The 288,358-nt window shown below is 34.3% G+C and overlaps 1 protein-coding gene across 2 annotated transcripts; it reads left to right on the plus strand.

The window, feature by feature from the left end:
- Nucleotides 1-31,294: 31,294 nt before the first annotated feature.
- On the plus strand, nucleotides 31,295-234,210 carry LOC149564744 (MADS-box protein AGL42-like). Of its 2 annotated transcripts, XM_089816944.1 has the most exons (7): nucleotides 31,301-31,614; nucleotides 141,517-141,578; nucleotides 141,699-141,775; nucleotides 141,959-142,000; nucleotides 233,549-233,590; nucleotides 233,674-233,780; nucleotides 233,872-234,210. In XM_089816944.1, exons 1-7 carry the CDS (start codon nucleotides 31,433-31,435, stop codon nucleotides 233,879-233,881), a joined length of 522 nt encoding a protein of 173 aa, XP_089673070.1. In that variant the 5' UTR covers nucleotides 31,301-31,432; the 3' UTR covers nucleotides 233,882-234,210. The 2 variants fall into 2 exon arrangements, with proteins under 2 accessions (XP_089673071.1, XP_089673070.1); XM_089816945.1 differs by lacking the exons at nucleotides 141,517-141,578; nucleotides 141,699-141,775; nucleotides 141,959-142,000 and adding an exon at nucleotides 97,638-97,716 and having other exon boundaries at nucleotides 31,295-31,614; nucleotides 233,872-233,996.
- Nucleotides 234,211-288,358: the final 54,148 nt, after the last annotated feature.

Here is a 288,358-nt window from a genome sequence, read left to right on the forward strand (position 1 = left end):
AGGCCTTATAATCAGGCATGTTGGATGTAAATCTTTTGATTATATTATAACAGTTAGCATTAGTTGGGTCTAAATGATGAAGGTATGCTCTGCTACCACTGATAAAGGTATGCTCTTATACCACTGATGTAGGGCCAACACACCCGTACCAACTCACAACAAAAATCACAACAAGATGGAGACAAAGAGATGATAAAAATGCTTCATAAAGCATCCATTAATAGTTGAAATTCATTAAAATATTCTCCAAATGAAAAAACTCCAAATTCTTACAATATAAGAGAGATTCCTCACTAAGGGCTTCCAACTAGAAGAGCTTACAGCAAAAGAGCTTATTCACTACACCTTGAGAGCTTGCTTACAAGAGATTAAATTCGAAGAGCTTCTACTTGAAGAGCTTACACTTGAAGAGCTTCTACTTCCCCAACTTCTACTTCTCAAGCTTTCTTAGAAGAGAGTACATTCGAAGAGCTTCTACAAGAAATTACATCCGAAGAGCTTGATTATAAATGAACATAAGCCTTCCTTAAATAGACACTTACCACCCAATGCATGATTTATCCACAACATTCTAGAATATCCACAACCTTCTACAATATCCACAACCTTCTAGAATTTCCACCTAAATACAACTAACCACCACCATGTGGCCCAATTAGAAAATTACATTTCTTTTGTAGATCATAACAATTATTAAATGCGTGATTCAAGGAACTTTCCACAAACTTCTAAAGATGCCACCTACACACCTCAATAAATGGAATGAGAACTGTTTTCCTATTTTTTAATTTACGCCACCTATGCACCTTGAAAATAGAAATTCCTCTTTTCTCATTTTTTCCTTTTTTATTATTTTCTTTCTATTTTCGTCACATTCTCTCTCCTCCAATTTTTTTTTTTTTATTTTATTTTAATTTTCCCATGCAAGATGCTCCTGCATCAGACTCCCTTGGTAGATAGAAAAATGTGTCCCACACTTTGACACCAAAAGAAAGATATGCAACCATCTTCATCTCCAATAAAGGCTTCCACATTTTTTTTCATTTTTTTAATTTTTTTTTCCTAATGCATGATGCTCCTGCATCCGACTCCCATGGTAGGAAAAATTTTGTGAATATGAATTCACAAAATGAAGTAGCCACTGTTGATATTCTTTTTTTCTCTTCCTCCAACACATAGCTGGAACAAGTATCTGGTGCCGATATATTTCCTTCTTTCTTCTTTTCCAACACCTAGCTGAAACAAGTGTTTGTTGCTGAAATCTCTCTTCTACAATGAACTCTATCCAAGTATAACTCTCATCCTCATCCAATCTTGTTGAATTAATCACACTTGTAATAAACCTAGCAACACCATACCAATCTTCCTTTGCATACCACACATGACTAACAAGATCCTCATGCAAAGCATTATCAATATCTTTCAAACTCACCTCAAATTCAACATCATATAACTCATAGAAATTTACCTCTATGACATAGTCATCTTTGCTTTCCTTTATCATGTTGTCAACAATGCATGTAACTACTCCACTTGCTTGATCTCCAACGAAGGCACTATAATTTTCCTCCATTGTTGCAATCTTCAAATCATCTTGATCTATTTCAAGTTCATAAATCTTGTCATCTTCATGCTCTTCCTCTTCTCGTTCATCTTCTTCAAATTTTGGTTCACAAATAAATTCCTCTTCTAAATATTTGTGTCATTATTATTCTTCCATTGTCTAGTTATTTTCTGGGGGCTAGGACATTTCATCTGGGGATTCGCATGCCTTGCACTATGTCAAGTGGTATCAGAGTGGAGTTCTATCTTGTGGTATGTTATTCCTTTTCAAGTCTTCTATTTTTTTTTTGTAACGTGGTAGATCATGGTTCTGACTTATAATTGGAGAGGACTTATAGATGGATCTTGATATGGATAGATGGTTGTGAAGATGGCCTAATTATCTTATTGAGTGAAGATTAGATATAGTTGGAGATTGTTGCAGAGGGTATACAAGGATATTGGAAGATGGCTCTAAGAGGATTGGACTCTAAGGTGATTGTAAATATCCATAATGTGGTGGAGAAAAATATTTCAAAGATGTTTACTCAGTTGAAAGCTAGTTTAACTGATTGAGTTACTATTTGATTCAAAGCTAGTTTGACTGGTTGAGTTAAGAAAGGCATGGTTGACTTTCATAGAGATTTATGGACATGGAGTCTACAGATCCAAAAGCGAGTTGTGTAGCCAGTTAGTGTATCACCTATTAGTTAGTAGTGCAAATTGAATGATAATTTATTAAAAGCATTCTTAATACTAAAAATGGTAAACACTTGTGATAGGAAGAAGGTTATCACCAAGAAAGGAGGCAAACCAAGAATGGTAGGCTCCTTATGGCATAACCCTTGATGAAGTGGATTTTTCCTTGATAGGAGGGGATTTCTGCCCATGTTGTACTCAAGCTTCCAAAGGATGGGGGATTTCACCAAATGTGTGTATGGATGAGGGTTTCAAACAATAGAGGTATGGAGAGATTTCAACATTATGATGGTATTTTGGTAGTTTTTAGGATCTCAAAATTGCATTATAACATTGTATAAAAGGTGGACGATTTTTGTGAAGGGAGAGGGTTTCATTTATAGGCCAAGGGGTAGAGAGATGGATGGTCAAGATGCAAGGATGAAAAAATGGTGAGGGAGGGCTAGGATGCAAGGAGAAGAGAGCACATGGATTGTGCTTGTTTAGCACCAATAGGGAGGTGACACTTGTCACAAGGAGGATGAGTGTGAGAGGATAGGATATGGGTTGGCCAAAGGAGTAATGAGGGAGGTTGAGTATGTAAGAGGCATGTAAGAGTCATTAAGGGAGGTGCAAGAGGTGTAAGAGATATTTTTACTTTAGCTTGGGTTAGCAAGTCTTAACCCTTGCTTAAAGTTGTGCACATGCTTAGGAGGGGGATTAGGATTAGCTTAGAAAGGAGGTTAGGAGGGCAAGTGGTTTAGCTTTGATGAGATGGGTTAGTTAAGTGGCTAAGTGAGGTTAGTATGGGTGAATAGGTTGGATTAGGGGTTAGGATAGGGTTTAGGAAGGCTTTAGGATTTTAGATATTTTATTAAATGATTCATTTCATAAAATGGGGATATGGAATTAAATTGAATAGATTTGAGGATTTATTCAATTTAATAGAGGAATAGGGATTTAATTAATAAATTGATTTTGAGTGACCAGAGCATCAATCGGATGTGGTGCGATGAGTGAGAGTACAGTGGATGCTTGATCGCTTGGTAGAGTCAAAAACCTCCTTGTTATTTTTCTTTTGGCATTAGTTATAGCATTTCGACAAAAGTGAAAACACAATGCCACAAACACGGGTTTGGTGGGAACGCGCGTAGGATGGACGAGATTTTGATCTCGCAAAAGTAGCTAGGGTGAGGGGTAAAACTAGTTCTGGAAATAGTTATGGTGGGATCATGAATTTGGGGCATGAATTTGATGCGAAGATGAGGGTAGACAGGCAAGATTGCACTCCCACCAAGGAAAATGAAAATAACCCTGCAGGGACACAAGCTCGCGACAGGGATGAGGTCAATGCAGGAACGAGATAGGGTTGACTAGGGAAAGAAAGGGTAAAACATGATCTCGTGGGAACAAGGGTCTGTGGGATCACTAGAGTAAGTTCGTGCGACAACGCGCATGCGAGAACGTTGTTTCAAACATGTCAAGGTACGACAAGGGTCAATGGGGCAATCCTGGAGGAAACATATCTGCATGATCATTAGGTTTGGTGTTCACAGGAATGTATTCATGGGAATGCAAGTCAACTAGCTAAGGAAGGGAAAGTCAAAGGTGCAATCCTATGAGAACATATGTCCATGGGATCGTGAGGGGTAAGGTTTGCGAGAATGCGAGTTTTGGGAAAAAATACAGAAAAAGATAGGGAGTGGGTAAGAGAAGGGATGCAAAGCTATGGTAAGTAAAATATGACAAAGAAAACTAATATGTGATTGGGTTTTTGATGTACAGTCATCACTAGACACCTTGGTGTCATGCAAGCAATGAGCAACGGTGCTACATGCAAGGGATTAGCTGATGGTCATGGATTGGGTGAGGGTTTAGGGCATTGGGCTCAAATACGTAGCAAGGCTACCTCACACAAACTTATATGGCAATGGTGACAGCGTTGTGTGAGTGGTGGCACAGTGAGACCATGACCTTCCACCTATCGATAAGAGAGATGATGGTGACCTTGGAGGATGTACACTGGATATTTAGATTACTAGTATGAGGGATGCTAGTGATGGCAAGTAGAGAGATGACAGCGGAGGCTACTGTGTAGAGATTGGTTGGGCCTAGGGTGGCATATCGAATCCAAAGGGGAAAGTTTGCACCAGATGAGCATCTAGATTGAGTGGCACCTAAGTGACACATTTATTTCTACGTGAGTGGGCTTGTTTCTAGCTATTTGCCCTACACATAAGAGGGACGAGAGTGTCACTAGCACTGATCTTGGTGATCATGCACATAGTAGATGTTGGAGTTCCTGTGGCTTGGGGATCTTTGATGTTGGCTGAGCTATACAGAGATTTGCACCAAATAATGTACTAGGGTGCCAACCGATAAGGGAGGAGCATAGGGTTCCCCACCTTATTGTAGGTATGGGCCTGGGAGCACATTGTGGTATTTAGGTTGATTGGTCAACAAGACAGCCAGGCAGAGGAGCTAGTGGCCTATAGCTAGGTAGAGCCACTTACATACCACAACACAAAGGAGGTGTACTATTGGACAGTCCAGATTCATGAGATGATGATAGTGGTATGGAGATCATACATGGATTTAGGGCCATGGGTGGAGGAGGGGCAACAATTGCCATATACCATATCACCTTGCTTTGTTTTTGGATGATGGGAGTATATTACCGAGTAGTACCAGTGAGATAGGGTCTTGCAGTAGTTTGGATGCTGTTACATGGCTCCAGGGAGCCGAACTAGTATCAGTGAGTGACACATGAGCTAGTATCTATGTATGGGCTAGCACTACAGAGGGAGGGTTTACAACGGGTGTGGCTAGAGTTACAAACACAACAATGGGGCTAGTTCGGCGGGGTGATAAATGCGGGCTCCACTCAGGAGTACTGGGATGGGTTTCAATAGTTGAGACCAGTAGGCTGAGCATAGGTGACGAGGGCAGTGGTGGTGGTAGGGGAGTTAGCCAGAGCGATGAGGCAGGGAAGGTATGTAGCTAGAAGGCTACAACAATAGGTAGAGGTTATTGCACAGGAGGAGGGCCAAGTTTGGCAGAGGTAGAGGGTAGGGAGGTAAGAGAGAGGAGCTTAACTAGAGAGAGAAAGAGAGGAGAGAGAAAAGGAGAGGAGGGTAGAGCTGGTGAGAGGTGGAGAGGAGAGAGTAGAGGAGAGGAGGCCACACAAGGAGGGGGAGTAGGGGCCACAGAGGCTAGTAGGAAGTGATGGAGGAGGTCCAGCTACAAGGGGAGGGCTGGTGGATGGGTAGCCTGTTATGCCTCACTATAACAAGAACATAATATGACGAGCCAACTACTTTGTGATACACAACAGGAGTGGGATCAAATCAAGATAGAGCAAGATTAGCTATGGTAGGAGCGAGATGTAGCATAGGGCCAGGTGGATAAAGCAGGGATTGAGGTGTGGAGGTTGTAGATGGAGTTGGGGCAGGTGGAGGGGAGGCTAGATGTGGTGAGCTTAGAGATCCAAGTAGTACAAGTGAGGTTAAATGCCTTGCAGTAGGATCGAGACCAACTGGTGGTGGAGGTGGTGACCTTGAGAGCATAGGTGACAATGGGTAGAGGGATGGATGAGCTGAGGAGACTATGGGTCAAGGTGGAGGATCTAAGGGAGAGGGCAGGATTCTATCAAGGTAGGTACCATGCAGTGGTCCTAGTAGATCAAATAAAGCATTACAGGAGACTGACACAATTAGGTACAAATGGGACCCATACAGGGATGCAGGAAGGGGGGAGAGTGGATGGAGCATAGGGGGCTCATAAAGGATAGGTGGGTCTCAGCATATAGTGCACAGTCACAAGATAGGACAGAGCTAGAGGTGAGACACAGGGATGATGGGGAGGATAGATGAGGCAGAGTGCTCGGGGATAGTGGGAGGGCGTATGAGGCTGCCACCTCCACCACCAACAATGCCAGGGGTAGAGAGGGTTACCTATGAGGCTCATGATGAGGAGTTGGCAGAGGAGGATCAGTGATGTGTGGGTTTCAGATATTTTATGATTTTTGATCTACCAGGTGATGGATTTTTTGTGGGTGCAGACTTGATATATTCATATGATTGATTTGTATGATATGGACATTGTATATTTGGACTGTGATGGACTGTATTCTTTATTCTTTCATTGATTCATTGTAGAGGAGATATATATAGAGTTCATAATTCTTTGGGATGGGATATGTGTTTATGGACTTATGAGGTATGAGTAGGGTAATGATGTATGTTTAGATGTAGCTGAGAGATTGATATGTTTGATATGGAGGATGTGATTTTTGATGATATTGCTGAAGGTTTGTGATGCAGGATATGATATATGATGAGAGATATGATTTTGCTGACAATTTATGATGCAGGATATGTGATGAGAGATATGATTTTGCTAATAGTTTATGATGCAGGATGCGATATTCTATGATAGTGTAAATGTGATGTGATATGTTTATGATGTGATTTTTGCTATGATAGTGTGGATATGAGGTGATGTGATTTTCTCTATTATATTGCAAATGTGATGTGATAAATTTTGATGTGATCATTGATGATGTAATTTGCCTTATGATATTTCAGATGTGATGTGATATGTTTTAATGTGATCCATGATGATGTGATTTCCTTTTATAGGTTTTGATATGCTATTATATGATGATGAGAACATTTATATAGTACTCAAATGAACAAAAATTAAAATATAAGTGACAAATGTAAAATAAATCACCAACTAAAGGGAGATTTATGATATTTAAGATAAACACGAGATTTATGATATGTGAACATAGATTAAAACAAAATGAAAGATGAATTATAATGTTTTTTGAAATGATTCACAAAAGAATGATGAATTACAAGTCTAAAATGAATCACAAACTAAGTATGAACTACCACACTATCACGAACCACAAACTAATGATGAACTATCACACTAAAATTAATCACAAACTAATGATGAACTATCATACCAAGAAAAAGAAAATCATAAATTTATGATATGGTAAAATGGACACAAACTAAAAGATACATCTGAGAATTATGATAAGCATGTTAGAATAACATATGTGAAGTGAAAGGTTGAATGCTAGGATATAAGAAAGATCCAAGGTATGATAAAAGGACATAAGCTATGATAATACAACATGCTAGATGCTAGGAGATATAGGACAAATTATGATAGCGGAATAGGATAACCAATACTTGAATTAGGATAGTGATCTATGATATAAAAAGTGATCATAAAATATAGGAGATACTGACTCTAAGGAGAATGATGTTGGAACATGAGTGACTAACAAACTCACAGTCAAGAGGATAGTAGAGTGTGGAGCTTAGGATAGTAACTTATGATAGGGATTACATCATGATGGTGGTGAAATTGTAGCCTAAAGGATGAGAAGCTATGAGAGTAGAATAATGAAAACAAACGTCAATGTTTGATGATTTGAATCAAAAGATTCTGATAGTGGAAAAAGTTGAAGTTTAGGAGAGATAGGTGATGTAAAGGATATCATAGGTTATGATAGTAAATGGAAGAAAAGTAACAAGAAAATAAATGTGAGGTACATGGGAAGCTTGAGCACAAGGTACTTTGTTAGGAAGTACCACCATGTAATGTGAGCACTTTATTTGATATAGGAATATTAGGGATCTTCCAAGGTTACTAAGAACATCAAGGCCTTTTCCCCAATATTACATAGGACTGACTCAAACAAGCACGCAAGGATTGCCCCAACATCACACATGAGTCTCAGAGAGATCAATGTGGGAACGATGTTAGGTAATCCACAAGCAAACGATATTACCTAGGTACATCATGTTATCATAAATGAAAACATGGTTAAAATATGCAAGGGTGATATCCAACTGACTCACAAGCAAAAAAAGACTATGATTGAAACCATGCCTTTAGGTTGCCCCAATAAAAACACACAATGATATGAAATAATCATGGAGACCTTGAGGAGGGAACAACTAAAATCATGTGGAAGCAATTAAGAAAAATATACAAAACCCAAAGATTTGCAAGGAAAGAACAAAAGTGCAAAAAAGTAACCTTTTGCTAAAGAGATCAAACTGGTGGGTTGAAAAACAAGGAAGAGATACTTGGAAAGGACTTTAAGATGAGGACATGTAGGATACCAACAAAGGGGGAAAATGACATCTTTCTATAGATGATGGGCTAGAGACACAAGGTGTCATAATAACACTTGAATAAGATATAATAGTATGACTATACAATGACTTGGAATTTAGGAACATATGATAAAACACTGTAGTAGGTATGTATATGATGGGGGAAAGCTCAGGATGAGGAGATAGTATTGTTATCATACAAGTATTGTTACAAGGGTGTGATATGTATAGTGCAACTATTGTTATAAGGATTGTGATATATTGAATTTATAAGATATGATACATAGGTTACAAATGTTGGTAAAAGGATATGATACACAGAATACTACTCGCCAAGTAGGATGGATATGGTAAAGTACAAGGATGAAAAGAACTAATAAGACACATGTGCTAGGGGAAAATGGTAGGGTATATCTAATATGATACATGAAGTTTATATGAATGAAAGTTATTAATACAAGAGTGAGGTGGGATGCTACAAAGGTCAAAATGCTAGAAGGTGATGTTACGAGGCGCGATGGGAGTGCAAATAGTAAAGCTACGAGGAACACCTTGCAAAAATGGGGAGATGGGTGATGTGATATGGAGTGGTGATGTGGGAGATAGGTGTCATTGATAGATAATAAAAAGGCTAAGTACATCTGGCGCCTATTTGCTAGTTTTTCACCAGGGACCTATCCAAGGCGCTTGAATTGCCAAGTTTTTACAATTGGACACTTGTTTTTCTTGACCTTTCTTTTTGTTTCTCAGGTGTAGAATTTCTTAAGGTGAATGATGTTGGTAGGATCATTCAAGACTTCACCTTCAACTGTAGATAGCTGATCGACTCTTGAGCAAAAAGATGTCGTGACCACATAAGGACCAAGCCATGTGGTCTCGAACTTGCCTTTCTTTTTGCGGTTAGTTTGAACCTTCATGTTCTCTTTGAGGACCATGTTGCCTTCTTAAAAACTACGTGGATAGACTTTCCTATTGAAATTGTGCTTGAGAAAATTTTGGTAGATCATGAGGTGGTCATAGGCCTGTTGCCTTTTCTCATCAAGTAGATCAAGCTGAGTAAGTCGAGCCACTCTATACTCTTCATTAGATATCTGGCCCTGTAGATAAATGTGAAGGGATGGGAGTTCAACCTCAATAGGTAATACTACTTTAGCACCATAGACCAAGGATTATGGGGTTGTGCCAGTGGATGTATGGAATGAGGTGTAGTATGCCCATAGGGTAGGATTGATTTATAAATGCCAATCATGATTGGAATCATTAACAACTTTCATTAGGATTTTAAGTAGGGTTTTATTAGTTACCTCCACCTGACCATTACCTAGTGGGAAATATAGGCTAGAAAAGAGGTGATGGATGTGAAGGGGAGTGCACAATTCCTCCATATTTTGATCTTCAAAATTACCTCCATGGTTAGTTAAAATGGTAGCTAGGATACCAAAGTGACATATGATATGATATAAGATAAACTTGAACACCTAAACTCCTGTAGCAATGACAAGCGGAACTACTTCGGCCCACTTAGTGAATAATCAGTGGCGGTGATTATCCACTTGTGTCCTTCTGAAGAAAGTGGTGCAATAAGACCAACAAGATCAAACCCCTAGAAGGCAAAAGGCCATGGTGGCATTATAGGTTGTAGATCCTAAGTTAGGGCCCAAATTATATTAGCATGTTGTTGACAAGGTAAACATTGTTTCACAAACTCACATGCATCATGCTCTAGAGTAGGCCAATAATACCCAACCTGAAGGATTTGCTTAGCTAGCACTATCTCATTTGTGTGAGCACCACAAAGTCTAGCATGCACCTCTTTGAGAGCTATTGCAGCCTCATTTTGGTCTAAACATCGAGAGAGAGTATCATGATAACCATGACGATATAGGGTTTTGGCAATGATAGTATAATAGGAAGCTCTGTAAATGAGGTTTTGGCATTGGGTTCATGTGAGATGGGGAGATATGATACCATTTACTAGGTAAGAGTGAATTTCGTGGTACCATGGGGATTGTGGACCAACTGAGATGCATACCCATGTTGACTCATCATTCTCATATGTGGGTTCATGCAGTTTCTTGACAAATAATTCATACTATGTAGCTTCTCACGATATTTCCAAAAAGGAACCAATAGTAGCCATGGCATCTGCTACTTTATTTTGTAGTTTAGGTATCTGTATGAACTGGAGCTGAGTAAAATTTTCCATTAATTGATCCACCAATTCCTTGTAAGGTAGTATCTTTTCATCCTTGGTTTGATATTCATTCAAGGTTTGTTTGATGATAAGCTGAGAATCACTGTAGACTTGTAGCTCGTTAATATTCCATTCAATGGTGATCTTGAGCCCTCCAACAAGGGCTTCATGCTCTAAGATTTTATTGGTACACCAAAACTGTAGCTTGAAAGATTTAGGAATGTAATCTCCTTGAGGTGTGACCAAGAGTATGCCTGCACCAGAGCCATGAGATGTGTAAGAGCCATCAAATTATAGCTTTCAAGATGGTTGTTCTTCTATCAAATAGAGGTATTCATCTAGGAATTCCATGATGAGAGGGTGGTCTGCAACCAAGGGTGCATCAACCAAGTGATCTGTTATAGCTTGGCCTTTGATGGCCTTTTTATCAATATATTGGATGTTAAATTCACTGTGAAGCATGACCCATTTAGCCAAGCATCCTATGAGTACTATGAGAGATAAAACATATATTTTAATGGATCAATCTTTGAGATTAGCTACACAGTGTGACTCAACATGTAGTGGCAAAACTTATGAGTGGCAAATACCAAAGCTAAGCAAGATTTCTCCATTGGTGTGTAGTTGAGCTCATATCCCACTAAGGTACGACTAATGTAGTAAATAGCTCTTTCCTTTACTGTATCATCAAGTTGCACTAGAAGAGCACATAATGCTATGGGAGTAGCTATAATGTATAATATGAGTGGATGCCCTACAATTGGAGGAACCAAAATAGGAAGATTAGCTAATTATTGCTTGATGAGCTCAAAATTGTGCTAGTAAGTAGGGTCCTATCTGAAGTTTTGATCCTTCTTGAGTAGATGTTGAAATGGTGTGCATTTATCTGCGAGCTATGAGATAAACCATCTGATTGATTGAAGTTTTTCCTGAAGAGAACGAAGGTGCTTGAGTGTTTTAGGAGGAGCCATATCCATGATGGCTTTGACCTTTTTAGGATCAATCTCAATACCTCGTCATGTTACAATGAACCCCAAGAGCTTTCCTAAGATGATGTCGAAGACACACTTCTTAGGATTAAGCATGAGATGATATTTAGCCAATCGATCAAACACTTCCTCGAGATAAGTGATCAAGATCATTAAGGGACTTGACTAAAATATCATCTACCTAATCCTCAAGAGTCTTATGGATTAGGTCATGGAAGATGACAGTCATGGCGTGCTGATATGTTGCCTCAGTTTTCATTAGCCCAAATAGCATCATGTTATAGCAGAATATTCCCCAAGGTGTAGTAAAGGCCATTTTATGTTGGTCTTCCTCTGCTATATGAATTTGGTTGTATTCAGAGAAACCATCCATTAGTGATAAGAGCTCATGACCTGTGGTGAGATCAACAATCATGTCAATATTTGGTAATGTGAAGTCATCCTTCAAACAAGCTTTGTTGAGATCTCTGAATTCTGTGCAGATTCTAATGTCACCAGAAGGCTTGGTAATAGGTACCATGTTAAAAATCTAGTTAGAATAATCTGTTGGGCGAATATTTTTGCCTCCAACAACTTTTCTAGCTCTGCTTTAACCAATAAAGCAACTTTGGGGTGCATCTTATGAAACTTTTACTTAACAGGTTTGGCCTTCGGATCCACGGCCAAATGGTGCACAACTAACTTGGGGTCCAACCCTAGCATGTCTTGATGGGACCTTGCAAAGTGCCCAACATTTTTGTGGAGGACTTCAATGAAGAGATCTACCTGCTCGGGTGGTAGAGATACTGCAATGTATGTTTTGTGTGGTATCTCCATCAAACTGATATTGACTGGTTGAGTTTCTTCTGTCAAGACTGAAGATTTAGGCAGCCTATGCTCCTATGGTGGGAGGATAAAATCTCCAACTTCAGGTGCCTCTGAGAGATTTTCACCGTTAGATACATCCTTTATTTTTATTTCATTTTGTGAGTCATCCAATGGTGTTGTAGAGGAGTTTTCACAAGAGGATGTTTTGCTTTTTCTTTTTTGCTTTTTTGTTTCTTTTGTCATTTCAATTTTGCGACTGGAGATTTCGTCCTCCCAAAGTATCCTACTGGATCCAGTTTATAGACATATGCCGAAGGTGGAGGTAGTCATTTATTTGGTATTTCTACCCCCATGAATTTAAGGAGAGCATAATCGGTAGAGAATTTGTCAATATGAACGACACTTGGTTCGTCCAAATCAATGAGTTTGGGGTGAGTGAGGGGTAGGTCTATGAGATTCAAGGATAGTTAGCAAAGCATAGAAGCTCCTAGGATAATTTTGTCAAGGAAAATATCATCATAGCCTTTCTTTTGTACTTCCTTAGGAATGTCATCGACCTCAACAAGGCTGTTTTGGATGTTTGTGAAGGCATGGCCTTCCTTCATAGTGGCCCCAATCATAGGGAGTCCATAGCCTAAGCCTTTCTTTTCCTCTTCTTTGTATGCTTCCATAGGTTGCCTAATGCCTGACTCTAGGTGGCCTAGACCACCTCCTTGATAATCCCATTGTTCAGTAGCAAGGCGATGAGACCATGGGTAATTTTGTTTGAAGTGATCAAGAAGTTCTTTACTTTTTGGAGGTGGTTCTTTGTACAACCATGTACTAATATCAGGAGCATTTTCCTCTCCATTGAGGATACCTTTGGTAAGAAATGTGGTAGGTCCAAGCTATTTGATTTGAGGGGTAGCATTTGGTCTTGGTATCTGATAGGTTGGGTGCCCTCAAGTATGTGGATCAATCAGTAGAGCACCGATAGAAAAAGCATCTATGAGACTATATTCACCACAACCTTGGTAGTTGATCTTAAACATGGAAAGGGTGGAGGCTAAAATGGTATCTGGATTGTGGTAAGTGTTAGAGGAACTAGTTGTGGTGTGGCCAATTCCAATTCCAGGACAATGATTAGTGTACAAAGCTTCGACTGCATTGCAATAAGCAAAGGGTTCAAGATCTACGTGGATGGTTACCTTAGTGCCATTATGTGGAAATTTGATGCACTAATGATATGTGGATGGAATGACCTTCATGGCATGAATCCATGGGCAGCCAAGGAGGATGTTGTATGGAAGGTTAAGATCAACTACATGACAAACCATTTCTTGAGTGGTTGGGCTAACTCTAAGAGGGAGAAAAATGGTTCCTTCAGTGGTGCACTCCAAGTTTTCATATGCCTTAATAGTGATTACTTCATTGATGATATCTACCTCAATGTATCCTGCCTATTTGATGAACTTTAAAGTGCATAGATTCAAAGCTAATCCTTTATCTATCATGACCTATTTGATTGCAAAGTCAAAAACCATGACAACTATGTGAAGTGGAAGGATATGGTCTGATTCAACTACTAGGATATTGGTGGTTTTGAAGGATAAAGCACATGATGTGGAAAGTTGGCCAACTAGGTTGCGAAACTCGGTTGGATTTATGTCATAGGGGACGCGTGACTCATGCAGAGTACTATCGAGGATCTCTTGATAAAGTGGGCTTGTTCGTAAGAGATCTAGAATGGAAATCTAAGCTGGTGTATCTCCAACATGTTCCAAGATGTTATGTTGTGGTGCTAATGAGGATGATCCTGATGGAGATGCTCTAGATGGAGGTGGTCTTGATGGTGCAGAAAGTGGTGGGTCGGCTATATTGAGTCGATTTTGGTGAGTAGTAACTACACATTGGGTATCTGGGCCTTTGATGTTTATAACATTGATAGAAGGCTCCACTTGTGATATGCACCCAATAAGGCTCCCATAATCCAATTATGTTGAACTATAGTTTTGAGACTTGTCTTGGTTATCTCCTTGTTTGCCTTGAGTATTGTTCAGCTTGTTGATAGGAGGGTTTGCAGGTGCTTTTCCTAGGTTTTTATTATGAGGAGGGAAAGCATTTTGATACATCATTAGTCGTGCATTAGGTGAAGCCTATGCCCCCACTGTGATTTCCTTCTAGTCAATGAGATCATGGACATAATCTTTGAGTTGCATGCATTTAAGGGTAGTGTGTCCTTTGACACGATAGAATTTACAGAACTAATTATCCTTGTACTAGGATGCTCTAGACTGATTGGGCTCCAAAGGTTGTGTTTGTGGATACCAAAAAAGGTTATCCTTGGCCAATTTGTCAAATATTATATCAAGGGGTTCCCCCAATGGGGTATATGCACATGGTTGTCTCTGAACACGGGATTTAACACTTGCGAAAAGTGTGATGGCATTGGTTTGATTATGATGAGTAGGTACTTGATGATTGGTGTGCATAGGTGGTTGTTGATATATAGGGGGTTATTGCTGATAAGGTTTTTATTGACAAAATGTGGTGGGAATATTTGTTGCTGCCCCAACAATATGAACTTGTCAGGTGTGAGTGGCACCATCTGTCACTGTATTTTTGTTTTTATTCCAATATCGGGTTTCGTCATTATTGGGACCTTGGTCTTGGGTGTTTTCCTTGTAAATTCGGATAACACCATCCTTAATGAGGCTTTATTCAAGTCTCATCCCCTTTTCCTTAATGTCCTTGTATGTTTACAGACAGTTCATAACCATGTGATGGGCAAGGCTAGGATGGGCATTATTTATGAACATTTTGACAAGGTGACATTCAAGGACGGTACATGAGATTCTAGTTGTGAGGATTTGCCAACATTGTAGGTATTCTACAAGGCTTTCTCCTCCTTTGTGCTTAGTATGAACTAGGTCCACTACAAATAATTTAGTTTTAACAAGATGGGTATATTGAGCCACAAAGGCTTTAGAAAGGTTAGCAAAAGTTTTAGTAGTGCCTTGAGGGATACGACAGAACCATTCTAGGGCTGGTCCTCATAAACTTTTTGGAAAGAGCTGCATGAGGAACACATCATTATAGGCCACCTCTTGACAATGCATAGAGAATTCCTCAACATCTTTGAGGGCTTTAAGAGCATTTTTCATCTCTTCCCATTTAGACTTTATAGGTGGGGGAGCGGATGCCCTAGTCTAGGTGCCACCAATGTAGGGTACATGATAGGTGCTGAAGATTGATATGGAAAACCCTGAGTGCAATATGGTATCTATGGAAAAATAGGTTGCACGGCTGGTGGGATGGATGTTATGGGTTCTTAGAATGTGATTTTTGCATATTACTGCATCTGCTAAGAAGTTTGTTTGTGGGGAGGATATGTATTAGGTTGTTGCCCTATAAGATAGTTTTGCATGGATACCTAAGCATATTGTTTGCGTGAAGACTGTGGATTAAAGGGTGGTAATGTTGGAGATGCTTGAGCCATGCTTTAGGAATATATACTGTGCCCAATATATGTGGGTTGTGTGCCTGCTTGAGAAAATGACTGATTATGAATAGGTGCAAGGTAATTAATCTATGGTAGAGCATTCACAATAGGGAATTGCAGTGGTGGGGTGTTTTGGTTATTGCCTAAAGGTGGCATAGAAAAGTAGTTGGTAAGCGGTGGTAGTGAATAGCTGTGTGAAGTGATGGGCGAAAGTGCCCGAGATGAAAACATGGCTGCAATTCTAGGGGGAAGGCTAGTGGTAGGGCCTTGTGTCATAGCAACATTCCAAGTTCCCAAAGGAAATGAGGCCGAAGAGCATTGGCTAGCTACAAAGGGGTTGATAGTAATGTTGGGTGGGATGGAGGATGAGGTATTTGACCCTAGGGGTAGCATTTGCATAATAGATGGACTAGATGTGATGTGACGTGGAAGTGAAAAGGTAGTGATGTTAGATGCAAATGGAGGATTTGGTGGAGTAGGAAAATGAGTGATGGAAGTAGATGCAGATAGTACAGTTGGGGTTGGTTGGGATGATGTACTAGGGTTTGAGTGAGAATGGGATGGGTGTTTTGTGGAATGGGAATAGGCACTTGTGTTGAGGGTATATTGGGGTCTACTGGTTCCATCTGAGGTGGTTTACACCCAAACAAAGGGTGCATAGGATCTGATATGTTGATAGGCGGTGGACACCCAAACTCAAAAGCACCAACCTTGTCCCTTAAGAAATTTTCCATGACAATTTCTTTGTTTTAGTCTATGATAGCATTCACAATAGTGGCATGATCGGGTTGGTTCATGAAAGCCTCAATATCTAGGGAGGAACCTAGCTCTTTTGGGATTGGTGGTGGTGGATTTGATGGCATCATGGAAACTATGGGGTACGGTTGAGCTCGAGATGTGTTACTACTATAATTGAGATACATGTCCTTCTTTTTCCATGTGTTCCTGCCAAAACATGTGGTGGGTAGCATGAATGGATGATTTTCCTATGGATGAAAATGAAAAGAGGGATGATGCTAGGTATATATGATACTTTCAGAGTCTAGATGATATGGTGCTAAGTGAAGGAGGTTGTGTTTCTCTAAAATAGGAGTGTGGAAATGTGATGGTGATATGAAATGTGTGGCCTTAACTTTTGGTTCAAGGTGATGTGAGACACAAATGACACTATTTCTAGAAAATGTTGAGTTTCAAGGATAACTATGATGGTGGGATAGATGATGCTAAATGTTTTTTGAGGAAATGGTGGGAGATGCTAGGTTTGAATAATGCATGTGGAGGATTCTTCTTTTGAAAACCTAAGATGGGAGGAGGTGATCCTATTTTTAAAGGTTTGTGTGTGGTAGTGAGGTTTCTAAATGAGGGACTAAACCTATAAGTGCACAAGTGTGTGAAAAGAAGGAGGACCTAATTAGAATGAGTAACACTAGAATTGTTGATAAGGCTTCAATTAACACCGCATCAGGGAGTTAGGTTCTGGATTTTGTAGTCCCACTCTATTTGTAATGCTACCTCTACACCGTCTTTCTCAATTTGATCTAGTTTGGCAATCCTCAGGTTCGGGGTGTATTTTTTTTGTTCTACTTCTATTTCTTTGTAAACTAGTATTTGTGGAAGTTTAGCCTTTTTGAACCTAGTCTTGGGATGGCCTGACATGAGATATTTCTAAAGGATTTTGATCACAACTATGGGGTTTTAGAGGTAGTGACTATGCTAAATATACCTTTTAGACCTTGCATTGGAAACACAAATCAATTGAGAAATATCTAAGGTTTCTCAACAATAGAAAAGTTTAAGTGAAGTGGGCAAAGCTTTGACTTTAGGTTTTGTTGCAAATGAACTTGCTAAGAAACTTTTGGTCAAGGGAAAAATGCGATATTTTTGGTCAAGTAGGATAGATAACAAGGAAAGTTTGGAAAGAGAAACTTTTTTGGATAAATGGCAAAAGGGTTGTTTGCAACTAGATTTTGTTGGGTATTTTTGTGGGTTTTTAGATAACAAGTATAGATAAGGATAAACCAAGAAGGCAAAATGTTGTTGCAAATGGAATTGCTAACAACTATTTTTCATATGCAAAGATAGGGTTTTTGAAAGGCAATATGTGTTATTTTCAGTCAAGTAGGATGGGTAAGGATATTTTGAAAAAGGAAAAACTTTGGACCAAGGAAAAAGGATTGGTAACTAGGATTTGCTTTAGTGATTTTGTTGTTTTTGAGGGAATAACTATAACTTTTTTGCAAAGAGAAAATTTGGATCAACAAGAAAAATATTGTTGCGAATGGACTTGCTAACAACTATTTTTTGAGATAGCAAAGGTGGAATTTCTTTGATATGAGGGTTCTTGTGAACAAACAGTTTCTCAAAGGACAAAACAACTTTGAGAAAGACAAATAGATGATCTCTTTAGCAAAAGGATTTTTGATAGTAACCACAAAATTGTGTATGTTTTACAAATTTTTTCCACGGGTCTTGAGCACAAATAAGATAGTTCAAACACACACTTTATCCCTAAGGTCAAATTTTTCATTGCAATATGCTATTCAATGGCCCACAACTTGGTGTCTCTTGATTCTAGTACAATATGTCCCTCTCATCAAAGAGGTGAGTCGATACTAGAGTCGATCGACAAATGATACACATCAAAGAATCTTCAAGGCATGGCAAATAGAAGTTCTCCTTCTAGAAGAACAAAGACCCTTGGAGATGAAACCTAAGTGGCCTTATGCCTCTACCAGGGGAGCACAATGGTGAGTAATCTTAAGGGATAGTTTATAACTAAAAATGAAGAAAGGAAAAAGAAGAGAAAAAATAATTTTAAAAAATGGAGGAGAGAGAAAGTACCAAAAATTAGAAGGAAAAATATTTAAAAGAAAAAAAGAAAAAAGAAATGTGACTTGTAGCTGGAGGGTTTATTTAATGTAACTTGCTAGGTCAACTTGTGGCTTGGTTTGGTGTAAGTAGAAGTTCTTGTCTTGTCACTATTCATCATCTAGCATGAACTAAGTAAGCTAGAGAGGAGTAGCTGAGGAGAGAGAAGTTTAGTAGAGCTAGTAGCTATGGCTTTAGAAACAAGAAATTTGCTTAGTGGCTTGTGCGGACAAGTTTAGGTTCTTCTTGGGGTTTCTACTAGATTGTGTATTTGGGCTCACTAGGATTTGGATCTTTTGTGATCTTGTAGAATTACTATTGTAATTGATTATGTATTTGCCATAACCTCGAAGGCCTTATAATTAGGCATATCGCATGTAAATCTTATGATTATATTATAAGAGTTAGCATTAGTTGGGTCTAAATATTTGTGTAATTATTATTATTCCATTGTCTGGTTATTTTCTAGGGGCTAGGACATTTCATTTGGGGATTCACATGCCTTGCACTATATCAAGTGGTATCAGAGTGGAGTTCTATCTTGTGGTGGGTTGTTTCTTCTCAAGTCCTATGTATTTTTTTTGTAAGGTGGTAGATCATTTTTATGACTTATAATTAGAGAGGACTCATAGATGAATCCTGATATGGATAGATGGTTGTGAAGATGGCTTATTGATCTTATTGAGTGAAGACTAGATCTAGTTGGAGATTTTTGCAGAGGGTATACAAGGATATTGGAAGATGGCTCTAAGAGGATTGGACCCTAAGGTCATTGTAAATCTCCATAATGTGGTGGAGAAAAATATTTAAAAGATGTTTGCTCAGTTGGAAGCTAGTTTAACCGATTGAGTTACTATTTGATTCAAAGCTAGTTTGACTGGTTGAGTTAACGAAGGCATGGTTGACTTTCATAGAGATTTATGGACATGGAGTCTACAGATCTAAAAGCGAGTTGTGTAGTTGGTTAGTGTATCACCTATTAGTTAGTAGTGCAAATTGAATACTAATCTATTAAAAACATTCTTAATACTAAAAATGGTAAACACTTGTGATAGGAGGAAGGTTATCACCAAGAAAGGAGGCAAACCAAGAATGGTAGGCTCCTTATGGCATAACCCTTGATGAAGTGGACTTGTCCTTGATTGGAGGGGATTTCTGCTCATGTTGTACTCAAGCTTCCAAAGGATGGGGGATTTCACCAAATGTGTGTATGGATGAGGGTTTCAAACAATCGAGGTATGGAGAGATTTCAACATTATGATGGTATTTTGGTAGTTTTTAGGATCTCAAAATTGCATTATAACATTGTATAAAAGGTGGATGATTTTTGTGAAGGGAGAGGGTTTCATTTATAGGGCAAGGGGTAGAGAGATGGATGGTCAAGATGCAAGGATGACAAAATGGTGAGGGAGGGCTAGGATGCAAGGAGAAGAGAGCACATGGATTGTGCTTGTTTAGCACCAATAGGGAGGTGACACTTGTCACAAGGAGGATGAGTGTGAGAGGATAGGATATGGGTTGGCCAAAGGAGTAATGAGGGAGGTTGAGTATGTAAGAGGCATGTAAGAGTCATTAAGGGAGGTGCAAGAGGTGTAAGAGATATTTTGAATTTAGCTTGGGTTAGCAAGTCTTAACCCTTGCTTAAAGTTGTGCACATGCTTAGGAGGGGGATTAGGATTAGCTTAGAAAGGAGGTTAGGAGGGCAAGTGGTTTAGCTTTGATGGGATGGGTTAGTTAGTTGACTAAGTGAGGTTAGTATGGGTGAATAGGTTGGATTAGCGGTTAGGATAGGGTTTAGGAAGGTTTTTAGGATTTTAGATATTTTATTAAATGATTTATTGAATAAAATAGGTATATGGAATTGAATTGAATAGATTTGAGGATTTATTCAATTTAATAGAGGAATACAAATTTAATTTGTAAATTGATTTTGGGTGATCATTTGATTTTATCAATTGGAGTATAGTTAATTAAATTAATTAATTAACTAGGGGATAAATATTCAATCAATAATGTCCTAAGAGATGACTAAATATGATTACCTATTGATGTAATCAGATTTAGGTGTCTACAGTTAGAAGACTAGTTTGAGAGAGAAGAAGGCATGTAAAGGTTGAGGTAGAAGCTAGTTTTGTTGATCGATTTGTGGAGTCTAATGGGAAACATATAGAGAAACTTGTGGTTGTTGCTAAAGAGATTCCTAGCCTTGTTGAATCTGAGATGGAGACTTATTTTCATGATCAATTGAAAAGATTTTCCATGGAAATCATAGAGCATCTTATCGTGGATGATGAGATTGTTGATTATGAGGATTTACATATAGTTGTTGATATGGATCTACATTTATATGGTGTTGCTAAGATGATTAAGGATGTATTAGTTATTGCTGATATGGATTTTCATAGTGTTGTTGATGTGGATATGATGTTGGAGTCATATGTTGTTGGACATTCTTTTGTTGAGGATATGAATGTTTCTATTGAGGTCAACTCGGATTTACATGTTTCTAGTGTAAATTCACTAGTTTCCACTGTGTTTATTCTTGATTTGCTTGTGGTTGATTTGGGTGAGGATTTACATGTTGCTCTTATTATGGATTTGAGTTTACACTTTTTTGACATGGATTTCATGTTTGAGGATGTTATTATGGTTGGTTGGTTGTGATCAATTGCAGAGATTGTTGGTGAAGCATTATGTTTAATTTGTTTTCTAGAGCGAGCATGTCGATTGGGTTATTGAGGTTTGTTCAATTCTGATGTTTGAGAGGAGATTTGTTCTTCTATCTAGGATGGACTGGAAACCTTTGGTGAAGATGAATTTGGTTGGAGAAATTTCTTTTGGCATCAAAGTATGGGACATACTTTTCTATCTACTTGGGGAGTCCAATGCATGAGTATCTTTCATCACAAAATGAAATGGGGCATAAGTTATAACTAAAAGAGAAGAATAAAAAAGAGGAGAAAACAAATTATTATCATATTTGCTAATGCATCTGGCCATAACCTAGAAGGCCCTTGGACATTTTAATTCATCACTGTTTAGTCTAATTTGATTAATAATTATCATAAAATGAGTTTAAAATTATCTATTGAAGTTGATTACTCTATTTGGATATTATCAAAGTGTCTTCTTAATTTGTGTATCTTAGGTAGTTTAACTTTAAATGAGGTTTGATATATGTTTCTACATTCTTCTGAGCTTTTTGGGGTGAATGTGTTGGGCATGTTGGATGTAAATATTATTATTCTATTATGAAAATTGGCATTACATGGATCTAAATGTTTGAGTTATTATTATTCTTCTACTATGAGGTTATTGCCAGGGGCTAGGACATCTCCTCTGGGGATTCTCCTACCTTGCACTGCATCAAGTGGTATGAAAGAAAAGGATGGATTTGGTTGATCTTGTAGATTTGTTGCTTTGGAAGATGCCTTTGAAAATATTTGACAACTAGGGAGATTGGTGATCTCTATGATGCCGTAGAGACTAGGATTTCAGAGAATGTTAGATTAGATTTTAGATATGAGATTGATTTGAAGAAGAATGAGACCATGAGAGCTATTGTTGGTGTACCTAAGAATGCGGGTACTAAAGATGGTTATGAGGAAGGTGTTGAAGACTTTGAGGCTATTTAATCTAGTGGTGAAGATAGAGCTAACCACATGAAGATACCTATGGAAGACATAACTAGGCAATTGGATAGATGTAGAGCCTAGTTGAAGCTAAAGCACAAGATGGATATATAATTTCTCAAGTACCTTTAATCCTAAAGACCTGATTGATTGGGTTGGTGAGTTGGAAGAGTACTTTGAGTTAGTGGATATTGGTTATTCACTTGGAGTGAGATTGGTGCAAACTAAGTTGAAAGGACATGCTAGTTTATGGTGGAAAGAATTGCAAATAGATAGAAAAGAAGAATGTAAAATGAAGATCACTAGATGGAGATTGATGGTGACAAAATTGAAGGATAATTTATTTCCAACTTATTATGAAGTTTAGTTATTTAAGAGGTGGTAAAATCTGAAATAGAAGGACTTGTCTATGAAGGATTATACATATTAGTTTTACGAGTTGACTATTTGGTCTAGACATAGAGAAATTTCCAAGGAGAAGGTGGAAAGGTATATTAATGGTCTAAGATTCAATATTTAGGATAAGATTGGTATGATCTTTAGTTGAGGATGATTATTAGTATTTTCTAAGTGAAGAAGAGAAGTTGAAGAGAAGACATCAAGATAATTCCAGAGAGAAGGAAAAGAAGGAGCACTCTATAAAGGATAAGTCAGCAGGTAAGGATGAACCAAAGATTATTGAATAAAGGAAGAGAACATATAGAGGTGAATTTAAGGGTACTTGCTACAGATATGGTGAAGAAGCTCATAGATATTTTAAATGTCCCAAAACTGATAGGAAGGCTTGTGATTGAAGAACTGCTATTATGAATGAGAACGTGGATTTAGTCAATGAACATGAGGTGGAGTGGAATGATTTTTTGATTCAAAGAGTGTTTCTTGGTAAGAAGACGTTGGAACCTTGTCAAAGGAGGAAATTTTTAATGACTCAATGTAAGTCTTGAGGTAAATGCTAGAATGAAATTGTGCATGGTGGTAGTACTGATAACCTATTTTCTTAGGAGATGATTTAAAAAACTTTGTTTGAAGAGGGTAAGAAATCCTTGTCCTTATAGGCTCATTTGGTTAAAACATAAATATACTTTGCAAGTAAGGGAGAAATGTCTTATTGATTTTTAGATTGGACAATATCTTATTCAGGTGTTGTGTGATATTGTCGACATGAGTAGTTGTCACATATTACTTGGTATACCTTGGTAATATCATTGTAGAGATGTACATGATTGATTCAAGAATGTGTTTATTATTCAGAAAGATAGTAGGAAGCATTCCCTGATTCCTTCGTAGGATGTAGAACTTGGTAGGAGGAACTTGAGTTTTGGTAGCTGTATTGAATTCAAGGATTCTCAAGTGGCTAGAGATTAGAACGGGAAAATACCTATGGTACACAAAGGAAAGATGTAAAGAGGCAAAGTAAATAGTTGTGTGTTGAAGGAAAGGAGTTGTGGAAGTGGAACAAAAAAAAAAGAGTGTATAGGTTGAGAACTTGGAGAACATGTATGTGAATGACCAATTTGACATTTATGTCTTGAACCCTGAAAGATGTTCTTCTAGCTATTAAGAACATCTTTTTTCTCGCACCTAGGATGTCTGATGTAGGAGCATCTTGGGGTAGTCAATTATCTTATATGCAAGAGAATCGAGTTCATATTTGTGGCTCTATTGTTCATGTGGTTAATGTTATGTTGGATACTATTGGGTAACCTTTTCCTAAGTGGGCATAAAGTTTGGAGTTATCATCTTAAAGTTAGAGCCATTTTATTGGCTACTGATTGTGTGTTCTTGATTTTCTTGTAGGCCTTGGAGTTTTTATTTGTGAGCTTCGATCAAAGGGAGTTTTCACATGCACTCTTAGATTTGGATCGTTGGATGGAATGAGGATGTATGCCTAATTACACATATTCTAAAGATGTCATATGAGTTTGTTATGCATTGTAAACTTGGGGCTTGTCCTAAGTATTTAATTATTCCATGTATTTAATGTTTTTTACTAGGTTGACTCATGTCTTGAGGGTTTATTTAATGTAACTTGAGGCTAGGATGAGTTGTGGATTAGTTTAGTATAAGTAGAGGGTCTTATGGAGTCTAGATTTATTATTCATCCATCATGGACTAGCTGAGAGGAGAAAATTTGAGAAGATTTAGCAGCTAATTGTGGGCTTGGGAAACAAGGAGGTTTCTTGGTGGCTTGCGAGTACAAGTTTAGATTGTTGTTGTGGTTTTGTTCCGAATTGTGGTCCTGGATAGGTAGAGGTTAGATCTTGTGAGGTCTTGCTGACCTATTATTGTATTTGGTAATGTAATTGGACGTAGCCTAAGAGACATTGTGGCCAAGAATGTTGGTTGTAAGTCTTATGATTCTATTATGAGAATTGGCATTATTGTGGATCTAAATCTCTAAAATAATTATCTAATAGATTTTCCAAAAATAATTATCTTTCATAATGCCAAGGCCTAAATCGGGAAAATTCATTGGCTATGATTATAAATGCTTTTACATCCAAATAATATTTTATAATGCCAAGACCCAAGTTGGGTAGATGCAATGACTGTGATTACAAATACTTATATATCCACTCAGTGATTCATCCAGGAAGACCAACATGGTCAAGATGAATGGTGTGCAATTCCATTCATTAAACTATGGTTTATTATTGCATGATAAAGAAAATATCAACTAGTAACATAAAAAAGTAGTAAAAGACATTTAAAATATGTGTCAACTCATGGTGTCCAATGTATAGGACTTGTTTGTCAAGTCAAGAGGTGGGTTAACGCTCTAACCAGGATGATTTGTGGCTTTGAAGTGGTGTTCCAAGTTACCTAATACTATAATAGGGATGATCTTTCTTAGTAGAGATTGTGTGGGGATACCTAAAGGTCTGTGGTTGGGAGGTTAAGCCCTTAGAAATACTTCTCCTTTCCACTAGATGCAAAGACTAGAACAAAACAAATATATGATCTGCATTCAATAATCTTCTATTAATGAAGGAATGAGAAAAAAACTTGTTATAGATGGGAGGTAAAGACCTACACTCTTAAGCCTTCCCAAATAATAGATGTTATTCTTTATATGTTATTCAAGTTCAGTCAATTATGGAATTACCATGTGATGTTTGCACATATTTTCTCTAGTACTAATCAGTTAAATTTAGTAGAAAAAGACATCTCTTTATATTAAGTAACAATTATTTATGATGGAAATCATATATATTTCTTTTATTGGTAAATGATCACTTAATTGCTAGCTAAGATTTTCTAGTCATTCGGTTATAACCATTAATTTATTTCATATAAACGTGTAATATTGCTATTATAACTACCTTCTCATGCTTATGAATATAAAATAACTCAACTGTCTTCACTAATAGGATAGTTTTTAGCTAAGGCAAGACAAGAGGGTATGTTACATGTAGCGAGGATAGTTAATGAACCTTCACCTTTAGGTATCATTAATGTTTAGGATCAACTTATTTAATTTGTTCACAAATTTAAATCTTTGAATGTATAAAGAAGACAAGGATTGCAAATTGGGCAACATTAAACTTGTTGATTTCCTCAATGTAATGAAGTATTTGTAAGTTGCTATTATAACTTATATATATAGTAATGTAGACTGCTTAAGATTTTGGTAGAGAATTTTGGTGCTTTCCCTGCCTTTTTCAAGCTTAGCGTTATAAAGTAAGGTCCACCAAGATAACTGAGAGAATGAGGGTGAATAAGTTATCTAACTAGTAAAACACTTATCAACCTTATTAATCCATAAGCATGTGAATAATATAATCAAGAACCATAAGAAGATATACATACACAATAACACCAGATATGTTAACGAGGAAAACCCTTTCCAGAAAATGATGCACTAATATAAAAGTTACTTGTGAGAGGATGAACTCTGTTAGGAGCCAGTGAAATACATTTAGTACAGATCAATCCTTGTTAGGAGACTTTGAATCCTTGTTAGGAGATTCCAACCTTGTTAGGAGTTGTGCCAACCCTGTTAAGAGTTCTAGAAGGCAGATGAACCCACTGTCCAAATAGCTTCAAGGGAAAGACCACAAAACTCACTATCCAAATAGTTTCTGTATTATTCCTTGTAGAATAATAGAAATGAAATAATCTCAACTCCTTCTCTATCCTCTTGGCCAAACCAAACTTCTTTAGATCTCGATACCAGATCACAAACTTTGCATCCAATAATCCCTTGGATCACTTACTCGCATTTACCAAATACTTCACATGTCACACACTTGAATACTTCCTTTACAATAAGGAAAATAACCTTCATTTATAAAATATCCTCAAAATAATTCTTTGAGTTGGCGTTAAGGCTTTTCCAATTAATTATGATAGAACCACATTAAGATATTAGAAAAGTATTACATCTTTTAGTAAGTAGAAATCATTGTCGGCTCGCAGTCTTTCAATTTTTTCACACGTGTGAGATCAAACTTTGTGCACCGATTGATGTATCATTATGCTATATATTATTACTATCTAATTGCATGTCTCCCAATTCTATCTCAGTTAGGAGATACAAATAAATCATCAGAAACCACTTATTAAATAATCTGTCTACTTCCTATCTTCTATAAATCAGGCATATCTTCTCCATGTCTTTGACTCTCTGTATGCATACTTAACCATGTCATCATGATATAGTGTAGAAGACCTCCTTAGCTATGCTTGACCTAATCATCAATACACCGTCTGTATGACCTTGTTCTTTGTTTGCTACTTTGTTAGTCTTCACAAAAACAATGCTATGTTGATCAATTACAAAAATAGTCATGAATGCAACATGCCAATACTCTCTAATGCTTAGGATACTCCCTAAAGGAATATCATCAACATTCATGCTAACAAGTAGATATGCTTATCTTAAGTGGAGATTTAATTTTGAAATTTTTTTGGAGGCTTGACATTTGGGATGGGCACTTAAATATGCATCACTAAGTGCTGCCACCAATGCCAAAGAGTGAGATTATCGATAAGAGTTAACTTGTGACACATGATATGTTGTCATTGAGGGCATCTACATTCACTACTCTTTACCATATTTCATTTTTTTAATACTGAAGGATTGGATGTATAGAATTGACTAGGTATAGGAAGAAGATAACAACATAGTAAAAAAGAATAACCTAGATTAGGTAGATGATAAAGAGTTAGAAGCTACGATGGAAGATAATGATAATAGATATCCTAATATGTCTAATCCAATATTTGTAGATTATTGAGTTGTAGCATGCATGTGATGTTTACTAATGAATATTTATTTGAAAATATTTTTGTTAGAACATAGTAGTTTGGTATGATCATTCCATGTAGTCTGATAATTACTTTAGAGTATCAATTTGATGACTTCACATAATAGAGCCAACTATGGATGATATTAATCTTGCATAGCAATTTTTAGTTTGCTGATTTAATCAAGATATAGAAAATTCCTAGACATTTCATTATTTGTCCTATTTTGGGACAACAATGTCATGATTTTGAGCTTATGATCTCATAAATAAGATCAATTTTTTAATGTGGAGGAGATTCTCACACATGATTTGAATGGAAGGATATAATACTAAGTAAAGCGACACAAATTTGACTAAGAGCTTTATTGAAATTGATCTGGCATATTTTATGCCACTAGTCAATTCAGTATTAGACTAGAAGTCCATTTTTCTTTGTAAAGTGACTATATGCCTTGATGTGTTTTGGTTTATGTAATTGAGCAGTTTGCTCTGAGATGTATGCCTGAGTATAGGTGCATTCACATTTTGTACTTATAGCTTTAACAAGGCACTTATTACTAAAGGAAGATATTTGTGGGTATCATCCACAACAAATTTTTTTCCTTAACAAAGTTTTCTTGAATAAAAAATCATGGAGTTATGACAATGTTCACGTAATTTATCTTGCTTAGTTTTCTTTCAGTTATTTGTGGGCTCAAACTATTATTCTAGTTTAACAAAGTTAAGAATATTGTAGTGTCAAATCACCCCTCCTCTTAATGCTCTCTAATCCTAACAATATGCTTTTTTCTTTTCAAAATAGAAATTTGATTGTTTAACAATCTATGTAAACATAGGTGTTGTATTTATATGGTCTCTTGAATTTTTGGGTGAATGTAAAGCTCATGAGCATGAAAGACATCATACTTGTGCATATATAGAGAACATATAATCAAACATCGCTCGTAGAAATTTACCTCAATTTTTTAATGTAGTAGTCATCTGAGTACATAATATAATACTCACGCCTTTCGATTTTGCAAATCTTATATAAAATATATAATGTGCCTCAAAAAGATTTTATTTTTATTTGAAAATGATCCTTAAGCACAGTGGATGCGATGGGATTCAATGTGGTGAAAACAATGATAGTGATCAATTGCTTGCCATCACTTTAGTTTTGTAAGAATTGTGAATTTATATAGACTTTGATGTTTTGCAGATTATGACTTTGGTCAAGTAGATCTTTGTACCGAATAAAAAACATAAATTCTGATGGAACATACATCAACTAAATAAAAGTTTTATAATATTTTACAAATGTTGTTTGAGAGTTATTACTAGTGTATAAATAGTTAACTAAGTAGAATTTTATCTCAAAATTGGCTTGATAAATGATCCTAAAATTACAAATTTCAGAAATATTTAATTTCCATAATGCTACTATTATAGTTCTAATGAATATGATATTATCTTATTTAATCTTAAGATATTTAAATAAAATTTCCAATGAATATGATATTGTCTTCATCAATCTAAACATAATTTAAAAATAAATAAATAAATATGTGACTATAATATTTAGACATAACATGTTTTATTAGTTCTTGTCCATGGGAGGAATACTTATACATTCATGTCAGTGCTAATATAACATTAACACTGACCAATCAAATCAAAGAATTTAAAAGATTAAATGAAATTTCAAATGTTTATATCTTTTGCTAATTTTTCATTATTTTATAAATCACATTTTTCATTCATTCTATTGGTCCATATTATTTTTTTTAGGGTGTGGGGGGAGAAAATTAATTTTCTTCAACAAAAAATACAAATATTTTATAATAACTTCATCATGCATTAATGAATGAATTAATTACAACTTTATCTTTTCTATATTTGTAACAAGTTGATAAAATTATTATTTTTTTAATCATTTTATCTTCCACTTCATACAACATGTCTAATTAATATTAATTCTCAATAGCAATATAATTTCAATATGTTATATCTTTGTATTTGAATTTTTAATTTTTTTTAAACTTTAATTTTTTAATAAAAGTAATTAAATTATTACTATTATTTTACTTTTATAAAAATAAATTAAACAATATTATTTTTTAGTTATATTTTATAATAGCATTTGTAATATGTATAGTTGATAAGTGTTACAATTTATAAATTATATCATTTATTGTTATTAATATTTTTATTTAAACAATTTATCGTTTAGTTTTTATATATATAAACTTAACAGTTATATTTTACATCAAAAAAATAGTAAAGAAAATAACCATAAAAAAAAAAAATTCAATTCTAAAAGTTATATAAATTATTATTAAGTTTTTACAAACTATGTATTAAAATTAAATAGTTCTATTCTATTTCTTATTTATTACATCATATTTATTCATCAACATCAAATTTATATGTATTGCATCTATTTATTATTTACAAATGCAAATATTAAATTATATATATATTATTTCATAAATAAAAATTACTTAATTTTATGAAAGATTTGGAAATACAAAACATTAAATAGTAAACCTTTTCTAATTGTGTAAAATTAAACAATTAGTTTTACTTATAAAATATTTTTATATTTCAATACATTTCATTTTTCTCATACAAATCTAAGTTTTAATATAAAAATTAAATTCTTAATTTCATCAATTAAAATATAATATATTTTAATTTTTTTTTGATAACTATGATTTTATTTTGACTATTTGTTTTATTAAGAAAAATAATTATATTTAATTCTCTCTCTCTCTCTCTCACTCGCACACACACACACACACATTATGTTGGTATCACTCTATCTTACTATTTTATCTCTCTTCCTCTTCCTCCTCTATATTAATTTATCATTTCTTCCTCTATATATATGTTTATATTGTTATTGTTCTATACTGCTATTTATCTCTATCTAATGATTAAAAATAGTGTGACTTCCATTTGATAATCAAGATGGGAATAATACATAGTTGGAGGAGTTTTCCCAACTACTTATGGTTCTCTAATAGCATGTATAACATGCTTAAACATATGATGTGATACTTCAAATGCTTCATCACTTGTTCAAGTTCGATAATTCAAATATTGGTATGGATATCTTTCCTCATTGCACATATTTTAAGTTGTCAATGTAGATGGTGCAAATTTGTCTAACGCATATGTATTGATCGTAGTATGATATTAAGTACTTAGTGCCATATTGGGGACTTTGGCCTCTTATTCTTGAGCTTAAATGTCCAAAGATATAATAATATAACACGGGAACTTAACAACAAAATATGAGCCATCCTATCAGATCACAAGTGCATTTCTAAGACGAAAATTTGACAACAAAATATGAGTCATCCTATCAGATCACAAGTGCATTTCTAGACAAAAAGTAATACATTGACAATGTTAATTCATAACTATTTAATCTTATTTTCACTTATCTACACCTCTACAACTATTATGCGTTAGGCAAGGACTATGACGCACTAGGTCTTTTCTTGTTTTATTCAACTCATTCGTTAATCTCATTTTTGTAATGATGATGACGACGACATTTGAGTTTAAAGCTGTTCCTAGGTCTCGCTGATAATAGCCGATAACAATAGCTTCCTAAACTAGTACGATTGTTATTATGCGCATCTAACTCTGTGGGCACTCCACTATTGTAAGCCAAGTTTTAACTAATTTTACGTTGGGAGCTGCACCTCAACTGTGAGTTGTTTATTTAAGGGGGAACCGTACGGTCTAAACCTTAAATAATCCAAATGAACATACAAATATTCCCCTTCATTTGGTGCTTTTCGAGTGGCGGAGTAGTGTTCGTGTGGAGAAGCTCTCCTGCTTTCTGAGAAGAGAATGGCGAGGGGAAAGGTACATCTGAGAAAGATAGAAAACCCTGTAAATCGCAAGGTTACATTCTCAAAACGCAAGGGGGGAATGCTGAAGAAGGCGCAGGAGCTTTCTGTTCTCTGCGATGCCGAAGTAGGGCTCATCATTTTCTCGCAGACGGGGAAGCTGTACGAATTCGCAAATCCCAGGTAAGAAAATAAAACCCCCTTTCCCCTATGGATTATACTCTCAAAGCAAAGGCAAATTTGTCCTACTTTACATCCAAAGTAGAGGAATTTTGAAAGCAAAGGCAAATTAGTTCTATTTTACATCCAAAGCAGAGGAATTTTGAAGCAATTAGTTCTAACTTACACCCAAAGTAGAGGAATTTTGAAAGCGAAGGCAAATTAATTCTATTTTACATCTAAAGTAGAGGAATTTTGAGATTTGAAAACTCGTACAAACAAATAGATGAAGCATATGTCGAATCAAATCACTTCTGCAACATTAAACGAACAGATAGTTCCTTCCTTTATAATGAAGAATCAATTTTCGATTTGTTAATTGTAGATCTCTAAGTTTAAAATTGGAACAGACAATTGCTGCTTTTATAACAAGGAATTAATTTTCGTTTGTTTTAGTTGAAGATCTCTAAGTTTAGAATTGCAACGGACAATTCCCCGCCATTATAATGAGAAATCAATTTTCGTTTGTTTTAGTTGTAGATCTCTAAGTTTAAAATTGGAACAGACAATTCCTGCTTTTATAATGAAGAATCAATTTTCGGTTTTTAAATTAAAGATCTCGAAATTTAAATTTGGAACAGATACTTTCTGCTTTTAAAATGAAGAATAGATTTTCGACATTTGATTGAAGATCTCTAAGTTTAAAATTGTTTAAATTTCAATTACATTTTAGTAACAGAACTATCTTATAAATGACGTATTGCTCTCCATTGAAGGATTCATAATTTTTTTCCTATGTTGAGTCTCTTCTCTGGATCAATCTTGATTCCTGCTATGATTCTTAATCGAAGAGGACTTTTAATAATATAATCCTCCCTTAAAAACAATATCAGCGTCCATCATAAAACCTATTCACATGAAGTAAACGCTGCCTTGTCATTATTTCCCATACGCAGAGAGGGTTCTGGATAATACTCCCAAAGCTCGCAAATTATTTCTATTTTACTTCCATAGGAGACAATTTTTGAGATTTGAGAACTCGTACAAACAATAGATGCAGCAAATGGCGAATAAAATCAACTACACAGATCCAGCAAAAAAACATTGTTATTGAGGCTTAATGTGCGCTTAGAATGAGCAGATTTTAAAAGGAGGCGGGAAAAGCGTTTTTCCTTTTTCGGATATAGAAGAGTATAACTTCAAAAACTCGCGAGGTATAGGGAATAGTCTTGTCACTATAAATGGTCGGTTGATTGTTGGATGTTTACTAAGGGTGGCCCTTAAAAAGAAGGCTTTATAGAATGGAAGGATTAAATATAATTGTCCGGTTACAATTTTTAGTAAAGAATAATGACCAAAGGGGTCTGTCTATAAAATGCTCACTTTTTTTTTTTCTTTTTCCTGGTTCTATATTAGTGAGAGATATGATTGCGCTTATTTGTTTTGATAAAAGGATTTAATGAAAATTTATCATGTTTAGTTTGAATGCTTGCAATTATTTCGACTTAAGTAATATTAATTTTTCTTATTTAAACCAATCACATTTAAATATCTTTATTTTATATTTCAATTTTTATTTTTTTAATGTATATAAAAAAATTTAATTTAGAAAATTTAGAAAATTATTTTATTTCAATATAATTGGCTGATACATTTGGAGTAGAAGCAGATTTATAGAAAGCATACCCATAGCAATATATGAAAATATTCAACGAATCAATTTTTTTCTGCTAAGACATGACTATATATTTATATTATAAATTATAAATTTCTATTAGCTATAGAGAGATCAAAAGAAATATACAATTCATCGAGAGTCAAAAAGGAGGCAAAGCCTCACACCAAAACCAAAGAGGCAATAATACAAGTATGATAGATCATATACAACAAGAGCCCAAAATAGAGAACAACGAAATTAGTGCAGAATATCAGAGTAGTTATCCAACCACTCGGTCCAACCGAGTGGACCTTCCATCCAAATGATATTCTTCTGCTCCTGGATTTGGGACAGCATAAAGATCTCCTCTAGTCTGGCGTTATGATTATTTTTAATAGCTTGGTTCAGCTTCTGGCACGTATGCTCAAACACCCGCAAATTATCAAGAGTCCTTCTCCATTGATACCCGTATTTAAGCTCGTAAAAAAAGAACGTAGCTTGGCCTTCCTTGAGGAACCTTCGTAGTTTGTCTTTTTCAATAATCATGCTGTATTAAACCTGTAAGAATATTTTAAAATGTGTGAGTTTATGATAAAACTTAGTAAGAACCATTGGCTTACCTTGGTAATTTTCCTCATTCCTGCATTTTCATATTTGCCAAAGAATGTTAGAAGACAACATATCCCAAAAGAAATTAGCATCTTTACTAAGCCCTTTAATGTGACCCGTAACAATTTCAATAATATTCACATTAAAGGGATAGTATATACCAAAAAAATTCCAAATTTCTTTAGCAAAGAGGCAATCAAATAAGATATGTCTACCAATATCAGGTAGCCTACAAATATTACATAAATCAAAGTGCTGATTATCTCTTTTAATAGGAAGTCTATCAATTAACATAAGCCATTTAAAACGTTGGATCTTAGGCTCAACTGGACTTTTCCAAATATAATCCAGCATTTTATTATCAAAAGAACAGTACTAGATTTTATTCAAATGAACAATAATATCCTCATTATGATCAATGACCTTGTATATGTTCTTAGTTTTAAGCTTGTCTAAGACAGTTCCATCGGGCCATTTACATTTAAGGTGCCTATAGGAGTCCACATGACAAATGCAAGGAAAGTCTTTAGAAGCTTGCACAATTAAATTATAAGTCTCCTTATGAGACTGAGGTAAATTAAATTTACTCTTAAGATCATCCCATGGAATAAGAATATCATGCTAAAAGATATCAGCAAATTGAGTAATACCAGATTTAGAGCAAGATTTGGCAGAACATCCCTGCTAGAGGGCTAAAGGTTTATTGTTTATACTCAAATTCCACCAAATGGATCTCTCACCATGAAGTTGATTATCATTATAAAATTCCTTATTGGTGATAAACCTTCATACATGGTCCCAGGCACGCCAAATAGACTTAAAGATGGCAAAACCTTGAACAATAACCTGATATTTATCAACAATAAGGTCACAAAAAGGGAGGTTCTTCCAAGATCTAGCCTCCTTGGGAAAACCTCTCTCAATGTTGTGTATCACAAGCACTTTCCAAGGGCTATCACCTTCCAATGGCTGAAAGATCCACTTGGTAGAAAGACCTATACCTTGAAGCTTGAGGTCTTTTAACCCCAGCCCACCCAGGGACTTATCAGTATGACACCAGTCCCATTTAACAACATGATACTTTCTTTTGCCCTTGCCATCAGACCAGAGAAAATGCTCGATAGCCTTTTGAATTTCAAGAATTTGGTAATTGTTGAACATCCAAGTAGAAGAGTAATAAATACTATAAGAAGATAAAAGCTTTTGACAAATTTGAATTCTACCAGCAAGAGATAAGGATCTATTATACCATTTATTACGTTTATTCTCAATCTTGGCCTTCACCCAAGCCCACATGTCCTTAAGAGAAGGATCAACAGAATAGGGAATACCAAGATACTTGACAATAATTTTGGGGCCTCCCCATTGATAATTGTGCTAAAGGAACCAGTCAGGAGGCTGATCATCCCAACCCAAGAAAATATATCTAGCTTGGGAGACCCTAGCACCCGAGATAGTACAAAACATATCCAACTTAACTTGTAGGTTCTTAAGGTTGTTATCAGTGAGTTCAAAAAAGATAGCACTGTCATCAGCAAAGTGGCTATTTATAAGCTCATCATTATTAGGAAGATACAAACCTCTAGCTTTTGGAGATAGGGTATTATCTCTAAGAATATAGTATAAAGCTTCAACAACAATAACAAAGAGAGCAGGAGCCACATGGCAACCTTGCTTGATAGATCGACTAAGGGGGAAAGGGTCAGAAATAGAACCATTAATCTCAATTTGGGCACAAGCATCTTTGAGTAGAGTTTGAACAACATTACAGAAATAAGGAGGAAAACTAAAAGATTGCAACATCGTGATGATAAACTTCCACTCAACCCTATCATAAGCTTTCTCGAAGTCAAGGAGGAGCAAAGCAGAGTTTTGATGAGAACATTTAGCCCAATCCATGGCTTCCCAAGTAGTAATAAGATTCTCTAGAGTGTATCTACCTTTAATGAAACCCATTTGAGTAATACTAACAAACTTAGCGAGAATGTGAACCAATCTAAGGGCTAAAACTTTCGTTAGAATTTTGTAAGAGACATTAAGGAGCATAATAGGCCTCCAATTCTTGATAAGAGATTTGTCCCCTTCCTTAGGAAAGAGTTTAATAATACCCTTGTTGATATTAGGATTGAGAGAGCCAGTGCTTATGGCCTCATTATAAAGATCAAACATATCCTTGCTGATCCAACTAAGATTAGCCTTATAAAATTCAATAGAAAGCCCATTAGGCTCGGGGGCCTTGTCATCCTTGAGAGCTTTAATAGCCCCTTTGATCTCATCAATAGATATAGGAGTTGAGAGAAACATGACATCTTCAGCATCCAATTTAATAGGAAAAAGAGGCCTGCACTTAAGTCTAATATCATTAGCCTCCATGGAATCTTTAGAAGAGAAAAGCTTACCATAGTAATCAGCAAAGGCAAAAGAAATACACTCAGGATTATAGACTTCCTGATTATTAATAACAAGCTTGTCAGTAGACTCTTTAGTTTGTTCCTGCTTAAGAAGATTAAAGAAAAATTTAGACCCATGGAGCCAGTTAATCCTAGATCGAATTTTAGCTCCTTGGATTTTGGTTTGTTGGTGTTTGCTGAGGGCATCTTTGGTGGCAATCACCTGGTTCAAGAGATCCATATTAGACGGGTCAGCCTAAACATTATACTCAGAGTTTTGAAGTTTAGAACAAAGAATTTTTTCAGTGAATCTGTAGTCTTTGGCACACTTTTGGCCTATGGTTTGAAGAAAAGCTTTTCGAGCTGGGAGATTAGTCTTCCACTTGTCAATCATGGAAGACTCCTTCATATTATAGAAGTTGATGTTTCTAATGATTTGCAAGGCACAAAGAACATCTTCATCCTGCAGAAGTTTAGTATTCAGAAAGAATTTGGTACAGGTAGGTTTCTGTGGAATAGGCTCGGAGTAGATACTAATACGGGTGAAAATAGGATGATGATCAAATAGGGTGGTAGCAGAAACTAAGACAATATTACCTTTACTATTAGGAAGAAAAGAAAAGAAGTCCTTATTACCATAAAAACGATCTAATCTGGAATAGATCCTAGATTGACCTTGCTGAAAATTGCACTATGTGTGCCAAATTCTAGGATGAGAGTCTTTATTGTTAGCCAGAGGATCAAACAAATTTTTTGAGTTAATAAATATAGACCAATGCAGATTTTCATAATCCTTCCATCTAAAAGGGTTGCCACCAATTTTATCCTTTTGGGACTCAACCATGTTGAAGTCTCCTCCAAAAAACTAAGGAATATCAAGGAGAGCGGATAACCAATTCCAAAGGGAAATTCTATCTTTAGTGTTATTAGGAGCGTAAATAGAGAAAAAACCAATAGGTTTATTATTAATATTCATAGTAAACCAGGCAGCCCTTTGACAGGGAGAAATGCCATTATCAGATATGAGTGTCCCCCACTTGGGATTGACAAGGACAGCAATTCCACCTTTACCCCTGATGTAATTTGAGTAAAACTTAATAGCATCTTTCCAAATAAAATTAAGGTTGGTATCAAGCATGAAACCAGTAGCTTTAATTTCTTGCATCATAAACAAATCAACATAATTAAAAGAGTTTAAAACACACTTAACAGCATATTTTCTATTCGGAGACTCAAGCCCCCTAACATTCCAAGATAAGCAATTCATTGGGACACATTGAAAGGGGTTTTGCACGCATCTTCAACAGACATTATGGAACTGTTGGGATTATCCCTAGATTTTTTTATTAGCAAAATTATTTTTGGATCCTGGTGGCCTCCCACATCTTTTGGTGGAGATGGTGTCTAACCTAGGAGTGTCATCAAAGACAGACAGTTCCATGCCCATTTTAACATCATTTTGAGGTGCCCCAGTAGCAGGGATAACTTCGAAAATATAATCATCATCAATTTCCTTAAACACTTTTGGTGGTAACTTTGGTGAATTCAAAGCGGGTTTGATAGTTTCAATAAAAAGAGTAGGATATTCAATCATGTCAACACTCAGAGGAGGATTTATGGAGAGAGGAGACGTGGGAATAACATTAAGATTTTTGGGTTTAGGGTTACCCAAGGTAATCCCTTTCCTCTTTTTCCAGTTTCTAACCAATGTAAATCCTTCATCTAAGTCAGGCCCCGACATAGCCTCTAGAGGGGGAGATAAATTTAAATTGAAAGCGGACACAATCTGGGTATTACTAGAAGAAATTGGAGCTTTCTTAGCATGTTGACTATTAGATTTGGAAGCAACAAGGGGGTTAACCGGCAATGGGGGATTGGGAGGAGAGTTAATGTTACTGGTAGGTTTAGTAGAATGCTTATTAATGATTGGGCAATATTTTCTACAATGACCTTCCTTCCTACATAGAAAGCAAGCATTCAAGCCCCCTAAAATTTTCATTAAGTACATTAATATTAATCTTAGTAGGAATTTCTTTGCCAGGGAGAAGCAATATAAGAACCCTAGCATCCATGTGAGGAACTAATCTAACAGTTTCATCCATCCTGACAATTTTGCCTAAATTATCCAACAATTGTGGCAAAAAATGCGAAAGAAAGGGAGGAATGTTTTTCACAAGAATCCATTTGGGAGTCGAGACGGCCAAAACTTCCTCATGGATAGCTTCAGGGGTCCAAGCCAATGCACGAAAGGACGTCGACCCAACAGTCCAGTATTGTTTTTTCAAAACCTCTTGTTGGGCTTCATGGTTAGCGAAAAAAATAACAAATAATCCCTTTTGAATCTGTCTGCAAAATGAAATATGAAACCCTAATTTAACATTCCAAAAATTATGGAACCAGTCATCCAAAAATTTGCGTGGAGGACAGTTTTCGACTTCAACCGCAACCAAAAAAAAATAGCTGTGTCCTTAAGCCTACTTTTTTCTTTAATTATTTCAACAATCATCTCTCAATTAGGAATCAAAGAAAAATGAGCCGAGGAAACCAGAGGGTTCTTACCATCCTGGGCAACCTCATTGTTGTCAGGGCCATCAATAACAAACCTAGCTTGATCATTGATACCACCTGCAGAATTAGAAACCACCTTCGAGAATGTTCTTGCTTTGAATGAATTGTTAGTGGTCGAGTGGGGATCTCCATTAATGCTGGCAGATGCATTAGCCGTGGATGGAGGTATGAGATGCTGCGAGGAGTTAATTGAAGTGCCTGCAAAGGTGTTAAAGGGGATATTAAGGGAAGAAATACTACTTGAGAAGGTCGTATGCACGGGGACATCTAGGTGTCCACTGCTATCGACCCCATGCTTTTCCGTCGCCACCTTTCCGGCACAGAATATTCGATAGAATTGAATTTTCTCTGCTAAAATTCGCTCTTCTCACCAATATGTCATAAATTATAAATTATTTTTTATGATAATCAAATATATTTTAATAGCTTTGGAATTAAATAAAATACAATACAAATAGCTAAGATATCATTATATTATACTATAAATTATAAATCAATATTTATGATGAATATTTTTTATATCAGAAATTATTTTATTTTTAAAATATGAAGTATGAAATTATTTTTAAAAATAGAATGATAATTTTAGAAAATTGGAAATTAAATATTAGTTTTTTTATATCTATGATTTTATAAAAAATATTAATATATATTTTTTTCTATTAGCTATAGAGAGATCAAAAAAGGAATACACAGATCACAGAGGATCAAAAGAGGCAAAGCCTCAAACTGAGTCCAAAGTAGCAATGATACAACTAGGATAAATCATATACAACAAGAACTGAACAACAAAGATCTAGTGCAGAATATCACAGTAAGCATCCACCCATGCGGTTCAATCAAGTGGGCCTTCCATCCAAACAATACTCTTCCGCTCTTGGATCCGGGACAACATAAAGATCTCTTCCTTTCTGGTGTTATGGTTCCTCCTAATCACTTGGTTCAGCTTCCAACACGTGTGCTCAAAAATTCGCAAATTATCAAGAGTCCTACGCCACAGATAGCCATACTTTAGCTCGTAAAGGAAGATAGTAGCTTGCCCATCTTTAAGAAACCTTCTTAATTTATCCTTTTCAATTATCATGGTAGTTTGAACTTGGAAGAAGATTTTAAAATATGTGAGTTTTTGAAAAAACTCAGTAAGAACCCTTGGCTTACCTTGGTACTTCTCCTCATTCCTGCATTTCTAGATCTGCTAAAGAATGTTAGAAGACAACATGTTCCAGAAAATATTAGCATCCATACTAAGACCATTAACGTGACCAATAACAATTTCAATGATATTTACATTATTAGGATAATAAATACCAAAAAGTTTCCATATTTTTTTAGCAAAAAGGAAATCAAACAAAATATGTCTACCCATATCAGGAAACCTGCAAATATTACATGAATCAGAATGTTGAATATCTCTTTTAATCTGAAGTCTATCAATTAACATCAGCCATTTAAAACATTGAATTTTTGGCTCAACAAGACTTTTCCAAATAGTATTCAACAACTTATTCCAAGCTTTATTATCAAAGGAGCAGTACCAAATTTTCTTAATATGAACAATAATATCTTCATTGTGAGCAATGATTTTGTATATATTCTTAGCTTTCAGCTTGTCTAGGACAGTTCCATCTGGCCATTTACATTTAATGTGTCTATAAGAGTCCACATGACAGACATAAGGAAGGTCTTTAGTAGCTTGCAAAATTAAATTGTAAGTCTTCTTCTGAGACTGATGTAAATTAAACTTACTCTTGCGATCTTCCCAAGGAATAAGAATATCATGTTCAAAGATATCAGCAAATTGAGTAATACAAAATTTAGCCCAGGACTTGGTAGAGCAACCCTGGTAGAGGGCTAGGAGTTTGTTATTCAAGCTCAAATTCCACCAAATGCATCTCTCACCATGAAGTTGAATATCATTATAAAAATCCTTATTGGTGATAAATTTCTAGACATGCCAAATGGATCTGAAGATAGGAGAACCTTGGACCATAATTGGGAAATTACCAACAATAAGGTCACAAAATGGGACATTCTTCCAAGATCTAGCCTACTTGGGAAAACATCTCTCAATGTTGTGTCTAACCTCTGAGGAAAGGGTGTTATCTCTAAAAATATAGTATAAAGCTTCAGCAGCAATGAAAAATAGAGCAGGAGCCAATGGGCAGCCTTGCCTGATTGATTGACCGAGAGGGAAAGGGTTAGAAAGAGATCCATTGATCTCAACTTGAGCACAAGCATCTTGGAGCAGAGTTTGAATAGCAATACATAAAAAAGGAGGAAAACCAAAAGATTGCAACATTATAATGATAAATTTTGACTCAATTTTATCATAGGCTTTCTCGGAGTCCAAGAGGAGCAAAGCGGAGTTTTGATGAGAACACTTAGCCAAATCCATGGCTTCCCAAGCAGTAATAAGATTCTCTAGAATGTATCTACCTTTAATAAAACCCGCTTGAGTATTGCTAACAAACTTAGGGAGAATGTGAATCAATCTAAGGGCTAAAACTTTTGCTAATATTTTATAAGAAACATTAAGGAGAGTAATAGGTCTCCAGTTCTTGATAAAGTGTTTTATCCCCTTCCTTAGGAAGGAGTTTTATAATACCCCTGTTGATCTCAGGACTAAGGGAGCTAGCGCACAAGGCCTCATTATACAGGTCACACATATCTTTACTGATCCAATTAATATTAGCCTTATAAAATTTGATAGGAAGCCCATCAAGCTCGGGGGCCTTGTCATCCTTAAGGGCTCTAATAGCCCCTTTGATCTCATCAATAGATATAGGTTTAGAGAGAGAAGTGACATCATCAAAATCCAGCTTAATAGGAACAAGAGATCTGCATTTGAATCTAATTTCATCAGCCTCCATAGAGTCTTCAGATGAGAAAAGTTTACTATAGCGCTTAGCAAAGGCCAAAGTAATGCATTCAGGATCAAAAGTTTCCTGATTGTTAATAACAAGTTTATCAATAGACTCTTTAATCTACCTTTGCTTAAGAAGGTTAAAGAAAAATTTAGACCACCGATCCCCATGGTAGAGCCAATTAACCCTACATCAAATTTTTGCTCCTTAATTTTGGTTTGTTGGTGTTTGCTCAGGGCATCTTTGACAACAATCACCTGGTTCAAGAGATTCGATTTGGAGGGGTCAACCTGAACATTATTTTCAGCGTTTTGAAGTTTAGAGTAGAGATGTTTTTCAATGACTCTATAATCTTTGGCACATTTTTGACCTACAGTTTGAAGAAAACTTTTCCAAGCCAGAAGATTGCCCTTCCACTTGTCAACCATGGAAGACTCCTTAAGATTAACAAAATTGATGTTTCTGATGATTTGAATGGCCTAAAGAACGTCTTCATCCTGAAGAAGTTTAGAGTTCAACAAAAAATTGGTACAGGCAGATTTCTATTGCATAAGCACATAATTAATACTAATACGAGAGAAAATCAGATGGTGATTAGATAGGGTGGTAGCGGTGACCAAGAAAACGTTACCTTTTCTATTAGGAAGAAAAGAAAAGAAATCCTTATTGCCATAAAAATGATCAAGTCTCAAATATATCCTAGATTGACCTTGCTGGAAATTGCACCAGGTGTGCCATATTCCAGAGTGAGCGTCCTTATTATTAGCAAGAGGATCAAACAAGTTTTTAGAGTTAATAAACTTAGACCAATGTAAATTTTTAGTCTTTCCATCTGAATGGATTGTCACCAACTTTATCAATTTGGGACTCAACCATGTTGAAATCTCCTCCGAAAAACCCCGGTATATCAGGAAGAGTGGATAACCAGTTCGAAAGGGAGATTCTATCTTTAGCATCATTAGGAGCATAAATAGAGCAAAAACCAATAGGATTATTGTTAATGTTCATGATAAACCAAACAACCCTTTGACAGGAAGAGACACCATTATCAGAGATGAGTGACCCCCAAATGGGATTGACAAGGAAAACAATTCCACCTTTACCCCTGTTGTGATTATTGTAAAACTTAATAGCATCTTTCTGGATAAAGTTAAGGTTAGTTTCAAGAGTGAAACCATCAGCTTCAATTTCTTGCATCATAAACAAATCAATAGAGTTAAACGAATTTAATAAATGGTTAACAACATATTTTCTATCCGAAGACTCAAGCCCCCTAACTGTCCACTATAAATAATTCATTGAGACACATTGAGAGGGGTATGACACACATCTTCAATAGACAAGACAAGACTACTGGGATCATCGCTAGATTTCTTTTTCATAGTTTTATTCTTGGACTTAGGTGGCCTTCCACGCCTTTTTGAGGTATTGGCATCCAAGTCAAATGATTCCATATCCATATTAGTTTCATTTTGAAGCGACTCTAAAGCAGGAATGATTTCCGAAATATAATCATCACCAATTTCCTTAAAAAAATTTGGCGGCAACTTCAGAGGATTCAAAGTAGGTTTAACAATTTCCATAACAGGATTAGGGACCTCAATAATATCAATACACGGGGAGGAAGCTAAGATTTGAGGAGTGACGGGTTTATCACTAAGTTTCTTGGGTTTAGGGTTGCTCAAGGTATTCCGTTTCCTCTTCTTTCTATTGCTAACCATAGTAAAACCATCATCAAGTTTAGGCCTTGACATTGTCTCTGGAGGAGGAAACAGAGGCGAGTTAGAAGCAGGAGCATCCTGGGCACTACCAGGTGTGTTAGGAACTTTCTTAGTGGGAAGACCAGTCGAAGGAGGAACAACAAGGGGGTTAGGAGGAGGATTTGGGCTACTAGAAGACTTATTGATAATGGGACAATCTCTTCTGTGATGACCCTCTTTCCTACATAGGAAGCATGCATTCAAGCTTCCTAAAACTTCTATAGGGCACACAAAACTTTCATTTCACACATTAATAGTAATCTTAGAGGGGATTTCTTTACTAGGAAGAAGCGAGATGAGAACCCTAGCATCCATGTGAGGAACAAGTCTAACAGTATCATCCATCCAGACAGTTTTGCCTAGGGTTTCCAGTAACTGCGGTAAAAAATGCCAAAGAAATGAAGGGATCTTTTTCACAAGTATCCATCTTGGGGCCAAAAGAGCTAAAACTTCTTCATGGATGGCTTCAGGGGTCCAAGCCAAAGTGCAGAAGGAGGTCGATTCTATCGCCCAATATTGTTTTTTTAGAACTTCTTTTTGGGCTTCTTGATTAGCAAAAAATATAACAAATACACCTCTTTGAATTTGTTTGTAAAATGAAATATGAGACCCTAATTTAATATTCTAGAAGTTATGAAACCAGTCATCCAAAAACTTGCGAGGAAGGCACTTATCAATTTCAACCACAACAAAAAAAAATTGTAGTGTCTTTAAGTCTATTTTTTTAAAAACAATTTCGGCAAACCGAGGAAGCCAGAGGGCTCTTACCATCATGGGCGACCTCATTATGAATAGAACCAACAACTACAAACCTAGCATTGGCATCGATGATTCCAGCCGAATGTGTAACCGCCTCAGAGAAAGACTTGGCTTTGAATGCGGAGTTGGAAGCTGAAGGAGGATTGCCATTATTGTTGGCAGAGCAAGGAGGTACGGGAGGCATCAAAGAGCCCAAAGGAGGATTTGAAAAAATATGTACATTAATGGAAGATAGGAGAGGGAAACCACTTGTATTTGTTGTACACGCGGGGACATCTAGCTGTCCACCACTATCGACTACCTTTCCCTCTGATGATGCCACCCTCACCAGCTGGGAAAGCCTATTAAAAACAAGAATCCAGAGCCGAAAAATGGAGCAACGAAACAACCACAAGCGAACTTAGCAGAGCCTCAAAATTTGTCTTCAAGATTACATCGCCGCATCAAAATTCATGTCATCAACTGTTCAAATCAATTAACACATCCATTATAAGACTTGACTGCGCAGGCGTGTAGGCATCTGGATCGTTTCTCCTTTTGCCCTAGATCACATCAAACCCTCAGAGCAGAGAAATTCGCTCCAAAATATTAATATTTAAATTTAAATTTACATTAAATATTATGATTACGGTAAAATAAATTGATTATATTCTATTAGTTAAACTATTAAACTATGTAGCACTTGTTTGATATGGGACCATGAGTCTTAGGTTGAATTTTGTCAACTGTCAAACTTGTTAAAAACATAATCGTCACCTCATCCCTTATAATGCTAGAGTCTTATAGTGAGCAAGGCTTGAGCCGAATAGACTAATTACAAACTATTGAATAATATTGTATTTAATTAATGTATCTAATATTTAATATTTTTCAATTAGATGATCAGTAGGTTTAAGAAATTACTTCCGAGAATTCCAATGAAGAATTAAATATCAAAATTGTGTATTGATGGTGTTCAAATAAATGTCATAATTTAGGAAATTTGTCTAGTTAAAAATTATCAGTGGTTTTACTACATGTTTAATATGTTTTTTAGCATATGATTCCATGCCTTGCATTAGTCATAAAATACTTTAAAAATAACAATAAATTTCACAAGAGTCATTAGCAGGATTGTAAGTTATTGAAAAGTATGTTGCCCATGTTGTTGATATTTGTTTGATATATAAGAATTTATGCTGTTATAGAATACCTTAAGAAGATTGACAAATTATAAGGCAAATAGTCTACTACCTTGTCTTGAAACTGATTTTAATATTTATTTTTTATAGTCATGGAAGAATTTCAATGACAATAGTCATTTTGAGGAAAATGATCTATACAAATTTGATGAAGATTTACGATTCTTTTTAATTTTTCAAAACAAACTCTTTATAGAATGAACCTTCTTTCAATGAATAAGATTTTTTATATGAGTTTGATGTGAAGAAACCCACATAAAATACCTCAAAACACTAAGACAGAGAAATTTATTATGCAAATGGGAACTAATTTGTCTTACAATGACTAGTGAAATAGGAAAAAAAACAATTTTAGAACTTTTATTCATTTTGTTTAAATTATTTTAGGGTTAAATTCTATGTTGCCCTAGAGTAAATATACATGTTACAATATTGATCTAGATAAGAAGGTATGTATATTGATAACATAGATTAATGAATTAAGGTAGAGGAATTGGTAGGAATACTTCTTAGCATGAATCCTGATGATATTCCTATGGGGCAATATCCTATCATTGCTGGAGCATTGGAGAGATTGATAACATAACTGTGTGTTGCATTCATGACTAAATTTGTCATTGATGTCAATATATTGAGAAGTTTGGCAAAGTAGTAGGTAATGATTGAGAGCATATGGATCAAGGATTGAAGATGAGGTCAAGTGTAGTTGGGGACATGCTCTATAGAGTGTCTTGATGATGTGGCTAAGAGCGTAGAAAAAAAATTTGAAGAGTGGTGACAGTTATTTGAGATATACAAAAGATAGAGTTCTTGAAAAGTGGTTTCGAGTGATTGGGTTATATCTCCTAAGAGAGATAGAATCTAGACAAAGATATAAGACATCTTGATGACAATGTCAATGAGTGTGTGAAGTCAAAATTTCCATGTGTGAAATATTAGTAATGATTGTGAATCGATAACGTTATGAAATAATAAAAAATTTAATGTACATTATGTTATCTTAATGAGGTCCTATTGTAATTGTAATTGGAAAAGCCTCAAGGCTGACTCAATTAATTATTTTGAGGAATTGGTATAAAGGAAAGTTAATTTCCTTGTGATGAAGTGCAAATTTGTCAATGAGATGCTTTTGAAATAGAAAGAAGATTACAAGTGAAGAAGATTAGTACATGCGAGTAAGCAATCAAAGGGTTTTGTGATGTGAGTTTGTAGATTTGGTATTGAGATTTGAGAAGTGCTTGGTGCTTGGAAGAAATAATATAGAGGCCAGTTAGACAGTGAGTTTAGTCGTCTTGCCCTTGAAGGTGTTTGGACAATGGGTCCTTCTACCTTTTACAACTCATAACAAGGTTGGCGCAACTTCTAATAGGATTGGAATCTCCTTAGAGGAATTCAAAGTCTCTACATAAGGACTGATATGTACTTAATGTATTTCAATGGCTTCTGATAGAGTCCATCCTTTTACAAGGAACTTATATATTAGTACATCATTGTGGGCACCATCCCCACTGAGGTTTTCCCTCTGATTAAAGGCTCCCCTAGTTAACATATTTTGTGTTATTGTGTATGTGTAACTTCTTAAAGTTGTTGTTTATATTGATTATAGATTTGATGTTCAATAAGGTTAATAAAAGTTGTATTGATCTAATAACTGATTGAACGACCCTCCCCCCCCCAGTTATCTTGGCGGTCTTTACTTTCTAACAATACTTAAAAAATAATTATTGATTAGTAAGAATACTAAATTATTAATATTGATAAAATTATAGGAAAATCTATCAATAAGGATTAGCTGGGCTGGATGAAGGATTGGGTCATGAGCTCAACTTTGTACAAGGGAGAATGGCCTTTTATTATGTTATCATTTTAATACACTCAAACAACATGGACTTAATTTGTTATAACAATATGGACTCAATGTTAAATGAAAATATAAATGCAAATTTTATGATACATTTTGTCTAAGTTGAAAGCTTAAGTGAATCTTGAAGTAGACGTACATTTGAAAGTAGATGAACTCAATTTTTTTATTAAATCAAAATATATAATTTAGAAATGCAAGTGTTATGGGGTAAAAAATAAAGGTAATAGGATAATATACATATTAGCCACAACCATGTAATGTGATTAATATTAGTTGTTCTCATGTAGAACCAACAACTATGGATAATCCCAATATAATAGTATTACTAACAAGATAGTCCTCCAATAGTTTGCATATGAATAGATGCAACAAATGAAATGAGAGAAAAAATAATATATTCATTTGAAGTAAATATAATCAAAGCATGTAAGCATAGTGACAGATGTGCTTTCTCTAGCTCCATTAGAAATATTTCTGAAAACATTAAAAGTTTACGAGAGCACTTCTTTTCCATACAGAAGTAAAAATGGTAGCCATGAATTTTTAGAGTCTAGAAAATCACTTTTGTACTTAATATTTGTTTATTCCTCCTTATTAGAACACTCTTTTAAGATCTAGTCCATCACAGTTAGAGACAATCAAACTATAATTTGATAGTTATTGAAGTACACCCCTTCTCTATTATAAAAATATTAAAGAAATTTGTTTTTAAGAATTATCAACATATTTTAAAAATTCCTATGATAATTATATGGGTCAAATAGTCCTTATAGACTTCTCTGGCAAGAAGGACTCATTAAATAAGAGGAGTTACATATAAGAGAGAGAGAGAGGAGAGAAATGCTATGCCCAAATTGTTAGGATCAAACAATACTTACAAGTGGGGTCAATCAGTGATAAAATACTTTTAAACCAATTTAACAATTTACTACTTGTTTTGGTGAAAAGTTTGATGGGTTAATGTTTACGATGTAAACTATGTGAGCCAAATTAACAATTTACTAGACCAAATGCAATAATAAATTTTAATGCATAAAGGACATACAATAGAGGAACTCATAACACTATGATTTGTTCCTGAGGAAACCTCTTGCAAGGGAAAACACTGGTGGATATTAAACCAACAAGATTATGTACTAATATGAAAAATTATATGCTAGAAGGTTTTACCTTGTTAGGAGTCATTACATAACATTGTATGTTAGAGATAGGGAATAGTAAAAGGTGAGGGTGTGGGTGAATAATTTTTCCAATGCTTTTTTTCCAATTATAGATATTAGAAAAAAAAATGATAAATATGCATTAGCTAGTAAATTGAAAAAGCAATAATGAACATCCACAAAGAAACTCATATCAGTGTATTTTGTTAATTAGAGAAATCGCATTAAGGGAAAACCCTAGTGTGAATGGTACGCAAAAAATGATGCACTAATCAAAAGTACCTTGTAAAATGTTCTTACCTTGTTAGGAGTCTACTACATACATATAGTGTATCTATCTGTGTTAGAGGACTTGACCTTGTAAGAGGTCTCAACTTTGTTAGGAGGTGTATTACAAAATTTGCTCACAGATCTACAACAATATACAACTTTACAAGTAGTATAGAGAGAAACCCAAAGTCTAACTTATTGATATCTCAAATACTTGAATAGTCCTTTGTCGTTCTTTGCATATGCTGATGCCCATATACCTCTTCTTTGCTCTGACCATGCATAACCTCACAAACAAAGCTCACATATTGTAAACACACACACACACATAGATATATATATATATATATATATTTTAAATTTTTTTTGCGAATCAAAACATTCTTCCTTGATACACCTTTTTCCTTTACTTTCTATTTAGTTGGCGTCAATAACTAGCACGTTATAAAAAATATGTTATCACAATATTCCAAATAAGGGTTAACATCGAGGATGTTGTACCTATATTGCAAGGTCCTTGAATTGACAAGCCAATTCAATACCTTAGCCAAAATATCCAATCTGTCTCATGCACTCTGCCTCGACAATAACAAGTTGTCATATGATTATCTATCCAAAATATGTGCCAACTCATATAGTAACATTAATGAGCTTATTCATACCATATATACTCTCTATTATTTTATATCCCAAAGTTAAAGACTTCCATCTACTTCCAAAGAAGCTCGATGATGAAAATATTATAACTATTCCCTATTTTCCTTTGTCATACTTAGTTTCTTTACATTAAGATATCCAAATTATATCTTGACCATGAGTAGTCTTAACTGTGCATAGAGTTTGCAGTAGTGACAACATTGCATTACTTACCTTACACAATTGGCAAATATTTTGTACATATTTTTTTTAGGAGAATTGAGCTCGGTGAAAGTTTGCAACATTGAAAGAAAGTATAAGAAGAAAAGAGAGATTATTTCTCAAGAATGACAATTATAACCACCATTTTGGCTCACTATCCAAATACAAAAGAATTACTACATTAAAATGATCTTTTATATAGCATTTCAAATCTCAATTAGTTCTACTGAAGCCCATATCCAGTCTGATCTGTAATTTTACATCAAGGCTTGAACATCATATAAATACATTATCAAAATACATCTACACATGCTTGCATGCTAAAAAGTCTTTCCTTTATACCCTTAATAAAATGGGTCAATTTATTTTTAAAAAATTTGACAATACTGTCTTAAGAGTAAAGTCCTTGGATATTGTCTCACTATTGCTTAGGAATCGAATTGGCTAAGACAAAATACTTGATTCCCAAATTTGTCCATAAATATTGTCAAATTTGTCAAAAAATATTGTCATAATAAAGTATTCTACTTTGCATCACCAAAACACATGCTATCTTTCATATAAATGTAAGTGACCATAGAAATAACTTAGACATACTTTATATAGCATATTCTCAAAATTGTGTCTTCATCTGATAAATCTTCTACCACTACTAGCCAAAATTGTCCAACAGTAAACTATATTTCCTTGTCGAACTTAGGCATTTTCACATTCTTAATGTACCAAAAAATTGATTGTCAACATAACATATTATACGTCAGTAATGATGACTTATGACTACTTGGTTGTCAACACATAGAAGCTTTGTAGGTTAAACTTATAATGGATTATGTAGGGATATTTATATGTATGTATGCATCTATGTATGTATAGATATGTATATGATATATATGTATATGTATGTATATACAATATAAATATCTATATAATTTGTTTGTGTATATATATATTAGTACAAGGAGAATTATATTGGTAGTGTGTCAACATCTCTCGCAAGATAATATGGCATGGTTTAAGTGCCTCCTCTAAATTCTAAAAGTCACATGGTTATACCAATGATTAATAGGTTGATCTTTTAGTGAAATGAAAAAAACAATTTGTAACAAGTATCAAAGCTCGGTCATATGGTACAAATCTCACAAGGAAGAATGAGTAATGCTAGGAGGGAGATTGCTTGCAGTTGCCAAATATCTATCATGGGATGATGCAACATGGTTTAATTTCTTCCTACAAATTATAAATGCTGTGTGCTTATATTAAGCATTAATATGTAATTTTTATTCCAATGACAAACAAAACTTATAATAAATTTAATGATCTAGGAAGTTGTGTTATGCAAGTTAACATACCTTGAAGTGTGATCGAAGAAAAGTGTAGTAACCAAGGAAATCCATCAAGAGAAGATTAGAAAACAAAAGACATAGTTTTATAAATAACCTAAAAAAATTAATACATATAAATGCATACATATACATACATACATACATAAATATACACACATACATATTAATACAAAGGAGAATCAAATAGTCTAGCAAGTTGCATTATGATAGTCAAATAATCTCAAAGTATAGCCCATGAAAATAAATGCATCTATGGAAATCTAACGAAAATATTATGAAAAGAATATTGATGGAAGGATTATCTCTAATGTGTTGGAAATCTAATGGAAAAGTGAGATGCTGAGAGTGGGGCTAAATCAAAATATCCAAAACTTTTACCACTTCAAGCATAAACCATATTAAATATAATTTGTGAAATCCTCATTAACCTTAATCATGGAAAATCATGTAATAACATGTAATCACATATCTAGAATCTACTAGCATGAATAAATCACATAATAAGTAATCAACACTTCACATAAGATTTATATTTTGTAATGCAGAAGCCCTCCAAGATGAAGGTAAAACTACAATGGGGGTGACACACAAAATCTTCACCATTGTAGTAACAAAGTTCTTGTTAAGGATGTTACAAATGTAAATGGTGGAACACTTGAATCAATTAATCAGAGATCAAACTGATCTATATATACAAAGAGGATAGTCGAATATAATGGAAAAATTCTATTCTAGATTACACCTAAATTTTAGAAACATTCTAATATTTACAGAGATATAATAAGATACAATAGTGAGCATTAAAAAGAAACATGAAGGTTATTTTAATACCCCCCCCCCCCCCCCCCCCCCCCCCACCCCCCCCCCTTAATGCTCAATCTATTTACTACACCAATAGATCTCTTGAATTTAACAAACTTGTCAGGACCAAGGGGTTTTGTGAAAATATTTGTTGATTGCTCTGAGGTAGGGACATAGCGTAACTGAATAGATCCATCTTCTACTAATTGTCGGATGTAATGGCAATGAAGCTCTATATGCTTGGTTCGTTCATGAAACACTGGGTTCTTGGTAAGTTTGAGTACGCCCTGATTGTTTGAAAAACAAAGAAGTCAGACTTGCTTATGGAATATGCATATCTGTAAGCATCTCCCAGAGCCAAATTGCTTAACAAGCTGCCTTGACAGCTTCTCTATATTTTGCTTCTGTAGAGGAGAGTGCATGTGCCTGTTGCTTCTTACTCGTCCAAGTAACTGCTGCAGACCCGATACTAAACACATAGCCAGAAGTAGATTTCCTGTCATCAATTGAGCTAGCCCAAACAGAATTTGATGAATCCACTGAGCTGAGGAGTAGTACTCCTGTGTAAAGAAGACCATAATCTAAAGTACCATGTACATAGCGTAACACACGTTTCACTGCATTCCAATGATCAGTCTACGGGTTTGTCATGAACCATGAGATGTAGCTGACTGCAAAACTGAGATCAGGTCTAGTAGTACTAAGGTAGATGAGACTACCTACTAGCTGCCTGAAGAGTGTTTCATCTACAGGAGGAGAAACAGATTGTGCGGACAATTTCAGACCAGTATCCATAGGAGTGGAGGCAGATTTGCAATCCTGCATTCGAAACCTATCACTAGCTGCCTGAAGAGTGTTTCATCTACAGGAGGAGAAACAGATTGTGCAGACAATTTCAGACCAGTATCTATAGGAGTGGAGGCAGATTTGCAATCCTGCATTCGAAACCTATCAAGCAAACTTTTGGCATACTTGGACTGAGACAAAAAAATACTATTTTCAGTCTGCCAAACCTCAATACCTAAACAATAATGAAGCAATCCGAGATCTGTCATATCAAAAGTTCTGCATAGATCCTATTTGATTTCTAAAATCAAATGTTCTAAATTTTCAGTAATGATCAAATCATTCATATAGAGAACAAGAAAAAGAATATCATTACCAGAGTGTTTAATAAACAAATTACTGTCTGATGGACTACGCTGAAATCCTTGAGCAACCAAGTAATGATCAATCTTTATGTACCAAGCCCTAGGTGCCTGTTTAAAACCATAGAGGGCCTTTTGGAGTGTACATACATTGTGTTCTGAACCAACAACCTTAAAACCTAGGGGCTGCGCCATGTAGACTTCTTCCTATAATTCACCATTGAGAAAGGCACTCGTCACATCCATTTGATGAACTTTTCAACCATATTGAGCTGCAATTGCAAGAAGAATGTGAATAGTGCTCATCTTGGCTGTCGGAGCAAATGTCTCCTCATAATCAATGCCTTCGCACTGGGTGAATCCTCAAGCAACAAGTCTGGCTTTGTATTTTTCCAAGGTACCATCTGCATGGTACTTGACCTTATAGACCCATTTACAACTAATGGGTTTCTTCCCAGAAGGGAGATTTGAAAGAACCCAAGTGTGTTTCTTTTGAAGACTCTGAAGCTCAGCATCCATTGCTTGTTCCCATTTTGGAATTCCTTTGGCCTCTGCATATATCTGGGGCTGAGGGATACTATGGATGTTGGCCATAAGAGCTATATTAATGGTGTTGTGCTGAACGCTCTTAGTTCTGGAGGTTCTACCCTCAATGAGTTCATCAAGATGAAGATCACTAATTGTTTGAGCCCACCATTTTGGCCAAAGAGTCGAGGAGCCAATATCAGGTGCTGTCGGAATAGCTAGATGAGGAGCAGGAGCAAGAGTTGTATTATCTAGAAGTGATTGAGGTGGTGTATTAGTAGCATTAGGTGAGTCATATAAAACAGAAGAACCCAAGCAAGAGATTGTTGAAGACTGAATCTCGGAATGTGGTGGGGAGTCAGAGAGCAGAAATGGTCCGAGTTCCTCATCAAACACAACATCACGATTGAAGATGAAACAATCTGTATTTACATCAATTAGTCTGTAGGCCTTATATGTGTGACTGTATCCTCTAAACATAAGTTTCTGGCTTTTTGAATCCAACTTAGTGCGTTTGGCATCAGGAATCCATACATATGTGAGAGAACCAAAAACTTTCAAATGGTTGATCCCAGGTTTGCGACCAGACTAGGCTTCCTTAGGAGTCTTATGATTAATTATAAGGGTGGGTGACCAGTTAAGAAGGTAGATAGCTGTGAATACTACTTTTGCCCAATATTTTCTTGGAACATTTCTATGTTCAAGCATAGCCCTAGCCATTTCTGTGATAGTACAGTTTCGACGCTCTACAACACCATTTTGTTGAGGGGTGTGAGGTGTGGTGAACTGACGTCTAATGCCATGAGTAGTACAGAAGGTAGAGAAGGCAGAAGAACGAAATTCCCGCCCATTATCGGTCCTAAGAGTACGGCTGGAGGAACCAAACTCTTTTTCTACTAGAGCTTTAAACTGTTGAAATACAAGAAAGGCATCTGATTTTTGCTTAAGAAAATATACTCACATTTTGCTACTCAAATCATGCACAAAGAGTTTAAAATACCTGTTCCCAGTAATAGGAGTATTCATAGGACCACATACATTAGCATGGACCAGTTGGAGTACTCTGGATGCCCGCCATGATTCACCATTCTTAAATGGTCTCCTATGTTGCTTCCCTGCTTGGAAAGCTTTGCAAACGCGATGGTTCTGGGTCTGAATATTAGGTAGGCGATGGACTAAATTATCCCGAGCATGTTGTGCAAGATATTGAATGTTTAGATGACCGTATCGCCGATGCCAGAGACTGCTGAGAGCGGATGATTCGGCGATGAAGGCATGCTCAAGGGAATCACTTGAATCTACAAGTCTATAAATACCATGATCCTCAAGATCCAAAGCAAGGGTAGTGCGAGAAGCATGATCAATAATCGAATAGTTATTTTCGTTGAAAATGACATCCAACTGAGGAGAGTGCTTCATAATCTAACTAACAGATAGAAGATTATGTTTCATGCTAGGAACATAACATACATTGAGAAACATGAGTTTTCTTCCTCCAGACTAAATCCGAACATTGCCCTTGCCGACAATATTGTATTCTTCGCCGCCTCCAAAGATTACTAAGTTAGAATAGGGAGTGAATTTAAGAAACCAATCACGCCTATGAGTGAAATGTCAGGAGGCACCAAAATCGATGTACCAGGTAGAAGATTTTACATGATTTGTAGGTATGTTGGCCATAAAGGCATGGTAGATAGATTTTTTCTGCTCTAAGTGTTGGGTAGCATTAGCTTGCTGTTTAATTGAGTCTGACTTTTGATGCTGCTGATACAAATGCTTATAATATGTGAATATTTTGAATGGCACAAACTTCGAGGTGAGAAAATGAAGGACCCAAAAAATTTGGAGAAGTACCTAGAAAAGAGCTCGAAAAACCCAGAAATAAAATGTTGTCGGAATTTGGATCCACTGGCTCAAAAATTGAGGCATAAAAAATGAGGCAGCCACAAAAATTTGATGAAGACCCATTTGAGATTTCAAAAAACCCACCAAGAATATGTGATTAGAAAATTTTTTCGAAGTAAAAAAACTAGGGTTTCAAGTAGAATAACAGTCGGCGGCCAAAGAGGTCAAAAAGGCAGAAAAATGATGTTTGCAGGTAAAAAAAACAGCAAAACCTAGCAGCAGAAACGTGAGTAGAATATCCAACAGGGATAGATAGACCCATTTTTGAAAAAAACAACCAAAAAATCCCACTTTTTGAGATCTGGGTGTGAACAGATTTGAAAAAAATGACCTTCAGATTTGTGATTTACAGACTAAGCCACGGCTTTCCAAGAAAAAAAATTGGCAGAAAACAAATCCACGATTTTCCAAGAACGGCAGTAGCTGAAGACACAATTTTTTAGTTGATTTGCACAGAGGGTTTAAACCCTAGCTCTGATACCATGTTACAAATGTAAATGGCGGAATACTTGAATGAATTAATCAGAGATCAAACTGATCTATATATACAAAGAGGAGAGTCGAATAGAATAGAAACATTCTATTCTAGACTACACCTAAATATTAGAAACATTCTAATATTTATGGAGATATAATAAGATACAATAATGAGCATTAAAAAGAAACATGAAGGTTATTTTAATAAATGATACAATTTAGATCACTTTCAATGATATACCCTATGAGGGGTCTGCTTTTCGAAAAGCATATAAGACTATTAAGTCTACCTTTATAAAGGATTTAATTTCACAATTAAATAAGTACTCTGTTAAGAGATTCACAATAGCTGTGTTAGGACCACTCTGTTAAGAGATTCACTAGATACACTTATTAGAATGTAACAATACCTTGATCCTTTGGTCTACACTAATTTCTTATAACTGATCTCCCCTTTCCAATAGCTGATTGCCTCACTATGACTGATCTACAATAACTACTCACTACGCTATTTGGTCGCCCTAGTCTTTTAAGTCACAAATTCTCCTTTATCTTCGTACACAAGCATTCTTCTAACTTATAACAACTCTCTCTCTGTAAATCATTCTTAAATAGCCATCTTAAGAAGTTTCTAGAATGTAATCAACGATCCACATTCTTCATTTTTGCCGCTTAATCTTTTAAATATTTTGATTGGATCTTCATATTGCATGGGGATTAATGATACAAAACTATAGGCATAATTACCTCCTTGTTCTTCACCTCAATTATAGAAATACATTTCATACTTGGAAAAATGGTTTACATAGGATTTTGTGCCATTCCGAACTCATATACTCAAATTGTATACCTTGACAGATATAGCCTCTAACGCTCAGTGGTGCTTGGTTCTTCTTATTGATCCTTGGCATAGAGTTGACTCGGCTTGAGCTATTTTTACTCTACATTTCTTGGCTCATATTTTACTTGGCTTATATGACGTGTTACCTTTTGGATAGCTTGGCAACCACGAAATGTTCGACAACTGTACATTGCTCAACACATGTTAAAGTTATACACTTCTTCTCTTTATAGCTCAGCCTTCATTGTGGCTCCACGTAGTGTTGACCAATAAACTTTGCCTCTTGAATGACTAAGTGTTTTGCATTAATATACAATTCTAAGATTTCCTTTAGGGTCAACAATCTCCCACTTTGGTATTAGTGGAAAAAACACTCATCATGATAATAATGTGACATAAAATAATGTTAGAAAAATTGGTCCCTCTTACGGTGTACTCCATACAAGAATCTATAAGAATATAGAGGTGATAGGAAGAATCTAAAAATAGGTGGGGGACAGGAAAAAATTGAGAATAGAGAAAAGTGACAGGAATCAATAGAGAAAAAAAATGCAATAGGAAGAACATATAATAAAGAAGTAAAAATCTTGCAATAAAAGAAATTTACATATAGAGCTCAACAATAAATAGATTAGATCAAAAAACTATTGAAATAAAACCTTCCAATAAGAATGATAGCATTATGCATCTAGCAAACATTATAAATATGAGTATAAAAACATGAACTACATAGAAATTTTCTACATGAATTGTATATAAACTTGCTACAAAAGCTGTATAGAGATGTGCTATAGGAAGTGACTAGAAACTTGCTACAAGAACTGTATAGAAATATGCTATAGGAACTGTATAGAAACATGGTACAAGAACTATTAGAAAGAAGCTACAGGAAATTTTAATAGAAAAAATAACTAGTTCATATGAGAATTTTTAAATGGTATAAACCTAAAAATATTAGAGTATTGAGTCCTACAAAAAAGAAAGATTATAATATCTCTTGTTTTGGTGGTAAGCCTTCCAAAACAAGAGAGAAAAAAATGCAAGAAATAATAGTCCTCTGGCGGCAAGCCTTCCAAAGGGGTTAGAAAAAAAAAGGAGACTTGCAAGGAAAAAAGTCAAAATTTCTTTCCTCTCTCTCAACAAAGGTCTCCGAATAGTAACCTTAACAAAAACTCAAAACAAGGATTAGAGTGCTCTAATACCGTGTAATAAATGACCAGGTAGAGCAAGAAAACTAAATTAATTCAAGTGAGACAAGTGAGAAATAATTACCATGAAATAACCAAGATCCAAGAGCATACATCAATGAAGAGTAACAAAGGAGACAAATATTTTGAAAGGGGAAAGAAAAGAAAAACCCTTGTGAGTATTATTAATGGAAGCCAAAATTTCTAGGAAAGGAGAGAGAAAGAACATGGAGTGATATATCTCATTACAATAGCATCAAGATGATGTCTTGAAGAAAAAAGTAAAGAATTAGAGAGAGATACATCTTTATTATAGAGATAAAAGATGAGAATGGAGTTGCATTTGTAACTCCCATTTCTATGAACTCCACCATTCATAATAAGTGTACACAAAGTGTCAAGATCCTCTTAAGGAGGATAAACAAATTTCCTTATAAAAGGAATTCCAAAAATGAGTTGTCTTCACATATAGACAAGATGACAAGTAAGTGACATGTCCTCATATGTGTAAAAAGAGACAAAATACAAGACAAATACCTCTATTTATCCCATTTAATAAATAAATACAACCAAGGAAAGATTAGTAATTCTAACATTCTCTACTACATTACAGACACCCAAAAAGTTAGGTATGGCTACCTGAGACTACAATGATGATGTATGCAATTCTACAGGACAATAGGGATTGTACCGACACTGTTATGGTCAATTTACTGGTTACAATGGTATACATGCAAAATATAACATGATAAAGAAATGGGTATTTTTGGCAAAGCAATTGTTTTTTTAACAAAATAATTACTTAACTAATTAGGGACCACAACCTAGACGGTAACCCTAAGAGGGAAAAATAATTTTGTATTTTGTGAAGTGTATAAAGAAATGAAGCCGACTGGGTAGATAATTTATAATTAGCAGGGTATAAAAGAAAGATTGTGTATGTGAAATTAAGTGTGTTATTGAGTAATGTTATGCGATATTAATATAATACTATGTGATGTGAATTCTGATGTACGATAAGATGAATGTAAATTATGTGAGAGCACCAAAATTAGTATCAGATAATGAACATATTAGGATTGAGTGTAAATAGGTTTTTGTATCAATATCTTTGTATTGAAGGAGCTATTTTATATATTGCATGTTTGGCCAGTTGGCTCATCTTGCATACATTTTGTATTTGTATATAACAAATCCTAACAGGTTTGAGGATTCTAACAAGGTGTAGTCCTCTAACAATGACTAAGACACTATACATATGTAATAGCTTTCTTATAAGGTCAATATCTTTCAAAGGATACTTTTGATTAGTGGATCATTTTGTGGGTACCATCCCCACTAGGATTTTCCCTTGGCCATGGTTTCGCTATTTAACAATATATTATGTTATGAGTTCTCTTATTGCATGGTTATGTTTACTGTTCAGCATAGTTAGTTTACTATCTCATGCATGCTATAAATTTGTTAAAGATATCCAGTTTTATGTTGAAGTTTGTGAAATATTGATTAAGTTAATGTGATCATCAAGGGAGAATTGAGGTTGTCTCTTGAAGAGTATATATTAAGTATTATTATTGAAGAGGAGACTAAGCTAATTAGTCAAGGTATAATGAAATTGGTAGAATAGTCAGTGACAAATGATAGATGATTTGATTGGTTTATCATATCTATGATGAATGAAGTGAAGTGATCTTAGGATAATAATCATAACATGGTGAGGACAATATAGTTGTTGATGTTTTTTAGAATTTATCATTAGACTAAACTGAAGACATATACATACATATATAAATATACACACACACACACACACATAAATATATGTGTGTATATATATGTATGTATGGATGTATGTAAACATACATACATAGACACAAACATATAGTTAAATAATAAAATATTCTTATATTAATAATATAATAATCAATAGACATGTCCCATGAATGGATATATCACTTCTTGGTTTAGTCTCAATATAAATCTAAGACATAAGAGAATAAGTGCTTACGAAGGTATGTTCCTTGCTTGAGCGTTAAAGTCAGCAAAAAATGTCTAATCGAGATTTGGCTAACATAGGAAATGTCGCAAAATGCTTGTAAATGTACCCCAATGCAAATTAAACTTCTCCTTTCTTCCAAATCAATGTGGCTAATGTCTATGCTCAATCTTTCTGTATGGTAATTTCAATGCCAAACAAGGGAAACTAAGATCAACTATTGGACACTAGATAATACTAGTCATGTTGGAATTTAAACTTTTATGGTTGTCCATGGAACCCTGCATCCAGCTACCATCTCTGACAATCTGCATGTGAAACAATTAGAAACATAAATGCGGGTAGGTGAGTTTAAATTTGAAAAATGAGAGGGAGATTCTAGTTGATAGCAAGAGAGAAAAATGATGGAGTGTTCTTTCATTCTATTAGTCAGATTGATACATTCTGAGATAGGGAGAAGATCAATCGAACAAAAGAGGCAGAGAGATCTTTCAGATCAAACAACATGTGTGGATGACTTTCTGTGTTATTTGTGAAAGTAAGGTTTTGTCCTATTGATCAGTGATTGCTCTAGGTTTATTGTATGCAACCATTCATTTTTTTAAGTTTGATTTAAGTTTTTGGATATTTTTTTCATCTAGGGTTTGTAGTTCTACTCGTCAGATTTGTATCAATTTGTTTCAGTTAATAAAGAGTAAGAAAGCATGTTGGTGTAAATAAGTATTTACTATTTACACTTTACCTAAGTTTACTTAGGTGAATGCATTATTTTATTAAACACTTAAGAGTTTGTGCACCTTTCTTGAGTTGTCATGTTGACAACACAGAAGTACGAAATTCTATTGTACACATGGTGTCTACAATACTGGAGTTTGCATCATTCACTAAGTTGTCATGTAGACAACACAATTATTTGCACTCCCTTTTTAGCACATGTTATCTACACCATTGATTTGCATGCTACAATATTTTAGGCTTATCCTCACATCATCACATTTACTCTCGTGCTTAATGGAGTATAACCCATATTTGGTGGACATGTGCATGGTTGTATGACTTATCATGTTGCTGACTTCTATGCATTATAGAAGCTCTCCAGAGGCCTTTATATACAGGCACTCCAAGTCTGCTTTCATATGGCATATTGAATGAATATATTGTCATTCTAATCATACTCTCTCTTTGGTCTATTGTTGTGCTTGTGTTTGAGTTCCTTTGTTTTGGGTCAATTCGGCCTTAAGGAAAATTCTTACATGGTATCAGAGCTCGGGGAGATTCTCTACACATAGCCATTTGAGACCGTTCGTGCTTCAGCACCTCGACCCAAATCTGGAGTATCTCTATTAATTGGGAGCGTCTTGAGCTAGATCTGACCTTGCCATCTCATTTGAAATGTCAATTCGGTGAAGATCGACTATAAATGTGCCTATGCTGGTCTAAAGTTGATAGGCAAATTTTTTTTGCAAACTGGCACCCGAAGACATCGATTTGCAATCTGGGTATGGTCATTTTCAGATCTGATAATCTCTACATTTTTTTTCGAAATTTTGTTTTTGCCCTTCAGGCAGCTAGCAATTTTTTTTTTTGCAGATGCGGGGCTATTAGATCTCGGCCCTTCGCAGAGTATATTTTGTTTGTTTGCAGGGAATATTCCTCAGAGAATAGTTACTTCATTTAAGCGGGCAATATTATTTATATTTTGGCCATACTCTACTATTTTCGGCCTCAAAATTTGGTCGACCAACCGTCGGATGGGCAAACCTAATGGAAAGTCAACTGGCGGCGACTGCCTTCCCACAACTCTCAACGAGTTTCATTTCTTTGGGCTCTGCGGCCATTTCATTTTAAATATTACACATGCCATTCACCGCAACAATGTGGTATTAATCCGCACAAAGTTGACAACATGAAATTCTTCCAGCCCCGCACTACATTTTCTGGCCACGGACAATAATCATTCTGGCGTCACTGCCTTTTTAAAATCCAGCGCTATTCAAAACTTGCGGTTTCAATAATGGGGCGCCATGCCCACGCCTTCTCCAAATTGCGACATGCAATTGCCTCAGAGCCAGCCATGCGACTTGTTTTTATTTGGCCACTCCACGTGGGCAATGCAGTCAATGATAATGACATTAGCCACCTGCGCAGTCGACTCAGCAGTATAGTTGGCAATGCTATGTCAACACGACATGCATGCTGACACTTAAGTAGCTGACTTAGCAATTAGCACCATGTTAGCAGGGCCATACAAGACACGACATCCTTCGTACCATGATGACATCATGACATAATGCTGACATTATCCCTATGCTGAGAATTGCTGACATCATCAAATCCATGAGCCTAAATTTGATGGCCATCCGACTATCAATCCAGGGTAAATTAGAACTGTTGTGACGGTTGTATGACCATCAAATTTAACATTGTCTTTTGTTGATGCAACCCCTCTACAGATTTATTTTTGATTTTGAAGTATGACTTTGGGAGGCCATATCTCAGTCATCCAGACTCCAAATTAGGTACAATTTGTTTTGAAATCTGGTATAATTTGCTAAACTTTTTAGCGGTGCAGCTCTTTTCCGGTTTTTGATGCATGGATTTGTCAAAATTTACATTTTTTGGCAACTATACCTGCATAATCCTACATTTCGCAACTTCAAATGCTTCGTATGGGAAAATTTGGAGTCGAAATTAAGTTCCATTTTTTTTAGAGTGCGTTATTTTTTGTCTACTTTCCAGATCTGTAGTTAGATTGTAGGGTTATGTGGACAAAAGTGTCACTTTCAGAAATAGGGCCTTTCTTTGCTTTGTATTGCTTTAGAATTGTAGCACATTGTAAAGTTCCAGACTTGTAATCTATCACGATGTTGTAACAAGAAAAATTTGAAGTCCACAAAGGCCAAAATTGCCAAGTGGTCATTGTAGCTGGACTACTTCTAAAGTGCCAAAAGCATCTTTTTTGGGGGGGGAGTGGGGTTTCTTGATTTAGTGAAAGGGGGGGTGTTCTTGGTGTTGGGTTCTTTCTTATCTACAATTTTGTTTCATTTTCTGCATTATGGGAAATTTTAAGTTTCCAAAATTAACTCCTCATAACTATGCTACATGGTGCATCAAAATGTTGTATTATTTAATGCACAATGTTGTTTCTCAATATGTAGATGGTACTCTTCCTAAACCAGTAGGTTATAATGTATCAACAAGTGATATTTCAACTTGAGTAGCAATGGATAGTAAAGCCCTAGGTGATATATGTTTGTGGGTTGATGGCAAGATCATGTATCAAATTAAAAAGTCTTCTACATCCAAGGAAGCTTGGGATACCCTCAAAAACCTATATGGTAAAGTGTCTTGAACAGGATGTTTTCAAAATTGAAGATGAGCTTGTCTCCTTAGATCCTAAGGCATTTGATTCTATACAGGATTTCATCATTAAGGTGAATGAAATAAGGACAAAGCTTATTGATTGTTGGAGTTCTATCAAAGATGACAAAATGATCTATCTCATGCATAACAAGTTGCCATCGAAGTATTCCACATTTGTTTCTTCTTTTAACACCTCAAAGACTACATTAGGGTCTACCTATAAGAAACTCTTCTTTGAGGAATATGCTGATCTATTGGATACAGAAGAAAAGAAGTTGAAATCAATGGGGATTCTCAATTCACCTAAGTCTAAAGCATTGGTGGCCAACAATGAGGGTTCTCAAAATTCAACTTCTCAATCTTCAAATAAAGGAAAAGGTAAGAATAGGAAGTGGAAGAAGAACAAATAAGAGGATGCAGAAAAGACAACACCGTAATCCAATCAATAAGGCAAGTCTTCCTCAAATTCCAACAAGAAGGGGGACAACAATAAGGAGAAGAAAAAGTGTGTGTATTGCAAGAAAATGGATCATGAAGAACATGAGTGTTATCATAAAAAGATTGATGAGTTGACCAACATCATAAAGAAACATAATGTTCCATTGCCTAATGCTTCTAAGGATAAAGGGTGTTCTTCAGATTCAAAGAGCAAAGGGCAAGCACTCATGGAAAATTCAAACTCTTCAGAGGAATGGATACTTGATTCAAGTGCCTGCTACCATATGGGTTCTTCAAAGAAGGATTTTTCTTCAATGAAGCAGTCAAAGGTACCGCACATCTTTGTGGGAGATGATACCAAAATGGAAGGTGAAGGGAATGGAAATACGGAGATGGAAAATGGAGAGTTTCATGATGTTCTCTATGTTCCAACCCTAAGTTCTAATCTCCTCTCAATCTACCAAATCACTCACCTCGTACATAGACATAGAGTTGAGTTCTTTCCAAACTCAGTAGAGGTGCATAGTCTAAAAGATAACTCATTGGTTGAAGTGGAGAAAGTGAATCATGACAAAAGGTTGTATTCCTTCTCCCATTTTGTGCCCAAGTCTCCTTCACAAGCCTTGTTAACACAATTGAATTCTTAAATGCAATTATGGCATGAGCGGTATGATCATCTTGCCTTCCACTACCTTCAGCAACTTTGCACAACAAGAATGGTCAAAGGTCTACCTCAAATCAACTTTTCCCATGGTGAATGTTCAACAGGTTCAATAGATATGCATCTAGAGGGGAAGTTACATAAAGGGAAGTCTTCAAGAGCACCAGTTGTTCTACATGTGGTTTACATGGTATTAGCAGGTCCTTTTACAGTGACATTAGTCAGCTAGGGTTGCTACATACTTGCCTTCATTGATGACTTTTCAAGATACACTTGGGTGTACTTTCTTCATCATAAGAATGAAGTGTTGGACAAGTTTCTAGCCTTCAAGACTCATGTTGAACAAAAATCGAGGAAAGCCATCAAAGTTCTTCGAATGGACAATGAGAGCAGATATGTGAACATAAGACTTGCCGACTTTTGTAGACTTGATGGAATTGATCTTTAAAATCCACCAGCATTCAGTCAGCATGAGATAGATGTTGCAGCACTGAGGATTAGAACTCTTAAGTCCATGGCAAGTTGCATGATAGAAGCCAAGTCTCTAGATCCATCACTTGAAGTTGAAGCAATTAGTAGTGCCACTCACATTCTTAACAGGTCTCCTCATCCAACCTTAGATGGTAGGACTCCTCTTGAGGCATGGTGCGGTAGAAAACCTATTGTGACACACTTTAGAGTCTTTTGTTATCCTGAATGGGCAAAGATATCTTCTAGGGGATGTAAGGTAAAATCACCTTAGCCTTGTACTTTCATTGGTTATAAAGACGATGTGAAGGCATACAAACTCATGGATCAAGAGACACATCAGATTTCTTTGGAGAAGGATGTACACTTTGAGGAAAGTTCACCAAGCTTGTCCTCCAATCCTCTCTGCACATCATACTATGTGGAAACTGATAGTGACACCAACGATAGTGCTTCAACAGATTCAGAATCGTGGGGTTCTGTCAATAGTTGCAATGAGAGGTCACCATATCAGTCTAGTCCACATGCATATATTACCACAGTGATAGGTCAAGCATAGTAGGGTACATCCAGTCTTCTAGGTCCAGGTTTAGTGACAATTTTGGAGAACAATATTGATGATTTTCCTGTTCTTCTTCATCCAGTAATACCTTCTTTAGTTGTCATTCTGACCCTCTTGTTCATTCTCTACATGATTGATTGTTATAGGTTGAAGTGATTGTGGATACTTATGATCAGCAGTTGCAGAGGGGTTCTTCATCAGCTAAGGAGACAGATAGTTCTTTGAGCTAGGTTCTTTAGCTAGTTGAGTAGGTTTCAGACACATCACTTACCTATGGGATTCTTTCCACACACAGTGGAAGCGTCTCATTTGTACCCTTGGCCTTGTTTTTTCCCAAGGGGAGGAACACCATTTTGTAGTCTTGGATCAACTTCTTCATCAGAGCAATCATTGGTAGGCATTCTTCTTTTGGGGGGGGGAGGCTATCTTGTCTGTCTTCCTCTCCTCATTTTTCTATTATATATATACTGGATGTATGTCGTCCATCCATCCATACATCGTATGTGTTTTTTATCTCTCTTTTTGGAGGAGTGTTTTTCCCACGAGGTTTTCCCTCTTTCTCCTCTTTATGAGAGATTGCATTTTATTATGTATATGGGTACCTAATATGGCCTTGTAGCTGGCACCCATGATGCATTGCATCCTAGAGTTCGTAAGCTTAAGGGCATTCCCCTAAGTTGCACTTAAGGGGGGGTGTTGGTGTAAATAAGTATTTACTATTTACACTTAAGTTTAATTAGGTTAATGCATTATTTTATTATATTACATTGTATTATTATTTTATTTTGTGAGACACTTAGGAGTTTGCTCACCTTTTTGATTTTTTATGTTGACAATACAGAAGTACGCAACTCTATTTCATTACATGGTGTCTACAACACTGGAGTTTGCATCATCCACTAAGTTGTCATGTAAACAACATAGTTATTTGCATTCCCTTTTTAGCACATGTTGTCTACACCACTGATTTTCATGCTACACCATTGTATGCTTATCTTCACATCATTGCACTTACCCCCATGCTTAATGGAGGATAACTCATATCTAGTGGACATATGCATGGTTGCATGACTTATCATGTTGTTGACTTCTATGCATTCTAGAAGCTCTTCAGAAGCCTTTATATATAGGCGCTCCTAGCATAATTTCATATGGCATATTGAGTAAATATATCATCATTCTGATCATACTCTCTTTGGTCTATTGTTGTGCTTGTGTTTGAGTTGCTTGGTCTTTGGTGAATTTGGCCCTAAAGCAAATTCTTACAAAGTATACTTGTAGATCTCCAATCTATTGTGTTCTAGATCTTGTCTCCTTTTATACTTTCCATTCTGTGTGTTATTAAGTTTTTAGAAAAAACAAGGAGGAAGCCATTAACATTGTTTACGCATTTTCTAGAATGCTATTTTTCTTCCCTACATTATTCAACATTTGTTTGAGCAGAGTAACTCAAATTCCACTATTGCTGAGCTTCCCTCGTTGGTGATCGAGAAACTCGGCCCCTATAGGTGTCAGAAAATTCAACACTCACTGGAACTTGGCATTACCTATCTCGACATTGCCTGTTACTCAGCTGATTAAGCTACAGAGCAAATCGACTCTCATAAATGGAGTTGGACTGTTGAAGAAACTTGGAAGTTTTGATATGATATCAGAGCCATAAGTCCCCACATCCTTCTGAGTTTGGGCATAGTTTTCATGGTGTTTGACATTGTTGTGTAGGAGTCATGGATGGAGATGTAGGAAAGACTTGGCAATGTCTGTCGTCCTTTAATGGACAAAATTATGACACTTGGGAAAAGAAGAGAGAACCATTATGGTTGCAAATGACTTGTGGGAGTTTGTGGTAACAAGTTTTAATGATGTAATTAACCCAGCACAATATACTGTGCTCACCAACTGTCAAAAGAATTAGCTAAAGGAGTGAAGAAGAATGGATGCAAAATCTTTAAGCTTGATTGAGACAACCATGACAGAATCAATTTTTCCTAAGATAGTAGCAACTGTTATTCAAAGGAAGTATGGGATATCCTTGAGACAAATTTCGAAGGGACCGCTAAAGTCTATGTAGTAAAGCTACAGATGATTTGAGGCAGTTTGAGAACCTTCAAATGAAGGATAACGAGTCTATTTCATATTTTAGGTCAAGGACCTCTTATTTGATAAACCAATTGAAGTCAAATGGAGAAGATTATGAGGAGTAGAGAGCAGTGAAAAAAATAGTTTGGAGTCTGCCTCCAAAGTATGATAATCTTGTGATGACCATTGAAGATGAAAATGACCTCACTACTAGGACAATGGATGAGTTGATGAGTACTCTTCAAACCCATAAGCATTGGATCAACAGATTGGCCACATCTTCCCAAGAGCAAGCTTTGAAAGCTCAGTCGAATTCAAGAGGTAGGGGAGAGGAATAAATGGCTTTGTTAGAGGCTCTAGAGGTAGAGTTCGTGGTAACTCGAGACCAAGAAATATTGGAGGAGGAAGCTCAGAACAAGAAGGAAATCAAGAGGGAGCAAATAGCTCTCAAAATAATTCTAGAGGAGGTAAGAAGAACTATAACTCTAACAAGAGTAATGTAGAATGTTATTATTGCCATAAATTTTGGAATTATGCAAGTGAATGCTCCAAAAAGCAAGGTGATCATTCAAGGTAGAATGCAAATTTGGTTGATGTGAATGTGGGTGAAGTAAACAATCCCATGGCCTTCATCATGTGCAACATTGGTGAAGAAGGTAGCCCTCAGGTATGGTTTTTGGATAGCGGTTGCAACAACCACATAAGTGTTAGTGAAAGTTCATCTTCATTTACTAATAAGAATATCAAGTCTGAAATTAGAATGGAAAACAATGGAACCATTCCTACTGTGGGCAAAGGTTCTATTATGGTCCACACCAAGCAAGGCGAGAAGAGAGAAATATAAAATGTATATTTTTCCCCGAGTATGAAACAAAATTTAATGAGTGTTGGAAAACTAATTCAAAATGGTTATAAGGTGCTGATGGAAAATGACAAGTGTGTCATTAATGAAAAGTATGGAAGTAAGAGTATTCTAGCCATAGTCCAAATGAGAAGGAACCAAATATTCCCTTTGAGAACAGGGACTTGTTTCTCTTATCAAATTGTTGCTGCACCTCCAAAACATGCATGTACAACACTACATCAACAATCATCTTTAAAGAGTGTGATTGAAGAGCCCTCCAAGTTGTGGCATCTAACGTATGGACATCTTGCCTTCGCTTGTGTAATTTTTTTGTGCAAGAAAATAATGGTAGATGGTTTCGCAAACATTGTAGATTCATGTGACAAGTGTGAGGTTTGTATTTTTGGTAAGCAACATAGGCTTCCCTTTAATTATGGTAATTCTAGAAGGGCAAGGGCACCATTAGAGTTGGTGCATTTTGATTTAGTTGGCCCTATGTAAACCACTTCTATTGAGGGGAGTACTTATTATATGACATTCATAGATGATTTCATTCGTAGGACATGGGTATATTTCATGAAAAAAAAATCTGAAGCATTTGGTAAATTTGTTGAATTTAAAGCCTGGGCTCAAAAAGAATGTGGACATTATATAAAATTCCTAAGTTTAGAAAGAGGGAGGAGTATACCTCTAAGTCTTTTGTAAATTTTAACAAGAAAAATAGAATCAAGAAGGAGCTTACAACAAGTTATACTCCGCAACAAAATGGAGTGGCTGAAAGGAATTTTATAACCATTATTATGATGGAAAGGAGCATGATGATTCATGAAAGAAGAGGGACTCCAAACTGAATATTGGGGAGAAGTTGTAGCAACAATAGTATACTTGATAAACAAGTGTCCAACAAAGAAAATCTGTGAAAAGATTCCACTTGAGGCATGGGCAAGACATAGATGGATTGTTGAGCACTTGAGAGTGTTTGGGTGTATAGCATATGCACATGTGCAAAAAGAGCAAAGGAAAAATTTGGATTATAGAGGTGTGAAGTGTATCTTTAAAGGTTACAATTCAAAATCAAAGACCTATAGATTGTATTTTCTAATCACCAAGAAGACCATCTTTTCGAGAGATGTGAAGTTTCTTGAAAATTAGTCATGAGATGGCTTAGTGGATGAATCTTCAAGCACTTCAAGTAAAGTTCTGACTATTATTGAAGAAGATGAAGTTGGTGATCAACAATATGAAGGAGCAACAAATATCGATAGCTGCAAACAGAGACAAAATTGTAAGCAACCTCAAACATGCAGAGAATCAACTCCTAGTAGTTCTAGACAACCTAGAATTGGTATGCAAAATAGTAGCAACAATAGTACTAAAATTTTTGATCTTACTCTCGCCTCCTTATTGCCAAGAAAGACCACGAGTCTAAGGGAGATATACCATGAAGAAAGGTATGATGAACATTATGATGAGTGTTAATTTTGCATTTTTTTCTCATAGTGATCCAATCTATTTTGAAGAAGCCATGAAAGAAAAGAAATGGTGTAATGCCATGGATTAGGAAATAGATGCTATAGAAAGCAATGAAAGATGGGAGTTAATTGTTTTGCCTCTCAAGAAATAACTAAATGGAGTTAAATGGGTCTATAAGACCAAGTGCAATGCTGAAGGAAAAATAGATAGGCATAAGGCATGATTAGTGGTAAAAGGGGTACTTGAAAGTTTTTAGAGGTATTTGGTAGTCAACACGTTCATTAATGTTCCATGCTATCAAATCAGGTTTTTGTATGCTCATCTTTAATCAAGCTCATTGTTAGTTTAATGCTCGTGGGACTTCCAAATTAGTGCTCGTGCTAGATGCCCTAATTTCAGATTGCAAATTTGGACCTTTCATGAGGGTAAAATGTATGAAAGTAGAAAGAAGTATTAGAACTTTGAAAATAAACAAGAGAATGGAGGGGTACACTTTACTCATTTCCATACACTATAAAGGGGTCCGACAACACTAATTTCAATAAGTCATATAGAAATGAAACCATAGCATTGCAAGTGGATTGGTAGTGATACATGAGGGGTCCATGTAATTGATAAGTATGTAAGTTTCCAATCACTCATCAAAGTCTGATTGTCTTATGGAGATAAAAGATATTGTTATTTGTAAAGAATTCCAAAATCTATCTCAAAACTTGGTGTTTTTGGACAAGACTACTAACTCTGTAAAGATATAACCTATGATGATATTGATCAAGATATTGGCTGATCATATTGTGTGAATCGTGTCTAAAGGTATTATTATAAGAGTAATATACAACGAGTTGATCAGATCATGTTTGGAGGAATTGACTTTAGAGTGTCCTCCTATAGTTCATAATTATTGTTTGAGTGAATCTTCTACTCGATGGAAAACCCCTACACATGTAAACTTTAGACTTCACATTTATACATTTGATTCTGATTATATTTATTTTAAAATGGAAGTGGATGTGTTGTCTGATAGTTGTATGCTTGGATGCTATCAAATTCAAGAGGAGTTCATAGTTGAATGGTTCAATCAATACAAAGAGTCTACCATTTGTAAATAAAGTGTACAAGAAATATGATGAGTCACATCTTTGATTTTGACATTTTCTCCATGTGTCATTATAATAAGAACTTGAAGAGCTCTTTGTTTATGCGATGGTAATGATTATCCTCGCTTTCCATTTACTTTTTTATTGATTCATTTTATGGAGGTTATTAATCATAATGGGACAAAATAATAAAATTTAATAACAAAAGAAGAACACCAAAAGAAAGAAATCAATGTTGATTGATAGGTTGATGGTCCATCATATCTACAATAGTTTCATATTGGTATTAGTTGGGTTTGAATTAAAACAATAATTTTATGATATAGATATTGATGAAGGATGCTCCCCTTAATAATCAAACAAATAATAGAAAGAAAGACCAACAAAAATTTTGAGAACAAGATATGGACTTGTTATTATTGCCAGAAATGCGGAATTGCAGAATCACAATATGCAAACTTACTTGGGCACCTTCCTTACAATAGTCTTCAAGATAGAGTTGAGGCTATCACCCATACTTTCCCTAGACAACCTACACGGCTTCCTTATATAGCTACTTTAGCCATTCGTGAAGGTTCTAGGAACTACGGGTTAACCCTTAAGGTCCCACATTATCATTTTATATCATTTTATTACATAGTATTGACTCAAGATGAATTACAAATTAAATTTTTGCATGGGTCTACTTTTGGACAACATAACTAGAAATCTATTGACCCAATGCGCTATTATAATCACATTCCAAAATTCTAGGTTAGCGATTAATAGTGGATGATGGCACAAGTGTCCATCAAGCGAGGTTTCACCTTGTTTCAAAGTCATTTAGACTTTCATCACTAGACCTTAAGTTTGAATAGCCAAAATTCATAGCAAAAATTGATGATAACTACATCAATACATATGATATGATGATGAAACTCATCTTGTGGGCTGATATGTCAAAGATGAATCTCCACATATAATATTAGAACAATCTGAGAACATAATACAAAATTACACCAAGGATTCTCCTGCATCGGACACACAGAGTAATTTGAGAAGTGACCCTGCCATGTCTGTTGTAGTTAGAGGAAAATCAAGATGGCCAACCTCCTCTTGTACTAGGCATAATGAGTGTTGACTAATGAAAGTATAAAAAATATAATAGAATACAGAGATGGGGAGGTGAATTAGGATCTTAAACACCTTTTCTATTAAGCAATTCATTCACACATTCATTAGTTGTCTTATGCCTGTAAAACTTGTAAAAGTAAACTTGTTGTAACATGTAGATCTAATCTATTACATAAATGAAAATAAACACATAGCACAATTTTTGTTACATAGAAACCCTCCAAGGTGAAGGTAAAACTAGGGTGGGGATGACGCCCAAAAATCTTCACTACTGCAGTAATAAAATTAAGCTGTTAGGGTTACAATATTTGATTATAATATATGACCTACCCTATGAGGGGTCTGCTTTGTTAAAAGCATTTGAGACTTCTAGGTCTCACCTTGCGAGAGGATTTAACACTTATAATAAAGTAAGGACTCTATTAGAAGATTTAGAAAGATCTGTAAAGACCACTCTATTAAGAGATTTACCTTGATTCAAGTTCATTAAAATTGATTCTGTACCTAACTCTCGGTTTGTTCAATAAATTGATTTCGAGTCTTCTCTTTTCAAAATGATCTTCTCTTCTGATCTGATATTTTTTTTTCCCTTCATTGGGCTGATTAGGTCACTTGTTCTGCTAAGAGATAACCAAACACTTCTGCTTAACTTCTGATCTATTCTTGATTCATTCACATATCTCACTTCACACTCCCTCTATATGATCTATGTTAAAATCTTCTTTAATTAAAGAACGGATATACTTATATATTTTTCCGCTACATCTGAATTGTTGATCAAAAAACATAGGGATTTTTGATCCATCTCATAAATGAGTAAAACTCAATGTGAAAACCTCTACGAATATTAAATTTTCCTTCCTCATGGGCTTGAAAACAATTTAGCTCTAAGTTTGTATCGTTTCTAACTTTAATATAAACTTTGCATTACTTGGAACTTATTGTTTCTAATACTCGACATTGTTGTTGATGGTCAGTTTATATTATGCTTGGCACTTACTATATAACTGAATGCTTATATGCTTGAACTTATTCACTTGGTGTTTAGATCAACTTGTACCAAAAATTTTCAGTGACCACATACTTTCTCGGCTCTTATAGAGCTTGGTATATACAAGTTTATGTACATGACTTGGCCTATATAATGTAGCTTAGTCTTAGTGATGACTGTGTGACTCTACCTAGTAAATGACTAAGTATTTGACACTAATAGACAATAAGAGTTCGAGATAGCAACAATCTCTTATCACTTCAAATCTAATATAACTTGATATGAGTACTCCCCCTAAGTCTTATCACTTCGAATATATGATGCATGTTGAATGAATAATGAATAAATGATGTATAAATGAATATTTATTCATATACTCTAAATAGTCTGATATCACAGTGTCATATCCTATTTGACTTCTAAACTCTGCACTTTATTGCCCATTCCTTTCTCAATTCCTCCTTAAGTGTTGCATGACAACAATCATTCCCCCTCTTTTTTGAACACTTATGTCATGATTGTTGGGGTTGAATGGGTAGGAGCAAATCATATTAATCTATGAATGTTTAATGAAATTGGGTGATAATGGAAAATGCATGATTCCAGGTGATTGTGGCTACTTCCAAAATATTATTCTGGAATTGTAACCGTGCAGCTAAATGAATTATGTTGTCAACCACTGAAAGATTGAGGTCTTCTTTAATAAGATCCTATGTTGATTGAATTTTCCTCCATGTGACCTCCAAATGAGCTATTAGCATCACTTGAATAGAGTTAAACTTAGATGTGATGTTGCTATCAGCTGCCTAAAGCTCAACCAATGTGCCTTGAACAATCAATAACATATTGTAGTGATCAATACTAGATTATGTTGATTGTGAAATAATATTGCTAGTTCTTTACATCTCATCTTGATTTTTTTGTATTTGTGTTTGGATATCATTTGTAAATCTTGGCACATATGATAAAATGATATAGAGATGTTGTACTTTTTAATCTCGGATTGGTTTTGGCAAATGAGTGTTTACACACTTAAGTTATTTACTTAGTTTATGCCAAAAAAGTATATGCCAAGCACAACAGATATATTATAAAGCATGTCGAGTCCACAGTGAGTGCCGAGTCACACAAGTGCCGTGGAAACAGTTTATGCCAAGTGATTGTAGAGTTGAGTAAATAGTGCATGGTAAGTCATAGCATAAAGATTAGTGTATGTTGAGAATCAAAGACTTCAGATGCCGAGTGACATAGTTTTGACATAATTATTTGTGAAGGCACAAACAACTATGTAAACCATTTTTGAGCCGACTTAAAGATGAATTATGATATTTTGGAGATAGGATGAATCTTATGTTGGATTCACAATGCTATTACATGTAACCAATTAGAAAAAGGGAAGGTTTGAGTAGAAAAATGGATGAATCGTAGCCTTTGATTCATACCTAACCCTAAGTCACCAAAGTCTTGTTAAGGAGAACAAACCCTAAACTCTCTAGCATGTGTAAGGTGTATGAAGGAACGAAGATAGTTGTTTGCATATGCAAACATAGCATTCATGGTGGCTAAGGAGTTATGATTTGAGATCACATTGCAAAATTAGTTATAGTAGAATAGAGGAAAGAGAAGTACAACAAACAAACATTTGATTAAGAAGGATCAGGAGGACAATAGCTTAGAGGTGCTCTGTTATCAAGCAATCAAGTGCTAACCATAGGATAATTGCTGAATCATTCTAGCAGGTGAATCAGTCAAATTTCTTAATAGAGTAGTCCTAATAGGCTATATTGAAATCCTCTAATAAGGTGCTTGCTTAATTGTGTGTTGAAGTCCTTTAGCAAGGAAAACTTCTAAAAGGGTTGTGAAATTCTTTAATAGGGTGAGACCTAACAGTCTTTGTAAGCCTTTAACAGGGTAGATCTTTCATTAAGTAGATCATTTCGCATGGTCAAAACATTGTAACCTTCATTGGATACTTCTTATTACTATAGCAGTGAAGATTTGTGGGTTTCATCCCCACCCCAATTTTACCTTCTCATTGGATGGTTTTTGGGTAATCATATTTGGTGTTGTATGTGTGAATGTTTACTTGCTTACATACTTGACATTATATTTTAGTTTACTTAATAAATGTATGAGATGGATGTGTGGTGAAAGTTTTTATGGGTCCAAGTTTACACTACTGATTGACACCACCCCCCCCCCACCACTGTGAAGTTTATCTTTCGTATTTTAATTCCAACAATTGGTATTAGAGCCTTGTTCTTTGAAAGAGAAGCTTTGCAACTTAGAGGAAAGATGTTGGAAATATAAGTCTAGAAGTTGAGAAAGATTATTGAGAATCAGGGAATTGAAATACAACTCATTCTACATCAACTAGATGAAGCAAGAGAAGAATTAAACAAATCTTTGAAGAGAAGGAAAGCAATTGCTATTGCGAAGAATGACACACAATACAAAGAGATGGATACTACTAAGCTATTTGCTAATGCAAACACCAATGAATTTGATGCAACAATTACAGATCTAATGGAAAAGAACAAAGCCCAAGCAAAAGAAATTAGAAATCTCAATTTATAACAAGAATCACAAGACATACTGCTATGTGAAGTAGCTGAATAGAAGAACAAAGTTATGGAAGACAAAGCCATGATTTAAGAAGATAAAAGAATTTTGGCCAATAGATTGGAAGAGAAGTTAATAGAGTTAACCAAGATTTTCAACATGCAATTGGATACTTTGAGTGAAATGATGAATGCCAATTATGAATTGAATGACAACGACATTGAGATAACACCATTGAAGTTGCAAAATGAACAATTGCAAAATGACCTAAAGAGGGAATAGGAATTTGCAAAAAGTTTTAACAAACCAAATGAAGCCGTCAAATACTTTGAGCAATTATTGAGGTCCCCTAGATCTAATAATGATTCATCTGGACTATGATACACAAGTCTTGAAGAAGGAGAATCATGCAAAAGTGCTGAAGAAAGAAACAACAAATGAAAGAACTCTAAACCTATTTGTCATAATTGTGGTAAGAAAGGACATATTGCCAATGTGTATAGGAGCAAGACTGTAAATTATACTTTCAAGCAGAAGTATTGGAAATATTCAAGACTATGCTAGGTTACTGAAAGGGGAGGGGTTAATTAGTAAGCTTAAAATCTTTACCAACTTCAGATCTTAATTGCAATAATTCAACTGCCATTTAATTCATTAAATGAGATCTAACTGCATGCATGAGAAACTGAAAACATAAAACATTTAGAACACTTGGACACAATAATTTGGTGACTCCAAAACCTTCCAAATAGAAAGTAAAAGTGGGGTGGGGATGATACCCACAAAACTTCAATAATACAGCATAAAGTTTTCCTTTTAAGACTTACAATGATCACTTCTGATGATCTGCCCTATTAGGAGCAATTAGGATTGCTAGGTCCACCTTGTTAGAAGTTTTGCAAACAGACAATGAAGTATGCACTCAATAAATAGATCTGACAAAAGATTGTTAGGTCTACCTTGTTAAAGGATTTGGACTGGTTCACCTGTTAAGATTAAACAATAGATCTTTGACTTACAACTGGATTGCTGATAGAGATTCTTTGAAGTACTGACAACCTTTTTGTGATATATATGACTCTGCTGGTCCTTTGCTGATATGGCCTTACAATACACTTTGTCTGCTGTTGATTCACATTTTCATGCCTCTATTTAACCTTATTTTCACACATTCATACTACTTTGGATATGATACAATAAATTACATATATATCAATCCAATTTACATAAATACAAAGTCGACCAATATACAGGTTAACACTAATATTACAAAGTCGGCCCATATGTAGATACATGGGTTTTGAAGATTGACTTGGTGAAGTTCTGATACTCAACATCCACTGTCACTACTCGGCATTGTCATACATTCGTTAGAAGTAGAAGCTCAGTGCATATTAATCATCTCATTCTAGTCTTGAACTCGATCTGCACTAGTGGCTTGGTAAATATTGTGTAAGTTGGTAGAAATTGAATTACACATTTACCATGATTGCACCCGATAAACGCTAATCTCCATCCAACTTGGTCAACACTAACTCTGCTTCACATGAACTTCTAGCTCAGTACAAACTGCAAATCTTGGTAACCATTGAACTACTTGGGTTGAACTGCTAGACTTGACACTACCTGATTCTGTTCGGTTAAATTGTTGTACTTCACATGAACTGAATTCCCTTGATCACCACTAAAAATGCTCAGTAGGAACTATAGAGATCGTTGGCTACTGAATTGCATGGCAAACACTATAGACTGTTCAATGAGCTCGGTAGCCATATAGAATCTAAATAATTGTTGTCACTAATAACAAACTTGACTGAATGTTAACAAGAAGAGCATGGTTAACTGCCATAAGTGCAATAAACAAGGTTATCAAGCATGTGAATGCAGAACCAAGATCATGCACACTATGAAATTTGAAGGATATTGCTACAACTGTCAGAAGTATGGACATAGATCTTTTGAATGTATTTCCAAACCTATGTGGTCATCAAACAGGAAAATAAAGGTAATGAATAATGACAACTATTATAACTTGGATTACAATAGAAGATATAGCTGTCATTATTTTCAAGAATATGGACATGTTCCTGAAAATAGTATTAGGACACACTTCAGAGGTGACTACAAAAGGTGGTTGAGGGAAACCACATTTTTAAGCTATTTTCAGATTGGTCATATCATTCGCTACTGTCCAACAAGGTCAAAGGCACCAAGTTGTGAATTTGATAAAGGCAAAGGCAAGACAGACGTTGAAAATCCCAGAGATGGGATGAACGAGACATGGAAGAAAAATGGTAGTTGTAGCACATCAATGGAGAAGGGATCACTTCGCCCAATGGGTGAGGTGATCACACCTCATCACACTAAGCAATCAAGAGGTATGTGGGAGTGATATTCAAAAGTGATATCATACATCAGTTCCAAAAGGACTTAGTACTGAAAATGACTATATGAGCACAAACAAAGATGCAATATTTTATTTGGAATCCAAGGAAATCTCTAAGTTTGTCATGTTATTGCTGAGCATGAAATATTTCCTATGTGTGTCGAGTAAAATGTTAGAAGATACCAAGCTAACAAATTGGCTAGTTGATGCTAGCCTCGTAATGGATGTCGAGCAAATGGAAGGTTAATGGATACCGAGTGAGCTTGAATTTGGTTGATGCCGAGCTTACAGCTGTGTAAGAACTCAACATTAATTATAGAGTTCAAAAGGGTATTTTATCAATTTTGGAGTCATTTCACATTATTTCAAAATGAATAAAGAGCAAGGAGAGTAAAAGGTGATATTGAAATCCATTCAAAGTGATTGTGGAAGGTTTGAGCAATGATTCACCACCTATTTGTCAGAGCTTATAAGGTATTTATCAAGTGCCAAGCTATATAGTTTATATTTTTTTAAATCCTAGTTTCACACTATGGCATCTAGTTCAAAGAATGTAGAAGATAAGAAGGTTTTAAATTTTCAACTGGTTAGTAATGAAGTTAAGCAATACATGTACAAAGCTATTCCTGGTATTGCTTACAAGCAAGACCCCTTCAGTGCGTTATCTGTGATACCACCAAATGTTTTAATGGTGCAAGATGTTAGGAAATGCTATAACTATAAAGTAGCATTGCTTGTATGGAGATTAGATAAGCTTATGATAGACTCTATGATAATGGTGTACTGAAGGAAGAATTCAAAATCATAGAGAAGAAATGGTGAACACGAGCCCTATATTTCCCAAATGTATTTAAAATAGAATGTATAAGGATAGTTCTTAGCAGGATTCTTGATAATTCATTGTGGCTGGATAATGAACCTATCAAAATAACCAAGAGGCTAATCCATAGGGTTATTTCCTATCCAACTCTAGATCGACCTAAGACACTAAGGAGTGATTCAAAAGGGGTGATTGAGAAGAAGATTGGAGTTGTATGGAACAAGAGAGGCATGAATATTGACACAATTACTGATCCTTTGATAGAGTCTATAGTAAGGGTTATTTTACACAAATTTTATCAATTCAGCAGATTGAATACTATGCCCTATATAGCATTAGATGTGGGGTATAAAATTGTCAAGAAAGATTACACATATAATCTAGTAGAACTACAACTACAACAACTAGTTGAGAACCTCGAAGCAATAAGGAAGACAGAGTTCACAATGTAAATTTGGTTCTATTTTGATATGAATTTTCTTTTATGCGCAAAACACTTTTCCTACATTTGGTACAGTTGCATGGAAAACCAACAGATTAGTGGCAGTAAAGATAGGTGAGTATATTAAACAATTGGGTGAGAATTTTGAATTTTTTATGACAAGCTATTTTGAAGACTTCAAGTAGTCATTGAAGAAAAGATTGAAAATACTAGTATCTTTAGTAGAAAAGCATTATGATGATGTCTATTTTCTATTAGATGCTGACTATACTTTTCTAGAAGTTTCCACACTAAGGGTGAGATGGCTAAGGCCACTTGGATATGAAATAAATGTGGATGAGGCATCTGCAGCTATAATAGCTTTACTTGTAGAAGAGGTAGACAAAAGTATAGAAGCATTTAGAAACTATGAAATGGAAAATTTCAATATCACCATGGAATTGAAGATTGCTTCTATAATAAAGAAGAAGGATAAATTGGTGAAGAAATTGAAAGCCAAATTTGGAGAGGGTGCTGAGTAGGAAGAAGAAGAAGAAGAGGATGAAGAGGAAGACAGTTCTCAAATAAAAGCACCACTTGCACTTATTCAAGGAATGGGAGAAGAGTAGTAGGAAGAAGAGACTAAAGTTGCTTAAGGTCCCGAGGGAGAAGAAGTCGAGGAAGCACCTACTCCCACAAAACAAAAGAAGAGGAAGGGTAAGGCCCAACTAGTCACAAAAGCTAAGAAGGTAGCCAATCGGAGTCAACCCAGATGAACCGCACATACTACAAGGGCTAGTACACGTGTGACTGCACAAAAGGCTAAAGAGAAGACAAAACCTAAAGATCAAGGAGGACAAGTACAGAAAATTCCAAGAAGGAAATATGTTGCGCAAGCTGAATTAGATGACGAGAAAAAAAAATTAGATGACAACAACCAATTCAGAGTGGTGAGTCATAATCCTCTATCAGATCTTGAGAACCTTAGTGAGAATATCAAGATTAGTTAAGACTTAACAAGATTTTATCATATAGACTTTGATAATCTTGGTAAAGTGGAGAAGAATCAAGTGGAGGAGGTTATATATGCCATGATGGCAACATTCAAAACTACCCCACTAGAGATTGCCAACTCAATGACCAAAAGCTTATATGATAGAGTTAAGCAAAAATGGCACTATGATCTGAATTTGGAGAGATAGATTAGAGACATCATTTGCACAAGTAATGCCTAAACTCAGTAAGGCACACATTGCTAAGGGTATGAAGAAATATACAGTTAGGTTTAAACCTAAATATAGAGGATTAACATTTTGTAAAACAATATTGAATATGTTAAGAAGTCCATGCAGATGTGGAAGCTTACATATGGATTGACTATAGTCAAGGAAGGTGAGCAAGAACCCATAGAGTTCAAGGATGATGAAGAAGATGATAACAATGATGACACTATTGAGGGAGGAACTGAAATGCACATAGATGACAAGGCAACAGCTGAAGCAGAGCAACAAGAAGAATAGACTGTGCAAGATGCACAATTGCCTAATATTAGCCCCCAACATCTAATAGGTAAGAATACTAAAACAATAATAGTGAAGGATGTTCTCGATGTCATAGCTCAAAAAATCAATCTCCTTACTGAGGAAGATATCATGAGGATACTTGATCAGTTCGTAGTACAGGCAAAACTTTGTGATAATCCTATATTGGTCAGTATGGATGAATTGCAGAAGACAATGACTACTACTGAAAGGGAAAATGTGAATACACAAGAACCACCTACTATCACCCCTCAAGTTACTCATGTACAACCTTTGGAAAATATACCATAAACTACTTTTTAAAAGATTGATGCAATTGAATAGGATACAGTGGAAGCGCAAGGCAGTACAGTAGAACAGAGTGAAGTAAGTCAAATAATCTTATCCACATGACCAACACAAACACAATGTGCATCACAAGTCATTTTGGAATACGAGGACAAGCCTGAAGAGACCGAGTTGACTCCAAAGGTGAAAGAGGAAGTAGCTATTCAAGCCTTGCTAAGGTTACCAATATCTGAGACACCTTTAAGTCATACTCTTTAGAAGCCGAGCATAGATGCAATGCCATTGTAGATCTCAATGCCAAGTCTTAGCTCATCAAAGACTAAAAATTAATCCAATATGGATATGTGAGCCCTGATGAAGAGATTTTTCTACCAAAGTATGATTATGATGCAATGACTATAGAACAGATGGGCATACTTAAGGAAGCCCTAACAAGGAAGAAGCATCAGGAAATTCCTAGAAGGGAGCAAAGGTAGAAGTAGATATTGTAGGATATCAAAGATATCTTATTAGATACATTCAGTCTGCCAACTCTAGATGAAACCAAGGCACTAATTGAGCAACTGACAAACATAGTGGAGAAAGTTAGTGATGTAGACCTAGTTACAAATCCTAAATTGTTAGAATGGTTAGAAAAGAAATTTCGGAGCTAAGTAAATAAAAAAGATATTAGCTGACATAGCATTAACACAAGTTGCATTGGCAACAAAAGTAGAAAGTGTGAAGAAGGTACTTGAGAATATCTTCTCATTGTAAACAAAATTGTGCAATCTAATACTCTTCACACAAGAAACTAGAAGTCACATTTTGAGCTTGGAAAGTTAGATTAGTTCATCAGGTGCAAAACTTGCAATGACAGCAGCTCAGAGCGAAGCATTTTAGAACATTGCTACAAACCCAGAGTTAGTTAGTTGCATTGTCAAAAGATGAAGCCAATATAAGGGCTAAACTGATTAACATCAGGACAACTTTAACCCCTCATATGGAAATTTTGCACAAGGAACTAGGTTATGCTGAAACTCTCATGAAGAAAGACCCAAATATTTCAACATTAGATGGCCTAGTCCACCTTGTTGCTGAGGTAGCCGTCCAAATCAAGTCTTTGGATGTAGCTCGTGAAAACTGGGATATCCATAAATCTTTTCTAGAAAAACACACTATAAGTGTATAGCACATTGACATAAGTGTCAAAAATGGGGAGAGTAAGATAAAGGAGGAAGATAAAGGGGGAGAGCAAAAAAGAGAGAATTTTGGGGGAGATATAAGAAGAATGAGAAATGAGAGGGTAAGTAAAGGGGGAGGAATAAGGATAAGAGAAACAAGAGGGAGAGTAAGAAAAGGGAAACATAAAAGATATATCAAGCTAAGTCAGAGTAAGCACAAAAAAAGATGAAGTCAAGGAGTATCAATTGAGACTTATTTACTCAATAGGAGTATAAAATTTTGGATACAGAATAGACCTATCAACTCAAGGCGAGTTAAAATTTTGAGGTATACGAGTTGTTGCAAAATTTTGAAATTTTGAAGTTTTGTACATAAACCGAGTTAGAGATATGTTATGGTTGTAAGATCAAAGATATTAATTTTTTGACACTCATGTCAAAGGGGGATATTGTTGATCTCATATTGGTTTTGACAAATGAGTGTCTATACACTTAAGTTATTTATTTAGTTCATGTTGAACAAGTAGTATATGCCAAGCACAACAGATATATTATAGAACATGCTGAGTCTACAGTGAGTGCCAAGCCACTCATGTGCCGTGCAGACAGTATATGCTGAATGATTCAGGAGTTGAGAAAACAATGCATGCCAAGTGATATATATGTCGAGTCACAGTATAGAGATCAGTGTATGCCGAGCATCAGAGGCTTTAGATGCCGAGTGACACAGTTTTGACATAATTTTTTGTAAAGGCACAAACAACTATGTAAATCATTTTTGAGCCAACTTAAAGATGAATTATGATATTTTAGAGATAAGGACGAATCTTATGTTGGATTCCCAATGCAATTACATGCAGCCAACTAGTAAAAGGGAAGGTTTAAGTGACAAAATGGATGAATCACAGCCATTGATTAATACCTAACCCCAAGTCACCAAAGTCTTCTTAAGGAGAACAAACCCTAAACTCTCTAGCATGTTTAAGGTGTATGAAGGAGCGAAGAGAGTAGTTTCATACAAAAATAGAGCATTCATGGTGGATAGGGTGGTGTTATAATTTGAGGTTAAACTGTAGAATCAGTTAGAGCAGAATAGAGGAAAGAGAAGAGTATACAATAAAGAGACATTTGATCAAGAAGGATCGAGAAGATAATAATTTAGAGGTGATCTATTATCAAGTAATCAAGTGCTAACCCCAAGACCATTGCTAAATCATTATAGCAGGTGAATCAATCAAATCTCTTAATTGAGTAGTCCTAACAGGTTGTATTGAAATCCTCTGACAAGGTGCTTACTTAATTGTGAGTTGAAGTCCTTTAGCAAGGCATACTTCTAACAGGGTGTTGAAATCCTGTAATAGGGTGAGACATAATAGTCTTTGTAAGTCTTTAATAGGGTAGACTTTTCATAGGTTAGATCATGTTTCATGTTCAAAACATTGTAACCTTCATTGGATACTCTTTATTACTATAGTAGAGGAGATTTGCGGGTGTCATCCCCACCTCAGTTTTACCTTTTCATTGGAGGGTCTTTGGGTAATCATATCTGGTGTTATATGTGTGTGAATGTTTACTTGCTTACATGCTTTAGATGTACATGTTTTACATGATATTTTAGTTTACGCAATAAATGTATGAGATGAATGTGTGGTAAAAGTTTTTATGGGTCCAAGTTTACACTACTGATTAACCACCCCACACCCCTTCCTGTTAGAAGTTTTCCTTCTGTATTGTAATTCCAATAGTACCCTCTATATAAGTTTTTATATATTTAGTACACACTCTTGTGACTGAACTTTTTGTTCGGTAATTGTTATGGAAACTTTATCCACAACCTTATTCTCAAATTTTCTTGTTGACCAATCATTGTGTTTCTCATTGGATTCTATATATTAACGTTGTTTACTTTTTCAATATTATTTACGAGCTTGGTAATAACTGGGTCTTCTTTATCAAAATTTTGAATATCAAAGGTGTCATTAAAAATGTTCTTAACTTCATATAATACCTTTTTTTTTGCGTGTTCTCTTCTTAGCTCTTCTTGCTTTTTCCTGTTCACTAACGTTTCTTGTAACGAAATTGTATGCTTTAGTGTAAGATTTCCCAATTCTAATTGTGGCATTTCAATTAATTCATCTAGACTTACCTCAATATATCGTGAGGTGCCTTTTATTGCTTTACTTCTAATATGTAGAGTGTTGTTGTTTGACACTACTTTGGGAGTTGGTGAGGGGGTTTCACTACTTAGTTGTGTTGGTGCATATATGCTTAAGACAAAAAAGCTTGCACTCAATTTAGTTGTGCTCTCCTCTTTATTTACCTCAATGTGAGGTGCTGACACAATTTGACTATCCACCCTTGTGTTGTTTATCTATATCTCTGGCTCTTTAGTTGTGAGGCTTAATTGCTTGACCTCTAGAGTGTAAGTGGTGTAGACTTGTATTGGTGACATGCTGCCTTGTAGATTTAGTACACCTGGACTTTCTCTACTACTATGATCATCTTCAATGGTCACTGTCTCAGTAACTTTTTGTATATCTGCTCCCTTGTTTGACAACCCAAAAATGCTTTTGTAAAGAAATTCATCTTGTTGTACTACAACTTCCATTTTATTTTGTAATATAAAAAACATTGAATACTTAGGAATGAATTTTCCCCTATATCTCTCAAAATATGTTTTCCAGTGATCTTGAGAGAGATCTGAGATAACTTTGACTACAGTGTTAGTTCTTATCTTTTTCTTTTCTTCTTCTTCCAGAAACCATCTTTGTTCAAGTCTATCATACAAATCTATGGGTTGTTTCTTCTCAATTTCACTTGGAGCTAACTTATTATTTGCAATTATATCTACCATAACCTCCTTAGCTTTGGTTCTATCATTATTATTTAATGTATCATATTTTACAAATCTATAACTAGATAATACTAAAGATCTTCTAAGATGTGCACACACCTCATCAATAGACTTTGCCCTTTGGGTGGTCCTGTGATCAATCTCCTTCTCTTTGGTTTAGATGGACTTGGCTCAATAGTGTGTACTACTCTTTGTTTTGCAACTTGCTTGGCACTAGAAACTGCCTTGGTCCTTGATGTAGTTTGTGGTGAAAGAGGGAGGGGTGTCACCACTGGCTTCTTTTCAGTTCTTTTAGCCCTTTTTATAGGTGGAGTGGAAACAATTGGGGATTTACCATTTTCATTTTCTTTTTCCTCTTCCTCATCATCACTACCCTTCTCTTCATCCTCTCCAAGACCTTGTGTAATCTGTAATGGTTCCTTGCCCTTGCCTAGGCTGTCGAGTTTTGGTTTTGGGTCTTCAATCATTGTTTTCCTTTTCTTCTCCTTAGAAGCTATGTTAATATTCATATCTGATTCTAACCTTAGCTTCCTCATATTTTCCAAAAGATTCAGCCTCATATAGTCATGTCCTAGTTGATGGCAATGATAACACTTCATGGTGGTAAAATAAGAACCTCTTCCTTGATTGTTGCTTCTTCCTCTCCAACTTGTGTTAGAGCCTCTGCCTCTGGTAAAACCTCTTCAACCTAAATTTGTTGTTGTTCAGTAGTCTTATTGTCTTCCTTTGACTTTTAGTTTTATTGTCTTCCACCATAGCTTTTACCTCTTCCATCTCTACCCTTACCTCTACCTCTAAAGTTTGGGTCTGCTTTTTTTGTCTTCTTCTCTTCCAGTTTCAAAGCAAGTTGGAAGCATTTATGGACTGTTGTAGGAGTCTAGAAATTAATGTCTTCTTGAATACTCAACTTTAAACTCCCTAGATACCTAGCTACCTTGATGACCTCATCTACTTGCACTCTTCATCTTAAACCCAACTTTCAGAACTCTTGAGTGTAAGTTACTATATGCATGTCTTTTTGCTTCAAGCTTTGTCTCTTCTTTTGAAGTTGAACCTCAGAGTCTTCTAGTAAGCGCTGATCTTTCATTTTTGTTACTATAGCATTCCAATTTCCAATGGGTGTCTTTCTCACTTGCTCCCTTTGTTGTTGGACGTACTTCCACCATGTTAGGCGTTATTAGCTCAACCTAGACTTGACTACTTTAACCTTTTGTGCTTCACTGACTCCTTCACATTCAAAGTGATTCTCCATTCCTTACACCCATTCCATCACCGACTCAAGGTCCATCTTCCAACTGGATAAAGGAACTCCTTCTAGGGCCTTTCCACGTAGGGCTTTGATGGATTTTAGGAATTACTCTTCATTTATAGGAGGGTTAGGTTTAGAGATAATGTCTTCTTCATCTTAGCCTTGATGTTGCTTTCACCTTCTTTCTCCTCCTTCTTAGTTGCCTCAATAACTTCTTCCAACTTGGTCCTCATTGCATCTGAAGCGTCCTCAAGGATCTTGTTCTTCTCCTTTTTGTCACCCATCTCTTTTGTCAATTCTGCATAGGTCAACATATTGGAATCTCCAATTGATTCTGTAGGTTGAAAGATCTACCCACAAACCCCAATCTTCTTTCTTTGATACTACTCTGATGTAACACAAGGTTGAATTACTTCCAAATCCATCAGTATCCTAGGATCTACTCAAGCTTATCACTAACCTATTAGGGTTCCCTTGCTGCCCTAATCCCTAGGGGACCTCCATATTATCCTCTACCTACTCTCCACCTAGTTACACCAATAGTTATTGCTCTCCTTACACAAATACCATTTCACAACATTCTTGCTGACCTCAATCGTATGGTTTTTTGACCAAATTCTTGTTTCATGTAGAGTGAGGACTGTCACAAGTTGTGTGGGACCACCCTTGGACTTGTGGACAATAATCTTACAAGAAAATGCCAAGATCTTTGCTGCTATGTCAAAACTGCCACAAGCAAGGTTACTTGAATTAGCTCTCCACCTTGGGTTTTTGGGCTTTAGTTTTGAATTTCTCCAAAGGACATGAAAAAAAAACCTAATATTCGAATAACCTTTCAGAAAATCTTGAAGATTTTTTTGGTCTCAGACGTCTGAGGTGTCCATGCACAAGTAACTTTTAAGCTTATTTTCAATGGTTCCATATCAATGCTGACTAGTTTGGTTAGGGTATGTTGTTTCCCCCTTCAAAACTGATCATGTAATCTTTTTCACCTAAAGGAGTTGACCTTACTCCACTCTCCTCATTTTGCATCACTTGGTTTGAAGTATCAAACACTTTCAAACCCTAAAACTTGTCCTTCTAATTTGTGATTTGCCTAATCAAGTACAACAAGCTTGCCTAGGATCTAACCTTTAATTTTCTTGGCATGCTTTCTAGGGCCCCAAATCTACTATACAATATGTAAATAAGTTCTGCTACCATGTCCTCTGAAATGATGAAGAACTCACAGTAGGAATTCATGGGAAGGTCATTAATGCTCAAAAGCCAAAATTGAAACAACAGACTGTCTAATTGGAAAATAATTTCAAAACCTAATTAGATGGATGCTTAAAATGTAACAAGTTGATGATAAAATTACCTGGAAACATAAGAAACACAAATCCAACACCAATTGAATTCCTCAATCCATCTATTGGTACAAATAATTGAAATTGCACAAACTATCTTAGTTTCAAGTGGAAAAACATGCATTCACTTTCGCAATCTTGCTTCTTACATTTCCTGATGCTTGGGATGTGTTTGAATGGTGTTTTTATATGATCCCAAAGAGGTTGGTCATGGTTTCCATAACCAATAAGTTCTACTTTGCAATTTCCAGTTTTCCTACTAAAAAATTGTGAAGGAACTTTTCAAGAAGTTGCACAATCTTGACAGCTTTTGACTTCTTTGAGCAGCTTCTCTCTCTCTCTCTCTCTCTCTCTCTCTCTCTCTCTCTCTGTCTCTCTCTCTCTCTCTCTCTCTCTCAAACCTCCTGACCTGTCTAGATAGAACAAAAAATGATGTCTAAACATGTTTGTGCCCCTAGAACATCAATATGCATTATTTAGGCCAATTTTGCAAGTTTGATTACTTTTGCCACTTGTTGCTCAACTTGACATCTTTTGACACCTATTCACTTCCTACTTCCAAATGACATGCTAGGAGTCCTTAGCCATACAAGAGAGTAAAATAACACCATAGACGACAAGGTGAATTAAATGCACACTTTAAAACTTCTCAAGGTCCTAGACCTATGCCCCTTAACACAAATTAAGACTCATCAATACACCAAAAACATCTACTTAACAAATACTAACTCACTCACATCCTTGACTTGGTTAGAGTTAGTACAAGCAAAAAATGAAACCAACTACCAAACAAAAAATGAAAAATTGGACTAGGTGCTCCTGCATCAAAGGAACTTTAAGCCAAATTCCATCTTGCTTAAAAAATATAATTGATTTACTTATAAGCTATTTGCCATAACCTATCTTGTTAGCATGTTGACTAATTGTATGCCTATGGGCGAATATTATAGCAATGTTGGAGACATGATCCAAAGGTTGTTTGTTGTATTCATGACTATCTTTGTCATTGATGTTGACCTACTAATTATTCTATCATATTGGCAAAACAATAGACATAGGTTGAGGCTGCACAAAGAACAATTGAAGAAGAGAACAAAAAAAAATTGAGAGAACAAAATATGGGCTACTGAATATTGCCGCAAATGAGGAATTACAAAATTATAATATGGAAACACACATGGGTGTCTTCCTTATAATAGTCTCCAAGAAAGAGCTGCGACTATAACCTATAATTTTCCTAGATAACCTACAAGCCCTTCTTATATAGGCACTTTTAATCATCTGAGAAGGTTCTAGACACTAAACTCTAAACCTTGAGGCCGACCAACCTCATATTATATTATTCAATTACACTTTATTACATATGATTGACTCAAGATAATTTACAAATGACATTTTTGGATGGGTCCACTGCTAATGACCATAACAACAAACGATTGACCTGATGGGCTATTATAATCCCATTTTTGGAATCCTCTGTTAGCAAACTACAATGATCATTTGTTCAAGCATCTATTGGTCATGGTTTTGTATTGCTTCAAAGTCATTTAGGCCTTAATCACTGGACATAAAGTTTTGATAGCCTAAATTCATCCAAAAAATCTATAATAATTGCACCAATACATATGATATAACAATAAAACTCATCCACAAGGCTGATATATGAAAGAAGAATGTCCATATATGAGATTAGAACCATCTGAGCACAAAATATCAACTTACTAAATACTAAGTTTCCTCAGACAAAAACTTTGTACAAGAATAGCCTTTATGTAAAACAAAAAAATTGGGAAACCAGAAATAGAAATATTTTTGGGTTATGCAAGATTGTTTATGCACACAAGATACCTTTGCAATAGGTACACAAGGTTATTTGAAAAGTGACCTTGTCACATCTTAGGTAATCAGAGGAAAACTAAGATACTCAACCTCCTCCTGTGGTGGCCATGATGAATCCTACATTTTCCTCCCTTGCCATTTGATTAGATATTCCTCATATGTTCTGTTCCTTGTGCTTCTTCTGTCATAACTGTCCAATATCTCCTCAATCTCTTATGTAGCTGAAGTAGATACCAGAACACTCCATTGTGCTTCTACAACTTCAACTTCATCACCTCCCTTATAATATTCTTTCAAATCTGAAATGTAAAACACAAGTGAATTATCTAGGTCAACATGCAACTCTACTTGATAGGCATTTCAGGAATCATGCATCTTCACTATTGTGCATGGTCCAAACTTCTTCACATTCTTCTTATTATATGTTCCTAGTAGAAATCTCTTGTTTCTTAGCTACACCGTGACTTCATCACCAATATACAATTCCTTATACCTCTTGTTTCACATTTGGCTTAGCTTTATACTATGTAATTATATGTGTAATGTGCTTTATCACCTTCTCATTGATGTTCTTCAAATGTTCAATACAAAATTTTACTTCAGCACTACTTATTTGTCCTTTATCCAACGACCTTAATTGAATAGCATTTCTAGGACTACTCCCATATAGAATTTGGAATGGTGATGTTCCAATATGCTCTTGTTGATAGAATTATTATATGTAAATTCTACCTGTGGTAAAATCAAATCTCAACCTTTTGATTTATTTTGAAACAAGCCTCTCAAAAAATTCCCTAAACTCCAGTTCACAACTTTTGTTTGTCTAATAGTTTGTACATGATGGGATGAACAAAACTTCAAATGTTTCTTTAATTTCTTCCATAATATATGCCAGAAATACCCAATAAACTTAGGTTCTCGACTAGTAACTATATTATTTGCTAGACCATGTAGAACTCTCATCAATTCTTTGAAAAATAACTATGTCATATGAACAAGATCACTAGACTTGTTGTAGGAAATGAGAGGTACCTTTTTTGAAAATCCGTCAACCAACACAAATATTGAATCATGCTCATGATGTTTCCTTGGTAAACCAAGAGTGAATGCCTTTCTAATATCTTCCCATGGCTTCTCAGGTACATGTAATGGTTGATATAACCCTATATTTTTCTTCACTCCTTTCACTAGCTAACATACTGTAGAACACTGCACAAACTTCTTCACTTCTTGGTATAACTGTGCCGAATAATAAGTCTCTACAACCAAAGAAATGGTCTTGTCTCTACCAAAGTATTCTACCAATCCTTCACTATGCTTCTGCTTGACGAGATTCTCCCTCATAGAACTTCTGTGAATGGACGATTAATTTATTTTGAATAACATATCATACCATCTTATTAGATTATGAATTCCAACTACTTTGTCCTGTCAAGTGTAGCAAGTTTTCTAGAAGGTTTCCAAGCCTCACAAAAATCAAAATCCTCTGGATACAAATTCTTGAGTTCCTTTAACCCAACCACCTCAATTTGCATTTCTGGTTGCAAAACTCTTCGTCTACTAGGAGCATCTGTAACTCTGTTAGACTTTCCACTCTTGTGTTTCAGAATAAATGTATAACTTCGCAAAAACTCAACCCATTTGAAATTTCTTTGATTCAATTTTCCTTAAATATTTAAATATTCCAAATCTTGAAGATGAGTATACAAAAAATTTATTTAGGAAGAAGACAATGTCTCCATTTCCTCAATACCTGAAATTAACATATAATTCTTGATTATAAACACACTGCTTTCTTTTGACATCATTCAATTTCTTAGTGAAAGTAAAAACATGTCTACCTTCTTGGCTCAAAACAACTTCTATTGTTGTAGTACCACTAGCATCATATTCTACTTCAAACACCTTATTAAATTCTCGATGCGTTAAAAGATAATGCTTTGTAACGTTTTGTTTCAAAATATTAAAACTCTTATATGCTACTACAACACAGTAAAATTCTTTCCTATCCCCTCATTTTTTAGTCAAAGGTCCGTGAATACTGCGAAAGCCTTTGTTAAGCTTTCTATACAAACTAGCCAATCCATGAAATGATCTTACTTTTGTTGCACTCCTTAGAGTAGGCCATTTGAAGAAAGCCTTTAATTTTTCAGGGTCCATTTTCAAACCTTTTGCTAATACTAAAAATCCTAACTATGCCAACTCCTTCACAAAGTACACATAACCTACCTGACAAGATATGATATATGTCCATAGGTACAATATCACAATGTACCTCATGCTGGTAGCTTTCAATCTTGAACTTTACTTGGTACCGCTCATTGACCATTACCTTTGGTCATCCTGTACACAAGAAATACGATATGAACATGTGTGTTTCTTCGATTGTAGCTTTCACTTCATGACCATCTTGTTTGACATCATTTTATTTGTACTAGCTCCATCGATGATAATGTCACAACACTTATCTTCACATTTGCACCTTGTGCAAAATAAACTCCTTTATCACCACTTAGTATACTATTATGTTGACTTGGACTTCTCTTTATACATCATTACAATGTGATGATTTAGTATTTTTATGAACACAATACTTTTCTCTTGCCTTCGGTTCTCTTATCCTTCATTTGTTGGCACTGGGAACACTGAAATACTACATGCCCTTCTTCTGTGTAGTGAAATTTTTTTCTATAGAAACCTGTCTTCCAGATCCTTTCCCTCTTCCTCTTCCTCTCTTATCTGTATTGTTCTAATCATGGAAAAATTGTATTATTTCCCCTTTGGTTTAGAATGCTACTGCTAGCCTCCATAAGACAATCTGCCAGATCTTCCGTTATGACCTCTTATGATGTTTTGTTCATCCACCTTCTTGTTCAAATTTTCCTCAAATGTTGGGGAAAATTGGGGAAAATTAGTATCTCTTCAATATTGTTTATTCAAAGCAGTCTTAATTCCCCTTGAATGCTTGGCCTCAACCCATTAAGGTAACGGTTTACCTTCTACTTGTTAGGTTTTTTATCAACTATTCAAATGAGAACTCGGTAGAAATCTTCAGCTTTCTCTTGAGAAGATCTTCCCACTTGCTTCAACACTTGCATTATCTTTAATAGATCAAGCTCATAATCCATAAGACTAAGTTGGTGCTTTAATTTGGCTATCCTCCAGCCCCATCTCACAATTGTTGAAATACTTTAGAATAATTCAGAGAGGGGGGGGAAGGGGGGTAAATCTTTTATCCAAGCTCCTAATGTCCCTATAAAACTTTTTAACACTTAATAAAAGTCATACGTATATATCCTTATCATGTATCTTTCATGCATCCATTAGATCATCCAATGCTTTAACTTGCAGGTTACTATCCTAGGTTAGAATTACTTTGTAGAAATGTAATCAGGAAACATAACAAAACCATTGACAATATTGACACAAGGATCTACGTAGAAGCCCAATTTGGGAAAAACCACTAGTAACATGCTACTAATTCTCACTCTATTGTAGTGATGCCTTAAGAAAGGCCAACTTTTTTAAAGGTTAGAATACACAACTGTGAAATGTGACCTGGTTAAAGGGTTTCAATCACCCTGTTAGGAGTGAGCCTTTTTAGAGGACTAGAAAATTCCATTAGAATGTCACCCAGTTAAAAGATTTACAAATGACTGTTAGGTTCAAAGGATTTATCCTAGACCGATACAATGATTAGAAAGGAATAGTAGGCATTGATTTGATAATAAATCACAATTCACTTCAAGATAATAGATCTTAGTTTCAATCCTCTATTCTACTTGGCTTCATTCACTTCAACTCTAATAGCTTTTTCACTCTTCAAACATTCATCTTCTTAAGCCTTCTTGCTTTTCATGTCAATTGTAGACTCTTCTATTAGGCAACCATATGAGGAAACAACCTAGACTCCTTGTCTTCCTTGGGTTCTCGCACATGCCAACTGTTGCTTGAAGCCTTGTATCTCTTTATAAAGAGAATTTAGGCCTCTCAACCATAATCTTCCATTTTAGGATTAGATCAAATTCATTAAATCTTCTAGATTTTCCATTTAATTTCCTCTAGAAACTTCTTCCACAGTCCTCCTTGAATTCTCCTCAAAATTTTTTATCTTGAATTTTGTGCCTTCAACTCATCAAGGTTATCTTCCACATGCTTCATACAATCCAAGAAATCAACTTTGTCAGCTCAAATTCAATAGATCCACAATTTTTATCATAATGCTATCACTTAGCCCAATAACTAGCCTTTGATGCTTGGTAGAGACTGTGTTGCTCGGCATCTACTAATAGTCTCTTACTTTAACTCGACACATATTAGAATTTTCTCCACACATACTAAGTTCACTTAGCATGCACTGTAACTTCACTTTACTCGGCAACAACTAATTTTCTGCTCAACTTGCACTAACATTGCTCGGCACCAACTATTTACTCAATCAAGATTAGCAGACAATTTTTATTCTATGTTGTTCTAGACTTAGCTAGTGTATCTATCAACTTTAGCTTTAAATAAGTAAACAATACAATATATGATCCATGTCTTACTTGATCTTAATACTCATTTTATATGCCAAATAACTCAACCTTTCTCTAGGTGCTATATATAATGATTATTCCATGATTCCATACTACAAACAATCTTATTTTCAACAGTGATATTATCCTTTCATCTTCTATTTCATTCTAATTAGACTGCCTGCCACTAGATTTTCGTATGACCCTTTAGTTTGGCCTTTGCAAATTTGACTCTATCTGGATCCTCAATATGTTTATACTCGACGTATTCCTCAAATTCATTGATCCAATCAATCAACTCCTTAGGGTTAAGATATCCCAAAAATGTGAGAACTTCAAAATTATGTCTTTTTCCAATCTTAGAAATGACCCTAAATAAACTCTCTTGTTTTTGGTTCAGAACTGCCTCTTCTTCAACATTTTCTTCTTCTTCTTCTTTATCCTTGCATTCATCTATTATGGAGAGATTTGTTCCTCTATGCGTTTGTTCTTCTAATGCTCACATCTATCTTTGGAGGGCTCTAAAACTCTCAGGTCTAACACGTATGACTCCTCAACCATGCTCTCTTTCTGAAGGTCATTTTACACTTCCCTTAAAACCCTAGTTCCAACTACCTCACAATCAAAGATCTGTCCATATTCTTAGCCCAACCATGATCTTAGTGCAAAATTCCTTCCAATTGGCGATCTATTTACACACTTATGAACTCCTTCTCTGATGCCACTTGATGAAAGGCAACCCCCTTAATAAAATGACAAACAACAATAATAGAGAACAACACATATTGAGAGAACACAATATGGGCTTCTTATTTTTGACGCAAATGCAAAATTACAAAATTACAATACACAAACCCTCACGGGTGCCTTCCTTGCAACAATCTACAAGAAAGAGTTGTGACTATCACCTAAAACTATCTTAGAAAACTTACAGGCCTTACCTACATAGGCACTTTTAACAACCCTCATAGGCTCTAGGCATTGAGCTCTAACCCTTGAGCTCAATGAACCTCGTATTATATTATTGTATTGCACTTTATTATATATGATCGAGTAGAGATAACTACAAATTGCATTTTTGGATGGGTCCACTTCTAGAGACCATAAGGAGCTAACAATTGACCCTATGGGCTATTATAAGCTTCCATTCTAGAATCCTATGCTAATCTACAAAAAGTAGTTGCACAATAATCTATTAGCCAAGGTTTCACCTCTTTTTGGAAAAAGACATGTTGAAGATGACATGGTTAAGTAAGCACAGTAACATTTTACATGTGTGAAGAGTTATGAATACTGTAAGCGAATATTTTGGTTGTTATTTTGAAAAAGTTCTAATATTCTAATGCAACACACATTGAAATATTTGAAGATGGTCCTATATTATTATTTTAAATTTGGAAAGCCTTAGGGATGACTCAATAATATGTTTTAGGATTTCTTATAAAGGAAATATTATTTCCTTGGAGTAAAGTGTAGCATTGTGTATACTATGAGTATGTGAATTTATATGTGAAATCCAATGAACCTAATATTAAATATCTTTTTATTAGAGAAGCATTTTGTGCAGTTGCAAAGAGATTGTATCTTGCAAAGAAGTTATTGTAGAACAATTGTGTATTGGTATTATTTTGAGAAAAATAGTACTAAGGCCAGTAAGACAAAAATTTTGGTCGTCTTGCCCTTGAAGTTGTTGGGATAGTGGGTCCTTTTGTCTTCGCATCAACTTCTAATAGGGTTGGCACAACTACTAGTAGGATTAGCACAACTGCTAATAGAGTAGCAATCTCCTAATAGGGATTCAAAGTCTCCTCATACAGTCCATCCTCTAACAAGGAATTTATATATGAGTACATCATTTTGTTGGTATCATACCAACCGATGTTTTCCCTTGAATGAAGGCTTTCCTAGTTATGAAATATGGTGTTATTGTGTATGATTATCTTTATGCATTTATTGCTTCTATTGTTTACATGTTTTGGAATTAATAAGGATATTGAGAGTTAATTTAATATGATAATTGATTAATCCCCTCCCCCCTCTTAGTTATCTTGGTGAACTTTATTTTCTTACAAGACATAACATCTAGACACGTCCACAACATGATTCTAAGCTCGTAGTATTTAACTCTTTACTTACTGACCTTGTTTAAAAATATTCTACTATAATTCTAACTTTGTTAACCAAAAATATATATTTTGACATCAATGAAAAAGATATTTAGGAATACAACACATAATTGACAACCAATTCAATGCTAACTACTCAATCATCTCTCTAAACATGCTAACAATCACTCCCTTTGACATAACTTCAATATCCATACTAATAAACTCATCATCATGCAACCAAATATTTAACATAACAAGTCCAAATATATCATATCATTATTTCATAAGTTATACCAACAAGTACATCATCTAGTTACTTTGATCCCCATAGTAGTTTTCCCCCTAACAAGGTTTTGAGGAGAAATAATCTAGTGTTATGTGTTATGTGTTATGGTGCTACTCTCTTTGTATTTTCTTTAAGCTTACAAATTAGATATGTGATGAATGGTTTAATCTTTTAAATTATTCACAACCGATTCACTACTCTCTCAGTTATATATTGTGCATTGTTATTCATAGTATTTACCACTTCATAAAAAAATACATAACCGTCGAGATGAAGTCGGAGATAAGAAGACTGAACCTAAATCAAAATCTTGTCAAATATTTTAGAATAATGGTCAGAATAAGAATACCATTGTTTCAGCATAAAATGAAACTATTCTCCCAACTAAAATGGCCTTCAGACAAAATTTTATTTCTATCCTTAGCATTCTAAAATTTTGCAATAATTGTTTTTCCACAAAGTTAATATGAACATTACTAAAGAGGAGAGATTTCGAAAGTATTAAAATCTAAGCATTTAGCTCATGGGGGCTAGGTAAAAAACCCTTGAATTGAGAGATCAACCAATGAGTAGCAAAAGGGATCAATTACAATCAAAATTTCCTTCCTCCATAATTAACTTCACATAGATGACGTAAGAACTATAAATGAATTTTTTTTTACCATAGTGACATTTCGATTTATGCAATAGACCCAACTCCATGATCAACCCAAAGCCATAAGAAACATTAGTGATGTATGTAGAACCTAGTTTATGAAATTTCCAAATGGAGGGTATTATAGAAGACAAATTTGATAATGAGGGACTTAGAGAGTAGACAAAGGCTAAGCATGTAGACAAGAAAAATTGGCCTAACACATTTAGTATATAGTATAGGACAACTGCATGGAGATAAGATACTCCCTATCCACATTAGGAACCCCTTATCTTGGTGCCAACAATATACACTCAAACCTTCCATAGGTAATATTCATTGAGGGATCATACCAAAATTTGCAATAGGCTCATTTGAATTTGTCAAGATAGAATAGATATTCTCAAGAAAAACTCTACCAAGTAAATATAAAACTTTTGAGATATTGTTAATAGAATTAATTTTTTATACTATATTACATTGGCTTAGTCTACATCATCAACTTTGAGTATTAGTGCTAAATCATGATACTATGTTCTTAACAAGGTATTGAGTTATGATTTTCTACATAGTACATTTTAATTTTTAATTTTACAATGAACAAAATACAACTATGATACGTTTTTCTATTTGTATTAGAATTATATAAATACCCTTTCCGTTTTATTTAGTACATTCAGATTATATTAGAGTCTTGAAAGTTTTAAACCTAGAAAAATATTTATCAATTTGTAACTTTTATAAAGAAGTGCATGACCAAAACGAGTCCTTGATAAAGCATGAACAGAGTGATCGAGAATTATCAGAAATATTTTACTTCTGCTGGAAGCACTATAGAGCTATCAGACAATGTAGAGGTATGTTTCATAATCGATTTAGTTAAATCATGCATTTCAATAATATTAAACATGATCGATTTAGTTAGATCATGCATTTCAATAATATTAAACAAAACAAGAACTAGATGGTTAAATAATTAGTTTCGTATATTTTTCATATTTATTTTAATAAAACTTAGTTTTTAAGATGATAGGCTTCTTAAAATGGAAGAAAAAATAATTGCCAACATTTATCTCTTTTAAATAAATTTTATGGTCACTCTTATGTCTTAAAAACAAAGTTGGCACTTAGCTTTGTATTCCATTGGTTATCCTTTTTTCTATTTATTAAACCTCTATATTATATATTATTATAAAAATGTGAATTGTTAATAGATAATAATGTGGGAAATTAATTGATAGAAAAGGGAAACTTTGATAATTTGAAGAAAAGCTGCTTGAGTGGAAGAAGAATCACTAGATATATTTTAAAAACTAGATAAAAGAACAACATTTCACATTGAAAATTTAACAAATTGAATAATCTTAGTTAAACAAAAATATAACTTGATTTGAATTTGAATCTTTTTATCATTCTATTTTATTAACTTGATAAATAACTAAAAGATTGATCAACATAAATTTGAAAAATATCAGCTAAGATATGAATGTACTTTTTAGTGAAATTTAAGAAATATAATAACACTTATTTGAATAAAAATAATTTGAATAATTTTGAATTCAAAGTTGAATCATCCTAATAAGTTAGTACCAATAATTGGATGCTCTAGGACTTATTAGAACTTATTTTGGTGATTTCAAGGGTTGAATGGTTCTCATTCACAATCTCAACAATTTATAATTTCTTCGTTCATATTTTCTCACATTTCCATAGGCCTTGATAAATTTTGGGGTAATTTCTTTGTGGATAGGTGTTGGTGTAAATAATTATTTATATGTGTCCCTTACAAAAGTTTTCTTAGGATAATTCATTTTCATATTACATATAATGTAGGGACATAGGAGTTTTGATTTAATTTTAACTCAGGTTGTAGGAGAACTCTACTTGACACCTACAATTTGTTGGATTTGAGCAAATATGCAAATCAAATCCACAAGCTCTTGAATCGTCTGCATGTAGAAAACTTGTCACAGAGAAGAAAAAGACAAGAAGAGGCAATGGTTTGGTCTGAAAATAAGAAAATTGTATTCTTCGATAAAATGTAAATTGTTGTACAATATGATATGCAAATACATTAGGAAAGCCTGATTATAAAGGCTTCTAGGAAGCTTCTAGAATGAGCTAGAAAGCGCTCGGAGATAAGCATGAGAACTCAGCATACGTCCACAAAAGGTGGATTATCCTCTACGTTGGTGAGAAGATAAGTATGACTAGGTATGAACAAACTATTGTGTTGTCAACAACTCTTAGATGACAACTAATAAATAAATGCATTTATCCTAAGTAAACTTAAGTAAAGTGTAAATATTAATAATTTACACTAACATCCCCCTTAAGTGCAACTTAGGGGAATGCACTAAGTTGACAAAAGCTATGATTAAATGCATAATGAGTTCGAGCAACCATGTCATGTGAGGTACCTATGGACAAATGCAAAAAAATGCAATCTTTGAAAACGGATAAAGAGGGAAAACCGCATGGGAAAAACCCTCCCCCAAGAAGAGGTAAGTGTAGACATGCTAAAAAAAACATGAAGGAAGGAAGGCCTCAACAAGACCACCCAAGGAAATTTTCCACCAAAAATGGCTCAAGAGACTCACGAAATCATAAGTACAACCAGCCCCAATGAGAGATAGAAAAGACACCAAAGCCACCCCAGAATAATGGAGCCCCTTCAGAAAGAATTAAACCAATGAAACTCCAATGCATAGGAAACAAGGGAACAAAACAAGGGAATCCCTGAATGAGATTGAAAGCTGAAAGGTTTAACCGATGCCAATAGGAGAAAATATGAGGATCTTTAAAATGAATCTCGAAGGCAGGTGTGATGGCATTTTCATGAATGCCCACTATAGAATCCACAATAGGTGCACTTGGAGGCTCGATGAAAGGAACTGGAGAAGAATCTTGCTGAAGAGAAAATACCTCAACTAGATGTGGTGTGGAAGTCAAAATAAGGATCTTAGGAACAATGCAAAGGTTTAAGTATCCTGACTGCACCACATGATGCTCATGTGAAAGAGAATAGTCGTTCTTCGATAATGGAGATGGTGGACCAAAGTGCGAGAAGGTGTAGAGATGGGTGGAAGGATCAACTGCTCATATAGCACTAAAACCTCCTGTGGTACAATCTTGAATGAAGATTGAATCCGTAGTGAACTCAACTATCTTCCCTGATCCATTGCGTGTAATCTGAGAAATCGAGAGAAGGTTTGCAGAAAGAGATGGAACATACAATACAACATTGAATATACTATCCTAAATGTGAATTGAACCCTTCTTGCAGTCTGGTAGGGTAGTGTTATTCCCCATGAGAATATGATGAATATGAGAAGGCTCAAGAGTAGAGAAGACACCTTGAGAAGACATCATATGGTGAGAAGCAATTGAATCCAATATCCAAGGGATATGTGAAGGGTATGAAATGGATGCTTGTAATGCATGATCCTTTCCAAGATCTAATGTAGAGGTTGAAGATATGGAAGAAGACTGAAAGGAAGACCCTTGTGAGGTAGAAGAGGATGAAGATGAAATAGTACTTTTCTGAAGAAGAGATTGCGAATCTGCAATCTATTTCTCATAGCCAAATCTCTTCTGAAAACAATGTGCCTCATCATGAGATCCTTTTTGACAATAGGAATAGGTAGGAGTCTCAGTCTTCTTTTTCTCCTTCTTCTTAGAAGAAGAGTATGGACCAGAAGAGTGCTGAGAGGACGAATCAGATATGTACTTCGACTTTTGCTCCTGTGTATCCTTGACAAGCAATGCCTGTGATTGTGAACTTGTGAGTGAATCTATCGAAGTGATCTTGGACTGTTCCTGCATCAACCGATCACAAAATGTCCAAAAAGATGGCATCTGCTTTCTGTTACCCAAGGCATCTATAGTGGATTAGAAAGTGGAAGAAAACATTTGATATTGTCCTCGCAACTTTGAGAGCATCAAAAAGATACGCTCATTATCTATTTTGTTTTTCCCACATTCCTGCAAAACTATACGCAGAGATTTGAACTTCATCATGAAGTTTTTAGTGGTAGGAAGGCTATCAGGTGTGAAAGAGGTCAACTCTACATCAAGTTGAAATGCTCAAAATTCATTCATTGTGCCAAACAAGTTATGAAACTTGGTCCAAATAGCCCAAGGAGTGGTCAAACCATCCAAGTGAAATAGTAGACTATCAGATATGTTCAGTGCAATCTATCCCATTGCTTCATCTATTTTTTTTTTGTGCTGAAGAACTTTAAAAGGGCAGTGCAAAATAGGTTGGTTCTCATGCAGACATGAGCATAAGACTCTTGAGATGAGAAACCTAGTCAGTTGTGCTTTCCAGGTGTTATAATTGTGTAGTGTGAGCTGGGTCACAGAATGATCCGACATTGATAGAAGAAGACGGAAGAAAAAGGGTCTTATTTTGAAGTAAATTACAATGCTACCCCCTACAATATATAAATATATCCCTTAAATACCAAAGAAACAGCTATAGAAAGCGCAAAAATTGAGAAAAGAACCTGGATTCCAAATGTAGAGAGGGAGGAAACTGAAGCCTCTACTTCAACACCAAAAATTAGTGGTCAATATTACTCGAAATTGATTCTAGATCTGGAAAATAGACAATAAATCATGCACTTTTAAAAAAAATAGTATTGAAATATGTGTCAATATGGGCTTGAATGAAGCCTTTCAAGGTGCAAAAAATGGGATTTTCAAGTTGCAGAAAAATCTAGGAACAGAGATGTCAAACTTCCTACACCAATGTGTAGATCATGAAATTCTACCTCAAAACAAAAATAATTGGTCGAAAAAATGAGTCAGTATGAGGGAGATATCGTTGTTTAAAAATAACCTGTATGGTTATTTTTTATGAATCGCCACCGTCGCACCTCAAAAAAAAAAAAAAAAAAAGCAAAAAAATAGTCAGATCTATTAAGTCAAACCCTCTTTCTCCTTTTTCTCTAAATATTGAACAAGCTTCAATAGATCTGACTTTGATACCATGTTGGATTTGAGCAAATATGCAAATCAAATCCACAAGCCCTTGAATCACCTACACGTAAAAAACCTATCACTGAAAAGAAAAAGACAAGAAGAGGTAAGGGTTTAGATTGAAAATAAGAAAATTGTATTTTTAGATAAAATGAAAATTATTGTACAATGTAATATGCAAATACACTAGGAGATCCTGTTTATAAAGGCCTCTAGGAAGCTTCTAAATTGAGCTAGAAAGCACTAGGAGATAAGCATGACAACTCAACATATGTCCACAAAAGGTGGATTATCCTCCATGTAAGTGAGAAGATAAGTATGACTAGGTAGGAACAAACTCCCATGTTGTCAACAACTCCTAGAGGACAACTAATAAACAAATGCATTTATCTTAAGTAAACTTAAGTAAAATGTAAATTGTAATAATTTGCACTAACACAATTAACTTTCATCTCATACCTCCTTGTGTGTGATATCCACCTTTAGTGCTCTTATCACATTATCATTTTTTCATTGTTGTAGATGCTACATATGTACTTTGATGCATAATGGATGATGATCCACTAGCAGAAAACATATAATTGCACGTTTTCTAGTTGATAGGTTATCTCTTGCATCACAACTAGCTATAATTTATTGCCTATAAATTTTTGTATATCTTCATTGTAAATGAGGAAGAATTTTAATTCACTGCATTATTGATCATATTTTTTTTGCTATCAGTCTTCTACTATAAATTAAACTTCTATATTTTGATATTTTTATTCTTTGCCTAAAATTTGTACATATTTTCAGAGTGATATCACTACTATTAGAGTCATGTGTGCATAATTCTTTTGCCCGTTAAGATCCATTTGTTTCAATTTTGGAGGGTCACAATTCATATCCAAAGATGCAAAAGTTTATGCAAGAATAGAGATAAAGATCTCACATCTCCATTGCATTTGGATGATTGTTTTGGTAAAATTTGATGATAAATTTATCTATATTGGGCAAAAGTGAAATTACAGACAAAAAATTACTAATTTGACCGTGAGGTCAATATGTAGTGTTAGGACAATTTTTTAGTTTTCTTAATTTTTATTTTATATTTATTACAAATTATTGGGTTATTTTTTAAATCAACTATGAGACCTTTCCCCTATGTATTTTGTGACTGAATTGTAATTAGTGTAGAGCCTACTCAACCCTTAAATTACATCATCAAATACCCTTAGATCACACTACCCAAAAATTTAATTTATAAAATTGGTATTTACTTTTAGGCTATATCTTTTCAAAAGTAACTAAATTACTTTATTGAGGAAGTGGGACTAAAAAACCCCTGCCCTTCCTGCTCTCTTGCTTTGTCGGCACTTGAACATGTTGATAATAAATTCCCACCTCCTAGTACCATCACTTCCTGCCCATGATATTTCCATGCCAAGCTATTTATTGATCTTGCCTTATCTGATTGCATATTGAATAACCAAATGTGGGGCAACATGGCATACTAAAAATTTGATCTAAATGATTCAATAACAGCAATCATTTCTTATGCCAATAATTTAATACAAACAAAAGGCATCAACACAATTGAAATGGAGAATGTAATGAGAAGACCCCAAGTTAATAAAGGATCTCATCAATGCCATATTTCCTTTGCACAAAATCCTCAATTACATTGGTTGAAATGAATTGAACAAGCATTACAATTCAGCATTTAGTTTATGCATTTGGTGCTATAGTATTGTCTAAGTGTTAGATAGTTGGCAGCAACATAGAGAGCAGATGTGATGTTTACAGATGGATCATTAAGAGTTAGCTTATGTATAGTTGAGGAAACCTCTATGACAGTGTCATGATGATGCACAATACTGCGCAGGTGTGTACAGACAATACAATGGAATATATGATTGAAATGCTAGTATGATATTTATTAGAGCAGAACCAAGCTTAGCAAATAATAGATTGTATGACTTGAGAATTATTTTGCTGACAAAACAATTGCTAAGTCATGATGAGTTGACTATGTGAATATTATTCTATAAGTTATTTTATATTATGCCAAGAGTGTAAAAGCATGAAGGCCGACTAAGTAGTGAATTATGAATATAAGAGGTATAAGTAGAGATCTTATCTTAGAAAGATAAGTGTACGATATATGATGAACTATGTGACATATATATAATCTATCCGAGATTTGTGATTGATGAAATGATATGCGAACTACATCTGATGTATGATGAGATAGTGCATACCACATCAGATAGAAAGCATTGTATGTATATCTATTCTCATGAAGCACTAAATTATATAATTGCATGTTAGGTTAGTGTACTTCATAGACTTGTAACAGGGTCAATATGCTTAACAAGATCCTATTATTTAGTGAATCATCTAGTGGTTATCATCCCCACTAGGGTTTTCTCTTGGCCAGGGTTTGTTTGATAAAAAATAATGGTGTTATGAATTCTCTATGTGCACGGTTATATTTACTGTTCAACATTGTTGGTTTAATTTCATTTGCAAATTATAAAGTAATTTACAATATTCAGTTCGGGACAAAAGTTTGTAGAATACTCCCCATTCCTCTCAGTATTATTTATTTCTAATATTCGGTATTAGGGCCTAGTTACTCAGAAGAAATTTAACAGCTTGAGTAAGATACCTATAGATATGGAATAGTTGAAGAAAAACCTTGAAGAAGGTCTTGAGTATATTGACCTTCTTATTGAAGAAAGAGATAAGTTTAAAGATAGAAATGAAGATGCATAAGCTTTCATAGGTAAACTGAAAGACAAGATTGATGATCTAAAATCTGGCAAGGAATCAATTGCCCATATTAGTGACAATAATGAAGTAGGAAATCTCTTGAAAGAAAATGAGATTTTGAAACATAAACTGAAAATTTTTGAACTTAAGAGTTTAAGAAAAATGGTGGCAAAAATTAACTTGAACTAAAAAATGAGTTTGTAGAACTTATATCCTAGTTAAGTTGAGTTACATCTGAACTAGATACTATCAAGATTAAGTAAGAAAAATTACAAATGTATAATATCATTGTGAAAGGATAATTGGAACAAGCTAAACAACATTTGGAGAAACTTTATTCCAGTAGTGAGAAGATAGATCAACAAACATTTCACCAGAGACCACCTTATGATAAGACGAGACTTGGATATTTGATTGGAGAAAAATTCGACAACAAAGTTGAAATTATAGGAGAACCAAATTGAGTTATTGAATCCCCTAAGGAATATAATATGTGTAAGGTTGAACCAAGCACATCTCCTCAAGTATCAAAGTAGGTAGAATTAATTAAATTATCAACGGAACATGAAGCTAAGAAAACATAGCAAGTTGATAAACGTAAGCAAGATGAACCACCCAAGGAATTAAGACGCGAGTTCAGAGTTAGATTCTTCATATGTAATGAAGTTGGACACATGAAAAGAGATTGCGCAGGTAAGTCTTTTAAACCCATTAACAATTTCCATTGTTATCATTATCATGGTTATGAACATAAAGTGGTAGAATATAAGAAACCTATGTTTGATGGTAATAATTCAAATAGTAGAATGTTGAGGAATACTAACCCTACAGGTAATGTAGGAGGAAGATCTTAGAACAGAACCAATGACAGAGAGAAATATAATGGAGAGAAGAACCAATTTGTTTGTTACAAGTGTAACAATCCTAGACACATTGCAAAGAATTGCAGAGCACTTGAGAATCACAATGGAACTAATTAGCAAAAAAATGCACTTGTATTTTAGTTATGTAATAACTTTGGACACACAACAAGATATTGTAGAATGGATAGAAGGAATTTTAATAGGAATCCTAATAATATAAGGAACAACAACAAAAATGATAGAAGGAGTGATAATGGTAGTGGCGATAGTCAAAAGGAAGTTATGAAGGAACATGTCGTGAATTCAAAGAAGCATTTGTGATAGCTAAGGATCCAGAAAGCTCTTATATAGTTTTGGAGGATGAGTATTTCAATGCACCTGATACGACATTGATATCACAGATTGTTTGTGACTTATCCTACCTAAATCAAGCTATTTTAGAATAGTGACAAACTACACACTACCCTTACAAAGTCACAACCAAAATCACAATAGTACGAAGAGAATGAGATGACAAAATGCTTCGTAAAGCATGCCTTTATTATGCTTGGAAATCCTTAGAAAATTAGGAAGATGATATCATAGACATGACTTCTTTCAAAAGAAGTTTAGAAATTCTTCAACATAAGAGAACTCCCAAATAAGAGGTTCCACAAGAAGAGTCTTCACACCAAGAGCTTCACTAAAAGATTCCACTAAAAGAAGTTTCACCTCCAAGGTTGCTTGCAAGAGATTACACCATGACAGCTTCACGACAAGAGCTTACATTTGAAGAGCTTCTACCTGAAGAGCTTGTATCCGAAGAGCTTGATGAAATATGATCATAAGCCTTGTTTGAATAGGCATTTACCATAAAAGATGTTAATAACACAACCAATGTACGATAAAAAGAAAATGCAACTAGCTTAAAAAAAAAATTAATTCGCACCCAAATACAACCAACCACCACCATGTGGCCCAATTAGAATATTACATTTCCTTTGTGGATCACAAGAAATATTGAATGCATGATTGAAGAAACATTCCACAAACTTCTTAGATGCCACTTACACACCTTGATAAATGGAATGACAACTATTTTTTTATTTTTCTATTTACACCACCTATGCACCTTGAAAATAGAAATTCCTCTTTTCTCCTTTTTTCTATTTTTGATTTTTTTTTTCCTCTAATTTTCATCACTTTCTCTCTCCTCCAAGTTTATTTTATTTGATTTTATTTTTTATACATAATTTTGATCACCCCCTTTTTTGTGATGCAAGACGGTCTTGCATCAGACATGCGTGGTAGGAAAAAATTTGTGGATATTATTTCACAAAATAAAGCAAATCTCCTCTTCCAACTCCTCCTTGGAACAAGTATCCGCTGTCGATATATTTCCACATAGATGGAATAAGCGTCTTCTATTGAAAATACTCCTCCACAATGAGCTTTGTCCAAATATAACTTTCATCTTCCTCCAATCTTGTGGAATTAAATACATCTGTAATAAACTCAACATATACCACACATTACTAACAAGATTCTCATATAAACAATCAACATTGTTTTTCAAATTCATCTGAAATTCAGCATCCCATAATTCATAGAAATTCTGCTCTTTCACGTCTTCATTTTTTATTTCTTCTTGCATGTCTTCAATAAGGCAAGTAACTGCTTCACTTGTTTGACTTTCAACCAAGGAATTGCTTTTATCCTCTACTGTTGTAGTTCTCAAATCATCTTCATCTACTTTTGACTGACAAATCTTTTCATCTTCATGCTCTTCATCATCTTCAACTTTAGGTTCACAAATACATGTATCTTTATCCTCTTGCTCTTCTTTTCTAGCACGTGTGATACTTCACTTGATCTTCTTTCTTTTCCACATCCAAAGAATTGTCAACACCTCTTTTCTAGTAATGCACTCCTCTCTTCCGCAACTCAGCTTCTAATTCATTTACTTGCTTCTGCAAATCAAAGAATGCAACTTGCAATGCCTCTTAATTTCTTTCTCTAATTTTCTCAAGTCTAGGAATCCTCAAAGTCGAACCAGTCACCAAAGTAATCTTCTTCTTTCTCTTCTCCAAGCTTTGATACCATTTGATTAATGGAACACAACCCCTACCAAGTCACAACCAAAATTACAATAATATGGAGACAGAGAGATGACAAAATGCTTTGCAAAGTGTGCTTTTATTATACTTGAAAATCGTTACAAATTCAACAAGATGATATCATAGACATGACTTCTTCCAAAAGAAGTTTACAAATGCTTTGACATAAGAGAACTCCCAAATAAGAGCTTCCACAAGAAAAATCTTCACACCAAGAGCTTCACCAAGAGTTTCCACCAAGAGAACTTTCATCTCCAAGCTTGCTTACAAGAAGTCACACCATGAGAGCTTCACTACAAGAGCTTACACTTGAAGGGCTTCTACTTGAAGAGCTTGTATCCAAAGAGCTTGATTACAAATGATCATAAGCCTTTCTTAAATACGCACTTACCATCAAAGATGTTACAAACACAAGTAATGTGGGATAAAAAGTAAATGCAACTACCTTAAAACAAATATTTAATTCCCACCCAAATACAACTAAGCACCACCATGTGGCTCAATTAGAAAATTACATTTCCTTTGTGCATCACAATAAATATTAAAAGCATGATAAGGAACTTTCCATAAACTTCTGAGATACCACCTACATACCTCAATAAATGGAATGACAAGTATTTTCATATTTTTCTATTTATGCCACCTTATGCACCTTGAAAATAAAAATTCCTTTTTTCTCCTTTTTTTTCTATTTTTGATTTTTTAATTATTTTTCTTCTAATTTTTATCACATTTTTGTTCCTCCAATTTTTTATAAATAATTTTGATCACACCCACTTTTTCATGATGCAAGATGCCCCTGCATCAAAGATGCCCACTGACACATTTATTTTCCTATGCTACAAGGAAGTTTCATGGAGTAACAAATTAGGTTAGCAATGAGTGCGAAATGAAGATGGTAACTCAGTGCTATAGATTGAAGTTAGAAAATATTAGAGATTATGAGATTGATAGAATGATGAAAAGTTTCTAGTCAAAGATGAGAAAGAGGTATAGAATACCTCCTTCAATGGTAGAAAAATGCCAAGGTGAGATATGCTTAATGGTGGATACAGATAGTAGCTGTATAGAAGCTGTGGTGCCAAGGGTTAAGTTCATTGAACCCATGGGATATGAGATGAGTACTGAGCTCATAGAAGGATATGCACACATCATACTCCAATATTAGGACAATTTATAGAAGGATATGCGCAAATCATACTCAATATAAGGACACTGAATACCCTAGATTGTTAACCTACTTGGAGAAAATGAGAATAGTTAATTGTGAACTACACAATAAGTAAGAAGGAAGTAGAAAAGGTGATAGATTTCACCCTCAGGGAATTTGGCATGACCAGAGGGGAATTTAATGACGTAAAATTAATTACGATGGAAATGGAAGCAAATGAACATTCTAAAGTGTTAGTAACAACTTCTATTGTATTAGGACCTTCAGATAGTGTGATAGTAGCGCAACCATGTGCGCAGGCCACTTTTGTACCATATGTAGCAGTTGTGCAAGTGCAACCTTTGAGAACACTAAGTGATCAACCAAGGAGGCAGTAAGAGGTGGAAGCCCCAACAACATAGAACAAATTAGAGAGATTGGTGAAGGTTAAGCAAGAACCTGCAGCATCATCAAAGAAAAGGGTCAAGTGGACTAGGCAAGAGAAGGAAATCAATACAAATCAGTGAATCCAAAAGTTTTGAGGATGGAGTTGGAGAGAGACCATTAGTGTAAGATGTGTAGGAAGGCAAAAATATAGCTAGAAAGAAGACATGGAAACAAAAGGTAGAAAACTCAAACATGCAAATAATTAATGGTGATACTTTTGTATAGCTAAATAAGTTTGATAATATGTATAGTAATATCGATAGAAGGCAGTTAGAAAATGCTATTGTAAGAAACATGATTTTGAGGAATAAGAAGTTTGAGAACATTTGGAATAAGATACCTGAAGACCTATATAATAGGCTAATAGATAGGAAGAAGAGAGTATTGGAAGCAGATATGAATTTGAGGAGCACTAAGATAAACAAACTCTATGAAGTTAACTCTAGGGAGGACTCAAATTGAATTTTCAAGGGTATTGAGCCCTTTCTAAGGAACAAAAGAAGAGAAATTATTTTGACTAGAGGAAATTATGATGATGTTAGAAATGTGACAGAAGAGACAATTGTCAAATTCATGACTATGGTGCCTAATGTAAGTGAGCAGTTGAAGCCTGATAGCCTAGTGTATATGGAAGCACACACACCATCCAGTGATAAGGGGGAAGAAGAGCAGCAACAACAGGCACCCTCACCATTGCATATTGTTATGGGTACTGCATCCATGCAAGTGGATAGTAAACCCAAAACTGTAGATACAAAGGAGAATCTTTTTGTAGGATTTGGAACAAATATTGTTGGCTATATTAGCAAGATAACACAGAGAAGAAAAAGGAAAAAAAGTGGTTAGTAGAGGTGAAGAGGCTAGAAGTAGAGGTTAAGAAAAAGAATGAGGAGAAGAAAAATAAAGAAGAAGGAGGCAAGAAGAATAAAGAAGAAGGGGAAATGAATAAAGTTGAAGAAGATGCAAGGAAAGAAGAAGAAAGATTGTAAGAAGAGAAGTAAGCTTAAGAAGCGAAAAAGTAGGAAGAACTGAAATTAGTTACACCTATTCCTATAATAACTCCAATAGTAGTAGCAACAACAATAACAACAGCAATATCAGTGCCATCAGATGATGATGATGATGATCATAGAGGTTTTATGAGATCGTTGAGCAAGTTGTTTGAAAATAACAAATCTATAAAGTCTTTTGGGAGGACACTGACTAAAGTCTTGGACAGAATGCAGAAGATAGTTACTACAACTGTGGCCAATCAAGACTTGTAGGAAAGGACAAGAAGTTGGTGGAGATCTTTGATGAAGATTTCACGACTCTAGTATAAGTAGCTTCAGTGAAAAGCACACGAAAATCATGATGCATCACTATTTGATATAGTATGCACTAATGTGAGAAATGACTTGAAAGCACTTGGTGAAAGCATCAAGGAATTGAAAAAACACATTGATGAAGGAAAGAGATTGTATGGATAGTGCACATTGTAATACAAATGCCTAACTAACTTTGAGAGTCAAATCGTGGGGAAGATGAGTGAACTTGAACCATTCATTGTAAGATTACTACTCATAGAGACTAGCATTGAAGAATGCCTAACAGAAGTGGAGAAGATCCATAGTGTGATGAAAGGCTTGGAATCTGACAAGGAGAAGGTAGCAATGAGATTCTCTAGTCTTAGAGTAATTTTGTGAACCAAGTTGAGTACATTTCAGAGGCAGTTGGAGGAATGTCTTGCAACAAAGACTTCTTATGACAAGTTTGCATATACTGACTTGAGTGCAGTTGTAGTGGTATCCTATGCACTATACACACTAATTTGTATTTCTTACTTAGTAAAGGAAAATTAGAAAATGGAAGTAGATAGGCTAAAACATGTTTATGCAGATTTTTTTTCTAGGTTAACAAGTGGATCATCAACATGCTACTTAGTTTTAGATCCTATTTTTGACACCTTTTTCATTAATGTCAAAGCGGGAGTGACACGTAGAAGGAAAATTGTATTGTATATTTAAGGGGGAGTATATTTATGTACTTATGTATAAATGCAAAAGGAGTGACAAGGAATGTAAAGTTATGTTTTGAAGGAAATTTTGTTTAGTTTGTTTTTTGTTATGTATGACACCATTTTGGGACTTATCCAATTTTCTCAAATGTTGCCATCAATGCCAAAGGGGTAGATAGTTGGCAATATGGTCATATAGATATTTTGATTGTCGTTATTTATGATAATATGTATTCAAAATTTCATTTTTGCAGTTACAGATATAAAATTGTCTAAGTGCTAGATACTTTGTAGCAACACATAGAGCAGATGTGTTGTGTATGGCTTATCTACAGTCAAGGAAAGCTTTATTATAGTGTCATGATAATGTATACTAGTGCACAGGTGTGTATGAATAGTATAAGTGAGATATGATTTAAATACTGGTAAGTGTATTTAATAGAGAAGAACAAAGTATTGCAGAGAATTGGATTGGACAACTTGATGAATTATTTTGGTAACAAAATAATTACGAAGTTATGATAAGCGAACGATGTGAATATTATTCCATAAGTTGTTTTATATTATGCCAAGCATGTGAAAGCATGAATGTTGACTAAGTAGTGAATTATGAATATTAGTGGTTTAAGTAAAGATCTTATCTTGGAAAGATAAGTGTGCAATATATGATAAACTATGCGATAAGAATATGGTCTATGTGTGATTTGTGATTGATGAGAAGATATGTGAACTAAATCAGATGTATGGCTAGAGAGAGTGCAGAACATAACATACATAAAGTATTGTATGTATATCTATTGCTGTAAATAACTGAATTTTATAATTGCATGTTAGGGTAGTGGGCTCCTCTTGCATATATTGCATTTGACCCACCAACTCTTAATAGGGTTGAAGCAACTACTAATAGGGTTGAGGCTTGTAGCAAGGCCTTGTCCTCTAAAAAGTACTCAAGACACTATATGTAATTCAAAGACTCCTAATAGGGTCAATATCCTTAACAAGATCCTATTGTACAATGAATCATCTAGTGGGTATCATCCCCACCGAGGCTTTTCCTTGGCTAGGGTTTCCCTAGTTAACAAACAATGGTGTTATGAGTTCTCAATGTGCATGGTTATATTTACTGTTCAACATTGTTGGTTTACTTTCATACACAAGTTATAGAGTAATTAACAATATTCAATTGTGGGCAAAATTTTGTATAATACTGACTCACCCAACTCTTAGCGTTATCTATTTCTAATAGTTTGAAGCTGAGTTTTCCTAGCTTATGATATACAAGAAAGGTCAAGTTGTGAGGTAACATATATCAAGAATAATATGAAATAGATGGATATGTGAGCAAAGGCAAGGAAGAGAAGGAAAGTATCGAAGAATAGCTGCAAAGAAACATCTAATCAGGAAGGATCTAGAGGTCAGACCAGAATAGAGATCAGAATCAACAAATAAAGTTGTTTCATAAATCATGTTAAATTTTTGTTGCTTTCTTGTATTGTATGAGTAGTAGAGGTTTGTATTGAAATCTAAAGGAGAAGGATTTGTGTTTGTGGTAATTGATTCACCCCTCCCCTCGTAGTTACGCTTCTTACATTTCCAACAAGAGTGTGAATCATTATGATCAATACATAAGGATTTTTTCATATTTTATCAATTGGAGTAATGTATAGGCAGAACATGACATAGTTAAGGTAAGTGGTAATTTAAGTTATGGAATTTTTTTGATTACCAAAAAAATTATTTAATCAATTAGGGATCACATCCTAGATGTTAATCCTAAGTGAGAAAATTATAATTTTGTAGTTTGGGATACTTGTGAAGGCATGAATGTTGACATGACATAATAACATTATATAAAGGATATATTTAGACATGCACAATTTAGTGATGTATTTAGACATTTTTACATGAATATTTTTTTATGCAAACTTAATGTTAGACCAGAGAAGCATAAATTTATGCGAATTTATGTAGAAAGAGCTACGAAGGAAAAGTTAGATATAGAAGATATGACCATGTTCAAAAGGGTTTTTAATCTATACTTTGTGTATAATATATCATTGTAATTTCATGTTTGGGAAGTGGGACCATATTGCATCCTTTTGTATATTATTATGACAACTCCTAACAGGTTTGCAAGTTCTAACAATGTTTAGTGCTCTAACAAGGACATAAAATCTATATGAATGTAATAGACTCAGAATAGGGTCAATAGCTTTCATAAGATAGTTTTGGTTGGTGGACCATTTATTGCTACCATCCCTATTGGGGTTCAACCTTGGTTAGCTTTTTCGTAGTTAAGAAATAATAGTGTTTTGATTTGCATTTTTTATTTATATTTCTACTTTTAAGTTTATCGCATGTTCATATTTTATGGTTATAAAACATATCTACAGTTGGGCAAAAGTTATTTGAATAGTGATTCACCCCCTCTAAGTATTTCCTATTTCTAATAGGACAATCATAAAAGGAAGAGGGAATGCAAAGGTAAGACACCTTATAATCAATCTAACTATAGGAGACACCAATGATATAGCCATCCCCGATACAATCCATGGGACATAGGAGTGTCAAGAAGCCTAAGAGGAGAAGAAATAAGAGAAAAAGTGATTTAGAGGAATAAGCAATCAAGAAGAGATGCAAATTCATAGATTAATCCAAATAACAATCGATTCTACCATATCTGAGGATGAGGGGCCACTATATTATACTAATATAACCAATGTTAGCAAAATGAGAGAAATCAAAGAAATAGTTGATGAGATGAGTAAGTGGACCAATGGGATGAGTAAGTTGATGAGATGAGTAAGCCAACATCAGGGCTAAATTGATCAACATCAAGTTTATATTGACTCCTCACGTGGAGATTTTACATAAGGAGCTAGGCTATGCAGATACACTTATGAAGAAAGACCAGAATCTTTCTACATTAGATGGCTTAGTCCACCTTGTTGTCGAGTTGGCTATTCAAATTAAGTCTTTGGAGGTAGCTTGTGATAATTGGGATGTCGCTCTTAAAATTATACTTGAGTCCATAAATCCTTTTTGGACAAATACAATATAGGTGTATAACCCATTGACAACAGTGTCAAAAAGGTGGAATAAGAGCAATGGGGAAGCAAGCAAGCAGAACAAATAGATATCTATACCCAAGGGGGAGTAAGACACAAAGAAGGAGCAAGAGAACAACAAAATGCAAAAATCAGTTCAGACAGGAAAGATAGAGAAAGAGTATCAGTTGATGCAAATCTACTCAGCAGGATAAAGATGTTGATATAGTGTATAGTACAAAATAGATCAAATAACTCGGGGAGAGTTATAAAATTTTGAGGTACAAGTGATGTTGCAAAATTTTGATATTTTAAAATTTTGTATAAAAGCCAAATCAACATCTATGTTATGCTCATAAGAATAAGATTATTAATGTATGACCAATTATGACCAAGTGTTTTTGACACTCATGTCAAAGGGGGAGATTGTTAATCTTAGATTGGTTTTGACAAGTGAGTGTTTGTACACTTAAGTCTTTTACTTACTTCAGATAGAATTAGTAAGATATGTTGAGCACAACATATAAGTTAGAGCATACAGAGTAAACAATGAGTGCTAAGTCACTCCAGTGTTGAGCAGATAATATGTGCCGAGTGATTCAGTTGATGAGCAAGTAGTACATGTCGAGTCATTCGATTGCCAGGGACTTTAGCTGCCGAGTAACAAATTTTTGATGTAGTTGTTAGTATTGGCACAAACTACTATGTAAACCATTTTTGAGCCAAGTTAAGGATTAATTTACAATATTTTGTTGATAAGGGCTAATCTTAAGTGGGAATCCCTATGTATTACATGCATTCAATCAGTTAAAGGGAAGGATAAAGCGACAATATGGGTGAGTCAGAACTGTTGATTCATACGTGACCCTAAGTCACGTAGGTCTTCTTAGGGAGGAAAAATCCAATTTTTTTTTATGAATGATCAGAGATAGAGAAGGAGAGCTTGCATGCACAACCATGATATTCATGTTGACCAACATATTATGATTTGAATTGCATTGCAGAATCAGTGAAATGAGAATAGAGGAAGAAAACCATGAACAACAGATAGACATTAGATCAATAAGGATCAAGTATACATCAGTATAAAGGTGATCTAATATCAAGCAACAAAGTGCTAATCATTGGATTATTGCTGAGACATTCTAATAGGTGAATCACTTAAATCTCGTAATAGAGTAGTCCTAATAGGCTGTATTGAAATCCTCTATCAAGGTGCTTACTTAATTGTTAGTTGAAGTCCTATAATTAGACACACTTCTAACTGGGTGTTGAAATCCTTTAACAAGGTGAGACATAACAGTCTTTGTAAGCTTTTAACAAGGTAGACCTTTCATAGGGTAGATCATGTTTCATGATGAAATATTATAACCTTGATTGGATACACTTTATTATTGTAGTAGTGAAGATTTGTGGGTGTCATTTCAAATCCAGTTTTAACTTCTCCGTGGAGGATTTTTGGGTAATCATATCTTGTGCCATATATATGTTAATGCTTACTTGTTTACATACTTTAGATGTATATGCTTTACAAGGTATTTTAGTTTAATTATTGAATTGTGAGATGGATATCAATTCAAATATTTTATTGGACATCTCCACAACAAGGCATGAAACTTTCTAATTATTATTGAACAATAAGTTTCAATAAGACATTTTAAAGAGGACAAGAAAAAAATCCAAAAGGAAAGGGGAACTAACACCACTCAGAGATATGATGTCATATCGATTGAAGGAAATATGCCTAGTAATTCAAAATTGGAAGTGTCACACATCTTAATAGGTGATCTTGAGTTGAAATAAAACTTCTCAAGCATATGGTCAACTCTCTGGATCATAAAGAAAGCATCTCAAAGAAAATTAGCAAATATTGCACCTGATACATCAACGACAAGGAGAAGAAGAATAGTGATCCACCTGACTGGGTGAACTTGAATGCCTCTTAATTTAATAAATTATCATCATCAGTACACATCTGAGGGAGGCTAATGATCAGATTGCCAAGGTACCAGTATGGAAAAATACATGATTCTTGGTAGTGGTCTCATCTCACATACTCTTGTATTGTGTTAATATAACTCCTAATAGATTTGAGGCTTCTAACAAGGCCTAGTCCTCTAACATGACATATATATCGTACAGATGTAATATAGTCCTAATAGGGTCAATATCTTTTGGAAGATACTTTTAATTAGTGGATCATTTTGTGGCTACCATGTCCACCATGGTTTAGCATTGGCCAGGGTTTCCTTAGTTAACAATTAATAGTGTTATGAGTTGCACTGCATTTTTTGTATATTTACTTTTTAGTTTAATCACATATGCATGTTTTAACGTTATAAAAGATAACATTAGTTGGGAAAAATTTTGTGGAATAGTGATTCACTGCCTCTCTACGTATTTCCCACTTCTAACAAGAAAACTATAAAAGACAGAGGGAATACAAAGGGAAGAAACCTTGCAATCAATTCAACCATAGGAGACACCAACAATAGAGCCATCCTTGATACAATCCATGGGAAAAAGTAGTGTGAAGAATCCTAATAAGAAAACAAACAAGAAGAAATTAGATTCAAAGGAATCAAGAAGAGAGAAGAGGAGAAATGGGATAGAGGAATCTCAAGAAGAGGCAGAGTTTACCACATCTGTGAATGAGAGAACACTATATGATACAGATGTATCCAAAGCTCCCAAAATGTGATAAATTTGAGAAAGATTCAATAAGATGAGTAAGTAGACCAATGGGGTAAAATTAAAGGAGGTGAACAAATACACTTGACTCTCCTCGAGATACAATTGGATTAAGCATAATGGGATTTTTTTTGAGTGAGCCACCATATTAGTAGGTGCTCATCATATTTTAAATGAACTTTTTGAAGGAGTATCCTATGGTGAGGATGATGACTTGATTATCCACATAAAATATGTCATAAGATATCTCCACCAGAAGGAAGGTAAGATTGCAATGATTGTGGAACAAATGACTCTAATAAGACATTTTGAACTGGAAAAGAAATTTATTGCCAAAAAGAGAGGTAAAATAATAACAGTTAGTGATGAGATGTTAGAAGATTTCAATGAAATAAACCCAGTAATTTTGATACTAGGCATGGAAGAATCCTTTACAGGTGATGTTGAGGAAAATCCCAAATAAGCTGAACAATAACATGATGAAATTGCCCTGGCATACGATCCACTCTTTAGATTGACAACATAACATCTCACAAAAAAATAGGATATCATGCATTTGATGAATTGGTATCATCAATACATATCTAAAGGAAGTCGATGACTAGATTGCGAAGGTACCAATAGATACACGTGAAGCCGCTTCTTAGGTACTCTATCTCAATACCGCTCTCTATAAATTAGGCATATCTTCCATATTTTTTTGACTTACTTAATGGGTGTTGAACCTTAACATCAGGACAAAGTATAGAACATGTCCTTAGCTATACTTCAGCAGATAATCAAAGCATTGTTTTTACTACTAGGATCTCTATCTGCTACTTCACCAGTGTTAACAAACTTACTACTATCTTGACATCAGTGAAAAACATAATCATGAACATAACATATCAATACTACCATATGGTCACCAATACTTAGTATAACCCCCCAAAAGAAATACCATCAACATTCATGCTAACAATCTCCCCCTTTGGAATTATTGGCAACATAGATGAAAAACATCTAGGTTCCAAGAATAGCAAAAAATACTTCATCGCTATTGTTGGTGTTCTCATCTTTTCAAATCCTATTCATCAATCAAATCTAAAATCCTCTAGAACACTGCATCATTTTGCAACTTCTTAGGATAAAAAATAGTTGGTCATACTAAACAACTTCATAGGTTTGGCCCCATTCAGTCGTACTCTTATCTTACCCTTTGGCTTTAAATAAGTCTTCATGTTGCATATATCCTCCATAGAGATATTCCTTCTTTTATACATGAAAATTTCTTAATCTCCCTTGTAACTATCTCTCCCCAATACATGCTTAGGAGATACTTTTCATGCACTCTTCTCCCTCATTGATATCAATGAGAAAAGCTTCATTATGTCAATGTACTGCTTCAAGACTTCAACTAGCTCAAGTGTCCAAATACACTATTCAATACCAACTACCAAGTACCTAGAGTCCTCAATGACTCTGCTCATCACAAATACTGCCCAATATAGGAAGCGTCATCATTCCATCCAATCAAATAATAGTGCTATGTCCCACTAGACTGATGCAATCTATGCATTATTTACTTTGAAGTAGGTAGGGGCATGACCCCAAGCATACCTCTCAAATAATCAAATGTATCTTTAGGTATGGGTTTCGAAAAGATATATGCAATCTGATCTTTAGTAAGTTAACATACTGCAATATGATTTATTTCTTTATTACTTTCTCTCTGAAACCATGATACTCAATATACATATGCTTAATCATAAAATCTATTACATGATTCTTAGACATTGTTACTATACTTATTTTATCACAATATATAATAATAGGTTCTGGAAATTCTATCCCAATATCTTAAGTATTTGCATCATCCATATAACTTGATTAAAATTATTTTCTATTGAGACATAGTTTGCCTGAATTTTACTTTGCAAGACATAATCTTGTTTCTTACTTAGCCAATGAACTAATCTACCTCCAAGAAAGAATTCTCCACCACTGGTGCATTTTTTGTCATCCATACTATCTTCCCAATTAGTTAGGACTAAACCACAGACAAAAATAACAATTATATGCAAATATAACCAATAATGAAAAATAATGGATCACATAGAAAGAACACAAGACACCAAGGTTTAATGTGGTTCACCCAATCCTTGGGCTATGTCCACCAAGCAACAAGTCTGATATTACTATGATCTAGTGATTACTACCTGATTACAATCTGTAATCCCTTATAGCTTAATATCTTTGCAAGAACCAATTTTCACATCACCACAATAAAACAATCTCTAACCCTAAGCCCTTTTATACAAGTATTTTTATGTCGCTTTAGGGTTACTACATGCTGGCCATATGTATAGTACTTTCTTGATCAATCACCACAAGCTAACAATCTCCCACTTGAGGACTAATCAGACTCCACACTAGACAACAATCTCCCACTTGGAGACTGATCCTATAGTAATATTGCTACCACATGGGGCTCCCACTAGATCAAACCACCCTGTACTCTGCAGTTCTCTTATTCATGTTCAGTTTAGAAGACCAACTAAATCTGAAGAGAAATGCAACTTCTCCCATGTCACTACCTTATAAACATATCTACTGGATCGTCATCTGTATCGATCTAATCCAGCTTTAACTATCCATCATCCAGAACTGACTGAGAAATGGTACCACAACTGAATGTATTTTGTCCTTAAATGTAGAGCAGAATTCTTCGCAAGATGAATGACACTTTGACTATCTATAAATAAATAATTATCCCTCTAAGGGTGTCCCAATTCTTCCACGAAGAACTAAAGCTATATCATCTCCTTGGTGGCGTCTGTAGCCGCAACATACTCTACTTCTGTAGTGGATAAAGAATTAACCTTTTGTAACCTAGAAACCCAGCCGAGGGCTGTCCCACCAACAGTAAATACATGAACTGTAGTACTCCGCCTGGTATCAATATTCTCTGCCAAATCTGAGTGATCATAGCCCTATAAATCAGTAGTAGAGCCCCCAAAGTGTAAACACTTACTCGATGTTCCTCTCAAATATCTGAGAATCCACTTGACTGCATTCCAATGCTCATTTATTGGATGACTTATATACATGCTAATGACTCCCATTGCTGAATATACATGCTAATGACTCCCGTTGCTAAATATACATGCTAACGACTCTCAAATATACATGCTCAATATTTGGGTTTGTACATACCATAATATACATCAAGCTTCCTATAGCTGAAACATAGGGTAACTTAGACATCTTATCCTCCTCTTCTTGTGTCTTGGGAGACATCTCCTTAGTCAACTTCAAATGACTAGGTCAAGGTGTGTACATAGCTTTAGCATTCTCCATAGAGAAATGTTGCAACAACTTCTCAACATAATCAACTTGAGATAGTGTCAATTTCTTGTTCTTCCTATTTCTGTGAATCTTCATACCAATGATTTATTTCACTGCCCTTAAATCCTTCATAGAAAATGCATTTGTGAATTGGCATTTCAACTCCTTAATTTGATCCATGCTAGACCCAGCTACAAGCACATGTTAGACCTAGATATAAGCATATCGTCAACATATAAACATAAAATAATATAGCTGTCATCATTCAACCTCTTAAAATAAACGCAATGATCTGAATGACACCTACTATATCCATGCTTATGCATAAAACTGTCAAATTTCAGATGCCATTGCTGAGTTGCTTGCTTCAAGCCATATAAACTTTTCTTTAATTTGAACACTAATTTGTTGTTACCTTTGACCTCAAATCCCTGTGCCTGAGCCATATATATCTCTTCATCCAAATCACCATGAAGGAAGGTTGTTTTAACATCAAGCTACTCTAAATGCAAATCTTTAGTAGCCACAATACTTAAAACAACAGGGATAGAAGTCATCTTAACAATAGCAGAAAATATCTCATCAAAATTAATACCCTTTATTTGTGCAAATTCTTTGACAACTAACCTGGCTTTAAATCTTTTCTTACCTCCATTCTCTTCTTTTAACCTGTAAACCCACTTATTCTATAAAACACTTTTACTTGCAGGCAACTTGCATAAATCTTATGTCTTATTTTTCAGCAAGGAGTCGATTTCATCTTTCATTGCAGACTTCCACTGAATCTTACTATCCACTTGCACAACTTCATCATGACATTAATGTTCACCATCATCTGTTAGTAAAATAGAGTACAAAGAGGGAGAAAATCTTTCTAGATGTCTAATTTGGCTTGTTGACCATCGAAAATTTACTAGTGTGTGTGGTATTTGTTGTGGTGGTTGTTGCACATCATGAGGAATGGTTGGAATATCATCTTTTGGAGTATCATCCAATGCTACATAATCATCTTCTTTCTTCTGATGTTGCTGCAACAGATCTTTGTACAACACTTTCTCATTAAATATGACATCCCTACTTCTTATAATTTTATGATTTTCAAAATCCCAAAGCCTTTAACCTAATTCATGAATTTCATATTCAACAAATACACATTTCTTTGACTTAGCGTCCAGCTTGGTTCTATTTTCAGAATTTATATGAGCAAAAGCTTTACAACCGAAAGTTTTGAGAAAAGAATAACTAACCTTCTTACCAATCCATGCTTCCTCTGGAATAGCACAATCCAAAGGAGTAGAGGGACCTCTATTAATCAAATATACAACAGTATTGATACCCTCTGCCCACATGTATAAGGTCAACTCAACATACAATGCCATGCTTCTTGCACACTCCATTATAGTCCTGTTCATGCATTCAACCACTCCATTTTCCCATGGAATCCTTGGAACAGTTTTCTATGTATGAATACTATTAGTGGACTAATAATCTTCAAATTCATGATCGCAATAGTTACCAGGATTATCAGATCTGAGACATTTTAATTTCTTACCAGTCTCATTTTCAACCAAGCATTTCCATTTCTTAAAAGTTTGAAATACATCATATTTTTATCTAAGGAAATAAACCCATACTTTTTTAGTTGCATCATCAATAAATGGAATATAATAATGATAGCCATCGAGGGAAGATACCTGAGCCAGTCCCCATACATCAGTATGCAAAAACTCTAATTTGTCCATTTTATTTTCCTTCCTAGTCTTCACAAAATTCACCCTCTTTTGTTTTCCATACACACAACTTTCACAGGAATCCATACTAACACATTTCATACTTTGTAATACTTTCTCTAAATGAAGTATTTTCATACCTTTTTCACTCATGTACCCAAGTCTATTGTTCCATAACATTGTATCAAAATTTACAGTAGCTATTTGTTCTTCTTGCTCAACTCTAGCAACTATTCCTGAATATTCTTTTTTCTCTAAAACAATTAAAGTAAAAGGAATAATATGACCTGTGCAAAGATATAAGGTGCCTACTTTCACATCTTTTGCTACTACAAGGGAACCTTTTGAAACCTTCCAATTTTTATCATTAAAAGTAATTACACAACCTTCATCACCAAGTTGCCTTGATGAAATTAAATTCCTACTCACCCTTAAAACATATCTTACCTCATGTAGCAACCAATGATTCCCATTCTGCAAGTTAATCTTAACTTTTGCCTTTCCAACAATCTGATATGCTTCATTATTCCCCAAATAAAATAGTCCAAAATCCCCTTTAACATAATCAATGAAATAGCCTCTTTGAGGTGAAGCGTGAAATGAAGCACCATAATCTAAAACCCATGAATCACCAACATTTTCTAAAGATAGAAGCAAAGCATTCTCTTCAGATTTGTTACTTACCACATTTGCGTTCTTGACTCCATTTGGTTTATCTCCTTCATTCTTCTTTCAAGTCCAACAATCTTTCTTTTGATGCCTTCGTTTCTCATAGTACCAGCAGTCGTTCAATCTTCTCAATTGAGGCCTCCTCCCTTTTGACTTTCCTCTTGATTTCCCATGATTTTCGGAATTATTTCCTCCAATTTTTTTTACCTTTGCTTTGTGCGTTCAAAGCACTTCCTGATGTAGATCCACCTGAAGATTTCCTACGAGTTTTTTCACTCAGAATAACATTGATCCCATCATCATATTTTTGGGTACTAAATCTAGGAACATAGTTACTCATAGCAATTAGCAAGCCATTCCAACTTTCAATCAAATAACACAAAATCAAGGGAGCCCTAATTTTTTTTATCAATATTGATACTCGTATAAGAGAGCTTACTAGTAATAGTATTAAACTCATTTAATTTATCCACAAAAGATCCTCCATCTGTCATTTTCATATTAATCAAATGCTATATGAGAAATACCTTCTTTGAAGCGGAGGTCCTATCATACTGTTTCACTAGGGTTTGTATCAACTCTTCCATCGTCTTCACTTTTGTAATATTAAATGCCACGGATGGTGCCAGGCATAATCGAATGCTTCCTTGTGTCTTTCTATCCAAAAGATCTCATTCGTCATTTGATATAGATCCTTGATTCCTAGTTTTGCGTTCCAATGGCTTCTATAAATCCCTTTGATAAAGATAGTCTTCCATTTGCATCTTCCATAACTGAAAGTTCTACCCATTTAACCTATCAACCCCCAACTTATGCTGATATGCCATCGCTCCTACTTAACCGTGAGACTCCAACTCAACCTTCAGACTTTCCTGCAAAGGATAATTGAAAACAACTTGGGTCTGATATCACTTTTTAGGATTAAACCATAGACATAAATAATAATTACATGCAAATATAACCAATAACATAAAATTATAGATCATGCAGAAAAGAACAAAGGACACCAAGATTTAACGTGGTTCACCCAATGACTGGGTTATGTCCAGCAAACAAGTAGTCTGATATTATTACGATCCAATGATTACAATTTGATTACATTCTATAATTCCTTACAACTTAATACCACTGCAAGAACCAATGTTCACATCACAATAATAAAACAATCGCTAACCCTAAGCCCTTTTATACAAGTATTTTTATGCCAATTTAGGGTTGCAATATGTCAGTATGTATAGTACTTTCTTGATCATTTACGAAAAACTAACACAATTTGCATCATTATAGGCACATAGAGGGAAATCACTAGAATTGTCATACCCTATCCCATAATTAGATGTTCCCTTCAAATATATGAATATCCTCTTTATTGTTGCATAATGATACTCATTAGGATCTGTATGAAATCTAGTCACAATGCCGACTGCATTTGTTGTATATGGTCTAGTGCCAGTCAGATATTGCAAACCTCCAATCATGGATCTATACTTCTTTTTCTCAACTTTAGGTGTCTCATCTTTTCTAGATAAGACTAGTTATCATAGGTGTACCAACAAGTTTAAAATTTTTTAAGCCAAATCTCTTTAACAAGTTCTTCAAATACTTCATTTGAGAGTTAAATATGCCATCATTGTTCTGTAAAATCTGCATACATACGAAAAACTTCATTTCTCCTATCATACTCATTTCAAAACCATTCTTCATTTCTTCAGCATTGTTATGACTTGCTTCATCATTATCTCGAAATATTATGTCATCGACATATATTAGGACTATCAACGAACCTTTCTCAAATTATCTCAAATATAATTTGTTATATGTTGTATATTTCAAAAATTTAAGATTCGCCAAATACTTATCTAACCTTGCATACCATGTTCTAGGGGCTTTCTTCATACGATATAGAACTTTCTTCACTTTGCATATCATATGTTTCTCTTCTGTCAAAGGGAAACCTTCTGGTTTCTCAATGTATGCCTCTTATTCAAGTTCATCATTCAGGAAGGTTGATTTAAGATCCATCTGATATGCTTTGAATTTCTTATTTGTTGCATAGGCCAGGAACATTCTTACTACTTCCATTTTGGCTACAGGGACATATGTCTCGTCATAGTATATTCCTTCTTGTTGTGAATATCCTTTGCACACAAGTTAGCTTTTTTTCTAACAACTTTTCCTTGTTCATTCATCTTATTTTTGAATACCCATTTGGTTCCAATAACATTCTTTTCTGTAGCTTTTTGCTCTAATTCCAATATTTCATTTTACATAGTCTAATCTAATTTTTCCTTCATGGGTTCCAAATATCTGCTATGGTGGGTGATTCTTTGTTAGATTCTCATTAGAGGGGATAGTAACAAAACATGATCTTTGAACTTGGATTATAAAGAAAAAATGGAAAGCTAAATGAAACCGAAGTTGCTTTTATTTGGAGGACTCAAGTTAATCCTACATAACCCCGTGTGCATTATATATGCCAACATCTTGCTTAATATAATATTGAATAATGGAAGGTGAAATTACATGTCCTTCCCTCGTAATGAAAAATTTTCATTTACACCGTAACTAGAAATGGACCAATAAGTTAGCAATGAAGTTAGGGTGAAATCATAATTAATATCCATCATCTTTTTTTTAACTCCAAAATTTTCATCAACTCTTGTAAATTCTCCACGTTGTCTCAAGCTTGCTTCTGTGACTTCCAATCTTCGAAGGAAAGTTTCGCTGGTGAAGTTATTATTACAGGATATCAAACATTCAATCATTTGTACTACTTGCTTGAATTGTGGTGTCAAAGTTTTCAATATCTTCCAGACAACCTCATCTTCTTTCTCGGTTCCACCATATGACTTGATTTCTAAAATAATTTCATATATCCCAGCAGCATAGTTTCTTATAGATTCATCTTCCATCATTTTAGCATCTTGAAATGGGCATATCCAATTCTACAATGTGATGCTTGTTGTTTGTGTTTCTGCTTCAAAAGTAGATTCTAATTCTTTCCAAATTACGTGAGATGTTTGAATCGACTTTACCTGACTATATTCATTCTCTGGAAGGGCTATTAGTAGAGTGTCTCTATCTCTCATATTGCACATGTACAAATATCTTTTTTGCTTCATTGCATTCCTGAAGTTTTACTTCCTCCACAATCCCTTTGTTATCTTTGTCAAAATTTAGTATCCTGGAACCCATATACAGAAGATGGGTCTTTAACTTCTTTTTCCAATTGTCATAGTTAACTACATCAAACTTAGGAATATCCTTTCTGAAATGACTCACCATTTGATCTCCCAAAGTTGTTAAGATTTCTCTTGAAGCTCGTTATGCTTTGATACCAATTGTTACATTGTATAGTCCGCCAATATAACTAGGGGGGTGAATTAATTAGTAAACTATTATTACAATTATCAACCTTATTTAACTTTAGCTATATGAGCAATATAATCAGTAACCATCACAAGATACTCATGCACAATAAGACCAGATACGTTAACTAGGGAAACACTTGATCAGAGGGAAAAATCTAGTGGGGATGGTACCCACAAGATGATGTATAAATATACGTATTTCTTGTTAAAGGATGGATGTTGCTAGGAGTTTATAACAATATTCGGTACATATCAGTCTTTGTTGGCCATGAGGCTTTCCCAATTAATTAGAGTAAGATAATTAATTAATTCGCATTTTCAATAGCACTGTCAGCTCACACTGTATACAACTTCTCACATGTTTGACACTAGGGCTTGTGCATTAAATGATGTCATCAATAGACTATCTTTTGTCAGTGACTAAGTATGCATCAAAAGATCATATCTTTGTTAGAAGATATAATACAAACATCAGAAACCACTTCTGAAGTACTATGTCTCTGTACTAATCTTTGTAAATTAGGCATATGTTCTATACTTCTTTGACTTTTTTAATGCACATTCAACTGTAACATTAGGACACAGTGTAGAACATGTCCTTAGCTGTGCTTCACTAGACATTCAAAACCTTGTCATTACCATTAAGATCTTTGTTTACTGCTATTTTAGTCTTCACAAAGTTACTGCTATGTTGACATCAATGACAAACATAGTCATGAATGCAATATGTCAATACTACCATATGTTCAACAATGCTTAGGATACTTTTCCAAAGCAATATTAGCAAACTTCATGCTAATAATAAGGTCAAACCTAGCAATGTGTTTTGTAAGTTTTAATAGGGTTAGCTATTAACTAAGCTCACTTCAGAGGATTGAAAATATTTTATGTGATGGGTCTTAAGTGGTTCTTCTCTTACCAAGGATTTCACATTAGAAATCATGGTGTCAATATATATATGGTTGTTTTTCATAATTACAATCCTAGGTTACACCTCATTTCGTAACATTTGGATGTGAAAACCATAGACTTATGACTCTACGCTAATGATTGTGATTATGAGATAGTAAAGAGATGAGGATACATTGCAAATCAAATGCGATCTCCCACTGGACATAAAACCTAGGGTTTAAAACAACCCCATCATAGAATAAGAAGATATTCAATGATAAAGGTATAATACACAATTCTTAGAACATTTGTACGATTGTAGTTTAGGGTGAAATTTCAAAATGCAATAAGGTATAAACTTGCTAGGTTGTAGTTTTTGTAGAAAACTTGACAATAATATCTGAGAAACCCTAGTTGCAGAAGACTCTTCATGATATTTTCACAATATATTTTCAGAATTTTAGCTAAATAAAAATGCAAGTTATCAGTGCCTTTGTCTGGGGATGACGGATAACTTATATCCATGCAATAATTCAAAATTTGTGGGTTAAGCAGATCATACACATTACAAAAAATGAAAACATTTGGAGAGCAACACTGTACAAAATAGGGGAACACACAAAACAAAGAAGAACGACAAGACTTTACAAAATCTACAAAATAGACAAAACCCTAAACTAATGTTCATGGAAAAGAAAGTATTGCAATAGAAATACGTTTTTTAGGAATTGTCCATGAACTGGCAATTCTAGAATACCTCCTGATAGTTCTTTTATAAAATAAGAATCCTCTCCCCAATTTTCATGAATCAAGTATGGCCCTAACAAAATTTTCATGACCTTTGCCCTTTTCTTGTAGGCTAGCATACCATAGCAACACCATATCCAGATGTTGAAACTTTCTTTCTACTATCCTTTTATCATATAATTTCTTCACTTGGACCTGGAACTTTGCATTTTTGACAAAAGCATCTCTTCTTGTCTCATCCAATTGTAGAATATTATCCATCCTGATTTGCATTTCATTAATGATGTCTTCATCATATTGTTGGGCAAACTTGTACAACCCCATTAGATTGTTTTTTTGCAATCTAGCTTGTATCCCATGTACCAAATCAAATAGTGCATATCCTATGACCTTTTTTTATTGTTACCCTATCAACCCATTGTGCCAATTGTAGTTTGGAATCTCAAGCCCTCTTCTTTCATCTAAGATCCTCTTAATGATCTTCAGTAAACTCTTGTTACTTGATTTTGCCTGTCCATTTTCTTGGGGATGGTATGGTGATGAAGTGGATTTGATGATGCCATACTTTTCATAGAAGGTTTTTTATTCTTCAAATCTGAAACACATTGCATTATCTGTGACTATTTTCTCATAGCAACAGAACCTAACAATGATGTTATTCAAAATAAAGTCCATCACTACTTTGCTAGTAGATTTTCTAGTAGGGATTGCTTCTACCCATTTTGTGAAATAGTTAGTAGTTACTAGAATCCAAGCATGTCCTCAACTTGACTTATTTGCAATTTCACCTATAAAATAAGTTCCCCACTATTGGAATGGTCCTTGCACTTCTATTGGTTTTAGTGATAGATTTCTAGAAAACTTTAACTAAGAACTGAATCTTTGACAAACATCACATTTTTTCACAAGGTTATGTGCATCCTTAAAAAGAGTGGGCCACCAAAATCTTTCTTTGATCACTTTATGAGCTATTGTTTTAGCCATTTAATGGCCTCCACATATTGCACCATGTATCTCATTCAAATTTATTACTCAATGTTCTTCATCAACACACTTGAGTAGCACACCTTTCATACTCCTCCACCATAGCTGACCATTCACAATAACATATCTGATAGCTTACAACTTTAAGGCTCTCTTCTGATTATCATTCAACACATGTGGAGCTTTCATATATTATAAATGAAATATTATCTGTTTGTACCAATCACAGATATCCATATGACAGGCTAGTTTTGCAATTATCATCAAGTTGGTTGATTTGGTTTGCTCAAAAATTAACCCTTGCCATTAGCTTAGCAAGTCCTTGTCGTCTTGCCAACTTTGTAATAGGGATATCTATGTTGAATTCTTGAATCATGTTGATCAATCTACATCTTCTCCCTAAAACTTCTTATTGTGAGAAGATTTCCTTCACTAAAACACTAGGTACAGAATCAATTACAATAGCTCCCATAAGATACCATGTAAATGCCTTCACAAGTTTAACTAATGCATACGCCTATTTTTCATTAATATCATACTTCAATTCTACAGCTTGCGATGATTTACTAAAAAATGTCATTGGTTGTTCATATCCATCCCCAGTCCTCTGTAATAAGACTATTGCAATAGTATGGAATGAGGCAAAATAAAATATGTGCATTGGCTTGGAATAGTTAGGAGCCCTTTAAGAAAAAGCATCTTTTATTGCTTGCTTTATTTTTTGGAAAGACATACTTGGCTAATCATTCCATCTAATTTCAGAGCCTTCATTTAACATCTTAGAAATAGTTCTACTTATTTGTGGAAAATTTGTAACAAACCTCTTGAGAAAGTTGATCCACCCAAAAAAAGATTGAATGCCTTTCACATTCTTAGGCTTCAGAATTTTATCTTTAAGTTCTACTCTTTTTGGGTCTACCCTAACACCTTGTTTTCCAACCAAGTGACCTTACAATTTACTTTCACTGACAACAAAGGCACACTTCCTAGGATTCGAGGAGATATCGTATTTGAGAGCTCTGATAAATACCTTTTCTAGATGCATATAATGATCACTTTCATTTTTTCAATTATATCGGCAAAGGCGACATCCACGGCTCTCTAGAAATTAGCACTAGCATTAGTTAAACCAAAGGGCATTCTAATATAGACATATATTCCCCAAGGTGTTGTGAATGCAGTTTTGTATTGTTCTAATTCCTTCACAACCACCTGATTGTACCTAAAGAAGCCATCCATTATGGACATCAATTTTGACCCATAAGACTTTGCAACATGTCCTCAAAAATTGGCAGACCATAATTATCCTTTAGTGAAGAGATGTTTAGATTCCTGAAATCAACACATAATCTTATATCACCATTTTTTTTGCTAACAAGAACTAGGTTTGATGCCCAAGAAAAATGCCTAATTGGTTTGATGATCCCTACATTCCTCAACTTTATCAACTCTTCCTTCATCATTGGTGGTGGAATTGCATTGATAGGCCTATGGTTTTGCCTAAAAGTTTTAAATCCCTCTTTCAATGGGACTTCATGCTGGAATAGATCCTCTCTATAGGCTTTGAAATCATCTTATGAGTATGTATTCTCTCAGTGAATCAACTAAAGTCTGACTGATTTTAGGAGACAACTTCCTACATATATGCACTTTTGTAGGTGCTTCTTTGGTTCCAAGTTTTATCTCTTCTAAACCCTTTACATTATGCTGCTTTTCAATTTTTTAATATGTTTTACAGTTATCAAAAATGGTTTATAATACAACCAACCCTTTAGGGGTCTTCTTTATTTTGAATTGGACAACTTCTTCACGCAAAATGGTATGCTTTCCATCTATTATTTAAAGAAGTGTTGCACAATCAATCTCGTGTCTTCAAAACTAGTCCTTGTAATTTTGAAACCTTATAATGTCTTTATCTTCTTCAAAGACCTGCTAGAAATAATTTTGTCATTAGGTCTTATAGAAATGTTTACCAGTAAGTCAACCATCTTCTTATTACTCCTATCCTTTCACATTATCGAAAAAGCATAAAAAAATTCTATCACATCCCAAATTAAATTTCTATATTGTTTCAATATTTTGTTCTTAGAGACATATACTCCTCTTACTTGGGAAATAATTAACTCAGAATCACCAATGTCATTTAAGCACATGATGCCATGTTTATGAGCCAAGCTGAAGCCTAACACCAAAGCCTTATACTCTACAATGTTATTTGTACATGGAAAATTGAGAGCAAAAGAGAACTTTTAAGTGCAACCATCAGGAGAAATTAAAAGAATACATGCATTTGGTCCTTCTTTGCATCATATCCCATCAAAGTACATTGTCTACAAATCTCCCTTTTCCAATTTTACTTCAGTCTCAACTTTCAATACATCATAAGAAATGTTTAAATGTGTAGCCCTTGTTTATAATTTTTATGCAGTCAAAATAAAATTCTTATCCTTGTCATTTTTTGCATATGCTTTAATCAATGGTTTATTAGTGTATAGACTAATATAATTATAACTATCTTTGACTAATTCCTAAACCTAAAACAAGAGCTCTGCTTGAGTTGGAGTCCCTACTTTGTGTGAGTTGTGTGGTAAGAGCAAAGTAAGTTTTGAATGAAAAATTATTGTTCACTAAAATAGCTTTTAATAGTGTAATTATATAAAAAAATAAAAACGTAAGTGACATCAATCATGCTATAGAACACAAAAACAAGCTTGATGAAGCTAGGAGTCTCGAAACATCTGAGACAATTTACTAGTATTAATTATCTACTTTAGGAGACTTATTGAAGGACAATTTTTTTTTGGACACTTTAGTACTATTAAAATTCTACTTCAAAGGAAAATTAAACTTTTTATTAAACTTTGTGGTATATAGACCATAAATTTGAAAAATAAAATAATGGGAATATGTAGATACATGTAAATTGTAGTATAGCAATATCACACTTGTAGAATAGTTAGAGAGAGATCTACATTTTTTTTACTGTAACATATTTATTTAATGCCTTTTAATTAGTTTGTTTCCTCCACACTTAATTCAATCTTTTCATTTTTCTTTTTAATGAGAATCATGTACGATCATTTAATTAAGGCAAAGTTTAATTGCAATATCACTGTTTGAGCAGCGATGGAAAATATCTACTAATTGGAAAATTTGCAAAAAGAGGGGTAAAAATTTATTAAGACATAAAGGAATACAACAATGAGAGCTCAACAAGGAGCTCGATCCTGAGCAACAAGATCATCGAATTCTTGCACCATTTCAAAAGACAGTTGCCTCCTATCCCTAATATTCCAACCGGGATCATGACTAGATGCCCATTTGGCTAAACAATCAGCAGTTCTATTCCATTCACGAGGAATATACGTGAACCTAATGAACTGAAAAGAGGAAGAGAAGAAAAGAATCTGCTTAACAACAGTAGCTAGCTGCCAACTAACATCCTCAAGCTCTTGCGAAGAAAGCATGTTCACCACTACCTAGGAATCAGACTCACAGATAATCTTACTCCATCCCCGCAAGCAACACTGTTCCACAGCATATAAAATAGCCTGAGCTTCCATGAGATTGTTAGTATAATCACCCTTATGAACTGAGAAGTAAAATTTAACATCCCCAGAACTACAACGAGCCACTCTGCCAATACCAGCTGGACCGAGATTCCCACGGGAAGAACCATCAGTGTTAATTTTCATAACTCCACAGGGAGGAGTCCAGTGCCCATCCCGGTTAACCCGACCCTTCCTCTGATGATGAAGCTGCCTGGACATAGAAGGAAACCTATGAGCGGTAGCCCCATCCTGCAGATGAAAATTGAGGCGATTACAGATAGCAAGATCAACCGGATCCATACCCCCATCAAGCTCACACTTCACAAGAATAGTTTCCTGAAGAGAATGTGATATTTTCCACCAAAGATGCAAAACACCAAGCCGAACATCTTGGAATATGCGACGATTCCTCTCCAACCAGATATGCCAAAGCATGAAAGATGGGCCAGCAATCCAAGCAGCATGGAGAAAAGAAGACTTGGAGGGAGTAGTACCCAAGTGGGCCCAGAACTCAGGCAAAGAGGCAGCATGCCGACAAGAGCAACCCCAAGCGCGTCACCAAAGGTGCCATATCTGAGTACAATAGGAGCAATGGAAGAACAAATGGGAGACAAACTCCTCTCCATTACCACACAAAACACAATAAGAGGGGCCCTGAAATCCACGTTTACAAAGATTATCCCAGGTATAACAACGGTTGTGAGCCACTAGCCACATGAAAAAATTGCACTTGGACCAAGAAACTTTATTCCAAACTTGCTTCAACCAAGGGACCTCAGCATCCCCAAATAATTGTCTAGTTATCTCCTGATACCCAGCAGAGACATGATATTTACCAGACAAGGTACTGCCCCAAGCCAAAACATCTGGACCAAGCATAGAAGAACACTCTCTAGAGGCCAGAATTTGAGAAAGCTCCTGACGATCCATGTATGTACCTCCAGGAGGCCAATCAGAAGAATGCTTCCATCTGTAACCAAAAACAGGTCCCAATTGATAAGGAGTTTTGTAATGAGCCACTTTATCCCATCCAGCGGCAAGAAAAGATTCACAAAGAGGCTGAAGATGAGGGTATATGGATAAAATGGAAGGGAATCCATCCCAAGCATCAGACCAAAACAAAGCCTGAGAACCTCCTTTACATATCGAAAACAGACCCCTCTTTACCAACATCGCACCTGTCTTCAAAGTATGCCAAACCATTGAGCCACGACCTTCAAGAGGAAGTGCAGAAACAGAGCAAGGATCAGCACCATGAAAATATTTATGAGTTATAATACAAGCCCAAAGTTGATGTTGTCCAGAGCACCATCGCTAATTGGAAAATTTAATTCTATATTCAAATCTTGAAAAATCCTTACAAAAAATCTAATATGATTATTTTCAATTTAAGTAGATGGGAAGTGCATGAGGAATATCGGTAGTATGGATTTGTTTGCATTCTTTTTACCCTATTAATTCTTGTTCTTTTAATCATGGATTTTAGAAGATCAATTTGACTGGTTTGCATTCTTTTTAGCCTCTTAATTCTTGTTCCGGCATCAAAAGATGAATAAAAGAAAACATAAGTTAATGAACACTTCTAATCTTAGAAATTAAAAATAATAAAGGAGTGCAAAGTAGTAAATGTCAACATTCTGAATTTATAATTTATGAAAGTATTTATTTATCTTCAAATAAAAAATAACCTACTAGTTAGACAATTCTATTTCAATTTTAAGAATTAAAAAGAAAGAAACGGTCACTCACAATGATTGTTTGAAGCAACTCTTTCACTTTATTTTTCATTTTCATTTTCATATTCATATATCCATTTTAATGCAAATATTGATTTCGATTTTCATATTCATATATCCATTTTAATGCTAATATTGAGTGGCGGACAACTCAATACTACATGCATTGGCATTCCGTAACTCATATTTAAAGTTTGTACAAATGTGTCATTAGTATAGAAAAAGCTTGAGACTAAAATAAAATAACACTCCAAAGTAGGGTTTTAGAAATCATTTTCCTAATTCTGATAAGACTAGGCAAGTCTGTGCATAAGGCAAAAAGAATTAAGGCAGATAAATGTCACTGATTAACTGTGATTTTGCTTCATCAACGTTGTTTTTATTGAAATGTTAATGATGAAAAGTAAAATCGCCCCTGAAGCTTACAAAAGTACAAATAAAACTAACCTCAAATTAGGGATTACTCTAAATATTATGATTCCGGTGACATGAGATAAAAGAAAACATAGTCAAATATGTTAATGCACTTCAACTAGAAAGGAAAAAATGGAACGTGTAATTGAATCTTTTGGTTGAGTCTAGGTCCACATAAATACTAACATAAACCATGAAAGTTTGTTTCAGATTACATTATATAAATTACTGCAAGTAAACTATAATTGTTGAGATGAGCTGAGAAATTGGATGTGAAATAGATTTTTTAACAAATAAAGAAGATAAATACTCTTATTGGACAGGAAGTATTAATGGGTTAAAGATTTTTCTTCTCTATAATTGACACAAAATTCTGAAGAAAAAAGAGGAATTTATACAAAATAAAATTATTGGCATTGAAAATTGCATCAAGTGGATAGAATATCAGACCTAGATAATCATACATATCTTTGTAGGAACCTTAGCAATGTCATAGAAAAATACTATACAAATTTCTAAAGTTTGATAAGAAACACAAACTTCATGGACACCATTGATATGTAAGTTTTAGAACTACTGAAAAACCTCAAATTACAAAAGCTATCCAAAAGTTAACTTTTAAACATCTAACTTTTAAACATCTAACATTATACTTGGTCATATCACCATGCAGTTCATTATACTTTGCCTGCACTTCTTTCTTTTATCAGTGCCTGGGAACGTATTGTCGCTAAGACCAAAAGAAGAAATAAAAGTGTTAGAGGAACTTGTCAAAAAATACGACGCTATAAAAAACTAGTAATTTCCTTCAAAGATATTTTCGTAATTAGGGGAGCTACTGGCAGTGCCATGTCGGTGAAGAAGAAAGTCATGACCCTTGAGGATGAGGTTGAGGGATAGCAAATAAGCCATAAGAATACCATCTCCAATATGATGCATAGATGAATTGTAGGGATCATCGCACCTCTACCAAAATCTCAATTCTAAAAAAATCCTCATTTCCTCCATCCCCAGTTAATACATATGCAAGTTTTACCAATTTGCACCACCAATTCCCCTCCCAGAACCCCTCGTCGAGATCGAAATGGGATTCGCTTAATCTAATCTCTGTATTCCCCCCAGACTTCCCCTACTCACCTCCTAACATTCCACCCACTGCCATTTCAATTGCTGGCATTGAAAATCCATTGGCCGTGGATCAAGCTAGTGCATAGCCGTGATTATCATTCTACTAGCGGTGGTGGAAGGTATTGAGATTTGATCCTCTACCTCTGTTTCTAACGCCATTAAATCCTAGAGAGAAATCTCACTCCTTTACCACTCCCCCTTATCGGCAACTGCAAAGAGGAGGTCACAGACACAATCCACTCTAGAATCTCTCCACGTCATTTGTCGTCGCAGTCCAAAAGCGGTTCATCATCGTGACAGAGCTCCCTACACTTACAGCCCCAATATTGTATAGAGATGTTTATCACAGTAATTGACTACTCAAGTTGATGACAGAGAATCTATAGTTGTTGCATGGTGAAACCATCTTTTTGCATTAAGAAGACATATTGACACTTGGATAGAAAATAAAAGGTATCATGAAATTCTAGCACTCAATCGAATACATTTCTAAAATTGATGAGAATTTTCTTTCACAAAAAAATAGAGAAGACTACCGGGATAAATTCAAATCGCTAATGAAGAAATAGAAATTAGTTGTAGAGAATTCAGTTTGAAAAGAAATATTTTATAAGACTATAGTTATAGAGAATTTTGCACTATTTTCGAAAGGCAAACTAATGTTAAAATGGTAACTGAAAACTTTAGTTTCCTGCTGAGACTAAAAATCCCAATATCTTACCTAAATTTTCTTACATAAAATACTATAAATTTTAGTCCATTCCATTATACCTAGTTATTTTGTAAAATGTAGAGTTGGCATGAGTCATCATGTCATGAGAGATATTTAGCAAAGGAATTTTTCTCATATACACATCATTGAGCACAGATTACTGAAACAAGGAGTGAATCAAGACCATGATAAAACTTTTAATTTTCTTACTAGCTATTATGTGAAAGTTTGAACTTCATACATAAGTAATAATATGACATTGAAGGGAAAAATAAATAAAGAGAATTGTACAAGAGAACACTATATTGACATGGTAATGTTAATGACGGATAAACCATAATGATAAATATCACAATAGAGGATAAGTTAACAACATTTTATTTGAGTAGTATGAAGTACAACTATAAGGGCCCCATTGGTAGTCAGAATTCAATGGGAATAAGAAAATCTGACTTCTAGAATTCAGAAATACAACATTTGGTTGTAAACACGAAAAAGTGGAATTAGACTTTATTAATTTTAATTTTAGACCAAAATGAGCATAGTGGAATTCCTACTTAGAAGATATAGGAATGGCCTATTCCTATTCCATTTTTTTAAAACTGAATTTAATATCTCATCGGTCCGGCCCTAATTGCATAAGCCAAATTTTTGGAGGGAAGCTATTTTTTTGGTGAAATGTGGTGAGACACAAAGGCTTAGTTAGGGAGTTCAAACAGATTTTTCTCAAATATAATGAATAAGCCCAACTCCAAAAAGACTCGTTGATGTCATTTGATGCTCAAATTATTTAAATTATTTAAAAAAAACTTATTTCAATTACAATTTCAATTCTTGCAACCAAACATAGAATATGCATCTTTCGACTTCTCTTCCAGTTCAGCCAAACAGTCTAAAAGTGGGCTTATTTGAGCATTACTGAATGTCACATCTAGCAATTCCTGCAACCGAATGGACCCCAAGGATGAATGATAAAGTTAGAAAATCATGAAAGACATCTAATGTTGTTTCAATACACATGCCTACCACAGAAACTTGGACGTAAACCTCATGGATCTCTTCTCTTTTGTGTAGTCTCCACCATTAGTATCAATAATTTATCCCTAGTAAGAAAGAAAAAAAAAGGAATATCGCATAATGAATGTGAAAAGAAAATCTTCTATCGATTTAGAAAATACTACAACATGAAACATATCCAAGTAAAAAATCCATGCATGTAATCTTTTGATATCCCTCTTTCCTTCACAACTATACAAAAAGTTTGTCAAATTTATTTAGTCTTGGTTTGTGTGAATGGACTTCTCTGTATTGTGCATACTTGTTTAAATTTGTAGTATTATAAGCTATTTGATATTCAATAAATATAGTTATAATTTTTTATTAGTACTTGTGGTAGGCTAAGTACTATAGTTATATTTTTAAAAATATTTTCATTAAGGAGTTATTAACACAAGTTCTAATACATCAATCATATTTATTTTATTTGTTTCTTTTTAAAAATGAAATCACAATTATTTGACTCTATAATTTTTCTATATTAATCTTCTATCTTTTAATTGGTTGGTTGAATTGAAGTCTGAGAAGAACCTCCTTATAGCAATATCGTGAGAATGCTCGAAATAACAGAATACAAAGTGATAGCAGAACTCAGAATAAATCTACTGATCGCAGGCCACTTCGAGGGGGTAACCTCCTTTGAGCAAGCTCAATACAATAAATTCGTCCGTGCTCATCAAGGGCCTCAACCTATTCTTATATACTGGGTACGATCTAGAAAAGTAATACTACCTATGCATGTGGGATAATAAAATAAACTCACGGGACGACTTACAAAGCATATGCGTCCAACAACTCTACTCTAACAAAATAAACAGAAGGAACACACAGGTTCCTAACATCCCCTCTCCCTTAGAAAAAAGCTTTGTCCTCAAAGCTTAAGGTGTGGAAATTGTTGTTGAATCTGAAGAAGGGGTTCCCAGGTAGCATCCTCTGGTTGCATGCCATGCCACTGAATCAAGACCTCAGAGATGGAGCGAGAGCGAAGCTGGCGAGTGCGCTGGTCAATGATTGCCACCGGCTCCAGGATAATGGATCCTTCCGTATCCATTTCAGGGAGAGTAGTTTGTGCTCTGACAGTGGTACCCAGAACTTTCTTTAGACAAGAAACATGAAAGACTGGATGAATGCGGGAAGAAGGAGGAAGTTCCAGTTTATAAGCAACTGAACCAATCTTCTGCAGAACCTGATAAGGCCCATAAAATTTTGGGGCCAGCTTATGACGCCCTTTCAGCTTTAGGGAGGATTGTTTGTATGGCTGTAGACGAAGAAAAACCATATCCCCAACTTGAAATGAGCGCTCAGAACGGTGTTGATCTGCTTGTTGTTTCATCCGATTACGGGCCATGTGAAGATTATCCTGTAAGGTACGAAGAATCTGATCCCTGCTGCGGAGAACTATGTCAACTGCCTGGACTGGTGAGCTGTTGGGAGTGTAGGGAAGGAGCACTGGAGGTGCCTGACCATAGACTGCTTCATATGGAGTCATTTTAGAGGCAGTGTGGTAAGAGGTATTGTACCACCATTCAGCTAAAGGGAGCCACTTGGCCCACTGATGTTGCTGTTCGGAAGTGAAGCAACGAAGATAAGTTTCCAAGCATTTATTGACAATTTCCGTTTGACCATCAGTTTGTGGGTGATAGCCCGAACTCATCTTCAGTTTGGTGCCAGTTTTCTGAAACAGTTCAGTCCAAAAATGACTGGTAAAAGTTGCATCACGATCAGAGACAATGGAAGAAGGGAGTCCATGAAGACGAAATATCTGGTCCATGAAGATTTGTGCAACAGAGGAGGCAGTATAGGGGTGGCTGAGGGCACAAAAATGACTATATTTCGAGAGACGATCAACCACAACCAAGATCACTGTCTTGCCACCGGATTTAGGAAGCCCTTCAATGAAATCCATAGAAATATCAGTCCAAATCCGTGTAGGGATGGGCAATGGTTCGAGCAAGCCAGGAAGGAGGGTCGTTTCACCCTTGTGGCGTTGGCAAGTATCACATTCAGCCACCATCTGTTGAATCGTCTGTTTCATTCCTTTCCAAAAGAAGTTTCTCCTTGCTCGCTCATAAGTTTTGAGGAAGCCTGAGTGCCCTGCTGAAGGAGAAGCATGGAGTTCATAAAAAATAGCCTGATGTAGAGCTGGGTTCTGAGGAAGCACTAGCCGACCCTTGTATCGAAGAGAAGCACCATCCCAAGAGTAATGTGGTATAGCAGAAGGATTATTGGCTAGCTGGTGAATGATTTGAGATAAAGAAGAGTCACTGTCATAGCCCTGCTGAACAGATGCTAACCAATTGGGAATGGGCTTAGAAATAGCGGAAAGGGAAGCTTGATTATCAAATGTGCGAGAAAGAGCATCTGCCACAATATTCTCCTTACCCTTCTTGTAGGTGATCTCATAATCATACCCCATGAGTTTGCTGACCCATTTCTGTTGTGTAGGAGAGGATACCCGTTGTTCCAGGAAGTATTTCAGACTTTGGTGATCGGTTCTGATGCAAAAATGACTCCCTAAGAGGTATGGCCGCCACTTCTGTACAGCATGCAAAATAGCCATCATTTCTTTTTCATAAGTAGAGAGGGCTAGATTCTTACCAGAGAGGGCTTTGCTAGTGAACGCAATAGGATGGTCATCTTGCAGGAGAACAGCACCCAATCCATTGCCGCAAGCATCACTCTCAATAGTGAAGGGTTTGGAAAAATCTGGCATCGCGAGAACAGGTGTACTGCACATAGCCTGTTTCAGTTGTTCAAATGCAGTCTCAGCAACAGGGGTCCAGGAGAAGGCATCCTTTTTTAACAGAGCTGTCAATGGTGCTGCAATTTTCCCGTAATCTTTGACAAACTTGCGGTAGTAGCCAGTCAACCCCAAAAAACCCCGAAGGCTCTTGAGAGTTTTAGGATGCGGCCAAGTTTTCATGGCATCTATTTTTGTAGGATCCACCCAGCGAGCCCAAGAGAGTGCTCTGATACCAGATGAGAAGAACCTCCTTATAGCAATATCGTGAGAATGCTCGAAATAACAGAATACAAAGTGATAGCAGAACTCAGAATAAATCTACTGATCGCAGGCCACTTCGAGGGGGTAACCTCCTTTGAGCAAGCTCAATACAATAAATTCGTCCGTGCCCATCAAGGGCCTCAACCTATTCTTATATACTGGGTACGATCTAGAAAAGTAATACTACCTATGCATGTGGGATAATAAAATAAACTCACGGGACGACTTACAAAGCATATGCGTCCAACAACTCTACTCTAACAAAATAAACAGAAGGAACACACAGGTTCCTAACAAAGTCTTATATGGATTTATGAGTCTTCAATATATATATTTTAATTATATTATTATATTAATAAAACATTATTTAAAGTTTATTGTATTTTACCATTATTTTTTTTTGAGTTATTTTTCAGTTTTGAAATTATAGATTTTTAGAATTAATTTTTACCATTCAATCAAAATAATAAAAAATAAAAAATATTTATATTATCTAATATTTTATTAAATTTTATTATTGATCTTGTATCCCCGACCCCTTTTTAAAGTTTTAAATTATTGGAAAAGGTCTATTCATCAAATTTTTAAAAATTATTGATTATTATAAAATAGTATTGTGTTGATATTATAATTTATTATATAATAGTACGATATGATATACAATAGGTAATATCAATAAATAATTATATTTACAAATAAAATTATAAATATATCTATATCAAAAACTTAAAGAGTCACTATGTGGGCCTTGTTTAAATCATGGTTTATATATTAAGTAAGATAGATAATTGTATGAAAATAAATCTCTTAAGTAGAAACCAATTCATTTATTGTTTATGATTGATTTATTTACCCCCATCTTTTTTATTTGACTATCATCTATAATTTTAATTTGTAATTGTTTTACAAATATATTCAAAATTCTTGAACTACTAACTTATATACATTTTTATTACGTTTATAAAATTTTAAATACAAATCTTAAATTGTTCTCTATTTTAAAATAATGTTTATTCATTTGAATCTCGAAACTGCATCAGAATTAATTTCCTGTAATTTGAAAGGCATAATTAATTTGTATACATTGTACAACAACAACTAAAGAATATTAGTCAACTATATGTACAAAATATTTGAATATAAATTTTAGACAGTTTATATTTTTGTAATCTATAAAGAAGATTGCTTTCAATAAATTTATACATGTATTTGAAATAGTTATACGTAGATAATGAAACTATCAACATATTTTTATTTGAATCAAGGCAAATTTGCAAAGAAATCATTATTAACATTTTATTTTAAGACAGTTACTGTGTTTGGAATTGGAGAATTTACAGAAAAGAATACGACAATTGGAAAAATCGTACAAGTAAGCATTCTGAATTAATGATATATTTTTAATTTATATTTGTAAATTTAAATACTAGTGTATCTTATTTGGTAATTAGAAATATTTTGTATTATTGACATATGATTGGCGAGGATTTAGAATTGTTAAATTTCAAGAACTTGCAACATCTGGAGAGGAAAATTAATTTCGGAGTAAGGAAAATACACTCAAAGAAGGTAAATGATAATCCAACTTTTAAATTTCATGAGTATCGTGTTTGTCTAAGATTAACTTTTGCTCTTTAAAAAATAAAATATATCATATTGAGAGACAAAATTGACAAAATTGCATTATTTCCCACATTGCTTTTAAGCAATATTATATTGTCTTATGGACAACGTGATATATGAATATTGCAGGAGAAAATGTCGCTCGAGCATGTTCGATCTCAAAAGTTCAAGGTAGAACATTATTACCTTATGAATATGATATTATTCTTTAATATTTTTATTGATTTTATTAAAAACTAATAATAGAGGTCGTATCTTTATATTCTTAAGAGTTTGATAATTAATGGAGATTTTTTGGTAGGTCTTTAATCTTTTAAAGGGTCTTTAAAAGTGAGAAGTAAAGTACCATAACAATTATAATCTATTTAATTGGCCAATCTAACATTCTTCTATAAGGCAAATATGGTTTTAAAATAATCCAAAGAATTTATATAAAAATAGTAGAAATAATTGTAAAGTTTCATATACAAAGGTTTATAAGAAAATAGTATAGGAAAATGGTTGATAAGTAGTGGTAGAGTACACTAAAAGGATGGTTTAATGGTGGAAAAGGAGAAAAATGGGTTTCAATATAAGCAGTGTTAAATTAATGTAATTTGATTCCAAATTATTCTAGAGAGATTAAATGTATCTTCTGAATCGATTAAATTTAAATTCTCATGATGACAACCATGTTTTATTATTATTTACCTTCAATTAAAAGAGCTCAAGAGGTCTTTAAAAATATCTCCTCCAAAGGCTTCTCCCCTTTTTTTAATATATTTTGATAGCGATACAAGAGATCAAAATGTATTCACTTGATGCTTACTATACACTATGTTGTTTGTTCTAACTATCATTGATGTCATAAAATTATTTCACTTTGTATACTTACAAACCTAAAGGTTATTCCCAACATGACAATGGATTACTTTTTCTAATGTAAACACTTTCTTCTTCCTAGGCTCTAGACGAACGAGCAGTGAAATAAATGCTAAAACTTAGTTGAGGACTTGTGAAAACATAATTGTCGCTACTCTAGATTTGAGCTCATGTACTCAGCGATGAGTATTGAAGGTTTTACATGATGACATGAAACTCTTGTGGACTCCTAGGCTTATTTGAGATGAAGAAAAAGAAGTAAAAATAGATCAAACTATTTATTAAAGTTGACTTTTTTGTAGGACAGTGTGAACTAGCAATGTTGTAATCGCACCATAACATCAACTTGTCAATGCATGTGATGTATAGGTCTTCCTAGAATAGGCAACTTTGACGTGGTGTGACCTTGTATCTTCTTCTACACCCCAAAATAGGCTTGAGAGAGGGCTCTACACCTTTGTCTCCAAAGAATTCAACTAGTCTCTTAGCACAACAATACCAAATACTTGGAATTTATTTAAAATGAAACCTATGTGTTGTTAAGGGAATGCAAAGTTTCTGTAAAATGTAGTAGTCTTAAAATAATGGGTTGGAATAATCTATCTTATGCCCAAGAGTCCAAACAACAATTTCGGCTTTTAGGCTTGGGAGCCTGAATTAGTCCTCCAGGTAAGGAAATTTGGACTTGTTTTGAAACTTCTCCAAAGGATGTGACAAAAAAAGTGGATAGTCAGACACCCTTTTGAAAATTGTTTCAGATTCCAAGGTTTCAGACTCACAATCAATTAGATGATCACTAAACCCTAAATGTAGCAAATAGTGCCGGAGCACATTGCTCAGCAAATAGCAATTTATCAAGTTGAGCTTTCAACAATTTTGGTCAATCTTGGGGCGTCTTGTTCAAATGTGTCATCACGTTTTGGGAAATTATGTGATGTCATTGAGTATACAAAGGAAATAAAGGACAAATTTTCCAAATTTGATATAGGTCTTAAAGCAAGTGCTCAGCGGGTGCAACTTGACCCTAGTTCAAGCTCTGCACATTTCAAGAAGATCAGATTTTTGTCAGACATGCAAGCTGAATTGTTAAGAGAAGAAGCAAGGATTTGTTCAACATTGATTGGTATACAAAACATGATCCTTCCACTCATGGATGCTATGCAGAAACAAATTATATATTCAAAACCTTTGGTCCATGATAACAATTTCTCTGTTGCAGATCACATGATTGAACTATCAGTAGAAGTGCAAATTGCAATTGATACATGCAGGGTCATGCAAGAAATTTGGGATAAAACCTTGGCGATCACCCTCAAGGTACATTTTGAAATCTTATCACATTTTGGTATCTCTATGTACATATGTTGAATAAATCTTTAGCAGTACTGTCAGAAAGGGGGAGAAATGTCATATGTATATAAGAGAAAAGTTATATGTTATGAGGAAGCAAGACATGTACATAGATGAACACATAGTATGGTGGAGAAATATGTTATGATGGAGAACTACTTTGTATATACCTTACAAAGATCAATTTTGAAAAAAGTCAAAAATATATGGAGCTAGTATCACGTGCTGATGAATACAAGGTATTTAGTTTTGGGCTAATAAGTGTTTTTGTCACTAATGCCAAAGGGGGAGATTGTTGACATATCAGTCAAGTTTGTTACTAGTGACACACACTTATTCAGATTTTGTATAGCTACCAAGCTCATTGAACAATTTACAATGTTTTCCATGTAATTCAGTAGCCACCAAGCTCTACAGTTGCTACCGAGTCTTTTGGACTAATCCTAGTGGTTACCAAGCAGATTTAGTCATTGTGACGTTTGGTAGTTCAAACTGAGTATTTGAGTGTATACTAAGTTTATTAGTGGTTATCGAGCATTGCAGTGTCTACCAAGTTCTCATTTTATGCGATGCAAAGCCAGTGTTAATCGAGCTACTTCTTGGTAACCAAGTGATTCAGTGTTTGCCGAGTTGCACAGTATCTATCAAGTCACCAGTGCAGGCCGAGTTTAGGACTACTTGAAAGTGATTAGTATGGACTGAGTTTCTACGTCTACCAAAGGCATGATGATGCTGAGCAGTAACAGTGGATGTCGAATATTAGAACCTCACCGAGTCAAGCTTCAGAACCCAAGTATCTTCATGTGGGCCGACTTATTAATATTTGTGTTAACTTTTGTCATGGCTGGCTTTGTAATTTTGTAATTTAGATTGGTATATATATATGTAATGTATTGTATAATATTGAATGTAAAAAAGAGAGTGAATGTGGATGTGTGAGCATATATATTGTAATGTGGATGCGAAAAGTTCAAGTTATGAATGCAGCAGATAAAGAATTATAAAAAGGCCCTTTATGAAGAAAGAAGAATAATTTTTGGACCACATGGGAGGATGAGGAGTTCATTCAAAAGAGTCTACACTTTGTTAGCATTGAGAACAATGCTTCTGTCAAGGGATGGGGCATGCTACACCCTTAATATTATTGTATATAGGGTTATGAATAGTGAACCTGTGGCTATCTTAATCATTAATTAAGTCATGTTATCATTATTATATTATAATTTAGGTAGGTAGGTCTGCCTAGGTGCTATGAAGGGTTGTGTCTATTCAACATAAGCATAATTAGGTATATATAGGAGGTTGTGAGTCTTATTTCATCATCAGATTATGAAGTGTGTTCTAATTTGAGATATTTGGAAGTTTCCTCCTTGAAGTGGCATATTACTATTAGTTATTACCAAGTATTTATTTAATATTTTATATTATTTCTTCTATTATGTGCATGTTATTTCATTACACACACATACAAAAAAGTGAGATAGAAAAAATTGTTGAGGAAATGCTAGAAGCAAGAATTATTAGGCATAGCCAAAGTGCTTACTCCTCACCTGTTGTGTTGGTGCATAAGAAGGATAAAACTTGGCACATGTGTCCAAATTATAGAGTGCTCAACAAGTAACCATTAAAGATGAGTTTCCTACCCCAATCATTGATGATCTTCTAGATGAATTAAATGGAGCTATGTATTTTACCAAGTTAGATATTAGATCGGGTTATCACCAAATTCGGATTAAGGAGGAAGATATTTGTAAGACAACATTTCAAACTCATGAAGGTCATTATGAATTCAAACTCATGAAGGTCATTATGAATTTTTGGTGATGTCATTCATTCTTACCAATGCACCATCCTCATTCTAAAGTTTGATGAATTCCATTTTTAAGAAGTTCTTGAAAAAGTTTGTGTTAGTGTTTTTTGATGATATATTAATTTATAACAAGACTTGGGAAGAACATTTGCAGCATGTAGATCAAGCATTACAATTACTTGAAGATCATCAACTCTATGCTAAGCCATACAAGTGTACTTTTGGTCTTAAGGAGGTGGAGTATTTGGGACACATAGTTTGACATGAAGGATTAAAGGTGGACCCTACCAAAGTCAAGGTTATCATGGAATGGCCTATTCCAAAAACTATTAAGAAGTTGAGGGGTTTCTTGGGATTGGCACGATACTATAGAAGATTTGTTAAGAATTATGATCGTATAGTAGCACCCTTTACAACTCTATTGAAGAAGGATTCTTTTCATTGGAATGAATCTGCTACTATGTCATTTGAGTAATTGAGGAAGGCTATGTATACAACTCCATTGCTTGCCACTATAGACTTCACTAAGGAATTCATTGTGGAATGTGATGCTTCTAGAAATTGGATAGGAGCAGTTCTCTTGCAAGTAGGTTGACCAATTGCTTTTGAGAACATTGGGAAGAGGTATCCATGGACTTCATCACAAGGCTCCCTGAATCCAAAGGTCATAATGTCATCATGGTAGTAGCTATTCTCCTTACTAAATATATAGATTTTATTGGATTATCACATCCTTTTACAACAAGTATAGTGGAAATTTTTTTCTTGGAGAATATTGAAAAGCTACATGGTAAAACTAAGTTTGTTGTTAGTGATTGTGATCCTATCTTTACTACTTAGATTTGGAAAGATTTATTGTCATGTTTGGGGACTCAATTGGCTCATAATTCTTCATACCATCCGCAATCAGATGGGCAAACTAAGGTGGTTAATCAATGTTTCCATTTTTTGCACTTTATGGATATCATCCTCGTTGCATCATATCATCATTAAAGGTGTCACCAAGAGTTCAGGCAGTAGAGGATCACTTGCTTCATTGACAATAGGTACTTTTAGGACTCAAGGAGAATTTAGCTATAACACAAAATCAAATGAAACAACAAGCAAACCAACATCGTAGTGAAAGAAATTTTGAGGTTGGGCAGTGGGTCTTCTTTAGATTGCAGCCTTATAAACAAATCTCAATGAAGGAACAATAAATGAATAATAAGTTGTCTCCAAGATATTATGGAACATGATAAATCATGCTGAAGATTGGTAGTATTGCCTAAAATCTTGTGTGGCCACCAACAATAAAGATACATATAGTTTTTCATGTTTCTTGTTTGAAGAGGGTAATTGGGAGAATATTGCTACTCAAATAGTACTACTAGAACTGGATGAAAAAGGAAGAATAATTTGGAGACAGAGTACATTCTTCAAACAAGTACGAAGAAGCTGAGGAACAAAACCCTGATTCAGTATCTCATCCAATGGAAGAATTTACTAGTTGAAGAGGCCACATGGGAGGATGAGGAGTTCATTGAAAAGAATTTACACTTGGTCAGCATTGAGGACAATGCTTATTTCAAGAGAGGGGGCATGCTATGCCCTTAATATTATTGTATATAGGGTTATGAATAGTGAACTTGTTGCTATCTTAATCCTTAATTAAGTCACGTTATGATTATTGTAGTATAATTTAGGTAGGTGGGTTGGCCTAGGTGTTATGAAGGGTTGTCTTTATTCAACCTAAGCATAATTTGGTATATATAGGAGGTTGTGAACCTTATTTCATCATCGTATTGTGAGGTGTTCTCATTTGAGATATTTGGAGGTTGCCCCCTTGAAGTGGCCTATTACTCTCATCTATTATCAAGTATTTATATAATATTTCATATTACTTCTTCTATTGTGCAAGTTATTTCATTATAGCTTAGTTTTTGAAATTCTGTGTACTAGTGCGGAGACTAAAATCCCTCATTTATTTTTGAGTCATCTATCTATACCTCTTCATCCACACATCAAATCACTATGCATCATTTTATAGCAATTTTTAAGGTGTGAACCATGGAAATTATTTCCAATATTTGAGTATCTGGCTCAACCAACGTAATAAAAATCCTACGTTTAGTGGTAAAACTATTCAATATAGTGGACCACTAATTCCTTTTTAGCCTGCCTATCCTAGGTAATAGTAAATGATTACTGTCCACAATGAATGAGAAAATAAATACCCATAACCTTTTTTATTATATAATCTTGGTGTAATTCCAAAATCTAGCTATAAAATTCCTTTAGAATTATCCAATGGGTAGAAACCCAGGGAATGGTAAACAGTTTCCTATTGTATTATGCCAGCAAAATATATTGTAATTTCTAGTACTGAATGAAATAGATTCCCCATTCCTCAGCTAATCTCCTTGGAGCCTCTAAGATGTTACATCCTATATCATGTAACAAAGGAATTGATGTAAGGACAAGTCCTTCTCCTTAACCCCATCTTCTCGTAGGGTCTCCTCTAGGCCACTTCTCTAGCCTATTAGGGTTCTTACACTAACCCAAAGTTAGAAGGATTTCATTCCCAATCCTCCCTTATTTAGACTTGTACACATAATTGTACAACTCAATGCCATCCAATCTGTTGGCCTGATTTTTCGCTCACCCAATTTGTGCAAGATTGTAAAAAAAATAGGAAAAAATATTTTGAGAATAAGCTAGGGTTTGTGAAAATTTATTAGCCCTTAAGAAGAACTCTAGGCAAGTTCTTTTTTTATTATTTAAAGCTCATGCAATATAATTTTGATCTTGAAAAGGATATATGCATTTTTTCCATGCAAGTGTCCTTATCATAAATTTTGAAATATTTTTGCTAAATTATATTTCATGAAAGCTTCAAATTTGCTATGTTTTCATTGTGCGAAGCAAAGAGGAGCGCATGTTCGCATTCTTGTTTTCACTTAATGCACTAATAGTTCTCATTATGTGAATCAAGAAAGACACTTAGTATAAACTATTGGCACGACATCACAATGGTTCAGTTAGATGGTCAAAGATAAACTGTAAAGTGCGAGGACTTTAAGCTTAGTTAAAAGTTTACGCTAAGCACGTCATCATAGCAGGTAGTATAAATGAACCATGGGTTAGAGAAGCAAAGTTGTGTGTGCTTGTGATGGCAATTTTGTGGGGCTTCATTGCAGTTACAATTTCTAGGTTGTGAAGCGATAAGGGCAGTCAAGCTGAAAGCTATCGCATACTCACATGCAGTTGAAGTAACATCTTAAGTTAAGAGGCGATGCTGCAAAAGTAAGGTGAAGGTCAACAAAGCATTGATTATGCTTTTGCATGTCTGAATGAAAAGCTAATAAGTTGAATTACGAGCATGTGAACAAGATATGCGTGGCAGTTAAAGCTGATGTCATAGCCTCGCATAGTTTTGAATGATGTCAAATGGTAAAGTAGATGTGCTTAAGCTTTCTTAAACAACTAGAAAACTAAGTTTCAAAGTTACAAGGTAAAATAACTGTTAAGTTAGCCAGCTAAGCACCATGTCGGATGGTTAAGTTGAGTGACCAATTTTAGAGTTGTGAAGGAATGATAGAATAAAAGCTAAAGCATCACATAGTCGCAAGCATAAAACATTCCGAGGGATAGACCATGGCAAGGTTGTGAAGTGTTAGGATTTCAAGGATTTTCGCAAGTTCACATCGATCAAAAAGGTATGATTGAATGTAGTTGCAAAGCTGTGATTGAATGAGAAATAAAGGTTTCACAACATCGCAATCCATGTTGTAGGAAAGAAATATTCTGGTGCGAACTGGCGAAATGTTTTTTTTCTCAATTGTCACACCTATAAGTTGTAAAGTATGAAATGGCTTTTCAATGACAAAAACCAGAGATGGATAAAGATGGAATGAGCTGGATGTACAAAAATCTAATAAAACATAGATTTGACCTATTTTTTAAAGAATGATATTTTGTCAAGTGTGCCACCCTCAAATGCCAATTAAAGCTATACTCTCACTACAAAAGTTGATGAAGCCTTGAAATAAATAGTTTGTTATTACTGCTTTCTCAACTGTCTGAGTTTTCTGAGTGATTTTTATCCATATAGCATATGAAATCAACGAAAATATTTGCAAAAATGGCCCAAAGAGAAGGTGAATTGAATGCACAGGCAGTAATTGAAGTACTAGATATGCCACCAAAGGCTCCAAATAAATTTGTAGAAGAAGTGATAAATATCTTGCTTGGTTCCACAAATGCTCAGAATGCCAATGACCTTGCATTCAGAGAACTATATGTGATGTGTATAGATGCAATTGTGCCTGATAGAAATGGGTATGAATTGTTTTAGTTTTTCTACAAAAACAAAGTGAAAGAAGTTCTGATTTGCAACCCTTGGGCAAGAAATTTGGGAAAGTAGGTAGTACTAGAAGTATTTGTGGACATAGATTTAGTCAGGGCATTTATCAAATGTTATAAGCCTATTAATAAGTCATTCCACTGTAAGGATAAAAGTGTTTTTCTAGCATTGGATAAGGATACATTCATAGAGGCATTTGATTTGGCTTGACCTATGTCTTTGCCCATTGATATTAGAGAACTTAACGAGAACTATAAAAAATATAATAGTTTTTATATGGGTAAAATATGACTAGACACATTCCTAAGGTGAAGAAGGATGTAGGAGAGATTCCAAAGAGGAGAGATATTGAGGAAATCATGCCCTTAGATTTCTTTTAGAGGTACTTTCAAAATACTGTGTTTGGGATTGATAAAGCCCTAGGTACAGATGGAACCATGAATGCTTCAGGGGCATATTATGTCATGATATTGAATATTCAGTACCCAAAGCACTATGCTGGATATGATTTTGTAGATTACATTATTGAAAGTATTCAGAAGGAAATTACTGCTGCCCAACAAGGAGAACTTAAGGATTTCAAGTTCCCTTACTACTCTCTAATCATATACCTTATCTTGTCAAATATGTTTTACATATTTGATCAACGCTTCCTTGAGTCAACACAAAAGTGAGAAGAGAGGTTGCTAGTGCAAAGATGGACACGGGTATGCCAAATGAACTATCAATACTCAAATGTTATTTCTTTTTATAATGATTTTGTTCATCCAATTTTGAAAATGATAGGATGTATAATTGATAGAGTTCATAGAAATATTAGGAATATTGTTAGACCTAAATGGTGCTCTGATGCTGGAAAACAATTAAATCATGATTGGTGGAGTGTTTTCTTATTTGAAGAATATACTGTTATAAGGATTTTTGGATGTCCTTAGCCACCGTATATTTTTCTTAAGTATGTTTCTGAGAGGTTAGGGTTGGTAGAATTATTTAGGTAGTTCATTTATTTGAATAGAGATTATTTAGGGAAAGGTGTCAAGAATGGAACATTTCTATGTAGATGTCCTAAGGTAGGGGACTTTGAAATTGGCAAGAATGCCACTGAGAAAACCAATTCAGTTTTACAAAATTTTAAAATAGCAATTGGGCCAGCTAGAACCTATGACCCCTATAATGTAGTAAGGCATGCCTTAAAGAATATGAGAGGATATAATATGCCCCCTACAAAGCCTATGTGGGAAGAGGATGTTATTTTTGATGTGTTGAGTGAGGATCTACAAAGAAAGAATGATTAAGTGCAGAGATATTGTTGGCTATGAACAAGAAATGAGAAAAACAGATCCATCTTTTAAAGGGTTTTATCTTGATGAAGAATATTGGGAAAAATTGGATAAGTGTGTAGATAATTTTGATGAGTTCGTGTCTGAAATCCCAAAGGTAATCAGAAAGAAGATTGACTTGTACTTTTTTTAATGATGAATACACACTGGTGGTTTTTGATGAAGAAGATCAATGTAAAGATGACAGCCTGAAGTAAATGTTCCTAGGAGTTCTACATGGGCAGAATAAAGACACAAGAAGCAAAAAATTGTGGATATATTAGATAAGGCTCAGTAAAACGCTCTTCAGATCTTGCCAAGGTGTAGCAAATATTTTGATGATGTAAGAAGAAGATTGTTAACATCCCAAGAATCTAAAGATGAGCAGAGAACAAAGAGACTACTATTAGAGGCGCAAATGATTGATGATAGTATCATTGAAGCAAAGGAGTTTATGAATGATGATAATTTTATCGAGTCAAATGAATTCAAAAATTGTCTTTTTAAAATAAGAAGAAATGAATTAAAATTATACAAGCGTGGAGGTTTAGATGAAGTAATTGTTGTGTTGTTGCAAAAGTGGCAAGAGTATGACCCCACCATTGAAACAGAGGCTAGGGATCAAGTAATAAGAAGTGGAATGATTATCTTCCCAGCACAGGATTTGATCTCTTCTTTTCTTCTAGATCAAATATGAAGACAAGAGAAATTAGTTTCTTTTGAGGATGATAATTAGTAGGGGGAGATGATGGGATCAAGGTTCAATGTGGATGCCGAAACAATGGCCATTTAGAGTTTAGATCCAGAGGATGATAAGCCCACTCTCATGGAAATCAAAGAGTCCCGTAGGGGAAATGTTATATTTTGGCATGTGCAATCTACTTCTGGTGAGCAAATCTTGGGAATGCACACTTCGATAACATTAATGGGTAAGCACAAGATGGGCATTCTTCAGGTGCAACTTGAAAGGACATATAAAAAATTTATTGGGACAAGGAATTATGAAGAGATGAAGAAAACCTTTGTCCTACAACAAAATGTTATTTCGTTGGAGATTGAGGTGGCATCATCGAAGAAAGTTGTCAAAACTATCACATAAGTTCATTGCAAAAATATGCAAATAGAGGGCCAAAATTTTGAGATAGGGGAAACATCAGACCAAGTTATGGAAATTGATGTAGAAAAGATAGAAGATAGTAAAGATGTAGAAGTCAGAGTTATGGAAAATATCTTAATTCATAACATCAATGGATTGAAGAGAGTTTCACAACATGTGCATGGCAGCTAGATTGCATCAGAAGAAGTGGACTGCAAATGTGCTGAAGTTATCGCTTTGTTATCTCAATTGTTCAACACATTGGGCCTCTACATTAAGTTCTTTGATAGTATAGTTATTATATTCCCTAGAAGGAGGACCTACCAAAGGCAACCATCTTGAGTACAAGGAAAGCACTTCATAAAGTGAGAGATTTGAATGGTTTCTTTGGAGGGAAGATGTTGCTAATCCAATATAAGATGAAAACAATTGCTGCTCGGATACCAAACTTCTTGCCTACAATTTTGGACAGTGAGGGAAAAATAAAAGATTGGGTTGAATCGTCATCATCTTTTGAAAGTATTCTTGATCATCCTAGGTTCTTATCTTTTCGTAACAATAGAGTAAGTGCCAACGTTGTTTATGATATGGTTGATATACTCTATAGGTTGGAGGCGGTGATTTCTAAGGTGGTTGCTAAGGTAGAATATATAATTGATGCCAAGTGGACCAAATGCCTAGAAGAGCTGGATATAATCAGAGATGACACCTGGCCTGATATTGATACAAAATCACCATATGGGAGCTAACCATGGATATCAAGGCATTGCCAACTAGTGATAGTGACTAGATGTAGTTTAGATATAGTTCAAAAAAACAAAAGGCAAAGAGTAGGCATGGATGGTGATAGGAGCTAAAAACAAACTAAATTTGCTGAGGAGATATTTGCTGAGAAGTGCCACTTGTTAGTTTTGCAACTACATCTTAATTTTGAGGCCAAGTACAAAGAAAATTTTGTTTGTAATAGAATAGGAATGTCTTTGTATTTTTTTTGATCAAGATATTGACAAGTGTCTTCCCATCTGAAGCCTTTTGCAATCCTTTCTATAAAAAGATTCCCAAGATGTAGAGTAGAGGTTCGATCTTGTAATTTTGAGAATTATGCTATTATTGTTAGTCCATTGAGTCTCTTGTAAACTTTATTGATTTATTCTCCTATATGTCCGAGAATATAAGTGAAATATTGAAGGATTTACTATTTCATTATGATGGTTTCTTCAGTTTTAGCAGCATTTTTGCAATTTTCAATGAAAGTTAAAGCAAAGGAGGAAGTTCTTCCATATTTTTGTCTTTGAATTCTATCTCCATTGTTATGTATTAGTTAACTTGGAGTTGTGTAAGCTAGTTTTATGCAATTTTATGCAACTACAATAGGTTGTATATCAATTTTTCATTGCTTTTAATTCAAGGAATTAGGTGAATGCTTCGATAAATTGACAAGGGTTCCAATTATATAGCATGGATATTCATAAGAAAGGGTTTAGGGATAATTGCTAATAAGGTTAATTGTAATGCAATTAATTAGTTTAAAATGTTTTGCTGGGTAAAATTTGAATCTCAATGGATAGGGCGTTGATCATGCATTCAATTACATGTTGAAGAAGTCACAGGGTTGCATTAGGCATAAACATAAAATTAAATCATTTTTACTTTAATCGGTGAAAAATGAAACTACTAATCAACACTTATTTGCAGTAATCTCTTGAGTCTCATTGATAGCTATTACTATGTCATGTCCCCTTTTTAAATAATTAAAAATAATAATCTTTGCTAGGCTAGGCAGGCCCAAAAAAGTGAAATTTCAGCAAAAGGGGCTAATCTTTGGAAACCAATGGACTGATAAATGAAAATTATTATTAAAATATGTTTTATTAACCCCTCTTGAACATGAGTTAGGGTTATGCCCTCTTTTAAGGGATTTGGATGCATTTTGGGCTCATTCCAGAACTTGATTTTTGCTTATTAATATTTTGTTCTTCAGAGGTTGCCAAACTTGTGGAGAAGGAGACCGAAGGACAGGAGTTTGCAGGTTTGTAGAAAGGCTAAGGATGGGAGTTTAAAGCCATTCCATGTGCAAGCTCATGCAGAGTTTTCCCTTGTGCTGAACAGTGCAAATTTGTAGGGTTTCGGGTGTGTTTTTTTTGTAAGAGTTTGGTATTTCGGTTGAGTATTTCATATCAGTTTGGGTTGTTGCTGTATTTCAAAATTTTAGATATTAAAATAGAGCTGAATATATGTATTGGGATGTGACTAAACTTTTGTGATAGATTATTAGTGTTTTTGTGGTGTTTCCGGGCTATTTTATGTTATTTTTGGGAGCCAGATGAGCATTGCTTTTGTCCTCTATTTTGGAGCTATTGTGTAAATGATATACAGATCTGGAAATGTCATTTTGTAGGCCATTATGCTACTGTAATTTTTGTAAAAATGTCCATTTTCAGATTTATTAATAATATGTGAAGCTGTGAAGTTTTTGGCACTTTTTCGGGCATACCTAATTTGGGTTTTATTGAGAAATTGGCGGATCTTTGAAATATTGGTTGTTTGCTTTTAAAAATTTGATTAGTGGCTTTAAATATCATATTAAATCAGAAAGGGGATATTTCAGTGGTATCAGAGCTATGATTTTTCCAGCCTGAGGGTTTGTAGAAGTTTGCATACAACTAAGTGAAAGAGAAAAGAGATATTTGCAGCGAGAAAATAATAAAGAAATTTTGATCAAACCTCCAGTTGAAAGTAATAGTACAAAATCCAAGGAAGGAAAAAGTATGGCTGATCTAGATGAGATGGCAAAGAAATTCTTCCAAGACATCCAAAATACTCAGAAGCAAACAGCGGATAGTTTGGCAAAAACTAGAGAGGCTTTGCGAATATTGACAGAAAAATTGCAAAGAGTTGTATCTATTAATGTGAAAGGGAGCACTTCAGAGGAGCCAAGAAATCTGAAACCCACACCCTCTAAATTAATAAAAAATATTTTCCTACCTACAGATGAGCCGCCAGTGCCAAATCCAACCCTTAATCCCGTGGAAGAGGTTACAGGTAACTTGATTGCATTAAGAGCTACTTACAATGGCTTAGATGATGACTTTTGCAGTTCAGTTCCTTTTAGAGAATATGTGGATATGATGAACACTTTGATGCTGAAGAAAGAGTATAGGAGGGAGCATCACATAAGTGGAAGAGAGCTCAAAAATAAAATAAGCAAGTTTACAACACCTACTTTTGATGGAACAAATAAAATTTCACCTAGAGCATGGCTACAAAAATTATAGACCTTCTTCACACGTAACTTGTCAAGAAAAAGGATGGTAGAATGAGAATGTGTATAGACTATAGGGCTCTAAACAAGAAGACCATAAAAAAATAGGCATCTCATACCATGCATAGATGAACTCATTGATGAGTTACATGGTGCTGTATGCTTCTCAAAAATTGACTTAAGATCAGGGTACCATCAAATCCGAATGAGGAGTGAAGATGTGGAAAAGACTACATTCAGATGTCACTATGGGCACTTTGAATTTCTTGTTATGCCATTTGGCCTCACTAATGCACCTGCAACATTCCAATCTCGTATGAATAAGGTATTCAGCCAGCATCTTCAAAAATTTGTTTTGGTATTTTTTGATGATATGTTGATTTATAGTAAAACATGGGAAGAGATCTAAAGCACATAGACACTATTTTGGGAATCTTGGAGCAGCAATCCTTCTATACTAAGCTATCTAAATGTGAGTTTGGTTTGACAGAGATCCTATATTTGGGATATATTATAAGTTCTAAAGGAGTACAGGTTGATCAACAAAACATCCAGGCAATTTTGGATTGGCTTCCACCCACTAATCTTACACAGTTGAGAGGTTTCTTTAGGTTGTGTAGCTACTATAGGATATTTTCCAAGGCATTTTCTCAGCTTGCTACCCCCTTGACTGATTTGAAAAAGAAAGGAGCTTTCGTTTGGACAGAAGGGGCACAAAAAACATTTGATAAGCTTAAAGAGGTAATGAGTTCATGCCTTGTGCTTGCAATTCCAGATTTCTCTTTACCTTTTGTTGTTGAATGTGATACTTTTGGAGAGGGTATAGGAGCTGTCCTAACTCAAAGGGGATATCCAATAGCATTTTAGAGTAGAGAACTAAATCAATCAGAGAAAGGTTACTCCATCTATGATAAGGAAATGTTGGCAATCATGCATGAACTTCATAAGTTTAGATAATATTTGGTATGTGGGAGATTCATTGTAAAGACAGACCATAATAGCCTCAGGTTATTCTTGAACCAAAGGGATTTGAATGATCGTCAACAAAAATGGGTAAGCAAATTGCAAGCTTATGATTTTGATATTGAATACATGAAAGGAAAGAATAATGTGGTTGCTAATGCTCTCTCAAGAAAGCCCACTCTGTGTTCCTTTACATTTATCTCTGCTATTTGGAAAGTCTCCATAATTTTAGAGTATGCTAAAGATTCCTTTGCCACGAAGATTTTGGATAAGTTAGTGGATGATAACAAGTACAAGGTTGTTGATGAATTGATTTATTACAAGAACATGATCTACTTAGTGCCAGGATCAAAAACTAAGGAGAGGATATTAAGGGCTTTTCATGACACACCTTTGGCTAGTCATCAGGGATACTTCAAGACATACAGGCAAATTTGAGAGCGGTTTTCATGGAAGGGTATAAAGGAGAATGTCCTTAGACACATTAAGGAATGTATGGTATGCCAACAAAGCAAGAGTGAGCAAAATTTTCCTGCAGGGTTGTTGCAGCCATTTCCTATTCCTAAACAAAAATGAGAAAGTATTTCCATGGACTTCATCACTGGGTTGCCCAAGGTTCAAGGTAAAGATTGCATATATGTGGTGGTAGATAGACTAACTAAGTATGCACATTTTTTTCCTATCACATCTGATTTCAAGGCATCACAAGTGGCCGAATTGTTCTTCAAGGAAACTTTTAGATTACATGGCTTGCCTAAAAACATTGTCAGTGACCGGGATAGTAGATTCCTCAGCTATTTTTGGAAGGAGCTCTTTCATTTGGAAAGAATTGAACTCACTCCCAGTACTAGCTATCACCCTCAAATAGAGGACAAACAGAGATAGTTAATAAATGGATAGAGGGATATTTGAGGAACTATGTTTCAAATCAACAACATGCTTGGGTGAAATTGTTGCACCTAGGGGAGTATTGTTACAATACATCTCATCACATGTCTATTGGTATGCCTCCTTTTTGTGCTCTTCATGGCTATGATGCCCTTTCCTTTGTTGATCTAGTACTTTCAGATAGTAGAGTATATGCAGCAAGTGATTTCATCAAGCAAAGCCAAGATATAATAAGGTCCCTCAAGGATAATCTACAACATGCATAGAACCAACAGAAGTTGTATATTGATAGGAAAAGGACCGAAAGATCTTTTAAGGTGGGAGATTTGGTATTTTTTAGGTTGCAGCCATAAAAGCAAAGCACCTTGTAGAGGAGTGGGGCAGAGAAACTCAACCCAAGGTTCTATGGGCCTTATAAGATCACCAAGAAGGTAGGAGATGTAGCTTATGAATTGGAGCTCCCACCATACAGCAAAATACATAATGTTTTCCATGTATCTTGTCTGAAGAAGGTTCTAGGTCAGCAAACCATAGTATCTACAAAATTACCACCTCTTGATGATGAAGGGAAATTAGTTTTGATACCAGAATAGATTTTGGATACAAGAGAGAAAAGATTGAGAAATAGGAGCATCATAGAGCATTTGGTCATATGGAAAGGGTTACCACTGGAGGATGCAACTTGGGAAGGAGCATATATTCTTGAGCATTCCAACCTTCATGATAAGTCATTCAACTAGGCACATATCCACCAGATATGGGTTATCCTCCATTAAGCACAATATTAAGTGCGATGATGTGAGGATAAGCCTACAATGGTGTAGCATGGAAATCAGTGGTATAGACAACATGTGCTAAATTAGGAGTGCGGATAACTATGTTTTCAACATGACAACTCAGGGAATGATGCAAAATTCTGTATTGTAGACACCATGTGCATAATTAGATTTGTGCACTTCTATGAGAGTACACAAACTCCTAAGTGTCTCACCTAAAATAATAATAAAGTAATGCAAAATAATTAAATAATGCATTAACCTAAGTAAACTTAAGTAAGTGTAATATGTAAATACTTATTTACACCAACACACACAAATAATATTGTAATTACATGTGCCAACTCCTACACAAGTCACACTATAAAGTTGAATCCAGTAGATATCCTAATGAAGCAAACGACTCTGATTGTAGTAAAACAACTTAGTAAAATGGACACGGTTGCCATTGCACCAAAAAATTGACCTATTAATGTTCAATATGACCGGTAGTATTATAGAACCGCACGAGGGGGTTAAGCCATGTCACGAACCCTACAAGGGACATTGGCCCTATACCAACACTATAATCTTGTAGGGTCCCATTTTCTTCATTTGTCATCTAGTTGGTACTTCTTTTTGCAACCTAGACTTATTCAAGTGTACCATGATATAATCAACTATTGCAAACTAAATATCCTTCCTTTTCCCTTCCACTTTAGCCTTCAAATTTTGTGTAGTCTCTTATATAGTGTTCTTCACCTGTTCTTGAATCTCCTTCATAGTTTGAGTGAAGTCTTCTGCCTGACCACTCATATACTCCATATGTCCAAGGTCTATAAGTTCACACACACCTGTTGGATGCATCCCATAAACAATCACAAATATGGTTCTATCTATTGTCCTGTTGACATTGTCATTATATGCACACTCTACTTGAAGAATTATAAGCACATCTCATGTCTGACCATACTCTTTAGTTAGACACCTTAACAAATTACCCAACACCTTATTAACTACCTTTTTTTGGCCATTAGTTTGAGGGTGGTAGGCTGATTAAAAAAGATGGGTTAGTTCCCAACCTACTCCGCAAGGTTTTGCAAAAATGGCTAATAATCTTGACATCACTATCTAATAGACTACTTAGGGGCAGTCCATGGGTCCTCACAATCTCATTAAAGAATATATCTATAATATGGCTAGCATGTTGGGTAGTTTTTCAATGTATAAAATTACCCGTTTTACTAAATTCGTCTACTACAACATAGATGCTATTGCATCCCTCTTTTGTTTTATGTAACCCTACAATGAAGTCTATGCTAATAGACTCCCGTGGCCTATTAGGGATTTGTAAAGTTTGGTACCAACCTGTATTATGAGCTTCTGCTTTGCTTTTATGCACTCTACACACTGTTCCACATAGCTTGTGACATCCCTTGACAATTTTGGCCAATAGTAGAACCTTTGAACCAATTCTAGGGTTTTGTTTTGGCCAAAATGACCACTTAGGCTTCCGATACATTTTTCTTGGATGAGATTCTCTCTCATGGAACCCTCAGGAATACAGAACTGGTTCCCTTTGAATATTAGCCCACTTTGCAAGGCATAATCAACAAAAGAAGTATGAAAATGATTTTGAAATTTGAAATACACCTTGTAACCTTCAGAAAAGGCCTTATCATCCTTCTAAAGGTCCTTGAAACTTTCTATGTCATTTCTATGTAGTTAAATTTCTTAAATTGTCAACATGCTCTTGCTTAGTTCATTTGCAAGCTTATTCAACTACCTATTCTTGTGCTTGATGGTGAATGTGAATGTTTACATATATTCCATCGAATTCAAATATCTCTTGCTTAACTTTTCTTTGTTATTAGTGTAGCTATGGGCTTGGTTGTTAGTAAACACCATAAACTCCTTGGGTAGATGGTAATGCCTACACATCCTAAGAGACTAAACCAAAGTATACAATTCTAAGTCATAAGAAGAATACTTCTTCTTGGCTTCATTTAGCTTCTCATTGAAGAAGGCTAGTAGCCTTTCTTTTTGACTTAACACACCCCCTACTAGCATCTCATTTACATTACACTCTAGGGTAAGCTGTTTATCAAAACTAGGTAGTTTAAGAATAGGTTGTGTAGCTTTTTGTTCTTTTAACTTTTCAAATGTATTTTTCGCTTCAGAAGTCCACCTTAATTTGGTCTTCATCCCACACTCAATGGTGTCTAGTAATGGTGCATAAATATGACTGAAGTTCCTAATGAATTTTCTATAAAATTGAGGTAACCCATGAAAGCTCCTTTCTTCTGTTGTTGTGGTAGGTGGTGGCCAGTTTATGATAGCTACAACTTTGTTTTGGTCCATCTTTAAAGATGCCTTGGATACTACAAATTGCAGGTACACAAACTCTTGCTTCATGAATTTAGATTTCTCCAAATTGATTGCCAACTTCTCTTCTTGCAACTGCCTTAGCACCATCTCAACATGTTCAAGGTGTTCTTCTATCGTCTTGTTGAAGATTATTATATCATCTATATAAACCACCACAAAACTTCTTGTGTAATATTTCAACACATCATTCATGAGTGTCATTAATGTGCTAGGAGCATTTGAGAGCCCAAATGGCATAATCAGCTATTCATACAATCTATTTGTGGTCTTCAAAGTTGTCTTCCACTGATCACCTTTCTTTATCCTTATTTGATGGTAACCACTTTCGGTATCTAACTTTGTGAAATATTGAGCTCCTCCAAGATAGTCCATCAAGTGCTAAATTATATTGATCCTATTTATGGCCCTTGAATTTGTACAAAGCCTCCATTTTTTGTCCTATAATAGATGCTAAAACTACTTGTATTTCACATGGATTGATGATCTTCTTTATCAGACGCTGATCTAGAAGCTCTTTCACTTGTTTGGCTTCGTCTTTGTTTTGCTTTGAGGTAAGCTTATAGGCTACTTATAGGTTTTTGTAGGTGTCACATCACTAATAATGTCCTTATACTTCACAAGGATTTCTTAGACTTCATTGGGTAAGTGTTGTTTGTTAGGTTTCTCTTCTTCCTTAGGCTTAAGAAGAAAGGTATACACTTCACTATCTTCTTGCTTAAGGGTATTAATGAACTCCTTCCCACTACAAAATAATACACCAAGAGTCTTGGACTATGATTCATCTTCCTGAATAAGTACTAAATTTTAAAAGTCCTTCCGTCTTTCTTGAAAGAAATGGAGTTTTCCTTCCCATAATAGATAACACCCTTGTCATATTGACAAGCTCTACCCAATAGCAGATGACATGCATCCATAGGCAATATATCAGGAATTAATTTGTCTTTATAGCATGGAATTGAAAACTCAACCCAAGTTTGTTCATTCACCAACACACTTTGCCATTTTTTCAAGCATGTCACCTTGTATGGTTTAACATGAGGTACCATTATCAATTTGAGCTTATCTACTACTTTCTCTGATATGATGTTATCTATTGAGCCTGAATCCATAATAAGTTTACAAACTTTGCTCAAAATCTTGCACCTAATTTTGAACAAGGCCCTTCTATCCTTGGGTTCGTCCTTGGTTGGTTGTATAATCATTACTCTCTTGAACATCAAGTTCTCTCCATCTCTGACTCAATATGATCTACCTCAGATACCTTAGAACTAATTGTGTCCACATAAGCGCATTGAACTCTCTTATCACTATTTGAAGAAGTAAGCTTGTCAGGACATCTATAGGTAAGGTAGCCCAACTAACCACAAGTGTAACACTTCATACTTGTAAGAAATGAATTACTCCTACCTGTATCTCTCCCTCTATTGAAGACTGCTTGAGTATCCCTTCCACTTATATAACCCCCCCTAAAGTAGTTTCACTACCCTACTCGGCAAGTTCAGACTCACCTTGGTTTCTTTAATCATTACCTCTACCTTTCTAGCCCCCTCTATGCGCTCTTTGGCCCTTCCTTTGCCTCTACCTTGGAAGTTTGAGTCTCCCTTCTTCCTATTCTTCTCTTCCACCTTCAGATCTTGTTTATGATGCATTTGAACAGTGGTAGGGGTACATAGGCTTAGCTCTTTTTGGATGTTCTATTTTAGCTCCCACAAAAATATTGCTACTTTAACAGGTTCCTCCTCTTGAATCTTGGACCTTAGGTATAATTTTTGAAACACCTTTGTGTAAGAGGCCACAACCAAGTCTTTTTTCTTCAAATGCTACCTTTTCCTGTTTAATTGTACGTCATAATCTTGAGGTAGATAATATTTGTTCACTTTATTCACCATGACATTCCAATTAGCTATAGGATTTTTTCCCATACTAATCCTTTCATCCTGCATGTATTTACACGATGTTAATGCTGAAGCTCTAAGTCTTGATTTTGCAATCTTCACTTTATGTGCCTCTATGACACCTTCACTCTCAAAATTACTCTCCATTCCCTCAATCCATTCCATCACTATATCCGTGTTGATGTTTCTACTAAAAAATGGAATCCCTTATACGGTATTTCCTCGTAGTGCTTTTGTAGCCTTCAAGAATGGTTCTTCATTGAATGGAGGGTCTAGTTTAGGTATGATGTTCTCCTCGACAATCTTTGCCTTCCTTTTATCATTACTTTCACCTTCTTTGTCTTTATTCTTAGTTGCTTCAACAACTTCTTGTAGCTTAGTCTTGATTTCTTGTAAGGCTTCTCCAAGGACTTTTTTTCTCTCCTTTTTCTCACCCATTTCTTTGGCTAACTCTGCATTAATCACCATTATTGTTTCACCTAGTAACTCTTCTGTAGTTTGAAATATTTATCCATAATCCCAAATATTTTTGGGCTCTAATACCACTTTGATGTAAGGTCAAGTCTTGCTCCTTAACCCTATCTTCTATTAGGGTTTCCTCTAGACCACTTCTCTAGTATATTAGAGTTCTGACACTAACCCTAACTTAGAAGGATTGCATTCTCAATCCTCCATCTTTTAACTTGTGCACACGAATGTATAACTGAACACTATCTAGTCAACACTCCTTAGATGCTTTATTGGGTCATCCAAATAAAATAACCACCCATGATCTCAACCTACCCAAAATGGAGAGAGAAGATTTTCCCAATGGAATTAGGGCTATTCCAATGCTCATCCACAAAAAATCAATAGAAATGTCTATTTATTTAAAGAAATTGCTTCACATTAGGCCCAATAGGGCTACAAGGGACTAGGCCTCCAAATTTGGCTTTTGGCACACAACTTCTAAAATGGATTTAGAAGGAGGCAATGAAATTGCATAATGTGATACCCTTTTGGAAGATCTTTGAGATTACCTTGGTATCGGTTCCCCTGCCTATCCCTACAATGGGATGTTTTTAAGGCTAAAATCAACAATTTGGCAATATACTAATAGAATTCACAATGGTTTGTTCAAATTCCTAAGAAAACATGTTACTGGGAGTTCTCCTTGGGTATGGTACTTCTTGACTCTCATATCCTTCTCTCCATACACTTGTTTTGAAGAAACGAGTGCACTCAATCCCATCAAATGTTATTTTAATCACTGTGATGTGTAACCATGCTCACTTGGCTTGCTTAGGGAATCACTATAAAAATGCCAAAATTGCTTTCTAGGGCCCAAGCTCTCTTAGATCTATGGTACAAGGAGTCATTTCAGTCATTGCAAGAGACTATACAATTTCCAGAGTGGAAAGTTGAGTTATGACCCCATCTTCAAAAATTGGGTAGTTTAGAACAATGAGAGTGAGTTAAAAAAAAAAAATCGAAACGAAAAGAAATGAAATTGCAAATACTTTCTAATCATACATAGAATCTAGTAGTTATATCTACCAACTCCTACACACGTCACTATATGGAGTTCAATCCATTAAATGCCCTAATGTAGAAAAAGAGTCTGGCTGTGGTAGAACAACTCAGTATAATTATTTGCCCTTTAAGAAAATTTTTATCAAGTGCCCTCCAACTCTTGTCACAGGTTGAGGTAGGCCTTATATATGTCTAATAGGCCTTATAATTGCACTTTTTGCAATAAAAGTTGTCATGACAATGTTTTCAATTTTGTGAATTTATCATGCTACTTGAAATTTTTTTTCCTGACTAGACTAGGGCTTATCAAAGCTTTCTAAAACTCTACTAAATGCTTGAATATGTGACTTAGGACATGAAACTACCATTCCACCCTTTATTTGTCTAATCTACCCTTTTAAATGCCCAATTGCCACCTTGAACAATGATGACATCAATTGTGCATCACCTATCAACTTTGGACAAATAAGTGGCATTGAGGACCTAATTAGTCTTCCTAACGGCTAATTCATACTCTTGGACTGATTAGGCCCTTTTTTAGACTAGTTTCTTGGCTAAGGCAACTACAATCCAAAACTAAGCTAGGAATGCTAAATTATTGAGTAGCCTTAACTAGGTGCTCTTGCACCATGCTCCCCATAAAAGTAAATCATGCCACTCCTATAGATGAGATGTCATCAACAATCCCAAACTTTTTGAAGTCTTTATCTATAAGCCATGCAGGGTAAACTATAAGAAACCCCTTCTAGAAAAAGATATAATTTATTGGCCAATCTTTCATTATTTTTAAAAACTAGATTATTTTTATTGACGAACCTCTCAATCTTTTTGTTTTAAATATTATTTACATTAGTGATTATTTTGGAATCATAGTTTTTAAGTAGAAAATATTGGTGAATCTTAATAATAATAGGAAATTCGGTAATCATCATGGAATGTTACAAATCAATATTTAACATGTTTTATCTCATGAAAATTATGAGGATAATTACATTGTATTATAAATCAATAGTGAAAACTAAATATTGGTAATATATCCCTAAAGTAACTAATCATTATGATAATTATTGGTGAATTTATTTTAATTTCTTCAATAATATATAATATTTAGGTGAATCAAATCTAATCATGTATCGAATATTATGGTGAATGTTTGAGTTTAAATTTTTTAATAAAATTGAGCGATTTAAAATATTTTAGAAGTAAATTTAATCAAATGTGGCAATTTAGGTTGCATAAAATCTTAAATTATTAGCTAAAGTACTAGCAAAAAATTCTAAAATTTATAAAATTATGAATATTCACCACTAAAAACACCCTAAACCCATGTTTTCTCTAACATTGGTTTAGCTTACGACTTGATGAGGTGTTCCATGCACACCTTGTGTCTAGTAGTCTTCTTTATCCTTGAAGCCAGTACTTTGTTTGCCTCTACTTACATCCTGGAAGGTAAGACATTAGGGGTTATATGCTCGCCACCCTCCTATTTGTTCATATCTTCTTCTATTAGAGGTCCCTTAAATTTGGTTAGCTCTGCTACATTCAAGATAGGTGAAATGTTCAAATCACTAGGAAAATATGCATTAGCTGCATATTTAGCTATGTGTTAGAAAGGATAGTGTTATCGTTGGACAAGAAGAATGACATTTTGATGCCTGATACAACCCATTGTCTTATAGAACCACATGCGGTGGTTAAGCCATGTCGCAAACCCTAGAAGGGACACTGGCTCACTACCAACAATCCCCCTCCAAACATCACTCTCTGTAGCTTCTAGTATTCAAGCCTGTGACTAAGCTCTAATACCAATTGTTAGAAAGGATAGTTTTTTGGTTGCATTAAAAGATTGACCTATTAATTCTCGATACAACTAATAGTATTATAGAAGCATAGGAGGTCATTAAGCCATGTTGCGAATGTTGTGATGGACGCTGGCTCATTGCCAAGACTATGATCTTATAGGGTCTTACTTTCTTCATGTTTAGGTTGGTGGGTAATTCTTTCTACAACCTATACTTATTCAAGTGTAACATGACATAGTCTCATACTACAACGTAAATATCCTTCGTTTTCTCATCTATTGTAGCTTCAATATTTTTGTAGTCTCTTGTATAGTCTTCTTCATTTGATGTTGAATCTCCTTCATTGTTTGAGTGAAGTCTTCTGCCTCAGCACTGCTATACACCATAGGTTAAAGGTCTCTAAATTCACACACACCCCTTGTATGCATCACATAAACAATCTCAAATGGGCTTCTACCTGTTGTTCTGTTCACATTTTCATTATATGCATACTCATCTTGAGGAATTATAATCACATCCCATGTCTTACCATTCTGTTTAGTTAGGTGTCTTAATAAGTTACCTAACACCCTATTAACCACCTTAGTTGGGCCATCATTCTAAGGGTGGTAAGTTGATAAAAAATATAGGTTAGTTCCTAACCTTCTCCACAAGGTTTTCCAAAAATGGCTGATAAACTTGACATTATATTTTTAGATTCATAATGACAATAGATTCAAACGTTTGTAAAAGATCAAATTCTCCATTGATCTATCTCTATTTAACAAGTTTCAGTAGCTTTTAGCGATTTAACGAGGTTTGATATAATATGAATTATAAGAAAGACTATAATGCACAAGGTCTTTTAAGTCCAAAAGAAGTAATAAAACTCTATATAGATCCTCTTCTTGAGAATGTAGTGGGGAAGACTTAGGATTTATAGCTCAAAAAAAATTGTTCAAAAGCTTTTTCAAGTAGGTTTGGTCAATCATTTATTTTCCAAATAATGAAGAAAGAATATACTCAATACACATTATTTTCCTTCTTACTAAAATCATTAAGATCAAGACCAAAAAGACAACATGTATCCTCTACCTTCCTTGTCAATTCGTGCAACTAAAACAAAATGCTACATCTTATAATGTGTAATTGAAATTAGAAAAAAAATCACTTCAAGACTTAAACATGGACAAAAATTAAGTTCTCTTTTAGGCACTTTCGAGGAATCCTAAATGAAATAATAATGGTGGACATTTTCTTTTTCATTGTACATTTCTTTCTCTAATTGATTACATTAATTTATAATAATAAATTTAATAGTTACATGATATAGATCTTATGCCCACTATGATAGATCAAACAATTTCCCTCAATTTGAAAGTAGTAGTAAGTTGGCTAATGAGAGGATATTTTCTTATACACAAGGGGCATAAATTAAAATACAATCTTACTTTGGGAGAAACATAACATCCTTTTTGTAATATGGAGGAATAGCATTTACTTGTTTGTATGAGATAACTAGGAATCCTAAGCATGTTTTTACTTTAATCATTGTCTAGGGGGAGTGATTGAAATGGCTGAAGTATTGGTAGTGAGTCAACATCCTTCGCAGGGTTCACCACCTCCTATTGTTCTCTAAGATTATTGGTTTCATCGTGCATAGATATGTTGATTTTTCATTGCAGAATTAATGATTATCAAATCTGAATTCAAGATATAGGTGAAAATATGAAAAAAATGAATTTTAGTATGCATGACATAATAGAGAATTAAATGTAGACCATCGTAGAGGACCGAGCAATTTTAGATTGAGAATTGTTTATAGTGTTTATTATTACAAACTAAAGTTCACCAACACAACTGAGGGAGGCCAAGTTGGGGGAAATCAACTATGTTCACAAGAAAATTTAATAAATTTATCAAATCTAAAACTTATATGACAAGTATTGATAGTGGCATAAGATATGTTAACTAGGAATACCTTTGATGAGAGCGAAAACCCAAGGGAGAATGATGCCTCAAAGATGATGCACTAATATTAAATATCCTTTAGAAAGGATAAGATTCTGTTAGGAGCTAATTACATATAATCAATATAGTGCCTATTACGATACTTTGAATCCTTGCTTGAAGATTCTAACCCTATTAGGAGTTTCTTTTATCCCTTTAGGATCTCATAGGAAGGCAACTAAACTCACTTTCCCGATTGGTTCATAACTATTCTCACACAATAATTTTTAGGATAAATGTCTATGGGTGAACTAACCAAGACATCAACTTATCTTTCCCATAAAGTTCCTTTAATATTTTCAATAGATCATTCTCATTATCGAATGATCTAATCTCCTAGAATATGCATTCACTCTCTGCAAACAACAATGATCATATATTACAACATATACGACTCATAGTAATACTTTCATGGAAAATACCATTCACCATGCCTTAAGACAACTAATAAAGTCATCCATGGGGGTTTTGCAATGTAGAATGTGTACACTCGAAAGTGTCCCACTCTAAACTCTTCTATCCAAACGATTCCATGAGTTTGGAATGTTCGAATGCCGGCTTAGAGCTCCCTATCCACGGAGTGCAAGAGAGTGTATTTCAAGTTTAAGGGCTCTTAGATGAGCTTTAGAGATACTCTTCTTGCTAGTAAACCATGCAATGGGAGGTTCCAAAGACAAGATGCAAGAATGCAAATATCCCAAAGAGTTCCTCAAGGATGCAATGCAAATGAAAATTAAGCTAAGATGAGAATGCAAAATGCAGCTATGCTAAAACATGTATGAGAGTGTTACGATACCATTATTAAGCTATGTGAGATTAAGCTACATGTAAAAAATGAAAGCTATGCTAAGCTAGAATGCCATGATGCCATGGATGAGAGTTGTAGACAAGAAATAGAAGTTCTCCACAAAGCTCCAAAGAAACCTGTTAAAAAACCTGCAGCATAACAATATTCAAATGAGGATGGATCCTTGGAGGGGGAAAGCTCTCTCCCTTTTAAAGTCGTACAGACGGTAGAGATCAAGATGAAGATGGTGGATGATCAACGGTGGAATTCAAAAATAGGTGTGATCCATGTGCACACACAAGTCAACCAATAGAATATAAGTTGACTTGTCATATAAGACAAAAGTCTTACAAGCCTTTTCTTTTTTATTGTAAAATAGAAAAAGGACTTTATGTGTGCACTTTAAGTGGGTTAGAAGAATGGGGTGCTTTATTTAATTAAAAGGGGACATGTTCTTTTAATCAAATAATGAACTTAGGATAGCATAGTCAAACTATAGGTTATAATCAAATAAATTGATTATTAGCAATTTGGCTTAGGTAAGTGATTAAATTAATTTAGCCAAAATGTTGAAAAAGAGGCTAATAGTCTAGATGACCATTTTTAGGTGATTACAAAATGTATATACTACAAGACCTTGTTAGTTTGTAGTGATTGATGAGGGAAGTACTGTAGATACTTCATACTTTGAAATTTTTTTAGCCTACTTTATTGGTAATTTTGGGCCAAAATATTGTAATTAACTATAACCCTAAAGTGAAAAAAATACTTTTATAAAAATGCTTAGGGTTAGGGATTTTTCTATATGGTGTGATGCTAAAATTGCTTCTTGCAGCATTATTAAGCTGTAAGGGATTACAGACTGTAATAAGGTTGTAATCATTGGATCGTAATAATATTAGACTTGTTTGGTGGACATAGCCCAGGGTTTCGGTGAACCATGTTAAATCTTGGTGTCTTGTGTTGTCTTCTGTGTGATTTATTATTTCTTGATATTGTTTACTTTTGAATGTAACTGTTATTTCTGTCTGAGGTTAATCCTAACAAGTGGTATCAGAGCCTAGTTTTTTTTTTAGTTATTCTCTGTAAGAAAGTTTGACAGTTGAGTGAGAGAAATGGAAGATGAGGGTAAGATGAAGGTTGACAAGTTTAATGGGAAGAACTTTTGGTTATGGAAGATGAAAGCGGAATACTATCTTTATCATAAGGATTTATGAAAGCTGTTGGAAGGAAAAACTAGGAAGCAAGGAACTATGACAAATAAGGATTGGGAACTTTTAGATAGAAAGGAACTTGGAAACATTCAATTATGCTTGGCACCATCAATAACTTTTAACATTACAGAAGAGAAAACAATGGAAGAGTTGCTGAAAACCCTAGCAACAATATTTGAAAATCCCTCCGCTTCAAATAAGGTATTTCTCATGAAGTGTTTATTTAATATGAAAATGGCAGAAGGTGATTGTATTGCAGATCATTGAAATAAGTTTAATACTGTTACTAGTCAGTTATCTTCTGTGGGTATTGATTTTGATGAAGAATTTAGGGCTCTCGTGATTTTATGTTCTTTTTCTAAAAGCTAGAATACCATGGTAATGGATGTGAGTAATATTATCTCTAGATCTAATACCCTACAATATGAAGATGTGATTGGTGTTATTTTGAGTGAGCAAACTCGTAGGAAAACCTTAGGTGGACCTACATCAAAGAGTTCTTTGAATGAACAAGGCAGAGGCAAAATGACCGAGAGAGAATTTTTTTTTGGAAATCGTGGGAAATCAAGAGGGAAGTTGAAGGGGAAGAGGTCCCAGAGGACCGAGAGATTGCCAGTACTGTAGGAAACCAGGGCATAAGAAGAAATATTTTTTGCACTAAAAAAAACAATGATGGAGATAAACCAGAAGGGAACAAGGAGGCTAATGTGGTCACTAACAAATTCAAAGAGGATTCTTTTCTTTTGTCTTTAGAAACTATTGATGATTCATGAGTTTTAGATTCTGGTGCTTCATTTCATCCTACACCTCGTAGAGGTTATTTCATTGTTTATGTTGAAGGTGATTTTGGACTTGTTTATTTGGGGGATAATGAATCCTATCAGATTGTTGGAAAGGGAAAAGTTAAGATTAAGTAGCAGAATAAGAATCATTGGCTATTACATGAGGTAAGACATGTTTCAAGGTTGAGTAGGAATTTAATTTTTGTAAGGAAACTTGATGATGAGGGCTGTGTAGTTACTTTTAATGACAAAAATTGGAAGGTTTCAAAAGGTTCCCTTGTAGTAGCAAAACATGTGAAATTAGGAACCTTATATCTTTGTACATGTCATATTTTTCCTTCTACTTTGATTGTTTCAGAGAAAAATGAATGTCCGAAAATAGTTGTTACAGTTGAGTACGAAGAACAATTAGCTATTGTATATTATGATACAACATTGTGGCACAACAGACTTGGGCACACAAGTGAGAAAGTTATGAAATTTATTTATTCAAGGGAAGTTTTATCAGGTCTAAAATGTGTTAGTATGGATTTATATCAAAGTTGTGTGAATGGAAAATAGAAGAGAGTGGGTTTTGTGAAGGCTGAGAAGAAAAATAAAAATGAGAGATTAGAGCTTGTGCATACAGATATTTGGGACCAGCTCAGGTATCTTCCCTTGGTGGCTCTCATTATTATTATATATTTTTTGATGATGCAACTAGAAAATTATGGATTTATTTCTTTAGATAGAATTCTAATGTATTTCAAACTTTTAAAAAATGAAATGAAAATGAGACTGGTAAGAAATTAAAATATCTCAGATCTGATAATGGTGGTGAGTGTTGCAATTATGAATTTGAAGATTATTGCTCTTATATGCAAGTTGCCTGCAAGTAAATGGGCTTTACAGAATAAATGGATTTAAAGATTGAAATAAGAGGATGGAGGTAAGAAAATATTTAAAGCCATGTTAGTTGTAAAAGAATTTGCATAGAAAAAAGGGCATTGAATTTTATGAGATATTCTCCTCTATTGTGAAAATAACTTGTATCGATATTTTTCTATGTATTATGGCTACTGAAGATTCACATTTGGAGCAGCTTGATATTAAGCAACCTTCCTTAATGGTGATTTGGATGAAGAGATATTTATGGCACAACCATAGGGATTTGAGGTCAAGGGTGAGGAGAACTTAGTGGCAAATTGAAGAAAAAGTTATATGCCTCGTAGCAAACACCTCAATAATGGTATTTAAGATTTGACAGATTTATGCATGAGCATGGATATAGTAGGTGTCATTCAGGTTATTGTGTTAATTTTAAGATGTTGGATGATGACAACTACATTACATAATTGTTATATGTTGATGATATATTTGAATCTGGGTCTAACAGGGATAACATTAAGGGGTTGAAATGCCTGTTAGCACATACATTTTCTATGATGGATTTGGGGGCAGAAAAACAAATCCATGCTTTAAAGATTTAGAGAAATAGGAAGAACAAGAAATTGACATTATCTTATTTTAATTATATTCCAAAGGTGTTGCAATGTTTTTTTATGGAGAATGCTAAAGCTTTCAACATACCTTTACCTAGTTGTCTGATTTTGACCAAGGAGATGATTCCAAATATAGAGGAAGAGGAGGATGAGATGTCCAAGGTACCTTATGCTTCAACTATAAGAAGCTTGATGTATGCTATGGTATATACAAGGCAAGATATTGCACATGTAGTGGAGTGGTTAGTATGTATGTAGAGTGCCTCAACATCTATAAATGTACTAGAAAAGAATAGAATCTCTAATGAAGAAGGCAGAGGACTAAAAAGGGAATATGAGATTCAATTAGTAAGGCTATGTAAAGTAATTGAGAAAAAGAGGAAAGCAGAGGATGATAAGGTTGTCGCTAAGGGAGACAAGAGACAATGGCAACTACACTTGAAGAAAGGATATTTGATGTACAAAAGATCACTAACACTCAACTTGGCATGATGAATCAACTGATGAATAAAAATTAAGAGTTGAATAGAAAGAATGCAGAAATAGAAAATCTAAGATCACAAAAGAACTTATTGAAGAATGAACTAGAAACTGAGAAATAATTTGAGGAAGGACTCGACAAGCTTAATGAAGCAAAGAAATACTTTGTAGAAATAATGAGGTCATTTGGGAATACGTTTGGGTTACGAGATTCATCTACCAAGCAAGGAGAATCATTCAGGAGTGGAGAACAAGGAAATGCAAAATTAAATAATAAACCAACATGTTATGATTGTGGAAAACTTGGTCATGCTACAAACATAGCTAGAAGCAAAAATGGTGTAGAGGCTAAGTTAGATGGAAGACACTAAGTTGTATAGTGAAGACCTTGCTTAGAGGCACAATGGTGACTGAGATAGTTGGCTTCCAGCTACCTGAGTACACATAAATAATGATGACCCTAAATTGAGAAAAAAAAGTATATATTGAAATTTGAAGACATTATTTCATACATTCCATACACAACTCAGGAGTACAAGAGATATTTAAGTGAAAAGAGATCCTGAGGCGATTAAGAGAAAATCATAGACAAAAGCTTGATCAGGTGAATATTTGAAGTAGTGTCAATTTATCCAGAGAGAAGAAGTTTTTGAACCCTAATAGGGAGAAATGGTAGCTTCATCATTTGCAAGAAAGAGTCAAGGAGTAGAGGTTATTAACATTCAAATGGTGAGGAGTGATGCTTGTACTCCACCTAAATTTCATGCTATTACTTAGATCATTATGAAAGATGATTCAGTGGGTGCATTATCTTTGATACTGCCTAAGGTAGTCATGATACATGAGTGGCAGAGTTGGTACATTTGCAAGATTAGAGAAGTATGATTACAAAATTTGAGAGGCTTATGATAAATTGTGTGAAAAAGGAGTTGTGAAGGAGAAATTCAAAATTCTTGAGATGAAAGGTTTAACTCATGCCCTAGAGTTTGCAAGAAATTTTAATATCAAATGGATCAAGATTCTACTAAGAAGGATGGACCACTTGAGGTAACCAAGAAGATGATATGTAAGTTTACTATTCAGCCCATTCTACATAAGAAGAAGACTATGGAAAGTCTTAGTTATGAGGAAGTTGAAGCTAATACATGAGCTGAGTGGAATGGATGAGGATTGTCCATCTGATATATTTCTAATCTTTTGATTTAATTTGTAGTGAGAGTTATTTCTTAGAAATTCTATCAATCTAGCAGATTGAATAGTGTACCGCGTGTGGTAGTGGATCAAGCATAGAAGATTGTCATGAAAGATCAAGAATATGATCTTGTCGAGTTACATAGAATGCAATTAGCAGGAAACTTGATATCCATTTGGAATTCAAAGAACTATATGTGTAAGTTTGGATCACTTTTCATTTGCATTTTCTTTATATGAAAAAGTATTTTCATTGTATTAAATATTATTTGGGAACAAGAAAAACTAGTGACAAGGAAAATCAATGAAGACATAACTCAATTATTAATGAATTTTTAAAATGTCATGAATACATACTTTGAAGAATTTAGACAAAGAAGAAAGATGAGAATGTGTATACTAGAAGAGTTAATAATGAGACATTAAAATGATGTATATTTGTTAGTGGACACGGATAATATGCTTGTGTTGATAGTGAAGTCAAGGAAGGCATGGCTAATAATATTTAACTATGATATTATTAGTCGGGTAAAAGTATAGATCCATGTCACCGTTTAGGATACCAAAACTTGTTTTGGTGAAATCTCATTTCTCTATGAAAACTCAATTTTTTTCAAAAACTAAAAATGCTTTTTTGTAGATCTCAGATTCAATATCATCGTTATATAAATTTTTGATTATTTTGATTAGTTATAATATGTTATAATATCAAAATATTATAAGTAAATATTTCAACATTTTAGAAGATGCTCCCTCAAAAAAGGAAAAAAACATAGTAAATCATATAAAAAAAACTGAAATATCATAGTTATCTCTAGATTAGAGAATCCTCCTCATGAATATGTAATTTTTTTCAAGAAGGTATAGATTTGATAGGGAAGTTTTGGCTGGAGGAAAAATCTATTGGATTCTGATAGGTCGAATTTGAGTACTTATAACAAAGAAAATATACATCTAAAATAATTATTTCTTTTTTTGATCCCTAGCAATGTATCTCATCTATAAGATATTTTCAAATTAGATTAAAAAAAAAGATGATTTGCATATACTTGTTTGACGAGAACTACACCCTATATTTTTTACAGTTAAAAAAGGGACTTCAAAATAAAATAAAATGAATAAACTCTTACTCAAAAAAATTATAAAAATTATAAGCATAAAACTCATCCAATTCTACACATTTCATCAGTTTACATTATCTTCATATTCTAAACACAAATACCATTTTTTTGTCATTAATGTTGAACTATCGCATTCTGATATCCCATTTTTTTATAAAAGGTGACACAAGTTTGTGCTTTCACTAGTGATACAATGAATATAAATATAGTTCCATTATTAAAAGAAGAGATTGATACTAAAGTAGAATCTTTTGGAAAATATAAAGAAGCGAAGGCAAGAATCACTAAAGATATGAAGATAGCTTCGAAGGAAAAGAAAAGGAAGAAAATGATTGAAGAGCTAGAGGCAAAGCTAGGTACCCAAGACAAGAGCAATGAACCTCTACAAATTACACAAGGTTTTGGAGAAGATGTAGAAAATGATAGTGGTGATGAGAAATAGGAAAAATAAGGAGTCAAGGGTAAAGCCCTATTTTTTGTATCACCACACAACAAAAGTGCTAAATTTGTTAAATCTAGAGCAAAGGAAGTTGCAAAGCCTATGATGACACCCCTCTCTCCTCCACTACCAATGAAACTAAGGACTTGGGCAACAGTAGGTAATGTTGATCAAATTGCAATGCAGGGAGTAACAGAGACTATTGAGTCAAGTAGCAAGAACAAAGATGGAAATATCTCAAGCCCCTGTAAGTCAACCAAAGAAGAAAAGATTGATTAAGGGACCAGCCAAACAAAGAACTAAAACTACTTATGAGATATATATTGACATAAGAGGATCTACATGTTTATCTAGTTTTTTATATGTAAAATATTGTACATTAGGTAAAGTGGGAAATGTAAAATTGAAGAAGCCATGGTAGACATGATGGCAAGTAAGAAGTTGGCTACTTTTGAATTCAAGAACAAAATTATCATGAATCTATGTAACAGATTTGATAAGAGGTGGAAATAGGTTGCTTAAGAAAAGAAAAACATTAGATGTGGCACACTATCGAAGGTTCTTCCCGATCTATCCCATGAACAAAAGAATAAATTTTTAGATAAATATAGTAAACAATAAGAAACAAGAAGAGCTAAGAAGGGAGCATCAACAAAAGAAGGTATTACATGATGTTAAAGACATTTTTGTTGAGGCATTTGATATACAAAATTTTGATGGGTAAGCCCCAATCATTTCCTAGCTTGTAACTATTGTTGGACAAATAACTAGTGGAGATATTGAAACAAATGAGAGGTCGATTGATTGGTTAGCTAAGAAATTTGAGAATATGGTTGTGGACAAAGTCTCAAGAACCTTTTCTAAGTGGGAAGTTCAATAGCAAGAATGTGTACAGAATACAACAGGACTTATACAAAAAGTACAATATTTGTATAACATTTTTTTGATGCGCCAAGATTCACTAGTGATCTTGAGGAAAACAAGCAGCAGATTTAGGCTGATATTTACTAAAAAAGAACCATTCTTTTACAGTCAACTAAATGTAGCTCCCAACATTATAGTAATTTATTGCTCAAGGTGAATTGATTGAGCTTCAGGAAATTAATAGTAGTACGAGATCAAAATTGATCTCCATCGAATTAGTGTTGATACCTCACTTGGAGGTTATGCAACGAGAAATGAATCAACAAAATATGTTATTAATGAAGATCATAATCTTTTGGTGGTTGAGGGTTTGATTGATTTGGAAGCTAGATTGTAGTTGCAGAACCATATTATGAAATTAGCAAGAACCACTTGGGATCATACACTTTCTATGATTGACCAACTACACAAACCATTTATTGAAAAATATGATTTGATTCGACCCATTCGACCCCAACAGAAGACATGAATGACAAAAAGTAGGGGAATTATAATGATGATTACATATTTTGAATGGAGATAATAATAGAGGAGCGAATGGAAGAAGGGAATGTAATGATGAATGATCAGACGAGCCGGATTAAAAAGTTAGTTTAGAATTTTGAGGCAAAAATGATATGACACTAAAACAATTAGAATACTTAGAGTCCTGTGTATATATTGTTTATTATTTATTCATTCGACATAAGTCAAAGTTTTGAGGTTCTATTACAACTAAGGCGTAGGCTTAGCGTGAGTACTCATATTATCATTGTAATGGTGTAATCACGACAAAGGTTTTTTGCCACTAATGTCAAAGGGGGAGACTATTGGTATCTCTAACTATATTTTTCTATTAGTGTCAAACACTTAGTCATATACTAGGCAAAGTGAGAAGGTCATCATTGTGATCGAGCTATGCTATATAGGTTGTGTCATAAGATAGACTTGTAAATAAATATATCTACTAAGATCTATAGGATTCGTGCAAGTCTTTGGTGATCGAGTATTTTCAATGTAATCCAAGCCTAATGTTTATCGAACAATTCAAGTATATTGATGTCGAGTTATACAGAAGGTGTCGAGCATAGTAGGTCTTAAACTTCATCAATGTATATAGTGAGTGTTGAGTGTCAGAAAGAGTAAGTGTCGAGTAGTGTAGAATTGAAAGTCAGATGAGGAATGATACAAACTTTGAGGTAAACCATTTTAGGCAGACATGGACTATTAGAGTTTATTATAGAAGTTTTTATGAGTTTGATGATATGGATCATAGATCCCTGTGTTCTATGATGAACAAATTAGATAAAGTGAAGTAAGGAAGCATTTAGAAAACTCTTTATAAAATATTTAAACAGAGAAGATCTAAAACTATTTTGATATAGCGAGATGATAAGAGTATGGTGATGCGAGGGGGTGAATAAGCTAGTTGTGCAATCAGAAAATAGATTAATTGTGAAAGTACAAGCATTGTGAAAGACGCAAAGTTCTATTATTCTAGGAAAAAGCAAGTGACCTTGTAAAAGCAGTGAAGGACAATAAAGCTAAATTAGATTAGATTGAAAAGAGAAGATCCAAAAACAGCTTATGAGAGCAGACCAAGGATCAAGTCGTAAATTTGTTGTAACAAATTGAGTTAGGGAAAATATTTTAAAAGAGTTTTCTTTATAGATCTTTGTAAGTCTCCTAACAGAGTATTTACTTTTTTGTAAGTGTGAGATTCTCTAACAGGGCAAGACCTAATAGTCTTAATAGATTTTAATAGAATAGACCCCTCACAGGATAGATTATTGCATAACTTTATTACTCTATTAGTGAAGATTTGTGGGTTTCATCCTGACCCAAGTTTTACCTTCACCTTGGAGGGTTTCTGGGAAACTAAATTTTTGTGTCATGTGATTTCTTTTTGTGAATCTGATTGATCGTTTGGATCTATGTGTTATGATATTTTGATTATATAAGTTATGTATGCTATTGGATATGAGATGGTAAATATGGTGAATGCACTATAAATTGTTAAGAGTTTTACAGATCATGATTCAATCCTCCATCTTAGTATCTTGGTTTCCAATTAAGACTTCCAAGAAAACATAACCATGTAATAAGAGAACTCATAACATTATTTTTTTTTTAACTAAGGAAACCCTTGGCAAGTAAAAACCATGGTGGGGTTGGTACCCACAAAATGATCCACTAAACAAAAGTATCTAGTTAAGGATATTGACCTTGTTTGGAGTCTATTACATTAATATAGTGTTTCCATCCTTGTTAGAAGCTTTAATCTTTTTAGGAGTTGTTATATAATAATAAAAATGTACGAAAGAAGAACTGACTATCGTAAAATACAATATACACTGGAATTCTTTGATCAAAAAAGATAGATACAAAAACCTCCTAAATTGTAGCTAATATCTTCAATATTTGATATAACACTTGCCAATATTCTCAAAACTTTCATACCTCTAATCATACATCAGAATTCATATCACATAATGTTTGGATAGTTTTCCCTAGAAGCACAGTTAGCCTGACATGTACAAATTTTCCTTTATACCTTTGTAATTTTCAAAATATTATCTAGTTGACCTTCAACCTTCCACATAGTCGAGAAAATATATTATTATAACTTGTTGTCTTAGAATTAACATCTAGGATATCATACGTAATTAATTAAGTAATTATTTTTTTGATAAAATAATTCATTAATCTGTAATAATATATTTCAAGTGATGGTTTGCTGTGTCTGTATACTTTCACAACTAGTAAAATGATTATATCTTCTTCCATACTGACCGACTCACCTACGGACTTAAACACGTCATCTTGAAATACTTTCCTGTTTGTACCTTACTGCGCACATGCCAACAATGCTTCTATGAATTGCACATACGAAAACTTCATCTTCTCTACTTGATAAATTAAGTGATACTTAGATAAATTTCTAAGTATGAATAGCATAATTTCATCTGCAAGGTCTACCTTCTTCATACTAGAGATATGTTGCCATGAAAAATTTAGTCATCTAAACTTCATAAAGTTTGCGTTTATCAAAAAAATCAAAATGTGAAACTTGTGGATCATTATATTTAGCCATTCTACATTATATCTCTTTATTATATTGTATAACTCTCCCTTTCATATATCTTAATTAGACACATACCTATATACAATTTTTTTGATCTCTTTAACTTTGACATCAATGAAAAAGGTGTCAAAAACATTATATATGGTTCAAAATCTAGGTCTATACCTCTACATTACGTAGATAGTCATGTGATCAATCATCAATACATATCTTTAGACTCTTGAAGTTCTTCTCCTATGAATCTCCAACTACTTCAGATATGCTAAGAAGGGCACAAAGCACATAGCATGCAATTTGAACTGCATTTAGATCTCAATAGACAAACTTCTTAAAAGATGTCTTTGCCTGAAGATATTCCTCTACTTATTATTTGGAAGTAGCTCCTTCAAAGATATAGTTTCTTTGAGAACTGAAAATATTTTAGCAATTCTCCATTTATTCATATCAGTAAGACTTATTTCATCATAAATCTTTCCAATCTTAGTCGTAATGTCTTCTACCTTCTGATCAGACTGCTAAGGCTGATTTACTAGTACTTGGAGTTCTTCGTGCTTCTTTTTTAGCTCTTTGCCACTCTCTCTAGCGGATTGAAATAACAATTCACACTGTGCATACAATGCCTTTCCTTCCTTTTCACATCTTCTTAGCTCCTTGATACATGCATCAAGAGCCCCGAAACTATTTATGATGTTTTTACAGATAGTGTCAAACATTTGTGCATCATGTTTGACATGTGCTTGAACATTTACAATATCAAATAGATTTGAATATTTTGCATCAAAAGCTTGCACTACAACTTTTTCTCTGTCACGCGGAGCTGACTCTATCATCTTCATAGCTATAGTTTTCTAAAGTCTCTTTGTTACTTTCATTAGAGAATTTTGTAGGATTTTCGCATTTCTATTCATCTCAATGATTATGTTGAGTGATGATATCAGTTCAATGTGATCATGATCATCTGATGATTTCATTGTTGCTAATCTATCGAGTGTCCTCGAAGAAGTAGTCACACCGGTCTTCATTAACTACTTAATAATTGTCCCATGATCATCATACTTGTAGTCTTGTTCCTAGATAGGGCTCATGGTTATTTTATTATTTACTTTAAAATATATAATATATATTTGATCTGATTATTATATTACAATATAAATAGTAAATTTATATTTTATTATTCTATTTTGAAGTATTTTAGAATTTAATAATTATTGATTGATAATTATATGAATTAGTTGTAGTTATTGAGAAAGAGTCAATAATAATAAACATGAGGGCATATAAAAGATGTTTATGGCTTCATAAAAGTGAACAAAATGTATTAATGAGCTAGAATATTTCTTCCTAGAAGCTAACTTAGTTCAGAAATAGGTGGAGAGAATGTAAGGAATAGCTCAGTCCACTTAGGAGGTGGTGTTAACAAACCTTAAGAGCATTTAGTGCAGTTTTGAAGAGTTTTCGTGATGGCAGATAAGGTGGCTAGACATTTTCATCAAGCACATATCTTTCGAAGGAAATTTAGGTGCTATTATTGTTCCTTATTTTGACATTTGACCCATTTGGTTAGAGTGGAATATGTAGTTAATAGTTTTTGCAATTCATTGTGAAAATGTTCTCATTAGGCAAATAGAGGATTTTAATGACTTATACAATCCTTGAGCAATTATTCTTTTCATCTTTTGTAACTTATTTCTAGGCATGAAATATAGGTGACACCTTAGATATGGTATATTTGAATTAGAATTTTACCTCTTTCATTCTTTAGGTTTTGTGTATTACTAATTGATTTTATTAATTTGTTATTAAGATGCTGTAATCTCCTCATCATGTCTCACATTCTTATACCTTTTTTGCAAAAGTGTGTTCTTATATATGTTTTTGTAAGGAAACTTGCAACAAAGAATATAACTGTTTCCACACACAACATAAATAGATTTGAAATAAATATGTAATTAATATCCACATGCAAGAGAATAGAGAACATACTCACAAAAAATTATGACACAAGATATACCCTCGGAAACCTCATCGAGGGAAAAATCCAGCCTCCAAAAACTATCCATCACCATATATTATTTAGTAAAAAGACCATTGCAATACAACCATGGAAGCCTTCAAAGCCATAGCCACAATTGGGCAATCCATGCGAACAAACATGAATCTTCACGTCCCATGCGATGCTTCCAACCTTCACAAATGCTCCCTTGGATAACCTGTCAAGCCTTGTCCGACTCGACTATTTCCTTTTTCCTTTCTTCTTTTCACTCACACACAAACAACTACCCTTGTGGCTGCTTATATAGTAGCAAGTTTGACAAAACCACTTAGTGGTATTACATAATCCATGTGCTAAAACCATATGCTACCTAACCCATTAACCCCATATTTAATATTGGAAATTTAATTCTTTTCCCCAATATTAAATAATGACATGAAATATTATTACTATGTTACAATACAACTGATTAGGTATATCCCATGAGAATCTTTAGATGTTGCACATCAGTCTAGGTAGAACATTACATAATAAAATAAAATACTAAATTATAACAATATTATGCAATGTGTGCAACTCCTATTATCTCAACAATCTCCCAATTGTTGTATACATTGCATAGGGTCAATTTGTAGCCATAGATATGAGCAAGGAAACAATCCCTCCTAGCACATCTAGCATCATGGATCAAAGAAAAACAAGTGCTCCATCTTGGTACCGCAACAAAATCAAAGTATCTAGTATCTCAAACATGAATGATCTCACCTCCTATTATGTCAATGCCACCGAACATACATAGAAGCCATCCAAAGAGAAAGCCATCCAACCTATTGTATGTGTAGATCATAAAATCCTTTACCAACTGAAATGTCAAGCACAAAAATCTGATCCAAAGGTAATCATATGTATCCATTGCTATCAAACTATTCATAGCTGAAATAGCACTCATAGCAAGTGCCAAACCCATCCAACTATCCATACCTCCAAAGGTATACTAAGTGATCTTACATCATTGACATATCCAATTTGTAACCTGCAATCACAAGCCTCAAGAGCAATACCTACCACATATATACCAAGAAGCTCCTATTGTAGAAGATAATGTCAAATCTATAACCAATTCACTCACAACATCTCAAAGAAGTGAATCCATGTAGTCTCAAGGACATCCATGAAACATAAACCAATAACATGGAAGAACAACTCTCATAACAAGTCTCCAACACTCTCCCAAGTTCTACTCAGCCAACATGGGAAAGAGATAAAGGAATAACCATGTCATCTGTCACATGACATATATGAGCACAAGCTAGTGATCACTACCTCTAACAAATCTCAAATCCAATGTAAGAAAAAACAAACATCTAAGAAGATAACCAGGATTAAAGAGGAACCGTGCAAATCATATTCTGTATCATGTCCTTCTACACACACCTCTAGATGTAAACTATGTAAGTATGATCTCCTCCATAAAATCCCAACAAGAAGCCTCAACAACACCTAAACCATACCATATAACTAATCATGGATGCAAGCCTATCACAAGAAGATCAAACTCATAAACCATTTCTAATCCAAGGAATATGCCCAATATAAAACCATCTCCCAAACTCAACCAACATAACAACATATGCGAATGGAGAAAACCAATCCTTATAAACCATCTGTGAAATGAACCCTCCAGAACTAACTCATGTACCATAGCTCAAGATCCATATTCATGAAAGACAAGTATAAATTTAATGCGCTTGATAGAAACAGTGGGCTATACCTTTGAAGTAGTAAACCACTGAGTAGACCAAGAGTGGGAAATGTAAATGCTTGTCAAGATATTCATGTCTCCAACCAAGACTCATCTATGAACAATCTCCTCTAAAGTCCATATCAGGTGACTTCCCCTAAGACTTTCTGTTGAAAGCATCAATTGTCCCAACAAATACTTCTCTAATATGAGACAAATCAACATCATCACTGTCTCTAAGTATCCATGAGCACCTATAACCAATCAATCCATGCCAACTCCAAATGCAACGTAGGAATACAATGAAGTATCCAACTTACAATCAATGTACTCAATACCAGAAACTAAACCAAGATCAATTTCAAAGTTTAAACCATGGCTTTAGGAACATAAACATGACAACATGATCTTACCATCTCAATTGATGAGATAACATGCTCGATATGAACATACTATAACATGTCAAAACTGTAAATGTGTATCAAAAGTATATGATGACATAATAATGAAACCATCCTAACACCAAGGATAACATGTCAAATGAAAGCATAAACTACACCTTTACCAAGAATGTCATTAGTCCTCAATATGCAACCATCTCCACACACTTTGAAGAAAACCATCTTGACATACCATGAAGAACCATTTCCACACACCATGAAGAAAACCATCTTGACATACCATGAATAAAAATCTCCACACACCATGAAGATAACCAAGAAACCCTTGAGTCCTCAAGATGTAACTATCTTCACACACTATGAATATAACAAGTTCACCATAGAAATTTCAAACACGTTTCTGTAACAATAGGATCCAAGACAAATCTCCAACATCTATAAACACTCAATAAGTATATCAATTTCAGAAACTCCTGCTTAACTCTAGTAGCAAGGCATCATAAAATACATCTCCTATATGAAGATCCTTCAGCTCTACACTCACACAACCAAAGTGTCACTACTGAGTGAAACCAAGATTTCCAAACCAAGAAGATATAAACCAAACTAGGAACTAATCCTGCATTGTCACCCCATCAATGTCACAAGCTCCCACTAAATCCTATATCCAAGCTATGCGTAACATCATGATGAAAAACCATCCTCTAACCATGAGAATTAACCAAGACATCAAATCATGAAAGAATTCAAAGTGTGCATCATGAGCTCCTCAAAAGAAATCAAATAACCATGATCCTCAAACAAGAAGATATACCAACATAACTAAATGAAGAATTCGAGCCAATGAACATCAAGTATGTACTTATATATGCAATCATGTTATGCCAAAATCCATGGCACCATGATCACATCCATGAATTGAGCATCTGACTCTCAATATTTTCAATTCTGTTAGCATAAATAGTCAACCACAATTGTCCACCATGACTGTACTTGGTAACAACATCTCATGCCTTCTACATTAAGAAATACCAACCAATCATGTGACTTAGTGCACAGACAATCCAAATACAAGCCACCAATCTGAATATGCATCAATAATGAAAGATCAATGGACGAGGACAACCCATAACCAAGCTATAAATGTAACTTGTAAGTATAGACCTCTTACAACGCTGGACAACTTGTAGACCCAACAAGTCATCATACATATCCAAACCAATTACTAATAACCATATCATCATGAGACCAATCTAAAATATGAACTGAGTATACGATGACATCAAATGTTAAATCTTCAAACATACAATGTGATAAACTCACAATGCTATCATAGTCAATATATACCATAGACTGCTTAGATTAATATATCACCAAATAAACCATGCCAAACCTCTAATAATTTTGAACAAATATGTAGATTTCTCGAAGAGCTTTCTGTTGACTACTCAAAGTCCAAAATCCAACATCGTATGCCCAAGTTATGCTCTACTCTATGCTTAAAATAAAAAACATGTGCCTTTTAGGCTCTTAAAACTTGACAAAATTTCAAAATCATAGAACCAAACCTAGATTAATTTGTAGTGCTTTGAATTAGCTTTCCAACGCCTATAAGAAGTCTAAGATTCGATATCATGAGAGTAATTTATGACTATTTTGTACAATACTTTTTTTTATCATTTTAAGTGCAATTTTTTTTGGTGATGAAAATTTTGATGGGATTAAATTTGACGGCCGTCACGGGCTTAAAATGAAAAAACTCTTTCATTTCCTCTAAACATGGCCAAACTAGGGCATATTATATATCAAAATTTATGGAAACATCAACCCAAATCCAATGATGGGGTCTATTTTTATCATGGAGGCTATTTCTGCAAACTCCCCCTAAAAACCCTCATTTAAATGAAACATCTAGAAGATCCATTTTGACCAATAATTCCACACACACAAAATCTACCAATATCCCATTATAACAGCAAACCAAAAACCCTCTGATCTATGATAAACAACTCATATATTGTGCCCTTCCTTTTATACTCTCATGCATTCCCATGGATTCAATCTAGGGATACAATAATAAAAAGTATAGGTTTGATATTACTTCAAGGAAACTTGCAACTAAGAATATAACCATTTCCGCATAAGCCATAATAGATCTAAAATAAATATGTAATTAATATCCACATGCAAGAGAATAAACACCGTACCCACAAAAATTGTCACACAAGATATACCTTGGGAAAGCCTCATTCGGGGGAAATCCCAGCCTCCAAAAACATCCATCACTATGTATTATTCAACAAAAACACCATTACAATACAACTATGGAAGCTTTTAAAACCATAGCCACAACTGAGAAATCCATGTGAACAAGCATGAATCCACACATCCCATGCCAATCTTTATAAATGCTCTCGTGGCTAACTTGTCAAACCTTGTTCCACTCGAATCTTGTGTTTTCCCTTTCTTGTCCTCTCACTCACACACCAACAACTACCCTTGTGGCTGCTTATATAGTAGCAACTCCCACAAAAATAGTAAATGGTATTACATTAACCATGTGCTACCTAACCCATTGACCCCACATTTATTATTAGAAATTTAATTTTTTTTTCAATATTAAATAATTATATGAAATATTATCACAATGTTAGAATACAACTCATCATGTATATCTCATCGGAATCTTTGCATGTTGCACATCCATCTAGGCACAACATTACATAATAAAATAAAATAATACAATATAATAATTGAAAAATAGGAGATAATTTCCACAGCTAGTCAAATTGTGATATTAGAATCAAGATTTAACTATGTCGTTTTGAGTCAAACTCATTGACCTATGTTTCATGAGTAGTGACTCAAAATGAATCCGTCCCTCATTAGAATAAATGGAACGCTTAGTACTCATTGTATCTAGGTGATGCTCACAGGGGTGGGGACCAAGACTTCCCAGAATGTCACCCATCCCAGTACTACTCCAGCCTGAGTGCACTTAACTACCGAGTTTCCCCCATGGTTAAACAAAAAGCTTGCAACCCCATTTGCAAAACCTTCACCAAGTGTTGTGCCTTATGTACCATTCATTAGAAAGCTATGGAAATTATCTCTTGCTTATCAACTGATGAGTTTAATAGGATTTTTAATGAATGTTTCATAAGATAGAACACATGGCAAAGGTTTTACAAATGGGGTTGCGAGCTTTGGGTTTAACTATGGAGGAAACTCCGTAGTTAAGTGTGCTCATTCTGGAGTAGTACTAGGATGGGTTACGTCCCGCAAAGTCCCATTGCTTCACCCTTGTGAGCATCATCTAGATGAAATTAGTGCTAAGCGTTCGATTTATTCTCATGTGAGATGGATTCATGTTGAATAACTACTCATGAAATATGGGTCAATGAGTTTGACTTAAAATCATAAATTTAAATTCTGATAGCACTATCACAACACTATAACAATATTATGCAAAACGTGCAACACCTATTATCTTAACATTTTTAATAATACATCTTTTATATTATTACTATATTATTATGTAAGTGATAGCTTTATTTATTATTATCATATTTATGTTATTTTTTAATTTAATAACTAGTGGCTCATAGTGGTGTGAGTTATTTATAGTTATTGATAAAGAAGCAATAATTGTAAACTTGACGGAATCTAGAAGATGTTTTTGTTTTCTTCAAAGTGGACAAGATCTAATAATGACATAAAAAGTTTTCTTCTTAGAATCTGAAATAATTTAAAATTTGGTGGAAGGGAATCTAGAGAATGTTTGAGTTCATTTAGGAGGTGGGTTTGACTTAGTATAATGTAATTTAGTGTAATTTTGATGATTTTTCATGCTGGGGGATGAGGTGCATAGAGTTTTTAATGAAGCACATGTCTTTTAGAGGAATTTTAGGTACTAATTTATGACCAATTTTTTTGCATTTGACCAATTTTGTTAGAATGGGCTACGTACTTAATAAATTTTTTAACTCATTTTGAGGGAGTTCTCATTATACAAATAGATATTTCTAGTAACTTCTCTAGTCCTTTAGTAAATATTCTTTGCATCTTTTGTAACCCATTTCTTGACATGAGATATAAATGACACATTAGATATGGTTGGCTTGACTCAAGTTTACCTCTGTTATTCTTGTGGTATTGTGTATTACTAGGTGATTTGATTAAGCTGTTAGTGAAATGCTTTTATCTCCGTATGCTCTCGTCTGACATTTTTATACATTTTCTGCAAATAGTATGTTCATGCATGTCACAAGTTATGTTTAAAGTTTGCATCTACCTTTAATAATGTTAATTGACTAAAGTCCTCTAGCAAGACTCATTCATAACAGGGTCACATGGAATAGTGTGTATTGTAACCTTTAACATGGTTGGCCTTTCACAGGGCATCACTTTAGAAGAGTGAAAAAGAGTAGCATGTTACTGGTGGTTTTTTTCAAATTGGGGTTCCACGTAAATAATTGTGTCAAGTGTGTTGATGAATCTATTATGTTTCATGTTTACACTTTTGCAAATTGATTTGATAGTAACCTACAAGTTTTAAATGATTTTACAATCTAATGAATGCATGCATGATGAAAAATGCTTATGAGTTCACTAAGCTGTGAAAAGTTTTATTTATACATCTGAACCTTGGATAACTGATTCAGCCCCCACTCCCCAAGTTATTCTAAAGTATTCCTACAATTGGTATCTTAGTCATTTGCTTTAGAGGACTAGTTTGAAGGTACTAGAAGGACAAAGATCCAGATGTCAAAAAGAGAAGTGCCCAAGCTTAATAGATATAACTTTCTTGCATGGAAAAGTTTGATGAAGCTATACCTTGGAGGACTCAGTGATTATGGACAATCTACCATTACTATTGAGCATGTTGATCATGCTGGAGCCCCAATTCTCAAGGATATAAAAAAGAATAAAGAACATAACCAGACAATGTTGGAGATTGCCTCTGTGCTAAGTTATGCTGAATTTGATTATATCAAAGGTCTTGATAGTGCAAAGAAAATGTGAGATGCCTTAACCACCATCTATGGAGGAGACACTAATGTTCTTAGAGACAAAGCTAAAAGTCTCAGAGGTAAGTTTGATTATATGAGAATTGAAGAAGGGGAAAATATTGCTCAATATGTTGCTAGGATAAAAGAAGTTGTTAATGCAATAAGAGGAGCTACTGGTAAAATAGATGATGATATTGTACTAAGTAAAGTTTTATGGACACTGTTGCCCATATATGCTATTAGAGTTTCTTCAATTCAAGAACTGAGATGTATACTAGGGAATAATCTATCACTTGAAGGTCTGGTAGGTAGACTCACTATTTTTGAGCTATTTAACTTTGATAATTACAAACTTGAAAATATTGAATATGTTTTCAAAGCTAATTCGTAATTGAAGGAACCTGGTGAGAAGAAAAAGAAGAAAAATATAAAGTATGTGTCTAGTGACAGTGATACTGATGAGGAGGATGTAGAACAACTTGAAGCACTACTGGGAAGAAGATTTCACAAAGGTAAGGTTAAGTTCAAAGGTGAATTATCTATCATTTGTTTCAATTGTAATGAGGTTGGTCATATTTCTACTAGATGTCCAGAAAAGGAGAACTACAAAAGTGGTGAGAAATACAAAAGTAGGAAAGATAAAGACAACAAGGACTACAAAGAGAAAGGCAAAAACTCATGCTACATTGCTGAAGAGGAAGGAAAAGATGAATATGATGAATATGATGATGATGTGGTTTATGTTGTAGTGAAGGATGAATCTGATAAAGATGAGGCAACTGCACTATTGGCTTGTGTAAACAAGAATGACAGATGGATCATTGATAGTGGGTGTTCACATCACATGAGTGGAGACAAAAGGAAGTTCATTGCTTTGAATTTTTATGACGGAAATAATGTAAGATTTGGTAATGATGCACCATGTTTGATAAAAGGAAAACGTTCTATCAAACTTATGTATAGGATTTTATGTAACAATGCTTACTATGTTGAAGAACTTAACTATAATCTCTTGAGTGTGTCACAACTGAATAATTTAGGATGTAAGGTTGAGTTTGAAAACAAGAGTGCTAAGATATATGACAGAAATGGGAAATTGATTGGAAAGTGTGGTCAAACTACGAGTAATCTATTCTATCTTGATACAGAGGATGCTACTTTTCTATTTGTAAAATTTGATGATGTGTGCCTGTGGCACAACATGTTATGCCATACCAATTTTTATAACTTGGCCACTATCAGTATTTTGAGAAAAGTTAGAGGTATACCTGAGTTAAAGAAACCTAATAATATAATATGCAAACAATGTCAGTTAGGTAAAATAACAAAGTCTATTTTTAAGATTAAAATTCATACCTCTTAAGGTATACTAGAGATTTTTTATACTGATGTGCGAACTAATTGAAGTAGAAAGCTACAAAGGAGATAAGTATATTATATTGTTTGTTGATGGCTATTCTAGAATGATGACAGTTATGTTTTAAATTAGAAATTTGATGCTTTCCAAATGTTTAAGTGGTAGCAAGAGATAAGAATGAAATAGGTAAAATATGAAGTGTTTGAGATATGATAGAGGAGGAGAATTTACATCAAATGAGTTTGAGATCTTCTATAATGATAGAGGAATCAAAAAACAAAAATCTACCTTTAGAAGCCCTCCACAAAATGGAATTGGTGAAAAGAGAAATAGATTTATAACATACTGTGCTGGAACACCCATGATGGAGAAAAATGTTACTTCAAAATACTAGAGAGAAGCTGGAAGTACAACTATCTATACCATGAAATGTGTACAAGTCAAGAAAGGTACTCATTGAATAGCTTTTGAACTATGGTATGTATACTCATCCAATATAAAATACTTTAAGGTATTTGGAAGAAAATGTTACATTCTTAAAGACTTCAAAAATGGTGAACTAGATGCAAAAAGTGAAGAAGGCGTATTCCAAGGATATTCCACAAGAAGTAAAGCTTTCACGTGTTTAAATACTAATACTAACAAAGCTGTAGAAAGTGCAAATATCAATTTTGATAAATATACAGAAGTATATGAGGTTGAACATACAAAAAAATTAGAAGAATACAAATCATTTGTATACTTTTATGAAGGAATGCCTGCTGAAAAAGATGTTGCAATTCAAACTACAAACCAGCAACATTCAGATGCCAAGTTATCGAATGGAGTAGAATCACATTCTGATTTAGAGAATAGTGTACGTTAAAGACATGTTGAGTTATTTGACAGAGATATACAGAGTGACTTTAAAGCTAAAAGACAAAATGAAGAAACTAGAGGCGAACCAAGATTGTTGAAATACATCAAGAGACATCATTTTGCTACATAGATTATTGGAGACAAATGTGCTAGACCAACGACAAGAAATATATGGAGAAATGATACATGTTTACTAAGCATTAAAGAACCTAAATTAGTGAGAGATGTATTAGAAGATGTAGACTGGAGTAAAGCCATGGAAGAAGAGATTGAACAAATTGAGAAAAAGAAAAAATGGAATCTAGTTCCTAGACCTGAAGACAACAATGTGATTGGTAGAAAGTGGGTATTAAGGAACAAGCTATATGGAAATGGTGAAGTCACATGGAAGAAGGAAAGGTTAGTTTTCAAAAGATATGCACAACAAGAACGAATTGACTATGGAGAGGCATTTGCTCTTGTTGTTAGATTGGAACGAGTAAGAACTTTACTTTCTTATTCTGCATACAAAAGTTTCAAAGATTATCAAATGGATGTTAAATCTGCATTTCTAAATGGCATATTAGAGGAAGAAGTTTACATAGAACAACTAGAATGTTTTGTTGATGTTAATAAAATGAACATGGTATGTAAATTACACAAAGCTCTATATGGTTTGAAACATGCACGAAGAGTATGGTATGAGAAACTTCATAAGTATCTTGTGAAGATAGCATTCGAGAGAAATGATGATAATAGCAATCTGTACATAAAGGTAAAAAAGGCAAAGGTATTTTTTTTATTTAAGAATTTTGGAAATGAAATGAGAAAAGAATTTGAGATGTCTATGTTTAGAGAGATCAAGTTATTTGTGGGTTTGCAAGTATATCTGATGAAATATGGTATATACATCACTTAGTAAAAATATGTCAAGGAAATATTGAGAACTTTTGGATTAGAGGATTCCAAACCAGTAAGTACACCTATGGTGATAGGACAAAAGTTGTTAAAGAATAATGATTCAGTTGAGTTGAATCCAACATTATATAGGTCTGTGATTAGCAAATTGAAATATGTAGTACATAGCAAACCTAGCATTGCATTATTTGTAAGTATAGTTGCAAGATTCTCTACTAATCCTAGGGAGAATCACTTGATAGATGTAAAGAGAATAATGAAATATCTTAAAAGAACAAAGGAATTTGGTCTATAATATAAGAAAAATGAGAAATTTGAATTAAGAGCCTATAGTGATGCTAGTTGGGCTCGAAACATTGATGACAGAAAGAGCACCAATTGAGGAGCATTTTGTTCGACAATAGGCTAGCTACACGGACTAGCAAGAAACAAAGTTACACCTCACAATCTACTGTTGAAGCTGAATATGTTGCTATTGTTGTAAATTGTACATTGTATGGATCAAACAGTTACTCAAAGGTATGAAGGAAGAGATCACAAAACCAATGACACTTTATTGTCATAATACAAGTGCTATCAACAAATTAAAGAATCTTGTGATTCACTCAAAAACTAAGCACATTGCAATCAAGTAGCATTACTTGAGAGAATTAGTTAAAGATGGAAAATGTTAACACAAAAGAGCAGGTTTCTGATATCTTCACAAAAGTTTTACGTAAGGATGCTCATGAGTATGTAAGAGGTAAACTAGGGGTGATACCTCTATCAAAGACTATATAAGTAACAAAAGGAGTGCCCTGAATCAAATAAGCTGATTTCATATGTAACAAAATGATGCAGAGATTCTTATTTTAGGAGCTACCTAAAATAATAAAAGAGCTCAAACTATAAATCAGTCACAAGTAAGGTGACAGAGGGAGAAATTGAAGAAGTTCATATCTCAATGTTAAGATGACAAGTCTCTGTCATTGTTGTCAAAGAGGGAGATATTTGTTGATCAACAGAAATATAAGAAAGAGAAAGAGGGAGATAACTACATAGAGGGAAATAATTGCTGATCAAGTAATATGCACAAGAAAGAGGAATATAGTTACTGATTAGGAGAACAAAGGAAGAGAAATCCTAACATCTACCTAGTAAGAGGGAGATACAAGAGTAAAGGAGGAGTTAAATGGAAGATTTTTATAACCTATTCAGAAGATGGAAGTTGCTGATAGATGGAGAGATTTCAATACAAAGAATTATTTTCTTTTTGGTATTGTTTTACTATTTTAACCTTGTCAGTTTGGTTAATTAATTTGGTTTGACATCAATGCCAAAGAGGGAGATTATTTAGAACAGATTGAACAAGATTATTAAAGATTGAGATTGTTCAGAATAGATTGAAACAGGCATGGTCAATATGTTTCAATCATCATTTTGTCACTAATGTAAAATCTGCTATTTGCTAGTAAGACAATTGCTTATATGATTTAAGTACTATCACTTATTTGATTGATGAAGAGGATTTGATCAAAAGATGTAACAATAGCACCTAGAGGAAAGGTTGAGTTATGTTTGTGTAAAGGAGTACAAGAATCAATTAAGACAATAATTACATGATGTATTGATAGTTTACTTAAGGTTACAAAGGTTGCTTACGCTAAAAAACTTTAGAAGAACAAGTTAAACAAAGTTTTTTTCCAAGCTTGGTTGTGTGGGTAGTAGGTGTCGAGCAAAGTCAATGCAAGCTGAGTAGAAAATCTATTGAAGTAAAAGTCTATTCTAGTGTATGCCGCTTGAGTAAAACAATGGCTGCTAAGCACCAATAAACTATAGTTCATGCCGAGTGCCTGCATTATTTGAAAGATCATGAATTTGATGAGTCTGAGCTGAGAAGGTTGTTTTATTGGATTGTGTGAAGCAGGTGGAAGATAAGACTGATGAGTTGGTGACACAGAATTCAAGGTAAACTATTTTTGAGGAGAATTCAAAGAGGATTGAAGGAGAGGTCTTTAGAAGAGATATGAAGTAGGGGGTAGATTGATTGTATCCTTCCTAATCTCGCATAACGCTAAATTGGACGATGGAAAATGAGTGGCAAAAGATCTTAATTTCCTATTGATAGGAATGGCTGGTCAGAAGCAAGGGTTCTCATGTGCGAGAACCTAAGGAAGACAAGGAGTCTGTCATGCCCTAAATTTACATAGAGAAAACACAACCAACAATTTTTTTTTTGAAAGGTAATGTATAGGTCTATTCTTGTCATGAACGTTTATCAAACTGTGGAGTGTTTGGACAATAAGTCATGTTAGAGATACCAATCAGTCATTATGTTTAGAGATGGTAAAGTTAATTGATGTAATGGAATTTGTTTTTAAAGAAGTCATGCACTTCATCTCTTCATGGTGGTGCCAAATTATCTCCTAATATTAATTGACAATCTAGGTTAAGCCAAAAACTACTAGCAGATGTTATGATATCTAAATTGCATTCTATCCTTAAGGTGAGATATTATAGATGCAACAAGGAAGCACAATTTCTGCATTGATGTTGTTATAATGGTTTCATAGATGTTTTACAACAAGGTATTTTAAATTGTTTATCATTTATTAATTATCCAAATTTTTAAAGAAATTACTATTTACCAATCCTTTATTATTATATGTAAGTCATACATTATGATTTAATGAAATAAGTAAGGGATATTTAAAGATCCAATTGAAAATTTTGATTGTACTATCAGCTAGAACCATTACTCTTAACTATGATTCTTAGTTTATACCTCCAATTCATACAATTATATTCCAACTATGAAACATCATATAGTTATGGACTACTTCGATTACTACCATTACATATACTTATCCATCCACTAATACCTATGTGTAAATTAGTTATTTTATAATTACTATATTAATCGTATAGTCCAATGTCTATTCACTACAAAGCAATTAATCTATAACATAGTTACTTTATATTTTATTAAATAAATCCTAATACTCCCAATTAATAAAATGCATTACTAATTATCCTCTTTAATAATATACATTATTAGCTAATCAACCCCCAAATCATAACACTTTATTTACTTAGATTCAATACCCATATCCCATGTCCCAACATTTCCCTCTAACCTATGCTACACATGTCTCAAAGAAACTAACCCTAAACATTTAATAAAAGAGGCCCATTTAATAATAATAATAAAAACAAACCTTACCTTCCCTACATGTGACATGCCTTAAACAAGGAGAGCAAGATAAGCAACTTACTTTATTATCCTGCTACCCCTTTTTACCTCCTAACATCTATAATCTACCTTTTTCTATAATCCTAACACTACCTTGTTCTCCCCTTAATTCTCTACATAACATCCCCATTATCTAAAACATTGCATTTCATAACATTAGTCTTTTCCTTGCACCTCCTAAAATGCCTAACCCCTCTGTCCTAGGTGTGGCATGATTTGGTGGGAGTCGAAACTTAACTTTTACTCCTCTTAAATTTGCTAGGAAGGTGTGTAGATTTGTCCCTTGGATGGTGACGGCTTGGGGGAAGTGCTCTAACCAATGTTAGACCCATACAACACATCAACATACATTTTTTGTATATAAACCATGGTGGGAAAGCCTAGGATACTGGGTCAAAATATTTGATAGCTTTATCTGCTCTTTTTCCTTGTAGGATAGGTGCCTACTTTTGGGCCTTACCTCCATGTTGGAAATGGTTTTATTTTACTTTTTTTTTTGGTTTTAAATTTTATCCATGTAGGGGAAATTTTTTTCAAGAATTATATAAAAATCCAAGGGGCATGTACTTGACTTGACATGTTCCATTAAGTTTTAAATTATTTCTTTTTTATATATTATTCTTTTGATTGTCATGATGGTGACTTGAAGGTCACGTGACCTATATGAATCTACATTTGCAATACTTAGAGAATAGGTATTTGTTGTTGTGAAAGTTCTTTCCTGAACCTATATGTTATTCTATTTATATTTAGTGTACAAAATTCTAAGGTATACCCTCTTTCCTAATATTTTATTGCTTTGTAATCCTGGGGAAGGAATTATTTTCTTTCCCCATACATTTTCTAGTGGACATAATATGCACCTACAGGCTTGTTCCCTTAGGAATTTTCTTGGTGTTGAATTTTCTACTTGGTTATTCTCCGCTACTCCATAGCTATGACATTATTCTTATTTTAAGGCTAGGTTATTTTTTAAGTAATGTTTTGGAACAATATCAAATGTGAGTATTTTGATCAAATAAAGCCTAACAAAAGACCTACCAATTTTAGTCATTTTTGTTCTATATGAAAGAAAATTTTAACATGATTCCTCTCCTTCAACTCATTACATAATACAAGATTCTTATGCATGTGCAACATACTTTTGAAAACAAAAATACGATTCCTTCATAGTATCTCATGGTTTTTGAATATGAATATAGGGTCACCTATACTTGCTAATCTTGAAAAGAAAACTTCAAATACAATGGTGTCCCTGCAATATTAAGTCTTCTTTTGCATGGAATGATCTTTCCTTTCCCTTTCACTTAACTATGATAATAATATGATCTTTCTCCTATAAGGACAACTATTAGCAAAATCTCCATATTCTCTCTACACTTGTACTACAATATACAATAGGAAGTGAAACTCCTTCCACATTTCTGCAACACAACAATGGAAAACTCAACATCACAAATACATTATTGGATGACAAGGAAAAGATCTATCTCTTCACAATCACTTGGTTGTCCAACATAGCTAAGGGTGAAACCCTTATCTCTTCAAGGAATCCATCTTCGCAAAACCCACAAACGCACACAAACTAAGAAGCATGGAGGCTCACCTCCTATCCTAGGCTTCTTTGAAGCCACCACCAAGGAGGGGAATCAGGACTCAAATGGTTTACACTCAAATATGTCACAATGCATGCAAAATTCAATGTCACAATACATTTACAAAACTCTCAATATTTAACAAAATGATTCATCATTGGAATCATAAAATAACGAGTGATGGTGGGTTCTTCAAAGAGGGGAATGCCATATCCATATACACATATACATTTTCAATTGCATAATGCCTCTTCAAGGCTATCAAATACGTCCTCCTCATCACATCAATACACTTATACCTCCCATGGTACAAATGCCTCTTCAAGGCTATCAAACAAGGCAGATGGCTTAAATGGAGCCCACACTCCTTGAACAAAAAACCCTCTCCAAGAGGAAGATCTCTCAACTTCAATGTTGACCCCAACTTAGCCTTGTGAAAGTTAATAAAATCCTTAGCTAAATGTATGTGATAATTAAGATTGGCACTAGACCCTACTACATCATAATGGTAGTAGATCAAGATTTAGAGCAGGTTTATGTCAAATACAAAGGAATTAGTTCTCACTCGAGAGATAGAAGTTGAAACCATGGATCATAAGGACTTAAATGCATATGTTAAGAAAGTCAACCATGAAATTTGAGATATTTAAAAAAATTAGTGAAATATGAAAAAAGTAAGGGCAAGGGTAAGGGAATGATGATAGTGTTGGGAAATATCACTAATCATGAGGATGAATTATAGGCCCCCTTGTCCTATAATCTTACTACTATAAAATTTGAGGCATAGATGAGAATTTTTTTTTTGTTTAGGCTCTAAAATCTTTTAATAGAGATCATTTTCATGTATTTCACCTTTATCATGGTAATCAAAATGGAGAAGAACTACTAAATTTAATAGATGCTTTGAATAACTAATTTGGCCTGAAGGAAGTGGCAAAAGATTTGAAGGTCAGTGTAGTAAACATTTGAATGTTATGCAAGAAGAAAGAATACAACTTGGAAGGAAGAAGATCACATATTGGGAAAGGATGGTGATTAGGTTGAAGACCCAATTTCTCGATGCTGATAGTGAAGGCCAGATGTACAATAAGTTGCAAAGTTTTAGGAAAAAAGAGGGAAATGTCAGTGGTTATATTGAAGAGTTTTTTAGACTTAGTTTTGTTAGCATGAATGTTGGTGATATTATGATGGGGTAGTATCCTAGCAATGTTGGAATAGTAGAGAGATAGTTACCATGTCTTTATGGTACATTAATGGCTGTTTTGGCAATGATGTCAACATATTGAAAAGATTGGTATAGTACAAGGCAAAGGTCAAGGTCATACGGATTGTGTATTGAAGAAGAGGTCAAGTGCAGTTGGAACATTTTCTATGGTGTGTCCTAAAGAGATGGATAAGTATTTATGTAGAAAGTCAAAGACTTGTGAGATTTATTTGTGATTTACAAAAGAAAGTATGCAAACAAAGTATTTAAGAAGTGGTTTTTGGTTTTTTGGATTATATCTCGTTACAAGGATAGGATCTAAATACGAAATGTTAGATAGGGATAGAAGAAAACCTAATGATGATTTCAAAGATTAGACAAACTACGAGCTCACACATGTGAGAAGTTGTGAAGAAAGTGAGCTGACAATATTGAATAATTAAGAAAAAAGTGAAATATGTTATATTATTTTGATAAGGTCCTATTGTCATTAATTGGGAAAGCCTCAAGGATGACTCAATAAATTATTTTATGTACGTGGTATAAAGGAAATTTAATTTTCTTTTGATGTAATTAGTGTAGTATACAAAAGAAGCAAGTGATATAAAAATTTGGTAAATGCAAATAAGTGATCAAAGAGATAATTGTAGTGCAAAGTTGGAGATATGGTATTAAGATCTAAGATGTATTTGGTGCAATATTAACACAGTAGAGGATAGAGCAAGACTTCAAGTTGATGAGATCAGTTTCAATTCTATTATTCACAAAGGAATTATTAATGTCTAGTTGCATAGGGAGTGAGATAGTCTTTCTTTTGAAGTTGTTTGGAGAATGGGTCCTTTTACCTTTTACAACACCTAACAAGGTAGGAATCTCCTCATAGGGATTTAAAGTCTCCTAATAGGGACTAATATGTAGTGGATGTATTTCATTGGCTTCTAAAGGAGTTCATTGTTTTACAAAGAGTATTTATATTAGTACATCATTTTGTGGGTACCATCCTGATTGGGGTTTTCCCTTTAATCAAGGGTTTTCCAAGTTAACATATCTAGTGTTGTTGTGTATGTGTATCTTCTTGTGGTTGATGTTTAAATTGATCACATGTTTGAAGTTTAATAAGGCTGATAAAAGTGGTATTGATTAGATAACTATTTCATCCTGCTCCCTGTTAGTTATCTTGGTGAGCTTTAATTTCTAACAAGTTTAAGGTCAAAGATTCAATAAAATGAAGCAATAAAACTAGCCATGTACCTAAGTTGCCTTAGAAAAAACATTGAAAATGAAATTACTATCCTAGCACATGAAGAACTTCACAAAATATTCAATTAGCTTTGAGGGAAGAGGAAAATTTTAAAAGTAAGGGAGAAAAAAATCAAAGACGAAGAAACAAGAGATGGTTTAGAAGAAGAGTGTTTCTAGGTAGAGGAAAAAGCTACAATAGAAACAAAGAGAATTTTTCACGAGAAGGGAGTTGGGAAAGTAATACGAGGAGAAGTTGAGGCAATTACCAAAGCATAAGCCCCACCAAGAGGTAGATTCAAGGGACAATGCAGGAGTACCACTATCTTCACAGGAAAGTATTATTACTATGGACAAGTTGGGTACACCATGGGAAGCTATCTTGCTAGGAAGACCAATAGAAAAGTTGTGGAGGGGAAAAAAATCCTAATCCAAGAAGATGAGGCCAGTATTGTGACCTCACATAGATGTAAATATACACAAGAGAGGGTTTAGAGGAAGAGGGTTTCTAGGTAGAGGACAGAGCTACAATAGAAATGAAGAGAATTTTTCACCAGAAGGGTGTTAAGAAATTAATACTAGGAGAAGTAGAGGCAACTACCAAAGCATAATCCCATCAAGAGGTAGATTCGAGGGACAAGGCAGGAGTACCACTATCTTTAGAGGAAAATATTATTGCTATGGACAAGTTGGGTACACCATGGGAAGCTATCTTGCTAGGAATACAAATATGAAAATTGAGGAGGAGACAAAAACCCTAATGCAAGAAGATGAGGCCAGTATTGGGACCTCACCTAGATGTCAATATAGACCGGTGTGTGAAGGAGATAATATGATGCTAAAGAGGACTCTATTTAAGGTTCCCCAAAGAAAGGATTCATCACAAAATAAATACATCATTCCAAGCCACATGAAAATTTCATGGAAATGTATGAAAAGTGATAGTAGATTCAATATCAACAAAAAATATTGTATCTTTAGAAGTGGTAAAAATGTTAAAATTGAAATAATTGGTACATGTGAGTTCTTACAATGTGTCTTGGTTGAATAAAAGTCAACATGTCATAGGAGATGAAGAAGACTACATATAATTTGAAATAGGTGAGAATAGGGATAAGGTTCTCTATGATATTTTACAATTGGATTCTTTCAACCTATTGTTATGATGTCCTTGACAGTTTAATGTTAAGGTAGTACATGATGGGGAAAATTGTTCCTATTTCATAATCAAGGATGAATTTTTAGATGGATCTATTGCTTGAGATAGTAGAAGAAAAGTTAGAGGGATCTAGTCATAGTGTCATGTTACTAAGAGAGAAGGAGTTCCGTAAGGTCTTGAAGATAGAACACAAACAAAAAGGGTATTCCATAGTCTTGAATCCTAAGGACGAACGTAGGATGAATAAGGAAATTGAAGTGCCTAAAGATGCCCTCAGCTTATTGGATAAGTCCCAAGATATTATTGTGAAAGATATACTAAATCACATACCACATATGAGGAATGTGAGTAACCAAATTGACTTGATACAATGGTCTTCTTTGCGACACATGGTAGGCTACAAGATAACCCTTGGATAAAATGGGGAATATTTTAAGTCCATGAGAAGTGCGTACTATATTAGCTCATAAAAAGGATGAAAAATGGAGGATATATAGACTTAAGGGCCATGAGGAAGATTACTATTAGATTCAGGTTTCTCATGCCTACAATTGAAGATCTAATGGATTTCCTAAGAGTTCCATATTATGCTTAAAAAATTGAATTGAAGTCAGGATATCATAAAATTAGGATCTAAATGTGAGATGAGTGGTAAACTATATTTAGAACTAGTGAGGAATTTTATTAATTGTTAGTCATCCTATTTAAGCTCACAAATGCACCTAGTACCTTCATGAGGTTAATGAATAAGGAACTTTTGGAATTCATTGGCAAGTTTGTTATTGTTTACCTTGATAACATACTAATCTTTAGTAGGAAAAAGGAAGAGCATTTGGAACACTTGGACATGGTCTTGAAAAAGGTTCATAAAAAGAAGTTAATGATCAACTTGTAGAAGTGTGGGTTCCTTAAAAGTGAAATGGGATAGCTCCATTTTTTTTTTGTCTTAAGTATGTTTGAAGATAGATATGTCTAAGGTAGAAGGTATCTTGAATCGGCCAACTCCTAGATCTTTAGGAGATGTCAAAAGTTTCCATTATTTGGTTTCTTTCTATAGGAAGTTCATATAGAACTTTAGTCATGTGATAGCACCTATTCTCAATACCATCAGAGGAGGAGTTAAATGTAAGTTTATGTGGACTCCTTAAGTTGATGAGAATTTTTATTTATTGAAGAAGAATGTAGTAGAGTTACCAACCCTTTGACTACCTCGTACCAATAAAATTTTTACACTGCAATGTAATGCTAGTAACCTAACTGTTGGGGAACTATTAAGTCAATAGGATCATCTAATGTCATTCTTCTAATAGAAACTCAAAGAGGCCAAACAAAATTACTTTACAAAAGATCTAGAGTTGTATATTACATAGCAGTTATTCAACAAATATAGACATTATTCATTTCGAAAACAAATCATTGTGTACATAGACGATCATTATCTAAGTTTTCTAAATAGGATGGATAAACATAGTCAAAAGCACCTATAGTGGGTTGAGTATTTGCAAGCATATACTTTAACCGTTAAGCATAAGACAGGGACCTCAAAGAAAGTCATTGATGTCCTTTGAAAGAGAATGATAACAATGCAGGAAGTTTAACAACATAGTGTATGCTTGGATAATCTCGAGAGTCTATATGCTAAGGATTTTGTAGAAACATGCAAGGTCTGTTATGATTCTACTAACAATTTTCATGTGGATTATATTGATTACTTGTTGTAGATAGTATTACTCTTTAAGGTATCATAGTTATGTATCCCTCAAGGATCCATGAGGATTAATATATCGAGGAGATGAACCAACGTACACATGATTCACTTCCAAATGAATTCATTATGTACATAGGCAATCATGATCTAAGTTTGTTAATTAGACAGGATAAGGTCAGTCCAAAGGACCTATACTGGGTTAAATATCTACAAGCATAGGATTTCACGATCAACAATAAGAAAGGAATCTCAAGCAAAGTGGTTGATTTTCTTAGTAGGAGAGTGATCGCTGTACAATAAGTCCAACTGTAGAGTGTGGGCTTGGAGAATCTCAAGAGTATTTATACAAGATTTTAAAGAAGCATACATGGTCTATTTTTTATTTACAAATAAGATCCTCAAGGATTGACAAGGATCAATATTATTAAAGAGAACCTCCAAGGTAGTCTCGGCGGTCACTTTGGCATTGAAGAAGCATTGAGCAAGTAAATAGATCTTATTTTTGGCTGAAGATGTATCAGGATGTTAGATAGTTTGTCAAAAATATTACTATTTTTCAAAGGGGAAAGGGAACATCATAAAATATAGGTCTCTACTAGCCTCTAGCAATTCTACTTATGCCTTGGCAATGCCCTAGTATGAATTTTATTTTGGGACTGCCCAAGAAGGGATATGACAATATCTGTGTTGTTATAGACATACTAAGTAAATTGGTAAACTTTATAGCATTAAATAATACAAATGACACTTCATATATAGGAAGGAAATTGTTTAAGGAGATTGTGAGGCTTGATTGTTTACCTCTATGTATAGTTAGTGACAGAGGCTCTTAGTTTTTGGGTCATTTTTGCAGAACATTATGTACGAAACTTTGCACAAATCTATCTTTGTCTTCTTCCTACCATCCAAAATTAGATGGTTTAACTGAGGTAGTTAATAGATCTTTGGGTAACTTGCTAAGGACATTGACGAAACAACATGGACCAGTCTAGAACTTACTGATTTGACAAGTAGAGTATGCATGCAATGACTATGTCAATAGAAGCACAGGAAGAAGCCCCTTTGAGATTATCTTTGGGTATCTCCCTAGAGGAATATTAGAGCTTAGGAATATGAGGGACATGGAGATGATAAGTTATTTAGGATAGATCTTTGTTGAGCACAGCAAAAAGACTTACACAAATAGGTTAAATAAGCACTAAAAAAGAGTGGTCTAGTTATTTCCTACCTTAGGAAGGAAATATTGCATAAGCCAAAACCTACCAAGTTGTCGAAGAAGAAAATTAGGTCACTCAAGGTTCTCCATAAATATGATAATAATGCTTATGAACTTGAACTACCACCTCATTTGGGCATATCAGCAATATTCAATGGGTGTGACTTATATGCCTACAAAGATCTATGAAAGATTGATGATTCCAGACAAGTTCAACCATCCCAGGAAGCTAATTGGGTTACAAACCTTATACACAAACCCTTTTAATTAGAAAGAATCTTGGATACTATTTTTGTGAAACAAATAAGAAAGGATAACTACAAAGGAAACCTAGTTAAATGGGCTAGATTACATGAAGCTTAAGCCACTTGGATGACTTATCATAACGTCAATAAGCATGGTAAAACTCTCTCAAAATTGGCAACTCATCGAGCATGAGTTTTTTGGCACCTGAGAGTATGGTGCGGGTGTAGCTAGTAAATATTGCTTCTATGGGGTAATAATAGGTTTAGGAGTTTGTGTGAATGTAATAAACCGGCAAGGACATAAACCTAGATGGGTTGAGCCTAGGCAACAATAAGATAGGGTTGGGAACACTAAGTATGGATCTGATATGTTAGTTTTACTTTCTAGTAAAAATTTCTCTAATTGGTCAATGTTGGGAAATGCTCGGTCAAATGTTTGCTAAGATTAGGAAATGCCATTTTGGGTCATATTGTTTTGTACTTTCTTAGTAATTAGGTTTTTGTTGTTATATAATGTCCTAACAAGCCATGGGATGATAGTCTCCATGGCTTTGTGGGATGTTGAGGTCATATATATTAGACATGATTTTGTATGCCTAAGTGCCAAATTCATTGCTTGAAAGATTTACAATTAAGTTTGAGGTCGATCACTTGGAGTATTGAGTCATAAGTTTTAGAGATAAGAGTTTCTTATTGTAGAACTTTTTTGACCAATCCTAAAATGAAGGAAACCCTAGGCTTGGGTAGGGTTTTTTGGGTTTTGGTATTCAAGAATATAACCCACATGTGGATTTTTTATATTTTGTGACCCATCCAAATGAGCATCTAAAACTATGAAGATGTTAATACCTTGTTAAGGCCAAATTTAAATTGAGAGTGTAAAAGTTGGTGCTGGAGGGCTTATTGAATTAGGGCTAATTGAATTAGGCCTAATTGAACTAGTTTACCAAGATAAGTAGTTAGTTTTGGGAAATGACCAAACCCCATTGTTGAGAATGAAATATCAAGGTGATCAAGGACTAGTAGAGGTGTTGAAAACCTTGGAGAGACAAGATCCTATAGAAAAGGGGTAGGATTGCTAGTCAGAGAGATAAGAGTTTCTTGGAAAAATCTACCATATTTTGGAACTTGGGATTGAGTTGGATAGTCCATAGCCCTTGGAGGGAAGTAATTCACATCTAGGTGTCTTTGGATGGTGCTAGTATGCTTAGCCTTGGAAAAGTCATGAACATTTCTCATGGAATCTATATAATCATTGATGTTAGCGCTAAACCCTACTACATTAGTATAAATAACATATCTATGTTTGTTAATGTTAGTATAATAATATGAGTTAGTTTTGGATGAAAAACATGATGGAAGTTTGTTATCATAGGGCCAAAATATGATGTAAAGAAAGAATAATTAGGCTAAGGATTTAAATATTTTTGATAATTAAAAAACTTAATAATATATGGATAACGTCCCAAATGTTTACCCTCACTTACTATGTTGTCTTGATAAGTTTTTGATAACTGTAACATGTTATATTATTCAAGATGATTGGGTAGAGTAAAAGAAAAAGCCATGTAATGAGACTAGTTGGTTATGTAGAGTTATACATGATTATACTATTCTATAATTATGTTATGGAATCTTTTTCTTATGTTAGTCTTTGTATGTTCTAATGGTTAGAAGAAATCAAAGGCTAAGTGGGCCTGATTATAAGTGAGGAACACACAAAAAAATTAAATATTTAAGATATCGGTCTAGTAAGTTTTGAAACATTAGCTATATCCCTTAAACAAAATATAGATAATTGTATGAGTAGTGAGGTCCTATTATAAAGAAATAACTAAAAGGGTTGATGCATTGAACAAGTTCAAGTCCTCTAACAAAGACAATAATGCTAAAATATATATAATGCACTTCTAATAGGGTCAACACTCTTGATAAGGTATTTTTTATTAGTGCATTATTTTTTGGGTGCCATCGCTACTAGTGTCTTCCTGTTGTAAATGTTTCCCTAGTTAATAAAATATCTAGTTAGTAATTTCTTTGATATATTCCCTTTTGTTTTGATTTTGTTGATGTATGTAAATATATAAGTAATTTCTGAAATTCATAGTTGGGTAGAAAGTGTTAAAATACTAATTTACCTCACCATCCCACAATGTTCCCTATTTATAACAATTAGTATCATATCACAATTACTCAGAAGAAGTTGACGCAAGACAAGGTAGGAGAATCCATGAAAGAGATGTCCTAGCCCCCAACAAATAAACAAACAACGGAAATAATACAACAATGTAAGATAGGATACCAATCATAACTCTTTAGTCATAAAATAAATTTTTACATGCAATGTGTCGGGCTGTAAGGCCTTTTCGGTAGAGTAATTTTTAGTGGTGAATATTCGTAATTTTGTAAATTTTAGAATTTTCTTCCTAATAATTTAAGATTTAATGCAGCCTAAATCATCCCCTTTTATTAAATTTAGTTTTAAAATATTTAAAATCACTCAATAATTTATTTTATTAAAAAATCTAAACTCAAAGATTCGCCACAATATTCAATACATGATTAGATTTGATTTTCCTAAATATTATATCTTATCAAATAAATTAAAATTAACTCACTAATAATTATCATAATTATTAGTTACTTTATGGATATATTATCAATATTTAGTTTTCACTATTGATTCAAAATATAGTGTAATTATCCTCATAATTTCTATGAGATAAAACATATTCAATTTTGATTTGTAATTTTCTATGATGATTAGTGAACTTCCTATTATTATTGAGATTCGCCAATATTTTCTATTAAAAAATTATGATTCCAATATAATCACAAATGTAAATAATTGCTAATAATTTATATATTTTTCTAGATGGGGGTTTCTTAAAGTTTATCTTTTTTCTCGGTTAGAGCCAAATACAATAGCAATTACATTAAATATTCTCCAAGATACCTCAAGATCCAATCCAAACACTAGATAGACTAGATCCACACTCTGGTAGAAACCTCCAAAGAAGATTTAAAATTTTACTTCCAAGCTCACTAAGAAATCTCCTTGTTTCCCAAGCCTCAACTACAAGCCCTTCTTTAACTTTAGCCAAGATCGAAGTGTCAACTGCCTCATATTTGATGCTCTGTCGACACGCTTTGGAAAGATTTTCTTGCTTAGCTACTCCATCTTCCTTGCTCGATTGCCACATTCCATCATGACTCAGTCCACTTAATGAATGAGTTAAGACTCCACAAGACCCCCTTATTTATACCCAACTAAGCTAAAAGTAGGCCAAGAAGTTACAAATTAAAATAAACCCTTACATTTAATGCCCATTTAAGTGATAAGTCAACTCACTATAGAAATTATATACGTATATCAAAATTAAATGCCAAGGTTGGCTCTGAATAGTATCTTACTCCTAGACAACTCGGGCTATATAGAAACTAATTGTTAGAAATAACCTCCAAGCATTAACAAACCATAAGCATTATGGATCTCACATTGCAGCCAAGCATTTTTGAGCCATGAGGTATAAATCGAGTTCTCAGCGTATACCAAGTTCCTTTTGATGGCTAAGCTCCACCAAGATTGTCGAGTCCTTTCATCCATAGAGTTCATCGGTGAGGCCACTTTCCTTCTAATGGAGAACTTTCCAAAGATTATTGAGGTCCTTCATGTTGGAAAATGAATACCGATGATATTCCTATGGGGATATATTACTATGACGATATGTTATATTCATGACTGAGTTTTTCATTGATGTCAAGGTAGCAGTCTTATGTGGTATCTAACAGAAGAACAATGCAAGGATCAAGTTGGTACTGATGACTAGTTTAGTGTTCTCAATATCTGAGGTTGTGGAAGATACTTCTGAGTATCTAGTATATACAGTTAATGTTAGATGAAGAAATGTTAAGTCTGGAAGAAATTATGTAAGTTTTAGTGATGTCTGTATTGAGATAATGTTTATAAGGGCATGTTTTGGTAAAGTTATGATATCTCTTAGCAAAATTTTTATTCTAAGAATCGAGATTGAGGATGTGAAGAAGACATGTTGGTAATTATGTGGCTAAACCCTCTCGTCATAATATTTCGATTACAAAAGGAAATTCAAGTTGCATGGCAGAAGATTAATATTATCGCTAAGTGTAACATGTTCTTAATGTGGTCCTATAGTGATTAATTGAGAAGGTATAACATCCAACTTAGGAACTTGTTTTATGGACTTGATTTCAAGGACATTTTCCTTTATCATGAAGTGTTGATGTGGAATGGAATTGTGACATGGAGAACTAATTGTAAGCAGTAGGGAGAGCGGAATGCTAAGTTGAGCAAAGTAGAGTGGAAGCAAAGGAAACTTAATTGTTGAGGTTCTATTGTGTGCTTTGAGGTTTGATATTTGGGTTCGAGGTTCGTGACCTGGTTTACCAAGTTTGACAATGATTTCTTAGGTTGGCAGGACAGAGCAAAGAGGAACATAATAGTAAATTATGTGTTTGGGCATTGAGCTCTTCTTGTAGTTGAAATTGCATGTTTAGGCATTGGACTCTTCTTGAATACATTATACTAGAACTTGTAATAGGGTTGACACAACTTCTAACAAAGTTAGAATCTCCTAACACAGATTCAAAGTCTCTTAACAGGGACTCTATGTACTAAATGTTTTAATAGACTCCTAACAATGTCCATCCTCTAACAAGAAATATTTATATTAGTACATCATCTTGTGGTAATAATTCCCACTGGGGTGTTCCCTCTGATCAAGGGTTTCCCTAGTTAACATAGCTGGTGTAATTGTCTATATGCATCTTGTTATGGTTTTTGTTTAGTTTAGTTGAATGGTAAGTTTATTTGAGGAAGATAAATGTTTTAATTATTGGATAACTAATTCAACCCCCTCCCTCTCAGTTATCTTGGTGGACTATTGTTTTTAAGAATTGGTATTGGAGCACCAGGTCCTTGAAGATAACGTTTAACAACTTTGGGAGATCCATGGTGAGCATGTTCAGGAAAGATAGTTTTAAGTTTGATGGAACAAATTATGATAGCTAGAAGGAAAAGATGAGGACACAGCTGCTGTTTATGGGTCCAAGATATTGGATCTTGACAAAATCAGCAAAGATGATCATTGTTGAAAAGGATTTGGAAACTTGTACCAAGGAAGAAAGGGATTTTTTTATGTGTGACATGAGAGCTAGAGAAGCACTATTGACTATGCTTTTTGAAATTGAATACAATCAAGTAAAATCACTTGTTACTTAACATTTGATTTGGAAAGCTTCTAAAACTAGTTTTGAAGGTGATGCACATTCTAAGAAGTTGTTGCTACAAAGTTGGATTTGTGCATTTGAAGATGCTAAAATGATGAAAGATGAATCTGTAAGAACATATGTATGCAGAATATCAGAAACTAGTGCAAGTATTAAATCTCAAGGAAGAGCCAAAGAAGATGACGAGGTGAAATGGAAGATATCAAAGACTTTAACAGCGACATTTAAACCAATAGTTCAAATGATACAGTTGTTGATATCTTGTACAAAAGATTTTACAAAGGCGACATTGCTTGGAGGACTTCAATTAGTTGAGAATGAACATAGATAGTCTAGAGAATTGACCAGAATAGAGCCAGCTTTTAGTGCCTTGAATATTTGACCTAGTCTATCAAGGAGCACAAGTGCTAGATGATATTTTTCTAGCAGCAATAGATCTGATGAGGACAAAAATATTGAAGGAGTAGTACTTTTGGTAAAAGGAGAAAAAGATAGTAAGAAAAGCTTTAAATGTTGGACTTGCAATGAATTTGGTCATTATGCATCTAAGTGTCCTAAAAGAGAGAAAAATTATAAAGGAAATTACAAACCTATAAGAGATAGAGTGTTTATATGTAAATGAAGAAATTGATTCTGATGAACAAGTATTAAGTGCTAGTGATGATGAAATAGAATTTGCAGCTATTAAAGAAGAAAGTCCAAAGAAAATAGCTTTGGTATCATAGGTTGAAAAGAAATTTGATTGGATAATTGATAGTGTTTGTTCACATCATATGATTGGTGATATGAACATGTTTGTTGACCTCAAAAGTCAAGAAGGAGGCAGTGTCGAAGTTAAAAATAATGCAGCATGCCAAGTTAAAGGTATTGGACCTATAACTCTTGATGGTAAATCTAACACCAAGGATGTATATTTTTTTGATTACTTGAAGCAAAATATTTTGAGTGTTGGGCAACTAGTGGACAAAAGTTATCTGTTGCAGTTCAAAGAAAAGATATGCATGATCAGGGACAACGATGGAAAGACAGTTGTAATGGGAACCACATCTAGAGGTATTGTATTTTAGTTGAATTCTATCGAAATGACATGTTTGGTTGCAAAGGTAGATGACAATTGGTTATGACATAAGAGATTTTGTCATATAAACTTTGAGAGTATTGTGATGACTAGTAGTATGTTTGTGTTTAGATATTTTCCAAAGATTGTAAAACGTTCTGACACAATTTGTAAGGCTTGTATTTTGGGAAAGAATAACATAACTTCTTTTCCCTACAAGAAGTTTACTACTACAACAAAATTGGAAATTGTACATAGAGATCTTAGTAGTCCTACAAAGACTAAATGATTTTATGGTGAAAGGTATTTTATGATTCTAGTTGATGACTTTTCTAGAATGATGTGGGTTGCATTCCTTAGAGAGAAATCTGAAGCATTTAACAAGTTCAAGAAATTGAAGAATAGAGTTGAGAATGAATCTAGTATGAATATTAAATGTTTACGATCAGATAGAGGAGGAGAATTTACTTGAAATGAGTTTAACATGTTTTGTGAGAAATACAGAATCAAAAGACAGGTATCAGCTCTGAGAACCCTTGAATAGAATGTCATAATAGAGAGAAGAAGCAAGTTAGATGTAGAAGCCACAAGAGCTATGTTAGTGCAGAATGACGTATTCGAGATATTTTGAAGAAAAGTTGTGAATATAGTAGTCAACACTATGAATAGAGTGGAAGTTAGGAAAGATAGAAATAAGACTGCCTATGAACTTTGGTTTGGTCCTTAATTTCTAGTAGGAAATCTACCTGAATGGAGTGGGCAATTCCTAATCTCATCGCTATGTGTCTATAGTACTATTATGATTCCAAAACCATGCTTGGTTCCATACCCTCTCTCATTACCGTGCACTTGCACATCTATTTTACTCTGTCATGCATCTAGTCGGGCTCACTGATCTCACATAGGGCATGATGCTAAAAATAGTTATCCTATCTTTTTGAGCTCTTCCTTTCACACAAAAAACCTTCAATGGCTTCCCTAATATAGTCCTTTGATCTATGATGATTTGCACGTTGGAGAACTATGGCAAAGTCATAAAACCAAAAATTGTCTACTTCTTCCCCAACACCTAGACAATTTATATAACAATTTTAAAACCTACTTTAATTAACTCAAATCAAATTAATTACCATAAATTTTTTTTTTAAGACTATCTAGTGTACATATCCAACATTAATTCACTCCATTCAATTCATAGAAAAGATTTGAACTCAATGCAAACTGACTCACTCCTAAAATAAAATTTTGAGCTCTATTCCACTACATCACCCTCTACCTTGGTAAAATGGATCCTAGAAGTTTAAATATCTCCTACCCTTGATTTTAGGCCATTATGGGAACTACCTATAATGATTCCTTGAAAAGAATCCAATCTTGCAATTTGTTGTCATGCAAATTTCAAAATTTGCAAAATGTTGTGAAGCAACATTGTGATAACTTTTACATCTTTTTGCTAAATTCATGCTAAGGGTCTCTAATTGACCTAGAATATTGTACAAACATCCTAGCAACTATTTTAGGCATATTTGTACCATTTCGAAGCCTTAATGGATTTACTACCTAATTTTCCCACTTTAGATGTAATCCAGCTAGGAACACACAAGCAAGATCTTCTAAGGTGAAAACCAACACTACTGAGTTGGCTAAGGTTAGTATAAGAAATTTTTTTAACAAGATTTGATGGATTCATCTAGGTGCTCATGCACCATCCTTCCCAAATGACAATACTTCAATCCATCCTTGGATTGAGTAATTTAAAATCTACTCCCAACTTCTTGAATTCAGTTTCCTTGCTCCAAGTGGCCTATGCATCTTGTTGTCCATGTCATTTTACTAGATTTTGATAGTAAGTTCTATGCCTAGTCTTCTTGTAGGCACTAGAGTGAAGTATCTTCTTTACCATTTTAGGTGGTATAGGAGTTAAATTCATGTCTACTACCTCCTTTATGACCTCTGTAAGACTTTGATCTGGATCTCGCGTAGGACCCTTGTAAAGGATCAAATCTACAACATTGAAGATTGGGGACAAACCATTATCTTCATGGAGGTCAACCTTGTATGCATTGTTTCCATATTTGGCCAAAATGGTGCATGACCTTAATAGTCTCATTTGCAACTTGTGTGGTACTCCCTGTTGTAATCTCGTCTTGCTTAGGTGAACCATGTCCTAGTCTCCTACGTGGAATTGAACATCTTTCTTCCTTTCATCCATATTTTGCTTTATGTTTTTTATGTTTTCTGTGAGAGTTCTTCTCATTGTTTGATGCACCTCTTTCATGGAGTATGCAAAGTCTTCAACAAAAAAACTACCCTTGATTCTATTCTTTAGTTATCCAAGTTCAAATATGTGTCTATGGTGTAGGCCATAAACTATTTGAGTGGGGTTCTTTGCCAATGGTCCTATTCACTATATCAGTATAGGCATATTCTTCATGTCCTAGGAGTTGGTCCCAAGTTTGTCCATATTCTTTTATAAAACACCGCAATAGGTTTACAAGGATTCTATTGACCACCTCTATTTGTCCATGTATTTGGGTGTTATACAAACCCAAAAGATAGATTAGTTCCTAATTTGCACCATAATGCTTTCCAAAACTGACCCATGAATTTAGTGTCTTTGTCTGAGACTATACTCAGTGATAATCTATGTATCCTCATCAGTGCATTAAAGAAAAAATGTGCTGTGTGGTAAACATCACGAATTGTCTTGCATAGAACAAAATGGGACATTTTGCTAAATATGTCAACTATGACATATATACTATCATATCCTTACTTTTTCCTTGGCAACCCTACAACAAAGTCCATGCTCAAACATTCTGATGGTCTACTTGGAATTGGATGAGTTTGATAAAGGCCTACATTTGAAGATGTTCCTTTTTGTTTCTTACACACTAATTCTTGGGTCGTATTGATTCCAAAGTTAAATGCTAGAGCTACCGTTGCACCAAAAGATTGGCCTGTCAATGCCCAATAAAACTACTAGACTTATAGAACATAGGAGGTGATTAAGCCATGTCACAAATTTCAAGGGGAATATTGGTAGTTAGTCTAACAATCCCCCCTTCAGCATTACTTGAGGAGATTTGAACTTGTGGGAAAGATCTGGTACCACTTGTCAGAGTGGGTTTACCGTTGCACCAAAAGATTGACCTATCAATGATTGATACAACTACTAGACTTATAGAACATAGGAGGCAATTAGGCAATATCACAAATCTCAAGTGGAATGTTGGCAATTAGTACAACACTTTCTTGGTATCATATTTTTCCTAATTGACCCTCTAGGGACACACAACTTACTTCCTTTAAATAGAAATTCACTTTGCAAAGTATAGTCTGAATACTGAGCATGGAAGTGGTTCTTGTGTTGTTTACCTACCTTGTATATCTCTACAAAGTCTTCATCATCAACATATAAGTCTTTAAAACTTTCAGTACCCATGCTCTGTGATTGTACTTCTTGTACTATTAGGAGCCTCCTACTTAAGGGTATTTGGTACCCTTTTCTGTAGTTTCTTCTTGTGTTTAATGTTGAAAGTGTAGGCCTGCAAATACTCCACCCACTTCATAAGTCTTTGACTAAGCTTGGCTTTTGAGTTTAAGAAACTCAATGCTTGATTGTTTGAAAAGATCACAAATTCATTTAGAAGTAGGTAGTGCCTCCATTTCTTTAGTTCCTAGACTAGAGCAAAGATCTCTAGGTCATAAAAAGAGATCTTCATCTTAGCATCAGTTAACTTTTTACATTAAAAATCTACTAGTCTTCCCTCTTGGCTTAAAAGAACACTGATAGCCACATTGCTACCGTCACACTCAACTGTGAACAACTTCTCAAATCTTGGCAAAACCAAGATTGGCTAAGTGAGAATCTTTTTGTTTATTAACTCAAATACAAACAAACTTAGTCTTAATTCCTCCTTTTATAGTATCAAGAATACGAACACAAATAACGTTGATCCTTTTAATTAACTTCTTATAATATTGGGCTAAATGATAAAAGCATCTTACCTCTACTATAGTTTTTTGGAGTAGGCCAGTTGTGAATGACTTCCCCTTTTCTTGAATCTATCTTTAGTTTTCCTTGAGATAACACAAAACCAAGGTACACCAGCTTTGGCTTCATGAACTCACACTTCTCCAAGTTTACCATTAGTTTCTCACCATGTAGCTTTTTGAAAGCAATCCGTGGATGATTGAGGTGTTCTTCTTTAGCCTTGTTAAAAATAAGTATATTGTCTATGTATAGTACCAAAAATTTGCCTATGTAGTCTTGTAGGACTTTGGTCATAAGTTTCATGAATGTAGATGGTGCATTGGATATAGCCCAAATGGCAATACAAGCCATTTATACATACCTTCTTGAGTTTTAAAGGATGTCTTCCATTCATCTCCCTCACTAATCCTAATTTGGTGGTATCCGCTCTTTGGGTCAATCTTAGTAAAGTATTTGGCTTCTTTTAGATAGTCTGTTAGGTTGTCTATCCTAGAGATAGGGAACCTATACCTAATAGTTATCTTGTTTATAGCTCTTGAGTCTTACATGGCCTCCAAGTTCCTTGCTTTTTGGGTGCTAAGATAGTGGGAAAAATACAAGGGTTAATGCTTTTCCTAATGAGTCCTTGGCTTAGGAGTTCTTGTATTTGTTTGAAAATTTCCTCATTTTATTGAGGGGTCATCTTATAGGATGCCTTGCTAGGAAGGGTAGCTCCTGTGATAAAATCAATTTGATGACTAACAATTTTGTTAGGTGGTAGGGTTGATGCTTGTCCATCACTTACTATTCATTCATACCTTTGCAACAACTCCTGCACTTCCTTTGGAATTACTACCTTCTTCTCTTCGTTGTGTGTACTTTCTTCTTTTAGCTTCAACGCAAGTGGAAAACCTATCGCCTCACTTAAACCTAAATAGCTACAGTTGCGATAGGGTGTTTCCTTTACTAAAATATTATTGGTTTGTTTGTCTCAAGAGTTAGAGTATGTTAAGTTAACAAAAGGTATGAAAGGTTTCAAAGATCACATATCCTAGTTCAAAAATGTTCCTTCATTGGTTTGGATGGTCCCTATAAATTTAAATTTGTTTCTGTAAACTATATTAGCTTTATTGTACTTCACATAACACATTTATGAGAAATAGATTATGCTAAGAATTTAAAGGTAAAATGTGATATAATTATCATCTTTGAAGCTACTAGAGACTTTAGGAGCAATTTTGAAGAATTTTTTACATGCTTTGACTCGATATTCAAAAGTTATTTTCATATTGTGGAGTTGCTCGTAGTTCTTAGCTGCAGTTATTATTGAAGATATTTGATCATGGATAAGCCACAATTGTATAATAGGAAAGAAGGACAATAATACTATTTTACAAAATTCCCTTCCATTTCCATGGAAAATGACCTTACTAGTACATTTTCACAAACGCCAAAGGGACTTTAATATGTTGAGGACGTAAGGGCTGGTATAACTGTATCATTGATAGGATCTCTCCAATGTGTGCTTGCAAAATTATTTTCTAGTTTTAAACAAGTCATTGCATTCTCAAGACCCTAAGCTAACTTCTGGGACCTTGTAATTCATGGAAAAACTTGCCTAAGACTTCCCTAACATAATAATGAGAGCCACCAAGGGAAGATACCTAAGCCGGTCCCCATACATCTGAGTGCACAAGCTCAAATTTCTCCTTTTTGTTTTCCTTCCCAGTCTTCACAAGACTCTCTCTTTTGTTTTCCATATACACAAATTTCACGAAAATCCATATTAACACATTTGAGACCTTGTAAAACTTTCTTTGAATGAAGAACTTTTATACCTTTCTCACTTATGTGCCCAATTCTCTTGTGGCACAACTTTTTATCAAAATGTACAACAGCTATTTGTTCTCCTTACTCAACTGCAACAATTGTTCCTGAACAATCATTCTTCTCTGAAATAATTAAAGTAGAAGGAACTATATGACCTATACAAAGATATAAGTTGCCTACTTTCACACCTTTTGCTACTACAAGGGAACCTTTCGAAACCTTCCAATTTTTATCATTAAAATTAACTACACAACCTTCATCACCGAGTTGCCCTGCTAAAATTAAATTCCTACTCAGCCTTGACATGTCTTACCTCATGTAGTAGCCAATGATTTCCGTTCTGCAACTTAATCTTAACTTTTTCATTTCCAAAAATCTGATAGGGTTCATTATCTCCCAAATAAAGAAGTCTAAAATCACCTTGGACATTATAAATAAAATAATCTCTATGAGGTCTAGCATGAAATGAAGCACCATAATCTAAAACCCATGAATCATCAACACTTTCTAAAGATAGAAGCAAAGCATCCTCTTTTGATTTGTTACTTAGCACATTTGCCTATTGAATGAGTAAGTGTTTCCTGAGTGATTGGTAAAGAAAGAAGAACATACTTTTGCCCGAGAAATTTAGTATTAACCAAGTGTTGTGTTTCTCAAGTAAATGGTATGTTTAACAGATGACATATGGAAGAACAAGTTTGAAAAATTGGAATCTAAGACTAACTTTTGATGAAAATTTGGAAAGTTTGGGATGGTTTGAGGCATGAGCCAGTGTTTGTAGCAAGATCTATAGATGAAAAAATTGAAAATGGATCTAATGAAAGAAATTGTAGTAGAAATCTCAGAAGTACCGAAGTGTCCTAACAAGTCTATAAAATCATATAAGGTAACATTGATTAGTGGTGTTTGTAAGTCCTTTAAAGTATGCCACTATTTTTAGTAGGGAGATATAACGTCTAGATGATCTTTCTTTGAAATTCTCTAACAAGGTCACTTTAATAAAGTGTATGTAACCTCTAACAAGGTTGGCTTCTAGTAGAGCTCACTTTAGAAGAGCGAATTTTTTGGGTTGTAGATCCTAGGTGATTTTTGCCTTAATAGGGTTTCTATGTTGAAATATTTGTCTCAAATGTTTGAATGCTATTTTTGTTGCAAGTTATGTTTACTTGGATTTATTGTTAACTGCAACTTGGTAATAACTAGATAATTACTAAATAATTTTACTAATACTCGATAAAAAAAATAGAGAGTTAACAGTTTGAATTAAAGTGTTTGATATAATTGATTAATGTGTACACTGAGCAATTTATGATAAATATATAAAGTATTGAAATAGTTTGAAGGAATTGTATGATAACTTGATATGATTGAAACCCTCCCTCCCTGCCTCAATTATCTAAAAATTTGGTATCAGAGCACATTGCTTGAAGGAAGAAGTGTAAATGAACTTGAGGAAAAGATCAAATATGTACTAGAGATATGCACAAAAACTAAACAAGGAGAAATTCTCATTATGAAAGAACATAATGAAGTTTCATCTATCTAGTATTGGAGATAATATCACACATTGGTTGGAGAATGAATATGTTACCCATATTGGTCCTCAGACTGTGTAGTAAATGAATGAGAATAGAAATAACAATAGCATGATGATTGAGATTGCATCTGTATTCAATCATGTTGAGTTTGATGGTATCATGGATTGTACTATTGTCAAATAAATGTGTTGTAAATTAATATTTATAAAGGGAGGAGATGATAATATAAGGAGAGCCAAAGATGATTGATTAAGAGGTAAGTATGATGATATGAAAGTGAAAAGAGGTGTATATGTAGCCCACTATGTAGACCAAATAAAGGATGTTGTAAGTGTAATCAGAGCTGCTAGAGAAACTATTGCTGATTTAGAAATTGTAAATAAAGTCTTAAGAACTATTTTTCATGTTTATGCTATTAAAGTTTTTGTAATTCAAGAAATTAGAGCCATGTTGTTAGAAAGTAAAGTTCACCAAGATAATTGAGATGGGGAGGGTGATGTATTTATCCAACTATTAAACCAATTATCAATCTTATTAATCCTTAACTATATGAGCAATATAACCAACAACCATAAGAAGATATGCATACACAATAACACAAAATATTTTAATTATGAAAGCCCTTGAGTAGAGGGAAAACCCCAATGGGGTTGGTATACACATAATGATGTACTAATAAAAAATTTTAGTGTAAGAGGATGGACTCTCTTAGGAGACAATTAAATACATTTAGTGCATATCAGTCCCTATTAGGAGAATTGGAATCCTTGTTAGAAGATTCTGACGCTGTCAGGAGTTATAGAAGGAAGATGGAACCACTGTCCAAACAGCTTCAAATGAAAGACCACCAAACTCAATACCAAACTAGTATTTGTATTATTCCTTGCAAGATAATTGAAGTGAATCAACCTCGACTCCTTCTATGTCCTCTTGACTAGACCAAACATCTTTTGATCATAATACCAGATCACCAATTTCACATTCAATAGTCTCTTGGACCACTTAATCGCATTTACCAAATACTTAACATATCACACACTTGAATGCATACATCTCAACAAGAAAAATAACCTTTCTTTATACCGTGTCCTCAAAGTAATTCCTTGAGTTGGCCTTCGGGATTTCCCAATCAGGTATAATAGGAACTCTTTAAGATAAACAATCATTTTATAATTACACAACACTATTGGCAAATAGTCTTTACAACTTCTCACGCGTATGACCTCTGACCTTGCGCACTCATTGATGTCATCATGAAACCATCTTTTGTCTCTGTCTAACTTCACTCATCATGATTCTATCTTAGCTAAGAGGTACAAATTAATTATCGGAAACTACTTAACATGTACTGTCTTCTATAATTCATGAGGAACTTTTGCATATCTTAGAATCTCTGAATGCACACTTGTCCACTTCATCAGGACACAATTTAGATTACATCCTTAACTTTTCTTGATCTCATCATCAATACATAGTTCTTACGACCTCATTCTCTATCTTCTATTCTACCAATTGTTACAAAAATAATACTATTTTGACATCAATGACAAAGATAGTTATGAATGTAGCATGTCTATCATGTAGTATTCTCTCGAATGCCTAAGTTACTAACTCAAAGGAATACCATCAGCATTCATGCTAACAATCTCCCAATTTGGCATTGATGGCAATATAGATGAAAAACATCTATGTTCCGAGAATACCAAATGAAACTTTGTTGTTGCTTTTGTTGTTCTCTTCTTTTCAAATCCTCTTCATCAATCTTATTTGAAACTTGAAGGAACTCTACTCTTTCTTCACTTTCTCATTTTTAGGATTGACATCAGTTGTTCATACTCTAGCTCTAAGGAACATGTTTTCACGCTTATCCCCCATTGATATGATTTGATGTTTGTCATTATGGACAATCTTTATCCTCGATACATAGGAGATTATTTTCATGTATACTTCTATCCCATTGACATCAATGATAAAGGCTTCATTATGTCAATTATTTTCTCAAATTCATCAATCAGCTCAAGTATCCAAGGAAATTTTTAATAACAGGTACCAAGAGTCCTTGATGACTCTGCTAATCAAAGATACTACCTCATATAGGAAGCATCAACATTTAGTCTAGATAAGTAATAGTGCTTTGTACCACTACACTGATTCATTGTCTACATCATCCAATCATAAGTAGGTAGGGGCATAACCCCAAGCATACCTCACAAATACTTAAGTATATCTTTAGGCAAGGGTTTTGTGAAGATATATGTAATCTTCTATTTTGTACTTACATATTCTAATGCGGTCTCTTTCTCTGCAACTATCTCTTAGAACATGATACTTAATAGATATATGTGTAGTATTAAAATACAACACATGATTCTTAGACACACTCGTTGTACTTGTGTTATCACAATCTATGATAACAGGTTTTGAAAGCTCTATTCCAATGTTCTTTAGCATTTACTACATCCACTTGATCAGATTGTAATTGTTTGTTGCTACTACATACTCTACTTCTATTGTAGTTTGTAAAATACAATCCTATTTCTTACTCAGCCAAGAAACCAATCTTCCTCCAAGGAAAAATGCTACATAGTTGGTGCTCTTTCTACCATCCATATTGCCTACCGAATAAGCATTAGTATAAGCACTTGAAGTAAAATCACTTGATCTATCATACCACAATCCAAAATTAGATGCACCCTTCAAATATCTAAATATTCTTTTTACTGCTGCATAATTTGATTCGTTAGGATCAGCTAAAATTTTTCTACTATCCGAATTGCATTTTCTATATCTCGTCCAGTGTGATCCATGTTGATCTTAGATTGGTTTTGGAAAGTGAGTGTCAACACACTTAAGTCATTTACTCAGTTGATGCGGAACTAGTAATACATGCTGAGCACAACATATGAATATTAGACCATGCCAAGTTACAATGAGTGTCGAGTCATTCAAGTGTCGAGCAGATAGACCATGCTGAGTGATTTAGGAGCTAAGTAAACAATGGATGCCAAGTTATATAGGTGCCAAGTCAAAAGTAGAAATATAGTGCATGTCGAGCATCAGTGATTTCATATGCTAAGTGACATAGTTTAGACATATTTCTTTGAAATGGCTCAAACAACTATGTAAACCATTTCTAAGCCGACTTAAGGATAGATTATGATCTTTTGGGGATAAAGACAAATCTATATTTGGATTCCCTATGTAATTACATGCAACCAATCAAAAAAGGGGAAGGTTCAAGCAACAAAATGGATGAATCTCAGCCATAGATTCAGACCTAACGCTAAGCCACCTAAGTCTTCTTAAGGAGGATGAAGCTCTAAAACTTTTAACAATGTATGATGGGTGAATGATTGAATTGGAAGAGTGAACAAAATGGTTTGCAGAGAATTCAAGGTGACTTATAAGTAAGAGTGAATTATAGAATTAGTTAGAAAAGAATAGAGTATGGAGAGAAGGATACAACATTGAGACATCAGATCATGAAGGATCAATTAGACATTATGTAGAGGTGATCTATCATCAGGCAACCAAGTGTCAATTGCAGGATCTATGCTAAGACATTTTAACAGGTGATTTCAGTTAAATCTCATAATAAGCTGTATGAAATGCTTTAACAGAGTGCTTACTTAATTGTAATTCAAAGTTCTCTAACTAGGCATACTTCTAACAAGGTGGGATTTAACAGTCTTTGTAATTCTTTAACAGGGTAGGCTTGTCACAGGGTAGACCATTATTCATGGTCAAATCATTTTAACCTTTATTGGATACACTTTATTGCTGTAGTAGTGAAGATTTGTGAGTGTTATCCCCACTCCAGTTGTACCTTCTCACTTGGAGGGTTTTTGGATAATAATATCTTGTGTTATGTGTGTGATTGATTACATGTTTACATGATTTAGATCCATATGCTTTACATGTTATTTCAGCTTATTTATTATTGCATTTGATGAATGAATAGTGAAAGTTTTATGGGTCCAAGTTTAAACTCCTAGTTCACCCCCCCCCCCCCCCCCCTCGCCCCCCGCCACTCTCAAAAGTTTACTCTCTTCCCACTTGCAATTCGAACAATCCAAATATTACAAATCTCCAATCATAGATCTATACTTCTTCTTAACTGTAGGTATCTCGTCTTTACTAGATAAGTTGTGACCAATTATCATAGGTGTACAAATAGGCTTACAACTTTCCAAGCCAAATCTTTTCAACAAGTCTTTCAAATATTTATCTTCTGAAAAAAAATACCATCACTATTATGTAAAATCTTTAGACCCAAGAATTTTTTTTATCTCACCAATTATACTCATCTCAAACTTATTCTCTAGTTCATTAGCAAATTTATCTCTTGCTTCACCATTACCTTCAAAGCTTATGTCATTAAAAAATATCACAATGATGAACAATCCAATCTCAGTTTCTTTCAAATACAAATTGCTATCAGTCTACCTTTAACAAATCCCAATTTTGTCAAATACTTGTTTAATCTTGCATACCAGGTTCTAGGTGTTTGTTCAATTTTGCCAAACACTCTCTCTTTAACTCCAAACTTTCATCCATTTTCACATTTACACACTCAGTAATAGTCTTAATTCTTTGATTGAAACATCTATAATCTTTTCTATTCAATGAATGACCAAGGAACATACCTTCATTGCTTCTTGCATCAATGTTACAAATATCATCAGCTCTCTTAATGTAACACTTACTACCAAAATATTCTAAAATATTTTACTGAAAGTGCATGTCCAAATCATAATTCATAGGCAATGTTGTTGGTCCCTTTTCTAATCTGCACTCTGTTCAATGTGTATAAAATTGTATTGATAGCTTCTCTCGAAAATATGTAGGATACATATATCATTCGCAAACATCATTGCTCTTTTTTTTTTTGGTAGATCTATTTCTTCTTTTAGCAATCCCATTTTCTTTAGAAGTCATGGGTCCTAATAGTTGTCTCTTAATACCATTTTCCTCACAAAAGGTGTTAAACTCTCTTGAAGTAAACTCTCTACCTCTATCTGATCTCAAATATTTTATCTTTACTCCAAATTCATTCTCAACTCTATTTTTGAATAACTTAAACTTTTAATATGCCTCGCATTTTACTATAAGAAATGCTACCCTCATTATTCGAGTGAAATAATCAACAAAAATGATAAAGTACCTGTCACCAAAAAATCATCTTGTTCTAGTGGGACCACTCAGATCTGTATAAAGAATCTCCAATTTTGTTGTAGTAGTGAATTTCTTTTTAGAAAAAGAAACTTTCTTCTGCTTCTCTAGAACACATTCTTTGCAAGCAACATTAGTAGGTTTCTCAAATTTAGGTAGATCTCTAATAGAAAACGTACTACTAGCCTTGATAATGTTATCAAAGTTATTATGACAGAATCTTCTATGCCATAACTAGTTGTTATCCACCTTTACAACTAAACAAGTCATTTCTATTGAATTCAATTGAAATACATTACCTCTAGATCTTGTACAAGTTCCAATCTACTTACCATATTTATCCTTGATGATAGATGTCTTCTCTTTGAATTGCAACTAATAACCTTTATCAACCAATTGTCCAACACTCAATATGTTATGCTTTATTCTATCAACATAATAAATATTATTAGTATTAGTCTTTCCATCAAGAGTATTAGAGCCTATACCTTTGATATGACAAGTTTCATTGCTACCAACCATGACAATTCTTTCATCATGATCACTAAATTTAACAAACTTATTCACATCTTCAGTCATATGATGTGAACATCCACTATCTATAATCTAATCATATTTCTTTTCATCTTGTGAAACTAGGGCTTTTTCTTCTCTAATTTCTTTTTTGGGTACTCTGTCTACTTATTATCTCCTGTAATTTATGAATAACACCATATGTCTTAGACACTCTGCACACACACTTGTTCACTTCATCAGGACACAATGTAGAATACATCCTTAATTGTGCTTGATCTCATGATGAATACATAGTCCATATGACCTTGTTCTTTGTCTGTTATTTTGTTAGTTTTCACAAAAATAAAACTATGTTGGCATAAATAACAAACACAATCATGAATACACCATGTCAATCATGTACATACTCTGTTCGATGCCTAGGGTACTCCTCCAAAGGAATACCATTAGCATTCATGCTAACACATCCCTAGTAATGTATTGATGCTAGATAGTCTAGTTGGTTGGTTAACTGTGTTTGAATTGAGAAATTATGATAATAGAATGGTTATAATGGGAAATTCCTTTGAGTCTTCGCTAACCATCAACAATTCAAAGAAAAAGAAGAAAAGTAAAGAAGAAGGTGAGCGTAAAACTAAAGATGATATGGATGATCTTGAAACATTTGTAGCAAGAAGGTTATCAAGAGGTAAAGTTAAATATAGAGGTAAATTTCCCCTAATCTATTTCAAATATAATGAGGTTGGTCACTTTATTGCTAAATGTCCTAATAGAATAAAGTTTGATAGAAGTGTGAAGAAATATTTCAAGTATAAGAAGAATAGGGATTATCAAGATAAATGAAAGAAGTCAGGGTACATTGTTGAGGAAGAGCATATCAAGACTAGTTCTAATGATGACAAGGAAGTAGTTGAAATGGTTTATGTTCCAATCAAGTAAGATCCAAGTTGTGAAATTTATGAGAATGGAACTGTTATGTTTTGTAATGATGTTCTATAATTGATTAAAGGTAAAGGATGACTAATTGTAAATGAAAAAATTGGATGTGTTGATGCATATTGAGTTCAAGGACTTTAATATATTCTCTTGAGTGTTGTTCAATTGAATATCTCAAGTCACAAGCTAGAATTTGAGAAAAAGAAGGTCAAAATCTTTGATGATGAAGGGAAATTAATTGGATATAGAATTTAAAAAAAAGGTAATGTATTCTACCTTGATCCTAAAGTTGAGATATGCTTATTTTCTAGAATTGAGGATGTGTGGTTATGGCATAAAAGGTTGTCACATAAATTTTGAGAACATGGTGGGCTTACCAAATTTGCAAAAACCTTAAAATTCTATGCATAAAGAATGCCAGCTTGGTAAGATGACAAAATCTAGTTTTTATAGAAAGGCACACACTTCATGTAATATTATAGAATTGGTACATACAAATTTATGTGGTCCAATTGGAGTTGATAGTTACTATGGTGACATATATTTCATATTGTTTATGAATGATTATTCGAGGATGATGATTGTAATGTTCATGAATGTGAGATTAGATGATTTTGACATGATTAAGTGGTACATAGTAGGAGTTGAAAGAAATGTTTGAGATTTGATAGGGGTGGTAAATTTATGTCTATTTAATTCACTAATTTTTAAACTGGGAACGGTATCAAAATACAATTATTCGCACCAAGAGCAACGCAAGAGAATAGTATTTCTGAAAGGAGAAATAGATCTATCATAGATTATGCAAGGACACTAATGATTGAGAAGGAGGTCTCTTAGATATTTTGGAGAGAATCCATCAGTACCATTGTTTACATTGTCAACCAAGTTCAATTAAAGAAAGAAAGAAACAAGATACCATATAAATATTGGTATGGTCATTTATTGAATGTAAGTTATTTCAAAATCTTTGGAAGTAGGTATTACATTCACAAGGATGCTAGGAATGGTAAAGGCATATTCCTTGGATATTCATCTAAGATTATAGGTGACAAATGTTTGAACAAAGCTAATAACTAGATGATTGAATGTACATATATAAGATTTAATAAGTTAATAGATAAGAACGATGTGGAAGGAAAAAAATGAGCCTGAAGATTATAACAAGTTTGTTTTTGTCTATGAAGAGACACCTAATAAGCTACCAATGTTACAACACAAAGCTACCAAAAATAGGATAGTTGTAACTAAGTCACATAATGTTATTCCTGAGCACCAAACAATTCAACTTGAGTAGGAAGCGAAACTTCTACATAGTGAAGGAAATGAAGAAAATCAAAGATCTGAAACTGTCTTGGGAAAATATGTGGTGAACAACCATTCACCTAAACAAATAATTAGAGACATAAGTGTTAGAGTACAAACAAGAAGAAAAATAAGAGAAGGTACATGTTTGATAGTTGATTTTGAACCAAGAAGAGTAAAACCTACATTGGATGATGAATGTTGGGTTAATGCTATGAATGAGGAGATTGATCAAATTAAGAAGAATAGTACCTGGATACTAGTATTGAGACCATTTGACAAAAATGTGATCGTGACAAAAAGATTGTACAAAGAAAGATGAATGAGAATGGAGAAGTGGTAAGAAACATGGCAAGATTAGTTCTAAAAGGTTATACACAGTAAGAAATTAACTATGGTGAAAATTGTGCACTTGTGTCAAGATTGGAAGGCATACAAACATTGTTGGCTTATGCTACATACAAGAAATTCAAGGTATATTAAATGGATCTAAAATTTGTATTTCTTAATGGGCTACTTGAAGAAGAGATATGTATTGAGTATCCTAAAGGATTCATTAAACTTGAAAAGAACATGGTCTACAAGTTGAACAAAGCATTATGTGGACTAAAACAAGCGCCAAGAGTATGGTATGAAAGATTACACTCTTATTTGATTCAGATTGGATTTGCTAAAGCAAGTGAAAATAATAATCTATACTTGAAGAATGAATATGAAGATATGGTGTTGATTGTTGAATTATTTGTTGATGAGATAATATTTGGTGGAAATGACATGCTTAGTGAGATATTTGCTGAAAAAATGAGCACTAAATTCAAAATGTCAATGTTTAGAGAGGTAAAAGTGTTCATTGTATTACAAGTCTACTAGAAAAAGAAGGGTGCCTATGTCACTCAACCCTAGTGTGTGAAGGAAATCTTAAAAACATCTGGCATGGATGAGTCTAACCTAGTCGGTGCATGTATGGTGATTGGAGTGAAATTATCAAAAGAATACACTACTGGTGAGGTTGGTCAAATATAATAAAGATCTATGATTGAACAGCTATAGTATGTTGTAGATTGTAGAGTGGATATTGTCTGAGCTTTTCGAATTGTTTCAAGGTGTTTTATCTAATCTGAGGGAAACACACATGACTACTATGAAAAGGATATTTAGATATCTTAAAGAAACTAAAGATTATGGCCTATTCTATAAAGAAGATGATGACTTTAGTCTTAAATTCTACACTGATGATGATTAGGCTGACAATGTTGATTACCAAAAAAACACAAGTGGTGGAGCTTTATTTCTAGCAAAAATACTATAACATGGATAAGAAAGCAAGAAAGCTTTATTTCACAATTTGTTGTTGAAGCTAAATATGTTGCTACTACTATCAATTATTGAAATATCGTATGAATCAAACAATTGTTGGAAGTAATGGAAGAAAAGGTAACCAAGCCTATTACTATTTACTATGATAATATTGTTGGTTATAGAATGGTTTTGACATTTGAGTATCAATATATTTAACCACTTTCTACATTGAAGCCGAGTACACTATGTATGCCGAGCCATAGTATGTGCCGAGTCAGAATTCCAGCAGGTGTTGAGTTAGTTCAGTTGCTGAGCATTATATAGGTGCCAAGTCATAGTTGATGTCGAGCAAGTCAAAATGCTTCATATGCTGAGAAAGAAATAATGTAATAAGTGTTGAGCAAACCAGGATCAAATATGTGCCAAGCACCAATAGTCCAGTATGTGCCGAGTAACATAGAATCAGCATATGACTTTGTGCCCTCACAAACTCAGATGTAAACCATTTTTGGAGCCGACATAGAAGGATAATAAGGATAAGAACGAATATTTTATATTTCCTATGCAATTAGCATACAACCAATCAAAAAAATGGAGAAATCATGCAACCACTGAGAAAAATGCAAGGAATGAGCAGGAATTCAAGATTCAATATGGATCATAGAGCCATACCTAACCCTAAGTCTACGAAATCTTTATAAGGAGGCTTAGACCCCACAATTTTAAGTTGCTGAATAGAAGTTAAGGAAGTTGCTAAGCAAATAGCAAAATTGCGGAACAGGGTAAATAGCAAGGGCATCATAGACTTAGTGAATTGAGCAACAATTACACATCCAGTTGAACATAACAGAACAAGGTCTATGAACAGATATCAGATCAAGCAAGGGTCACAGTAGAATGAGTAGATCAAGTGCCTAAAATTAGCAATTGAAGATTGTAAGCAATTAGGTCAAAGGTTTCTAATACTCTCTAGCAATTGTATTAGATAGTGGAAAACCTATGTTGATAGGTTAGCTTAACAACTATTTTGTAGATCCTTTGAAGAGGTGATTAAATCCTTTAATAGGGTGACACTTCATGTAAAGTGTTTGTAAATCTTTTAACCAGGTCACTATTGACATAGTGTAAAGCCTTTAACAGGGCAGGCCTTTCATAGGGTAGACCTTCAGAAGTCGTCAAATAATTATTACTACTGTGATTTTGTGGGTATCATCCCCACCCCAGTTTTACCTTCTTATTCCTAGAGGGTTTCTAGGTTACCAAATTCTGGTGTCATGTGTTTACTTTATGTGTATTTAATATGTTTACGTGCAAGCAGTTTACTTTCAGTTATTTGTTTTAAAAGGATTTGAAAAAGGTTAAAAGTGTTGTACTTCTGATTCACCCTCCCGCCTCTCAGAAGTACTCTTCCCATTTGAATATTCCAACAAATATAAGTGCCATCAATATTTCAAAAAATATTGCATGATGTATGCAAAAACAAATATGTCAATCAAATGTCACTATTTGAGAGAGAAAGTATAGGAGAAGCAAGTGTGATTTGAATATGTGATGTCTAAGGAAAAAAATTCTGATATATTTACTGACCCATTATTGAAGAATGCTTTTGAATATCTATGAGGTAAACTGGGGGTTCTGCAGCTAATCAAAATTTACTAGCTAAAGATGCACGTTGCATTAATTAATGGATGAATTGTAATATATTTATGGATTTGATGCATAAATATTCACACTTTAGGAGTATTTTTGAAGATCTAAAGTTTACTGTGATGAAACTGAAGTAATTAGTACATTCAAAGTAGAAGGATAAATAGAAGGTTTTATAAGTGTCATTTTGACATTCATTATGACATTTGGCATTGCCATCAAAGGAGGAGAATAGACTAAATGAGAAGAACAAAGTAAATGTGAAAATATAGTGGAAAGCGAGAGTAACTAAAGAAGCAAATGGAGAGTGTTACAAAAATGAAGCTGAAAGAAGACAGGAGATGACATAACCTAAAATAATAGATCATAGCCTTAGGGGGAGAAATATTGAAGAAGTTACTTTTGTGGATGGTACACAGTGAGTTACAAATTTTTTGCAAGTGAAGACATGAAGCTGAAATTTTCTATTGTTGATAATGTATATATTTGATTATCTTATATTATGTTTTGTAATGAAAATTTTATGTTGTGTTGTCATTAATACCAAACGTTGAGATTGTTAGTCCCAACTAATAATGGACTTGATAGTGGGAGATTGTTAGCTGATGTTACTATGAATGTATGTAAGAAAGTCACATTAGTTGTCATATTGTCATTGATGTCAGTTTTAGTTGCATAGACATTATGCTAACTTAGTAAAGTATCATATTATTAGATTGATGAAGAGGATTTGATTGATGAAGAGAATTTGAAGAAAGTATGAAAAAGACAGAAGTGATATGTAAGGTATTCAATGGGTACTTGAATGAGTTGGACAATGGTAATGTATTCTTGGTTTGATTGTTTTACAATCATGTATTTTTAGGTTGTATTGGAGACTACAATGTTAATTGAGTTACAAGGTTAATGAAGGGAGACTCTATTCATTGAGTGACTATTACATTGCTCGAGCGATTGGTAAAGAAAGAAGAGCAAAATATTGCCTAAGAAAGTCAATATTGACCTACTATTATGTTGCCGCAGTAAATGTTATGTTTAGTGAGTGATACCTAGATGAACAATTTTGAAAAACTAGAATCTGAGGCCGAATTTTGATGGAAATTTGGAGAGTTCAAGATGGTCTAAGATGCGATTTAATGTTTGTTTCAAGAGATCTATGGATCACAAAATTCAAGAAGGATCTCATGAAGAAAATTGAGTTAAGATAAGGATGGACACAATGTTCTATATAAACCTATATTTTTGAGGTGTCTAAATTGATTGTATGAAGGAATTTTGTTGCAAACCTATGACCGACGATGATTAAGCAGAAAAAGGTAGAAGGTTCTTGAAGCCTTGAGAAAACTATTTGAGGAGAGCAAGACAATTTTGGCTTGTTGGTTCAAAGTTGTTGATGATTATATTTTTGAAGTGTTGAGTTGTTTTAAATGCTAAGTTATTTAAGGATAAGGAGTAAAGAGTTGAGCTAGGTGAATTGAGAAGAGAAGAGGAACAAGAACAATTATAAAACTGGTATTGGTTAGATAGGTGGGAGGTAAACTCTGGCTGATTCTTAAGATTTTTTTTACTCTGGGGTCAGCCCCCCCTTCTTTTGGCTGCTATCTAATATTCAAAAATAAGCAGAGTTGGTGTAAGAGTAAATCAGCCAAGTGAGTAAAGAGATAAGATAAAGAAAAAGCAACAACAGAGATCTAAACAAGAAATGGTAGCTTTTATTCTTAACATATCATTTTTATACTATTACTATTTAACCATTGTAGCAAAAAATCTCGGAAGTACCAAGTGGATGTAACAAGTCTATGAAATCTTATATGTTAACATCAATTAGTAGTGTTTGTAGGTCCTTTAAATCAGTCCACTATTTGTAGTCATGAGCAAGGAATGACAAGGTGTACATGATCATTTGGTGAGATCGTCTAACAAGATCACTTTAACAAAGTATATGTAACCTTTAACAAGGTTGGCTCCTAGTAGAGCTCACTTCAGAAAAGTTAAAGTTTCTGGTTTTTGGTCTTGGGTGGTTTTTCCCTTAACATGGTTTACATGTTATTTTATTGGTGTCTAATGTGTGAATGTTATTTGTGTTGCAAGGATTTATTACATATTTTTACTATTTACTACAACCCATTATTAACTAGATTACCACTAAGTAATTTTATTGGTAATTGGTAAAGCATATAACAAAGAGTTGACAATTTGGATTAGAGTGTTTGTAAGAGTTGATTAATGTGTATAAGTGATCCATGATAAATATTATAAAGTTTTATTGGTGCTGAAATATTTTGAAGGGACTGTATGGTTACTAGACACAACTCATTCACCCCCGCCCCTCGCTCCTTTCCTCTTAGTTATCTAAAGCACTCATTAAATTTTGATATTACCTTGTAAGAGAAAAGTTTGTTGTGAGATAGACCAGAACAACTTTTGATACTTTTTGGATAAAACAGATTTGAATGAATGGAATCAAAAGTGGTTGAATAATTTGAGAGCATATTTGTATACTAATGGACGAATGGTCAAGTACAAGATGATAGATATAAGGTTTTTTACTATCTCATTTACTATAATGGTAGAGTATATTTGGTTCCCAAGTTGATGATTAAGGAAAGAATTTTAAAGGAGATACATGAATTACCCTTGGTTGGACACACAAGATATATAAAAACCTACTAAAGGGATTACTTGATCTATTGCTGATTCTCTATAAGAAAGAAAGTAGCATCGCAATAGATTTGTCACCAGGCTACACAAAGTGCAAGGAAAAGATTTTTTGTTGTTGTAGTTGATCCCCTAACTCATTATGCCTATTTATTTTGGCCATCCCCAATAGATACTAAGGAAATCAAGTGGTTGGTTGATTCTTCCAAGAGTTATTTTGCTTGCATGGTATTCCATAAAACATAATAAGTGACGTGAATAGCTATTTCTCTTCACCATTTGGGTGCAATTATTTCATTTGGCAGGGACATAGTAGTTTCTAAGTATGAGTTATCACTTGTAGATAGATGGAAGGATGGAGATTATGAACAAATGGATAGATGATTCTATCAATAACATTTTTTTAGCACAACAGAAGGTGTAGATACATTGGTTACATTCAAAAGAATATTTCTGTAGTGCCACCTATCACATATTGATAAGTATGGCACCCTTTAATCCTTGTATGATGATGAACTTTCAAGCTTTATGGACTAGGAGTTGGGCAATAATCATACTCTAAGGGCCGAGGACTGGCTATAGGAGAGTATGGATATTCTAAGGTTCCTCAATGATAACTTGTAGATGGATCATAACCAGTAGATGATAAATGTTGGTTTATACTGTGTTGAGAAAAGTCTTGAGGTTGGTGATTTTGTATTCCTCTAGCTTCAAACATATGTATACAATCCTCTATCAAGTCATGTGGTAAGAATTAATGGTTGAAGCCATATGACTATGGACCCTACGGAGTAACTCAAATGGTGGGTAAAATTTCCTACAAGTTCGAACTTTTTGAGGAGAGTTAGATAAATAATGACTAAAATGTGTTATGCCTCAAGAAGGCTACCAGACAGTGCATCATGGTTTTGAAGGAACCTCCACTCATTGATATAAATGGGAAACTCATTCTTGAGTGACACAAGATCATCAATGCTAGAGAGAAGAGGTTGGTATTGTGCACTATCACTGAATTTCTCGTATGATGGAAGCATTTGTCGATTGAGGATGTCACCTAGGAAGGTGAGAATATTTTCGAACACCCAAGCGTGTGATTGCTTGAGGAAAAGTAATGTTTAGGATAAGAGAACTGTGATGTCTCCAATATTATTAAATAATATATTTAAAATAATATTTGTATATTTTTTTCCATACATGATTTTTATTATCTCTCAGGACCCTTCTACTTTTAATTGTTTACCATGTGGTTGGACATTGATACCTTTTTGCAAACCTTTGAAAAGGTTTCTTGAAGCCATATTTAAGGTCAATTAGTACATTTTATTAACATGCAAGTTATATATTTTCTATATATATGTGAATTCCAGTTGGAGTTATTGTGTCTGTCATTTGGGATCTGAAAAATCTTCCCTACTTGGCATTTGTTGTCTTAGTGGGAGTAACTCCTCACCCTTCGTTGTTTTTCTCTTTATCCAAAACTATTATAATTTGAAGTACTATCATTCTTAATCTAAAGGTCTCCTGCATGCACATTCCAGTCCATTTTGTAGTGGTTTTTTTCCTTTCTATCTAGCATAATTATTTTTGGGTGGCTAGTACATAGGTAGCGCAAAGGTGGTATAAAGCTAATATGGAGCTAGTACAAAGCTAGTGTAGAGATAGTATGGGTGTAACTTATTTTTGCTGAAGGCAAATGAATCATCCAAAGTTGGCATTGGTCATCATACGAGTCATTAGGCCTTCAGATCAGTACAAAAATGGTGGACCTAACAATAAATATTTCTCATTCAAGCCTCATCTTCCAATAGTGGACCATTGACACCTCTATCTCCACTTGATAGTTTGAATCAATGCTTTCAAACTGTTTGGACAACCATTTGTAGTCCTAAATTAATCCATTTTGCATGGTACATCATTTACTAAGGTCATTCACTTGGTTCTCATCTCGCTCACATGAGAGTTATCAACCCCTATTATCTCTTTTATGGTATTTGAAGTTAATCAACTATCTTTTCTTCTATTATTTTAGAGCTCAAAATTCTTAGAGATGGATATATGATTTATCTAATCCTTTTTGACCTCACACTTTGATATGGCCTACAATGTTACTAGATAGTTGATTTTGTTTCCAACTTAAGTTTTTCAACACTTCAAATATTTTGGAGATGGAAACTTTAATTGATATTTAAAATTAGAAAAATTCAATTATATTTTCTAATCGATTAGCAGTTTTCTAATATAAGAAAATTACAATTTTCTCTAATGTGGTATTGCATATCTAAATGCAAGCTTGCGAAGTTGCACATTTTTATAGCTCTTTGACCACTCGGCTAGTTCTCTTTGCTTGGTTCTAGGATTCGCAGCTACTATTTCCTTCTCATCTCATGGACATAGACATGGTCATGACCAACATTAATGGATCCCAATTTGAAATCTCTTAACTACAAGTTTCCACAGACGACGTTGCATGTGGATAGTCTTATTAGCCCTTTGAAGCAACATTAGCCTCATGTCATGGACCTGCCGCTCCTTTCTTGCTGAGTTTTTGTACATGTTTCCTCACTTAGAGCTTACAATTTGATCTATCCATCCTCAACAACCTACGGAAGATCAGAGAAGAGCGCTCTCACACTCTAAGAGGCTATTTATGATTGTATTATTCTATGAGGTAAACCAAACGATTATGCTTCTCCTCTTACTAGTGCTACTCTTGCTACCTATCAGTTTTATAAATGTTTATTGTTGTTTAGACTATCCTGAATTTTTTGTTTGTATTAATTTACCCAAACTCTGTATCATTGTTTTTTTCAATTAATAAAATATGTTTTGTGCTTCCCGAATTGCTATAGAGTGCATGAATAAAACTACTGCAAATTGTTTATTGCTCACAACTGTACTGACTCTCTTTCTTACGAATGGCTGATGTTCTCATTGTTCCGCAGGAAAAATCCCTTAAAGTGGAAAACGCTTATCTGACGAAAAAGGTAAAAGACTGTCAAAACCATATACCCATTGCCCTCATATCTCTTGCTTTTTTTGACCACAAGGAATCCTAAACATGATACAGATTCATGAGAAAAGTCGCAGACCGAAGCAACTTGATATTGACATCATGGAAGGAGTCACAAATGTTGCAAGTCCACAAGATGAGCCTCAAACTGATCTCAATATTTGGTAATGCTCATTACCACAATTTCTTCAAATTAGTTGCTCTTCATCTGATGGGATAAAATTTACTGAAGAGATTGTGTTTGCGCACTTGCAGCCTGTTATGAATTCAAGAGCACTCAGGAAGTCCGCGATATTTTCTGCAACTTACTTTCATGAGCTGTGAAGCTTCAATCCTATTTAACGAGATCATATATAAGAAAAACCAAATATTCCATTAAAGTTGTTTTACTTACATATTTTTCATTTAGTTTTTCTGTCTATTCTTATGATTTGAATTTGAGGTCCAATTTTTATTATCTTGGAAATAATTTCAAGATTGAAGAAGGATCCAAAAAGAGTGTTCATAGCGTCCTATTTTTCTTCTTTATTATATCTTTACATCTGAAGATCAGAATCTAAACTTTTTAACAAACAAATCTATCAGGATTCTATTCGTTTGCCTTCCTCTGATATTAGTTTTTAGCAGCTGGGTAACGTTTATGGTAATGAAGATGTCATGAAAACAACTGATTGTGGGCTCTAATGCATATCTCATCGAATTATATTGCATCAACCTTTACATTATATATAGAATTGCAGCTTCCAACGGAACCTATCTTGGAAAAAAGTAATCCAATGGCTGCATGTTATCATTGTCCACGAGATTATAGCATCCTCTTCATGCCTCTCAGAAACCTATAAACAAAATAATAATGTTACTTCCAATCCCTTTTGTGTCACTCCCGTGCTTCAACAAGATGGCTAACATTGCAGTAATCAATCCAATTTTTTCTTTTGTCTTAAACTCTTTATTGTGAATAAAGTCAACTTCTTCCTAAAGAGCAAACTACAAAACAAACTCCTTTCCTGGCCAGTAAAGCTTTCGGTCGATGCCAGCGTGGAGTGGCATAGAACTCTATCATAAACGAGATATCCATGGTTGCTGTCATTCAACTTTTTTTAAGTGTAACAATTTATCTTGCTTCGTAATTCTGTGTTATTCGAATTGCAGCATCAATTTCGTCACAATCTGTCTAAAGACGACTGTCTGCCAAAACTGATTGCTCCACTACCATACATAATTTATGAAAATTGAAAAAGAGATACACATTGCTCCACAACAATAAGAAGATAAATAATTATTTATTCATTCAAACAAGACACTTCTCAATGATACGATCAATAATAAGGATGCACCAAAAGATCGGAGACCAATAATTCATCACAATATCTTTACGCTATCAATCTTCATTGTGTTTTAAAGATCTTTACGTAATGCATCCTCACCATGTTTCTATTATGCAATCCATCCTCGCCACGTTTCTATTATACACTCAACTTTAGCTATAGATAGACATATTATGAGTAGTTTCTTTGAAAATTATGAAATAACCCTCAAACTCAAATACAACACGTAGCACTATGTTCTCTTTTTACCATGCATATTTATTATCTAATTACTATCTAATCACTATTTATGTAATCAGATAACTCAAAATTATTTACTGCAATTTATGAAATATTATATCCTTTGAAACCATCTACATACCTTAGGATTTTCTTGTCCACTTGTTAAAGTGACTTTTTTGGAGACTATAAATCTATAAATAAGACTTAATACATATATTATATGAGACATATTTACTGTTAAATATATGAAATGTTCAAGTAAACTCTTTTGCATGGTCAGATTCACGTAGTTGTAATCTTCCTTGTTCAAATTTAGACCTGTAGTATCTCATTTTAGTGTAGAGTTACTATTCTGCATTCAATCTCCTCAAGACCTTTGTTGCAAACTTTTCTTGAGAGATAAATATACCATCATTCATTTTTTTACTTCTATTCTTAGAAAAAAATTAAAAGACCTAAATTTCTCATCATAATTGCTCCTTTTATGGCCTATTTGAAATCAGCAATGAGTAAATTATCATCCGCAAATAAAAAGTAAATCATCTACATACAAGACAACAATTAAAATCCTAACATTAGACTCGTTGATGTAAAAAGTAAGTTCACGTTTCCGTTTGCTAAATCTTACCACCATCTATATACGTTTCCTTCTTCATTTAGAATCTCATAACTAGGAAACCATTCCGCATAAACTCTATACTTTAGCACACCATTCAAGAAGGAAGACTTCATTTCCATTCAAAACACGTTCCACTTATCTTGGGCTAACATTGTTATGACTATGTCCAAGTATGGTTCCCATCCACATAGTCAATTAATGCAGCTCACTATAATCTCTCCTACACATTGCTCTATGTATTATGGGCTCATTTTTTTAAATACTTCACTTATTAGGAGGGAAATTAGTTTTCTCTAATCCTTTTCCTATGTATTGCATCTGTTTTCTCACCTACGGTTTCACACCATTTCTGTTGTTTAATAAAATCCTCAAAATATGTTGGATCACTATTTGAAAATAATGCAGAGTTTTTATTTTTATTAAAATATCCATCTTAGCTTTTAGTTTTTTACATCCATCTTAAATTCTTGGTCTTCCTTGATTTAATGGAGGCGTGAGTGGGTTCTGAACTCTCATTACTATTGTCGCTCTTCTATGTAAATCATGTTTGGAATTGTTTGAAACTTACATTTGTAACCTATGTGGCCATTTGGAGCTTTCTTAAACTCTAAGGAGCGGATTCTCTAGTTGTCTACGGGTGGTTGCCTTTTTACTTATTTGTGTCAAGAGCTATCCAAAGCTTACCATCTAATAGTATATCCAGAGTTGCTGGGGGATATCAATCAAACTCTATTTCTTCTACAAAATCTGCTCATTGGTCTTTATCATCTTCATCTTCATCATGAATGGTCACCCTAATGGAAGTGCTTGAAGAGGTGCCTATCAAGCCATCCCATGACTCATATGATCAATGAACTCTATATCTCTATCAATAACCTTTTTTGGTGACCAATATACCTTGGACTCATGGTGACCAATTTCATCATTTCAGCCCATTCCATCCTAACCATTCCCAAAGACATTTATACACTTTGTAATTTGTTATGGAATCTGGTGTATTAACTATCATAGAAGAAATCAGTTACTAGAATCCTTGAAACTCATCCATCCAATGGTTAATCATCCATGTGCTAGTAACTCCTCCAAGTATCAGATGTCTCTGATCCTTCAGATGCCTTTGCCTTTGATGTCATGGATGCGTTGGGTGATATGGACGCCTTCAATGATGCAAATGCCTTTTATAACATTCCCTTCATCTCGGAGATCCCTTTGCCTCGGTAATCTTATCTCACCTCGGGAATCACTTTTTACCTTTGGACATTCCCTTCTCCTAGGCATCTTTCTTTGCCTCAGGAATCTTTCTTCGGCTTGGGAATCTTCCTTCACCTCGAGAAGATTTCTTTACTACGGGACTTTCCCTTCACCTTAGGACACTCCCTTCGCTTTGGGACACTCCCTTCACCTTGGGTATCTTCGTTTACCATGTGGTGCACCCAAAGTTTCCTCACCATACTATGAGCATTGTCCAGTCTGATTCATTCCTAACAATCTCCCACTTGACAAGGATGTACTCATATCTAGAGAGGTACTTAACATGAGCACATGTGCCATTCAAACTTAATTGTTCTCACTTTGATATGTCCAAGATATACAACATGAACTCAAAAGAAATAACATATGCATCTTGTAACTACAGTCTCAAGCCTCAAATCTCATTTGCTACATATACACTAAGAAGTTCCCACTGTATAGGTAATATCATTCTGATATGAATCGATTAAACAACATCACCACAATCTCTAGGTATTCATGAGCACATGTAACTGATCAATCCATGTCAACTCTAAGTAAAAGATTGAAATATCACGAAGTATCAAGCAAATGATCAGTATACTTAATATAAAGAAACTTAAACCAAGATCAATGTGTTAAAGTTCTAGCCATGGCCTCAGGAACATAAACATGACAACACAATCCTAAACATCTCAACCAAAGAGATTACATGCTTCATTTAAACATATCATAACATGTTAAATGAAAACATAATCTGCATCTTTATCAAAGACTCTGTCAAGCCCTCAAGATGTCAACATTTTCAATCACATGAAGATTAACATCTCCAAATAGTACTTCAGCAAATATTATAAGATCCTTCTGCAACATCAAAATCTTGTGCCTTCAACATCTGTAATACTAATGAAGATTATTCGCTATGTCACTGCCAACAACTCCCACTGAAGTGTGGTGCCGAGTTATACATGGCATCTAGTTACTGCCAAGAACTCCTAGTGTACAGTGGTGCCGAGTCACACATGACACCATTACAAACATCTTTTGCATGAAGATTAAATTACTCTAATGAGTCATCACTGGATGATTGATTAGCGGCACTATTGGAAACTTCATCATCACTTTGAGAAGAATTAGAATTGGAAGAACTCTTCATTCGCTTCTTCTTCTTCTTCTTCTTCTCTTTACAATCCTTTTGGATATGACTAGTTTGCCTTCAATTACAACACTTTGCTTTGGATTTCTTTCTAGAGTATTTAGGCTTCATGTGCTTCTTTTTTTTGTCCTTCACTCGGTCTCGAATTATGAGAGCTTCCTTAGCCACCTTAGAAGATTTCCTCTGCATCTCCTCTGACAGAAGTGAAGCAACCACTTAATCCAGTTTAAATTGGGTTGTAGTACTTCTAATGACCATCACAACATGATTCCATGAATCGCACAACGAGCACAACAGTAACATACAATGCTCTTCTTCACTGATAGACACACCAATAGATGTCAATTGTACAATCACCATATTAAACACGATTAAATGATCTGTGATAGTCATTCTTTTGTCCATCTTCAAAGAGTACAACATCTGTCTTCAGAAGAGCTTGTTTACCATGGATTTTCCTAGATAAATATCTCCCAACGTCTTCCACAAAGAATGTGCAATTTTCTCCTAATGAATGTTCAATAGAATAGAATCTGCAAGACAAAACCTTATATGTCCTCTAGCCTTTAGATTTGCTAGATTACATTCTTCCTGCTTCAAGCCTGAAAGCTTGTTGCCAGACACAACAATTCACAGATCTCGATTAACCAATATATCTTCAAGTTTCCACAATTCAAGGTTTGTATCATTGATCTTTTCAATGTCTATTCTCCCTATACCCACCATCACAATTCTAGATAAATGCTTTGCAAACTCCCACGAGAACCAAATTGACACCGAAAACAACCCTACCCGACAAGGGTACCCTAGGCTCTGATACCAGTTGTTAGGAAATCTATGTGTGGTAATGCCTTCCTAATGCCAATTTATAGGGGAAATAAAAAGATGTCAAAGCCACTTTATCAACATTGAGAGGGTGCACAAGAAAAACAAGAACATTGAAAATACGATGGACACAAGATAAACTCAAGAGACCAGTTTTAATGTGGGAAACCCTTTCGAAAAAAAAAACCACCACCTAAAAACCCCTGAACAACTTTGTATTATGGAAAATAATTTAGATACAATAAACTCTAGTTCCTGACACAGTCTCATAGGCTCTGATTGCCTTTACAATCAATCCAACGTTCACTATTTCAGCCCATTCCATTCCTAACGAATGCGACAAATATTTTATGGAATCTGATGCGTTAACGGTCATAGAACAAATCGGTTACTAGCAGCCTTGAAACTCATCTATCCAATGGTCATTCATCCATGGGACAGTAACTCCTCATGGTATTAGATGTCTCCGGTCACTCAGACGCCTCAAGTCACTTAGACACCTTTGGTGACGTGGATGCCTTCGGTGACGCGAACACCTCCAATGACGTAGATGTCTTTTGCGAGACTCCCTTTCCCTCAACCTTGGGACATTCCCTTTGCCTCAGGACACTCCCTTCACCTTAGAATTCTTTGTTCACCTCAGGAATCTTTCTTGACCTCAAGACATTCCCTTCGCCTAAGGTATCTTCCTTCACCGTATGGTGCACCCAAAGTTTCCTCACCATATTGTAAGTATTGTCCAGTCTAAATCATTCCTAACATATTTCTCATGGGTTTGAAGAGAACCTATTGACTCACTTACTATCAATGTGGAGAGGTCATTCGCCTCTATAATGATATTCATTGTTTTGTCAAACTTCGAAAGAAAATTTTCTACTATTCTTGCCTCTATAATTTCTCTACTTTTTGTTAACTAATTAATCAAACTATAAACTCTTGTGCAAAACTCTGAAATGGATTCACTATCCTTCATTTGGAGAGTGTCAATATCTCTAAGATGGATCTTTAGCTTCATGAATCTACCTTTATCAGTTGCTTAGTTGATTTGTAACTTCTTTGGAGGATTTTTTAAGCTTCTTTTCATAACTATTTCCTACTATTCTAGGAAACACTGCTTCTGTCAGGGCTGCTTCTATCAAGTTCGATGCTTTTGCATCTTTCATCTTTTGCTTCTTTAATTGGATTTTATAGTGATTTGTACTGGTTGCAAACAGAGATGAGTTAGTCACATCGATGAACCCACCAATCATAAGCTCGCACAAATCATTTGCAGCTATGATATTCTTCATTCTCTTCGGCCAATCATGAGGATTTTGTTCAATGGTGATTGGTGCCAATTCTCAAATCGCATGCAGCTATGATAGTCTTCATGGTGATCTTCTTCGCCCAATTATGACAATTTTGTTCAACGAAAAATAATGATTGGTGCCAACTCTTTCTTTCATCTCTAACTATGTCTTCTATACACTAACTGAATCTAAACAAAACAACTTCTGAGGCTGCTGCTCAGATGTCCAAATCATAAACTCGAAACAGGCAATATGTTTATTTCGCTTAAATCGAGAGAAAATTATTACGAATCAAAATTCAAAATACAAACTCAGGAAAGAAAAAAGTTTACCGACTACTAACTACAATTTACAAATTTGATTGCAGAATTCCAGATCTGCACCCCACAAAGTCTAGTGCTACTTAGAGCCCCTTCTTGCACGACACTACCTTAGAGATTCTAATGTCTGGAATAATCGTTGGGCAACGAATAACCACACAGCCGTTTCTCCACAAATTTCTTAAAAAACATTCAAAAACTGAATAACTAAAGACCTACTTTCATTCAATGTACTGGTAAACATGTTATTCTAACTGTAGCAACGTTAGGAGCAATTGGGAGGGAAGAGATCCTAATGGGGGTGCTCCAGATAGGTAAGTAGGAACAGCCAAGAACCTTAGGACAGATAAGTAAATTTAAAATTAATAAGTAAAGTCAAATTGTAATATTGCTATCAGGATTTAACTGTGTAGTTTTTGAGTCAAATTCATTGATCCATGTTTCATGAGTACTTATTCAACACGAATCCATCTCTCATGAAATTAATTCAGAATTCCATACGAACATGATTCCTTTTTCTGAAGCTCTCAAATTGAAGGTGTCTTCAAACTAATTTCTTACAATCTATGATCCTCTAATCTTATGGACCTTCCTTATTGGTGGTCTGATCTTCTTTTCAACAGTGGCAGTGATCATCTCTACCCACTGACCACAACACCCTTTTTGCAAACTGGGGATTTTTCACACTTGCCTCTACCTTTCCTGTTAACCATTTTTGGCTGCATTGACTTCAGTCTTCAACGCCTCTATTTGCCTTCAAGCTGAGCAAAATCTATCAGCGATCTGATTTGGAGCAGCAATATCATATTTACTTTAGTGATTGTTTGAATGACTGGATGGTGGGCTTCGCAAAATCTTACTGGGTTCTCTGTTGGTGGTGATTTGTGTTGTACTAGAAATGATAATGGGAAGATCAAGAGTCACAACATAGATCACAAAAATGTCTTAAGATTTTAATCAGAATTTCTGCAATGACAAATCATTATTTCAACCAACTAAACTATAATATACCTCTTTTCAAAATTTTGACTACTCTTTTTAGATGTCCTTCCTCTTTCAAAAGTAGTGACAGCTTGCATCCCTAATTACTTTGGGTGATGTACATGTTGCAGAGGCAGCCTTGTTCTTCTGGCTGTATTTCCCCAGAAACGATCAAGGGCTTCACCTTTCCAGCATCTGTTTTCTGTAATGCAGCAGCCTGATTTTATCTCCATAATTTCTTTAACTTGGTGGGATTTTTCACATTTAAATTGCAATGTTTTAATCTGTACTGTGTAACTTAGACTTTATACTTCTACGATCTCAATGCTGCAGCAATCTTTCATACAATGCAATCGTTCTTTTATAATGGTGGCCTCTTTAAAACCTTTGAAGAGTTTTTTCAATTATGACGCGACTACAATCTTCGCACTTCTATTGAATTCTCACATCCAGATAAGTTCTCTAACTTGTTTTCATATCAAATAAGGAAATTAGAAAATATAACCAAATTATTAGACGGTAATAAACAAATAAATAAATTTTTATTCGTTCAAATTCAAAATAAGAAACATCTTGATCATATAATAAAGGAGCAACTGATCTGAAGATGAGAGATCAACAATTCCTCCCAGTTAAAAGTGATCTTAAGATCAGAGATCAACAATTCCTCCTAATGAAAAGTTTTACACACTTAAAGAACAACTAAAACTTTTGAAGCCAATCTCTTACATATTCATGCAAAAGTTGACATCAAACAATCTACAGTTACTTTCATTCCTATCTGTCCACAATATATCTTTGAAGGTTTAATTTTGTTTTTAGACTCTTTTTTTAACTCCTGCCATAATTCTTTCCTTGTGATGTCGAAGAATTTAATATGCCAAGAATTTCAGCAACTCAAAATACTTGCCAACTGTAAATGTTCAGTTAAAGTACTGGTAAACTCTCGTTATTACTAGAGTTCCTAGTGAACTTATAGTAGTGTCACAAACCCTTTTTTTTTTCACCTTTCTAAGATCCATCTTTAGTTGTATAACTATAGGCATTATTTTTTGAACTTAAAAGTATGTTGCTAATTTATAACTATTTTTTAGAATTTTATATCATTTTATATAACAGAAACTTTGAGATATAAGATTTATATAAATCTAAAATGTAAAATGAAAGACGTTATGATGACCAAACTGTCAAAAAAAAAATACATGACAGGTGTCATATTTCAGACCTAAGGGCAAGGCTAAACTATCATGTCTGTTGTTCCATCAAATGTTATTTCCATTTGCTAAACATGCAGCCCCATAGAATGTAAGAATCAACAATCAGTCAGTCAAACCCTGTTCATAAGAAGGATCAAATTCAAATCTGGCTTGGTACGATGCAGAAGTTTGATAAAACAAGAAAGATGTGATCTTGCCTTGGGATATGGTAAGCATATTGCAGCAATAAGGGAAATTTTTAATGCAATTTATGGAACTGTAACGAGAGATCACAAGGTCTCCGCTTACAGTTGCATAATTTGCATTAAAAAAATTTCCCTTCTGGTTGTTGCATTATCCTAAGCATATCCCAAGGCAAGATCACATCTTTCTTGTCTTATCAAACTTTTACATTGCACAAAACTAGATTTGAATTTGATCTTCCTTATGAGCAGGAATTGACTGACTAATCGTTGATTCTTACATTCTATGGGACTGCATGTTGCGGTTTATCAAATACTCCAACTCTTTTGATCTCTGTAAAACTAGGTATACATATAACATTAACTTGTCGTGAAGGTTCTCTTTTATTACTTCATAAGGTTCTTCTAATGAAGTAATAAAATATCCTACTCCACTAGTCTATTATAGTAGAGAAATTATGCAATCTAAATTTGTAATTAATTTAACCAATAGAATTTAGTATTATTATAAGACAAAATATATCACATAGTTGATCTCCAGCCTTGGGCCGTCCCTTTTTTGTGAATATGTATCTTTAAAATTTTAATTATCATTAAAAAAAATTTAAAATATTATTTTCCTAACTTCTTTCTTGAATATGAGGAAAAATTCAAAGAAGACAATTATTTTTTTAAACAAAAATTAACCAGAAAAGAATGACACCAATATCAATAAACTGAAAAGGCTTCACACATTTATACCGGCTGCAGTTGTAATTAATAAGGCCTAGTATGTTGATTAGAAACACATAATCTTTAACATAAGGTTTCTTAATTTTAAAAAACTATTGAGATAGGAACACGAATTTTGTGTTGGCCAAGGGGGGCTTCATTAACTCTAAAAATTGATTTTAATCATTAGTTTATAAGATAATAAAAAAATGTTTTACTTCTTTTTAAATTGAGGCTTTTTTTATTATAACAAAGAAAATTGCTTTCACAAGATGTGAGGCATTTGAGTATTTGAAATATTTATGGACTAACAATAAATGTAACATTGTATTTAATTATTATTGTTATTATTTTTAGTATTTTTAATTTATTAATAATATAATTACATTAAATATTTAGAAAATGTAGTTATGTTTATAATAATAATAAATATTAATAACTATAATTTTATGTAGTGTTAATATATCATGTAGAAGGAATAGATATTTTAGTTATTGGTATCATGATTTAATTTTTTTGAGTTGATTTAAAAAGAATTAATTATTTCTTAATTATTTGTTGTCATGTCATTTTAAAATAAATAAGGAAGTTTGAATTGTTTTCTTTTGATTATATATTGATATTGTAAGTGTATGCTTTGAAGTTAAAAAAAAAAATTCAATGTCATGATTTTTTTGTTCAACAGGGTAAATTTTAAGGCTTCTAATATCTACTAGTTATGTATGATATTTTTAATACAATTTAATTTTACTTTTCATTAGAAGAATGCAATTACATTTATATTGGTAAAATTATGGGAATTCATGTGGTGAAAATATGATGTGTAATGTTCTTTAAAGCTTTACAAAAACAAGACCAATAAGTTGAGGACATTAAAATAATTTCAATAAAAAACATGCAGAACTCAAGTTTAAATATAATTATTCTAAGAAACCCCTTCTATAGGGGACAACTTAAGCCTTATAATTTTCTTGGCTTGAAGCACAAAGCCCTAGATCTAAATAGATTGTACTATTGGTAGAAACTTTGACAAATGATATTCTTGTCAAGGACTATAGAATCGATGACATGCTACATTCAGTAGTGGCATTTTGTGGCAACAACCATTTATATAAATGTGTAGAAATGCCCTATTTTTATAGTTTGAGACTTTTTTTTCAAATAATTATAGTTCTAATACTAAATATAATTAAATTAATAATAATATTCAATTTTATTAAAATATAATATTTTAGTTATATAATTTTTAATTCTTTTACTGGTAAAAGGCCAATGCCCTATAGATTATATTATTAGAAATAAAATAAGAGTCACATCATCTTCATTCAAGTAGGCACTGGTAGGAAAGAACAAAGAAAGAAAATCTCCAATCTCGTCCAAGATTAAGGTAAATTATTCATAGTAGAAAATAAAAGGGGTGTACCCCAGTTGTCCTATCCCAATATTGGATATTTCTACTAAATTTGTTCAATATTAACATATCCTTATCATGTCTTTCTTTGTTGCAAGTGATAGATTTGTGTTAATGGCTCATCCTTGAAGCTTTCATGTTTTAATGATTAGACAAGTATTTTGGTTCTTCCTCGTCTTAGGAATTAGATAATCTACAAAAATAAATGACTAATTTTGACCAAGATCATTATTAGTGAAAACTTGATTGTATAATAACATGGACTAGATTAGTACTTATTCTTATCTTAAACAAATATATGCATATTATTGAACTTGGTATTGTTGTCATTTGTTTGTATTGATAATTACGATATGTTAGATTCCTTCATTATGTTTTTAGTCTACATTTTCCTTAAAGTTCAAACATGTGAATTGTTGGACATTTAACTACTTGAAAAGTTGATGATGTGAAAATGAAAACATAAATATAATTGTGGACGAGAGAGAGAGAGAGAGAGAGAGAGAGAGAGAGAGAGAGAGAGAGAGAGAGAGAGAGAGATCCAATTTTGAATTTACATTATCTTATGAGGGATGGTAATATAATTCTAATATTTAATGCTACAGTTTGTATGCAAAGTTTATATAGGTTAATTGGTATGGGTAAATATCTATCCTATTTCCTCCATATAATTTAATTGGTTAGGTTAACATATTGATGTATGATATGTTGTTAGGATATTGGTAATTTGGATAAAATTCTAATTAAGGAGGTCTTGCTACTTCTCCTTGATATATATATCTTGTCCATATGCTCCCATATTTGCTAAGATATTTGCTTCTTTGTTTCCTTGTCGAAATATATGTTGTGTTTAATGTCTTCAAACTTATCAAGGAGTAGAATGTCTTCAAGTTTTGAGTTGATTTTCCAGTTAGGGCTACTTCCCTTTCTAAGTGCATTTACAATGATTTGTGATTCTCCTTCAATTACTACTCTATGAATTCCTAGTTTTGAGCATGCCCTAAGTCCTCGTACGGCTTCAAGCTCTGCTATATTATTGGATTGGATTCTTAATTGTTTTTCTTTATTAGCTAATTGAACCCCTTTGTCTTAGTGAATGATGCATCCTTGTCGTACCTTCCCTGGGTCACCTCTAGATGCACCCTCAAAGTTCAATTTTGTTCATGCTTATGGTGGAGGTTCTATTGATACAATTGTTCAATTGTGTGTTGTCTTTGATGTTACACAAATGTCATATAAGTTATTAGTTAGTGTCTACCGAGCTCAGTTGGTCAACAAGGCAAAAGACAAAGTTTATTGAGTTCATAAGGTTAGCAAAGAAAGTTTACAGTGTCTACTGAACGTTCTTAGGCTTTACCTTAAATAGATAGTTGTTATCGAGCTTTCAAGGTTAATCAAGGAAATTTAGTTGTTACTGAGCTCACTCAGTCATCAAAGGGAATTATGACAAAGACAGTTCTTATTGAGCTCTCATGGTCAGTGAAGAAAACTCAGTTCTTGCCAAGTCAACTCGACAGCCAAAGGATTTTGTAGTATTAACCGAGTTGAGATGGTTAACTTAGGAAATTATTTCTAGAGTAGTACTTATAGAGTAGGGTCAGCCAATGAAGGATTTCATTGTTTGTAAAATAAAGTTTATTTATTCAATATAATATGTGTAGTTGACTGATGTATGGTTTATTGGTAAATGTAACTTGTGGATGAGCTGACTTGATAATCTGAATCGTATATATATGAGGTCAAGTTGTGAATTATATGTTTGTGATGGATTTGATGTAATGTGAATGAGGAGAAGGACTAATTATTGTGAGAGTGAATTTTGAAGGATGATCAGAGATCATTGAGGAGAGGCAAAGCTATATTTGATCGAGAAGGATCTAATAGTGCAGAATAGAGATTTGTAATCAACAAACTCAATTGCATCTTATTCAGGTCAATTCATTGTTACTTTCTAACCATTGTAGCAGTGATTTCAAATCTTTTAATAGAGTTGGTTTAATAGCCATTTTGTAAATCCTCTAACAAGGTGACAATTTAGTTGAATTTCTCTAAAGATTTCTAGCAAGGGCACTCTTAACAGGGCGATTAAATCCTCTAATAGGGTCACACCTAATAGTGTGTTTTGTAACCTTTAATCAGGTGGGTTCCTAATAGTGGTCACTTTAGAAGAGTGAAAATTGGTAGCTAGTTACTTGGTGGTTTTTCCCATATTGAATTTCCACGTTAAATCTGGTGTCTTTTGTGTTCATGTTATTTACTTTTGCATGCATTTTAATAATAATAATTGCTTGGAGACCGGTAACAAATCAATCTACCGAGTTACAACATTTTGTGAAGTGATTACCGAGTATCAACAATAACTAGTTATTTAAGACATCTAAGGAATTGTTGGAATTATTTTTGTAGTAACTGATTCCCCCCCCCCCCTCTCTCAGTGACTCCATCTATAACGCCAACAATTGGTATTAGAGCTTTTGGTGCTTGCAGGAAAAGATTTCAAGGATCTAAAAGAAAGGTTAGGATGTCTTATAAGAGGGAAATTCGAAGACTTAATAGGGACAACTTCTCAGCATGGCAGGGTTGATGAGACTTCATCTAGCTTCTATTCGTGATACATGATTGAAGTACCTTGATGAAAAATATGCAGAACCTATTGGTACATTATTTGTCAATGATATTACTTAAAAGAAGACTCACAACAACATGATGATAGATATTGCTTCTGCCCTAAGTTATGAAGAATTTGATGATATCAAAGATTGCAAAACTATTTTTGAAATGTGGAACAAGATGAAAGAGATTTATGGAGGTAATGACAATGTAAGAAGAGCCAAGGCAGAAAGTTTGAGAGGACAATTTGATCAAATGAGGATGAGAGAGAATGAAAACATTGCAAAGTATGTTGAAAGAGTTAAAGCATGTGTTACTGCAATCAAAGCATCTGGAGGAGATACCAAGGAGGAAACAATTATAAGTAAAGTTCTTAGAACTATACTTCCTATTTATGCAATCAAAGTTTCTACAATTCAAGAAAGAAGATGTGAAGCAAATCACAAGATAAATTTAGAAGCCATAGTTGGAAGATTGACTACATTTGAGCTTAGGCCAGAATTCACCCAAGAATTAAAGAGCTCAACACAAGCACACAATAGACCAAAATAGACAGAGTATGATTAGAATGATGATATTCATTCAATATGCCAGCTTAGCCAACTTGAGAGTACACTAGGAGTGCTTGTATATAAATGCCTCAGGAGAGTTTCTAAAATGCATAGAAGTCAGCATCATGATATGTCATACAACCAAGCACGTCCACTGGATATGGGTTATCCTCCATTGAGTACAAGATTAAGTGTGTTGATGTGAGGATAAGTATACAATGGTGTAGCACACAAATTAGTGGTGTAGACAACATATGCTAAATGAGGAGTGTGGATAACTGTGTTGTCAACATGACAACTCAGTGAATAATGCAAACTCCTGTGTTGTAGATACGATGTGCATAATTAGAGTTGTGTAACTCAATGAAACTACACAAACTCCTAAGTGTCCCACCTAAAATAATAATAAAATAATGCAAAATAATTAAATAATGCATTAACTTAAGTAAACTTAAGTAAGTGTAATAAGTAAATACTTATTTACACCAACAACCCCCCTTAAGTGCAACTTAGGGGAATGGCTTTAAGGTTATGAAATCTAAGGTGAAATGCAATATGGATTTCGGCTACTAGGCCATGTTAGGTACCCATGTACATAATGATATGCAATCTCTCATAAAGCGGGGAAAGAGGGAAAACCTCATGGGAAAAACCCTTCCCCAAAAAGAGAGATAAATAGGGATGCATGGATGGATGGAGTAATCAAGACCCCCCCATTATGATATACATCCAATATATACATAAGAGAATGATAAGAAGAATTCCCAACAGTGACTGCTCCAATGAAGAAGCTGATCCAAGACTGCAGAATGGTGTTCCTCCCCTTAGGAAGAAACAAGGCCAAAGGTACAAATGAGACGCTTCCACTGTGCATGGACAGAATCTCATGGAAAAGTAATGTCTCTGAAACCTGCTCAATTGACTGAAGAACATGTCCCAAAGAACTGTCTTTCTCTGCAACTGATGAAGAACCCTACTGCAACTACTGATCATAAGTATCCACAATCACTTCAACTTGTAATGATTGATCATGTAGAGAATGAACAAGAAATTTAGATGGAACCCTCATGAAAATTGAGGAAGGTACTTCTACATCAGGAAGAAGAGGTAGATCATGAATAATGTCTCCCAAATTTGTCACTGAACCCGTATCTGGAAGACTGAATGTACCCTGCTATTCTAGACCTATCACTGTGATGATGTATGCATGGGGACTAAACTGATGTAGTGACCTCTCACTATAACTGTCGATAGAACCCCACATGTCTGAATCTGTTGAAGCACTATAGCTGGTGTCACTATCAGTTTCCATAGTGTATGATATGTGAAGAGGAGTAGAGGACAAACTTGGTGAACTTTCCTCAAAGCATACATCCTTCTCCACAAAAATCTGATGTGTCTCAAGATCTAGAAGTCTATATGCCTTCACACTGTCTTCATAACCAATAAAGGTACAAGGCCAAGGGGATTGTGCCTTGCATCTCTTGGAAGATTTGTTTGCCCATGTAGGACAACTGAAGACTTTGAAGTGTGTCACAATAGGTTTTCTACTACACCATGCCTCAAAAGGAGCTTTTCCATCTAAGGCTAGATGAGGAGAACAATTAAGAATGTGAGTGGCATTAAAGATTGCTTCGACTTCTAATGATGGATCGAGAGATTTGGCATGGATCATGCAACTTGCCATAGACTTAAGAGTTCGGATCCTCAAAGCTGCAACATTTGTCTTATGCGGACTGAATGTTGTTGGAGTCTAAAGATCAATGCCCTCATGTCTGAAAAAGTCCTTAAGTCTTATGTTCACATACATGCTTCCATTGTCCATTCTAAGTACTTTGATGGCTTTCCTAGATTTTTGTTCTACATGAGTCTTGAAGGATAGAAATGTGACCAACACTTCATTGTTGTTATGAAGAAAATAGACCCAAGTGTATCTTGAAAAGTCATCAGCAAACATAACTATTTAGCAACCTTGGCTGAATGCAAAAGGACCTGCTAATACCATGTGAACCATCTGTAGAACACCTGTTGCTCTTGAAGAATTTCCTCTCTATAACTTCCCCTCTAGATGTATATCTATTGAATCTATTGAACATTCACCCTTAGAAAAGTTGATTTTAGGTAGACCTTTGACCATTTAGTTTGTGCAAAGTTGTTGAAGATAGCAATAGTCAAGATGACCATGCTGCTCATGCCATAATTGTATGTTTGAATTTGATTGTGATAACTGTTAGGAATAAGGTGTCTCAACCTTGTATAATCCCTATTCTTATTATTTATTTTGTAAAATGTATTTCTTGCAAATAATGTTGATGTGTCGACATCTTGAATTGTGTGTAAGGAGATCATGACTAAAACGGTTATGACAGATTCCTATGACACGTAAGAGCTATGTTAGGAAGATTCAATGATAGGTGAAGACATGTGGCAACTAGGATATTTGAGTACTGTACACTTCACCCCTAATACGGTTTACCTTTGGGATTAGCCCTAAAGTGAAGTGCATGTTATAAGCGTTTTTAGGGTTGCGAAGAGATGCGATGCGAAAAAGGTGTATTGTTGGTACTGCGAGTAGCTACTAGAGTCTTCTGTTGTTGATGTTGAACTTGCATTGCAAGTGTATTGTAACCTCAAGTTGAAGATAATACATTGAGCAGGTTCTGAAGGGGTGGGGTTGTTTTACCGAAAGGTTTTTTCCCACCGGAAAATCCTTGTGTTATGTGTTCCTTTCTCTGTCTATTTTCTATATGCATGGTTGGCTGCAATATTTTTGTTTACATGATATTGAATCTGTAAGTGTAGAAGATTTTAATAGGATTTGCATCATAATTTCCTTATGAGATTAGTGTAGGAAGCTGTTTCCGCACCTGATTTTCCTTACAATAACAAGGCCTTTGAATGAGACTTGGGCACAAAATGGGAGAAAGAATACAACCTCTTGTTATCATCCACTTTCCTCACTGCAACCAAGGAATTGTCTTTTAGACTATGTACTTTTAATGAGTTTGGAAGGAACCCAGTGAGTGATTTGGTAGATTGAAAGGAGATTTGAACTTAGGTTTTGGACATAGAGAACCTATTGAAACTCTCCATTTTGCAGCTCCATGTTTCCTTTTCCTTCAACTTCCATTTTTCTATCATTCCCCATGAAGATGTGCAGTACCTTGGATTGCTTCATTGAAGAAAATTCCTCCTTTGAAGAATCCATGTGATATGAGGCACTTGAGTCAAATATCCATTCTTTTGAAGAGTTTAAATTAGCCATGAGTTCTTGCCCTTTGCCCTTTGAATCTAAAGATGACCCTTTCTCCTTATAAGCATTAGGTTATGTTTCTTCACGATGTTGGTCAACTCATCAATCTTTTTAAGATAACACTCATGCTCTTGATGACCCGATTTTGGGCAATAAGCACACTTCTTCTTGTCCATATTGTTGTCCCCCTTCTCATTGTTACAATTTGAGGACTTGTCTTGTTGATTTTATTGTGGTGTTATCTTTTCTGCATCCTCTAATTTGTCTTTCTTCCACTTCTTTTTACCCTTTCCTTTAATTGAAGACTGCCTAGCTGAATATTGACAACCCTCATTGTTGAGAACTTCTTTTCTTCATCATCCAACAATTTAGCATATTCTTTAAAAGTGACTTTTTTGTAGGCAGACCCTAAGGTAGCCTTTGTGGTGTTAAAAGAAGATACAAATGTGGAATACTTCAATGGCAGCTTGTTATGTATGAGATAGATCAGTCTGTCATTTTTTATAGAACTCCCACAATCAGTAAGCTTTGTCCTTAGCTCATTCACCTTGATGATGAAATATTGGATTGAGTCATATGACTTAGGATCTAAGGAGACAAGCTCATCTTCAATTTTGAACACATCCTCTTCAGACACTTTACCATAGAGGTTTTCAAGGGTATCCCAAGCTTCCTTGGATGTAGTACACTTCTCGATTTGATACATGATCTTATCATCTACCCCCAAACATATATCACCTAAGGCTTTCCTATCTATTGCTACCCAAGCTGAAATTTCACTTTCTAATGCTGTATCACTTACTGGTTTAGGAAGAGTACCATCTACATATTGTGAAACTCCATTATGCATTAATTGATACAACAATTTGATTGACCACAAAGCATAGTTATCAGGAGTTAATTTAGGAAACTTAAAGTTGCCCATAATGCAAAAAATGAAAGAAAAGTGCAGAAAAGAGAGAACACAACACCAAGAACTTGCCAATTTTGGCCTCTGTGGACTTCAGATTTTTCTTGTTACAAATTTTTCATGGAGTACAACTCTGAAACTTTACAATGTGCTACAATTCTGAAGCATTACAAAGAAAAGAAAGGTCCTATTTCTGAAAGTGACACTTTTGTCCACACAACCCCATAATCTGATAGCAGATTTGAAAAGTAGACGAAAAATAACACACTTTCAAAAAAAATAGAACCTATTTTCGACTCTAGATGTGCTCATACAGAGAGTTTGAACTTTCAAAATATAGGATTATGTAGGTACAGTCGCTAAAAAATGCAAATTTTGAATAATCCATGCACCAAAACTAGAAAAGAGCTGCACCACTGAAAAATTTAGGAAATTTTACCCAATTTCAAAAAAGATCGCACCTGATTCGGAGTCCGGATGCTCAAGTTATGGCCTCCCAAATTTGGACTGCAAAAAAAAAAATCAATCTGGAGAGGGGTTGCATTAGCGAATGATGGGGTTAATTTTGATGGTCATATGGTTGTCACAGTAGTTATAATTTGCCCTAGAATGACATCCAAACAAGCTTCAATTTTAAGCTTGCAAATGGGATGACGTCAGCACATCTAGGCCTCAGATGATGTGGCAACCGATGTGGAATGCCATACTGTATGGATATGTACGAAACTGTATAATTTTTTTTGACATGGCAGAGCTGATGCATGACATGTGCTGGCTAGATTGTACAATCAAATGGTGACTATGCTATCGCATGGCTTAAGGGTTTTCTGCCGTGTGGATCTATCTAGTTTTGATGCATGTCCTAGGTTGTTGAATGCCGCGTGGCATTGGAGAGCAGGGTCTTAGACTACCTGTGCAAGTTTATATTTACAATCGTCGGAGTTGAAGACTTTTGCATTGGAATTTACTTTTAAGGAGGCCAAAATTTTGGGATTTTAATCCCACATTGGTGGGAGGCACAAATGCTTAGGGATTTTTATGTACAAAACCACCCATGTTAAAAAAAAGGCAAGCGTGCCTTATCTTATGTGATCACGGGTCAGGGGTTGCCAGATTATGAACTCTTTTATTGTAACTTGGTGTTGATACCAGATTTTGTAAAGAGGTCGCACCATGAAGTCTTGGCTGGATTGTACACTGGGAAATTAGTGTGGCTGCTAACTGTGATTAACGTGCAGTACGACCGAATTGTGTAGAGTTTCCCGCAGTGATAATACCCAGAGATTACAATTAAAACCCTACGATAATAAATAATAATCTACGAAAATACAGAGCAGAGTCGGGGTGTCACTGCCCAGTTCGAAAAAAGTTTTTCTCTACTTGTACAACTGATGGTAAAATAATTCTGAAAATTACAGAGAAATAATAGATCCAAAAATTAATATTTAGATCAAGAAACGATCATACCTGAACTGCAAATCGGGGGCTCTAGGTTTCGATTTGTAAAAATTTTTTTCCTTACGAACAACTTTCACCGAATATAGGAAAATTTATAGTCGATCTTCACCGAATTGATGCTCCAAACACAATGGCAAAGTCAGATCTATCTCTAGACACTCAATTTCTTGGGATCCTCTAGATTCGTGTCGAGGTGCTGAAGCATGAATGGTCTCGAACGACTATGTAGAGAATCTCCCTCAGCTCTGATACCATGTAAGAATTTAGATTAGGCTAGAATTCACCCAAGAACTTAAGAACTCAACACAAGCACACAATAGACCAAAATAGATAGAGTATGATCAGAATGACGATATTCATTCAATATGCCAGCTTAGCCAACTTGAGTGTACACTAAGAGTGCCTGTATATAAAAGCCTCAAGAGAGCTTCTAGAATGCATAAAAGTCAGCATCATGATATGTCATACAACTAGGCACATGTCCACCAGATATGGGTTATCGTCAATTGAGCACGGTATTAAGTGTGATGCTGTGAGGATAAGCCTATAATGGTGTAGCATGTAAATCAGTGGTGTAGACAACATGTGCTAAATGAGGAGTGCAGATAACTGTGTTGTCAACATGACAACTTAGTGAATGAGGCAAACTCCTGTGTTGTAAACACCTTTTTCATAATTAGAGTTGCGTAACTCAATGAGAGTACACAAACTCCTAAGTGTCTCACCTAAAATAATAATAAAATAATGCAAAATAATTGAATAATGCATTAACCTAAGTAAACTTAAGTAAGTGTAATAAGTAAATACTTATTTACACTAGCAATGGAATAGGAGGTTATGTCATGTGAACTTTGATAACTTGATAAAAATAAGTAAATTCAAGAAAGTAAAGAGGCATTCCTAACATAAAGAAACTTGAGGTTGGTCTATGCAAGAATGGTCAAGTTGGCAAGATGGGAAAGACTAGCTTTAAAAGAAAAAACTATTTGTCTGAAGAAGTTCTAGAAATTGTGCATACTAATTTATGTGGACCTATTGAAATTGAAAGTTATACTGGTGAAAAGTTCTTCATTCTTTTTGTTGATGATTACTCAAGAATGATGATTGTCATGTACCTAAGAGAAAAATCAGAAGTATTTAAAAAGTTTAAATGGTACTTGGCTAGAGTAGAAAAGGAAATAAGTAAAACACTGAAACGTTTAAGGTCAGACACAAGTGGTGAATTCATTTCACATGAGTTCAATGACTTTTGAATTGAAAGGGGAATCAAAAGATAGGTTTCAACACCTGGAACCCCTAAACAAAATGGAATAGTTGAAAGAAGGAATAGATCTATCATGGACTATGCAAAAATTTTAATGATTGAAAAGAGAATTGCTATCAAATACTGAAAGGAAGCTATCAACACTGTAGTTCATACCTTGAACCGAGTACAACTGAAGAAAGACTCATTCAAAACCCCCTATGAGTTATAGTATGGATACAAACCAAATGTAAGTCACCTAAAAGTATTTGGAAGCAAATGTTACATTTTGAAAGAATCTAGAAAAGATAAATTTGATGTAAAGGGTGATGAAAGAATATTTTTGGGATATTCTTGCAAAAGTAAAGCACATAGATGTTTGAATTTGTCTACTCATAAAATCATAGAAAGTGCGCATGTGAAAGTTGATGAGTTTGCAGAAAGAATTGAAGAAGAAAGCAAAAGAGAACCAGAAGATTATAGGAGATTTGTTTACATTGAACATGATACAGTACCAAATGCACCTATCAATCAAAAATCTTCAACTCTCGAGTCTTCAATAACCGAGTTGGAGGAAGTTCAAACTGAGCCAATACCTACCGAGCTGCAAGAACTCGAGTTGTAAACAAAAGCTACTGAATTAGCAACTACCGAGCCCGAGCAACAAGAACTTGAAGCTGAAATGCAAGAGGTTGAAAATGCAAAGTATTCAAAAGGAAAGGAACCTGTATTAGCCAAGTATGTCAAAAGGCATTATGCTCTAGATCAGATCATTGGAGATAAATTTGAAGGAACTATGACAAGTAAGTTGAAAGGAACTTGTTTACTTGATGATTTTGAACCAAGAAATGTCAAAAATGCACTAGAAAATGAAAGTTGGATTGAAGCTATGAATGAAGAAATAGAGCAGATAGAGAAAAACAAAACATGGACTCTTGTACCTATGCCTAAAGAAAAAAAAATGTGATTGGAACTAAGTGAGTATTTGGAAACAAGTTAAATGAAGATGGTAAGGTATGAAGTAACAAAGCTAGACTAGTATGCAAAGGATACTCTCAAGAAGAAGGTGTAGATTATGGAGAGACTTTTGCTCATGTTGCAAGATTAGAACGTGTCAGAACCTTACTTGCATATGCTATATACAAGGGATTCAAAGTTTATCAAATGGATGTCAAGTCAGCATTTCTCAATGGTATACTGGATGAAGAGGTTTACATTGAATAACCTGAAGGTTTTTTTGATCCAGACAAAAGGGACATGGTCTGCAAATTGCATAAAGCTTTGTATGGTTTGAAACAAGCTCCTAAAGTATGATATGAAAGACTGCATAACTATCTCATTCAGATTGGTTTTCAAAAAACTAATTATAATAGTAGCTTGTGTATCAAGGAAGGACTAGCTAATAAAATTGTTTTTGTAGAAATATTTGTAGATGATACTTTGTTCACAGGAAATGATGATCTTTGCAAAAAAAATTTAGAACAAATGAATAAAGAATTTGAAATGTCACTATTTGGTGAGATCAAATTCTTTGTTGGTCTTCAAATTCAGAAAAATAAGAATGACATCTACATCACTCAATCTAAATACATCAAGGAGATACTAAAATTTTTTGGTATGGGAGACTGCAAACCAGTTGGGACTCTTATGTGTACTGGATTGAAACTTACCAAAAATGAGGAATCAAAAGAAGTGGATTAGACATTGTATAGATGTGTGACTGGAAAGTTGAAGTATGTAGTGCATACAAGACCAGACATTGCCCTTGTAGTAAGAATTGTGGCAAGATTCTTAGCAAAACCAAAAGGAAATCACATGATGGCAATGAAAAGGATCATGAGATACTTGAAAGGAATCGAAGATTATGGATTATGGTATAAACTTGGAGGAAATCTGGATTTAAAAGTATTTACTAATGTAGATTGGGCAAGGAACATTAATGATAGAAAAATTACAAGTGGAGGAGCTTTCTTTCTTGGAAAGAGGTTGGTTTTTTGGACAAGTAAAAAGTAGAACTGTACTTTCTAGTCCATACCAGAGGCTGAATATGTTACTGCAGTAGTAAACTGCTCAATCATTCTTTGGTTCAAACAATTATTGGAAGGTATAAAAGAAGAAATCAGAGAACTTGTGGTGATTTTTTGTGACAATACAAGGGCGATTAACATATCCAAAGATTCAGTGATGCATTCTAAAACCAAGCAAATTGCTATAAAATATCACTTTGTCAGAGAATTGGTGTAGGATAAGGAAATCAGATTGGAATATGTCCATACAAAGGAATGAATTGCTGACATATTCACAAAACTTTTACCTAAGGATGCATTCTTGTACCCAAGAGGTAAGTTAGGAGCCATTCCCTTATCTAAAGCTCACTAAAATACAGTTTTAGTGATGCATCAACAGGCACAGAATTGAAGATTTATCAGTTCATGCAGCAAAGTAATGAAGACATTACATATGAATCAGTACTTAAGGTACATTGAATTTCATTTAAGTTTTTTTGTCTTTGGCATGTGCTGTCAAAGAGGGAGAGTTTATTGTCATATCTTTCTAAAATTTGTAAGAAAAAGAGAGTTTATGTAAGAAGGAGAGATTACTATGAAAGAGGAAGATTACTATAGTTTTGTGGAATGAAATGTAAGAAGGAGAAGCATTCTGTCAGAAAAGATTTGTTTTCAAATTTCATTTAGAAGCATTCTGTAAAAAAATATTTGTTTTCAAATTTCATTCTGCTATGACATGTTGTGTTGCCATCAATGCCAAAGAGGGAGATTGTTGATACAATTGTTCAATTGTGTGTTGTCTTTGATTTTACACAAATATCATATCAGTTATCAGTCAGTGTCTACCGAGCTTAGTTGGTCAGCAAGGCAAAAGACAAAGTCTACCAAATTTAGAAGGTTAGCAAAGAAAGTTTACAGTGTCTATTGAGCGTTCTCAAGCTTTACCTTGTACAGACAGTTGTTACCGAGCTTTGAAGGTTAATCAAGGAAATTTAGTTGTTACCGAGCTCACTCAGTCATCAAAGGGAATCATAGCAAAGATAGTTCTTACCGAGTTCTCATGGTCAGTGAAGAAAACTCAGTTCTTACTGAGTCAACTCGGCAGCCAAAAGATTTTGCAGTATTAACCAAGTTGAGATGGTTAACTCAAGACATTATTTCTAGAGTAGTACTTATTGAGCAGGATCGACCAATGAAGGATTTCATTGTTTGTGAAATAAAGTTATTTGTTTAATATAATACATGTAGTTAATTGATGTATGGTTTATTGGTAATTGTAACTTGTGGACGAGACAACTTGATAATCTGAATGGTATATATATGAGGTCAAGCTGCGAATTCTATGTGTCTGATGGATTTGATGTAATGTGAATGAGAAGAATGACTGATTATTGTGAGAGCAAATTTTGAAGGTTGATCAGAGATCATTGAGGAGTAGCAAAGCTATATTTGATCAAGAAGGATCTAATAGTGCAGAATATAGATCTGTAATCAACAAATTCAGTTGCATCTTATTCAGTCAATTCATTGTTACTTTCTAACCATTGTAGTAGTGATTTCAAATCTCTTATCAGAGTTGGTTTAATAGCCATTTTGTAAATCCTCTAACATGGTGACAATTCAATTGAATTGTTCTAAAGACTTCTAGCAAGACCACTCTTAATAGGGTGATTAATTCCTCTAACAGGGTCACACCCAATAGTGTGTTTTGTAACCTTTAATCGGGTTGGCTCCTAGCAAGGCTCACTTTAGAAGAGTGAAAATTGGTAGCTAGTTACTTGGTGATTTTTCCTATATTGGGTTTCCATGTTAAATCTGGTGTCCTTTGTGTTCATGTTATTTACTTTTGTATGCATGTTAATAATAATAAATACTTGGAGACTAGTAATAAATCAATCTACCGACTTACAACATTTTGTGAAGTGATTACCGAGTATCAAGAATAACTAGTAATTTAAGACATCTACGGGATCTGTGAATTTTTTTTGTAGTAACTGACTTCGCCCCTCCTCTCTTAGTTACTCCATCTACAATTCTAAATAGTTCCCATTTACAGTTTTCTCATGCTTCCTTATTTGTTTTTGTATAAGTCATTGGAGGGTTGATTATATTATTCTAGTTCTTTTTTATATCTACATCCCAATTTGTAAAAGACCCTTCTTCTTTCATTGAGTTCCTTAGATGGTTGTTAATAACTTTCAATATGCAATTTACTACTTTATTGAGGAATGAGGTTTATTCCATCTCTTCACTCTTGAATATATGCCTATTTCTCTCCTTTCATATTTCCCATAGTAAAATTAAAGGAACAATTTTCCATATATTACTATATAAATTGTTGAATTTCTACCTTTTGGCCAGCATTTTAGGTTTTCCTTTAGGTTTTATGGCAAGGCTATTATCTAGTTTAATTTCTAAATAAGTAATTGCTATCTTTTGTGGGTAAAGTTGCATTGATATAAGAGATGCTTTGTCGATTATGAGTTAATTTTGCGTAGTGGGCATCTTGAGGGTCCTTCAAAACCCATTTTAGTGAATCTATTAGCTGCTATGATTTGATCTTGGATTGCAACCCATAAGAAAATAATTTCCTTAGGAAGGCATGCTGCATCCCAACAAAGATTAAGTGGTATGTCTATTTTATCCCATCTCCATGAATTGATAATTAGTTCATATCCCTTCATAAGACTGTATTTCCCATTTTTGGAAATTCCCCATATAATTTTGTCTTTTCTTTCTTTGTGGCATTGTGATCTTTGACTAAGAAATTAGTTTTATGCTTTCTTTTTATAATCTATTAGATGTGTATCTGTAATTGATTTCTAGCTCCATTCCATTTCTCCATTTTTATTTGTTTTGTGTTTATAATCGTTGATATATTTCCCCCATAGATCGGTTATGGTATTTTTTATATTTCTTGAGAGATTATAGCTATTTGATGGAGGAAGTCCATCTTGTGAATTTTCCCAGAATAGTGCTTTTGTGCCTTCTCCTAAATCCCATGTTAAATTATTAGTGATGATAGGTGGACATTGCATCATATAGTTCCAAGTTTGTGTTCCATTTTGGGTTTTTTGTGTTCTAAATAATGATAGTGGATACAAATTATTGAAATATTTATGATATAAAATTTTTGCCCATTTGTTTTTCATTTTCGTGATACATTGTGCTATGTAATTTTGCTCCTAATTTTTCATTTTCTCAATCTAGATTTTTGATTCCCAATCCTCCTAGTTCTTTTGTCCTGCATATGTTCTCCCATTTAATAAGGGCTAATTGTTTATTTTCTTCTAGCACACTCTAAAAAAAGTTTCATAATTTTCTATCTAACATCTTCTTAACTCCTTTAGGTAGTGACAAACATGGAATTTGATATATAGGTGTTGCAGATAGAGTTGATTTAATTTTAGTTATCTAACCTACTTTCGTTAATCATTTTCCTTTCCAGCTTCCTATTTGTTTATTAATCTTCTCAATAAGAGGCTCCCATTTTTTCCTTTTTCTAGCTTTTATGTTGAGTTGAAATCCTAGATATTTACATGTGAATGCCCCTTTCTTATATCCCACAGTGTTATTGATATTCTTTTCCATATTTGTTTGGATGTTTAGGAAAAAATTCTGATTTTTCTACATTAACCTTTTGACTAGATGCTTCCATATAAGATGGTATTATTTTCTAAATTTTTTGAGCTTCCTACAATGTACTTTCCCCTAAAAGAATGGTGTCATCTACAAATGGCTACTGTTTTATGTTTTGGATTCCATCAGCTATAGCCACTCCTTTGATCCTTTTCCTTAATTGTGTTATTTTAATTGATCTACCAAATGCTTCTATCATGATAATGAATAAGAATGGTGATATTCGATCTCCTTGTCTGATCGCCTAGATATATGTTAAAGAAACCTTATGGAGTCTCATTGATAAGGAGGGAAATATTGGGAGTGACGATATAATTAAAGATAAGGTTGGTCCATTGTCTTGAGAATCTAAATGCTTCTAAGGTTTTAAATAGGAATCTCTAGTCTACCTTGTCATAAGCCTTTTGGATGTCTAATTTCATGAACATACATGCATCCTTGTTAATTTTGGCTGAATGAATAGTTTCTTGCATGATGATAATTCTATGCAAGATAGATATCCCTGAGACAAATCCTATCTATTCTTCTAATATTAATTAGGTGGTAATTTTTTCAGTCTATTTTCTATTTCTTTGGACAATAATTTGTATATTTTGTTACATAATGCCAGTGGCCGAAAGTCTCCTAGAGTTTGATAGTGTTTTTTTTTTTTTTGGTATTAGTGCTAAAAAGGTTTTGTTGATCCAATTTCTGCAAGAAGAGAACCTAAATTCCTAGTAGCTTCTATTTCTTTCCATAGGTCATTTCCTATTATGTCCCAACATTTTTGAAAAAAGAAATCTTGGAATCCATTAGGTCCAAGGGATTTGTCTAGGTTGAGTCCAAATACCACTTCTTTGATCTCCTCTTGTGTGAAAGGTTTGTTTAAAAGATTGTTATCCTCTTTCATGATGATTTTTGGTATTGAGTCATTCATTGTTTTATGCACTATGAGTTTGAATTTTTCATGATTATTGAGCATATATATCTAGTAATTAATAAAAGTTTCAACAACTTGATCTAGTTCTTCTATTTCAATTCCTATATTATTTTTTATTTTTGTTATCCTATTTATATTCCTCTTTGGCATTGATGGAAACACATGTCATAATACAATGAAATTTTAGAGAAAAATAAAAGTAAGGATAATATCCTTAGTTTCATACGGATTGTCATCTAGGAGAACTCCCTCTATCAGTGTGAACTCCCTCTGATATCAATCACTCCTAATTTCAGTTACTCCCTCTGTCAGCAAACTCTCCAAGTTTATTCTTCATCAAATTCTTCCTCTTTGACATCTTCAAACATTCAAAAAAATTTCTTTGCTATAGAAAACTCTTTTTTATAAAATTTCTATGATATGATAACAAACTTCTTCCTCTTTGACATCTTATGCCAAAGACAATATTTAGTTGATCTCAATGTACCTGAAGTAATGATTCATATGCAATCTACCCTTTTATTATTGTACTAATTTGGCTAATCTTCAAGAATACTTAGTTGAAACATCACTAAATGTTGTTTATTGAGCTTTAGATAATGAAATAACACCTAGCTTATCTCTTAGATATAAAAATACATCCTTAGGTAATGGCTTGGTAAATATGTCAGCAATTTGTTCTTTAGTATTCACATATTCTAATCTCACCCCTTTGTCTTGTATTAATTCTCTCAAAAAATGATATTTTATTGCAATATGCTTGGTCTTGGTATGCATCATATGATTCTTTGATATATTTATTGCACTAGTGTCATCACAGAAGATAACCACTAGATCCTTGATTTCTACCTTCATACCTGCCAACAATTGTTTGAACCAAGAAATATTGGAACAATTAAAAACTGTTGCAATATACTATACCTCTAATATGGACTAAGAGATGAAATTATGCTTCTTACTTGTCCAAGACACTAGTCTCTTACCAAGAAAGAATACACCACCACTAGTGCTCTTCCTGTCATCAACACTTCCTGCCCAATCTGCATTAGTGAAGGCTTTCATATGTAAGTTGCCTCCTTTCTTGTACAACTATAATCTTCAGTAACCTTTAGATATCTCATTATTCTCTTTATTTACATCATATTATTTTCTTTAGTATTAGCTAAAAATCTTGCCGCCATACCAACTACAAGAGCAATATAAAGCCTAGTAAGTTGCCTCCTTTCTTGTACTACGTACTAGAGTTTTCCAATCATAGATCTATATGTGGTCTAATCTACCTCCTTGGAATTATCATTTTTGGAAAGCTTATGTCTAGTAGACATAGGTGTTCTAACTAGTCTTGAATCCTCCATTCCAAACTTCTTCAATATATCCTTGATATACTTAGATTGAGTGATGTATATACCATCTTTCTTCATTTGAATCTACAAGCCAACAAAGAATTTGATTTCTCCAAACATTGACATCTCCAATTCTTTACTCATCTCCTTTGAAAAATATTTGCACATATCATCATTTCTAGTAAACAAAGCATCATCCACAAAGATTTTTGCCAACACAATCTTCTTATCTAGTCCTTCTTTGATGTATAGGCTATTGTTGTCATTTGTCCTTTGAAAATCAAATTTGATCAAATAATTATGAAGTGTTTCATACCAAGCTCTGGGAGCATGTTTGAGACCATATAATGAGCTATGCATAGTTTATAAACCATATACTTTTTGCTAGGATTCGTAAAACCTTCAGGTTACTCTATGTAGACTTCTTCTAGAATTTCATTCAAGAATGTAGATTTCACATCCATCTAATACACTTTAAATCCTTTATATGCAATAGAAGCAAGTAGAGTTCTAAAACCTTCTAATATTGCAACAAGAGAAAAAGTTTCATCATAATCAATACCTTTCTTTTAAGAATAACCTTTGCATACTAACCTTGCTTTGTTTTTTTAAACTTCTCCATGTTTATTCAGCTTCTGAACACCCACTTTGTGCTAATTACATTCTTATCCTTGGGTCTAGGAACAAGAGTCCAAGTCTTATTCCTTTCTATATGTTATATGTCTTTGTTCATTTATTCAATCCAACTTTTATTATCCAAAGAATCTTTGAGTATTCTAGATTCAGTAAGAAAAATGTACCTTAAATTTAATTTCCTTATCATTGTACCTTTCGACTTGTCTCCAATGATTTGCTCAAGTACATGGTGCCTTTTGACACATCTTGCAAGTATAGGTACTTTAGATTTAGAGCATGTTCCACTTGCCTCACCATGATCTTCTATACAATTCCCAAGTCCCACTATCTATGACTTGAGTCCTTCAAACTCAGACTTAGGTTGCACTGGCTATAACTTGGTAGCTTTTTATTGCAACTTGGGTCCTTCAGACTATGACTTGGGTTGCACTAGCTACAATTCGAATGCTTCTAGAGATTTTGGGCACTCGAGAGGTGAAGTCTATTGACTTCCAATTGGATTAGGCCATGTATTAGGATCAAAGTAAATAAACTCTTTGTATTCTTCAAGTTCTTTATTACTATCTTCTTCACTCTTTTTTGCAAACTCATCAATCTTTACATGTGCACTTTCTATGACCATATAAGTAGTTAGATTCAAGAATTTGTATGCTTTACTTCTACTGGAGTATCCTACAAATATTTCTTCATCACTTTTGACATCAAATTTACCTTTCCTAGTCTCCTTCAAAATATAATATTTCCTAAAAAATACTTTCAAGTAAGTTACATTAGGTTTATAGCCATACCATCATTTATAAAGAGTTTGATTTGAGTCTTTCTTCAACTATAATTTATTTAAATTATGAACCGTTGTACTGATTGCTTCCTTCTAGTGTTTGATTGCAACATTATTTTTTGTCATCAAGGTTCTTGCACAATTTATGATTGATCTATTTCTTCTTTCTGCTATACCATTATACCATGGTGTACTAGGGGCTAATACTTGTCTTTTGATTCCTTTCTCAATGCCAAATTCATTAGAAATGAATTTGCCTCCTCTGTTTGATCTCAAACATTTCACCTTCTATCTTGTTTCTTCTCAACTCTAGCCAGATACCACTTGAACATTTGAAAAGCTTCAAACTTATTTTTTAGATATATTACTATCAGCATCCTAGAATAATCATCAAAAAATAAAATGAAATACTTATCTCCACTGTAGCTCTCTATGCCAATGGGTTCACAAAGGTCTGTATGAGCCATTTCCAAGACTTCTTCAGAATGATAGTTCTTTCTTTTGAAACTTGTCTTTCCCATCTTACGTATTTGATAATTCTTGTATAATCCCATATCAGGTTTCCTCAAACTAGGAATACCTCTCACTCTTTTGTTTTTTCTTATCTTGATCAAGTTATCAAAATTCACATTGCATAATCTTTTATGCAATAACCAACTTTCTTCTACTTGAGCAGTGAAACATAAAATTTCACTAAGATATAGGTAGAATAAGTTAACTTTTATTGGATTATGAGATCCAACTAGATTTCCTTTTCCATCTAGCAGTTTTACCTTTCCATTCATGAATTATACTTTAAATCCAATATTATTCAATTGTTCCACACTCATTAGATAATGTTTCAATCCTTCAACCCAATAAGCATTATTGCATTTGAGTTCATTGGTTAGAGAAATACAACCTTTTCCTTTTATGCAGCATGATTTATTGTTTCCAAATCTTACACTTCCACCATCATAGTGCTCCATATGTTCAAACTTAGTTTTATCACCCATCATATAATGAGAAAAAACACTATCAATAATCCATGTATCATTTTTACTAATGTGAGAAATATTTGTCATGTTATCTTCTTCATCATCAGATTCATCCTTTACAACAATATAAACCATTTCATTATCATCACTACTATTAGAATCTTTAGCCATAAAATAAGACTTTTTACCTTTATCCTTGTAGTCTTTGTAGCTTTTGAAATCCTTCTTTCCTTTGTACTTTTTCTTCTTCTTTGTTTGGACACCTTGTAACAATGTGACCAACTTTTTCGCAAGAAAAATAGATTAGAAGAATTTTACCTTTGTACTTTCATTTGCCTTTGGGATATCTTCTTGCAAGTAGGGCTTTAATGGCTTCAAGATCATTATTAGAATTATCTTCCTCTTCGCTTTCATATTGTATTCCTTTAGACTTTGGAACTTTCTTCTTGAGTGACAACTTGGCTTGGAGTGTAGACTCAATATTGCTAGAACTAGGACCATAAATATTATAGTTATGTAGTTCAAATATTGTTAACCTTCCACTAGAGAATCAAAACTTATCTTATTATTGGGGTCACATGTCATCTCTTGAATAGATGACACTCTGATTGCATAGATACTAAGAAGGGTTCTGGTTACCTTATTGACCATTATGACATCATCAATTTTTCCTCAAGAGGTTTTGATTTAAATTTTACATGAGCTTTAATTCTCTCAACATATTTTGCAATGTTTTCATCTTCCCTCATCTTCATCTGATCAAACTGATCTCCCAAGCTTTCTGCCTTAGCTCTTCTTACATTATCATCACCTCCATAGATATCTTTTAGCTTTGTCCACATGTCATGAGTAGTATCACACCCTTTGACTTCATCAAATTTAGGATAGTTAAGAGTTAATGCAATGTCAATCATCATAATGTTATGATTCTTCTTTTCAACAATCTCCTCTATAGTCAAAGTTCTAGTAGGAGCCTTCTACTGGGTATTCAAATATTTTAGATTTAAACCACTGATGGTTGCTAGGTGTAGCCTCATAAGTTCCTGTCATGCCTCAAAGTTATTTTTGTTCAACTTGGGAATCTTTGTTTTGTAAGACATCTTGATCTTTATCTTAGTTCTTTGAAACCTTCTCTGCAAGCACTGAAAGCTCTAATACCAAATTTTGGAAATATAAGAGTAACTAAGAGGAGAGGGGTGAATTAATTACCACAAAATAAATTCTAGATCCCTTAGATGTCAGTACAAAGCATAAACTCTATAGAAACTGATGTCACTTCGTTAACAAACAAGCACTAAAATAACAATTGTTACTCGACAAATACTAAATATGTAGATGTTAAGTATGGTTAACCTTAATTAACTTAGTTACATACACATAAAATAAATAATATGAACACAAGTGACACCAAGATTTAACACGAAAACCCAATTGTGAAAAACAACCAATTGCAACTAGTTACTATTTTCCACACTTTTGAAGTGAGTCCTATTAGGAGCCAGACTTGTTAAAGATTGCAAAACACACTATTAGTTGTAACCCTGTTAGAGGATTTAATCACATTATTAGGATTTACCTTATTAGAGGTCTTTAGACACTTCAATCTAGAAATGCCACCTTGTTTAAAGAGGATTTGGAAAGTAATTGTTAGGATAACTTTGTTAAGAGATTTGATTCACTATTACAATTTTTAGAGAGTGACAATGAAATGAACTGATTGCTAATGCAACTTTATATCTGATTTTCTATTTCAACTCTTTATCAAATATTTGATCCTTCTTGACCAAATTAATCTTTGTAGTCCAACAAGGATATTTCACTTATCCTTCAAATTCTCTTCCTCTTAGCATCTTCTTATCTTCCACACATCCTCACACTTTTTTCAATCGTCAACTTGACCTTATCTTATATCATATACATTGTCAAGTTGGCTTGAATACAACTTATAACAATAATTCTCCATCTCTTCTATCGTCTAGAACCAACAAACAAATCCATTAAACTCAATATGCCAAAACAAGAAAATCCTTTGTTAGTTGACCCAGTTTGGTAGACCAAGTGAACTTGGTCAACACTGCAACTTTGTAATCTTCCTTTGGTAACTAAGTAAGCTTGATTAACACTGGTTCCATCCATGTTTACTTTGTGAACCAAGTGAGCTTGGTTAATACTGCACTTTTGCAAACTTCTCTTTGATGCCTGAGTGAACTCGGTAAACATTGTCTCTAAACTTAGTAAACACTAGAATGGTTGACAAACATAGGAAACTATCTTCATTGCCCAAGTGAGCTTGACAAACACTGACCAATAAAGATATCACATTTTCTATAACATTAAAGAAAATATACAATTGATCAATTTTTTTCAACACTCCTTTGATCATTAATCTATTTAGTCTTTCTGTTGTATTGATAAATTTCATTTTTTGTTGGAATGTCTAGTAGACTTTCTTTAACTATCCAACATTTAAAGTTGATCATGCTTTGTGATACTATTTTGACACCACCTAATTTTTCATTTAAGATTGGTATAGCATTAATGTCTCTTAATATTAAAATTGTTTCTACTTGGTATAAACTTATAAAATTGCTAATTTGATTCCATATTTCTTTCTTCTCAAATGTTAGAATTGGTCCATATACTTTAATGAGAATTAGTTGGATTTTTCTTTGGAAATTATTTAATTATCCCTAGTCCAACATTTTTTTGATGCTATCTTGTTGTAACTTATCTTTCTAGGATCCCAGATGACTCCTATACCTCCTAAGGTCACATTAGATTCTATACGTTATATTTTCTAGTATCCAAGTTTGCTACTAATTTTATCTTTTTCTTCTTTAGTGATCTTATCTCTTAATTCTTGTAAGATATGATCACTTAGATTTGGTTTCCACATTTATCCTTCCATTGTTTCCTCTTCTATGGTAGTTGTTTTTATAGCCTCAACATGTTCTTCATCCTATACCATTGTATCAATTATCACAAATTCTTCCTAGTCTAAGTTCCTACTTGGGCTTTCAATTCATTTTATATCTTTTTTATTTTTAAGGATCCTCATGATGGTTTCTACTTCAATTCATATTAGGTTCCCTTTCATTTTTTCCATAATTTTTCCAAACACTAAATCATTATATTCCTCAAAAGGATCCTTTCCAAACATTGGATTTTGCCAAAATTTATACAATTTCCTATGAATTTTCTTTTCTCATTTTCTTGTAGTGATAATCCCCCATTGTTTAGTAAGTTTTGTCTTGGGAGTAAAAATGTTGTCTTCTTCGTTCACTAATACTCTGTTCTCATTTTGTATGTCCTCATATATTGATTCTTTTTGTTAATTTTATAATTATGTGAATTCCTCCTTTGTTATTATATCGATGTATTCCTTCCTATTGACCTTAGGTAATTCTAGATAGCTACTTACCAAAATTATTTCTGCTGATAGTTTTTCTTTTGGTGTGTTGACATTCAGATTCTTTTAATTTGATCATTTTGTTGAAAACAATTGGTTTAATTTATATTGTCTTTTATGTTATACAAAATATCATATCTTTACCAGTCAGTGTATGCTGAGCTCACTCAGTCATTGAAGACAGTCTCTTATGTCTACCAAGCAATCCAGAGTTTTCCAAGTTTAGAAGGTAGTATCTACTGAGTTCACTTGGGCATCGAAGAGAAGTTCATAGAAGTTGAGTGTTAACCAAGCTCACTTAGGTAACAAAAGAAATATTGGATGGAACTAGTGTTAACTAAGTTCACTTGGTTAACATAGGAAAATTATTTACAAGTTAGTGTCTACCGAGTAGGGTCAACTAACAAAGGATTTTCTTATTTTGGAATATTAATTTCAATACTTTTTTTGTTGGTTCTAGTCAACTGAGGAGATGAATATTAATTATTTTAAGTTATATTCAAGTTGACTTGACAATTCATAAGTATAAGATCAAGTTGAAGATTGAATGTGTGCAAGTATATGGAAGAATAGAAGATGCTTACAGGAAGAAAATTAGAAGGATAAGCATAATATTATTGATGAGCTACAAAGTTACATTTGATTAGGAAGGATCAAGTATTCAAGACAAAATTGAGATCTATAATCAACAATTTAGTTGCATCATAAATCAGGTCATCTCATTGTTACTCTCTAACCATTGTAGTAGTTATCTAAATCTCTTAATGGAGCTGGCTTAACAACTATTTGTAAATTCTCCAACAAGGTGGCATTTCTAGATTGAAGTGTCTAAAGACCTCTAACAAGGCCACTCCTAACAAGTTGATTAAATCTTCTAATAGGGTCACACCTAATAGTGTGTTTTGTAACCTTTAACGGGGTTGGTTCCTAACATGGCTCTCTTTAAATATTGGTGGTTTTTCTCAAATTGGGTTTCTATGTTAAATATTGGTGTCACTTGTATTCATGCTATTACTTTTATGTGTATGCAACTAATTTGATTAGGGTTAATCTCAGGAATTATCTTAAGATTTGCATATTAAACATTTACCGAGTTATAGTTTTTATTTTAGCGGTTACAAAGTTACAACATATCATCAGTATTAACTAAGTGCCTATGTGCTTGCCAAGCAATATTATTTTCAATAGTGTTTATATTTTGAGCTGACATCTAAGGGATCTGAGATTTATTATAGTGGTAACTGATTCACTCCTCCCCTTTTAATTACTTCTCTTATATGTCCAACACTTTTTATGTTTTCTCTTTTTCTTTTATTTTCTAGTTTCCAATTTTTCTCCCATGAAAATTTGTTTCTATTTTATCCATTTCTTTTTGTTGTATTGTTAAAGGTTAGAGAGAGTGTCCCTAATTCCAAGATGATTCTTCCATAGTCTGTTCCTTAACTGGGACATATTTTTCAATCATTATTTTTCTATTCTTATTGTTCTTGAATGTTTCTCCTAGCTTGGCCTGGTTGTTGTCATTCAATTGGGCTATATGATCTTGTTTGCATAAGGTTAGTTGATCTTGGCTGTTATTTACATATAATAGGATGTCTTCCATGTTGTCCCTCTTACCTTTCATATTGTGTTGTACCTTATACTCTTGCAACACTATTCCTTCCTTTGGAAGCATACCTTCTTACTCCTCAAAGTTATTGGTCTTTCTTTCTGTTATTATTGGCTTAATTTCTCCATTTTTTGTCAATTTCCGTTGACCATTTTTTTTTGATCTTTGTGGACTTGATTGGATTCCTCGTTGACTATTCTTTCTACAAATTACATGGTTATTTTGGTTGCCAAAATTTAGAATATGATGGGTTGTTTTGACTATATTTCCTACTACTATGTCTATGTTGAGGCTAGGATGTTGGATCTACTTGGTTCTTATATCTTGATCTTTGTTTTGACTATATTTCCTACTACTATGTCTATGTTGAGGCTAGGATGTTGGATCTAGTTGGTTCTTATATCTTGATCTATCTCTTCCAATCTTCCTTTTTGTTGTTTTGATAACTTATTTTCCATCTCTTCTAATTTTTTAATATTCTTAATTTCCACCTATTTATAAATTTTTTCTTTCTTTAGTGTGCCTTTTAGGTCTTAACTGCTTAAGGTAATATCCAAATGTTCACTATGGGCTTCTTCCCATATTATTATTTGATCCCCTATATCATTATGAATTAATAAGAATTCATTGATAAGTTGATTATAACTCCTTGGATTTTCCTTTATGTCTTTGATGGAAATGTTATACTTAACTTAATGATCACATTGCTACAACTTCCTCACTTCTTTCTCATGTTTGTTGCTAATCAATTTAAGTTTTACCTACATTTTTTGCTCCCATAATTCATCGCGTTCTATATTGTCCTTTTTTTTTCCAACTTAGTTATTTCTGGATTAATTTGAGGAATTGAATTCCTCCTTTGAACAAAATTCATCTCTTTCCTAGATCTCCCTTTCCTCCACCTCTTTGTTGTTTGTATTATATTTCTTTGTATCTAGAGTTTATGCTCTTCTAGGGATGATAGTTCCCTTTGTTCTTTACTTGGTTTTATTATTTTTGTCATTATTTTAGCTAGATCTGAACATTTATGAATTGGAGTGAATTCTATGTTTTGGCTCTTAGAAAAATGATCTTTTTAAAGCAGTGTGATGTTTTTATATAACCTTCAAATTTTGTGTATTGCAGATCATAATAGGATCGATTTGTGATGATTTGATTTTATCTTTGATCTTAGCTTTTGGATTCATTTTTATTGGTAGTTTGATTTCCTTTTTGTTATTGGAATTCAAGTATAATCCTACTAGTTCCCCTAAAGCTAAACGAATTCTTTCTAAGGTATGAGTATGCAAATTTTTTATTGGTATGCCATTGATTATTATCCATACTAGAAAGTTTTAAAAACTTATTGTTTGTTCATTTATTATTGGTCTTTGTGAAAAGAAATTAATGATATAGCCTTTGTAAAAACATACATGATGCTAAGATACCATTTTTAATTACTTCATTATTGAAATGCAAATAAACTAAACTAGGAGAATGATTTAATATACCTGCTTGTTCCCAATTAAATGATTTAAGTCATCCACCTTGATCATGTTTTATGTACTCATATCCCTTCTAGTTTTTGGAAGTACAATAGGGAAGTAAACTCAAAGGGGGGCGGGGGGAGGGGGATCAGCACTTAAAAATTTCAACCTTAAAATTATTCACCACACATCCATCTCACAATCTATGCAGATAAACTAAAATGCCAAATTAAGCATATACATCGATAGCATAAGGGTAAAAATTTTAACACATGTATGACACAAGATATTTGGTTACCTAGAAACCCTCCAAAAAGAAGGTAAAACTAGGATGGGGATGCCACCCACAAATGTTCACTACTCCAGTAATAAAGTGTATCTAATAAAGGTTACAATGTTTTGATCATAAAACATAGTCTACCATATGAAAGGTCTTCCCTATTAAGGGCTTAGAAGATTATTAGATCTTACTCTATTAAAGGATTTTAATACCTTGTTAAAATTGTTCTTGGTAAAAGGACTTTAACTTACAATAAAGTAAGCACCTTGTTAAAGGATTTACAATAGCCAATCAAGACTACTCTATTAAGAGATTTAACTCATTCACATGTTAAAATGTCTTAGCTATAATCTTTTGGTTAGCACTCTATTGCTTGATATCAGTTTACCTCTTTCCTAATGTGTACTTGATCCTTTTTGATCCAATGTATCTATGTTGTCTTTTGATTCCTTTTCTCTATTCTCCTCTAACCAATTCTACAATGTAACTCAAATTATAACTCCTTCATCACCATGAATGCTCTATTTACACATGCGATCTTCTCTCCTTTTTCCTTACACATTCACTAAAAAGTTTAGGGTTTGTCCTCCTTAAGAAGACCTAGGTGACTTAGGGTTAGGTATGAATCGACAATTGTGATTCACCCATATTGCCACTTAAGCCTTCCTTTTTTCTAATTACATGCATGTAAAGCATAGGGATTCATAATTAAGATTCATCCTTATCATCAAAGATCATAAAACAATCCTTAAGTCAGCCCAAAAATAATTGACATACAAGTTTGTGCCATTAGAAACAACTATGTCAAAACTATATAACTCGGCACTTGAAGTCCCTGATGCTCGACATCAACTACAACTTCAATATTGTTACTCGGCCTTTGAATGACTTGGCATCCAGTGATCACTCAACATCTAAACAGCTCGACACATACTATCTACTTGGCACTTGAGTTACTCGACACTCAATGCATACTAAATATCTGTTGCTTGACATATCCTATCTGACAACTTATGCTTGGCATGTATTACTTATTCAGAATGAACTAAGTAAATGACTTAAGAATTGTTGAAAACAAATTGATTCAAGTATGATAAATGTGTTTGAACCATTGTTTTTTCACTGATGGCAAACCTACTACTTGTTGGTAAGACAATTGCTTATATGATTTGAGTAATATCATTTGTTTGATGGATGAAGATGATTTGATCAAATGAGGTAACAATAGCACCTAGAGGAAAGGTTGAGTTATGATATGGAAAAGGAGTACCAAGATCAATTAAGATAGTGATATTATAGTGCATTGATAATCCACTTAAGGTTGCAAAGGATGGTTACACTAATTAAGTTTAGAAGAATAAGTTAAATGAAGTATGTCTATGAAACTTAACAATTTGTATAGTAGGTGTTGAGCAAAGTAAGTGTAAGCTGAGTAGAAAATAAGTTGGAGTAAAGAAAAGTCAAATTTTAGTATAGGACAAGTGATACAATGTAATCTAAGCAATGTTTAGTTGATGATGAGCACCAATAAACTTTAGTTCATACTAAGTGATTTGATATAGGATGTTGAGCAACATAGTATGCGCCAAGCATCAAAAGACAATTAATGCCAAGTGTTAGCCTTATGAGAAAGATTAAGAATTCAATGAATCTAAGCTGACAAGTTTTATTTCTTGGATTATGTGAACCATGTGGAAGATAAGGTTGATGAGCTAGTGCACATAATTCATGATGAACCATTTTGAAGAAAATTCAATGATGGGGACACAACCCAAGCACATAATGGAAACAACAAGAAAGGGAAAATTTAATTAACTATGAAAATATTCTAGTACAGTTAGTGCAGAGAAACAGACTCCAAAACATGCCCTATGGGCTTACAATAGCATAAATCTTGAGATAAATTCTTCTCCTAGTACCTTCTCTCAAACTCCACTTCGAACTATCTTTTACAATGCCATAAATGTTCTTAAATAGACCCCAAAGGGTTAAGGATTAGGAAAAAATTCTAGAAAGTGCTAGTTGGCATCCACCGCCAAAATGGAAGGTTCCAGAAGTCGCTTTAGAAGTCAGTGCAAAATTAAAAGATTTTAAAAATGGTAGCCGAACTTTTGGGAGGTATAACTTTTGAACTGTAGCTCTGATTGACGAACCGTTTACATTTCCAAAAAGCTCTCAAAGTGCTCTATAGCCCTACGGACCAGCTTTGCTCGTCCCCCATTTTTTGGCCCTGTTTGAGGTCATTTAATGACCCTAACCTAGCTTTGAAGCATTCTTAGGAGGTCTCCAAAACTGAAAAACTGCAATAACTTTAAAACCGTGGCGCCTTTTGTCCTAATTCTTTTTCTGGAATGCTCTTAATTACAATTACAATCATCTGACCAATTTAAACCTTCTAATTCACAAAAATTATGGCTCAATTACATACTTATATTTTTTTGGCATTATCCCAAGGTGCTGAAATACTCTATCCTAGAACACTGATAGTGGAACTGTGAGAGTTGGAACCTTTATTTGACCCAAATGGGTATCCAAAAATGAAAACACATGACACAGAAACTAAGTCTAAGTAAATTTTTTTGGGTGACACAGGATAGCCCTTATACCTTTGGATGCTCCTGCATCAGACACCCAGGGTAGATTGAAAAGTGCCCCTGTCACTTTATGGATGGTAGAGGAAATCCCATATGGGAAACCTCAACTACTGATATCCAAGTTGAGTCCTTGATCAGTCAGCCTTTCCACTTAACTAGATACTATTCATACTGCCTAGTTCTGGTACTCTTGCCCACATGATGATCCAGAATGTCTTCTATCTCCTCCTTCTTAGAAGTAGGAATTAGACATGGGTCTAACAACAGCTCCTCATCTGCACCATCATCATTATACTCTGTCAAGTCTGCAATGTTGAAGATAGGAGAAATGTGAATTCCATATGGTAACTCCACCTCATATGCATTTCCTGAGTCATGTTTCTTCAAAATTTTGTAGGGGCCAAATTTCTTCATCTTCAACTTGTTGTAAGTGCCTACTGAAAATCTTTTTTTTGTTAAGTGTACCATGACTAGATCCACTACTTAGAACTCCTTATGTCTTCTCCTTTAATCAGCCCTAGCTTTATACTACTGGTTCATCTTGGTAATGTGTTCCTGGACCTCCTCACATAGATGCTTGATATGTTCAAAAAAATCTTCTACTTCAACACTTCTCCTCTCCCCTTGCTCCATCTTCCTCAATTCTGGTGCAGTCCTTGGGCTAATTTCATATACAATTTGGAATGGTGATTTACCTGTACTCCTATTTACAAAGTTATTGTAAGCAAATTCTGCTTGTGGTAGAATCAAATCCCATCCCTTGGGCTTATCGCCAACTAAACATCTCAGCAAATTGCCCAGACTTTTGTTTACCACTTCTACTTGGCCATCAGTTTGCGGATGATGTGTGGAACTGAATTTCAAGTCTGTCCTCAATTTTTTCCACAATGTTCTCTAGAAATACCCCACAAATTTAGTGTCTCTGTGAGAAACTATACTCCTTGGGAGACCATGTAGTCTTACCACCTCTCTGAAAAACAAGTCTACAATATGGACAACATCATGAGTTTTGTGGCAAGGAATAAAATGTGCCATTTTGGAGAACCTATCAACCACCACAAATATTGTGTCATTGCCCCTTTGTGTCCTCGAAAATCCAAGAACAAAATCCATACTTATGTCCTCCCATGGCTTTGATGGAATAGGCAATGGCTGATAAAGTCCAGTGTTGTGACTAAATCCCTTGGCCACTTGACAAACATAACAACTTTGAACAAACTTTTTCACATCTTGTGAAATCTGAAGCCAAAAATAATGTTTTCTAAGAATGGAAATGGTCTTATCTCAACCAAAATGTCTTGCCATCCCTCCACTGTGTTTCTCCTTAATCATATTTTTCCTCATGGAACTCCTTGGAATGCACAATTGGCTGCCCTTGAATAACATACCATCCTGAATCAAATAGTCTAGCCACTTGGTTTTGTCTATAGCAATAGGTTCTTTACAAGCTTTCCACTCTTCAGCAAAATTAGGATCCTCAATGTACAGATTCTTGAGTTCATGAAACCCAACTACTTCAACCTGCATTACTATAAGCAACAACTGTCTCTTACTTAATGCATCTGCAACCCTGTTAGATTTTTCACTTCTATGCTTCAACACAAATGTATAGCTCTGCAAGAACTCTACCCACTTCATATGTTTTTGATTCAATTTACCTTGGCTATTTAGATATTGTAATGCCTGGTGACCAGTATATAAAACAAATTCCTTTGGCAATAAATAATGCCTCCATTTCTTTAAGGCCTGAACTATTGCATAGAACTCTTGATCATAAACATAATAATTCTTCTTCGCATCATTCAAATTTTTACTAAAATATACAATAGGCTTACCTTCTTGGCTCAATACAGCTCCAATAGCACTGCCACTAGCATCACAATCCACCTTGAACACCTCTCTAAAATCTGGAAGTGCCAACACAGGTTGTTTTGTCACTTTCTTCTTCAGCAATTCAAAACTTCTCGCATCTGCTATAGTCCATTTGAACTCTTTTCTATCCCCTCTTATTGTGTCAGTCAGAGGTGCACAAATGCCACTGAAATTCTTAATGAACTTCCTGTAAAAACTAACCAGACCATGAAATGATCTTACCTCAGTAGCAGATCTTGGAGTAGGCCATTCCAAGATGACTTTTACCTTCTTTGGATCCATTTTAAGACCTTCAGGTCATATAACAAAGCCCAAGTAGACTAACTCCCTTTTTGCAAAGATACACTTCTTTAGATTAATTAATAGTTTCTCTTCCCTTAACATTTCAAGGACACTACGAATATGTAATAAATTTTCTTTCAAATTCTTGCTAAAAATTAAAATATCATCCAAATAGACAATAACAAATTTTCCCAAGAACTTCTTAAGTACCTTATTCATAAACCGCATGAAGGTGCTTGGTGCATTTGTCAATCCAAAGGGCATGACTAGCCACTCATAAAGACCCTCCTTGGTCTTGAAGGAAATTTTCCACTTATCTCCATCTTGTATTCGTATCTGGTGATATCCACTTTTGAGATCTATCTTTGTGAAGTACTGAGCTCCACTCAAACAGTCCATAAGATCATCCATTCTTGGTAAAGGAAATCGATACTTGATGGTTATCCTATTGATAGCTCAAGAGTCTGTACACATTCTCCACTCTCCATCCTTCTTTGGTGCTAGTACTGCAGGTACTACACATGGACTCAGGCTCTCCTAAATCAAACCCTTCCTCAATAGCTCCTGAACCTATCTATTTAGCTCCTCAATTTCAGTAGGAGTCATCCTGTGAGCAGCCTTGTCAGGAAAACTAGCTCCTGGGATTAAATCTATCTGATGACTGATTTGCCTTACCAGTGGCAATCTTTCTAGAACATTATCAGAGATGATATCTCCAAACTCACCTAGTAAATCTGAAAATTCAAGTGGTATTTTACTACTACCTTCTTTATCTTTCCTAGGAATCAAAGCATAACAAATACGCTGATGTTTGATGCCATCTAAAAACTTCCTTCCATCAACAAGACAAATCCTAGCACTACTACATACCTTTTCACCTTCCTTTTTCATGGGCTTCAGTTTTTGGCAAACTCCATCCTTGGTCAGAGAATATGTGTTTGCATGACCATCATGTATTGCATGCCTATCAAACTGCCACGGTCTTCCCAACAATATATGACAAACATCCATTGGAATAACATCACAGAGAATTTCATCATTGTAAATCCCAATTTTGAATTTCACTAAACATTGTTCACTTACTAGGACCTTATGATCATCCTTCACCCAAGTGATCCGATAGGGCTGGGGGTGTTTCTCCCTCTTGAGCTTCAGCTTAGAGACCATCTCTTTTGATACCAAGTTGTCTGTGCTACCACCATCAATGATCACATCACAACATTTATCCTCACACTTGCACCTGGTATGAAATAAACTCCTTCTTTGTCCTAGTTCAATCTCACCATTTAGTAGGACCCTTTCATTTACTAAAGTTTCTCCTTTTTTTGCATCCTCTGAATGTGATGACTATGCATCCTCATCCACATGAACAACCCTAGCTTGGCCCTCAACTCTCCTATCTGTCCTTCCTTGTCATTGAGGGCATTCATAGGCTTGATGACCTTGTTCATTGCAATGGAAACAGGTACCATGGAAGCCTCCTCTTCCTTGGCCACATCCTCTACCTCTTCCTCTTTGATCTCCAAGGTTCTGATTACAGGAGCGATTGAAATCCTCGTTCCTCTGGTTCCTGCTAGTAGCCATATCTTCATTTTTCTTTTGGGTCTCATTTTGGACCCCATATGACCTACCACTGCCCCTTCCTCCTTGACCATGCCATCTTTGTCTTGCTTCAAACCTTTTATTTAGGTTCTCTTTAAATCGTAGGAAAAACTGGTATGCCTCTTCAACACTGGTCATTCTTACCAGACTTAATTTCTCCTGGATGCTAGGTCATAACCCACTAATATAATGAGCAACCTTCTCCTTATTTGCTTCTACATGACCTGCTCTAATTAAAATTCGGTTAAACTCCTCTATATATTTCTGGACTAATTTTTTTGCTTGCTTTAACCCATGCATCTTCTTAAACAAATCAAGCTTGTAGTCAACAGAAATGAACTGCTTCTTCAATTTGTCCACCATACGATCCCACCTTGTGATCTTCTCCTTTCCTCTTCTATTTCTTTCCAATTGAACCTCCTGCCACCAGATTTTGGCATGGCCTTTCAGTTTGGCCTTTGCAAACTTAACCCTATCTGGATCCCTGATATCCTCATACTCAAAGTACTCTTCTAGTTCATTGATCCAATCGATCAACTCATTTGGTTTTAGATTTCTTGAAAATATACCCATATCAATTGTAGGTCTTTTCCCAAACTTAGTAATGGCCCTAAAAAGCCTTTCTTCTACCTGATTCAGAACTTCCTTGTCAACTTCCCCTTCTGTTCCAATTTCTTCTTCTTCATTGTCATCCTCACTTTCGTCACCTGTAGCAACATTTTTTCCCCTACGAAGCTCCTCCTGCAATGCTTGGACCTTCCTTTGGAGGGCTCTAACCTCCTCAAGATTAATAGCTCTGGCCTTTTCACCATGCTCTCTTCATGGAGGCATCTTCTTAACTCGAACCCACAACCACACAGTCTTGGTGCAAACTGCCTCATAGTCGACGCTCTGTCTACACACTCAGGAAAACTTGCTCTGATACCACTTGATGGGGACACAACCCAAGCACAGAATGGACACAACAAGAAAGGGAAAATTTTATTAACAGTGAAAATATGCTAGTACACTTAGTGCAAAGAAACAGACTCCAAAAATGCCCTATGGGCTTACAATAGTATAAATATGGAGATAAATTCTTCTTCCAGTACCTTCTCTCAAACTCCACTCTGAACTATCTTTTACAATGCCAAAAATGTTCTTAAATAGACCCCAAAGGGTTAAGGATTAGGAATAAATTCTAGAAAGTGCTAGTTGGCATCCACCACCAAATTGGAAGGTTTCAGAAGTCAGTGTAGAAGTCAGTGCAAAAGTAGAAGATTCCAGAAATGGTAGCTGAACTTTCGAGAGGTATAACTTTTGAACTGTAGCTCTGATTGATGAACCGTTTACATTTTTGGAAAGCTCTCAAAGCGCTCTATAGCTCTATGGACCAGATTTTCTCATCCTCCATTTTTGGCCCTATTTGAGGTCATTTAATGCCCCTAATCTGACTTTGAAGTGTTCTTAGGAGGTCTCCAAAAATCAAAAAACTGCAATAACTTTCAAACCATGGGGTCTTTTGTCCTGATTCTTTTTTTGGAATGCTCTAAATTACAATTAAAATCATTTGAAAAATTTACACCTTCTAATTCACCAAAATTATGGCTCAATTACATACTCCTATTTTTTTAGCATTATCACAAGGTGCTCAAATACTCTATCCTAGAACACTAATAGTGGAACTGTGAGAGTTGAAACCTTTATTTGACCCAAATGGGTATCTAGAAATGAAAAAACATGTGACAGAAATGAAGTCTAAGTACATTTTATTGGGTGACACAAGATTGCTCTTATACCTTTGGATGCTCCTGCATCATTCAAAGAGGATTGAAGGAGAAGTTTCTAGAAGGGAATGAAATGAAATTATGGGTAGATTCATTGAATCTTACCTAATCTAACCTAACACTAAAATACATGATGGAACATGAATAAAAATAGATCTTAATTCTATATTTATAAAGATCGGTGGTCAAAAGAAAAGGTTTCATATGTAAGAACCTAAGGAAGACATGGAGTCTAGGGTATTTTTTCATTTAGTAAACTAAGAGAAGAGACTACATTTGCAAGAAAAGAAAAATGCTTAAGGGTATGGATGCTTGAATGGTGAATAAGCTATCAGAGCTTAAGTGTGTGAAAGCCAAGTAGAATCGAGGACTCAAATAGAGATCTATAATCTACAAGTGTGTTGTAAGTATTTATCAGATTAATCCTTACTATTACTTTTCTAATCATTGTACCAATCTAGGATAAATCCTTTGGATTAAAGTTAACCTAACAATCATTTGTAAGTCCTTTAACCGAGAGACATTCCAAGTGAATGATCTAAAGTCCTCTAACAAGGCTCACTCCTAATAGGGTGATTGAAATCATTTAACCAAGTCACATTTAACAATGTACATTATAACCTTTAATAGGGTTGGCCTTTCATAGGGCATCACTTTAGAAGAGTGAGAATGAGTAGCATGTTACTAGTGGGTTTTCCCAAATTGGGTTTTCATGTTAAATCATTGTGCCAAATGTGTTATTGAATCTATTATGTTTCAAGTTTGACTTTCTACAATGTTGATTTGATAGTAACCTAAAAGTTTAAGTGATTGCATAATCTAATTTATGCATGCATGATGAAAATATTTTATGGATATGGGTTCACTAAACTGTGAAAAGTTTTAATTGTACATTTGGACATTGGATAATTGTTTCACCTCCCCCCCCCCCCCCCCCCCCCCCCTTAGTTGTTCTAAAGATATCCAATAATATTATTACTCATATGCAAAAAAAAATCTAAGATTAATAATCTCTCCCTTTGACATGAGTGATAAAAATACTTGGTCATCCATGAATAACTCTAGACTTCCAAGCACAACTCATGTAATATCCATCTACATACAAAATTTCAAAACATTAAAATTTTGCAAAAACTTATCTCCCCTTGAGTTGATTATGTTGTTCTATATCTGAATCAAAATTATTCATCTTATTGAGTGGATTTGCATTAGTTGATCTGTGTACTTTATTTCTGTCATAGCTGATATTTTCTCAAAAATAGTAGCTCCCCCCAAAATATTATCTCCTCCAATCTTTGCCATACTTATTCCCCCCCACCTTTTGACACTTATGTCAAAGGGTTATACACTTATAGTGTGTTTGACCAAAAAGTTTTTGTGGACCTCAAGTATAATTTTCAAAGCAACATCGCACTTGTCACAAGCTACCTCCAATGATTTGATTTGATTGGCCAGCTTAGTAGCAAGGTGAACTAACCCTTTATGAGCAAAAAGATGTGGATCTTTCGTCACAAGTTTCTTAGCAAAGGTTAGTTCCTTGTGAAATATCTCCACATGTGGAGTCAGGATAGATTGGATGTTGATCAGTTTAGCCTTAATGTTTGCTTCATTCATATGTAGTATTGCTAACAAACTTTGGGAGTTCAGGAGATTCCAAAAGTTTTTCTCACTCTGGGCTAGAGAATTTGGCAGATTTATACTAGATGATTGAAGATGACTCTCCAATGACTCTCCAAACTTAGAATGTGAGTCTTGGTTTCCTATGTGAAGAGTGTTGGATTATACAAATTGGTGTACGAAGAGTAAATGTTCTCTAGTACTTTCTTCACACTGTCAATTTTGGTTGCTAAATCAACCTATGATAGTGCAATAGCACTTTATATCTTTTCATTGAACTTATTTTGAAACTTTCCTTTAGACCATTCAAGTAATTTCACATTTTAATCTAGGTCCATGTCATTAGCTTTCTCAATTAAGATGATTAACTACTCTATGATAGGCTTTGTTGCTTCTTGTGTTGGTAGGCTAAATGCATTAAGAAAAATGTCCTTGATATCTAGTAAGGCTTGCTTCTACCTATGCTCCTGTTTGAGTAGTTATTGGTTTTTCTTCTTTGCAAGAGCATCCTAGAGTATGCTCATCTATTGAATAGTGATGGTTGCAAAATCAAAATTGGGAAATTCAATCACTTCATCCAATTTCACATCAGAAAATGATGTAACTTCATCTACCTTGTATGAACTTGGACTTGGACTTGATTATTGTAGGGGTATAGCTTCTATACTTGACCTATGAAGAGCTTGAGTTGGAGGAGTAGCATATGCTGGCAAAGTCACCAGTGTTTGTATTGCTAGTTTTTCCTTATGTTTTATAGTCATACCTAGCTCTTCAATCTTATCCTTTGCTTGCTCTTCATTCATAGATGTACCTTGATCTTTTGTTGTAGGTGTAGGAGTAGCATCCTATATTTTTTGTGCATGTGTGCTTTTATTCTCTTTTGTGTCATCTTTCTTTTCTCCATGTGTCTCACCTTTTTTTATATTCTTTCACCTTTTCATGTCCTAAAACTAGAACATTTTTTACCAATGTACTGATAGTAGAAGTAGCTTACTCGTTCCTTTGATATACCACAATATATATGTAGGTTGTATCAAGGTGAATTGAGGAAGGGTTGTATATGTCACTTATTTGTGTGCTTGCTCCCCTGTAGATGCCTTATCTTCTAAATCTCATCAACACTCATTGGTACATGATTTTCACAAAGTGTAGCTGGGGTAGTGGATTCTACTAGTATCTTCTTCAAATCTTCCTTTGTAATGGAATTGATGTTCTGAGTGATAGTATCAGAAACATCCTTAATCTTTACAATATCACTATCTATATTCAACTCATTTGGTGGAGTGACACTCGACACAAGTGTATCTTGTGCATTCTATTATGTCTCCAACTCATCCTCAGCTAGTGCATATTTATCTTGAAGTGTTTTAGTTTCTTCCTCATGTGAAATTATCTCAGTGTTAAATTTGGTAACTAAGGTTACTTTTTGTTGCTCATCTTTGTCCTCACCTACCTCAATAGGTGTCTACACTATTGCCTTGGGTGTTGTCAAACCATATAGTGATTTCCAAATCTAAGTGGTCTTTTGGACAACATCCTTAATATTATTCCATAGTATGCTAAATGTTCTATATTTTGGTCCAAATTTCTCTGTGTTTCTCTTTATTTCCTTAGCCATTATTTCCCTATCTAATTCTAGCATCACATGGGCAAGTGTAGTCTCTCTAATTTGTCTTTCTATATTGAGACTATATTTCCACTTTTTCTCAACTCTATCAGATAATTACTTTAATAGAGAGTTGGCAATCTCAATTAGAGTTTTTTGAATGTTGACATCATGGCATATATTGAATCCTCTACTTGGTTCACCTCAACTTTTCCAAGTTTATCAATTTCAATATGTGTGAGACTAGATAAATCAGAATTATTCCTTATGTTCTAACTTATATTGTGTAATTCTAAGGAAGGATGGTGACTTAACACTTTGAATTGGCTATTGTCATTAGATTCAGCTAGAGCTATTTACTTTCTCTTTGGTCTCTTCTCAGCATCCTCTTCTTTGCTAGTTGATCTATCCCCTTCTCTTTTGGCTTTTCTATCTCTTGAGCATTTTTGGTAGTAACCCTTGTGTTGGTTTGAGTTGCGTAAGCTGTAGGATTAGGTTTTACAACCTTCCTTGGTTTGCTAACTATTGGGTCTTTGGATTTCCTCTTCTTTGTCTCAGGTGCTTCACTGGATTCCTCTTCCTCCATACCTTCTTCTATTTCCACTTCTTCTACTTGATCTTCTCCTTGACCTTAAGTTAAGGCTAGTGGTGCTTGAGTAGGTATATCTTCTTCTTCATTTTCTTCCGCTCCTTCACTAAATTTTTGCTTAAGCTTCTTAACAATCTTATTTTTCTTTCTAATGACTGAGGTAGTCTTCAAATCCATTGTTATCTTAGATTTTTCCATAGCATAATTCCAAAAAGTAGTAGCCTTAGCATCTACATCTATTGCAAGTAATGTTGTTATTGTTCAAGAGGCTTCATCAACATTGATCTCATAGCCTAGTGGCCTTAGCCACCTTACCCTTGGAACAATAGCTTGAACATATGTAAAATTAGTGTCAATTAAAAAGAAAACATCATTGAAATGTTTCTCAACTAGTGAAATTTGTATCCTTAGTCTCTTCTTCATTGATTCCTTGAAATCTTCAAAGTAGCTTGTCATAATAGACTCAAAATTGCTTCCAAATTGCTCAATAAATTCACCTATCTACAATACAATAGATCTGTTTGTTTTCCATGAAACTTTACCAAAAGTAGGAAATGTATTATGTACATAAAAGAATATATATACAAGAATTGAACCAAATTTACATTAAGCACTCTTGGTCTTCCTTATTGCTCCCAAATTTTCTAACAATTGTTGCATTTTTAATTCGACAAAGTTATAGTTATGATCCTTCTTAACTATCTTATAGCCCTTGCAAATAGCAATACAAGGTACATTGTTGAGTCCACTAGATTTATAGAATTTATGTGCTATAATCTTACTGCAAAAGTAATTAGAGGATTAGAGATTGTGTCAAACATCATTCCTCATTTATTTCACACTGCCCTTGTATTCTTCTCAATAACTTCTTTAGATTCACTTCTTATGGTTTTAGGTTGGTCAAGGGTTGGATACCCTATTACTCTCTGTACAATTTTATTTGTGATCTTTATTATTCTATCATCTAACCATATAGAATTATCATGAATTCTTCTTAAGACTATCTTTGTCCACTCAATTTTGAAGACATTGGAGAAATCTAGGGCATAAATTAACCCTTTCCTCTCTACAATTTTGAGTTATTTTTTCAACACTCTATTTTCACATTATTTCCCATAGGTTTCCCTAATCTTCATATGACCTATGCTACCTATTGGGACTCAAAATTGAAGCCTAGATTTTGCGTACCATTGTAAAAATAAGCAATAGAAGTGCTTTTTGATGCATGTGTACCCAATTGTCCTTTCAAGGCCTAAGAGGTTTTTAATGTTTCTAACACTTTTATTCAGTATATCCACTTTTCCCATGAAGATAAATTTCCATTATGAGCCGTTTTATGAAGTTCTATTTTGCGCAATTTCCAAATCTACATGTTTAACTAAGTGTCAAACAATGACAGGAAGCTATGTTTGCAATTGAATATATTGCACCCTGTAAGGTTTCATGACTCACCACTTTGGGAGTGTTTAGAATCCATATTAAAGAACCTATGTTTCAGATTTAGAGTCATTTTGATATGTCTTGACTAGGTTTTGAATCCCACAAAGTTTGCCATTTATTGTTGTCATGCTAATGTAATTTTTTTAGAATTCAGGGAGGCCTTGTTTGACTCGTTATAACTTTGAACAAGTTGAACAAAATGATAAAATTTATTTTACATTGCATTTTAGAGGTTAGAGACATGTTATGTTTCAATTTTGAGTTTATGATGAATCCGTTTGATTAGTTTTCGAACGCGATTCCAAAAGTAATTTGTAAAGTTTTACTGGTGTCATAAAATATAGATTGGTTAGTACCCTTGTTTGTGATGTCATAAATCAAAATATGTGAGATCAAATAGATTGTGCTATTCTATTCTAGTCTAAAAATTCTTTAAATGTGCAAGTTTGCAAGTTTTAAGGAATCTATCTGCACACTTTCCTAGGTTCATTCTGTTTGTAATAAATATTTTTCTACCATTATTTCCAGTCTTACAAATCTAAGTAGCCCACCTTGACTGCTCGCCAAACACACCTAGTTATTTTTCATGAGCCCTAATCCCATATTTGTGTTGTCCTTATGACAGCAAACCAATGCCCCAGTTTCCATGCCCCCAAGTGTCAGTTTGCCCAACTTTTGAAGCCAAAATAAAACACAATTTATTATTTTCTGAGATGTTTTCTTGTAGGCAGTTCTGAAAGGGAAACTTCAAAAGTTAGTATCTTTTAATTGAGAATTCATTATGACATGAGATTCGACATGGTCCAAGAATGAAGAATAGAGAATCAATGCTCCTATTTTCAGAACCTGATTAGGTGCTTTGGTTAGTTTTTAAGGCCAGTCAAAGGACTTGTTGGCACAAAACTAGTAGTTTGTAGGAAAGGTTGAAAGTCAATTTTAAATGATGCGACAGTGATTAAATTTTGATCAAATTAGTATCAGACGATCGATGGATCAATTTGAAGGATCAAGTGTTTGAAAATGGAATTTCTTTTAGCCAGACCTACTTTGGGGCCTGATTGATTCCATCTAATTGATAGGGCATTATGAGTTTTCAAAGGTAATCAATAAAGACTGAATTATAATATCTTTTGAGTGTGATGAGAATAGGGTGATGATGTAATTTCAAGTATTATATGTATGATTTCTTAAAGGTGAGTGGTTAAAGCATATCCATTCAATCTAAATGGAAAATAATGCTTGGATATTAATAAAATAGGACATGAATATTTTTTGTGGCTTGCCCTAGTTTCATTTATCTTTCCCACATATCTATGCTATAGAAGAAGGTTGTAGCCAACACATTGCCTAAGGTTAAGGTAAAGATGGAGCATTTGATGCTAAGCTATGTGCTCCATAGATCAATATACAATAGTAGGGCTGATCACTTAGTTATAGTAATCTAAGGGATGGATAAGCTCCGCTTTCCCATAATTGGTAAAAGGTCTCTGGTTAGTTTATAATGGTTCCTTTATTTTATGTGGAAGTCTTCCCCAAATGAAAAATGGCCTTGGAAGGCTTTGTGGCTTGCTGTATAAATTTCAGATTCCATCTAACGCAATAATTAAAAAAGATAAAAATAGAGGCAAAAGTTGATGCAAAGTTAACACTTAAACTCTAATTTGATACTCCCATGAATGAAAACCATTGTGATTAGTTAAGGAAAATATTGTTTGGAGCATTGATTGGCTCTAATAGTGTAGTTAGTGGTGATGGTTCCCAATGTGAAGTTCCCAGTAGCGAATGGTTTCAGAACCAAAATGTTTGTTTATTTCATTAGTTGCAGGGATAGTCAAACCATTTTAGCATCATTTTTCCCTCCTTTCATGCAAATCAAAAAGTGCATCTAGAGCCATTATGTGTAGTTATATGCATTTAAATCACAAGGTTTTACATTAATCCCACATTGATATCATGGGGGTTATTCTAGTCTTGTAAATACTCTAGCACTAGTATAGTAAGTTTCTTAAAAGACACAGGCTTTTGTAAGTTGTAAAGAAAATACCTGGTGGGATGCGTGGATATTGGCCAATTGTACAAACATGCAAAACATAGTGCTGAAATCATCAGATGATATGGAACCTGAGAGCAAACCAGAGAATGACATGTGTCAAGGACATGGCACGAGATGGATGAGTTAGAAATTTACATGTGGTGGAGGCTTTAGATGTGGCATGAAAATTGAGGTGTTGAGGTAGTGTAGAATGTCACATGTCACAAGGTCACTATGTCATGATGACGTAGTAACTTGCTAACTTGTCATGTAACATAGCGACCAATGACAAGGTAGGCTAACATGGCATGATGACAAGGTGATGATGTGGCAATGTTGACTAGGAGCTAACATGTCCAAGTGTGTCAAATGTCACAAAATTGCTATGTCACAATGATGTGGCAAGATACTGACTAAAAGAGCAACATGGCAACCAATGATGTAGAAAACATGTGGCAACCATGTGGTAGTTGTGAAGTGACTGTGAAAAATCTAGCAAATCACACATCAACATGTGGCGGGGTTGGTCAAACAGGTTTGACTTGGATGGATTTTGGAGGGAAAAATCAAGCAGGCTTCAAATTTTTTATATTTTTTTTATTGTTTTCGCTTTTTGAACATGCATCTAGAGTTTAAAATAAACTCTATTATATGCTATAGTTCAAACTTTAGGAAAAATCAAAATATTTGGAAACAAATGAAGTTTCAAACCTAGTCCAGGAGACAAATTTTAAAATTAAGATTATGGGAGTTTTCGATGAGAG

This window comes from Cupressus sempervirens, chromosome 3, assembly GCF_028749045.1.
Source record: "Cupressus sempervirens isolate cs-2001-9-10 chromosome 3, ASM2874904v1, whole genome shotgun sequence".
In the NCBI taxonomy this organism is placed as follows: Eukaryota; Viridiplantae; Streptophyta; class Pinopsida; order Cupressales; family Cupressaceae; genus Cupressus; species Cupressus sempervirens.

Coding starts and splice junctions, on each gene's coding strand:
- LOC149564744 (XM_089816944.1), top strand. CDS start 31,433: ATGGCGAGGGGAAAGGTACATCTGAGAAAGATAGAAAACCCTGTAAAT. Junction 141,579..141,698: donor CAATTGGAAAAATCGTACAA/GTAAGCATTCTG, acceptor GCGAGGATTTAG/AATTGTTAAATTTCAAGAAC. Junction 233,591..233,673: donor ACGCTTATCTGACGAAAAAG/GTAAAAGACTGT, acceptor AACATGATACAG/ATTCATGAGAAAAGTCGCAG.